Source organism: Saccopteryx bilineata, chromosome 8, assembly GCF_036850765.1.
Source record: "Saccopteryx bilineata isolate mSacBil1 chromosome 8, mSacBil1_pri_phased_curated, whole genome shotgun sequence".
Classification (NCBI taxonomy): Eukaryota; Metazoa; Chordata; class Mammalia; order Chiroptera; family Emballonuridae; genus Saccopteryx; species Saccopteryx bilineata.
The window spans coordinates 73222513-73510870 of NC_089497.1; positions in this window are offsets into that span (position 1 = coordinate 73222513).

Consider the following 288358-nt stretch of genomic DNA (forward strand, 5'->3'; position numbering starts at 1 on the left):
AAAAAATATTCCGAATATTTATATGGAACCGAAAAAGAACTTGAATAACCTCAGCAATCTTGAAAATGAAGAACAAGGTGAGAGAAATCATACTTTCTGATATCAAGTTACACTACAAGGCCATTGAAATCAAAACAGCTTGCTACTGGCATAAGAACAGGCATACAGATCAATGGAACAGAACAGAAAACCCAGAAATAAACTCACACCTTTATGGTTAATTAATATTTGACAAAGGAGGCAAGAGTATACAACAGAATAAAGACAGTCTTTTTAATAAATGATGTTGGGGAAGTTAAACAGGTACCTGCAAAAAAAAAGAAACTAGACCACCAACTTACACCATTCACAGTAACAAACTCAAAATGGATTAAAAGGCTTAAACATAAATTGCAACATCATAAACACCTTGGAAGAAAACACAGGCAGTAAACTCTCCAATATCTTTTGTAGCAATATTTTTGCCAATATATCTCCATGAGCAAGTGAAAAAAAAGAACCAAATAAACAAATGGGACTATATCAAACTAAATAACTTTTACACAGCAAAAGATACCATTAAGAAAATAAAAAGACAACCCACACAATGGGAGAACATATTGGCCAATACATGGGATAAGAAGTTAATAACCAAAATTTATAAAGAACTTCTAAAACTCAACACCAGGAAGGTAAACAATTCAATTAAGAAATGAGCAAAAGAACTAAATAGACACTTCTCAGGAGAGGACATACAGATGGCCAATAGGCACATGAAAAAATGTTCAACGTCAGTAATCATCAGAGAAATACAAATTAAAACCACAATGAGATACCACAACACACCTGTCAGAATGGCACTCATTAACAAATCAACACACAACAAGTACTGGCAATGGTGTGGAGAAGAGGGAACCCTCCTGCACTGCTGGTGGAAATACAAACTTGTGCAGCCACTATGGAAAAAATTATGTCAATTCCTCAAAAAATTAAAAATGGAACTGCCTTTTGACCCAGTTATCCAAATTTTAGAAGTATATCCTAAGAATCCCAAAACACTGATTCAAAAGAATATATGCATCCCCATGTTTATTGAAGCATTTTATCATAGCCAAGATCTAGAAACAGCCCAAGTGTCTGTCAGTGGACAAGTGGATTAAAAAGCAGTGGTACAGGCCCTGGCCGGTTGGCTCAGTGGTAGAGGGTCGGCCTGGCATGCAGGAGTCCCGGGTTCGATTCCCAGCCAGGACACACAGGAGAAGCGCCCATCTGCTTCTCCACCCCTCCCCCTCTCCTTCCTCTCTGTCTCTCTCTTCCCCTCCCACAGCCGAGGCTCCATTGGAGCAAAGTTGGCCCGGGCACTGAGGGTGGCTCTGTGGCCTCTGTCTGACTGCCACCCCGTTTCTGGCTTTGGAAAAAGAAAAAAAAAAGCAGTGGTACATATACACAATGGAATACTACATAGCTATGAAAAAGAAGGAAATCTTACCTATTGCAATGGCATGGATGGACCTGGAGATTATTATACTAAGTGAAATAAACCAGGCAGAGAAAGACAAATATCATATGGTCTCACTTATATGTGGAGTCTAATGAACAAAGTGAACTGAGGAACAGAATAGAGGCAGAGGCGGGGTCACAGGGACCAGAGGGACAGCTGTCAGAGTGAAAGGGGATGAGGGGATGGGATCAGAGAAGGTGAAGGGATTAGTGAAATTATATATACATAACACATAGATACAGATAACAGGACAGCAAATCAAAGAGGGAAGGGGATAAGGGTGTTAGGGGGAGGGAGACAAAGAGGATGTAATGGGGGATGAGGGCATGTGGTTGAGGGGAGGGTGAGGGTATTATATTGAGTGAGACACTTGAATCCATGTTAGCACAATAAATTAAAATTAATAAATTAATGTGATAGGTTATTATTCAATTAAGAATTTGGGGAGTAGATTAATCAAGTCTGAGATAAATCTTTCTCTTTCCAAAATAATCCCTTTACTTTTCCTCCAGCCCATTTTGAAATTTCAGATGATCAAATATTTAGTTTTTGCACATGGAATAGGCATTTTTCCTTTTAAACTACTTCACAATCCCCCAACTGCCCCTCTCTGGGCCTTATTACCTATTGCCTACCTGCTGTATAGCTTGGTCACCCTGACTACAGATCCCTCCTAAAATTTACCAGATTACCTAAAACTCTCCCCATGGAGTAGTCACATTCTTAACATGTACTCTCAACTCTTAGAGACTCAGAGCTCCACAGGAAGTCCAAGTCTCCCGTTTATTCACTAAGAACCTCCTATATCTTCCTCCTGGCTATTACCTTACCACAGTCACTGGCTCCTTTTTCTTAATTTAATTTCCAACTAAAGACACAGGACTCTTCTTTTCCCTGCTTTCCAATGGCTGCTTTTTTTCTTTTGCTTTACTAAAATGTTGCTAGGAAAAAATGTCCTCTTATTCTCAATTTGGCAAGCAGTAAATGAGAGACCAGGTGCTGTGTGGGGTGTGCACTCGAGTCAGACCCATCCCCCGCTGTCTGGAGCACACAGCCATGTGGGGGGACAAGGATGTAAAGAAGTAAACAAGTAAGGATGGTGCAGATGGGTTGGAAGGAGTGCACTGCAGAGGTGAAAGTACAGTGAAGGTGGGGTTCTTCCTGTTGGGGACACAGGCTCAGGGAAGAGAAGACACTGGAACTGGGTCTTGAATGACATGAAAAAAAGGGCATTCCATGTAGAGGAAAAGCAAGCATGAGAGCACAGAGCTTGCACAAGACTTTGCATATTTGGGGTCCCAATCTGTGACACTTGAAGGAGCTGGGCAATATTACATAGTGAGGTTAGGAAAAAGTCAGATCATGAAGAATTTTGAATGCTGGATAGACCCCACTGATTACAAGCCTGTCGTGAGTGGCTCAGCCAACCAGCAGTTCTAGCAGTGTTGCCACACTCCTTTAATATGTGTTTTTTGTTTTAGAATTTGGATTAGAATTTAGTACTTTGACTCATCCAAATTCTAAAACAAAAAATACGTTAAATACTCCCATGAGATAATTAGAACTCAACTGCCTTTTATATTAGCTACAGAATAATGAATTGATCAGCCTTGGGAATAGTTCCTCTAGAGATCCTACCATACAGGCTTCATCCTAGGACCTTGCTTTTCTGTTTATCTGCCCTACTAAGTGACATATCCACTTCACAGATCAGCTGTCACCACCTGGCTCTGACTCGCACTTTGCCATCTCTAGCACAGACTTCACCTTCACTCCAATGGCACATACACCACAGTTAAGAGTCAATTTCTACTTGACTGTTGGCTCTCACATACTATTCAAATAAATTTCCTCTCCATTTTCCTTTTCTCCTTCAGTGTTTCAGGCATTCTTCCATAGTCACTAGCTGTTTAAAACCTCAAAATCAGCCTGACCAGGCGGTGGCGCAGTGAATAGAGCGTCGGACTGGGATGCCAAGGACCCATGTTCGAGATTTTGAGGTCGCCAGCTTGAGCATGGGCTCATCTGGTTTGAGCAAAAAGCTCACCAGCTTGGACCCAAGGTCGCTGGCTCGAGCAAGGGGTTACTGTGTCTGCTGAGGGTCCATGGTTAGGGCACATGTGAGAAAGCAATCAATGAACAGCTAAGGTGTTGCGGTGAAAAACTGATGATTGATGCTTCTCATCTCTCCTTTCCTGTCTGTTTATCCCTCTCTCTGACTCTCTCTCTCTCTGTCTCTGAAACAGAAAATTAAAAAAAAACAAAAAACCTCAAAATCATTTGATTCATTTCTTCCCTGACACCTTATCAAACTGAAAATCCAATCGATTTTCATCTCAGCCTCCTTTGTCCCTATTTTCAAGGCTTTCTGGATCACTGGGACAGTTTTCTCACTGGCTTCCCTGACTCTAATCCAACCTGCACATAGTTGCCAAACTAATCTTCTTTAATATATCACTTTCATCACGCTAATTCCCTGCTCAATAATCTTAGATAGTTCTCTATTTCAGACTCAACCAAAATGAAGCAAATGCCCACCAGGAAGTTTCATAGATCCTCTCTTCTCTGAGGGGTAGGTATTATTATCCCAGTCATACTAATGACAAAAATTGAAGCTCCCAAATTTAAACTATAGAGTCAGGATTATAACCCAGTTCTTTGAGTCTTAGCCCAATGCTTTGCCTTAATAAAAGTTTTTAGTTCCTGTGCTTTCTTTCAAGAATCTCCATAATTTCCCTTTGCTTCATTTAACCAATTTTATTTTTCTAACTCCCCAACTTATCCTTTCCTGGGGTCAGCCTTTGCTCCTCATTGCCTCTAAATATGGCTACCTCAGTCCTGCTCCTCCATGGCTTCCTTGGGTATACTCAGCTTTTCCCAATCTCTAGGGAACATCATAAACCCCACTTGGGTGTTCTGATGATTTTCCTGACAATGCCAGCCTTTCTCAGTTGGATTCTTACAGTATTTACACTCCAACAGATTGGCTCACAGCCTAAGGACCTATCCACAGAATGGGGTAGGACAGGGGGAGAATTCATGAGCTATGGGTACTTTTGTATACCAAGCACATACTAAATAATATGCAACTCACATGTATTTGCTATTATTTTCCAAAAATAAGTAGATACTATGGTGGCTAATAAAATATACATTAATTTGAAATAATTCATGTTTTTTCTTTGCCATTATGTATTTTCCCAAATCTGAGTAATAAACATAGATCAACTATTAGAGTTTGTGAAATATATTATTATAAAAAGGGATCTTAACCTCAAGGTTGGAAAATACTGAACTAAACACACTTAGGTGCATATAGTCTTGTTGATTTGTACAATGTACATGTACTTTAGTCTTGTAAACTCCTGCTAAGCCTTTAAATAGTTTTTTATAAGGTACAGAGGAACTAGACCATACTTCTGAATCCTATAGCACCTCATCCAGCACTGAATATGTGGTGGGTGTTCAAAAATATTTGTTACATGTTTCCCTCCATTAATGAAGTATAATGGTATACTTTAAAAAATATTAGGCTTATTTGCAAAATGATAAGCTAAGAAAAAGCAAATTTCTACAGCCTATTAAGTTGTCCAAAAACAGTGGAGCTTTCTACCCTTTGTTCCAACCATGGCCATCTTGCATGGGTTTTGGTGAAAATTCTGATTACCACTCTTTATTAAAAAATAAGAATATTAGTAGATGGATTTGTGGGTCAGATCACTAACTGATCTATAAATACTCAAATCTCTTACTTCTATGTATAAAGCAGAAATCAGAGACAAGCCTTGAAGTTAATAATTTGAATTCCCCATTCCCACAGGTATGAAGATCAAGGGTTGATGGAATTCCTTCAATTTATTGCCCAGCTTTCAAATACAGTTAAATTACAGGTTCAGATTAAGACCTGGATAATATAGAATAGCCACACAGTTGCTACAAGACATATGCCTTACCTATCTTTGGGTAAAGGATTGAGGGAGAATTCTAGTGTCTGGCACAGGCAGACAAATTCTTATAGCAAAATAATGTTTCATTGTTCAGCTCCATTAATGAATAAAAATTTCCAAAAAGTAGATTTTCCAAATAATTAAAATATACTCATTTATAGTTTTAAAACTTTTTATTTTAAAAAATTTATATAAATGTTTCTAAAGAATATTACATTTTGTGATTTAAATCAAACAAATGATCTTGAAAATAACAGTTCCTAAGTTCATTATATTAAATGTCAACAATTATTTTACACAACTCAGGTATACAACAGGGCTTTTTGCTCCTACATTAAATAGCCTTAGACAATATACTCTGAGTTCTATAGGATTAAAAAAATATTATCCTCAAATAATTTTATACTTAAAGTTGCAAAATAGTATAGAAACTCTTTACATATATCCTTCACTCAGCTTTCCTAATGTAATTATATTAAATAACCACAGAAATGAACATTTCATATCTCAAAACCAAAAAATTAACATTGGTACAATAAATACTATTAACTAAGTTGCAGACCTTATTCAAATTTTCAGATTTCACCAATTTTTCCACTAATTTTTCTCTGTTCCAGGATCAACCCCAAATCTCATGTTGAATTTTTGTCTCCTTTGTCTCCTCCAGTCTGTGACAGATCCACAGTTTATCCTTGTCTGCCATGATCCTATCACTTTTGATTAGTACTGGTCAGTTATTTTGTAGATGTCTTTCGATTTGTCTGACTTTTCTAATAATTATAGTGAGGTTGCACATTTTTGGCAAAAATACCACAAAGTAAAGTTGTTCCCTTCTCTTCTTTGGCGGATCATATCCGGGTTGGTGTGGAGGTGGGGGTCATGAAGCCATATGTCTCATTCTAGTGATGTTAACCTTGATCACTTGGCTAAAGAGGTATCTGCTGGGATGTTTTAAGTTAATATTTTTCCTCAGTAATAAATAAATATTTTTCCAATTTGTTAATACCATTTTTTCCAACTCATACCTCAGAGAGAGGCATGCATGTGCTTGCCACTAGTAACGTGCCTTTCTAATCTGTTGTAGACTTAACAATCAGAAAACTCATTCCTCAGAATTCTTTTCAAAATAAAAATAGCAGGCTCTGGGCCAGGGTTATTGTAGACTTTTAAAGATATATCTCTTTTGCTACATGACGTCCTTTGTTGTTACATTCATGTTCTTGGTTTTGATGTTTTCTTTCTAGAGTCTGCATTGTTGAAAATGCCTCATATGTGACCTTTCCTATGTAAAATATTAATCTTAATAGCATTTAAGTGTCACATGAAGATATTGGAGAAATTCAGAAATGGGATCAACACAAGTTGATTTACTAAATGTATATTTTTTTGTTCAACAAGCAAGTTTACTCTGACAGTCCCTTCCCAGTTGGTGATACAAAAAAATCAAAATAGAAGGAGTTTAGGAACCATTAATTTTGTAAAGAGTAGAACTAGATGTGACACACACACACAAACCAAAAAGCTGCCTCATGAGATGTGAATGTTAATTATTCCCTCCATTCCTTAAACTCAGGCTCCAAGTCCCAAATCACCCAGGCTGAAGAACTGACAAAGAATCAAGTCTTCCTACTCCATCTTCCCAATGCCATCTATAACACAGAAAATATCTCACTGAAAGTGTATTCACGATTTTATCAAACCCACCTCTCTGCTTCTACATAGGATTTCACTGCAACCATTTCAGAAAAACTGTGTACCTTAATCTCTACATTTTTCAGAGAACAGACCTTTCTTATTACGTGTCTCAGATCTTTTCTTTTCATTCAAAATATCCATGCAGAAGAAACATATTTCTATCTATAGTGAGATATATTTTAAAACATAGTGTATGTTTACCATATATTTAAGACCCTTTTAAAAGGTTTCCACTATTTTAATTTGGGGAGGGTGAGATCCAGCCCATTCTCCCTGTTTTATATAACTATATGAGAACCCAAACATTTCTCAAATAGCATAGCCTTAAAAAAATAAACAAGAAGAAAAACCATGTGATTCACGATTCTCCATTTCCTTTTGCAGGTTCTTAAAAATGGTTGAGTCACTGTTGTTCTGTGGTTTAATCTGATAATTATGAAAGCACTAAATCTTACATTGGAGCAGAAAATGTTAACACACATTAAAAAACCAAAAAGCGTAAAACTATAATCTGTATGATAAAATGCATTACTCTGTTTAAAAGGATTGTTTTACAGATGCAATTAACAATCAGCGATCATACAGTTTAGACCGGTGTTTTGATGCCATCTGTTGGAATAAGTCCTCTCACTCTCTAGAATGAAGCTATAATTTTCAGTTTACAGTTTCATTAGGCAACACAAAGTATTGAAATCACCAAAAAGAAGAGAAATCTTACACACTTTTAGTTTTATAGTCTTCCATAAACAACTAACTATGTTGCTAAAATTTCCCACAAGAGAGAATTTAGAAAATTAGCAACGTGACCACAGATCATTCTGTTTTATTTTACAGCCTTACAATATCACCGACAGTTTAAACAGGCAATGACAGTTTTCCAACTTTAGTTTCTATTTTAAATGTAACTTCCATCCTTTTAGTTTATTTATGCTATATATTAACTTAAAAACATGCTTGTTCGATGCCTAAACAAGTTATGTCATACTGCCACTGATAATAGTTAACAACCTGTCCACATTTCTGTTTGTTGTTATTAGCTTATTAAATGCCAGATCAAATCTTTGGGGGCTTTTAATACACTAGGGGGTGCTAGTTCTCTACATGTGCACATTTACAAAGCAAAAACTTTATCCACAGTTAATTTTTGGGAATTATAACAGTTCACCTAAAATTCTAATAGAGTATGTAGACTGCATGCTACATATAAAGAAAACAAAAATTGTTAAAAAAAAAAAACCATTAAAATGGCATTATGAATTAAACAGTAAAAGTCCAAGTGGGAGTACAGTTTTATATTGCAACAGGTAGGAATAAGATGGTCTTACTTCATGCTTCAGACATCAGTTGCTAGTATCAAACAAAACCTGAAAAGAAAGTCACAGCTTTTCAAAAGATATGGTATTGGGCCTGAATTTCTTAATGCTATCTATTATATCTCTGGTACTCCGAAAGAAATACAAAGCAAAACCGCTATAGAAAAGAGCTTTCTTTACTAAATTTAGACAACTTATTTGAGATTCTCTTCCTTTGATATGCCACTCTAACAGTACCAAATGACAAGAAGTCACCATTAAGATCTGAACCCATGCTCTACAGTCACCTGGTAAATTGCCTCAAGTTACTAATGGCTTTCTCTGGTTATGTCTCAGAACATTTGCATGATTAAAGTACACACACACACACACATCACAACAGTATAAAGAAGAACAAGGATTTATCCAAGATTACATTCTATATGCAGTGAGAGGGGGTATATTTTTTCTTCCCTCTTTTTGGGTTTAGTTTCCCATCTTTTAAAAAAAAACTAAAAGGACTCCATATATGCTCAAATTCAGGTAAAGCATACTAACCTACAATTTTCCAACTTTAGAGATAGGTTGAATCTCAAGAACCTTTCTTCCAAAATAGGAGTCCTAGCACTGCTTTGTCAATTGCCAGGATTTACTTCAACCTCATTCTGTTTCCTCCTCTTCCCATTCTGTCAACCTGCATGCATTTACCTAGTTTCTCCTATCTTTTCTTAGTACACTAGAAATAGTTCCAGAAAGCTGTTCCCAGGTTGCCACATTTCCTGTCCCACCAAATGCCCTGGGAGTACTTGGTAGATTCTATAGACTTGCTATAGTATATTGCTTGCAGTGAGAAATACCACACCCAGCCAGAGTTGGTCAGAACATTCTGATGTTATGTAAGGAACATTGAAAACTATTAGATAAAGTCATATCTTTGGATCATCTCCCAGTGCATTGACCCCTGGCTGTAGCAGGAAAGGAATCATGTAGTTTTCATGAACAGTAACACAAGTATAATTCTCCATTGGTATGTCATCAACACACACATACAGGTATAGCACCAGTAATCTATGAACAATTTAGCCAAGATCCCATAGGAGGACTAAAAGGTTTTATTCAATGACTTTAGAGAAACCTAATCTAAGACCTTACCTATTAATTTATAAATTTAGTTATTATTCCATGGTTCTATATTCTTTAAACTCTTCATTTGTACTGTAAAGATGCAAATATTTTAAATTTTGCATTTAATAGGGTAATTTTATTGGTTTGTTTTGAGTTATAACAAAGAAGTGTCAGATACATCAAATTTTCATCCTTTCTATAAGGACAGAGGTCAAATCTTGCATTATTTATACCTTGGCATATGAGATGAAGAAAAGAAAATGGTTTTTTAAATAGTAGTAATTGTTAGTCCACTTCTACTGACAAACAGTACACACTGGGTCGTTCTGTGTTTAGGTCATAGAATCTTAAGAGTTAGAAGGGGATTACAGTCATTTTATTATTCCCCCATATGTGAGTTTCTCTTATTCATTACAGACAAATAATGTCTTTCCAGTTTGACTTAACACCCCTCTAATCATAGAAAACTCACTGCCTTAGAGGCATAATTATTAGAAAGATCTGCCTTCTATTGAGTTGATTTCTGTTTGCTCGGCATCTTCTTACTGGTCAGGTTGTGTTGTGTTTCTGTTGTTCTTGAGTCTGCACTGCCTGGGTTGAATTCCAAATTCAGCCCTTTATAACCTCTGTAACCTTAGATAAATTCCTTAATTTCCTTTTCACTATAACATAAACTGTGAATTTGACCACTTCTCACTACTTTCACGGCTATCATCCTTGTCCTTATCTCCACCGTCTCAAAAGTCTACTAACCAAACTTCCTGCCCTACAAATCTATTCTCAACAAGACTGCCAAAAGTGCCTCATTTCAAATTTGGTTAAACCAAGTCACTCTTCCAGTCATAATTAAGCAATGCTTTGCATTTCATTCCAAGTAAAAGTTCAAGTACCCACAGGGCTGACAGTGTCCTCCACACTGTTCTCTCTTGTTACACTCCGCTTTCTCCCCTCATGCTCCCCTCAGTCGCTCAGGCAGCTTTAACCACATGGTCTTCTTCCTGCTCCTGGACACAAAAGGCAAGCACCAGCATTCAAGCCTTTGCTCTAGCTGTTCCCACAGCCTGGAACCCTCCGCCCTTGAACACCAGCCTGCTAATATGTCTTCTCCTTCAAGTTTTTGCTTAAATCCCACTTTTTCACAGAGACCTCCTCTAGCTCCACAATTTAATGAAGGCAAATTGATTCCCCTCCAACTCACCCACCAGCACTCCTGATGATTCCCCTGTGCTAGCTACTTCTTCTTTCTTTTATACCATTTCTCACTTTCTAACTTACTATGTAATTAACTTATTTTTTATCAGTTATTTTTTTCACTAAAATAAAATTCTTAAGGATTTTGTTCATATGTATTCAATAAGTGCTTATCAAGTGAGTGAACAAACTTTGAGGATAATAAATTAGCTAATACATATAAAACACTTAAAACCACGGTATAGGACATTATAAACTTTCATCTAATTACTGTCATTATTACTGTTATAATTGCTATTACTATTATTATTTTTGTTGACATTATTATTAACTGAAACATCCATGCCTGCTTCTAAAGCTGTAATTTATTTTTTTATTATTATTTTTTTAATTTTTATTTTTTATTTATTCATTTTAGAGAGGAGAGGGAGAGGCAGAGATAGAGAGAGAGGAGAGACAGAGAGAGAGAAGGGGAGGAGGAGCTGGAAGCATCAATTCCCATATGTGCCTTGACCAGGCAAGCCCAGTGTTTGAACCGGCGACCTCAGCATTTCCAGGTCGAGGCTTTATCCACTGCGCCACCACAGGTCAGGCTAAAGCTGTAGTTTAAAAGGGCCATCTCCCAACTACTGAGCTAGTACAATCAAAGTTGACCCAATAATAAAAGCCTGATCTTTGGAACTGTTCCTGCCTTTAGCATTGAGTGAGTCCACAATGCTTAGTCCTATAAAGAACTCTCCCCTCAGTTTCACTGCTTGCTCTCTGTACTCCTGGCACCTTCTGCAACAGCCCTGGGTGCCAGGACACTAGGATCTAATTTAAAAATACACTGTTGTATTACCATTTGTTAAATGAGATACAAACAATATGAATGTACCATGCTCAACAATTTGACTAAATTGTTGACCATTCACATGGATACAAATGATTCCTAAACTTTTCCCTGAAACAACTCTTCCATGTAGTAAATATTCAATAAAAATTGAATAAATGAATCTTCAAAATGGCAAAAAAGGTTGAATTAATATTATGGTTATTAGAATTAATTCTAAAGTTAAAATATATATACACAGATTAGTTTAAAATTAAAGATATCACTAAACATGTTAATTATCCTTAAATACAGTTTAAATTCATATTATATATGGCAGAGTAAAGTATGTTTCTATTTACAAACACATTGAATGACAATTTTGCCTGGTAGTAAGGAGTCATGGTGCTAATTCTCCTTGTTTCTACTTTAAACATGTGAATCTTCCTCTGTTTTACATATCTCAGGAAAAAGAGATTATACAAATTGCTGGTTCTCTTTCTCTCATGATACGGTTCATTCTCTCTAAAAGAAATAGGCCTAACTTTTAGGACTATATCCTAAGAATCCCAAAATACTAATTCAAAAGAAGATATGCACCCCATGTTTATTGAAGCATTGTTTACAATAGCCAAGATTTTGAAATAGTTCAAGTGTCCATTAGTGGATGAGTAGATAAAAAAGGTGTGGTACATATACACAATAGAATACTACACAGCCACGAAAAAGAAGGAAATCTTACCTTTTGCAATGGCATGGATGGGCCTGGAGATTATTATGCTAAGTGAAATAAGACAGGCAGAGAAAGACAAATATCATACAACCTCACTTATATGTGGAATCTAATGAACATGGTAAACTGAGGAATGGAATAGAAGAAGAGGTGGGGTTATGGGGAGCAGAGAGACAGCTGTCAGAGGGAAGGGGGATGAAGGTATATAATCAGAGAAAATGAAGGGATTAGTGAAATTATATATATATATATATATATATATATATATATATATCACATATAAATACAGATAACGGGACAGCAAATCCCAGAGAGAAAGGGGGGAGAAAGTAAGGGGAAGGGAGGACAAAGAGAGTGTAATGGGGAGCACATTGTTAGGGAATTGAGGGTCTTATTTTGAGTAGGACACTTGAATCCATGTTAACACAATAGAATTTTTAATAAAAAGTAGGCCTATTTGGCATATTAGTGATCAAAATATGCAACCTGGAAATTTTTTCTATGTGTCCTTAAAAGGGATACTTATAAGATTGAGAACATGAGCAACATAAAGAGAGATCCTGAAAACACAGTATGTGAAGACAATGAAAGGAATAGTGGGTAACAGGTACTTCTGAAGGAAAATGACAAGTTGCACTAGGAAAGTAATTACAGCTCTTTGATTAACATCATTTGGAAGAAGACTAAATTTATTTGATATGACCCTAGAGGTCAGAATTTGGTCCACTGGAGAGAAATTATAAGGAGAATTTTTTTGGTTCAATATTAGAAAGATTTATAAAATAATTAATTCAGGCCAATTATAAAATTGGGTGGTTTTGGGAGGTCCTAAGTTTTCTGTCATTGGAGACATTTAAACAAAGGCATTAGTTTGCTAGACCACCATAACAAAATACCAAAGAGTGGGTGGTTTAAACAAGAGAAATTAATTTTCTTATAGTTCTGGAAGCTCGAAGTCCAACATCACAGTGTAAATAAGATTGGTTTCTTCTGAGGTCTCTCTCATTGACTTTCAAATGGCCATCTGCTCACTGTGTCCTTACATGGTCTTTCCTCGGTGTACCCAACATCCCTGGTGTCACCTATGTGTCCAAATCTCCTCTTCTTATAAGGACACCAGTCAGATTGGTTAGACCCTACTCTAACAGCCTCATTTTAACTTAATCACTCTTTTAAAAGCCCTATCTCCAAGAACTGGGGGTGAAGGCAACAAATGAATTCAGATGGGGATATAATTCAACCCATAACATCACTCTTTTTGAGATGTAAAAGAGACAGACACCATAGCAGGCGATGCAGGAAGGAGTAATACTAGAATGACCAATGATATACCTTGCATTCTCAGTTTAGAAACTTGGAGGACATAGACAAAAAGTAAAATCTGATTTATCCAAGGTGTGATTATTTGGAGCTCAGTAAATAATTTGCAATTTATGATGGGATTGCTTGCTTCATCTTTATCTCAGGTAAATAGCATAAGCTATGTGTAACAGTCTAGTTTAAATTGCTAGTTTACACAAATAGTATTAAAATATATAATTTCAATGATATTATTTTTAAATTATTATTTACTACAAAAAATTTCATATTAACATTTCAAAAATAGGCCCTGGCCAGTTGCCTCAGTGGTAGAGCGTCGGCCTGGCGTGCAGGAGTCCCGGGTTCGATTCCCGGCCAGGGCACACAGGAGAAGCACCCATCCGCTTCTCCACCCCTCCCCCTCTCCTTCCTCTCTGTCTCTCTCTTCCCCTCCTGCAGCCGAGGCTCCATTGGAGCAAAGGTGGCCCAGGCACTGAGGATGGCTCTGTGGCCTCTGCCTCAGGCGCTAGAAGGGCTCTGATTGCGGCAGAGCGACGCCCCAAGATAGGCAGAGCATCGCCCCCTGGTGGGCATGCCGGGTGGATCCCGGTCGGGCGCATGCAGGAGTCTGTCTGACTGTCTCCCCGTTTCCAATTTCAGAGAAATAAATATATATATATATATATATATATATATATATATATTTGTCCATCATTCTGTCACATATCAATGAAAGTCTTCATTTTGAATTTTCTTTTCATTAACCATAAGCATGCATAACACACAGAACAGATTTAGTAGGAGCACTGGATAAATAATGAGATTATGTATAAAGCAATTAGGACAACACCAGATGTCTAATAAGTTACCAATAAAATATTAGCTATTATTTTTTTACTTAGCTTAAAATTTATTTTTTTTTTAATTTTTTTTTTTTGTGTATTTTTCTGAAGCTGGAAAGGGGGAGAGACAGACAGACTCCCGCATGCGCCCGACCAGGATCCACCCGGCACGCCCACCAGGGGGCAACGCTCTGCCCACCAGGGGGCGATGCTCTGCCCCTCCGGGGTGTCGCTTTGCTGCGACCAGAGCCACTCTAGTGCCTGGGGCAGAGGCCAAGGAGCCATCCCCAGTGCCCGGGCCATCTTTGCTCCAATGGAGCCTCCGCTGCGGGAGGGGAAGAGAGAGACAGAGAGGAAGGAGAGGGAGAGGGGTGGAGAAGCAGTTGGGCGCTTCTGTGTGCCCTGGCCGGGAATCGAACCCGGGACCTCTGCATGCCAGGCCGATGCTCTACCACTGAGCCAACGGGCCAGGGCCTAGCTTAAAATTTAATTGGGGATTTGAAATACTAGATAAATAGATGATAGATAGATAGATGATAGACAGATTAGATAGATAGATAGATAGATAGATAGATAGATGATAGATAGATAGATAGAGATAGACAGTAAATATAGATACTCAAGATGTATATACATTATATCTGTGTGTATATACACATACATTCATACACTCTGTGTATATACAATAATAAATGAAAAGGGTCATGTGTTGACCAAAGTCAGTGTCTGGATTGATGCACTGGATAGAATCTCACTATTTGACAGATATAAGAAACCACTTTAGGATATCAGTATCTAATCTAGAAAACAGTTTTATTTCCTTGTCTTTCCACTAAAATGTGAAATTCTTGAGGGTAAGCATTATATCTAATTCACCATTTAATCCTCAATGGTCAGCACATTACCAACATATTATACACAGCTCTAATAAATATTTGTTGACCAAATGCAATAAATAAATGTAAGAAAAGGTAAGGAGCATGTTCTGGAAACAGAACAATGTGTGCCCAGAGAAGGGGATTCACATGATAATAAGAATAGTTACTACATATTAAACATTCAAACAAATAAGACTGTCAGGAAAACTAGATTTGACTGAAGAAAAAAGAAGAGGGAGCAGAGAAAGAAAAGTCTAAATTATTTTTGAAAAGAGAGATATTTATATTTGCATGAATGATCTCCTAAGCCAGGACCCTTGGCTCTTGGCATTTCCAGCTACTCTCTACAATGCAATTGTGGGCACTTACAAATCTTCCCATTGGGGAAGAACTCAAGAATGCAGCCTCTACAAAAGTGAAGTCCCTCCCCTACTTCCTTTTTCCAGAAATAACATCTTTAACATCTACAGGCCAAGTCAACTAACATTCTTCCCAGAGGGGAATACATCCCACGTATACAGTGTTTTGAGGAAAATGTCACAATCACCAATGGTAATGGTCTTCACTGTCAGGAAGTCATTGTTTCTCCAATAAAGCTCTATTGATACACTCAGAATGAAATTAAAAAGCAATAAGTCATTGTGTTTTTAAGAGAGTTTACTTTTTTATTTTAAAAACATTTTTAATATGTATTTGCTTATCTTCTACAAGTTAATCTCATTTCCTTCTATAATTCCTCTAAAGTATTTTATTTTTTATTGTTTTATACCTCCTTATGCCTTTCCTCTCCAAGTTTGTGAGGCTAAGGGGTGAGCCACTATTTACATCCTGTTGTTCCTTCTGTTTAGTTCAGGGCTCATCTTTTCAGAAGACTGCCTTTAAAGTCTCTTTGTGAGAATGAAGAAATGATGCTATGCTCTGTGCAGACAATTTTAGAAGTATCCCCCCCCCACAAGAAAGGCCAACTAGAAAGGCCCATTTTGAATAAGAAAAAAGTATTCCTTCCTTGTCCTTGGTCAGCCACCGTTACACATTGCACAAGGGGAACAACTACACATGACAGCTTTGTCTTTGAGGTATCAGTGTTCAAAGAATAGGATTAGCTATCTAGTATCTATGTGCCATAGAGAACTGCTCTCAGAGATCACATGCTTTCCAGGTTCTTCTATTTTAAAAAAAGGGGGCCCTAGCTGGTTGGCTCAGTGGTAGAGCATAGGCCTGGCATGTGGAAGTCCTGGGCTCGATTCCTGGCCAGAGCACACAGGAGAAGCATCATCTGCTTCTCTACCCTTCCCCTTCTCCTTTCTCTCTATCTCTCTCTTCCCTCCTGCAGCTAAGATTTCATTGGAGCAAAGTTGGCCCTGGGTGCTGAGGACGGCTCCTTGGCCTCTGAAGCAATGCCCCAGAGTGGCCAAGCATCACCCCCTGGTGGGCATGGCAGGTGGATCCCTGTCCAGTGCATGCAGGAGTCTGTCTGTCTGCCTCTCCCCTGCTTCTCACTTTGGAAAAATACAAAAAAAAAAAAAAAGGTGTAACTAATGCTCAGCAGAATCTTGAAAACAGCCTGATAAGGAATAAAAAGACTCATAAATGTTCTGGTTTTTACAAGTCATTTTCCTTTTTATTTCTACATTATGCTTTTTTTCTAAGGCATATTTTCAATGGTGTTACCTTACTTTTTTTTCCCTATGCCTACATATAACCAGCCAGGCCTTTCAGTGATCCAACAGCAACAGCAGCTAAGCATCTCTGAATACAGAGTGCTAGTCACTTAGCAGGAAACATGGGAACAGTGTCCTGCCTTCAAATGCACTATTATCTAGCTGGGAGAGACAACATTACATTTGGAAGGTATGGAAGAGGGAGAAATTGAAATCAGCTCAGAAGCTTTGCTGGACTTCGGTGTAGGGAGAAGACTTACAGACATAGAGAAAAGAATGGTAGAAAGACTTGGCACTGTGCTTTCCTTCATCCATAGGTATGATACCCACTATATACCAGGTGAAGTGGATGTACTGGAAAAGACACTGGACTAGGGGCTGGTAAGTCTGGGTTCTAATACACTGATCAGTAACTAGTGGTGTAATCTTGGACCATTCACTCCACATTTCTGGATTTTCACATCCTCATCCATGCAATGTGCTATTAGAAAATATTTTTTATTTTAATTTTTAAATGTTATTAGGAAAATTAACTTTAACAGGGTGACATTGATCAATAAGAGTACATAGGTTTCAGGTAAACATCTCTATAGCATTTGAACTGTTCATTATGTTGTATACCCATCACCCAAAGTCAAATTACTTTCTGTCACCTTACATTTGTCCCTCTTTACAAGTTCCCCCATTCATCTCCCATATCCCCCTTCCCCACATCCCTTTACCACTAGGAACTACTTCACTTTTATCTATGTCCATGAGTCTCAGTTTTATATTTCACCTATGTGTGAAATCTTATAGTTCTTAGCTTTTCCTAATTTACTTATTCACTCAGTATAATGTTCTCAAGGTCCATCCATGTTGTTGAAAATGTCACTATCTCATCGTTTCTTATGGCTGAGTAGTATTCCATTGTATATATGTACCACATCTTCCTTATCCAATCCTCTTTTGAGGGACATTTTGGTAGTTCTCATGTCTTGGCCACTGTAAAAAATGCTACATAGAACATGGGGTGCATGTGTCCTTACATACCAATGTTTTTGAGTTTTGGGGGTAGATACCTAGTAGAGGGATTGCTGAGTCATATGGAAATCTCAGTCTTAATTTTTTGAGAAACCACCATACTGTCTTTCATAATGATTGTACTACTTTACATTCCCACCAACAGTGAATGAGGGTTCCTTTTTCTCCACAGCCTCTCCAACACTTGTTGTAACCTGTCTTGTTGATAATAGTCAATCCAACAGGTGTGAGGGGTATCTCATTGTAGTTTTGAGTTGCATTTCTCAAATAGCTACTGAAGATGAGCACCTTTTCATATATCTGTTGGCCATTTGTATGTCCTCTTGGGAGAAGTGTCTGTTCAGGTCCTTTCCCCAGTTTTTAATTGGATTGTTTACTTGTTTGTTGCCGAGCTTTGTGAGTTCTTTATATATTATGGATATTAATCCCTTATCTGAGCAGTTGTTTGCAAATATCATCTCCCATTTAGTTGGCTGCCTATTTGTTTTGTTGTCAGTTTCTTTTGCTGTGCAGAAGCTTTTTAATTTGACATAGTCCTATTCATTTATTTCTGCCTTGACTTCCCTTGCCATTGCGGTGAAATTCATATTGTTGTATTAATTTTTTCTATAGTTTTTTTGTTCTCTATTTCATTTAGTTCTGCTCTAATTTTTACTACTTCCTTCATTCTACTGACTTTGGGTTGCCTCTTTTCTTCTTTTTCCTAGTTCCTTAAGGTGTGATGTTAGGTTGTTTTCTTGGAATCTCTCTTGTTTCTTGATATAAGACTGTAATGATATAATCTTTCATCTTATTACAGCTTTTGCTGCATCCCAGAAATTTTGATGTGTTGTGTTGTCATTTTCATTTATCTGTATATATCTTTTGATCTCTGCTTTTATATCTTCTTTGACCCAATCATTTTTTAGAAGTATGTTTTTTAATTTCCACATTTTTGTTGGTTTCTTTACTTCCATACTACAGTTAAATTGTAATTTCAAAGCCTTATGATCAAAGAATATGCTTGGTATAATTTCAATCTTCCTGAATTTGTTGATGTTAGTTTTGTGGCCCAACATCTGGTCTATCCTTGAGAATGTCCCATGCATACTGGAAAAGAATGTATAGTCTGACGTTTTGGGATAAAATGTCCTATAAATGTCTATTATGTCCATTTGATCCAGAGTGTCATTTAAGACTGAAATTTCTTTACTGATTTTCTGTTTGGATGATCTACCTAAAACCATCAATGGTGTATTGAGATCTCCAAATATGATTGTGTTTTTTGTCTGTTTCTATTTTTAAATCAGTTAGTAGATGTCTTATATATTTTGGTTCTCCCTGGTTTGGTGCAAATATATTAAGAAGTGTTATGCCTTCTTGATACAATGTCTCTTTTTCTTTTTCTTTTTTTTCTTTTTTTACAGAGACAGAGAGAGTCAGAGAGAGGGATAGATAGGGACAGACAGGAACGGAGAGAGGTGAGAAGCATTAATCATCAGTTTTTCATTGCAACACCTTAGTTGTTCATTGATTGCTTTCTCATATGTGCCTTGACCGTGAGCCTTCAGCAGACTGAATAACCCCTTGTTCGAGCCAGCAACCTTGGGTCCAAGCTGGTGAGCTATGCTCAAACCAGATGAGCCTGCACTCAAAATGGTGACCGCAAGGTCTCAAACCTGGGTCCTCTGCATCCCAGTCTGATGTTCTATCCACTGTGCCACTGCCTGGTCAGGCTACAATGTCCCTTTTATCATTATGAAATGACCATCTTTGTTTCTGGTTACATTTGTTGTATTGTAGTCAACATTGTCAGATATGAGTATGGCTATAGCTGAGTTTTTTTGTCCTTTTTAAAAATATTATTTGCTTGAAGAATCATTTTTCACCCTTTCACATTAAATCTACTTTTGTCCTTGCAGCTTAGATGTGTCTCTTAAAGGCAGCATATGGTTGGATTTCACTTTTTGATCCAATCTGCTACTCTGTGCCTCTTTATTGGTGAGTTCAGTCCATTTACATTTAGGGTAATTATTGACACGGGGATTTCCTATAGTCATTTTATGTTTTGTTTTCTGGTAGTTCTGTGTTTTGTTTGGTTCTTCTCTTTTGTTTTTTTGTCAGTTGTTCTTTGTTTGACAGTATTCCCTACTTCGTTCCCATTCTTTTTTAAAAATGTGTGTTTCAGTAATGACTCTTTTATGGGTGGTTACCATTAGGTTATTAAAAGAAAATTGTTCACATGTACAAGAGTCCTCTGTCTTATGAGTGCTTCTTCACCCCATCTTCCTTTACTACTGCTGATCTTTATCCTCTCCCCCTTTATATTATTGTTGTTACTTATTGTCATTTTTTTTGTATTTTTTCTGAAGCTGGAAACGGGGAGGCAGTCAGACAGACTCCCGTATGCGCCTGACCGGGATCCACCTGGCACACCCAGGGGGCGATGCTCTGCCCCTCCCGGGCATCGCTCTGTCGTGACCAGAGCCACTCTAGCACCTGGGGCAGAGTCCAAGGAGCCATCCCCAGTGCCCGGGCCATCTTTTGCTCCAATGGAGCCTCAGCTGCGGGAGGGGAAGAGAGAGACAGAGAGGAAGGAGAGGGGGAGGGGTGGAGAAGCAGATGGGCACCTCTCCTGTGTGCCCTGGCCGGGAATCGAACCCAGGACTTCCGCATGCCAGGCCGATGCTCTACAACTGAGCCAACCGGCTAGGGCCCTCATTGTCCTTATTATTTTTTTTTTCATTTTTCTGAAGCTGGAAACAGGGAGAGACAGTCAGACAGACTCCCGCATGCGCCCAACCAGGATCCACCCAGCACGCCCACCAGGGGCGATGCTCTGTCCACCAGGAGGCGATGCTCTGCCCATCCTGGGCGTCGTCATGTTGCGACCAGAGCCACTCTAGTGCCTGAGGCAGAGGCCACAGAGCCATCCTCAGCGCCCGGGCCATCCCTGCTCCAATGGAGCCTTGGCTGCGGGAGGGGAAGAGAGAGATAGAGAGGAAAGTGCGGCGGAGGGGTGGAGAAGCAAATGGGCGCTTCTCCTGTGTGCCCTGCCCGGGAATCGAACCCGGTCCTCCGCACGCTAGGCCGACGCTCTACCGCTGAGCCAACCGGCCAGGGCCTGTCCTTATTTTTATTGTGACCTTATTGGAGCTTTTATTTGTAGTTTTGATTTATTTTTTTCTTTATGTCTGGTTGAATAATCCCCTTAAGTATTTCCTGCAGTGGTGGTTTTCTGGTGATAAATTTTCTCAGCTTCTGTATATCTGTAAAAGTTTTTATTTCTCATTTGTATTTAAAGGGTAACTTTGATGGATATAATATTCTTGGCTGATAATTCCTCTCTTTCAGTACTTTGAATGTTTAGGTCCACTCTCTTCTGGCTTGTAGAGTTTCTGCTGAGAAGTCTGATGTAACCTCATGGGCTTTCTTTTATATGTTATGTTCTTCTTTTCCATAGTTGCCTTGAGGATCCTTTCTTCATCATTTATTTTTGACAATTTCATTATGATATGCCTTGGAGTAGGTCTCTTTGGGTTGCACTAAGTCAGCATCTTGTTTGCTTCTTGGATTCAAGGCTTTAAGTCTTTCCAAAGACTTGGGAAATTCTCATCAATTATTTGAGTTAGCTCTCCATTTCCTTCTCCCTCTCTTCTTCCTCTGATATACACATTATTCTTATATTGTTCTTTCTGATTGAGTCAGACCATTCTTATAGAGTACTCTCAGTTTTTTAATTCTTGAGTCTCTCTCCTATTCTCTCTGTAGCATCTCCAGTTGCCTGTCTTTAATGTCACTAATTCTTTTCTCTATCTGGCTTGTTTTATTAGCTAAACTTGCTATCTCAGTCTTCAATTTATACATTGAGTTCTTCATCTCTGTTTTTGAAGTTGGGTATGTATTTGTTTTAATCATTAATTTGTTTTATGAGCTCATTAAGTTGTCTATTAATGTCTTCTCACATGCTGTTGAGTATTTTTAGAACTTCAATTTTGAATTCTCTATTATTAACTCCAAGATTTCCATGTGATTGAATTTTTTTTCTAGAGATTTTTCATTTTCTTTCTGAACTACGTCTCTGTCTTGTGTAGCCATAATATTTGATTTCTTCTTCCTTAATGGCATTTGAGAGTGGTATTGTTAAGAACCCTAACAAACAAACCCTAAAATAATTAAAAATTAAAATAACAAATACAATAAAAAATACAAAAGTTTAAAAAGTTATAACAAGATAGAAAACCAAGGAAAAAACAATCTAAAGCAAAGAAATATCAAAAACACTCACAAATAATAGGAATAAAATATATATAAACTAAAGAAATGAAATTCAAAAGAAAAAAGGAATAAGAAGGAAAAAAAGGAGAAGGGGAAAGAGGAGAAGGGGATATAAATGGGGCAAAAAAGGAAAAATAAATTTTGGTTTTTAGACGTTTCTTCCAGTAGGTGTCGCTGTATTACAACTTTTAGCTCTGTGAAGTTCCTGGGCTGTCCACTGAGCTGTTGCTGTTGAAATGATGTAGGTGGGGCCACAGTTGCATTGGTGGGTGGAGCAATGTTGTAAAGGTTTTATGGCTTCGACCTTATGTCTTTGGTTTCACAACTTCGGCTTTCTGGCTTAAATACTAGCAATGGTGATTTCAGGCTTCAGGGTGCTCCTTCCCATGTCTCAACAAACCTGCAGATTGGATGTGGAAAAACTCTGTTCTTCAGAGGAGAGAGTGGCTCTGGAGAGCTGGCTTTGGGGTTTGTCTTTGCCACTCTCTGTACCACAAGGAATCTGGGAGGCTGTGCAGCCACACTTTAGCTTTCTCTGACCCTGCCAAGTGCGGGGTGCAGGCAGACCACAGGAACACTTGCTGTGACCCCTCGCACTGGCTCCCTTGGTTTATCTTCCCCTCTGTCTCTCCGTCTCACCACTTTTCCTGGCAGAAGGAGACCCAGTCACTGTGAGTTTCCCTCTCTGTACCTTTCAGACAAAATCCAGAGAGCCAGAGCTTACCTCTTCCTTGAAGTCCAACACAGAAAAAAAAAAAAGAAAGAAAAGAATAATCATTCCAGGTTTGTCTCCTCTCCTCTCCAAAGCCCATCACAAATGTGTTTTATCTTCCACCCCCCTTTTCATTCCATCCCACCTTTAGTCCATTCAGTGCATGGTCTTTCAGGGGCAGCTGCAAGCCCAGCTGGGATTCCTTTGCTGCATTATTGTTGTTCAATTTGTTGAAATTTCAAGGGAAGAGATCAGGAGTATCTCTCACATGGCCATTACTCTAACATCCTTTCTCAGAAAATATTCTTTCAGAGATGCATTCCAGCTCTCAATTTCTATGAAGGTATATATTTTGTCAGTTGTTTATTTCCAACTTAAGAGTCTTAATTCTGATCTTATCTTCTAAGATGCAAACTCAAATTACTCTAACCTCTCTCTCCAACCAGCCTGCAGTTCCACAAGTGTCAAAGTCAAACAATTCTGGTCTCTAGTCTGACAATTTTTCTCATGTTATTATTTGAGAAATGAATAATACTTAAAACTATCTCTCACTTTATGTTTCCTTGACTTCAAAGTTATCAATGTGATTGGGCATAAATCATAAATCCAGTATACTCTTCCACAATAATATTTTTGGCCAATAAATTTTTTCTTAATTATTTAAAAATTGAATGTATGGGGGTGACATTGGTTATAAATTCACATAGGTTTCAGGTGTATCATTCCATAACACATCATCTGCACATTGCACCACTTGTTCATCACCCCAAGTCAATTCTCCTTCCATCACCATTTATGCCCCCTTTCCTTCTGTAATCACCACATTGTGGTGACCACCTGTGTCTGAGCTTTTTTCTTTGCTTAATCCCTTCACCTTTCTTACTCAGCCCCCACTTCTTTCCCCTCTGACAGCTATCTGTTCTCTGTGTCTACCAGTCCGTTTCTATTTTTGTTATTTTATTTTTTCATTAAATTCCACATATAGGTGAAATCATTTGGCATTTGTTCTCTGACTGGTTTATTTAATTCAGCATAATAATCTCCATGTCCACCCATGCTGTCACAAAAGGGAAGATTTCCTTTTTTATGGCTGAGTAGCATTCCATTGTGTCAAATGTACTACAGCTTTTGTATCTACTCATCTACCAATGGGCTCTTGGGCTGCTTTCATATCTTGGCTATTGTAAATAACACTGTAATAAACATACAGGGCATGTGTTCTTTCAAATTAGTGTTTGGGTTTCTTTGGATAAATTCCCAGGAAAAGAATTGTCAAATCATATGGCAGTTTCTTTTTTGAGGTAATGCTATACTACTTTGAGTATACAGTGGGTGTACCAATCTGCATTCCCACCAATGGTGCACAAAGTTTCTTTTTTCTCTACATCTTCACCCACACTTGGTTTATGAATTAATTGTTGATAGCCATTCTGACAGGTGTAGAATGATATCTCATTGTGGTTTTAATTTGCATTTATCTAATGATCAGTGACATCGAATATCTTTTCAATTGGCCATCTTTATGTCCTCTTTGGAGATGTATCTATGCAGGTCTTTTGCCCATTCCTTAATTGGATTATTTGGGGAGTTTTTTTGTGGGGGTATTGAGTTTTGTAAGTTCTTTATAAAGTTTGGATATTAAGCCCTTATCAGATGTATTGGTGAATATATTCTCCCATTCATTGAGTTGCCTTTTCATTTTGTTGATGGTTTTCTTTGCTGTGCAAAAATTTGTAGTTTGATATAGCCCTATTTGTTAATTTTTTCTTTTGTTTCCTTTGCCTGAGGTGATATACCAGAAAAAAATATTCCTACAATAAATGTCTGAGATTTTATTACCTATGTTTTCTTCTAGGATTATATGGTTTCAAGTCTAACATTTAAGTCTTTAATCCATTTTGTGTTTATATTTTTTTATTCTTTATATAGAGGAAAGGAGGAGAGAGGAATAGAGAGAGAAACATAAACTCATTGTTCCACTTAATTGTGTATCTATTGAGTGCTTCTCCTACATGCCTTGACTAGGGATCAAACCAGTGACCTCAACCTCCAGCCAGCAACCCTGAGCTCAAGCCAGCAACCTCAGGCTCAAGATAGCACCCCAGGACTGAGTCAGTTATCTCAGGTTTCAAACCAGTGACCTCAGCCCTCCAGGTTGGCACTATCTACTGCGCCACCACCAGTCAGCGAGTTTTGTGTTTATGCTTGTGTATGGTGTAAGAAGGTCAATCAATTCATCATAACATACTTTAGAAATATTAATTTGGCAATTTGGGTAATAAATTTGGTAATAATGCAATCTGTTATTGAATGAATTTAAATATGCAGGTCATTATTTAACCCTATACATTACTACCTTTATGTTAAAAGCCACATATAAGGTAAACTCAATGTAGACACAATCCACTTTTGGTTTGTAAATGGGTTAAGTAGCAATGCAGTTGATTTTGACCTCAACATCTGCATTTTACAGATTTTCACTTTTTAAATAGGGACCATTTTCCAAAAGAATTTCAAGAACTTCAGCAGTTGTTTCTAAGAAATTAAATAACAAAGGCAATGCAGGTAATCAGCTGAAAATATTTAACAGATATTCTAAATATCCTTTTTCTATTGAATAAATATTTCTAATTTCTTTGTAGAATTTTGTTTTATTTAATATTTTTCAATTAAATAACCTATTGTAAATAGGTAGCAATCATTATACCAAATCAACACAAAGTATGCTTACTCCCCAATAAATGCCTATAACTCAAATATCCACTGATATGACAGAAAAATTATAATTAATAAGCCCATAAAGGAATAAAGAAATGGGAGAGGAGATGACACAAAGCCAAAAGAAAAGATTAACATTTTGGAATTGAATAAGTGGTAACTGATTTAGCAGAATGAAGAAAGCTAAAACCTAGGTATCTGCCTGAGGAGATGCAACAAGAAGTCTGATAATTCATGCATCAAGAAGTATGTGGTGATTGGAAATCTGTTTGAAGAATAATTAGATTCTCAGATCCTTTTCTCACTGTACCAACCAAGAGGTTTATCAGATAAACTCCATATCAAAGGATATTGGGCATAGTAGAGAGTGAAGGTCTGAACCCCTTCAGAAAATGTGGGGGTTAAATAACTGTCTATATCAGGTACTCTCAAACATTTTTGTTTCAGGACACTTTCCCACTCTTAAGAATTCTAAGAAACTCAGAGTTTTTGTTTACATTAGTTATACATAACAATATTTGTTGTATTACAAACTACAACTGAAAAAATACTTATTTAGCAACTTCTTTCAATATTAATACCAAGTTTGTTGTATATTTATACAACTAACATTTTTATAAAACCTAACTTTTTTTTTTCAAAAAACAAAAGTAAGTGAGGCATAGCACTGTTTTACATTTTTATAAATCTCTTTAACGTCTAATTTAGGCATTAATGATAGATTCTCATATTTGCTTCTGCATTCAATTTGTTATAATATGTTGTTTTATTAGAAAAATATCAAGAAAATCCAGCTTTGCAGAGATATGTAGCTAGAGAGAGAGGAGAATTTTAGCAAGAGAGACAGAGATAGACAGGAAGGGAGAGAGATGAGAAGCATCAACTCGTAGTTGCGGCACCTTAGTTGTTCATTGATTGCTTCTGATATGCCTTAATCATGGGCTTTAGCCAAGCCAGTGACCTCTTACTCAAGCTTGTGACCTCTTGCTCAAGCTAGTGACCTTGGGCTTCAAGTTAGCAACCTTTAGGCTCAAGCTAGCTACCACGGGGTCATGTCTATGATCCTATGCTCAAGCCAGTGACCCACACTCAAGCTGGTGAGCTTGAGCTCAAACAGGATGAGCCTGTGCTCAAGCTGGAAACCTTGAGGTTTCAAACCTGGGCTCTTAGCACCCTATGTTGATGCTCTTGATCCACTGCACCACCACCTGTCAGGCAAGAGGATTATCTTACTAACGTTTTTAGATAATTGTGAATAATTTTCTCTGTTGCTACACTCAAACTCAACAAGTGGTAGTTTCTTAGAGTTGTAATATGGATCTGAAACCATATCAATGAGATTTTTTACTTAATTACATTACAATCCATTGGTCTATGTTTTGTTTTTACCTATGCATTATTTTGCAACATTCTCCATTGGTCATTTGGAAAGTGCCAGTTCACTGATTTAAGGTAGATTTTCTAAATAATTGTTCATTTTTAAATACAACATCAAAAAATCACATTGGTGAATATAATTGCTGAGCAATTATCAGGAAGATTTCAAGTTTGTGGTGGTGAAAGACACAAGTCTTCCAAAATTCTAGCTTTCTTTTGAAAACTCAAATTCCATTATTGGCAACAAATACTACCAGTAATTTTTCTTGAAGTGACAAGATTATTTGGTTCATTTTTTGAGAGAAAGTTTGCCAAATGGCCACATTAGAATGACCATCCTTTATAAGTCATTCTTCTCAGTAAAAATGATTTTCTGAGGAAACAAAAACCAGGTAGTTCGGTTTGTAACTCAATTACAAAAGTGCTTTTCCTTGAGACACCAATTATGCTTTGGTGTGCTGCAGAAGTATTTTATGTGTATGTCTTGTTTCTCACAGAGAACAATAAAAGGATGTGCATTCAAGAGTCAATATTAAATAATAACTTTTACTTTTCATTAAAGACATTCTGAAGTGTAACTGGCTATATTTATTCTTTTTAACTCAAGTACATGGTGGTGAAGAACACAGCAAGTGCTAATAGAGTTTGGTACCACTGGTTAGTACTAGGAACCATCAATTTTACCTATGATTGCTTTTGTATCACCAGTGAAAAATCAACACCATAAAAAAGATAAGTAACATATTATTATGAAAATAGTTTTGACTCCAGAATTCTTAAGAGTCTTGGGAAGCCCCTGGGATCAATCCATAGACCACAGTCTGAAAACTGCTAGCCTAAATACTCTATAATGAGAGTTCTTCAAAATATGGCAGTCAGGTTTTCACTTCCAAGCAAGATACTAAATGGTTTCTTTCTGGAGAAACTGACCTGCTCAAGATTAAAGACCTATAACTAATGACATGTAAGGGGTACAAATGGGATAGCCAGTGAGTCCAATCAGTAGAAGATCCTGTTCTGTCTGCTACACACATACACTACTACCAATATTTTCTTGGTACTTTCTGTTTTAAATATAAAATGAATAAAATATAATCAGATATTTTAGATAATTCTCTAAGAAAAAACTTAAGCAGATTTAAGCACACAAACTGAAAACAGAGGTAATGCAGAGAGCAACAATTAAATATATAATTAAGATCCTAAAAGATATAAAAGTTATTGCAATCATGGAACAAGATCAGATCAATAAAGAGTTCTTGAAATTTAAAACAATGTGATAGCAAAACTTAAAGAAATTTAGTAGAATGATTAGAAGACATATTATAGTTGAAGACACTACTAGAATGCAGAAAAAAAGACAAAAAAAAAAGGAAAATAAGAGAGAAAAGATAAGAGAGTAGAGAGTCAGTCCAGGAAGTAAAGATCAATCAATCTGTTAAATAGAAGTTCCAGAAAAAGAAAACACAGGGGAAAATTTATCAGGAATTAACTCACAATATTTCTCTAATCCCCAGAAGACTTGAATTTAAAGATTACACAATAGACAAAAGTTGTATGCCAGAACCTATCACTATCACATTTTTACATTAGGAATAAAGAAAATATTCTAAAGCTTCTAGCATGGAAAATAAAAAAGAAGGAAAGAAAGAAACAGGTGGTCATATAAGATGAAACAGCAAAGGTATAGAGGTCTGGGAAGACTCAGGAGTATCAATGACTGAGTTGTGTGGTCCCCTTCCCCCTATTCCAGTGACTACTGCTTCATCCTCTGAAAATCTACTCCACATGAGCTCTTGGCAGCCCTACTTCCTGCTTCCTGGTGATTCTGACCCGCTAAGATCTGGGCAGAATCCAGGACAGGATGAATTATGTAGCTTTGGTGAGGAGGCCACTCCCCCAACCATCTCCCCAGCCTGACTGGTACTTCCCCTTCACAGGAGATCCACTGGCCCCATTTTTTCAACTACAGCAGCCCCATCATGCTGAGATCAGGCTCCTGGCAGAATCTGAGACACACTAGCTGTGTGGCTCTAGAACAGAAGATATTTTATCCTCACATGCCCAACTGATGCAGAGCCCTTCCTTCACATGGCCAATCTCGGTCTCTTTCGGCCTGATAAACTTTGTTGGTTTCACATTCAGACTCCCTGAGACCTTGACCCAACACAAAGGTGTGCGAGCAACAAGCAAGTGGCAGCTTTGATATGCCCTGGGACATTTTCTGAGTGGCCTCAGACCCAGCACTGGCACTAAGTATGAACCTGCATCAATTTGGTAAACAGCAGTTGCCCCAACCTGCTGACTCACTGAGAATCTACTCATATAACAGGAGTATTGCCAGAGGTTCTTTCAGTGATTGAACCTAACAGGCAGCCAGCAAGTAGAAGCAGTTGGAGGCAGATCTCAGTATCCCTCGGGGCTTTTGCTGACTTGCCCCTGGGTCTGATGTTAGTAATACCTAGCTTTGTGCACAGCTTGGTACTTCCCATGTACACCCAGGTCAAGCAGAGGTTGCCACAAAATTCAGATCACTTTGTAGGTCCAACATGTTTCCCAGGACTAGTCACACACAGCAACTGACATTGGCCTGCACCAGAGTCCCTTCCAAGAGGCCTCAGAACCAACAAACCCAGTGGCCAGCTTCAAACAACATATAAGCTGGTTCCTGTTAGCTTCACAAGCAGAATATCCAAAAGGAGATCTCCATAGGCACTAGACCTTGCTGAGGAAAATAGGAAAATTCTGCTTCACATGGTCAGCAACTGCATAGCAACTCTATGTGGTCAAGGCTGATCCTCATAATTGGCCAGTTTAATGGTCAACCCATGCATTAAAGAGACAATAGAAATTAAGACCCAATTACAAGAGTAAGGCCCAAAAAACCTACACAAGGGACATTCCTCTTGCACCCAGCTCAGGTGATCAAGGAAACTGTACCACTAGGTCTCACAGGGTACCTACTGCATCAGGTCACGCTACCTTGACTGAGAGTTATACCAGATTTATCTAATACATAGAAACAGACAAAATAGGGAGTCAAAGAAACATGCCCCAGAAAAAAAGAACAGGAGAAATATCAAGAAAAGAGCTAAATGAAATGGAGGCAAACAACTTATCAGATATAGAGTTCAAAAAAATGAATATAAGGATGCTCAAGAAACTTAGTGATAACTATAAGGTACTTAATGCAAAAACAACAGCACAAATAAATAATCACATTAAAATGAGCGTAGTGCAATGAGTTACATGTAATTTTGGCTCAGAGAGGCTGACATAAACATCTCTGTGTTATTCCTCTGTGTATGTCAAATTGTTTATAGAGAGTACAAGTTGTAAAAATATAAAATTTAAGCTATTGATTTACAGTTTACTAAAATTTTTAATAATCTGACTTATTTAAATAACTGCTTCTTTTAATGAGAGTTCTAATTTGTAACATGAAAAATTTTCTTTTCCTCCTGAAATTCTACTATTTGCCCACACAGAGAATTCTTTTATATTTGACTGCTTTGCTTGTCCATGGGGAGAAATCAAAGTTTTTTTGGAACCCCATATGTGTCTTTCCTGACTCAGGAAAGGTAGATTCCACCAGTGTCCATGACAAAGAACACAAATCATTTCATTCAAAGATTCATTCATATTAAGGCATCAAATTATTCATTAGTGCATTGAGTTGTGATTTGCAGTTTTGTTTTACAAAATTAGGATAACTAGACAAGGAGATATAGTATTCAGAAATATTCTCTCCTCAATCTATACCAACCCCTGTCCCATGCTGTTCTCAGAACACTGTATTTACTAATGTATTCAGGTGAATAAAATGACAGAAAGCTACCTATCTTTAATAACAGCATTAAAAGAATTTATAATAGACATTTTATCCACTTATTGACTATTACCAGGATTATTCATAAAACTCCAAAGAGCTGATCATCTCTGATTTAAAGTGTTTGCTTTCTTAATGTCCATAGACGCCTGTCTCTGTGGCGCAATCGCTTAATGTCCATAGACTAGTCTAGTGTTAAAGGAAATGAAGAGTAGAGAAAAATCAAATAGATATTGCAATGGAAACATGTACTGAGGTATGCAGGAAAGGAATGGTGAAGAGGTACAGCTGTCTAATGGGCAACAGCATAGTTTGGCTAGGGGTATTTCTGCCTAACAATAAAGAATGAGGGTTTTGATTTGGATGAAGCCCAACTCAATGTCTACTACCCACATGACTTGCGTAAATTTCTTCAGCTCTTGAAGCCATTGTGTTTTTTTTAAATCTCAGTACGTATAATAATAGTACCTTGTCTTACAGCATTTTATGAGAATTAAATACAGTAATGCACATAAAGTGCTTTATAAAGTGTCTGGAAATGTAGTAGCTATCAATAAATTTTAACTCTTTTTTCTCCTCCTTTTACACTTTTTTCCTTTACTTTATTATTATCTTCATCATCATTATAATTATTATTAGTGAGCTTAAGCAAACAGAAATAATGCCAGTACCATTAACAAAGGTCTAAAGGGTGAACACATTGTATTTATGGGGGCTACATAGGTGAAGGTGTTTCTTTTAAATCATGTTAACTGTGGGTATGGCAGGAAATCAAGAGAGAGATTGTACTAATAATAAGTCAGAGCTGGGATAAATAACTGAGGCTTGACATTGTTGTCCTCAGAACAGAGGCAATAGTGAGAAGAAAACAATATAGGAACTGTTTTGGGAAGTAAGAAGCACAAAAGAGAGAGTGAAGAATCAAGAAAGGAAGAAAGCAGCAGGTGTCAGAGAAGTTAGAGCATTGGAGGGAGAGCCTTGAATGTCCAGAGGAGATGGCTCAGATGGTGCAGTGGTCAGTAATGTGAAACATTTTTCTTGTAGGACATTGTTTCCTCTCATAAATAAAACTGCATTTGTGTTCCTTAAAAAAAAAAAAAGATATAGAAACCATAAAAAAAAGAACCAATCAGAAATGAAGAATACAATCTCTAAAATGAAGAATACACCGAAAGGAATAAACAATAAGTTGGATCAAGCGAAAGGATTGAATCAGTAATTTGGAAGACTAGGGAGAAAAAATACTTCTTAAGAGCAGCAAAAATAAAAAAGAATTTAAATAAATGAGGAGAGATTAAGGGACCTTTGGGACAACATGAAGCATAACAATGTCTACATCATAGGGGTACCAGAAGAAGAAGAGAGAGAAAAGGGGATTGAGAATCTACTTGAAGAAATAATGACTGAAAAGTTCTTTATCCTGGTGAAGAAAAAAGACATACAAGTCCAGAAAGTATACAGAGTTTCAAACAAGATGAACCAAAAGAAGCCCATATCAACACACATCATAATTAAAATGTCAAAGGTTAAAGACAAAGAGAAAATCTTAAAAGTAAAAAAAAAAAAAAAAATGACAGTAAGCTACAAGAAAGCTCTCATAAGACTGTCAGCTGATTTCTCAACAGAAACATTTTAGGCCAAAAGAAATCAGAATGAAACATTCAAAGTGATGAAAAACAAGGACCTACAACCAAGACTACTTTATCCAGAAAGGCTATCATTTAAAACTGAAGGAGAAATACAAAGGTTCCTGGATAGGAAAAAGCTAAAGAGTTTGTTACCACCAAACCAGTATTACAAGAAATGTTAAAGGCCCTTCATTAAAAAGAAGATGAAGAATAAAAGGGAGAGAGAGAAATAGTTAAAAGGATAAAATGGCCATAAATACATACCTATCATTAATCACTTTAAATGTAAATGACTTAAATGCTCCAGTCAAAAGCCATAAGGTTGTTGAATGGATAAAAAAAATGTCTAAAAGAGACTAAAAAAATACCCACTTCAGAATAAAAGATACACACAGACTTAAAAGTAAAGGGATGGAGGAGGCAGTATAGGACCCCTTGGACAGGATTTCCCAATCTGCTGTGCTGCTTCCCGAGAAAGTTGAAACTGTTTACACTGGGCTGCAGCGTTCTGGTGAAGAATAGTATGAGACTGACTTGCTCAGTCTGTCATGGTTGCTCCATATAATTTTCTTTTGGGTAGCTTGATCACCAAGGGCATTTCTAGGCCCTGGCTGGTTGGCTCAGTGGTAGAGCATTGGCCTGGTGTGCAGGATTCCCGGGCCAGAGCACACAGAAGAAGCACCCATCTACTTCTCCACCCCTCCCCCTCTCTCTCCTCTCCGTCTCTCTCCTCCCCTCCTACAGCCAAGGCTCCACCGGAGCAAAGCCACCCCAGGCACTAAGGATGGCCCATGGCCTCTGTCTCAGTTGCTAGAATGGCTCTGGTTGCAACAGAGCAACACCCCAGATGGGCAGAGCATTACCCCCTGGTAGGCATGCCAGGTGGATCCTGGTCAGGCGCATGCGGGAGTCTGTCTGACTGCCTCCCCATTTCCATCTTCAGAAAAATACAAAAAATAAATAAATAAAAGAAAAAATACAACAACAACAAAAAAGAAAAGGTTTGGGCATTCCCTTGTGTTAAAGCTCCAGGGAGCATGGAGTGAGCTTGAGTATGTCCTATGAAACATGGAGCTCTACGTTGACATATAAGCCTTTGAAGAAGGAGGAACTGCTGAAACAGTTCATCAGCATTTGTCCCTAAGACAGCAGTCTTTATAGTGGAAACACCATAAGTAAATATTTGCTGTCTGTCTATACATTAAAAGGGGAATATGGCAAATGCTGAAAAGCCATGATCTTTGTGCCCCTCACCTCCCCCAACCCCCTCCCTCTCCTCTCCCCACCCCTGTAACCCCAACACTGTTGTCCATGTCTCTGAGTCTCAGCTTTATGTCCCACCTACGTATGGAATCATATAGTTCTTAGTTTTTTCTGATTTACTTCTTTCACTCAGTATAATGTTATCAAGGCCCATCCATGTTGTAGAAGATCCTATGTCATCATTTCTTATGGCTGAGTAGTATTCCATAGTATATATATACACCAAAGCTTTTTAATCCACTCGTCCTCTGATAGACACTTGAGCTGTTTCCAGATCTTTGCTATTGTGAACAATGCTGCCATAAACATGGGGGTGCATTTCTTCTTTTCAAACAGTGCTATGGTGTTCTTGGGATATATTCCTAACAGTGGTATAGCTGGGTCAAAAGGCAGTTTGGTTTTTAATTTCTTGAGGAATCTCCATACTGTTTTCCACAGTGGCTGCACCAGTCTGCATTCCCACCAGCAATACAGGAGGGTTCCCTTTTCTCCACATCCTCGTCAGCACTTATTCTGTGTTGTTTTATTGATGAGCGCCATTCTGACTGGTGTGAGGTGATGTCGCATTGTGGTTTTAATTTGTATTTCTCTAATCATTAGTGATGTTGAACATTTTTTCATATGCCTATTGGCCATCTGTGTGTCTTCTTTGGAGAAGTATCTATTCATTTCTTTTGCCCATTTTTGGATTGGATTGTTTGTCTTCCTGGTATTAAGTTTTACAAGTTCTTTATAAACTTTGGTTATTAACCCCTTATCAGACGCAATGTCAAATATATTCTCCCATTGTGTAGTTTGTCTTTTTATTCTGTTCTTATTGTCTTTTGCTGTGCAGAACCCTCAAGGACCTCTACCAGGACAACTTTGGCTGATGGATGTTACTCATATACCTTCATTTGGCAAACAGTCGTATGTCCACATTACACTGGATACATATTCCGGATCTATAGTAACCTCTGTCAGAACAGGAGAGGCTGCTAAGCATGTTATAGCTCATGATCTGTATGCATTGTTCTATTATTGGATTTCCTAAACTGGCTAAACTGAAAATGCTCCTGCATATGGAGCAAAAGCATTTACTGTATTTTGTCATGCTTACAATCTTTAAAGTTAAGGTATTATTAAAGTGTACTCAGCAAACATTTTAAGGTCAATTAAAAAAATTTAAAATGGGGTAGTCATATCCTGGAACTCTTACGGGTCTACCATATCATGCTTTTTACTTAAAAAAAATTTTTACATTTCTTTTGAATGCTGATGAACAGGAGACACCAAATCTTTTTCACCTGCAAACTACTACCTTCTCTATTAGATCCAGCTAATAACACTGTTTTGTCTTTTTCCAAATAGCTCCAGATATATGGAAAAGATTTATATAGGCAGATGGGGATCCTCAAACCCCTCAGCGAGATCTTCTGAGCATGGCTTTTAAAATACCTAGAGGCAGAAAAAGCCCAATAGAGATCAGGGGAACTACCAGTTTTTAGGATATGCCCTTAAGGGCTCCAATGCCCCAAAGGGGTCTCATAGGATGCCATCTGGGTCCTGCTTCAATAGTGGAAAGGAAGGTCATTGAGCTAAAGCCTGCCAGGCTTATATGCCTCTGCTGTGAGGAAACAGGGACACTGGAAGGGAGGCTTCCCCCTCGCTCCTCTAAGGGAGGGTTCAGTCTCTTCCAGCTCTGCTCCAGCCACCTATGACCTAACCTTGCCCAGAAAGCTGGGGTTTGCCACTGAAGGCTGAAGGTGCCCAGGGCCGTTGGCCCCATCTACGACACTGTGGATGAGCCTAGGGTATTTCTTCCAAGAAGCAGGTAAACTGATCTCATTTGCACAAGGACCACTTAACTATGTCTTGCCTGAATAGTCAGGTGTTTTATTCTTCCCTTAAAGATCTCTGTTGTGGGTGTTGATAGTCCTATTTTCTGCTGCTTTGCTTAATATATAGTGTTTCCTTTATCCCTCCTACCTCAATGCCCCACTCATATTTCAGGCTTGGACCTACTCCTAATTTAGAGCTCTCTTTCCCCCTTTTGCCAACTTCTATTATGAATCTACCTTTGCCACCCAGCTTAGTGTATCCCAAGGTTCTCTTTACCATGCCACAGTCGTAGAGCTCCAGGGAAAAGCTACCTGGTCTCAGCTCTCCAGGCAGAGGAGAACAGAAGCTCCATATCCATGCATGCTGCAAATGGCTTCTCCAGTCTACCTGAATTATTACCAACTAGAAGCAGTGGTCATTGGGACTTGGACATGAGCTGCAAAGTATAGAATGGTGACAACAATTCCAGTGCCATGTGGACTTTTCCTGGATGTGGACTTTTCCTGGACTCCTGCTCCCTGTGACAGATCCTAACAGACTGAACTGTGGTTGGGTTGCATTTTTCAGGGATTTGGCATGGTGATGGGGCCAACTTGGACTTGGTGAACATGTTAAGGACACTACTCTTTTATGGATTCTTGCTGTATTGGCCAAGAGTTTGCTTAAAGGCTTTTAATCATTATAAAAAAAATAGAAGGCTGGATAAAGAAGATGGGGCACATATACATCATGGTATACTAGTCAGCTAGAAGAAATGATGACATCGGATCACTTACAGCAGAATGGTGGAATCTTGATAACATTATGCGAAGTGAAATAAGCGAATCAGGAAAAAACAAGAACTGCAGGATTCCACACATTGGTGGGACGTAAACATTAGACTAAGAGAAATGGACAGGAGTGTGGTGGTTACAGGGGGTATGGGGAGGGAAGGAGGGAGAGGGGGAGGGGTACAAAGAAAACTGGATAGAGGGTGATGGAGGACAATCTCTCTTTGGGTGATGGGTATGCAACAGAACTAAATGACAAGATAACCTGGAAATGTTTTCTTTGAATATATGTACCCTGATTTATTGATGTCACCCCATTAAAATAAAAATTTATTTATATAAAAAAGTAAAGGGATGGAAAAAGGTATTTCATGTAAATAAAAATATAAAAATACCTGGGGTAGCAATAATTATATCTGACAAAATAAACTATAAAGCAAAGCCTATATTAAAAGACAAAGGGCATTACATAATGATAAAGAGAATAATCCAACAAGAGTATATAACCCTTGAAACATTTATGCACCCAACATTGGAACACCTAAATATGGAAAGCAAATCTTGATGAATCTAAAGAGAGAAATTGACAGAAATACAATTATAGTAGTGAATTTTAGCACCCTATTGACATCAAGAAATTAACAAATCTTACAGACAGAAAATCAACAAGAAAACAGTGGTCTTAAACTATGCATTAGCTCAGATGGATTTCACTGATATTCAGAGCATTTCATCCCAAAGCAGCAGAATATGCATTCCTTTCAAGGACACATGGAACATTTTCTAGGATATATCACATATAAGGACACAAAACTAGTCTCAATAAATTTAAGAAGGTTGAAATTGTATCAAACATCTTCTCTGACCAAAATATTATGAAACTAGGAATCAATGACTACAACAATAATAAAAGCATTGAGAAACATACAAAGACATGAACATTAAATAACATGTTACTAAGCAATGAATGGGTTAGCAATAAGAACCAAAAGGAAATCAAAAGATGTCTTGAAACTAATGGAAATGAGAATACAACAACCGAAAATTTATGGGACACAGTGAAAGTAGTCCTAAGGGGGAAATTCATAGCTTTACAGGCCTCTCTCAAGAAACAATAAAAATCTCAAATGAACAATTTAACTTTAAACTTGTACTTGAAAAAGAACAACAAACAAAGCCCAAAGTGATTCCAAGAAAGGAAATAATATAGATCAGAGCAGAAATGAACAACATAGAGTCTAAAAAAAAATTTAAAAAAAAAGATCAGTGAAACCACAAGCTGGTTTTTTGAAAAGATAAACAAGTGTGACAAACCTTTAGCCAGACTCATTAAAAAAAAAACAAAAAAGAGAGAGAGAGAGAGAGAGAAAATCCAAATAATTAAAATCTAAAGTGAATGAAGAGAAGTAACAACCAACACCAAAGAAATACAAAGAATGTAAAAAACTGTTACAACATATACACAATGGAATACTATGCAGCCATGAGAAAGAAGAAAATCTTACCTTTTGCGACAACATGGATGGACCTGGAAACTACTATGCTAAGTCAAATAAGCCAGGCAGAGGAAGAAAAATACCATATGACCTAAATCATTTGAGGAATCCAATGAACAACATGAACTGAGCAACAGAACAAAGGTAGAGGTGAGATCAAAGGGACCAATGGGAAACACGGTCAGAGGAAAAGTAGAAGAGAAGATGGGATCAGAGAAGGGGAAAAGATTAATGAAATTATATATACATAACACAGCATAATAGAGAATAGGACAGCAAATCCAGGAGGGAAGGGGGAAGGCATTGGGGGAGAGGGGGTATGGGGGGGCTGAGGAAGATTAAGGAAGTGGGGAGAGAGATATTCAGTGGGACACTTGAATCTATGTAAACACAAATTAAAATCATAAATAAAAATAAAAAAAGAAACTGTTACAGACAACTATATGCCAACAAATTGAACAATTGGGACAAAATAGATAAATTCTGAAAAACATACAATCTTCCAAAAGTAAATAGGGAAGATTCTGAAAAACATACAATCTTCCAAAAGTAAATAGGGAAGAATAAAAAAATTTGAATAGACAGATTACAATTAATGAAATTTAAGCAGTAATCAAAAACTCCCAACAAACAAAAAGTCCTGGGCCTGATGGCTTCACTGGTGAATTCTACAAAACATTCCAAGAAAAACTAACATGAATCCTTTGCAAACCATTCCAAATAATTTAAGAGAAGGGAAGACTCCCAAATTCATTTAACAAGGCCAGCATTATCCTAATTCCAAAACTAAATAAAGACACTAAAGAAAAAATATCATAGACCAATACCACTGATGAACATTGATAATAATACCATCAACATAATATTACCAAACTGATAATATTATCAGTTTGGTATCAGGTAAAATGATTCCTCCAACTCTGTTCTTTCTCAAGATTATTGGCTACTTGTGGTCTTCTGTGGTTACATATAATTTTTACTTCAAAAAGATTATACATCAAGAAGAAGTGGAATTTATATTAGAGATGTGAGGTTGGGACAATATTTGCAAATCAATAAACGTGATATACTACATAAATAAAATGAAAAATAAAAATTATATAATCCTATCAATACATGCAGAAAAAGCATTGGATAAAATCCAGCTCCCATTTGTAATAAATAAAAACTTTCACAAAAGTAGGAATAGAGGGAACATATTTTAATGTAATAAAGGCTGTATATGACAAATCCACAGCCAACATCATACTCAATGGATAAAAACTACAAGCACTTTCTTAAGAGTGGGAACAAGACAGGAATGTCTGCTTTTACCATTCTTTCTACATTGTACTATAATTCCTTGCCCCAGCAATCAGACAAGAAGAAATAAAAAGCCAAATTTGAAAGGTAAGGAGTAAAACTGTAATTATTTTCAGATGACATGATACTGTGTATAAAAACTCTAAAGATTCCACAAAAGAAACTACTAGAACTGATAAATGAATTCAGTACAGTAGCAGGATATAAAATAAATATCCAGAAATCAGTTGAATTTTTAATATATCAATCATAGTCTATTAGAAATGCAAACCAAGAAAACAGTACCATTCACAATTGCTTCAATGAAGAATAAAATATCTAGGAACAAATTTAACCAACGATGTAAAAGACCTGTACTCAGAAAATTATAAGACACTAATTAAAGAAACTGAAGAAGATACAAACAAGTGGAAGAATATACCATGTTCATGGATAGGAATAATTAACATTATTAAAATATCCATATTACTCAAAGCAATATATAGGTTCATTGTAAATCCTATCATGATCCCAGTAGTGTATTTCACAGAACTAGAACAGATTCCTAAAAATTATATGTAACCACAGAAGACCACAAGTAGTCAATAATCTTGAGAAAGAACAGAGTTGGAGGAATCATTTTACCTGATATCAAACTATACTTCCAGGCCATAGTAACCAAAACAGCATGGTGTTGGCATTAAAACAGACATATAGATCAATGGAACAGAATAAAGAGCCTAGAAATCAACCCATGCTTATCTGGTCAATTAGTATTGGACAAAGGAGGCACGAACATACACTTGGGTAAAGAGAGTTTATTCAGTAAATAGTGTTGAGGAAACTGGACTGACATGGACAAATAAATGAAACTACACTTTCTTACACCATACACAAGAATAAACTCAAAATAGATTAAAGACTTAAATATTAAGCTCAAAACCATAAAAAGCCTAGAAGGAAACATAGGCAATAAAACCTCAAAAATGTCTCAGCAGTATTTTTTTCTGATATATTGCCTTGGGCAAGGGAAACAAAAGAAAAAATAAACAAACGGGACTATATCAAACTAAAAATCTTTTGCACAGCAAAGGAAACCATCAACAAAATGGAAAGATAATCTACTGAATTAGAGAACATATTAGCCAATAATATATCTGATAAGGGGTTAATATTCAAAATTTCTAAAGAACTTATAAAACTCAACATCAAAACCCAACCAATCTAACTAAGAAATAGGCAGAGGACCTGAATAGACACTTCTCCAAGGAGGACTTACAGATAGCCAATAGACATATGAAAAGATGCTCAATCATCGGCCCAGCATGTGGATGTCCCAGGTTCAATTCCCAGTCAGGGCACACAGAAGAAGCACCCATCTGCTTCTCCATCCCTCCCTCTCTCACTTTTCTCTCTCTCTCTCTCTTCTTCTCCCCTACTGCAGCCATGGCTCAAATAAAGCAAATTGGCCCCGGGTGCTGAGGATGGCTCCATGACCTCCTTCTCAGGTGCTTTAAAAATGACCTTGGTTGCAATGGAGCAAGGGCCCTAGATGAGCAGAGCATCACCCCCTAGTGGGCCTGCTGGGTGGATCCTGGTTGGTGCACATGTGGAAAGTCTGTCTCTGCCTACCCTTCTCTCATTAAATTAAAAAAAAAAAAGAAGAAAGAAATAAAAGAAAAAATGCTCAATGCCTTTCATTAATCATCACAGAAATGCAAATTAAATCCACAATGAGATATCATTTCACACCTGTCAGAATGGCTATCATCAATAAATCTACAAGCAACCTGTGTTGATGAGGATGTGGAGAAACATCCTGCACTGTTGGTAGGAAAGCAGATTGTTGCAACTGCTATAGAAGCAGCATGGAGTTACCTTAAATAATTAAAAATGGAACTGCTTTATAACACAATGATTCCACTTCTGGGAATAAAATTCAATAGAATATATGCACTCCTATGTACATGCAGAGTTATTTACAATAGCCAAGATTTAGAAGCAGCCCAAGTGCCCATCAGTAGGGAGTGAATAAAAAAGCTGTGTTACATTTGTACAATGCAATACTACTTGGCCATTAAAAAGAAGGAAATATTCCGTTTTTGATAGCCTGGATGGATATGGAGAATATTATGCCAGCTGATATAAGCCAGCTAGAGAAAGACAAGTGCCAAATCATTTCACTTATATGTGGAATCTAATGAACAAAATAAACTAACATTCCAAGTAGAAACAGACTCATAGATACAGAGTACAGACAGACAGCTTTCAGAGAGGAGGGGGTTTGGAGGGCTGGATAAAAATAGTGAAGGATTAAGCAAAGAAAAAAAAACCCTCTTAGATACAGACAACAGTATTGTGATAACCTGAGGGGGGGGTAGGAGAGGGTAAAGGGGGATGAATGGTGATTCAAGGAAACTTGACTTGGGGTGGTGAACACACAATACAATATACAGATGATGTGTTTAGAATTGTACACCTGTAACATATATAATTTTATTACCAAATATCACGCCAATAAATTCAATAAAAATAAATAAATAATAAAATTCCCTTCTCTTTCTTCTCCTAGGCCATCTTTCACCAAGTTCCACAGTTTCTTGCCTAAAATATCTCACATCTGCTCTTTCCTTCTGTCTTCACTACTGCCACCCACCCAGATTTTCACCACCTCCTCTGACTAGACCAGGTGTGGCCAACAGTTTTTGCCCCTGGGCCAGATTAGAAAGAAAACTTTTTTCATAGTCTGGATGAAATATTAAAATTAAAAAATGTTAAATACAAAAATGATTTGTTTAAGTAAACAAAATTTTATTATGTAATTTGTTTATGAATAAATGTGAGTGAAAAAAATTTAATATACAATATTATTTTAATAAAAATATATTTTAATAAAAATATAATAACATTCAGTATAAATATCCAAACTGTATCACAATCAATAGAAACAATATTTAATTAATACAATGAGCTTGAAGGGGTTAGATCGCAAATAAAACAATTATTTCGTTTTACAAACAGCCTGGACATGTTTTCAGTTATTAACTGCCACTATTGTCTATGCTACAATGCCACTTGATGCAGCACACTTGACCATAAAAGTAACAAATTGTTTGACCTTGGGTGTGCACTGGCAAACTCCGCCTAAAAGAATGTGGGTTTCACATCGCCGCTAAACGTCAAACACTTCATATCGAGTATAGAAAGTACAAAAGTTGTAGATCTTTATAATGGAATTCTTTTAAAAAATAAAGAAGTATTGTGAATTCATTCGACTAATTATTGGAAGTTAACCCTAGATTAGTCACATGCAGAATTCTTTTCCGCATATCACTAGCTTCTTAAATATCTCGATTTCCAATAGTCAAAGATGCTTCCGCTTCTGAGTAGCTGAGACTTTCAAGTAGTGGAGAATATTAAAATTTTTATTGCGGGCCAGATACAGCCTGTGGGCCATATGTTGGCCATGCCTGGACTAGAATATGCTCTCTACAAAATTTTAACACCCTAGCCAGTCTTCCTACAATAGTCATTGTGTTTCTTTTCTTTCTATCACCTGGAACATGGTTGCCAAAATATTTACTTTATTTTATTTTTTTTAATTTTATTTATTTATTTTTTTTGTATTTTTCTGAAGCTAGAAACCGGGAGAGACAGTCAGACAGACTCCCGCATGGGCCCGGCCAGGATCCACCCGGCACGCCCACCAGGGGGCGACGCTCTGCCCACCAGGGGGTGATGCTCTGCCCCTCCGGGGCGTCGCTCTGGCAGACCAGAGCCACTCTAGCGCCTGGGGCAGAGGCCAAGGAGCCATCCCCAGTGCCCGGGCCATCTTTGCTCCAATGGAGCCTCAGCTGCGGGAGGGGAAGAGAGAGACAGAGAGGAAGGAGAGGGGGAGGGGTGGAGAAGCAAATGGGCGCTTCTCCTGTGGAACCCAGGACTTCCACACGCCAGGCCAACGCTCTACCACTGAGCCAACAGGCCAGGGCCAAAATATTTACTTTAATATAAGGTTTCATTAGTGGAAATGTCTCCTCAAGAACATCCATCCAGCCTAGTGTGATCTGGATCTTATGTGAAGTTGTCTGATATGGATTGAGTGTCACTGTTTGGAGTGGCTCGTGGTGATAAGTGCTATTACTATCAAGACTATAGGATGCATACAAGGAAAAGTGTAGGTCGTCAGTGGGGTCCATTGAGTGAGTAACATAAGACCAACGGGTAGGGGAGGTGAGAGAAAGCAAGAGCACATGTACTAGAGCCACAGGAGGGAAGGAAAGCATCTTGAGGGCAGATTCGGGTTAAGGGGTGGGCTAGCCAGTCCACTGCCTTAGACCCCATTTTATAAAAGACACTAAAGTAAGATGGAAAGAAATTGTATTGAGCAAAATTTCCCTCAAATAAAGGCCTACATGTGGTTGGAGGAACTGCTTTGATAAGTCACTTGAAGTGGGCGTAAGGGAGTGAAGTGACTTTCTGAGGTCAGACTAAAGGCTTCATAAGAAGGACAGGACACTTAACTACAGGCTTGCGTGACTTCAGAAGGTGGGTAACTTTGGGTCAGAACTGGTTGTGCATACAAAAGGCAGAGAGGCTAAGCACTGCCACGAGAGGGTCTCCTTCCCTGCTTCGCACACCTTGTTGATGTGTGCTGACTGAATATTGATTTGGAGGGACTCACATGTCTCAGTCCTGCCCTGGATCATGAGGGCTAAGAAGTTTAGGGTATATAAGTGGGATGCTGGTAAATATTTAACAATTGAGTCTCCAAGGGAAAAAAAAGAAGCCCCAATTTCTATTGTTTACCAGTTTCTATGGTTTAAATACTCCCCCATAAATGTGATGCTGGGAAGAGATGTGTGCAGTCAGCTTTCCCAAGCTGCTGTTCGCCAGCACACCACTGATGTATGAGGAAGTGACCAGAAAAGAGGTAAGAAAGATCAGCTGAACCAGAGCATGGTCGACCCAGCAGGCCAGCTTTAAAAATATAGGCTTAATGGCAAAGGGAAACAATCCAACATTTTAAAGCAAGGGTAGAACACGTTCAGATTTAAATTTTAGAAAAAGTCTCTGTTAATCTCCAGTGTATCCAAACTCATTTATTCCTTCCTCTTTTCAAATTCTGATCAAAAACATAACTCACACACATATGTTCAAAACATGGCAAATAAAAGGTTAGTATAATAATCATGAAAATGTCTTTCTAATAAAATTTTCATTTTTTTTTGCAATTGGGGAAAACAACATAAATAGAAAACTTATAAAAATATAAATGTCTAATAAGCATATTAAAAATTTTATGGTCACCATAATAACAAAGCAATTCTAAATGATGATAAGGCATTTCATATTTCAGATTGAAAAAATATTTAAAAGGATGGGCAATAACTAGTGTTAGCAAAGGTATGGAGAGATGAAAAATATTATACATGTTGATATGAATTAGAAAATGTTAAAAATTTCTAGAGGGTGCTTTGGCAACATGTATGGATATATTTGACAAATGGCATAGCTTTGTTTTAGGCTTAAATTTCTGGGGTTTATCCTAAGAAAATAATTTCATAACTACACGAGTTATTAACTGCAGCATTGTTTATAATAGCAAAATGAAACTGGAAACCGCCTATAAAGGCAGATGATTGGTTTCATTTTGTATCAGATTACTGCATGACCACTGAAAACTATAAGTAGCTATATATGTTGAAACAAAATGTTTCTAAGAGAAAAAGGTTTAAGTGAGAAATGAGGTCATAAGACATATTCATAAATATATATTCTAAAAAAAGATACAATAGAATAATAATTATGTATGAGAAATAAGGTAAATTTTTTTAATATTCTTATCTGTATGTTCTGTTTTCTATAATGAATATACATTATTGTATATATTATCCTCTCAGATTTAATTGATGGTTAAAATAAAAAATAATCATATAAAGATTCTTTGTCTTTCTCAATTAGACATCTATTGTATATGTTATTTATTTTATAAGAGTAGGCTCTGGCCAGTTGGCTCAGTGGTAGAGCATTGGCCTGGTGTGTGGATGTGCCAGGTTCAATTCCCGGACATGGCACACAGGAGAAGCAATCATCTACTTCTCCATCCCTCTCCATCTCCCTTCTCTCTCTTCCTCCCCTGCAGCCATGGCTTGGCTGAAGCAAGTTGGCCCCAGGCACTGAGGATGGCTCCATAGCCTCGCTTCAGGCACTAAAATAGCTTGGTTGCCAAACAATGGAACAACGGCTGCAGATGGGCAGAGCATCACTCTGTAGGGGGCTTGCCAGGTGATCTCAGTTGGGGCATATGTGGGAGTCTGTCTCTATGCCACCCTGCTTCTCACTTAAGAAAATTTTTTTTAAAAAGAGTAAACGCATATAACACATGACACATACATACTGAGTAATATTTGAAAGCACATATAAATGTAAATTAAACTCATTGAATCCTTACAGTAACCCTATGACCTAGGTATTATTATTATTCCTCTTTACTGATGAGGAAACAGGATCATAGCGGATGAGCAATAACCCAAGGTCACACAGCTGGTAATTAGTAAAGTTGACATTCAAACCCAGGCAGTTTGGCTACAATGTTGACATTCTCAACCATCATACCATACTGACTCTTGTGTAAACTTACTAAGCTTTAATTTCTTTACCTAAATAGTGGGACTAAGAATACCTATCTCCATGGGCTTGCTGTTGGGTTTAATTGATATCATACATGAAAGACATTAGTTTAATGGCTGGCACATACTTAGAGTTAATAAGTGCTAGCTATTAATTAGAATAAAAATGATAACTACCACTAAGACATCACCTATTACCACTAATTCAACTTCATTTACTTCCCACTCTGTCCCAACACATATTCTCTACTATGATTTCAATTACCTCCAAATATATCATACTTATGCTATATATCATAGTCTTACTCATGTCCCTGCTCATGCTGATGGCCTCAATGAAATCAGGTGATTATATCCATTAAGATCACATTGGGTTTTAAAAGCCTAGCTCAGGCCCCTTCTCCAGTTCCTTCAGTCCCTCCTAAGCTTCTATTACACTACACTGTTTAGAAGGCATGAGACAATTAATGTATAATTAACCACTAGTTCTTTCTCACCAATAATAGAGCAAGCTCTGTGGAAGCAAGAATAAATGTTAGAGTAGTTTTTGCTCTCAAACTCCTTTTGTAATCTTCAACCCCAGTAGGATAAGACTTAGGTATGAAGCATATATCTGATTTATTTCTGTACTTATTCATGGAAATACACACATAAAAATAGAAATCTACCATTTATCTAAGTTTCCAAGCAGTTTCTTTCCAAAAGAGATCACAATATTAAGGAGAAGCCTGACATGCATGCAAATGCAAACCCAGACAAGCTTGTACAATTTATCATTGTTATTAACATACATTAATTAGTAAATATACAATATTAGTAACATTGTAATTAATAATAACTATAGATATTTATTGTATATCTCTTTTATGTCAAGCACTGTTCTGAATAATTTATGGGTACTACATCTTAAAACCTTCATATCAGTAAAAAGTGTCCTTGTAAAAATGACAGATGTAAAAGGTTAAGAAATTGCCTGGTGGAGTTAAGAATCAAATCCAGTTTGGTCTGATGCCAAACTATACTTTTTTCTGTATATATCCCTTCCTCCCACGTCTTTATACAAGATAGATTTAAGACATGCTTTCCTATTTCTTAAAGAATATCAGTGAAGACTACCTCACTTGCCAAAATTTGCCTTGATAAAAATAGGGTCACTACAGAGCACTCAGTTTTAGAAATTCTCCTAGGAAATTTAGTTACAAAAATATCAGAGACTCTTTCTTTGAAGAGGAATGATTAATGAAAGGCAGTCTCATACCCTGGGACCTGTTACCGTGAAGTTCTAGCTATCTACAATTATTAGATCCATTAGAGATTCCAAAGAGCACAAATTGGTTTATGGTCAAGGATAGGTGGAGTATCTGCCTCAACATTTAAGAAAAAGCATATCTGTATCTTCTTATGACTAAGATAGATGGTGAAACAATAAATACTGTCACTGCAACCCTCCCTAGCATCTTTGTTGATGTATGGATAACTTTATCCAGGCATTTCAGCCTAAGGCACTGAACTATAAATAGAAACAAAGTAGTTCAGAAAAAAGACTCCAGGCAGCTTACATGAAAGTGGTTCTTTGATTTCCTACCTTCTTGATATGTCCTCACATCTGCTCAGTCCCATGCCCTGAGCCACTGCTGGACCACTCACTGAACTTTCCCAAATGAGAAATTGCATGGAACAGACTGAAAAACTTGTACTTTCTTCACATGGAAAGATCTGTTGAGAGACCCACATCTCTGACAACCACTGACAGCCATAAACAGATACAGCCTTCACTTATTAACGATTCTCGCGATCTTCAAACCACATTAAGTTTGAACTCAACACAAGGTTGAATTTTCACAGTAAGACATGTGATTTTTCTCATTCTCTTTGCTTTGTAGTTCTTCTAAGCTGTCCTCAATGAAGCCATTAAATATTTTAAAAAAAAATATTTTAGGAAAAAGCTATTTTTAAAACATGGATAGTAGTTTTATGAATATTAACTTTTCCCAAATTTTTTTAACTTAAAATCCTTGTTATATAATTTTTATTATTTGGGTAAATTTTATAATGAATATAACATTAAGTATTTTTATAGGCATAATAGAACATGTAATTCATTTTCATGTAGCTAAAATTCATTAGGGATTGGCATTTCAAAACTTAAAATCTTTTCTGAAAAAATAACTGTTGTAAAAATCCAAAGGCCTTCCACCTCCTTCAACAAATGTTGGCTTTTGTTATTTTTTTATAAGCTGCATATTGAATTTCCCAGGCTGTGTTTCTGAACAGCAATCTACTGAAAAAAAAAAAGTGCAATTATTTTTTTTCACTCAAACATGCATTTGAGAGAAATGAGTAGATCAGATAAAGAGCTGAGATGCTATTCAACTCAACCTTGAGTCACTCTGTCTCTTTAAAAAAAAAAAGGGTGGCAAAATCAATACAAACCAATAATAACTTCACATTTGTGGAAGCAACATGAATGGCTCTCCAAAATATTGAGACACATCCAAGTACATTTTCGTAGAGCTGATATTTATCAGAAGTCATTTGCCCTCAAGCAGATGCTCCCTTTCATTGTGCTCCTGTCACAAATGACTAAGATTTATGACAGACAATTACAGCATCTGCAGTTAGCAGCCTTATAATCAGCACCATTATTTAACGATTGGTGCAATAAACTGACTCCTGTTACTGTTTATCAGATATCAGTCAGTTCTGGCCATTTTCTTCAGCTCCCAAATCACAGTATGGTGCAACCACTGCCTTTTAATGGCCAGGCAGAAGCAGGAGCTTTTTTCACGTTTTTTACAGACTGCTGAGGAAAAGAAAAAAAGCAACCAATTACATGTATGTATGGTGCCCTCTCATTTGAGATCCTTGTGTATGTAACCATCTCTATACAGTTCTAACCCTCTTACAGGAGGGGAAAAAAGCTTTCACTATTGAAGAAGGGCATTTTATACATATTTTTTTAAATTCTTGATTTTATTTTTTAAACGTCCTCTGTATAAATCTGCATGTGTTTTCTAGTATAAAATGTTGCTCTACTAGATCCACTGTTTTCTCTTGTAGCATGGTTTCAGCTTGCCTTTCACAACCAGAATAGCAGCTATTGTTCCTCAAAAATATTTGTCAGGGGGCAGGATTTTTCTTCCAAACTCTGTGAGCTTTTATTCAGAAGGAAGTGTTAAGGGCATAACAGTAGTTTTCCATTAGTCAGAAAGCTCATATATAAAAAAGACCATGTGTATCTATTTAAAAGTCACTTATATATTAAGGAATTTTACCGCTCTAAATATACAAACCTACAGAGTTATATGCACTGCCTTAATGTCCTTCCACAAGAAACATCACACATTTATGTATCAAACAGAAATTCCAGGCAACAATGTAGAGGCTATTTAGAAGACAAGACTTCAGTATAATGTGGGTAATGGTTTAAAAATGTGAATTTACAGTAAAAAATAAAAAGTTTATGAAAGCTCCTACAGAAGTTCAAGTGCAAAATGCTAGCCAAATGATTAAGGGGAGGGAAGCTAGACTTTTCTTATTCTTACTTTTTGTTAATTTTTCCATAATTAATCAAGCTAAGTTTTTTATTCATATTAAGAAGCATTTCATCCAATGAATCCCATTTTGTGTATTTGAGAATATCATATATGCCCAGATGGAAATACTGATGAAGCTGCCTTTGTCATGTAAGATCTGTGTTTCATTCACAAAGTTACATGCTACTCTCAAGGGAGACAAGACATTGGAGAATGAATTAATGCATTATTTTAATTAAAAAAATATGTGACCCCCATAGAGGTCAGGTTTTCCTCCTAAAAAATGCATAAGGGGGCCCTGGCCGGTTGGCTCAGCGATAGAGCGTCAGCCTGGCGTGCGGGGGACCCGGGTTCAATTTCTGGCCAGGGCACATAAGCGCCCATTTGCTTCTCCACCCCTCCCCCTCTCCCTCCTCTCTGTCTCTCTCTTCCCCTCCTGCAGCCAAGGCTCCATTGGAGCAAAGATGGCCTGGGCGCTGGGGATGCCTCCTTGGCCTCTGCCCCAGGCAGAGTGACAGACCAGAGTGGCTCTGGTCGTGACAGAGCGATGCCGGGAGGGGCAGAGCATCGCCCCCTGGTGGGCAGAGCAGCGCCCCTGGTGGGCGTGCCGGGTGGATCCCGGTCGGGCTCATGCGGGAGTCTGTCTGACTGTCTCTCCTCGTTTCCAGCTTCAGAAAAATACAAAAAAAAAAATGCATAAGGGTTTTCATCCAATCAACATGTAAAACTGGTTATTTTCTAAGTTGAAACTTTTACAGAGAAGCCCTTGTAAAAAACCTTCATAAAACAAGACCTCACAACTCCATAAGCGACTTTATTTATTTATTTATTTATTTATTTATTTACTTTACAGGGACAGAGAGTCAGGATAGACAGGGACAGACAGACAGTAATGAAGAGAGATGAGAAGCATCAATCATCAGTTTTTTGTTGCAAGACCTTAGTTCATTGATTGCTTTCTCATATGTGCCTTGACCATGTGCCTTCAGCAGACTGAGTAACCCCTTGCTTGAGCCAGCGACCTTGGGTTCAAGCTGATGAGCTTTGCTCAAACCAGATGAGCCCACGCTCAAGCTGGCGACCTCAGAGTCTGAAACCTGGGTCCTCTGCATCCCAGTCCGACGCTCTATCCACTGCGCCACCGCCTGGTCAGGCCACAAGAGATTTCAGTAGGTGAAAGGTTCTTAAACTTTTCAAGTTAGAAAGACCTAAATATCATTTCTTGCAAATCTCTCCTTTGAGAGATGCTTAGGGTGAGAGAGAATTAAGCGATTTTCACTGGAGCACAGAGCTAATGGTAGCACATCGTGACTTAAAACCCAAGTGTATTGCCAGGAAACAAGGTCCTTCCTATGGAATCCACCAGCAGACTCAGCTGCTCTCTCCGGGCCAGGTGGTAGCCAGCTCTTTGGCTCTGCTAAGCCAAACTCCACTCTGGGTGTTCTGTGTTGAGTCTCCCTACAGAGCATTCTACTCCTTGACTGAAGGAAATAAAAGTTGTCAAGCATCTTCTAGACATTTATTTTCCTACTTTAATAGTTGAATGTTGGAGCCAGAAAAGAACTATTCAGTCATAAAAACAAAACAAACAAAAAATGCTTTCATTCCATCAGTGGGCACCAAAGTGTACTCAAGGTGTTAGTGTTCAACTTTTACAAACTTCCTCATAGAGTAATTTGATACCCTGTATAGGTTTCATCTGTCATCTGCTGGTTTTTTGATTTTTTAAAAAAACTATTTTGCACAGTGATTGCAAAGTCACAACAGAATTATTTCACCAATTTGGCAGCATCGAATAATTCACAGAATTTTTTAAATCAGGAATAAGGTAGCATCAAACTTTCTTTTCTGGTAATGTACAGAAATATATTAAATGCACAGATAGGTCTCTCATTACATTTTAGTAAGACTGGACAAGTACTTTGAATGCATCAAAGAAATTGGTATATTTTGTACCTATCTCTTGCACTTTTCTGCTGAGTTAGAAGGAAAAATTACTCAGCCTACAACAAGTCACTGCCTTTGGAAGCTAAGGACAAAGCCATCAGCACTGCAGGCTGTTAGCAGGTGTTCATCAGAGGCTGGGTCAACACTATTCACATAAACACATGCAGGTGGTATTTCATTAACATGCCTCAACACTAAGCCCCAGTACCTAGCTGATGGCATGATGAGCCCCAACAAAGCTGACTACTTCTTAGCCAAAAAAAAAAAAAAAGTAGCAGTAGGACATCTTTCTTCAATGCTCTTGTCTAAGGCTACCTGGGACACAGAGGGTGGAAAGCAGCACTCAAAGAAAGTAAAACATTGTCAATACTGGTGGCTGATGGCCAAGGGCCACATGGAACAAAACACTATAAATAAGGGTCAGGCTCCAAAGTCAGTCAGACCATAGGCACAAACAGGGCTCAGGCGAGTGAGACCCTACCAGCCAGAGTTCTCCTCAGAAGGTGCTCATCTACAAGTAGGTGTGAGAACAAGATAGTGCATGTAGCAATGAATGAGAGCTGTGTTTGGCACAGGTGTTGTTGCTTAAATGTTAGAAGCTGTTACTGTTACTATTTATAGATGAGATTCCAGGATAATTCTTTTGCAGGTAGAAATTTGGACTTTAGGGTCAGGCTCAGTAGATAATTAGATTAGATTAGGTTAGATTAGACAGATTAGATTAGCTGTATAGAATTGTCACATTAATCCTAGAAAAAGTCTATATGCCTCATTTATCAAACAATGTATCTAAACAACGTGTATATATGTATGCACAAACATGTAAAATTATTGTTGTTGCACTTACTAACTTTGATTTGGTTCCATTGTGAACAAACTAAATTTGCAGAACATAGAGAAAACATGAATATATTACAAAGAACATGATTTCACTTTTTTTTTTTTATTCAGTACCAATCATCTTCTGAATTACAACAGGGCTGTCAATACAACAAAATCCTGTTTCTTCTATTCTTAAACACAAAGTATATAGCTTTTAACTTCTTATTACCTTCATTTTTCCAGTTTTTCACAACCATCTATCCATAAAAATAAGGAAAGGAGCCTTGAGTAGGAAAGGACCAATGGCTTTCCTCAAGAATCAGATGTCTCCTATAGCATACAAATGCTGAACAGCAAAATTAAGTCACATGATAGTGACAGAAGGGCAAACAGCTAAAGCTAACCACTCATTTCTCGAGGAAGTCATCACTATTTTATGATAAAATGAAGAATCAGAGAGAAAAGGATTTGGACACTCTGGGGTCTAGTCCAGGTCCACACTCACTAGTTGTATGACTCTGAACAAGCTCCACAAACTCTCTGAATCTCAGTTTTCCTCTATGAAAAAATATAATTGTAGTAATCCCTCCATTGTTTAGAGCAGTGGTCCCCAACCTTTTTTGGGCCATGGACCAGTTTAATGTCAGAAAATATTTTCACGGACCGGCCTTTAGGGTAGGATGGATAAATGTATCATGTGACTGAGACAAGTGTCAAGAGTGAGTCTTAGACGGATGTAACAGAGGGAATCTGGTCATTTTATAAAAATAAAACATCGTTCAGACTTAAATATAAACACAATGCAAATAATGTAAGTTATTTATTCTTTCTCTGCAGACTGGTACCAAATGGCCCACGGACCAGTACCAGTCCGTGGCCTGGGGGTTGGGGACCACTGGTTTAGAGGAATTAAATGAGTCAACATAGGTAAAGTGACTAGCAAAGAGCTGGCATAGAGTAAGCACCCATTAAATGTTTTATTTATAAAGTGCTACCAGCTTTGCTTTCATATATTGTTCTGTGCAAGGGTAAAAGGTCTAATAATATGTAATAATTCTGGAAATATGTCTTTAGTAGTAATCTATTACTTTTATGGGTAACTTTAAAAATTATGTGCAAACATGTAATTTTTCTCAAAAATAACTTTACTTTCCTAAAAATGGGCCTACAAATAAATTCCACTAATTCAGTTCCATGGCAGGTTCTGGCCAAGCATCAGCCTTCACTGGATCAGTGTGGTAACTGTTCTGGCCAAGCCTCAGTCTTCACTGGATCAGTGTGGTCACTGTTCTGGCCAAGCGTCAGCCTTCACTGGATCAGTGTGGTCACTGTTCTGGCCAAGCGTCAGCCTTGACTGGATCGGTTTGGTCACTGTTCTGGCCAAGCGTCAGCCTTCACTGGATCGGTTTGGTCACTGTTCTGGCCAAGCGTCAGCCTTCACTGGGTCGGTTTGGTCACTGTTCTGGCCAAGCGTCAGCCTTCACTGGATCAGTGTGGTAACTGTTCTGGCCAAGCGTCAGCCTTCACTGGATCAGTGTGGTAACTGTTCTGGCCAAGCGTCAGCCTTCACTGGATCAGTGTGGTCACTGTTCTGGCCAAGCGTCAGCCTTCACTGGATCAGTGTGGTCACTGTTCTGGCCAAGCGTCAGCCTTCACTGGATCAGTGTGGTAACTGTTCTGGCCAAGCGTCAGCCTTCACTGGATCAGTGTGGTAACTGTTCTGGCCAAGCGTCAGCCTTCACTGGATCAGTGTGGTAACTGTTCTGGCCAAGCGTCAGCCTTCACTGCAACAGTGTGGTAACTGGTCTGGTGCTGAAAGGTGTGAATATTTCCATACATTACTTAGCTAAATATAAAACAGGAGCTTTATGAAAAGCATTTTAAATCTAATCTCTGCTTTTTATCTGAGATGCTGGATCATTTTAGTGCCTACTTCCAAGGATTAATTTCCTATATCTAGTGATACTTTCATAACTCTGAGTGAAGACAGATTATAGAGAATTACTCTTTTTGTAAGATAAAGAGCACAAGTAACATGAACTATTTTTATTCATTTCACATCTAATGCTCATTCATTGATCTTCGAGTAAGACAGCATACAGTATGGCAACGAACATAAGGAAGGTAAGATTTTAAGCATTCCCATTCCTTTAAGACTCTCCTAAATATTACTAAGTCCATGTAAAACTTTACTCAAGAAAAAACATTTTAGGCTCTGGATAGTTGGCTCAGTGGTAGAGTGTCGGGCCGGTGTGTGGAAGTCTCGGATTTGATTCCTGGTCAGGGCACACAGGAGAAACTACCATCTACTTCTCCACCTCTCTCTTTCTCTCTTCTCTCTTCCCTTTTCACAGCCATGGCTCAAACGGTTTAAGCAAGTTAGCCCCAGGTGCTGAGGATTGCCTCATCTCAGGTACTAAAAATATCTTGGTTGCCAAGCAACAGAGTAGCAGCCCCAGATGGGCAGAGCATCACCCCATAGGGGGCTAACCAGGTGGATCCCAGTTGGGGCGCATGCGGGAGTCTGTCTCTGCCTCCCTACCTCTCACTTAATAAAAGGAAGGAAAAGAAAACATTTTAAACTGTGATGAGATGTTTATTTATGAAATATTATCATTATACTTGAGTTTTGAAAAACCCTTGGGGGGGGGGCAAATGGAGAAGGAATTCACACAGCTGAGGTAGTCTAGAATTTGGCCCATTATCTCATTTTTATACCCACTATTTCTACTAGACATGATTTTTTTGTTCTCAGACACAGTAAGTAGACTTGGTATGACACCTGAGTTTTGGAGACAGTTCTATCTTTTCTCACTAGCAGTACTACCTGGGGCAATTCACTGACAATACATAGATGGTTGGTAAGAGCACCAACCATGAAGCCAGACTGCCTGGATGCAAACTCCAGTACCCTCCCCCACCCCTACAGATGTGTGATTATAGAGGCTAATTTTGCCTTCTGTGACTGCTTCCCAGTGTGCAGTGGAGAAAACTCTGACATCATGGGGCTATTACAAATTGAGGAAACACTCTTTCTAAAGGTGTTAGCATAATACTTAAAATACATTATACTTACCTAGTAAGGGCTTGAGATATATGTTATTAATAAAATTGGACTGAAACACCTACCGCCTCAAGGTTGTCTTCTGTAGCAATAAGATAGCACATTAAAGGACTTTGTATCAGTAAACTACTATGCCAAATTAAAATCATTACATTATATTTTCAGTTGACAGCAGCAGCCTAAGTTTGTATCATCTGATTTTTGTCGAGCCTTCCGTCTTTGGCCTTACCTTGGTCCAAATATCTCAATTCCCAAAGCTGCTGAGTGTTTGGCTTGTTTAAAAAGAAAGGATAGAATAAAGAATCTTGATATCCTTCTATTGCACTGAGATTGGAATTACTTGACCTCTCTGTCTGGGCAAGTGCAACCGCCTGCAGAACCATGAGGGGGACAGTGTAGGTATGACCACTTGAGGCAGAGGGGCAGTGGAAAGATCAAGAACTACCCTGCTAATTCAGGAGGAATTAAGGCAAAACAGAGAGAGGCCTAGAGACACTCTCCTCTATTTAACAGTTCTTCTGGCTCCAGTAACACACAGGGTTTCAACCTAATGCTCTCATTGTCCCTGAAGCCTTCCAGACTCACTCCTTAGAAGACACTGCTAATGTACACAACATGGAGTATGCCTGTAGCATTCCACCTGCTACTTACCTTTCCCTTGCTTTCCAGTTTGTCTGATGTTAAATACATCTTCTCAAGTTTTACTGTGACAGACTTTGTTTATGTTTGTTTTGTTTACTTTTTATTTATTAATTTCTATTTCATTTTGTCTGTGAGACCAAAAGAAAAGCCTTTCATACATAACTAACTTCTCTTTCCTCTAAGACTGGAAGGGCTGACAGGGTTTGTGTTGCAACAATGCTTATTTGCAATGGTGGGATTCAGATAATTTAACAACCAGTTCTCTGTCCTAATGACAATTTTAAGTATAAAAAAATTATACTGAAAGGGAGTTTATTATTTCATGCATTTAATATTTAATAAGAACAATAAGAGAGGTGCACAAAACTAGATTGTTATAAGAAAGTTTAAAAATATTAATGAAAAATATTAAATAATACCTGAAAATAATAAAACTGTTATTTAAGATAGCTCCATATTGCTTCTTGATTGGCATCCATGCTTGCAATATTTTTCACCTATGAATGTAATGGACATTACTATGGATGCTAGGATATGCTGTTGCACAGACGAACATGAAAAAAGAGTAAGGAATGTAAATTTGTGATTTCCACATTGGGCAGCTGCCCAGGCGCCCACCTGAGAGAGAACCCTGATTACAAGTGCCATTTTAACAACCTGTTCACCGAACTCAACAAAAAAATAGGTATTGGTTCTGCTGAACCAGTGCAAACCGGCCGAATCCCACCACTGCTTATTTGCTCTGAGGGGCTAACTGACACAAAGATAGTGACTCTCATAGTTCAGGCATTCTCACTTGCATGGCCATTTGCAAAGTCTTGAGAGCAATCTTAATAATATAAGGCGCTGAGGTATTTGTCAGCTTTTTATAAAAATTGTGATCTATTGTAATTTCTTTTTATTTTAAATAAATATTTATTTCACCTTGAATCAGTAATTGTATATTCATTTTTTTAAAGAGGTGCCCCCTAATTATATAAGATTTTGGTGCACCCCTGAGTTGGGGAGAAGGACAGAAGCAAAGAGAAAGGTAAACAAAAGCTAGCCCTTTTGGAATTCTAGGAAGAGAGACCAGAGGCACACACTTAGCTGAGATAATGCTAAAATCATCAGATTGTTGGATAATTTAGCAAGTTATAAAAGTCACATGGCATACAGGATGTAACTTAGAAAAAAGGAAATGATATTGGTGTTCCAGGCACAGTTAGTTGAATAATGAGTGAATTAAATATTGTGGACTCTTTAGAACTATTTCTATACTTGCTTAAACTTAAAACAGCAGCTCCTCCTGATAGTCACTTCCAACATGGGAACTTGTCCATATTATCTCATGAGTAAACATAGCTCAGTGTTAAAAGCACAGATTTTTAGAGCCACACCAACTGGGTTTGAATCCTGACTTGGCCGCCAACCAGCTATATAAAACTTAAGAAATCTATTCGCTTTTCTTGGATCTGTTTCCTGATCTGCAATACTGGCATCTACCATTTAGACTTGTTAAGAGGATTGAATACAATAAGTCTTACAGAGCACTTCTCAGTGTCTAGAACATAAATGTCAAAAAAAGAAGAGCCCTTTTCATCATTTGCCAAGTATCCTCCAACAATCATTGCTACCATTCCCAATTCTTTCTGTATTACTCACATTTTATGTTCTGTTCTTGTTGTTGTATTTTCTTTTAAATGATAGTGTTTATGATTTTAAAACTAATGTAACCTGCTTGTATTAAACTTGGAAAAAAATCCAAAAAGTATAAATGAGAAAATTAAAATAATTTAGAAAACTGTATAGCACATTCATTCAAGCTGCCTATTTTACGGGTCTACATGGGTCAGTATTGTGTGCAGTGGGCTCTACGTCCTCCTGTCTTTTCCCTGGTCCATATCTCTGTTCTATTCAGTTAATTTAAAAGGAGGGGTGTTAACACTTTTTGAAATCTACTCAATCAAGTAACTAAAGTTAACTCTGCTTTTAGGTAAAGTTCTACTTCTTTACCTATTGTTCTATCTTAATTAACTACCTACACTAATATTTATGTTAAGATTAATCTCAAGCATATTTTATTGTTCTGCGTGGTACACAAAGTTCTTTCATCCAATTCACAGTATAACCCTGTATAGGACATAGAAGAAGCAGCAACATGTGCAGTTTCCTGAGCCTCATAAGGGGTAAAGGCAACACATAAGAGAAGTTAAGCTATTTGGACCAGATTGCAGACCTAGAATACAATGGGCCTGAAACTCACATCCTGGAATCTGCATGTCAGTTCTTTGCAGCCATTTGAATATTTCTCTATTTTAAATGGTATACCCTCTGCCTACTGGATAGCCTCTTCAGCCTCCATTCACAATCAAAATAATGTCCAAGACCTACTGCCAGACTCAAGCTCTCAAATGAGCCATTGAGATGAACTGTGGGAGAACCCACTCAGAATCCTTAACCACAGCCTAAGACACAATCCCCAGACAGATGTGAGCATGAAAAATCCTCTGCTGACATTTCTCTATCAGGGTTACCATCAGGATTCTTTTCTAACATGCTATTTAAAAATTAAATAATATGTATTACCAGCATTCTCTCTTCTTGAATAACAGAGAGAAAAGTAAATCAAGATTGGCAACAGGTTAGGGAAAGGGAGATAGGTTTACTGTACTAATAAATCCTCACTGGTTTTTCTGAAGAGTAAAACCATGGATAATTTACCATGTATTTATTTTCCTATAGTGAGTTTTAAAAATAGTGGGCCACTAGCCACAGTAAACAGTGCTTATAATACTCTGAAATAAAACAATATGTCTAAAGTGAAGGGAAGTAAAAGAGGGAGTTCAGTGAATTAGTCAACCACCTTTTTTTCATTAATAGTAGAATGTTCTAACCAATTAACAATTATATACCCATCCGTTGAGATGCCTAAGGGAAGAGCCATCTGATGCTTTTATTATGTTAACCCTACACTCTCTGAGCTGATATCTTTTTTTTTTTTTTTTTCATTTTTCTGAAGCTGGAAACAGGGAGAGACAGTCAGACAGACTCCCGCATGCGCCGGACCGGGATCCACCCGGCACGCCCACCAGGGGCGGTGCTCTGCCCCCCAGGGGGCGATGCTCTGCCCATCCTGGGCGTCGCCATATTGCGACCAGAGCCACTCTAGCGCCTGAGGCAGAGGCCACAGAGCCATGCCCAGCGCCCGGGCCATCTCTGCTCCAATGGAACCTTGGCTATGGGAGGGGAAGAGAGAGACAGAGAGGAAAGCGCGGCGGAGGGGTGGAGAAGCAAATGGGCGCTTCTCCTGTGTGCCCTGGCCGGGAATCGAACCCGGGTCCTCCGCACGCTAGGCCGACGCTCTACTGCTGAGCCAACCGGCCAGGGCCTCTGAGCTGATATCAATTCAGAAACATAAGGAATAAAATAAGAAGAAAACTTGGAAAGATTTTACAGGTTGACTTCCCAGAGCTCCAACTGTTATCTAGAGTAAGGAAAAGAGGGTAAGAAGAACAGGTTCAATTCAAAGGAAGATATGAAGCCAAAAGTTGCCATAGGTATTTTGAAAGAAGCTTGGAGTAAGATCTACCAAATTTCACAAAACTGTGAGAGAAGTTAATTTGCAGTTTCTTCAGGAAATTCCTTTAACTCCTTAACAGAGTTCTGCTATTTTACCTACTTGTACCTAGGAATAACATTGTCAGAATGTTTTGTACTGATATATGTAGCAATTTTAGTCACTGCAGGCTCTGAGTAATTCCTGATATCAAAGACATCTGTGAGAAGTTAATAATATAAAAAAAATTGTCATGGATTCCTAGAGGATCAGGTAGGTATCTTATCCTTTGCCCAGCCTCTGGTCGGCAAACCACAGCTCACGAGCCACATGTGATTCTTTGGCCCCTTGAGTGTAGCTCTTCCACAAAATACCACATGCAGGTGCTACCTCAATAAGGAATGTACCTACCTATATAGTTTAACTTTAAAAAATTTGGCTCTCAAAAGAAATTTCAATCGTTGTACTGTTAATATTTGGCTCTGTTGACTAAGGAGTTTGCCGACCACTGAAGACTAACTCCTTTGTTTACGTATCAAACATGTTTAAATGCTTACCATGTAGTAGATACAACTGTAGATGCACTATAAATACTAATTTATTTAATCCCTACAACAACTCTCTGAGGCAGGTGCAGAGAGGCACAGAGGTTAATTTGCCCAAAGCTATAATAGTGAAACCTGGGCTCTAAACTCAGGGCATTTGCATTTGGCTCCAGGATCCAGGTACCTAAGCACTTCGCTATGCTTTCTCTCTCTACTTGAAAGAAGAAATGGGCAAAAAATAGAGACATTCATGAATGCCTAACCTGGAACTCTGCTTCATCGTTTATCCTCTCCCTCTCTACCAGTGCTTGCATTTTGTCCACAAACACAGAAGTTCTCTATTTCAAAACTTAACTGTTTAAGCTGGCATTCTCTCATAAAATTTCTTGAAAAGAAGCCCATTCTTAGCTCTTCCACTTCTCCACTAGCTATTTATTCATAACCTCATGCAACCTGGTTCCTACCGCTTCCCACTTCTCTACCAACACTACTCTCTTGAAGGACCTCTAAGCTGCCCTATCCAGGGGCTTGCTTCTCAGGTCCACTCACCTCTCCCAGTATGTTTCTACACCCTTTTCTCTCTTGGTTTCAGTTATCCTGGTTCTCCATCCTCCTTTTACATTTATTCTTCTGCTTTTTGTTGGTTGACATTTCCCAAGATTTAGCTTTGGTATCTCTCTCTCTCTCCCTCTGCAGGCATTGATTTTAAAAACATTCCCATATCCTCCACTGGCTTCCATTAGTTTGGTTGCCCCACCCCAAACTAACTTGTCTTTAGGGATAAAGGCACATTAACCAATATCACAAGAGTAATAATAAAGTATTCATTTAAAATGAAAAGTAAATTGTCAAAGGAACCTTTATTCAGAGCATTACATAAAACACTGAATTATGATCAATATATTAGTTTATTAATTTAGAACAAGTGGTATTATTAATAATGGATAATGGAATTCTCTTATATGCACTTTTTTTTCCAATGGGCATTCCAGGTGGGAAGCTAAAGTATAATGATTAGACTGCCAGGTCAGCATGGAATAAGAAAAGGAGAAATAAATACATATACTTAGTGGTAGCAGACTGAGATTCATGGGTACATGTAGACCCACAACAGGGCAATGTCTGCCGTGGAAACCCAGCCAGTAAAGCAATCGGGCCAAACACCATGTATGAGTGAATGAATGAATGTTAAATGATGGTCTGGAGATCATTTATATTTTACCATTTCATTACAGTTATTTGTTGAAATCCTGACCCCTTTGCAAAATCTGAGCTGCACGATGACAGGGCCACATGTATTCATCACTATATCTTACCATAGAGCACAGTGCCAGCCACTTAGTAGACTGAAAACAATAAATGTTTATTAAAATTAATGAAAGTCACCCAGCTATTTATAAATATATATAAAATGCATTCTAAAGCTGGCTTTTACGTGACTTATCCAGGAAGTGCTATTGTGTGTTTTGTCTTGCTTTTCAAAGTTTACTGGGTCAAATAGATAGAATGCATTGATTTCAAATGTTTATATTTGGCTCATATTTTTTGAAAGTTGTGAAATAATAAATGACACAGTTTGTTGTCTTATTTCTATAAATTTCAACTATACTTCTCCTACCCAGTGACTAAACCCCACTCCAATCCCCACCCCTTTATCTTTGATGCTTCTCGTTCTCAGTAGGTGGAGGACTTGACAGCAGAGAGAGAGGCGAACGGATTCTGCACGCCTGTGTGGGCTAACCGGGCACTCACGGGGCTAAACGCACTGTGGTAATATTAAGCACATGTTCCAAGTCAGCAGGGTGCCAGCCTGAGATGTCCTCAAAGCCTAATTTGATAGATATTATGCCATACACTGCTGCAAGTAGTAATGAAGAAAGTAAAAATTTTATGGATGAGCAAAATAGGAGCTCTTATGAATGGAGTGTTTTTAAATCAGGTGTATAATTTACCCAGTGTCAGACCACATGTAGAGTGCATTACTCAATTGAACTCACAAGCAGATAGGAAAGCAGTTTCTTTTAATAAGCACTTCTTCAACTTATTGGCTCTACAATTACTTGCACCAAATTACAAGCAGCTGCTGCCTGTTTGGTGTTTTATCCTAGACAAGGAGTTGCATTAGTTTCTAATCAACAAGCCATTCAAGGACTCATTATAATTTTTAGCTTAATGCCACTTTTATTTGGAATTTATTAATTGAAATATCCAATATTTTCATGACGGTATTTTGCTTAGTTTCCCTTAATAAGAAACCTATTCAACTGATGAGATGAAGGGAGAAAATGAGGGAAGATGCCCCAAGACTTATTTCTGACATTTATAACATTTTACAAACTCTATTGGACTCATGTTACCTTATAGTCTGAATCTTGACATTTCAATTGCTTTTGTAAAAATAAAGATATTGTATTTAAACTATTTTATGCTTGAAGTCAAATTGCTTCATGTTTCTAAATAGCATTTCCTAGTACATAGGCATTAACTATAAGTTTACACATTAATCAATTCAGTTTAATACAAGGCTTCTCAACCTCAGCACTGCTGATATTTTGGGCTAGCTAATTCTTTATTGGGGTGAGGAAGATGTCCTAAGCATTACAGAATGTTTAGCAAGATCCCAAGCCTCTACCCATTACACGCACCCCCCACACAGGTGTGACAACCAAAAATGTGCCACAGTGCCAAATCGCCCCCGACGATTGAACTGAACAGACTTGAAGAAACTAAAGAGAGAAGGGCTTCAGAAAGAGAAGTTTATTTTCAACTCATTTGTTAAAGACTTTTAAAAGTATTTTTAGAAAGACTGTGTTTGTGTGTGCATTAGTTTATATTTGCTTGCTTTGCAAGTAATTGAATTCTTCAAATGCAATAATTTACTACCCTAATTTGAAACTGCTTTTCAGAGCCAAAGGCAAAAGGAAACAAACATGAACACACACACACACACACAAGAAAAAATGAAACAAAACCTGCTTATAGCTAAATGTTTGAGTAATTATTCTCACTATAAAAAGAAAGGCTTTGGGGATAATTTTAGAAAAGTATGATTATATCTTTAGGACAGTAGAGCAAAGAATATCTAATTTTAAGCATATGTCACTTCTTGAAAATATATTATACATTATTGCCAGCTTTAAATAAATTACAAAGGATGGCCCTGGCTGGTTGGCTCAGTGGTAGAGCTTCAGCCTGGTATGTGGACATACATTCAATTCCCATTCAGGGCACAAAGGAGAAGCACCCTTCTGCTTCTCCACCCCTCTCACTTCCCTTTTCTCTCTCTCTCTTCCCCTTCTATAGCCATGGCTCGTATTGGTTCAAGCACATCAGCCCAGGGCACTGTGGAGCCTCTGCCTCAGGAGGTAAAGAATAATAGCTCAGTTGTGAGGATGGCCCTAGATGGGTACAGCATCAGCCTCAGACAAGGGTTGCTAAGTAGATCCCAGTTGGGGCACATGCAGGAGTCTGTCTCTCTATCTCCCTACCTCTCACTTATGAAAAAAAGCTACAAAGGATATTAAAAGGCTATGAACATAGATATAAATGCTAATGACTAATGATAAATGGATAAATCACAAAAATGCAAAATCCAGTTCAGGATTTTTCTCATAAGGCTTTCAAATCCAGTTATTTTTAAAAACCAGAATCAAAACTGGTAATGACATAAACCGTTAAGAGTACCAAATACACACTGGAGAACAGTGAAAGTAAAAGAAAATTAAACTCTCCTTAACTAAAAATTTAACATCTACCATCCTAAACTCTCCTTAACTAAGAACTTAACATCTACCATCTTTCATGTAGTCATATGCTAAAAGATCCAAATAAAATACAGTTGAAGATTGTTCCTTTTTAGTGTAACACAGAACCTTAAGGTGGAGGACTTGAAAGATCCTTTGGACTTAACAGTGTGATTCTCTGACTCCATCCTAATTAGATATTTTCTACAACAACCTTCTCAAACTTTATGTATGGATCATCTGCACATCTTTTCAAACTGTGGATTGTGACCGAGTAGATCTAGGGCCTTAGGGAGCCTACTTTCATAACAAGCTCTCAGGTCATACCAATGCTGCTGGTTGATGGGCCACACTTTGAAGAGCAAGTATTTCTTTATAACATTCCCACCAACTGATCATCAAGCCTGATCTTGAACATTGTTAAGGGACCAATGATAGAGATGATTCTAACTCCCCCCAAAATAAGATATTTGCATACTCATTGTAATCTTAATTTTCAGGCTCTTTCTGAAACTAGTGCCCAGACCACAGGAAACTTTAGCAATCAGCTTAATTTTTTTTTTAACAAACAATTAAGCCAAATTACTGGAAAATAATTGGCCAGATCTCAACCTATTGAAATCAATCCAAACTAGATTCCTCCTTACTAACACTTTATGAAATTCAAAATAAATAATTGGATCTTTATACACACTATGATTTCTGTGAGTCTAGAGATGTGTTTTCTTTTTCTTACCATTGTGTCTACATGACCCCAATTAAATATTGAAAAATAGAAAACTTCTAGCAAAGACTTTGAAGCTATAGCCCCATTCCTTAAAATAACTAAACTTATTAGATTTTTCAGACAGCTCTGTTATATTCTGACCAGGCTGACAAAAACATATCATAAAGTTGTTATTTTATAAGGAAAGAAGGGGAATGAAATCTAGATATTGAATCCATTCCTTTTCCCTAAGACAAGAAATGTGTCTTCCCATCAACTGAAAGATTCAAAAAACTTTCAGTTCTTAGAAACCTCAGATGTATGACTTAAAGCTAGATTTACCAGTGCACCATTAATTCTTCATTACAGTTTGCCAATAATTTAGTTCCTCTATTTTATAATGGTGGTTTCACTTGAAACTGTTTTATGGCTTAGTCCTCTACTGAGGAAAGAGAAGTGGAACATTAATTTAAAACAATACATTAAGACCAAGAGCTAAAATATGGTCCTGATGTCATTTAATGATTTTGTGATTCTCTTAGGTATTTAAAATATTAACAACAGGGAATGCATGGGATTTAAGGAATCAGAAAAGAAGCCTCAACCAGTAAGAATGGACACTATCCATAGTAATCAACACAGCCATACTGGAGTATGCTGGCTGTATATCAACTTATCCTTGAACAAGAGAAGACAGATATCTTCATGGGACAGGAAGTATGGTGCCATAGGGCAGTTATGTCATAAGTAGGCTTAGACCAGGAAAACTTTTACTCAGAATAGAGATATATGTACAGTTTCCTCCAGAGTGAAATTCTTTGTAAATTAACATTGATGCCAATATTGAACACATTTATAAATGTTCAGAAAGCCCAAATTAATTCAATATAAAACCTCCAAATTTGCAGCTAAGAAAAGAGGTAATATAGATATGAAATCTTACCAATTTGTACAAATAGCTAGAAGAGTAGTAACTAGAATTCAACTTAATAACTATAAGAAAACATTTTATGACAAATGAGATAGGTGTAAAATGAACAAATCTGAACTATCAGGTTCAGGCAAAGAAAGAATGAATCTACCTGGAAGTCACTATTAGTCCCCTGAGGATACTGACTGAATCATATATTAGTGTTGAAAAGTGAAGAAAATGTAAGTGCATTAAGAATACTAAAAGCCCAACGGAAATTAGCATTCTATAAAACTTCAGTACTTATACTTTTTGAGTGCCATGTGAGATTATAGTCATCACATATCAAAATATTAATAATGAAGCCAAAGAAGGCACAGCAACAGAGAAAATAGCTACTAACATGTTCAGAGGGCTTAGGGTGTTTCTCTCTGAAGCATATTGAAACACTGCCTCTTCAACCTGGAAAGGCAGCTATTTAATGGGAAACTTGATTAAAATTTATACAATTATTAATTATATGGGCAATGTGGTCATAGGCTTGTTCCTCAATAGAATGGTGAAGGAGAATTCTTTGAAACTTCAGTAAAATAAGTTTAGGACGCTAAAAGGAAGATGGTGGCAAATTTACAGAACTCAGCTTCACCAGCATCATCTCCCCCACCCCCAAGCCTTCCACAAGAGTCAACACAGGAAGAAAATAAAGACTTTGGATAGGACTTAATTCATCTAGCTAATGTTAAGCAATGATCCCAAAATTAAGGCAATGATAAAGATAAAAATATATGTGGTTTCTGTGCTAAGTTTAAAGTCAACTGAAATTAGTTGACTGACTGGAGGGGCAGATAAAGACACAGAATTTTGATCCCAAAGAAAAATCCCTCAGCCATAAATAATATAGAATCAATTGGTATCACCTAAATGGAGCTACCTAGTGAAAACAGCATTTTGGATAATATCAACCACTTCCTAGAGTACGGTTAACCCATTTAAAAGATGAGAAAGCTACACCAAGTTAGAGGGGTTATGTAAGTTGCCTTATAGTAAGAAGCATGGAACCAACTGACTTACTTTCAAAATTCTCTGGAAAGGAAATTAATAGAATCTGATATGGCCATCCTAGCGCTTTCTAGTTTAATTTATAATTAGTTGTGAAATGCCTGCTTGTTACCAGAGTGTGTGTGAACTTGGTGAAGGCATGTTTTTTATTAGTGCATCTCTGGCAGAAAGCACCGGGCCATGCCTATAGTAGGCAATCAATAAATGTTTGTTGACTTGAAAGACAATAGTTAAGGCTTTAATTTATCTAACACAAGTCATTGACTAACAATTATTATCTACTTCATTTGTGTTGGTGAACACTGACATTTAAGGATGTTCTGTTGGTACATACACCAGGGCCCTCCCAAACAGGAACACAGCCCTGCTCTCAAGCTTGACAGGGCTGTCTTTACCATCTGATGCTCTCAATCCCAGGAAATCCTCCTTCTTGCCAAACATAGTCATTATGTCCAAGTGCCATTTTTGGAGCCGCTAAAATGTTGACTTTGAACTTCAACGAAGCAATTTTAGCTTCTTTATTTCTATTTTCTCTTTAAAGATACCACTCTGCAGTTAGTAAAATTCTGCTCAGATTGATTACTGCTATCTTGGCACAAAATTGTGTACATGCCTGTCACATGCTACCCTGTGAGGAGGTGGGAAACTGTTGTGAGAATTTTTCTTCTGAAAGCTAGGGCTTTCAATATGTACACTGTGTGTACATATAAAATCTGTTTATTTGTATGTGCAATCTAGTGCATATACACAGTAGAAATTCTCTCAAATAACTTTTTATTATTCACTTTACCAGCTCAACCTATACTCTTCAGTCCCACTGTAAGATATATTATGGCTTATACCTAAGGTACACTTAATGGTCACAGCTAGTACATCACTCCCTAGAAAATATAAACACAATTGTACCTTCCAGCTTAGCAAGAATCAGCTGAATTTGTTTCCAAACCTCTTCCATTTCAGTTGTACCTGCTATTGTCAGTCTGTAATTTTCATTAGTATTAATGTATATCTGATAAAATATGAGTGAAAAACAAAAAGATATGATCTAAAAATATATTAAATGTTTTGTAATAAGAGCAAGTAACTAAAAAGTCATTCCCGTTGAATTGATGTGAGGGACACAACTGGGAAAGACTGAAGAAAACCATAAAACTCCGTAAGTTTTTTGCTTTAAGATTTCTTCAGATGTCAATTTAAGTTTTGGCTCAAGTTTGCAGAAACTAATAGTAGAAATATTATACAATGTATTATGAATGTGGTTCCTATAAGAACAATAACAGAGTACTTCAATCAATGGGTCCATACCCAAGGAATAATCTTGGTCCCACATTAAAGAACTGATGGATGAATATACATATACATGTTCTTGGTTAAAATAAAATGTTTTAGTTCCGTACGTACAATTCTTAACAAATCTGTTCTTTACTTGACTTTTTCAATTAATCAACTAACTAAGTATCCAAACAACAAGGAATCAAAGATTCTGTTATTTTGGTCCTGAATTTGCTTCTTTTAACTTCTTCTATGAATAATGGAAACCGAAAAGGTATTATTTTTCTTTTATCTCAGAAGTTTCTCTCACAGTATTCCTCCATTCTTTGATGGCAGACCTTTGCAAACTGCAATCCAATGGTTGCTCAAACCAAACACTATGCATTGTCCTTCATCCATTGCTTTCCCTCACCACTTACTTGATCTAATTCATTAATAGATATTGTTAATTAAGCTTCTAAAATATAAATAATTTTACTTTTCTTCAGAGAATTATGAAAGGCAAGGGGGAGAATGGTTCAAAATGAAAGGGTAGGTGGGGTTGGTCACAAAGGGCCTTAAAGGCCATGGTAAGCAGTTATAATTTTATTCCAAATATGATGAGAAGCTATTTAATTATCCTGGCTGTTGTGTAGAGAAATAATTATAAGAAGGGTCAGAAGTGGGAAGACAGTTGAAAGATGGGCTACACAGAATTAATCCACAGAGGCAGCTTGGACTGGGTAGTAAAGTTAGTGTTAATTAATTAGATGGAGAAAATCCTTTCACTATGCAAATGTATATTAAACCATCACAATGTACATTTTGAATATCATACAATTTTATATGTCAATTATGCTGCAGTAAAGCTGAAATAAAAGATAGACAACTCTCATGTCTACTTGATGTCTATGATAATACTTTTAAATAGAAAGTAATGAATTCATAAATGTGTTTTCCTCTACTACATTCAGTGCTTAGATTTATTATATTTATTATTTATTTCCTGTACCTCTCTCCAACTATACTATAATCTATAAAATATTATATTTGCTGATCTACTCCTGGGACTCTCACTCATACTGCCTGGCATGTAATTGCTGCTTTGTAAATAATAACCAAATAAACTGATTCAGTATCCACAAGTACATAAAATATGCTTAAAATTGAACTCACTATCTCTTTCTTAACCTCTCCACATACACGCGTTCCTCTACTTTTTATCCTATCATAGTTTATCCAAACAATTTCCCTATCCAGAAACTTAGAAAATCATCTTACAACCTCCCTCATGTCACCATGACCCATCAATCATCCAGTTCAGTCAACTCTACCATTTAAATATTTTTTGGACCTATTAACTGTTCTCCATTACTGCATCCAATTTCCTGGTTCAGTTCATCATCACCTCACCTGGATTAATGGAAAAGCATTGTAACAGTTCTTCTGGCTCTAATTGTATCCCCCTCATTCTCCATTCTCCATTCTATGCTTTCAAAAAGTATACATTTTATTATGCCCTCCACAACATTAAACCCTCCCCTGATTCTTCAGCAAAGCCCTCAGGATAAAATCTTCTTTCTTTTTAGAACTCTAGTTGACAAATAAATTCCAATTCCTTAATTAGTGACTCTCTCTCAGCTCTTGGGCCTTTGCACATATTTTTTACTCTACCCGAAATATTCTCTTCACCATCAACTCCTAATCATCCTTTCTTTCTTAGTTTAGGAGTCACTTCTAAAAAGACTTCCCAGATTTATGGCAGTAGTTAGGTACTCCTCGTAAATGCTTCCAAAGTTTCTGTGCACGTTGGGTTTCTACATCCTTCCTTTGCAGCATTGTTTTATTTAAAAACCAGAGAGTAACAAATAAATATAGGATAGAGTCTTCTGGTTCTTTTGTTTGTTTGTTTGTTTTGTTTTTTTGTATTTTTCTGAAGCTGGAAATGGGGAGAGACAGTCAGACAGACTCCCACATGCGCCTGACCGGGATCCACCCGGCACGCCCACCAGGGGCGATGCTCTGCCCACCAGGGGGCTATGCTCTGCCCCTCTGGGGCGTCGCTCTATTGCGACCAGAGCCACTCTAGCGCCTGGGGCAGAGGCCAAGGAGCCATCCCCAGCGCCCGGGCCATCTTTGCTCCAATGGAGCCTCAGCTTCGGGAGGGGAAGAGAGAGACAGAGAGGAAGGAGAGGGGGAGGGGTGGAGAAGCAGATGGGCGCTTCTCCTGTGTGCCCTGGCCGGGAATCGAACCCGGGACTTCTGCACGCCAGGCCGATGCTCTACCACTGAGCAAACCGGCCAGGGCATCTTCTGGTTCTTGTAGTAAACATATCCCTCGATCTTTCTCCATAGCCTCTTATCACTAAAAAGAAAACAACAACAACAACAAAAATGCAGAAATAAAGAAGTGCTTGTTTGCTGAAGAAAAAGAAGGGTATTTCTCACAGATGTGCTCTAGAGGGGGCAGGATAGGTCTGAGTAGCTCTGTGACTATGAGCTGATGAGAAAATGGTGAAGACAACCTCTTTCATTGCCTTCTCTTTTTTCATATATGTTAGAATTTCATAGATAAATTTTTCAGAGAATCTGTGGTCTATGAACTACTGATACTACTTTACTCTTTTTAGGAATGAAACTCAATGTATTGGTGCTTCTAATTTACCTCAGGCTCTTTTAATAACATAGCCATTTAAAAATAATTAAGTAAATATTTGGGTAAAGGTGGAAGTATAATTTTCATTTCTGCATGATCATTTCACAAGCATTATAGTAAGTTGCAGAAAGTAAGAAGATAACTTATTCTAAATAATCAAAGTAGCATGCCTTATAGGAAAAGATCTGATTAACTTTAAGTGAACAAACCAGCTACCATTATTTCTGTTGCAAATAAATCACATCCCCAGATTTATAAGCAAAACTTTTCAGTTTCCTCATATACACCATTCTTCGGTCATGAGTGTTCAAGGCTGTGGTGGGAGGGTTCTATGATGGCTTCTAGTCAAACTCAAATGGCGTAAGAACAGATGAGGTAGGGAAAAAAGCAAAGAGGGCCCCATAGACAGATTTAAAGCCTAAATTAAAATCACATAGTATTTAATCCCATCTCATCTCATCTCATCCCCTAGTCATTTAAAATGTCACCATGATTCTAATTATTTTTAAAAATAGCTTGTGATTTTATTTCTTAGAGTATAATCATATAAACTGTATATGAAAACACATTATACAAAGGTAAGCCAATACAGAAGTATACTGTCTTCATGAAACAAGCAGATATATTTATTATGTCTTAATCTTAAAGTCTTATGAAATATCACTCTGAGAAACTGTTTATGTGGTTGATGCTCTCAACATCTGTATAGTGTTAAATATTGCATTGCCTTTGGCAGTGTTTACTCTCAATGTACTTGTTTATATGTTCTTCATTAAATCATTAACTGCAAACTCTGAGTTCAAAAAAGGCTCTTGAGAAATAAAGTAGACCAAATTTAAAGCAAATTACACCTCAAGCCAGGATAATTATGAACCTAACCAATTTTTAAAGATTTCCACAAAAGCACAACCCATCATAGAGAACTGAGATAAGGTTGCCAGATTTAGCAGATAAAAATGCTAAGTTTGAATTTAAGATAAACCACAAATACTTTTTAGTATCAGTAAATATTTGGGACATATTTATGTTGATTATTTGAAATTTAAATTTAAGTGGATCTCCCATATTTTATCTGGCAACCTTAAAACCAAATCTAGGCAAGGATAATTTCTGTCAAATGATTCAATTACTTTGTTATAGATTGCCCCATCCAAGATTATTCATCCAAGAGAAAGGGTGACTGTAAGTTGACAATCTGAGGTCAATTAAGAACTAATTCTTGGACAAGTTGTCAAAGTCAATACTTCTATCTCCACTGTAACAGTCAATTCAATCAATACAGATTTTTTTAAAGGGCTTTAAACAAATATGATTTTTGTAATTCTTTTTCTCTAATAACCTATAAACATGGTATAGTGCTCATTTCATTTCTATATGAGATTGTCTTTAATGAACAATACAAACTTTTAGCTAAATTAAACTATAAAACTTGAAGCTAACATAAAAGGCAAGGCAATATATTTTTAATAACAGCTCATTTGCTTGTATATCTTAGATATACTTAAAAGTGAATTTATCATGTAGTCTCCCAAACCTATTTTTCTTCTCTCTGAATATCACAGCCTGATAGCCAAGTCAGAAATATGAGTCATTCTCAATTTTTTCCACACAGCTCATATTTTTTTAAGTTATTGAGTACTAACTATATTTACCAATGTTATCACATTGTATTTACCATACCACTGTAATAGAAATTTAACATGTATTCTCTTGTTTGGCACAACAACCCAATAGTTTAGTAACTATCATCACTCATACTCTACAGATGACAAAACTAAAGCATAAAGATGAATGGCTTGTTCAAGTTCACACAGCTAAGCAGTAGGAGAGCCAGAACTAAAATCTAGAAGCAACTTGATCACTGTGTTAAGTTCATATATCTAATTAGTCACCAAATTCTGTCAAGTCTACTCCTTGAATATCTTTCAAATCTTTTCTCTTCACCCTGATGTGAACTCCTTAGTTCAGGCTCTCATTAGCCTTCCAAACTGGTCTACAGCTTTGGATTCTGTGTTAGTTTCACAGGACTGCCATAACAAAGTTCCACAAACTGAGTGGCTTAAACAACAGGAATATACTGTCTCACAGTTCTGGAGGCTAAAAGGTCCAAAATCTGTGCCAGCAGGGTTAGTTCCCCATGAGGGCTATGAGAGAACAACTTGTTCCAGACTTCTCTCCTTGACTCATATATGAGTCTTCTCCCTATGTCTCTTCACGCCGTCTTTCCTCTGTGCATGTCTGCATGCATGTTTCTATGTCCAAATTCCTCCCCCTTTCTGTTTTATAAGAACACTAGTCATATCGAACTAGAAAACCTCTCAACTTTAGTATGACTTTATCATAAGTAATTACATCTACGATGACCGACAATGACCTTATTTTCAAACAAGGTCACATTCTGAGTTACTAAGGGTTAAAATTTCAACTATATTTTTTGAAAAAGGACACCATTCAACCCACAACACATCCCTTCTTGTCTTCTCTTCATTCCCACCAAAGTGATTTTTGATAAAATTCAAATCTAATCCTGTCATTCCATTACTTCTATATTTTCAAGGATAAATTGCAGCCTCCAGGACAAAAGGCTAAATTTGGAGTGGGGAGATAATAGAATTCTTTATAATCCATCCTATTCTTGTCACTCCAGCTTTATTTCTAGTTTCTTTCTGCTCTCCTTGTTCAGCCCTTGAACTTTAATGTTCCAGGCAGACAATAAACTTGACATGTTCTATTTCACCTCTAGACCCTTGCTGGGGCTCACCAAAAACACTCGGGGCTTCTCCCTCATCTCATGATTTAGCCACAGAGGAGGAGAGCTTCTTCTTTTCCTTTTCAACAGTTTTATATAGAAGGCATCCCTGATGCTTTCCTCTTGTGCCATCCTCCTTCCTCATGCAGGATGGATTTTCTAACCTGATTGTTCTGAGACATTTTATGTTAAATAAATAAATAAATAAATAAAGGTGTAAAACAATGATTATCATAGACCTTTGGGTCTATAAAGCCTACTTTGGGGCTAAATGTCAAGGTTACAAATGTGACATTCATTAGAATACATTTTACTAATGGTTTGGACCACTGTGCTCAAGATGAGTGCTCATGTATCAACTACACTCTTGCCTACTTCCTCACTTCCCCTGTTGGGGTATGGCAGGCTGCTTGTGCTTCCTACAGCAGAACAGGACCCCTCTGTCTCTCTGTTCCCGGTTCTCTCCTATTGGTTAAGTGAATGAGGACTCTTTTGGACCTGGCCATTTCAATTTGGTGGGAAAGAAGCCCCATTTAAGTCTCAAGCCTTGGCCAGCTTCTGTAACAAACTTTGCCAGAAGAATTATTTGGAAAATTGCATAGGGCATCTACATTTAATAAATCAAAAGTTCACTTCTCTTGTGCTCATGAGTCTTTGTATATGTACTCCCCTGATCCAAACCTCAAAAGGCAGAAAGAGTGAGTGATGCACCAAATGCTTTAACACTTTCCTAGTCATCAGTAGGATCTCTAGATAACATGTGATTAAAATTAACATGGGCAGGTGTCCCTTGAATATAAATATAAAGTATTTGTCTCCAAAGAAGGAGGGTCTTTATACTAATAACCTGCTCACTGGACTATAAACTTGCAGGAAGACATGACGTCTTCATCATTTTTATAGATATGGCACCAGGTACAGAGACTTTGGAGACATACTGAAGACTATGCTTCCACAATATACGTGTAATGAGACTTACTACACCACATAAAAATGGACCATTCAGCCCAGGGGGAGAAAATAAACCTCTTATAGTCTAATGCATACTATAGTAGCTAATAGCATAGAAAGGAAGGGCAGAAAATGTTTGTAAAATATATGTTGTTAAGGTACAAGGTTAACTGTATGTTCATAGAAAGGTACACAATCATATTTCTAAAGGTTAAACATCTACATTGTCAAGGCACCCTGAGTCACAACTTCAGATAAAATTATTTTGATAATTTAATATTTTATCTTTCTAATATCATAAAATATTTGGTAGCCATTGGCAATACTGAGCATAAATTAGGCTAGAATAAACTCAATGTGTTGGGTGTCATTTCTTGGCTCGATTCAGTTCCTGTTGCCTAACAAACATTACTATATTGATGGCTTCACCATCCTATTTGCTACTTAATATCATTCAGCAAATAACTAAATAGCTCATCTTTATTCTGTTCTATAATATTCCAGGTTTTTAGGAAGGTATTATATTATAACACTGGGAAATTAATATTTTGTGAGTTGGCAATTCTACTTGACAAAACATAAATATGGGTCATTCAATCCATTCATTTAATAAATAACTTAATTTGAAACACCTAAGTAATTCTCTAGGCATCCATAAATCCACCTGAGAGGTGAGTCTTACAGGCTCTGCCCCATCCCTCAACCAATCACTGTGTCTAGGGTAATGAGCCTGTGAATGACAGCTCCACTAGAAGGTCAAAGGGAGACAGGCAGGCAAAACATGAGTAAAAGACAGTGGAACACAGTGGAAGGAGCAGACTGGAGAATCGATGTCTCTACAGCCATCTACACAGGAGGAAAAGGCACTGTCAGGAAATAAGCCTATGAAAGATAGGCTAACTCTTTTGTTGTGTGGTAATGCTAGTGGTGATTGTAAAGTGAAGCCCTTACTCACATTCAGAAACAATGTGAGTAGATGAATGAAGTGTTTGGCCCCAGTGTGAAAAAATACCTCCAGGATAATCAGTTGCCCCTTAAGTGCCTCCTGGTAATGGACAAAGCTCCTGCACATCCTCCAGGCTTGGAAGACACAATGTTGGAGGTGTTCAGTTTTATCACAGTAAAGTTCTTGCCCCCTAATACCACACCACTTATCCAGCCCATGGACCAGAATGTCATTTCAAGAAACTGGACACAAAAGCAATGTTTCAAAGGTGCTTTGAGGTGACATCAGATACTGAATTGTCCTTATGAGAGTTCTGGAAAAAACATTTCAACCTTCTCAACTGCAGTAGCCTCATAGATAAGGCTTGGCAGGGAGTGATATCCAGGACCATGAACTCTGCCTGGGAGAAATTAAGGCCAGGGTGTGTGCACGAGAGAGATTTTGAAGCGTTTGAGCCTTCCCCCTGATGACTCTACACATGTGGTGCAGTCAGTTGTTGATTTGGGGGAGCCCATGGGTTTGGAGGAGAGGGGTGACGATGTGGAAGAGTTGGGGATGACCACAGTGAAGAACTCACCACTGAAAAGCTGCAAGACCTTCACTGAGAAGTGCAGCAGATGGCAAGTGAAGAGTTTGCTCCACATGAGGAGGAAGAGACGGGAGAATGTGCCTTTTTCAGAGATTAAGGACATATTCTCCATGTGGAGTAAGGTACAGGGGTTTGTGGAGAAAAATCACCCAGACAAAGCTGCTGCAGGCCGTGTCTGCAACCTGTTTAATGATAATGTCTTGCCACATTTTAGGCAAATTTTAAAGAGGTGGCAGAAACAGACCTCTTTGGACAGCTTTCTTGTGCAACATGGGTCCACTGACTCTGAAGCTGGTCCTAGTGCCAAAAGACCAAGAAGGGAAGTGACCCCAGATAGTGCCTTGACACCTAAGGTCCTTATGGAGGGGATTCCCCTTCCAAACAATACCATCTGCACCTCTCTCTCCCCTCCTTGCTGCCTTCCATATGCCAAGAAGAGTCTTCAGGAAGGAAAATGCCATGTTAAATGTTCACTTATTCTTTACATTAGTCTTTTATATTCATTTTATATTAATTTCTTATTGTTTTTAGTATTAAACACTACATTTATTCTATATAAAATGTGCTTTCAGTATGTATTTTGGAGTGTCTGGAATGAATTAATTGGATTTACATTGATTCATCTGGAAATAATTGCCTCAGTTTTCATTGGTTTTGGATTTCACCGATTGTTCTCAGAAGAATTATTGACAAAAACTGAAGTATCACTGTAATACCATAATATTCTTCAGTCTTCATCAAAAAGATGACATTGACCTTCTTTTAAATATTATGATATTTGGCCTTAGGAACAAACTGGTAGCCAGAAAGCCTCTATTCAGGGGTGTTGGAAGAATTAAATGACGTAACATATGTGGAATATAATAATGCCTCCATAGATACTCCTTAAATCATTACTTTTCTTACCACCCAGGTTCCAGACTTGGATCTACTGAAAAACAAATAGGACAATGTTGGCAAATGATGGCTGAGTCCTGCTGTTCTCTATAAATTGGTGGGTAAAATAAAAACAGTTGAGATGACCATGCTGGTCATTTGTCTAGTTGCTCTCAGACCCATTCCCACATATCCCCTGCTCTGCTATGTATCATGGCTAATCCCTGAAAACTCTATTCTCAGGCACTGTTGCCAACTGGCTAACACCTAGTTTGGCTGATGGGATTCGAGATCCCAATTCAAGAGCAGGCAGAAAGCAGACTAGAGCATTTCTCCCCATCTCTCTGTTTCCAGAGTGTCTTTGGCAGTAACTACATATCCTCTGTGGTCCCAGTTCCCACAGGTCCCAGACAGTCCTGGCTTGTGGGTTTTGTAACACCTTTATCCTTTGTTCTTCTAGCCTTGGGAGTGATGGCAGCTTCTTCTTGTGGATTTCTGTATTGCTTTTTCTCTCCCCTGTCTGGACTTTCAGCTTTTCTAATACCTTTGTAACTATTTTCCCACATCAAATTTTTTTCATCAAATTACTAGTCACAAGCTCTATTGTCTCCTGTTACAATCACTGACAGATCTTGAGCATTCTGGTCTCACCATAGGTTAAGTGTGGGTGGGTTCAAAACTTTGACTGCCTTTTTGCCCATCATCCATTCTACCCAATCGTATGCTTCCTTCCCACAGGTCAGACACTCTCCCAACGTGCTCTGCGGAATCTCTATCATTCTGTTTAACATGCTGTGCCCAATGATCTGTTTGTGCATCTAAACACTTAGTATACTCTGAAGTTTTTGAGGTAGGGCTGCTTTTCTCCTCTTTATAATCTTAATGTAGTATTGGTTTATAGTAGGACTTCTATACAATTATTATAATGTATGAATAGAGCCACCATCCCATGAGTCCAGATGTAAGCTGTCTCTTTTGTTTGTTCTTGATTGGAGAGCATCAGGAAAAGCAACAATTCAAACAGATCTCCCCATTGGCCTGCTACAGAACCCAAAATTTTACCACCAAATATGTTGGGGTATCTTTTTAATCTGTGAGTTCATTTGAAAAGGTTGATTTCCCAGGGGAAGGTTAAGTCATTATCAATCAGTCATATCTCAGAAATGGATTAGTTTTATAAATTGTTTCCTATAAAGGCAGACTGCTGAAAAGTAATAAGCAAGTCCAGACAGAAGAAAAGGAAGGCCCAGAGCAAAAAGTCAGCCTGTATCATGCAGTAATGCAGCATGTTGTCATTCCTCATTTTTCAGAGGTCTCAATTTGAAGTTTGCCGTATAGAAAGGTGCCATATAAATACAAATAATTTTTTAGCTAGTGAATGCATGTAGAGAGAGGAGGATGAGAGGAGAAAGCCCATGGAGAGAGACTGTTCTAGAGTTCAGGACTGAGAACTGCCTGAGGACTGAGGGTTGAGATGCAGTATGTCACAAGTGGCAGGGGATGGAGTAAGTTGAGAAGAAGTCACCCAGAGGTAACCTTGAGTGACTCATAGCAAGAAAACCTTAAATGGTCTAAGTTGGGGGAAAAGTCCATTATAACAGGGCTTCTCAACTTGACATTCACCATCTGCTCCCATCTGAGGAAGTTATTTCAACTGGTTATATTTTGGTTGCTTTTATAGGAAAAGTATGCTATTATTATATTATCAAATGTAGATTCCTAAAGGTCTTAGGATATAATCATTTGTTTATTCATTCTTTTATTTAATAGACTGTTATTAAAAGCTGACTACATATTGGGTACCATACTTTGAGCCGAGAAGATGCCTCTCAAGTGTCAGAGGTCTATATTTCTTTCACAGACAAGGTTAGAAAATGAGTAACCAAGTCTTAAGGGGAAAAAAGAACAGGAGAATGAATAGGGTGAGAGACAAAGTCACACTTAGTTCTGAGCCTCAATTCAACCATCATTCTATAACTTGAAACTATTTCATAGGTTAAACGTACCACCACCACCCCCAACAATGGGAAAAGATACATGTCCTTGAATGCCTACTACCTACCATAGCATTTGGTATGGGAAAATGAGAAAATAAAACCCTAATATCCAGTGATTCCTTAAAATAGATGCCTTGTTTCATTAAAACAGATTCTTAGTTTCCCTTATTATCATATGGATAGTTTTGTTAAGATTCCTTCTGTATTCAAAAACAGACAAAAACAAAAACAAACAAAAAACCAGGCTTTCCCTGATATGCCAAGCATAGTGTAAAGTGCCTTACAAACATTACCTTATTTAAACTTTTCTTTTAATATTCATAATTATCAGACAAGAAGCCATAATAACCATGCAAGAAGGTATTTCTTACAAAAGCTACATTAAAATCACATTTCTACTGTTTACTAGCCTCAGTTATTTCCTCTGTAAAATGGGAAAAAATAATAGTATCTATCCCACTGGGTTGTTGAAAGATAAAGTGAGACATGCCTGTAAAGCACTCAGAAAAGTACTTAACATATGAATCCACTGGACATATTTTTGCTCTTATTTGCTATTATCACCATTTTAGAGATTAGAAAATTGAGGTTCCAGAAAGTGAGTCAGGATTTCAATCCAAGATTTAGTGCACTGAAACTTATAATCACTTTACAGTTACAGAAGTTACAGAGTAAATTCCTTGAAGGCCTCAAATGGAAATATTCTAAACTGTTGCATATTGAACTCTGAGTAGTTCTTAGTTATTTGAAGGTTTTTTAAAATTCTTTTTACTACACTTTATTACAATGTGATATACTATGAGATTATAAAGCTCAGAGTTTACAGGTATTAAGTTTTCTCTTTTCCCAGATTTTGTTAAGAATTTTGCCTTAGGCCTTGGCCAGTTGTCTCAGTGACAGAGCATTGACCCAGTATGTGGATGTCCCAGGTTCAATTCCTGGCCAGGGCACACAGGAGAAGCAACCATCTGCTTCTTCACCCCTCCCCTTCTTCCTCCTCTATCTCTCTCTTCCCCTCCCACAGCCATGGCTCAGTTGGAACAAGTTGGCCACAGGTGCTGAGGATGGCTCCATGGCCTCACCTTAGGTGCTAAAATAGCTCAGTTGCTGAACAACGGAGCAACGGCCCCAGACAGACAGAACATCGCCCCATAGGGGGCTTGCTGAGTGGATCCCAGTTGGGGTGCATGCGGGAGTCTGCCTCTCTGCCTCCCCACTTCTCACTTAAGGGGGAAAAAGAAGAATCTTGCCTTAAACACATAGATATGTGCTTCTGTTTCATAAGCAAAATCAGAGAAACATTAAGAATTGCAGGATCATTATTCTGAACATAGCTGGTCCCTCTACAGGACTATAGCTGAACACTTTGGACAGGATGAAGCTGGCTCTAAGTTAAAGCACACAAAAATACAGAAAAGTGCCCAATGATAGTTTTGTTATTCTCCTAAATAGTGTGCTGCTTTTGCTGTAGGAGTATAGTAGTAAAGAACAAAGTTTTTTGGATTTGGAAAGACCCAAAACCAGGCCCCCTCCTCTGTCCTCCCAGTTGCGGGATCCTGTGCATGTTGAGCTCTTTGAGTCTGTCCCTGTGTCATCCTACAGTAGCCCCACTTATCTGTGGGAGATACATTCCAAGACCTTGGTGGATGCTTGAAACCTCAGATAGTGCCAAGCCCTATATATGCTATATTATCCCTATACCTGCATGCTATGATGAAGTTTATAAATTAGGCATAGTAAGAGATTAAGAACAGTGACTAATAGTAAAATATTACAATTATAATAAAATACTGTAACAGAAGTTATGTGAATGTGGTCTTTCTCTCAAAATAATTTATTGTGCTATACTCACCTTTTCACTTAAAGGAAGCACATTTTAGTGTTTCTTCAGCACATCTGAATTGCTTGCATCACTACTCCTGTACTTTGTGGCCATTATTAAGTAAAATAAGTGTTACTTGAACACAAACATGTGATACAGCAGTGGATCTGATAACTGAAGGGGCTACTAAGTGACTAGCAGGCAGGTGGTATATACAGTGTGAATACACTGAACAAAACTGAGGAATGATTCAAGTTCTGGGTGGGACGGAGCTGGATGGCACAAGATCTCATCACATCATTCAGAAAGGCATGCAAATTTAAAACTCAGGAATTGTTTATTTCTGGAATTTTCCATTTAGTATTTTTAAACTGTAGTTGATCTTGAGTAACTGAAACTGTGGAAAGTAAAACCATGGATAATAGGGGACTACTGTAATGAGGATGATAGCACCCACCTCCTAGGAAAGAGGAAAACTAATAATTAGGAGACTGTATGCACAACACTTAAAACAGTCCAGGTACAGAGCCAGGCCTCAATCAACTCTTGCAGAATTATTTAAAAAGAAAACATTTTCAGATTCAAAACAAAACAAAACAAAAAAACACCACACCCTATTTTAGCAACATGTTCTAGAGGAAAGAAGTGAGTCAGGAAATATTTTGGGCTTGAGGACTATAGAAACAGGAACCAGCAATTTCCCTGAAAGTTTGTGAGTAGATTATAATATAAAAAAAGCACTATTTTTTGGTTACCTGCTTGGATGCATGGATGGAACACAACTTTGTCCTCCTAAGAATGAATTATATAAAACATAAATTTTTCAATCATCTGGGCCTTTTTTATTGGGTGTGGGATGAGAAGAGTGCTTCAAACCATTTTTTATTGTGTGCATTTCTTTTTAAACTCTATCTACACATGTCAAATTGTCAACCACCAAATCTAGTCTATAGGTGCAGACCAAACACGGCTTTAGAAGCTATAGAAGCTATGAAAGCTACACAGAGATGCTTGCAGCTACCAGGAAACAGAAAAAATTTAAGTCAGTAAAAATGACACCTGAGATACTCTCCTGCCAGTACCTATCTCTCTGCTCTCCTTTCCCTGTGCTGTGCACACTAAAAGAAGGGAAAGAGAAATGGTGGGCTTTCTGGATTCCTAGTGACCAACTGCTCAGAAATGGTTTCTCTGGAGTCTAACGAGATATTCTTTGTGGGATGAATAATATGAATTCAATTGTAACCCAACTATTGATGCATAATTTCAAGGAACCAATAATATCATTTCCATACCCCCCTCTCATATTTATTCCAAACAATAAGTATTTTTTGAATACTTTTAAAGCTTTTCCTTTCTGATGAAACTTTAGTTTTTGTAACAAAGCTTACATAGAAACTATAAACATCAGAAATTATTTATTATCAGGGAAGATCTCCAAAAGGCTTCAGAATTAAGCCATTATGCTTTAATTTGATTTTGCAAGATTTCAGCATTCTCTCTTATAAAATGATACATGTTCTCACCCCCAAAATGGGTGCTGTTGGTCATTTCATCATTTCATAGTACACACTGCTGTTTCTCTTTATTCAACTGAGTAGTGTGACTAGGTGGTGAATGCATCAGCAGGAACAGAAAATAATGCTATGAGACTGATACTAAGAATACTAAGAGCAAAAACAAAACAAAACAAAGAAACAAAGTAATAATTGAGAAGTCTGAGTATAAACCTCCTCTTTTCCCAGGGAAGCACCGGCAGCAAGCTGAATGAACTATGTATTTATCATTTTATATTTGCTTACAGTGACACCTGCTGGAAAACACGGTCGAAGCTTTAAAATGAACATAAATTTAACAATAAAATAGTCAAGTTTTGAAAACATCAGCTCAATGTTATTATTTTTTACTAAAAACACATTGCTTACACTTCAATTCAATTTTTGATTCTGCTTTGGAATTTTTTGTGTGCAAGCTGAAAAACTAAAATTCAGTTCTACTTGAGTATTTTACTAGTCTAACAGAGGTGGAATTAATTCTTATGTAACGTAAACTATTGAAAATGGAAGCATTTATAAACAGTTTAGTAGCATTATTTTACTTCCTTTTGAATATTGCTTTAAAATTTTGTATATCAACTGTGAGTGATAAGTGATTTAAAAAATCTTGCTTAAAATTAAAGATCAAGTCATTGAATACTGTGAAAACACTTCCCTGAGCACGATTAATGCACAAAGCCATTTTGTGCTTGAGTTTTTGGGTTGCTTTTTAGCATGCACTAAATGCTAGTTACACTGTCCTTTAAGTGACTAACACAGATCTTATCCAAATTACCTTTGATATCAACAGAGACTTTGCATACCAAAGTTCCCATCTACAAATGACACAGAAAAGGACTTCTGCACCTAAGTCCCATTACATTAATGATACTCATCCACAAAAATTCTGGTGTCTACTTGGAAATGGCTCCTTCAAAAATTCAAACTTACCTTAGCATTTGGTTATCTTATACTTTTCACCAACAGGGGACACATGTCTTTTCAGTCTGGTCTGTGTACTGTTGGTGGCAATTTCTCCTATTTAATTTTTTTTTCTCAAAAAAAGCAAGTGACCCCTTGCTGTCAGAAAAGTCAGAGATCTGTTTTCAATACAATCTGTGTTTTTTTTTAAAAAGTAAACTTTGTAAAGACTGGTTCCAGTTCTTTTTTTTTTTTCTTGGTATTTTTCTTAAGTTGAAAACAGGGAGGCAGTCAGACTCCCGCATGCGCCCGACAGGGATCCACCCAGCATGCCCACCAGGGGCCGATGCTCTGCCCATCTGGGGCGTTGCTCTGCTGCAATCAGAGCCATTCCAGCACCAGAGGCAGAGGCCACAGAGCTATCCTCAGCGCCCAGGCCAACTTTGCTCCAATGGAGCCTTGGCTGCGGGACGGGAAGAGAGAGACAGAGAGGAAGGAGAGGGAGAGGGGTGGAGAAGCAGATGGACACTTCTCCTGTGTGCCCTGGCTGGGAATCAAACCTGGGATTCCCACACGCCAGGTTGACGCTCTACCATTGAGCTAACCGGCCAGGGCCTCCAGTTCATTTTTAACTATGCCTTCATTCCTGTAAGAACTCCCTCTGGCATTAGGTAGGAAAGATTTGTACTTCAAAACAAAAGTTCTAATAGCTTCATGCCAGCCACACCGCTGGTTTTCCATATTTCACCACTGTACTATATCTGTTCTTATGGGAGGAAAAGGTATTTTTGTTTAAAATTCAAAATTCATAGGGAAACAAATTTTTTCTGATATCTTACATTAACCTTCATATTAATCCATTCTCTCATTCATGCAGCACCAAAGACTATGTCTTTATATAAACTCGTAACGATGCCAATAACTTGTGGAGATAATATAGCCCAGAAGTAGACTCAAGTTAGGTATACAGGAAGCACCTGCTGAATGAACTAGACAATCTCAGTCCTGCACTATGACTTCAGTAGCTAAGCAAAGCTATGAGCCTTCTTCTATCTCTATGTCATCCTAAAGTGGTTACAACTACCTTTAAAAAAGATGATTTTTTTATTTATCTTGTCTATGTGTGACAGAGACAGAGACAGAGAGAGGGACAGATAGGGACAGACAGAAAGAGAGAGAGATGAGAAACATCAATTCTTCATTGTGGCTCCTTAAGTCTCCTTAGTTGTTCATTGATTGCTTTCTCAAATGTGCCTTGACCAAGTGGGCTACAGCAGAGTGAGTGATCCCTTGCTTAAGCCAGCGACCTTGGGCTTCAAGCCAGTGACCTTTGGGCTCAAGCCAGCGAGCATGGGGTCACATCTATGCCCCCATGCTCAAGCCAGCAACCCCGTGCTCATGCTGGTGAGCCAGAGCTCAAGCCAAATGAGCCCACTCTCAAGCAGGTGACCTCAGAGTTTCAAACCTGGATCCTCTGCATCCCAGTCCAATGCTCTATCTACTGAGCAAAGATAGTTTTTTTAATATAGTTTTTTTTCCAGGTGTCCACATAAGCTTTATTTACAAAACATTCAAAATACGTAACAGTCAAAATTTTTCTCTCAATTCCTGGGATTGAACTTTTCAGGCAGAACAGTAGATTTCTCTATTCTGTAAATTCCAGCCCCAATTAAATCCATATTATAAAGAGGTAAGGTATAGAAAATAGAACTCCTTTAGTCCCAAGAATCACAAGAAATATTCAGAGAGACCTTGGATTTCTTACCACACAAAGGAGAGAGTTCATAAAACTGAGTTTGAAGTCAATTCAACTAAGCTGGACTGCTTGTGGGCACAAGTGTATATGTATACACACACACACACATATATTTACATTTGTTTTAATTTTATATTTATGTTTATATTTGCTTTTATAAATTCTAGATTGGGCACCAAATTTGACATTTAAAGGGTTAATCCTCAAATGGCATCTGCATGGGTTATGGGGTTGGAGGTGTCTGTATGTTTTCTCTCAGAATATTTTAATCTTGGGTTCTCATTGTTATGACAGTTCAAATTAAAATCATGTAAGTATCTTCTGAATGACCTCTAGAGCTGATAGCTGCCGTATCATTTCAGTGATCATGTTTTTTTGAAGTAATTCTTTGTGTTACAGTCTGACTGAAATAAAGGGCAATCATATAGACATAATGTGTAAATGAGGAATTTTATCCTGTGAAGAACAAGTCACATGTTGGTTTGCTATGTCCAGACAAAGAGTTTTTTCAATAATTCTTATAGAGAAACGTAGTGGGAAAATTGAGTCATTTCATAATGAGGTGGATATCTGTAAGTTTTTATCTGTCTTGTGGTCTTCTTTTGAGACTTTTAGTAAGTCGGAAAATCAAGAAAGCTATTCTTTTTTTCCTTGGAGTTGTACATGTGAACCAGACTGGCAAATCAGAGGACTCAGTGACTGGTTAAAAAAATAACATGTGCTCAAAACAAGCCAATCAGAGTCCTTTTTGGTAGGTGGTTATAGATACTAAGAGAGAACCAGGAGATCTTTTTCTTTTCTCAAATGATCTTCATCTGTAAAGATGGCTTTGGCTTGGAGCTATGCATGAGCCATTTTTGCTATCAGATGGATGGAGAGATGAAATCTGTCTGAAAATGAAGTGATTATGGAAGAAACCAGGGGGAGAGTTAGAGACAGGTTTAAATGAAAGAACTGTAACCTCTGGGTCCTACTCCTTTCTTAAATGCTAGTTTCATATTCCTAATTATGTGTATGTGATCCAATGCATTCCCAAAAGTTTTTTGTTGCTGTTACCTTGCTTAAGCCAGGTTTTTTGTTTGTTTGTTTGTTTGTTTTTTGTATTTTTCTGAAGCTGGAAACAGGGAAGCAATCAGACAGACTCCCGCATGTGCCTGACCAGGATCCACCCGGCAGGCCCATCTGGGGCATCGCTCTGTTGCAACCAGAGCCATTCTAGCGCCTGAGGCAGAGGCCATGGAGCCATCCCCAGTGCACCCGGGCCATCTTTGCTCCAATGGAGCTTTGGCTGTGGGAGGGGAAGAGAGAGACAGAGAGGAAGGAGAGTGGGGAGGGGTGGAGAAGCAGATGGGCACTTCTCCTATGTGCTCTGGCCGGGAATGGTACCAGGGATTTTTTCATGCCAGGCCGACGCTCTACCACTGAGCCAACCAGCCAGGGCCGCTTAAGCCAGATTTAGTTGGTTTCTGTCCCTGTAATCAAAAGGGCCTTGACCATTATACCTAGCACACAATAGCATATCCATATACAATGTAGCAGAACCTACATGTTACAAGAGTCAATACCATATTCACACTCTTAAATGATCATTTCAGAAAAATAACATCATTCAACCTATTAAGTTAATTTTGTTAATACAAATTGTATTGAGGTTGTAGTTTATGTTTAATACAGGGTGGGGTAAAAGTAGGTTTACAGTTGTTCACATGACAAATAATACAATAATTAATAAATAATAAAACAAGAATAAACTGTTTTTGCATACTTACAACTGTAAACCAACTTTTGCTCCCACCCTGCATGTATATTTGCTTTTGTGTTATAAACTATAAGCATAAAGAATTTATATATAGTTTTATGTTACCTCATATTTAAGTAATATAATAGTAAAAATCATTTAAATCCACATTGGGACTCTACAATAACTTTCCCCTTTAAAAGAAGTGTGTCTTGACATCAATTCAAGATCATTCTATTGGCAAGTCAGGGAGAAACAAGTACTCTCTTACTGGCAGGAATGCAAACTGATATAGTCACATACAAAGGGGGATTTTCCTATGCCTTTAACCTTTGAAATCTATCCCAAATCTAGTTTTTGGAATCTATCCCAAAAATAAACAAGCAAAATATGAAACTTCTATGCACAAAGGTGTTTATCATGGCACTACTTATGACAGCAAAACATTGAAAAGAAACCCCATGTCCATATGTCAGTGACTAGCTATATGATAAATATATGATGGCATCACCACACGGTAAAGTGCTATGTATGCACCTGTAAGAGAGAAGCAAGATCACTATATGTTAACAAAGACTGAACTCCAGGATACATACCTAAGTTATAAAAAGCAAGGTATAGAACAATGTTTATGTTATGTTTTTTTCCTTTTTGTAAGAAAGGTGAAGGGAAATATTAATGTAAACATACAGTTTTGCTTATATTTTCAAGAAGAAATAATGGAAGGATAAACCAATATTAATAAAAACTGATTTCTTTTGGGGAGGACTGGTGAATGTGGATGGGGTAGGGATGAAAATATTTACTTTACTGTTTTATATAGTTTTGAATTTGAAACCATGTAAATGTTTTACATAATTAAAGTTACATCAAAAAGGGAAAAACAGCCTGACCAGGTGGTAGCGCAGTGGATAGAGCATTGGACTGGGATGCAGAGGAACCAGGTTCGAGACCCCGACGTCACCAGCTTGAGTGTAGCAGGCTCATCTGGCTTGAGCAAAGCTCACCAGCTTGGACCCAAGGTCGCTGGCTTGAGCAAGGGGTTACTTGGTCTGCTGAAGGCCCACAGTCAAGGCACATATGAGAAAGGAATCAATGAACAACAAAAGTGTTGCAACAAAAAACTGATGATTGATGCTGCTCATCTCTCTCCATTCCTGTCTGTCTGTGCCTGACTTCCCTCTCTCTGACTCTCTCTCTGTCTCTGTGTACAAAAAAAGGGAAAAACATTTCTTTATGAAATATATTAAAGCAACCGGACTGAACTGTATATCATGGTTGTGGCATAACCTCATAGAAAGCAGAAATATTTAAAATAACTTCAAAACAGAATATTGATTATAGATCTCTCATGGGTTACATAATAAGGGGAAAAAGAACTTCAAAGTAATCTTAAACTGCTTTCATTAGTCTTACTCTTATCACTGATGTTAGCGGTATTATGATTAGTGTAGCTATTATACATACATTATAGCATAAAAAAATAAGAAATTATTCTAATATTGTTTGGTGCCAAGATTTTTAGTGGAAAAGAAAAAATGCCATGTAAAATATTGAAAAATTCAGCAAAAAAATTATAGTTTTCCATTTGAATTATAATATTTGCATGAACATCTTAAGTTTTTTCTCTAATTGTTAGACTGTTATCTCTAAATACTGTTTCCTAATAAAAGGAACCAGGAATACTTGAAAAAAATAATGATTCCAAGTGGAACAGGAAATGCATATGGTAAAGATCCATAATCTGTTATAACAAAAACTAGTAATTTATCAAAGACTAATGTGGTCATGTTGGAAGAACATAGGAAACAATTTAAAGGGCTCTCACTGCACTTCAGTGGGTCAATTTGAACAATAAAAAGAATATTATGCCTGGGTTAAATACATTAAGTTTTACACATACACATGAGTTCAGAATAATGCTAAAAATTGTTTCATTGGTCACCATTGGAGGTTGCTGGAGTACCAACTCATTACAATAAAAATTGATAAATTAGATAAAGGAATCAAACGTGTATTTACTCCACCAGTACAAACTATTTTTAGGGTAACAAAGAGCCAGTGAAAGAATTATTTACAAAAAAATTCAAGCTAATGCAAAAAATATATATAAAATCACCATTTTTTAACACTTAATGGAATAATTGATGAATATTAACTATGACAAAATGTTGATGGGAACATTTATAATGAAAATATCAGGCCAACATACCACAACCACTGCAAAAACTAAAAGTTGAACAACCAAATATAACGTGATTCATGATGTGAAACAATAAGAAGTAAAACACTTTTTTCTTCAAAAACCAAAGCGAACCTAAATTTAATTAAGCTTCTAAATTTAATCACATTTATAGTTAATATAGTAGATTTAGAAATAATATCTAGAAGATAAACTACACCATCAAAACACAATTAGTCAAATAAAAAACACAGGAATGACGTCACAGTAATGAGCAGCGTGAGAGATACTCTTGAAAATTCAACAAATTGAACAACTTGAAATTTCAACAAATTGAACAACTATAATGCAGCGAAGTAACCCCAATTGGGCTCTCAAGTGCCCTAAAATATCCATGCACCAAATGGGCTAAAGGTGGGATGAGGAAAGAAGGGAAGCAGAAGATAAAATTCATTTGTGGTGGGCTTTGGAGAGGAGAGGAGACAGACCTGGAGTGACTGGTTTTTTATTTTTTTTATTTTCTCTGCTAGACTACAGGAAGGAGGGAAGCTTGGGCTCTCTGGATTTTGCCTGAGGGTTACAAAGAGGGAAATTCAAAGTCACTGGGTCTCCTTCTGCCAGGAGGAGCAGTGACATAGAGGAATAGAGTGGGAGATAAACCAAAGTGGCCAGAATGCAGGGTCATGGCCAGTGTTCCTGCAGCCTGCCTTCAGCCCGCACTCAACAGAGACAGAGAAAACTAAATGGCAGCCCCTGCCCTCCCAGATCCCACATCCCTCACCTTGCAATACAGAGAGTGACAGAGACAAACCCCACAGCTAGCTCTCCAGAGTCACTGTGTCCCCTGAGGAACAGAGGTGCTCCACATCCAGTCCCCAGGTCTGTTAAGATGTGAAAAGGAGTGCCCAGAAGCCAGAAATCACCACTACTAGAGCCATAAAGCTAAAGCCGTAAAGCCAAAGCTGTGAGGCTGAAGCTGAAAACCCTCACAACATGCCCTACCCACCACTGTGACTGCAGCCCCTCCTACATCACTGTGACAGCAACATCTCAGCAGAGAACATCCCAGGAACTTCACAGAATGAAAAGTTGTAATACAGCAACACCTACTAGAAGAAACCTCTCAAAACTGAAATTTATTTCTCCTTTTTTTCCTTTTCTTTTTTTCTTATTCTTTTTTTCTTTTTCTCTTTTGAATTTCATTTTCTTTAGTTCTTATATTTTTCATTCTTATTTTATTGTGGATAATTTGTTTTTTATTTTTTTGTTTGCTTTAGATCAGTGGTTCCCAACCTTTTTTGGGCCTTGGACCAGTTTAATGTCAGAAAATATTTTCACAGACTGGCCTTTAGGGTGGGATGGATAAATGTATTACGTGACCAAGACAAGCATCAAGAGTAGTCTTAGATGGATGTAACAGAAGGAATCTGGTCATTTTTTAAAAATAAAACATTGTTCAGACTTAAATATAAATAAAATAAAAATAATGTATGTTATTTATTCTTTCTCTGCAGACCGGTACCAAATGGCCCACGGACCAGTACTGGTCCATGGCCCAGGGGTTGGGGACCACTGCTTTAGATCATTTTTCTGTGATTTTACTTCTTTATTTGTCATAATTTTTTAAATTTTCATTGTATATTTTATTTTAATTTTTTATTCTTTAAGTTGTTTTTTTTTGTCAGGGTTCTTAACAATATTACTCTCAAATACCATCAAGGAAGAAGAAATTGAATACCATGCTACACAAGACAGAGATGTAGTTTAGAGAGAAAAAAAAAATTATCCAGAAAATAATCTCAATCACATAGAAACCTTGGAGTTAATGATATAGAATTCAAAACTGAAGTTTTGAAAATATTCAAAAACTTGTGAGAAGACATCAATAGGCAACTTCATGAGCTCAAAAAACAAATTAATGAACAAAACGAATACCTCATCACGGAGACTGAAACTTTAAAAACAGAGATGAAGAACTCAGTGGATGAATTGAAGACTGAGGTAGCAAGTTTAGTTAATAGAATAGGCTAGATAGAGAAAACAATTAGTGATATCAAAGACAGGCAACTAGGGATGCTACAGAGAACAGAAGAAAGAAACTCATGATTTAAAAAAACTGAGAGAGCTCTACAGAATTGTCTGACTCCATCAGAAAGAGCAGTATAAGAATAATGGATATATCAGAAGAAGAAGAAAAGGAGAAGGGAATGGAGAGCCTATTCAAACACATAATTGATGAGAATTTCCCAAACCTATAGAAAGAGTTAGAGTCTCGAATCCAAAAGCAAACTGAATAGCAAATTATTACAACCAAAAGCCTACCTACTCCAAGGCACGTCATAATAAAATTGTCAAAAATCAGTGACAAAGAAGGAATCCTCAAGGCAGCTAGGGAAAAGAACACAACATATAAAGAAAAGCTCATTAGGTTATCACCAGATTTCTCATCAGAAACTCTACAAGCCAGAAGATTGGAACCAAATATTCCAAGTACTGAGAGAAATTACTAGCCAAGAATACTATATTCATCAAAAGTTATCCTTCAAATATGAAGGAGAAATAAAAACTTTTACATATATACAGAAGCTGAAGAAATTTATTAACAGAAAACCCCACTGCAGGAAATAATCAAGGGGGTTATTTGATCAGATACAAAGGACAAAATGAAACAAAACTACAAATAAAAGTTCCAACAAGGTCACAATAAAAGCAAGGATAATCTGTGACAACAATAACATAAAAGAGGAGAGGATAAAGATATGCAGTAGCAAAAGAGGATGGAGTATAGAACCACTCATAAGACAAAGGACTCTTGTACATATGAACATTTTTCTCTTAATAACCTAATGGTAATGACCCACAAAAAAGCCACTACAGAAACATATGGCTCAAAAAAAAAAAAAAAAAAAATAAACAGGGAAAAGAAGTATGGAATACTGCCAACAAAAACAACTGACAGAAACAAAAATGAGAAGAACCAAACAAGACACAGAGCTACTAAAAAAACAAAACAAAACAAAATGGCTATAGAAAATCCACAGATGTCAATAATTACCCTAAATGTAAATGGACTGAACTCACCAGTAAAGAGGCACAGAGTAGTAGATTGGATCAAAAAACAAAAGACAACCATATGCTGCCTTCAAGAGACACACCTAAGCTGCAGGAACAAAAGTAAATTCAAAGTGGAAGGTTGGAAAACAATTCTCCAAGCAAATAACATCCAAAGAAAAGAAGGTGTAGCCATACTCATATCTGACAATGCTGACTTAAAGACAAGAAAATTAACCAGATACAAAGATGAACATTTCATAATGATAAAGGGGACATTATATCCAGAAAACAAAACACTTCTCAATATATATGCATTGAACTGGGGAACACCAAAATATATAAAACATCTACTAATTGATCCAAAAATAGAAGCAGACAAAAACAGAATCACACTTGGAGATTTCAACACATCAATGACAACTTTAGATTGATCATCCAAACAGAAAATCAAGAAAGAAATTTTGGCCTTAAACGACACTCTGGACCAAATGGACAAAATAGATATTTGAAGGACATTTCTTCCCAAAACATCAGATTATACATTCTTCTCCAGAGAGCATGGAACATTCTCAGGAATAGACCATATGTAGTGCCACAAAACTAACATCAACAAACCCAGGAAGAATAAAATTATACCAAGTATATTCTCTGATACAAGGCTTTGAAATTAGAATTCAACTGCAATACGGAAGTGAAAAACCCACAAAAATGTGAAAATTAAACAACATCTTTTTTAAAAAATGACTGAGTCAAAGAAGAAATAAAAGTAGAGATTAAAAGGTATAAACATACAAGTGGAAATGACACCATGGCATATCAAAATTTTTGGAATGCAGTTAAAGCAGTATTAAAAGAAAAGTTTATATCATTTAATCCTTTAACAGTGAGTTTTTTCATGCTCACTGAGCCCCGGGAGTTGTTTTTTTTTTAAATAAAATTAGGCCCTGGCCGGTTGGCTCAGTGGTAGAGCGTCGGCCTGGCATGCAGAAGTCCCAGGTTTGATTCCCAGCCAGGGCACACAGGAGAAGCGCCCATCTGCTTCTCCACCCCTCCCCCTCTCCTTCCTCTCTGTCTCTCTCTTCCCCTCCCGCAGTGAGGCTCCATTGGAGCAAAGATGGCCCGGGCACTGGGAATGGCTCCTTGGCCTCTGCCCCAGGCGGTAGAGTGGCTCTGGTCACAACAGAGCGACGCCCCAGAGAGGCAGAGCATCGCCCCCTGGTGGGCAGAGCATCGCCCCCTGGTGGACGTGCCGGGTGGATCCTGGTCGGGCGCATGCGGGAGTCTGTCTGACTGTCTCTCCCCGTTTCCAGCTTTGGAAAAATACAAAAATACAAAAAATAAAATAAAATAAAATAAAATTAGTTCTAGTTCCAGTTTTATTAAATTAAAATCATGTTTGTTTGATAACCAATTTATGAAAACAAGAACATATATTTGTCTTTTTTTTTTAATGTTTCTTTATAAACGTACAACCATACTCTGGATGATCAGGAGGCACAAGGATGTACATGAACATTTGTACTACTCAAATAGTTAAGGGTTATATCAAGACACAAGAGAGATCCCAAGTAAACAAACTAAGATCACCTATTAAGGAACTAGAAAGAGAAGAACAAAGGCAACACAAAGTCAGCAAAAGAAAGAAAATAGTAAAAATGAGAAAACTACGTGAAATAAAAAAATAAAAAACTATAGAAAAATTAATACAACAAAGAGCTGGTTCTTTGAAAAGATCAATAAAATTGACAAACCCCTGGCTAGATTCACTAAGAAAAAAAGAGGAAGGACTCATATAAACAAAATCCAAAATTAAAGGGGAGAAATTACCACAGATGTCATAGGTATACAAAGGACTATTGTAGAATATTATGAAATATTATATGCCACCAAATTCAACAACCTAGAGGAAATGGATATATTCCTAGAACTATACAATCTTTCTAGACTGAGAAAAAAGTGGAAAATATAAATAGACATATAAGCAGGGAGAAAATAAACAACTATTAAAAACCTCCCCAAAAACAAATGTCCAAGACCAGATGGCTACCCTAGTGAATCCTATCAAATATTCAAAGAAGATTTGGTACTTATTCTTCTCAAAGTCTTTCAAAAAATAGAGGAAGAATTAATACTCCCTAACACATATTATGAGGCCAACATAACTCTCATACCTGGCAAGGACAACACAAAAAAAGAAAACTACAGACCAATGTCTCTAAAGAACATTGATGCTAAAATCCCCCCACCCAAATACTAGCAAAACAAATACAACACATTAGAAAAATAATACATCACAATCAAGTGGCACAAGGATGGTTCAACATTTGAAAACTGATCAACGTAATACACCACATCAACAAAACAAAGAACAAAAGTCATATGATCAATATCAAGAGATGCAGAAAAAGCATTCAATAAGATACAACATTGCTTTATGTTTAAAACACTCAAATCAGAATAGAAGGAAAATAACTCAACATGACAAAGGCCATATATGACAAACCATTAGCTAATATCATACTAGATGGAGAAAAAAATAAAGGCTTTCCCTTTAATATCAGGAACAAGACAAGGTTGCCTACTTTCTCGACACTTCTTCAACATAGTTTTAGAAGTTTTAGCCAGAGTGATCAGGCAAGAGAAAGAAATAAAATGCATTCATATTGTGAAAGAAAAAGTAAAGGTATCACTTTTTTCAGATTACATGATCTTGTATATAGAAAACCCCAAAGACTCTACCAAAAAACAATTAGAAAAAATAAATCAATACATTAAAGTTGCAGAATACAAAATCAATTTACAAAAATCTACTGCTTTCCTATATGTTAAAGATAAAACATCAAAAAATGACCTCAAAAACAATTCCTTTTACAATGTTACATTAAAAAAAATACCTAGGAACAAACAAAAGATGTGAAGGAACTATATACTGAAAACTATAAAACATTACTAAAAGAAACTGAAAAAGACACAATAAAATAGAAAAATATTCCATGTTCGTGGATTGAAAGAATTAACATAGTTAAAACAGCCATATTACCCAAAGTAATATACAAATTTAACACAGTCCCCATCAAAACCCCAATGTCATTTTTTAGAGAAATAGAACAAAAAATTACCAGGTTTGTATGGAATCATAAAAAACCCCAAATATCCAAAGCAATCCTGAGGAAAAAAAAATGAAGATGGAGGTATCACATTACCTGACTTCAAATTATACTATAGGGTCATAATAATCAAAACAGCATGGTGTTGGCAGAAAAAAATAATAGACACACAGACAAATGGAACAGAATTGAGAGCCCAGAAATAAAACCCCATATATGTGGACAAATCATCTTTGACAAAGGAGCCAAAAACACGCAAAGGAGAAATGAAAGCCTTTTCAATAAATGATGCTGGGAAAATTGGAAAACCACATGCAAAAGAATGAAACTTGACTACGGTTCATCCCCTTGCATAAAAATTAATTTAAAATGGATCAAAGACCCAAATATAAGATCCAAAACAATAAATTACATAGAAGAAAACATAGGTACTAAACTCATGGACCTTGGCTATAGAGAACAATTTATGAATTTGACCCCAAAGGCAAAAGAAGTCAAAGTAAATAAATGAATGGGACTATATCAAACTAAAAAGCTCTGCACAGCAAAAGAAACTGACAATAAAACAAGTAGGCAGCCAACTAAATGGGAGATAATATTTGCAAACAACAGCTCAGATAAGGGATTAATATCCACAACATATAAAAAACTCACAAAGCCCTGGCAGGCTGGCTCAGTGGTAGAGCATCAGCCTGGCATGTGGCAGTCCCAGGTTCAATTCCTGGCCAGTGCACACAGGAGAAGTGACCATTTGCTTCTCCATCCTTCCCCTTATCCTTTCTCTCTATCTCTCTCTTCCCCTCCTGCAGCTAAGGCTCCACTGGAGCAAAGTTGGCCTGGCCGCTGAAGATGGCTCCATGGTCTCTGTCTCAGGCAATAGAATGGATCCAGTTGCAATGGAGTAATGCCCCAGATGGGCAGAGCTTTGCCCCCTAGTGGGTTTGCTGGGTGGATCCTGGTAGAACACATGCAAGAGTCTGTCTCTCTGCCACCCCGCTTCTCACTTCTGTAAAATAGTACAACCATTATGGAGGAAAGTATGGTGGTTCCTCAAAAAACTGCAAATAGAACTACCTTATGATCCAGCAATCCCTCTACTGGGTATATACCCCAAAACCTCAGAAACATTGATACGTAAAGACACATGTAGCCCCATGTTCATTGCAGCACTGTTCACAGTGGCCAAGACATGGAAACAACCAAAAAGCCCTCAATAGAAGACTGGATAAAGAAGATGTGGCACATATACACTATGGAATACTACTCAGCCATAAGAAATGATGACATTGGATCACTTACAGCAAAATGGTGGGATCTTGATAACATTATACGGAGTGAAATAAATAAATCAGAAAAAAACAAGAACTACATGATTCCATACATTGGTGGAACATAAAAATGAGACTAAGAGACATGGACAAAAGTGTGGTGGTTACCAGGGGTGGGGGGAGGGAGGACGCAGGAGGGAAGGAGGGAGAGAGTTAGGGGGAGGGGGAGGGGCACAGAGAAAACTAGATAGAGGGTGACGGAGGACAATCTGATTCTGGCTGAGGGGTATGCAACATAATTTAATGACAAGATAACCTAGACATGTTTTCTTTGAATATATGTACCCTGATTTATTAATGTCATCCCATTAACATTAATAAAACTTTATTAAAAAAAAGAACAAAACAGAAAAAAAAAAGAACTCACAAAGCTTAGCAACAAACAAGCAAGCAATCCTATTAAAATATAGGAAGAGGACCTGAATAGACACTTCTCCCAAGAAGATATACAAATGGCCAACATATATATGAAAAATATTACCTTCATTAGATATTTGAGAGATGCAAATTAAAACTACAATGAGATACCATCTCACACTTGTTAGATTGGCTATTATTAACATGACAAGTAATAACAAGTGTTGGACAGGCTGTAGAGAAAAAAGAACCCTCATTCACTGCTGGTGGGAATGCAAATTAGTACAACTATTATGAAAGACAGTATTGTGGTTCCTCATAAAATTAAGAATAGAATTATCATATGACCCAGCAATCCTTCTACTTGGTGTCTATCCCAAAAACGCAAAAACATTTGTACATAAAGATACATGCGCCCCCATGCTCATTGCAGCATTATTCACTGTGACGAAGACATGAAAACAACCAAAGTGTCCCTTAATAGAGGACTGGATACAGAAAATGTGGTACATATATACCATGCAATACTACTCAGCTATTAGAAGTGATGGCATAGTGACATTTATGACAACATGGATGGACTGTGAGGTCATTATACTGAGTGAAATAAGTAAATCAGAAAAAGCTAAAAACTATGATTTCATGCTTAAGGTGATATATAAAAGTTAGACTCATGGACATAGATAAAAGTGAAGTGGTTATAAGGGGAAAGGGTGTGGCGGGAAGGTTGTAAAGAGGGACAAGTATAAGATGATGGAAAATGATTTGACTTTGGGTGATGGGTATACAACATAACCAACAGTTCGAATGTGATAGAAATGTTTACCTGAAACCTATGTACTCTTATTGATCACTGTCACCACATTAAAGTTAATTTTCTAAATAAATTTTTTTTAAATTTTTCAATTTTAAAAAAGAAGAGCATGGGAGTTGTATAGGGCAAATGGCCCCACCTCACCATCAATTTCATGGCATGCAAGATGGAGAATTGAGGGGAGAGTGGCAGGAAATGTCATAAAATCTCTGAGATTTAAGAGCTAAAACTAGCAAATGTAATGTGTGGACATTGTTTGGATCTTGAATTAAGCTAAATATAAGACACCTTGGACTTGACTTGGAGTGGTGAACACAATGCAGTGTACAGATGATTTGAAGCAATCAGAAAAATTTGAATATGGACTGGGTACTAGATCCTTGGTTGGCAAACCATGGCTTGTGAGCCACATGCGGCTCTTTGGCTCCTGAGTGTTTAGCAAAGGCCAGTTTAGGAATACCCTAATTAAGTTAATAACAATGTACCTACCTATATAGTTTAAGTTTAAAAAAGTTGGCTTTCAAAAGAAATTTCAATCATTATACTCTGTTGATATTTGACTCTGTTGACTAATGAGTTTGCTGATGATACTAAGAAGTTACTATTAATTTTATTAAGGGTAATAATATCATCATTATATATATATTTAAAGCCATTATTGTTGGAAAGACATACTAAAATATTTACAGGTAAAACAATAGCATGTTTGATTCTTTAAAATACTCATAGAAACAACAATAAAGTTGAGAAATAGATGAAATAAAACTGGCAAAAAGTTGAAAATTGTGGAAGGTAGAAAAGGAATATATGGGAGTTTATAATATATTTTCTTTGTATTTGAGATTTTCCATAATAAAAAGTTTAATAGGCCCTGGCCAGTTGCCTCAGTGGTAGAGCGTCAGCAGAAATGTGGATGTCCTGGGTTCGATTCCTAGTCAGGGCACACAGAACAAGCAAGCATCTGCTTCTCCACCCTTCCTCCTCTCCCTTCTCTCTCTCTCTCTCTCTCTCTTTATCTTTCTTTTGCTCTCTCTCCTTCTCTCTCAGGCATGGCTCAATTGCTTCAAGTGAGTTGGTCCCTGAAGCTAAGGATAGCTCAGTGCCTTCTGTTTCAAGTGCTAAAAGTAGCTTGGTTACTGAGCAATGGAGCAATACCTTAGATGGGCAGAGCACTGCCCCTTAGGGGGCTTGCCTGGTGGATGCTGGTTGGGACACATGTGGGAGTCTGTCTCTGTGCCTCCCCTGTTTTCACTTAATTTTTTTAAAAAAGGTTAATAATTACTATAAAATTAAAATAAGGAGCCTGTGCATTATTCAATGTTGAGAATTAAAGCATTAAAACATTTTGATATAAACTGTGTCAACATATAACAATAATAGTGGGGACCCATGGAGAAATGCTTCCCTGGGGCTGTGTATGACATCATTATCTTTCAATTTTCTCAAGCCAATGTTTTTCTTTTTTCTTTTATTTATTTAAACATTTTTAAAATTAATTGGGGTGATATTGGTTAATAAAATTAAACAGGCTTTAGGTGCACAACTATAATACATTATCTATATATTGTAGTGTGTGGGGTGGAGGTGGAGGAAGGTAGAGAATGAATAGATGGTGATGAAGGGAGACTTGACTTGGGTGGTAATTAAGCAAATTTTATATTCCCTGTCTCTAAATCCACTGTTAGGTTTTATCATTGTTTCATCTATTATATTTATCACATCTACTTTGTTGTCTTAAAAATAAATGCATTTGGAGTCAGACACTTTGGTTCAAGCTCCAGACCCTTCATAATTATCCATATAGCTCCCTGAATTTTAGTTTTTCTATCTGTAAAATGAGCAGAGTATCATCTGTCTCCCTTCTATCCAAAAAAAAATACCTGGATAAGCAGTCTCTGTATGACATTCCTTTTGCCATCCTCTCTATATATTTTTTAGGTGACAGGAAGGAAGAGAGTGAGGCAGACTCTTACATGTGCCCTGTCTGGGATCCACCCAGCAACCCCATCTTGGGCCGATGCTTGAGTGCTGAGCAATTTTTAGCGCCTGAGGCTGATGCACTCCAACAGAGCTATCCTTAGTGCATGGGGCCACACTTGAATCAATTGAGCCACTGTAAGTGGGAGGAAATGAAGGAGAGAAGGAGAAGAACGAGGGGGAAAGAAACAGACGGTCTCTTCTCCTGTGTGCCCTGACGGGGAATCAAATCCAGGCAGTCCATATGCTGGACTGACACTCTATCCACTGAGCTTCTGGCCAGGGCCCATTTTACATTTTTAAAAATTGAACTTTGAGAGATAAAAATGAGGAGAGAGAGAGATAGAGAAACATTAATTTGTTGTTCCACTTATTTATGCATTCATTGGTTGATTCCTAAATATGCTCTGACTGGGGATTGAGCCCACAACCTTGGTGTGCTGTGATGACACTCTAACCAACTGAGCTACCTAGCCAGGGCCCACTATTCTCTCCTTACCTTATTTTCTCTGTGATATTTCTTTTCTTTTTTTTAATTTTTAAATTTTATTTAGAAAATTAACTTTAATGTGATGACAGTGATAAATAAGAGTACATAGGTTTCAGGTAAACATTTCTATAGCATTTGAGCTGTTGATTATGTTGTATCCTCATCACGCAAAGTCAAATCATTTTCCATCACCTTATATTTGTCCCTCTTTTCACCCTTCCCCCCTCTCCCTTCCGACCCCCCCATGACTTCTTCCCCTTGATAACCACTTCACTTTATCTATGTCCATGAGTCTTAGTTTTATGAAAAGGCATTCAATACGATATAACATCTCTTTATGTTTAAAACACTCAATAAAACCAGAATAAAAGGAAAGTACTTCAGCATAATAAAGGCCATATATGACAAACTATCAGCTAATATCATACTAAATGGTAAAAAAATTAAGGCTTTTCCTCTAAGATCAGAAACAAGACAATGTTTTCCCATTCTCTCCACTTTTATTCAACATAATTTTGGAAGTTTTAGCCAGAGTGATTAGGCAAGAGAAAGAAATAAAAGGCATCCATATTGGGAAAGAAAAAGTAAATGTATCACTTTTTGCAGATGACATGATCTTGTATATAGAAAACCATAAAGACTCCACCAAAAAACTATCAGAATCAATAAACCAATACAGTAAAAGTCACAGGATGCAAAATCAATATACAAAAGTCTACTGCTTTCCTGTATACCAAAGATAAAATATTGGAAAATGAACTCAAAAAAACAATTCCTTTTACAATGCAACAACATCAAAAATATCTAGGAATAAACAAAGGATGTGAAGGACCTATACATATACTGAAAACTATAAAATGTTACTAAAAGAAACTGAAAAAGACACAATGAAATAGAAAAATATACCATGTTCACGGACTGGAAGAATCAACTTAAAATGGCCATATTACCCAAAGCAATATATAAATTTGACACAATCCCCATCAAAATCCCAATGTCATTTTTTAGAGAAATAGAACAAAAAATTACCATGTTTGTATGGAACCATAAAATATCCCAAATATCCAAAGCAATCCTGAGGAAAAAGAATGAAGACAGAGATATCATACTACCCGACTTTCAATTATATACTATAGAGCCATGATAATCAAAACAGCATGGTATTGGCAGAAAAATAGACACACAGACCAATGGAATAGTATTGAAAGCCCAGAAATAAAGCCACATATATAAAGCCAAGATGAACAAATCATCTTTGACAAAGGAGCCAAAAACACACAATGGAGAGATGAAAGCCTCTTCAATAGATGGTGCTGGGAAAACTGGAGAGCCACGTGCCATTCTCTCTTTAAACAGCAGCAAAGACTACTTCTATCAAGTGCCACAGTCTGACTTCTTTCCAGAACAAAAGCTCCAAATTTCTCCTAATATTTATTCAAAATTCAAAACTAAAGACAGCATTATTTTCTGCCAATTAGTCTGTCTTTTCCCTAACTGTTCTTAATTCTTGACATATTACTGGGTAGTACTCTATGCTTCTAGCAAAAATCTACTCACCTCCCACATTGTCTATCAGGCTTAAAGACTGCCCCCCTCCCCCCGCAAAAAACAACCTGGTGCTTTGTAATGAAACTTTCTTTCTTTTGGTCAACAGACTGTTTCCTAAAATAGTTGAAGTTATAGACTTTGCAAGTTGATGCAACATTACTATATTTCATGAGTCTGCATTTGAGTCCAAATACAATATTTGAACTATGTCTGTGACTGTACCTACCTATAAGTTTAAAGGAATCTGACAGGTTTTCATCTTCACAGTGCAGCCACTGACTATCTGGTCACTTAGATAAGATCAGGAGTGTGACTGCTAGCCTTATAACACAAGATACAGAAGGGCCTCCTCTATGAACCAGCCTTACAAGGAACAAATGGCCAGACTATTCCACTGCTTACCTACCCACTCCTCGGCTGATGGAAGTGCTGTCCCTTCTCTGTGCAAGAAAAGACTCGTTTTTCTCAAAATTCTTATAATTGTTGAAACCATTCTATCTACTCTCTTCACCTCTAGTGGGCACAGAACCCTATTTGGAGTGGTAAGAAACTGTAAACTGTTGAACTTCCTTATCTTGGAAAATGAGAGTTAGCAACAATGCTTTGTCCAAGAATGCTTTGACTCTGTGTCTCTTCATAAATACCCACTCAGTTAAAGAGCCAAGATTCTAATGCTAGTTCCATTTCTAAAATTAGAAAATAATTTATTGTCAGACTAATACACATCCTGGGCTCAGTCTACCTGCTTCTCCTTCCATGGTTTAAATCTGCTACTCTTCCCCTTTTGAGCCTTTTTTTGTCCCTACCTTACAAAATAATCTCATCTCCAGCCTTCTAGAGAGATAGAAGGTCTCAGGATTGCTGTTTATTGATCCAGCCCCACTCTGCCTCATCACTAGATAGCAGATACTTCTTTTCTAAGGACTTGGGACTTGGCTTTTTCGCAATTCCCCAGAGCACTGGGGACCATGTTCTGGCCCTAGTAGTCACTCTGTATATATTGGTAACTGATTGAGTTTTTCTTTTGCTCTGATTTTCTATTGAATATAAAATGAAATGAAAGACAGCAACGTTGAACAACAGAGTAAGACAAGATATTTCAATAAAAGCCCTGGGGTATTGACATGAAACATAAATCTCTACTATTTCCTTATTTTGAATGTTTACTGTCAGAATCAGAACTTTATTTTTTCTTCACATTTGCTTAATTACAGTCAGTGAAGCAGGGAAAGACTCATATAATTTTAGTTTTCTGATTTTAAAAAGTTGAATTACATGTACTATGTATTCTAACCTCTGTTTAACAAATAACAAACCTCAAAAGAAATGATGAACAGGAAAATATACAACCACTTTCCTAATTATACTCTCCACCAGCCCATACTAAATATTGATTCTAAAACCAAATATTCCCAAGAACTTGACATGAACATTTTTCTAAAATTAATAGGAGTTAATTATTACCATATATCTTACTGCTTCAGTAAAATACCTTTTTATTTCCCTTTCATATTCTACAAATATCTTAAGTTATGGGATGGATAATAAAATGCAGAAATGATTCCTTGAATTCATAAAAGTCATAAATCAAATTCTTACAGATTTCCTTATCTGACAAAAATAAAGAACAGTAGTAGACATCCAAAAATACTTCTTCCAATGAAGAGTTAGTAATTTAAATAATGTAATTATAAAATATTTGTTAAAAAACAATTTAAAATACTCTAACAATTATTATAACTATTCAGCAATTGGAAAATAGTAGAATTGTCTTCTGGGACACTTAATTAACTGACAGTATTACTAAATTATTCAGCCATGTGCTTACTGTTAACTGATCTGCAGACAATACCAGGAGATTTTGGAACTGCCCCTCACCCATATGTGGTTGGCCATACCTCATCTCAGCGCTGATAGTCAAAGCAGAATGCAAATCTGTTGCAAGAGGAAAACCAGATGCCTCTACATTTGAGGCCCCATTCCAATATAGACTATTAAATAAAAGAACTGGAAACTTATACTACTACTTTCCTCAATAGCAATTAAATCTATGGTGGAATGCACAAATCCAATCTAAATTATAAGGAAAATAGTTTGGAATTTGTTATTAATGACTAATGAATTGATGCAAGATACAGACCAGTAAATAGAACTAGCTCATTAGATGAGCTGGGTTCCTAAAAGTGAGAGTAGAGACCAACTTAATTGTTTCTCCCCCATATGGCCTATCATCCCTGTTTTGTCAAATCACCCCTTTCTGTTGAAAATATCTCAGGCAGCAATCGTAATTTCTCCAGTCATTTTTAGATATTAACAAATAGCCTGAGCTGTGGTAAAGTCTGGTCCAATCCCACAGCATATCTTCAACATGTTTTACTATTTCTTAGCCTTACCCCTCCTTTCCTGGAGTTGGAGCATAAAGAGCTCACAGGAGATCAAGGGAAAGAACTATTTGTCTTGGACTTAATCCTGGCCCTGAACACTGAATTATCCCAACTGATCAATGCTATTTTAGACCTTTCACAAATGGTCATCTCCTATCATGGTATGGGACAGTCTGGTCCTCATATCACACACCCTTTCTACTGCTCCAAAAGAAAAATGATCTCAAAGATAGAGAAAAATGTTGTGGAAGTGAAGATTAAGATGCTAATAAAGCATTCTGAGAACTGCAGAAAAAGATTTTATTTACCAAGTTACATGTATGATAAAGGCTAGAAAGGTTTCAAAGCAGATCACACAGTGGGATCAGAGGAACACAGGAAAAATTGCAAAACATCATAGTTCCTATTTTTTATGGTGTTTCTTGCCTTTGGAAACACCTCTTCCCTTTGGAAACATCTCTTCCAAAACCCAAAAATCTTCACGGCAACATTCAGAACCACATTCCATAAATAGTATTCCCATTTTACAGATGAGGAAACTGAGGCACAGAGACATTAGGTAACTTAGCAAAGATCACAGAACTTAAAAATAACAAAGCAGAGACACAAATCAGGAAAGTCTGCTGTTGGAGCCTGTGCTATTGACTTAGCTGCAGTGTTGTCTCTTTTGACTACTAACTAAGCTAGTAAAATGGTAGCAATATTTTAGAGTGACACTTTAATTAGTGCTTTCGTATTGGTAATTATAAAGGTATTTTTACCTAGAATGATAATAACCCAGAGGAATGATTATAATAGTGAAATCTTAAGATGTGCTTAAGCCATTTGTAATTAGAGAAGGGATTCATGGTGCCTCTCCCCATCCCAAATAATCACCCACAACATCTATACAATCAGTATCATGGGGAGATTTACATTGTCCAATACAACTACTCTAAAGAGCATTTCCAACAATTGTAGTTATTTGGTTGCTTCAGTAACTTTCTTCTCAATTTCCAATTAATCTGTCAGTGATATCGTATATGCTATTCAACCTGAGCACATTTTGTTTACAACATTCTACATCTAAAATAATTTTAGATTGCCAATGATTCAAGATCTTCATTGGTAACACCATATTTAAGTAGCGTGCTTTTCAAAGTGTTTTTTATGGAAAATTAGCCTCTTAATTTGCTCCATAAAAATGAGTCTGAAGTCAAATAAATCTGAGGAATTGCACATATCCTTTCCCCTGGTTAAAGGTTTGATATTAACATTAGTATATTTACAATTGTGGGGAGAACTAAACTAGATAAAACTGTATAACTTCGACTAGTTCGTTCTCTATTTCCCAAGTTCACTTAATATTAGTACATTTTTCTCTTCATAATCCCTAATAAATTCACATAGAAGCAATGTATGTCTAATGCTCCTTGTGAGAATAGGTCCCTCAGGCCATTGGTTGTCCCTGGAGCCACACTGAGAATTTAGGAGGCAACGAGGGGTACAGACTGGGGTAAGGAAGTAAACTCTGCGTTCAGCAGGTCACTTTATTGCTCTGAGGACTGGTTTCTACACCTCCAAATAAGAAAATAAATAATGGTTTTTAGACTTGGTTTTTTTTAGGCAAAAAGTGCACTGTGCAAAGTACTGTCACCTGAGAGTCCAGACAGAAGTAGAGCTACTGCATCTCAGCAGGAGGTCATGGCCTGCAAGCTCCCCTGATCAGACCTCCATTTCCATCCCCCACAACAATTTGAAACCAGTAAACTTTAGTTTTTATCACCGCTTATAATCTTAATTAATTCTATGTTCTAAGCATGGCTCCCTGTCTATATGACAAAAAACATCAGAGAATAATTAAAATTTGTAAGACACTGAAATGAATAAATAATAGATGGAATTTCATCCATTTGAAACTTTTTCACAATAACCATATCAACCCTGCATGCAAGGTATTTTTGTTTTTGTTTTTATATGAGCCAAAAACCTATTTGGTCTGTTATATGTGCACTGAGACAATCCAAGTATAGGCAATCCATGCAATCATTAATCACTCCACCTTCTGTCAAAGCTCTTGAATCCTTAGGACAAGAGACCACAGTGATCCACTAACAGCAAATGCAGAACTTCCTCCCAAGTAGATTTCCACTAAAGCCAAAAAAGCAAGTTCCTAGAAAGGATAGAAAAGTCCAGGAAGCATCTTTCGGATTTCTGCCTGAATGTAATCAATGCCATTTTATGCAGAATGCGTATCCCTTAGGCCCTTTAGACCAGTGGTGGTCAACCTGGTCCCTACCGTCCACTAGTGGGCGTTCCAGCTTTCATGATGGGTGGTAACGGAGCAACCAAAGTATAAATAAAAAGTTAGATTTAACTATAGTAAGTTGTTTTATAAAGATTTATTCTGCAAAACAGCGAAAATCCGGCATAAAGTACTTGGTAAGTAATTATTATTATATGCTTTAACTTGCTATAACTCTGCTTTATAAATTTTATAAAGTAAAGTTACTTTCCTACTTTATAAATCACCATTACTGTGGAACCCATGGGCGGTTAGAAAATTTTACTACTAATAGAGATACAAAAGTGGGCGGTAGGTATAAAAAGGTTGACTACCCCTGCTTTAGAGGGAATGCCCCAAGCCAGTCAGCTGAGGGGATCAGATAGCTAGGCACTGGTCCAGGGAAGTGTCCCTCAGGAAAAGGAATGGGCTATACCAACCGATGTCAACTCCATGGGGCTAGAACTCATGCTCACAAATGTTCCTGGCCAGACCCTCACATATGTGACCCACCGTCATTCCTCCAAAGTTTCTTGAAGGGGGTTCTACCAGTGCATGTTGCTTCCTGCTGCAGGTGCCACCTTTTAGAGAAATGTAGAACTAATAGGTACCTGGAAATTCAATCAGATATCACACTTACCTGGGAATGCTCAATGATGGAAATATGTGAGTCCTCTATCCTCTGCCCTCTACACAGGAAATCCTCTGGTTTTCTTACTACCCTGAGACAGGTGCTTCACAGGTCCATAAATCAAAATGCATACAAAGCCATGATTTACAGACTTTAATAGGGATTTCACAGCCAACAGTTAACGGACTTAGAGCCATGGGCTCAATTCCAACAAGGGAGATTTTGCACAATGACTTAGGAGAGTGATGGGCCCCTCTGACCTCTATGAATGCAACCTCTGTTCAAAATATTTCCATAGCTTACTATCCTGACTAGAATAAATATACTTGCTCCTTAGCATGAGACACCAACTGGTCATAATTTGGGCTTTACTTTCTCTTCATCTTCATTTCTCCCCATTCCTCTCACTGTACAACATTCCCTGAGTGAGTCACATTTTCTCATGTTTGGGACTTTGTACATGCTGTTTCCACTTCTCAGAATATTCTGCCCGCCCCACCATCTCTTTACCTGCCCAACACTGTTCATTATAGTACCAGTTTGACCCCTGCTTCTTCCAGTAAGCCTTCCTTCAACCACTCCGTGCCCTTGCAGAATGACTTCTTGTGTATTCCTATTGCACCCTAGGCCTAAAACTAATGGAGCACTTATCTCACTATATTGTAAATGCCCATAAACCAAGAATTACCTGTAATTCTAATTACCTTCCAAAGATTAAGGATACTATTTTGCTTACTGCTTCATCCCCAACACCTGAAAGAGTAGCTGCATCAAATAAATTCTCAAACAAGTTGAATAAATAAACGTTGACACTTACCTCCTAGAGATGGCCCATCATTATCATTTTAACATGACTTCATTGATATGAGAGAAGCTGGGCAGGGTTACATTGGGTGGTTTGCTCTAAGCACACATTTCACTGCACAAAGACTAGTTAGTATGTTTATTCCTATGAAGCATCATCAGTATTTTCTCTTCATGTTCAAGAAAGGCATAGTTCTGTGGTATAAGTTCAAGACAGAGACGGTGCCTAGATTTGATTTTCTGGAGAATGGTATCAGATGTATTATCCTGGTGGAATGTTGAATAGATCACGCTTCTGATTTTTTTCATTATTCATTAATCAGAAAAAAAAAGACTGCATATTATTCTCTTCCTACTTTAAAATGTACCCAGCTTGGAAAAATTAAGGAGAACACCAATTCAGAAAACAGTCTGATTCTGCTATGAAATATTTTCACTAAACTGCCCTATTTTCTCTGATGAACTACTTAATGATGTAATTCAGGAATGTGCCTCCTAAAATAGCACAGAATATACCTTTGCTCAAAATTTTTGACAGTACCTGGGTGAAATACATCAGCAATTTATTCCTCAGCTCTGAAAGGTTGGAGATCAGTAACTAAATCATGTAAGTGCTCATCAAGCAGTTAGGTTATTAAAGTGACATCAATCAGTCAGTGCACAGCTTGCCTTTGTCTTTGGACTTTTTGTCTCCTACATACTACTAGTCAAAACACTCGTTTCAGAACCGTTCTTGGGAATTAAGAAAGCTATATTTAACTAACGTTAATAAGAGTGACAGAAAGCGGCAGGAAGGAATCAGAAAAGTCTAAGGCTACATTCCCTTTGCCCTTCTCAGGGAAAAGCAGCAGCAATCTGATCGAAGGCTTTTGTTACAGAGCCACACATTAATAATCTCTAAATCATTTCCCCCTTATCACTGGAACTTTTAACTCCTGTTGTACATAATGATGATAAAAATTTGTCAAGAACAAAAAATAGTTACAAAAAATATATTTATAGAGCCAAATAGAGGATAAGGTCATTTTTGTTATTAATTAGAATTGTGGATGGAAGTTTTTATTCTTTCAACTTTCATTCAAAAATATTGAAAATTCTAATTTTCAACTGAATTTGACCTTGGGGAGGTTTGAAGTTTGTTAACAAAAATCAAAAAGACCCGGGGAATGATTTCCAAAGAAAAGTAATTTATTTCTATTTCCTGACTGTGGTAATCACTTGCAAATTAGATTTAGAGAAATTCAGTGTGTGAGGGGTGGGTACAACACTGACTCAGAAGTCCATCCTTCAGGGAAGAGAATCCTACCCAAATTCAGAATGTCAAGATTTTTTTAAAGACAGCCATTAGAAATGCAAACTCAAGCTATCTCTGACTCTCATAAACAAAATAAACAAAATGATGAACATTCTAGAAGATGTCTTGTTAGTTCAAAAATGAAAAATAAAAAAAGCCTACCTCACTTCAGAAGTATTTCAAAGATGACCCACCATCTTTCAGATAGAGTTATTGCCAAAAAAGCTGAGGATCAGAGATGAAAGAACATTCAATTTGTCCAGGAAGAAGTCATTAGAACTTCTTTGGTGAGTACAATTTCAGTGTAGGATAGTGACAAAGTAGTTAGGAGAAGGTCAAGAAGAAAGTCGGAGGTGAGGGAGTGATTCAAACATCTGATGGGTTTGGAATAGATTGAAGGGGAGGTTATAGTTGAAAAATGAAGAAAAGTTAATGGATTTTGGGGAGAGGAATTTCATAAGAGAGTATTAAGGTTAAAAGATAAAGGAGAGTTTCAGAGAAAAGTTATGAAAAAAGAACACAATAGGGAGCAGTTTATTCTACCCAGAGTTCTACAGGAGAGAAAAACATGGATATGAAGGCACAAACAAGAGAAAAGATAGAAAAGAAACATGATAGAAAAAGAAAGCAACATGAGGAGATAAAGAAAATCAGTGAAGAGAAGAATGCACAGAGACCAATCTGGAGAATGTGGACACTAATTCTTAAATAAGCACTTGAAGCAAAAGTAAGGATAAAAACTATAAAGTTTCTAGAGAAATTTGGAGGAAACTGTAAAAGGTCTTGAGCGAAAGTTAAAAAAAAACAAACAGGATAGGGGTACGCTATTTTACAAGATTACAACAAAAGTCACAAGAGCAAAGAGCAAACTTTTACTGTTTTGCTGAAGGTATTTGCCCAGAAGATGCAGCACTCACCCCCCAACAATGGGCAAAACAAAATGGAAGCATGAGGATGCAATAATGACAATCCAAAGACAGAAGTAGGTAAAGTAAACACAAAGACAAAATAATAAGAGAGTTCAGGAAACAAAAGGGAAAGTCTATGTGGTGAGTAGAGGTAAAGGACCAAGGTCATGGGAGGGTGCACCTGGGGCAGAGATTAAATTTCTCTGACAACACTAAGTTGTTGAGTTCAACTTACCCTCAGTAAAGTCATTTCAAAACAAGAGGAAATTTAACCATGACCTTGTTAGACATTTCTCTTCTATAGGTTAAAATAGCTTGAAGCATAGGGCACAGTGGGCTGATATTCCTGTACACTGCTTCCCATGACGGTGTGTAATTTCATCTGGTGCTTACAACAAGCTCACCATCTACTTACAGCATGACAACGTTGACAGTAATTTCCTTCCTCACTCCCTTCAGTATATACTCACATTTCTGGCTTTATTCCTGTTCAATTTTAGGCTACCTTCAAGGATTTTCAAAACAGTACACAATTCAACACCTTAGTGTAAAATGACAGAGGAATGAACTCTTCACTAATACCCGGAGAGCTCAGTCTAGTATTGTCATAAGCTTTTGACAGTCTACCACTTCCTAGGTCATTTGTGAAGATACTAACACCAACTCAGAAGGCAGTTAGTTCATCACAGCACTAGGACTTCACAGGTGGAGAGGGAAAAAACATGGCTTTCCATGGACTAAATTTAAATCCCAGCTCTATGATGCTGGGCAAGTTTCCTGTCTTCTCTGAACTTCGGTTTCTTTTTTTATTTTCTTTATTTACTTTTTTTGTGACAGATAGACAGAGAGAGGGACAGATAGGGACAGACAGACAGGAAGGGAGAGCAATGAGCAGCATCAATTTTTTGTTGCGGCACCTTAGTTGTTCATTGATTGCTTTCTCATATGTACCTTGACTGGGGGGCTACAGCAGAATGAGTGACCCCTTGCTCAAGCCAGCGACCTTGGGCTCAAGCTGGTGAGCCTTACTCAAACCAGGGGAGTGTGTGCTCAAGCTGGCGACCTCAGGATTTCGAACCTGAGTCTTCTGCATCCCAGTCTGACCTCTATCCACAGCACCATTGCCTGGTCAGGCTGAGCTTCGGTTTCATGACCTATAAATATTTACCTTCTGGCTGTTGTAAATGAGACTGTGTATATGTTATCATTTACAAATTGCTTGGCATATAGTAGATCTCATAAATGACAATTATTACTGTGATTTTTACTTTTCAGAGGCATGAGAATGTCATCCAGCTGCAGTCTTCTTGTTCTGGATTGCTCTATGAAACTGTAATCTTCCCTGAAGCTGACATAATACAGTCGAGCCATGTGTAAAAACAAACATGGCTTATTTTCCAGAACACATTTCAATTTCAAAGCTTAATATAACATTATTAATAGTGTAAAATGTGATCTTTGTATTAAATTTAAGCTGTTCACTTTATTTCTTTTTCTGTTCTCTCCTCAGTTTTCTAATAATTAACTATAAATATCTACTAATTATTTTATTTCCATATGTTATGCCTTGAAAGTATAAGAAATGATTAAATATTGATTAAATATTTTGATGACAGGCTTTCAATCATCTGGTGAGTATAATTTAAAGCATGTTTGCAAAAAATTAAATAATATTCAATATACATATTAGTATACATCTATATACATATATGCTATGTACATATTATATATATAATATTTTAACTACTTTCTAATGTATTATTAATATGGTAAAATGTCATTTAAACATTTTTAGTTTAAGTTTCGAACCAACCTGTATTTAGGAAAATCCTCACATTTCCAAAAGTTTAGACATTTTATTTCTGGCTTTGTTCACCTTTTATAATATAATAATGCCTAGAAAGAGGCAGCAAGCCGAATTCCTATCACTAATGACTTCGAGGGGATGGATGATTTAGACCTTGCCTACGAGCAAGGGGACCCTGGAGAAGCTCCAGCAAGTGAGGAAGAGAGTTTGGACCCAGGAACCACCACATACAGGTTCTTCTAACAGTCACCTCTGTAAACAAGGCATTTACAGCCTCTCCCTCTCCCATGCTCAGTAGCCCTGGACACCTCTGTCAGCACAGCTGTCCCTTAATGTGATAGTGAAGTGTGACCTCTGTTTCCTCAGGAGACAATATGTTCTAGTGAAGGGCAGGGGTCACGTTGCTTTCTTCAGTACCCTTTTGTGGAATGAATGCTCTGCACCAACATAAACTGACTGCTGGACAACCAGTTACCTCCTTCTTGCCAAACGCAGTGAGTGGACTTTTCTCACACTCCCAAGTTCCTGAAATCACTTCCTTCCTTTTTATGGCACTGCCCTATGCAGATTCCCCTTACATTCACCTGCCCATTGATCTCCTGTCTCCTTCAGCTGCCTCCTCTACCATCTCCCACCCTCTAACATGGAGAACTGACAAGCATTTACGCCCTCCACCCCAGAAAACAGCTTTTATTAGATAGTCTCAACTTCAACAATCTCTTCCAAATTTATGACTGTCTTTCCAACCCTAACCTCCTCACCAATCTCTAGAACGTCTGCACTCTAAGAGATCTACTCTCAAATTCAGCATAGCTCCAAAGAAAACTCATTTTGTTCTCTTTCAAAAAGCCTCCTTATTTTTTTACCACAGTGTGGGGAAAACAGCTGTGTCAGGCTTGCTTGCAGGTTTACTGGCTGCAAGCCCTTTGTGCAATTAGTGCATAAACAGGTGACAGCACTATTGTAAGAATATAAGAGCTTCCCTTCAGGGGCGATGAGATCAGACCAGGCCCCACCATTGAGAGGTGCAGTTGGTTTTCTGATCCCTTGCCCTCCACTGAGAAAAGCAGGGGTTTTTTTCCCTTTTTTTATTTTGTTTGTTTTTTGTTTTGTTTTTCTTTTCTTTCTTCTTTTGGCTTGCCTGCCTTTACGAGCCTCCAATAAATTGGAATGGCTCACCGTTTCCTGGCTCCATAGTTCCTTTACTGTCTGCTGGAATTCAATGTGAATCAGCATGACCACAACCACCAGCCTTACAAATAGCATAACAATTTCTCCAGCATTTCCAAGATATGTATTATAGACCTAAACCGTCGTGTAAGAGGAGCTATTCATTCAGTTAAAGTGGATAAAAGGTGGGTTACATACAATTAAAAAGCTTTCTTCTCTGCAGGACTTCTTAAAGTATCTTATATGCTAACATGTTTTGCGGATCTCCAAAATGTGGGCTGGGTATATACTGTTTGCAAATATACTTGATTGTGGGACTTCTGGAAGCTCCTACGGAAGGGCCAGCTTTGGTAAAACACACAACAAAATCTCATCCCAGTCAACCTTGATTCTTCCTTCTCTTTTATATTATTTTCTGTATCTAAGTAGTTACCAAATCCTAATAATCCTTTTAAATATTGCTTTCTTTTTCCATTATTGCTATTCATAAACTATTTAACCCCCCTGATCTAGGCTTCTAACATTTCACACCTGGATAACAGTGCTTCTGTAATTCCCTTTTCTCCTCTTATCTCAACCACCAGACTAAGCTTTCTAATCATCATTTTCATTATGTGGTTCTCCTGTTTTAAGAAAAACAAAGCAAAACACCTTCTATGGTTCCCAGGATCAGGCAGGTTAAACTCAAAACTTAGAATCTGTCCCCCTCTCACCAGGCTTTTCCCTTCCATGCCTCTCCCTGGTCCTCCTGCCAGCCAGCCTGCTCTTGTCATAGTCTATTAAATACAGCCTGCTCCTTTCGACTTCTTTTCTTCGCTCAGTTGCAAATACTGAATGTATTTCCCCTTTGGACAGGCAGTTAGCATGCACAGGGGATGGCAAATACAAAGAGGGGAAGCTACAGCTCTCCCCTCCTGTGTCCATATCAAATTTACTAATTAAGCACAACTCTTTCTGACCTTGGTATTTACCTCAAAACCTTTCTCAAAACACTGCTCTAAGAAAATATGACTGACAAACCTATTGAAGCTAATACACAAAAAAAACAAAGAAAAAGATAACAAGCTTCCCAAGCATAGAGACCAGTTTCTCATTTTATCCTCTCTATGACTTGGACTTTTAACTGTATAAACTTCAGATTCTTCGCTGCTGGATGGAAGTGGAGTAATGCTCCCCTCAACAGCTGTTGCAAGGTCAAGTGAGTTCACACACATAAAGGCCCACTAAAGATGCACAGAGATGATTGGTGAACATCTCTTCTCCTCCTCTTCCCATTGGTCTCTACCTGTCTAAATATTATGCACCGTACTCCAGGCCTTTTACCCAGACTAGCCCATGCTGACAATTCTCTTCTCTCACCACTCTGGCCATCTGAATTTTCATCCTGGATACTTGATCCAGTTGTGTTGTCCAATTGTGTTGACTTTACTCCCGTTAAGCCCCTGGTTTACAAGCATTTGACCTCTCATCTCCATCAAAGCTCACCACACCCACATTGGTCAGGTCCTGATGCAGCCCTGTTTCATACTACAATAAGGTTCACATCTGTTCTGGAAGTCTGCTCTAACCACAAACATCTGGTCTTGTGCCTCGGTCCCTTGATCTTATACTTCTCTTTCCCACTCTCATGAGCCTGAATTCTCCAAATTCTGATTTTTTGAATCTATCAGCCTTCTCCTCTCTTTCTATGCCTTCCTGCCAAGTCTTGCCCCCTTTCTATGGTCATTCAGTGAAGCACTAACCACAAGCCTGGTGTCCTGAGCCATGTATCTTAGGCCATTCTTTCCATGCCAAGCACCAGGCCACATGGCCCTCCATGGCTCCCAGTCCTGGGCTCCTGATCATTGCAAACCTCTGTGATTTGAGACCTGGAGACTATATTTTTCAGGGAACCATGTACAACCATTGCCCCGTTATTTGTTCAGTTCTTAAGCGGAGTAGAATAAAAATCACACCTTTCTAAGAGGTAGATTGCTAGGTCCTGCCGCCAATTATTCTGATTGAGTGTAAAACCCAGGGATCTGCATTCCTAAAGCAGGAGGGGAAAAACTACTGCCTACAGGCCAGCTTTGGTCTACTGTAGATTTTTGTACTGCCCTCAAGCTAAGAGTGGTTTTACATTTATAACTGACTACAAAACATCGAAAGAGGAAAAATATTTCATGACGTGAATATTCAAATTTTAGTGTTCATTAATAAAGGTCATTCTTTAAAGAAGTTTATTTTTCTAGAGCAGTTTTAGGTTCACAGCCAAATTGAGAGGAAGGTACAGGGAGTTCCCATATATCCCAGGCACTAACACACGCACAGCCTCCCCATTATGAACATCACTCACCATAGTGGGATATACAGTGTGTCTGTAAAGTCATGGTGCACTTTGACCGGTCACAGGAAAGCAACAAAAGGTGATAGAAATGTAAAATCTGCACCAAATAAAAGGAAAACCCTCCCAGTTTCTGTAGAATGATGTGGCAGCATGTGCGCATGTGCAGATGATGACGTAACACCGTGTATACAGCAGAGCAGCCCACGGCCATGCCAGTCAAGATGTGGATGATACAGAGGAAAGTTCAGTGTGTTCTGTGGCTCGCTAAATTCGAATCCGTGACCAAAGTGCAACGTGCATATTGGCGCATTTATAGCAAAGCGCCACCACATAGAAATAACATTACTCGGTGGGATAAGCAGTTGAAGGAAACTGGCAGTTTGGTGGAGAAACCCTGTTCTGGTAGGCCATCAGTCAGTGATGAGTCTATAGAGGCTATATGGGATAGCTACCTAAGGAGCCCTAAAAAAATCTGTGCACGAGCCCACATTGAACTACACTGAATAGGTATGAAACTGTCTATTGTCTTTTGTTGCTTTCCTGTGACCGGTCAAAAGTGCACCATGACTTTATGGACACACTGTATATTATAATTGATAAACCTACACTGACACATCATTATTATCCAAACTCCATAGTTCCCATTAGGGTTCATTCTTGCTGTTATTCATTCTATGTGTTTGGACAAATATATAATGACATGTATTAATCACTATAATATCATACAGAATATCTTCACTGCCCAACATTAATAAAGTTTTACTAGACACAGCCACATTCATTTGTTTACATATTACCTATAGCTGCCTTCATTATACAAAAGCTAAGCTGAGTAGCTGTGGTTTCCTTCACACACATATCCCTCCTATGTGAAATCTTATCACTGGGCATGTTCTAATATCTATTGAATTAACGAGTGAATTAATTCCATCTTACTTCATTCCTATTGTCACTACTCTGACTGAGCCTCCGGTTTTCTGTCACCTGGTTTATTTCACAAGTTTCCTAACTAGCTTCCTCACTTTTCTGCTTCAAACATTTCTAGGTATGGTTGCCAAGTTCATTTTCCTAATGTAGACCTTTGGATCATGTTCTTATGTTATTCAAAAACCTTCTAGTTGCTCACAGAATTATTCCAAATCTATGAAGTCAGAGTTCAAAGCCCCAACAATAGAAGTCCAATGTGTCCTGCATGATCTTTTAAGACAATAGTCTTAATATATATAATAACCCAAAACCCAACATGACCTTTCACATTCTTTATGCTTTGGTTCTCAAACAGCTTCTGGTGCTAACTTTAATCCTTTAAAGTTCTGCTTCTCCATAATACCTATCCTGATCCCACATGGATGAATAACTTTTGATCCACAAAGCATTGTTTTTACTACTTTGCTGAGCCATAATATTTCCAGCCTATTACTGTTATTAGTGATTGACCTTATTGAGTAATTCATCTACAAACACTCTGAAAACAAGAACTATTCATTCTTCATCTCATATTCCACCTCATAATGCATTTTCATGAACACTCAATGAATTAATAGGTACTTATGTTTCATATGTATTTAAATACTTTGCAATTCAAATTATCTGTCATCTAAAAAATCTTTCCCTTATTTTCCAAGTTTTACTCCAGCTCTGACCCTAGCAGAGCTGCCTGTCCCAGGGCAGCTGCCTCTAAGGACCGTCCACAGAGGCAATCTTCTCTCCCATACCTCCCCCTCTTACCTTAGCCCACTGTGGCCTGGATTCCGCGTCATTCCTCTACCCAGATGCTCTCAGAAAGTCTATCACAAACTCTTTGTTACTAAATACACTGTGTCCTTCTTGTTCCTTAACTTACTTGATATTACTATTGAAAGATGGTCCCAAGTGTTTGTCTTGAGCCCAGAATTCACCTGTGCTCCACATGTTTCTGTTCAGTTCTGTCCTAGATTTCCCCACCTGAGTGTCAAGTCCAGCAGAGTGCTCAATAAATATATATTTGTTGAATAAAGACTAACTCCCAAGTCTGCTCTTCTTGGTCTGCAATAGTGCTTCTTAACCTATTTTATCCCATGCCCTCTTTTTAATAAATGCATAAAATCTTATGCCCTTCCCCCCAGTACCAATGCATTCTGACATAGCTGCTCCTCCTTCATCCAGAGGTTTTGCAGGCCGAAAATGACTGACCCTCTGTGCATTCTCATCAGACATCAGACCAAAATGATTCTGTGGAACATTAGCTTCTGAGCTTTAAATTATTAAAACAATACAGTATTTTTTAATTTCCCAAATATAAAATTATACTATAATATTAAGTATATTCATAGGCCTTTAGAAATAACATACAGCAACTGGAGATCCTGCTGCCCCTTAGGGGTGGGCAGATAAACCCAGTAGTAGAAGCTCCCTAACACAGAGTGTAGCTCTAAAATCTTTAAATGGTTTTGAGCTCTTGGAATTTTCCTTTTCTTTCCTTCATCTTCTGTCTCCTGCCCTCCCTTCACACTTCCAACCCCTCTCCCTTTTATTTTTTTATATTCACCGTATTGATCATGAATTGTGCTATTGCTGTGGGCAGCTGAATTATTATTTTTTTCTGGAGGCTAGAGAAGTAACCTGTCTGTATTAAAATTTTCTGTGAGGAATGACAAGTGATCATTTCCTTGGCTATGCCTAGTAATCCAGAACAGAAAGAATTTCTAAATTGTTTTAGAGATGTCATCTAATCAGGGTTGAGAAGAGGAATCTGTTATGAGCTTAACCGGCCTTATTTCCAGGTCTGGCCTACCCAACAGACAACAGAAATCCTGAATTCATGAATGAGCCCTAGCCAAATTCAAACTTTCTGCATAGCAGAAGCTTGGGGGATGAGGGTGTCTTAAATTTCCTTGTGTTCACATCTTCATTTTACTGTGTTCTGCTGGCTCCTACCTTGAAGTGTTAGGATACTAAACTGCTCTCTTCGATGAAGTCCTCTGCCCTTTCTTCAGTTTGTAAAAGTAATTGAAAATAGCTATGTGGTATATTTTTGTCAGCACATTTTTTTGTCATTATACCCATGTTTTTTCACCCCCAGTGGTCTAGCATACATTTGTTAAGAGAGCTTCCCCTACCAATGAAAGAAATTGTACATTTTTTAATCTGCCCTTGTAACTCTCCTTAGTGGGAGAAAAAAATATATAATCTTTCATATTGGTTTCAGAGCACTTTATAAGTAGTTTGTGAACATTAGAAGGCATTTATTTTTAGCTTCCAACTCACTCTTGTAGTACATACTTATTAGAGCTATGACAATATATAGGCAATTTAGATGGCTGGCAGATTGGATATCCTCTCCTAAAAGAGCTACACTGGCTGACAATCAAGTTCACAGCTCCAAGAACCTTATAACATCAACTGGTTAAGCAAAAAGCAGAGTAAAGTCTTCAAAAGCAACTCAAAAGAAAACCTATGCAAAAAATATACTGTGTATGCAAATGTCTCACTGAAAGCTTTCTAACTAAACCTGTTTCTAAGATTTGAAGAATGTTTCTCAGTTTTCACTCCATGTCCCAAACTCCAAAAAATTACATATGTTGAGCCATTATAGTTGTTTCTGCACTTCTCTCTTCAAATTTTCTCAAGTGCCTAGAAGCTGAACTAATACAAGCCCAAATATCTCATCACAATTTAATCACATGATTCAATGTATTTCCTCAAGCCTAAGCCTTTGTGCTACTAAAGCTAAAGACTTGGTTTCATTTATCAGTCTCTATGTCCTTTTTCTAGGTATTAGCATTCTGTTATCATTTAAGTATACGTGACATTGCTCATTTTTATGTAAATTAAACATATAGTTTCCTATTGTAGTGTACAATGGCATTTATGGGACACAACTGAAAAAGGAGACTCAAATTCATTTCTAGCATTAAGTTACTAAATAAATTATTTCTTCCAACTTTATTTCTTTTCCCTTATTTAACTTCACCTTTCCCTCCATCCTTAACTTTCTGTTCAAAGCCGCACACAAACTAGCATGCTCTAAGTTCTGCTATGGTACCCTGGATTCATGCGCAGGAGTAGCTACAGGCAAAAGCAAAGGAAATCCTGTTACATCGATTGATGTCGATGCTGTCTTCTGTATCCTCCATGAAGTCCTACTGAAAAATACTCTTTCAGAACTACATAAGTGCCTGAAAAGCTAATATGTTTTTCCTAATGGCAAACATGTAGTAGGATATTTATCTTCAATTGCTACATAATCCTCACTACTGTAAGCATGACAAGAACTATTACTAGCAGGTTTATGGGTATGTTAAACATGGCACTTGGCTTAGATATGAAAGTTCCATTTTAAGATCTGGGGGCAAAAACATAATAGAGATACGAGGACTTTAAAGACTGAGATAGAAATGGGGATCCAGCCTGACCAGGCAGTGGCACAGTGGATAGAGCATCAGTCTGTGATGTAGAGGACCCAGGTTTGAGACCCTGAGATCCCAGCTTGAGCATGGGCTCATCTGGTTTGAGCAAGGCTCACTAGCTTGGACCCAAGGTCGCTGGCTCGAGCAAGGGGTCACTCAGTATACAGTAGCCCCCCTGTCAAGGCACATATGAGAAACCAATCAATGAACAACTAAGGAGCAGCAATGAAGAAGTGATGCTTCTCATCTCTCTCCCTTCCTCTTTGTCTTTCCCTCTCTCTGTCTATGTCACACACACAAGAAAAAAAAGAAAAAAAGGGGATCCAGGAATAAAAGAAAACAGCTAGGGGATCTAGGTGGAGCATGAGGGAAGAGTCAAAAGAGAAAAACTCCAGTACCGGCAAACTAAGGCATTTTACATACTAGAATGTTCACTAGGGATATTCAAGTGGTATGATGTCAGATATGCAAGGTAAACTCCTCACCACCCAGCTCCCATTTCTCCCTCAATAAAATCTACATGTTTCACTCATTTTTCTGTGAAAGTAGATTCTATTAGAGAACCTCAATGAAAAGTTGAGGTCTGAAGTCATGAGCTGGCCTTTGACAAACACAAAAAGAAGTTTTGCACGTGCAGGAGATTGTGGAGACAACTCACATCTGTGTTACCCAAAGAAGGCCCAGGCTATAAGGGTGAGAGAGACCCAGATTTAATCCACATAGCCACATGCTGTTAACTAGAAGTCGATCACTGAAGTTCTCTGATTCTACGCTTTTTTCACTCTAAAATGAGCATAATGATAGAAGGTTTGGGGTTGTTGCAAGGATTAGGTTAATGTGAATAAAATGGCTCACTATTTGGATTTAATCTTTAAATGAGTTTATTTCCATTTTTATTTTAGCTGCTGAAAACCCTGAACCAAGTCTTTACTAAAAACAAAACAAAACAAAAAAAAAACCACTTTTGAAATGTACAGCCTTCACATGTGTGCTGCTCTTTTTCCCTAAATTTACACTTTCCCTGTTCCTATTTAGCCATTATTTATGTCTACTGTGTTCATTGCAACCTGCATCAAAGCCCTGTTAAAAGTGGTGTTACATAAGTAGAGTTTCGCTGTCATGCTCCCAGCTTCCCCATACTGAGGTTAGAGGTAGTCAACCTGGTCCCTACTGCCCACTAGTGGGCGTTCCAGCTTTCATGGTGGGTGGCAGTGGAGCAACCAAAGTATAAATGAAAAAATAGATTTAACTATAGTAAGTTGTTTTATAAAGATTTATTCTGCCAAACTTAGCAAAAATCCGACATAATGTACTTGGTAAGTAATTATAATTATGTGCTTTAACTTGCTGTAACTCTGCTTTATAAATTTTATAAAGTAAAGTTACTTCCCTACTTTATAAATCACTATTACTGTGGAACCAGTGGGTGGTTAGAAAATTTTACTATTAACAGAGATACAAAAGTGGGCGGTAGGTATAAAAAGGTCGACTATCCCTGGGTTAGAAAATGATGAGAGTTGTGCATTTTCTTCCACTTCAGATGTTGCTCCATGCTTACTGTTTCATGGAGTTGTCTAATCAATTTCTGGAATGACTTGACTTTAAACCTGCCCTGCACTCTTGCCTTGTCCCCTCTGTCATCAAATATTGGCTCCTATCTGGGATTAGTAGTGAAACTTGGTCTTATCTTCTTTGTCATTATGTCATTACCAACTAAGCTGACCAGACCCAACCATCATATTCATGTCAAAATGTTGGCCCAGCCCATAGGAGTCAAGAAAAGAAACAAGCAAGGTAGTTAATATTCCCATTTGACACCTGTGGAAGGTGAGCCCCTAAAATGCCATCAATCAGCCCAAAGCCACATTAATATAACACTGGAAATGAAACAAGCCACTACTTCCCTATACTTTGAACACTAAAGAATGTGACCTCTTAAAGCACACTGATTCGTCAAGCAGTCTAAAACTTGTCAGTACATCAAAGCATGGACACGTTTACTTGATCCTGCTGAAGATTTTAAAAGACAACTTTCCGATAATAGGTTCTATTGGCAGAAGAATCGGAGCTGCACAAACCTCATCTCCAGCTTTGGGTTCTATTTCTAGTCCGTGAAAGCATTCAAACTTAAATGCCGTCACTGTAATAGGAAGGTAGCACCCAGTTCCTGACACAAAGCTCAAGGAAGTTTTAATTTTACAAAAAGTAAAACAACTTTAAAGTCAATCTCAGATGCTCTTCAGTCTTTAGAAATGTTTCCCTCTTTCTTTTCCTCTAATCATTTTTGAATACACCATAAAGGTCTAGGTTTCTAAATTTTCCAGGAGTAGTCTTTTGTTTGTTTGTCTTTGTTTTAGCTTAGCAAAGAGTTGGGTGTGAGTGTATTAATTGTTATATCCACAAATATGAGGCCTGCAAGCAAAATATTTGAGAAGGTTCCACTTGCCCCAATGGTTAGGTGGGAAATATCCAACTCCCAGTTTCCCGAAATGCAGGTGCTTACAGAATAATACTAATACTTACGTTGTGGGCAAGAAGAAACATTCATTGTTCCACTAACAAGAGTTTTAGAACAATTGATCCTTGATAAACTGAGCAAATAGAAACCTTAGCTGATTTTCAGGCCTGATTATCTCTGTTCCTTAACATGCCCTTACAGTGATTCTTTACAACTACACCAAGAAAAAGTACCTCTAGCTCTTATCAAAGTACTTAAAAATAGCACAGGAGAGAAATTTTGCAAAATGCTTACAAGACTGACTAAACACAAAACCAGTAAGCAAAAGACAAAGCATTATTATCCTGGTACTAATTTGGATTACCAATAAAAAATGACACTCCTAAATAATAAACTTTTTCTTTAAGAACTAAAACATAGCAACAATTCTAATTTAACAACAATCTTAATGTATATAAATGAGAATGAAATAAGTATTCTGAGAAAAAATTCTGCATAACTGGTATAATTATTACATCTCTGAGAAAAGCTCTTTTATACTGTGCTTCTCCATCAGTCTAAGACTGTCGGCGTGTTTGATGGACAGCACAACAATCCAATTAGTTCTCACAGGGAGAAACCACACTTAGATCCAGCAAGATGTGTACCAATTAATTTTACTCTTCTCCCTCCCTCCCAGCCCTGATGTTTTAATCATCTGTTTTGTAGCAATTATTGTAAATTATGGGTAACAACAACCTTGGAACTTCAATACCAATACAAACCAATACCCTACTGCCACCTTCTTGGCAGAATGCCATGAGTGCTATTTTAGAGTTAGACATTAGGAGGCAGCAAATGGCTCAAAACCACAGGCAAAGATCACTGTTGTGGGGAGTTGGAAAAGGAACCTAAAGCTACGACAGCATAGAAAACAAGACTTCTCACACAAACGTCCAGGAATCTAGACTTGCTATAAGGAACAGTTAGAGGGGAAAAGGGTTTGGCCCTCTTTGCGAAACTATCTGGACCCATTTCCTGTCCCAGCGTCTCTAAGAAAAAACAACTCTGACAGTTACTCTAAGGGTTAAACAACATAGGTCTTGGTTTCATTTAATCCTGTCCCAGGAACAAACGTCTCTTGGTTGACCGCATAGAAGTCTCAGGTTGCACTTGCTTGGCTGTGCCTGGCACAAACGCAGACACTGTTCCAACATTCACAGAGACATTAGAACAATTCTGCTCCATATTGTTTCATTCTGACTAAGGCATTTACACATTTCAAACTTGCACCACGGTTACTTAGAAATGCCAACGATGCCTCTGAATTTAAAAATACTTGTGACATGTAAAGTATTATTATGTCTTCAGATGACACACATCTATCTGATATTTAGGAAGCTGAAAATGGACTTTCACTTTATTAGAAGGAGAAAATATCTCTAAACAAAGCTTTGTTATTTTAATTATAATGTTTGATTAAATTATGAGAAATACAGCTTAAGCCACCTTAAAAATTGTCTGATGGGTTTGTATTATCAAAACAACTTTTGCCTCTCTGTAGATATTTATTTTGAAGAAATAAGCTCATGCAAATTATACTAGCATTTTATTTCAAGCACAAATAGAAAGGTCCTCAGAAAACATATTACTAGGAATCAAAATTCTAAATGTGTAAGGCAGGTTATGTGGTGTGAGAAACAAGAAAACTTAACATCTCCAAAGAAAGTTCCCCACAATATTTGCATTGTTTCTTAAGCTGTTGTGCTAGGAAAACATGTATTACATGCTACATAACACTTAGCTATCACAGAATACACAACAGTACTGAGAAACACAATCATTATCATGATAGTAATATTATGATAAACAGTTAAATCAAACCCAAAGTAATTCACATCAAAGAATGCAAAAGTGCTCAAAACCTATTTTCCTTCTAGCCATGTATGATGATTCCAAACTCTTCCAATAATTAAAGAAAATATCATACATTACTTACTGTTTTTGAGATATCTATGCCATCCCTCTGAATCCAAGTGGATGAAGAAGAGTCACTGTCATGAGGAAATCTAGCAGCAAAAAGAGGGAAAAAAGCAAGTATTAATTGTCTGAAAACTAGCGTCTTCAGGCTTTCTTGAGGTACTTTCCACAAGATCCCAATGCCAAGAAGAAGAAAAAGTTGGAACAAAACATCACACACATCACGAGCCGACTTTCTCCACAAGCCCATGCAGCTCCAAACTTTAAAGACTCAAATTGTTGAGCATCCTGCTTGAGCAAATATCCTACTTCAGTATCACTGCCTACGTACACAATTTCTGTAAGATGAATGCATCTCCAAAATTACGGTTACTTTAATGTATTATCCAGATTTCCCTCTTGTTTCTCTCCCTTTCTCCCTTTTTTATTCACATTCTTCTTCCTACCAAATGCACATAGGTCTGTTCTTCCTCGTACCCGGAGTCAGGCCTGGCTTTGAAATGCATTTCAATCTCTCAACACAGACTGCTTTCATTGCATTTAGAGTCCCACTAAGGCCCAGCTTTAAAAGCTACTGATTCTTTTTTTCTTTAGCCTTCCTCACAAAGGAAGGGTATTTTGTAAATTACCAGCTCGTTCAGATCAACAAAAGGTACTTTCATAGAAAGCCCCATTTGATTTTGCTCAAATTTGATTACAAGGATGGAGAAAAGGAAAGGAAGTCAAAAAGAAAAACCCCAGATGGCTTTTTCATTCATCTCAGTGAATGAGCTTTATCTGTGCCTTTTGAAACTGTAGCAGTGGAAAAGCATTTCTGTTGGCTTAAAAAACTTGACAAAAATTATTGGTTTGCCATTTCTCATGTAACAGCCATTGGGAACTGGATGAAAAGACTTTTTCATGGGATCGCCTGCTTGGATCAAAATAATGGAGATTAGGTATTTCATTATAAATTACAGTGGGAGATAGAGCAGGCTGTCATATTAATAGTAACCTGCTCATGGCCTTCAATGGTAGTTATTCTCCTAGACAAAGGACCAAGGGGGTTGTCTATTGAACTTGTACTTTAGGCCTGATCAATTTTCTATCATCAAGGCAAAAGGTGAGATGACTAACAAAGGAATTCACACATGAGTGACCTCATAAGCCTACAGATAAAATAGCTTTAAGGAGCAAAACACATACTGAAATTACGGATAAACTATATAAAGGAGAAGAAGACAGTATGAAAGTGAGAAAGGAAAAGAGCAATGGTCTATAATTCTCCTCTCCCTTCTTGGCCAAATGAACACATTAAAAGCTACTTGTTTTCGGCTGCAGATAATTGCAACGTTTGGTTTGCAGTGGTCTGCTTTAAATCCCTCGGCCGACATTTCTTTTTCCTCAGCACAACTCCAGTCTGTTCATGCTTTATTAACAATGGCACTGTATTCTAGACAAAGCTTCTACAAAGAGTCATGCTTAAAAATAAAAACCAAAAAAAAAATCACAAGCAACACAGCTTTCAAGATATTACACAGTAGAATTGGTGTTTATTTGTTTTGGGTTGCCAGCCTCTCCCCTGCTTCTCAAGTATTTACTTCTTAGGGCCTAAAGCATTTCAAAGACTAAGCTGTACCTGCAACTAAAAGACACAGAATCTTAATGAAGCATAATGAAATATGTGGTTCAATGAGGATTCTTTCAGAAAAGAGTGATGATAAGACACTAATCCAAAGAACTAGTAAAGAATGGGTGATTAATATTCATCCAATCACAAGAAATAATTTAGATTCCCAATTGCAGTTGTCCAAATCACTGAAGAAACTGCTAAAATTTTCTTCCCTGGCATATTTTCATAAAATTTATTTCAACTTTAAAAAATAATAATAACAATAATTAGGATCTCTGCCTGCTAGGGTTAGTGTTTATTGACTTTCAAGGTGTAGTAAGGAGTTTATGTTCCAGAGATAAAACTCAGGTTAACAAAGGTTACTATAACCTGGAAATGCAGATATAGTGCAAAACTTTATGATCATTACATACAGCTAATGCAAAACAAAAATACATGTGAGCAGGATGTATTTTTACTGTGCTTTTTATTAAAGCCAAAGAGTCATGCAAGAATATCAATGTAAGATGACTTCCAACTGCCTAAAAGCTTGAGAAAATAACAAGAATATCACCCATAACAGCAGCTATCAAAATAAAACTATGAAAAGCACCCACTACAGGTGCAATGGCCCCCAAATCATGTACACAAGTAGTCTTAGCACAGACTCACACAAATAGTAGTCAGGATGTAAGGAAGGGCATTTATGTATAGATCAGTAAAACAAGGATTTAGTATTATCTGAGGCATATATATAAATGACTTTACATTTGTATAAAATTGTATTTCCTTTGTTTTTAGGGGAGTCCTGGATCCTTCTACTCTTATAACCATTCAGAGAGGCCCCAGATCTAAGGTTATTAAGAGAGAAATTAAACAACAGTGGAGAAGGCAGTGTGTAGGCAAGCTCTTCCCACAACTGTTGTAAATGCGGATTGATAATAACCTTTCCAGAGGGCAACTGGGCAGCATGCTTCAAGAGTCTGAAAGCTCTCCTAAATCTTTCTACCTCCAGAAATCTTCCCATGAGAAACTATATATATATACTTATTATACAGTGAGTCAGACAGTTCTGGTGCCAGACTCACTGAGCACCAATTACAACTTGACCAACTTCCAATTATAACTTTATGATGTTGGTTACTATCTGCTCCATGCCTCAGTTTTCTCACCTGTAAAATGGGGATCTCAAAAGTGTGTTATGAGAATTAAATGAGTCAATATATGTAAATCATTGAAGGTGTGACTAGCAAACTAAATAAGTACTAGGCATTATTACTATAAATGCTCCAAATCTGGAAAATTATTAACTGAATTATGATAAATAAATACAACAAACTGCAATATGCCCATTCAACAGTTCAAATGACATAGATATGTTTAACTGGACCCTATATGCTCTTATTGATCAATGTCATCCCATTAATTTTAATTTTCTAAATAATTTTTTTTTAAATATCATGATACTTAATAAAACAAAAAAATATTCAGGCCTGACCTGTGGTGGCACAGTGGATAAAGCGTCGACCTGGAAATGCTGAGGTGGCCGGTTCGAAACCCTGGGCTTGCCTGGTCAAGGCACATATGGGAGTTGATGCTTCCAGCTCCTCCCCACCTTCTCTCTCTGTCTCTCTCTCCCTCTCTGTCTCTCTCTCTCCCTTTCTCTCTCTCCTCTCTAAAATGAATAAATAAATAAATTAATTAAAAAATATTCATACTAAGTAAAAAAATTCAGGCTACAAAACTATATATTATGTGATTTCAAATATATGTATCTATAATATATGTGCATTACAAAGTGGCAATCAATAGTAGTTATTCCTAGATAATGTAATTTCAAGGGATATTTTCTTTTTATACATTTTAATTTCAAATTTTTTATTAAAATTTCAAAAACGTTTTTAACTCTTATTCTTATAAGATTTAATTTATGATTAAGGACAAGAACTAGGAGGCACACTAAGCAGAATGCAGTATGTATCAGAGACAGGCCAGGCTAAGGGAAAGTCAGAGTCTATGCCAAAGCTCACCTCAGTGCTTAGCACTAAGATCTGAAAATGAGATGAGCTTCTATAACTGGGAAGTAGGCTGCAGCTCTGAAATATAAACAAATAAAATCCAAGCATATGGATTCATCAAGTTCCCACCCCAAAGAAACTGTCAGTATATAGTTTACCAAAGGCATCTGACAATAGGAGAATCTAGCAACGTGACTCAGGGATGAACTTGCAAAGATATGCACATACCAGCATATACAGGGTATTGTAACACAGACAGCTTTGATCCAGTCAATTAAGGGTAAAGGAAAAAGACAAGGAATCACAAGAAGTTTCAACAACAGGACTGAATAATGATCTAATCAATTACAGGGGCAAATATAGAGACTGTAGTTTGCAGCTAAGGAAATGTCTAGAAATGGGGAATAAAGCCCAGAGAGTAGGCACTTGTCTCTCCTGCCTCTTATCCACAGGGAGCTTTAACCTGAGGACAGTAAGGGAGGTGCATGGAAGTACAGACCCTACTTCTAGCCCTGCTGGGCACTCAGTCAAGACTTGACTCATGAGTGGGAGAGGGTGGGGCAGGGGGTAGCCTAGAATGTTTAATTGAGATGTACTAGTTTTTGGTAACTAAAAGTGACTGGAAAGGTATGAAATCTCACAAGACATTACTAGCCAGGAAATGACAGGGCATTGCTGAAGGTAGAGGGAAAAGCCTAAATTCAGATTATGTGGTATATGAGTTACATGGGTATTATTCCTTTTTAGAAAGAAAAAATGTCAAAACTAAGTGCTACACTTTTCAAGAAACTTTAGTCAATAAAAAGCAAAATTTAAGAATATGAAAGTGCCATCTGATCCAGCAATTCCACATCTGGATATAGATTGCAAAAATTGAAAGCAAATTCTTAAACAGATATTTGTACACTCATGTTCATAACAGTATTTGTTATTCATAATAATCAAAAAGGTAGAAGCAACCTAACTGTCCATCAATAGACAAATGGATAAATAACATGTGGTATATACATTCAATGGAATATTATTCAGCCTTAAAATGAAAAAAATTCTCACACATGCTACAAGATGGATGAACTTTCAAGATATTATGCTAAGTGAAATAAGCCAGACACAAAAGGAGAAGTATTGTATAAGTCCACTTGTATGAGACACCAAGAGTAGTCAAATCCATAGAGACAGAGAGTAGAATGATGGTTGCCAGGGACTGAAGGGAAGGAGAATATGGAGTTATTGTTTAATAAGTACAAAGTTTCAGTTTTGCAACAGGACCAGTTCTAGAGCTGAATGGTGGTGATGGTTGCACAAAATATGAATGTACTTAATTAATGCCACTAAACTTTATACTCTAAATTAGTAAATTTTGTTATATATGTTTACCATACTTATGTTTTAAAAGAATATAAAAATGTTGCTTCCTAAACTCCTCTATTTTTTTTATTTTTATCAAATAATAGAATGGTGTAGAGGAAAGGGAAAGGAAGAGAGGGGATAAGAGGGGTAAGAGGAAGGGAGATAGAAAGAGAAAAAAGGCATTGGGGAAAGGGAAGGTGCAGTCAGTTGTGCAATTTATACATGTCACCCAGCTGCCAGAGGGGCAAATGGGAGTAAATTCCAGTGAGAACTATGCTGAGCAGTAGTATGCCCTGGGCTGACTTCAATAGCGGGAGGAAAGGATGCCATTGGTAATTCATCTGCCCAAAAGAAACATATTTTATTAATTTGCAAAATGGCACAGTATGTGTCAACAGACCTTGGAAGGGAGCCAGGCTTAGTATGTGGACAGATTAAGAATGATCATTTAGACTGAATGGTAAAGTTGGTTATGTGCTCTTTGTAAATGAATTAGTCACCAGTTCCCTGGGGAAGCAGAGCTTTTGCCTTTCAAGTTCATTATTGTCTTCTTCACATGCTCTTCCCTACCATCAACACAACTAGCATTTTATCAATATACCCATTACTGAAGCATATGAACAAACAACACAATTTTAGTGATACATAATTGGAGTAATGTTATATGATATATAATTAGACTTCTGCAAACGAGACAAGATAAATTGACCCAAGGTCTAAAACATGTGCTTCATCACTTTTCATAACTACAGGTAACCCTATTCTTACAACCACCTCTTTGTGGGTGATATTTAAAATGTACATTTACAACCCTGGTCTCCCACCAAAACTAATGTCATATTCCTGGTAAGCTACAGGACATTTATTTCTATTAGGTTATGACATTAAATCTTCAAATTACCATCTCTACTTCCCTATCCCCTCCCACACACAAAAGCTTCCTCTCTTCTCTGATTTCGGTTCATGTGCTACCTTGAGTGCCCAGACCCCAAATACCAAAAGCATTTGAGTCCTTCCTTTCCTTTGTATTTTACAGTCAATTGATATGGGCTTATTTACTCATTGGTATATTATATACTGATCTTCCATTCCTTTCCAAAGATCACATATTGTCCCTCATCACTCTGAAAATGTAATCATGTCTCAAGGTTCTTTAGTTGATTCTCTAGTGTTCTTTCTCTATGGCCTCATTCAGAAGCAGCAATCCTCTCCTTTGATTTACTCACTGTCTACAAACTCTTTAACTCATCCTTTTTGAAACTTTCCCTCTATGGCTTCTTGGACTCTGACCACCTTCTGGACTCTCTAGTCCCTCCAATTTCTTGTTACTGACTCCACCAACTTTAATGAGGGATTCTCCCTTATCCCCAAAGCCTTTTGCTTTAATCCTCTTCTCACTACACATTCTCTGGCCACCTATCCCTCTTTAAGATCATCCATGATTGATATGCTAATGACTCTCAAATTCACTCTCCAGCACCAGTCCAAAAGACAGCTCAAGTTCAAGGTCAGTGTGTTAAAAAAATCAACCCCACTGTCTTCTACGTCCCTGTAGGGAATGATAGGGCAAGAGAGAGGGAGAAAGGCAGGGGAAAGAGAAGAGAAGAAAAATGGGAGGCAAGAGAAGACAAACATTTCCTTTATATCTTGGTAAAATCAACAGTTTCTCAAGCAACAAATCCCTGGCCCTTCTATATTAGTCCTTCTGCCTCAGCCTCTAATTAGTCACCAATACCTTCTTAATTACATCTTATGAATTTCTTCACAGTTCTCCCCTTCTTTTCAAACTCCTATTGCTCTAATTTGTATCTGAAGTAGCTCTAACTTGAACTAAAACACTTTTCAAGTTCGGCTCACTCTAATAGTCAAAATTTATTCTCTACCTGGGTATTACAATGTATTTTTTTTAATTTACTTTTTATTTAAATTTTTTAAAATTACTGTTTACATTCAATATTATTTTGTATTAGTTTCAGGTATACAATAAGTCAGTCAGAGAAAGACAAATACCACATTTTCACTTATAGGTGGAATCTAAAAAACAGTATAAATGAACAAACAAAACAGAAACAGAGAGATACAGAAAATAGATTGGTGGTTGTCAGAGGGGAAGAGGGTTGAAGGACTGGATGTAAAAGATGAGGGATTGACCTCTACTGGGTATTTACCCCCAAAACTCAGAAACATTGATACGTAAAGACACATGCAGCCCCATGTTCATTGCAGCATTGTTCACAGTGGCCAAGACATGGAAACAACCAAAAAGCCCTTAAATAGAAGACTGGATAAAGAAGATGTGGCACATAGACACTATGGAATACTACTCAGCCATAAGAAATGATGACATCAGATCATTTACAACAAAATGGTGGGATCTTGATAACATTATACGGAGTGAAATAAGTAAATCAGAAAAAAACAAGAACTGCATTATTCCATACGTAGGTGGGGCATAAAAACGAGACTAAGAGACATGGACAAGAGTGTGGTGGTTACCAGGGGGGGGGGATAAAGAGGGGAAGGGGGTGGGGCACAAAGAAGACTAGCTAGAAGGTGACGGAGGACAATCTGACTTTGGGGGATGGGTATGCAACATAATTGATTGACAAGATAACCTGGACATGTTTTCTTTGAACATATGTACCCTGATTTATTGATGTCACCCCATTAAAATTAATAAAAATTAAAAAAAGATGAGGGATTGAGAAGTACAGATCACTTGTTACAAAATAGTCACAAGGATATAAAGTATAGCATAGGGAATGTAGTAAAAAGTATTGTGATAATTACATATTGTGCCAGTTAGGTATGGGAAATATCAAGGGGAACATTTTGTGAAGTATATAATTGGCCATGATATTTTAAATGAGAAATCTAGCCATGTCACTGATCTGATAAAAAAAAAAAAACCTTCAATGATACCCCATAGTACATAGAGCCTTGCTATTCAAAATGTATCATCTGGGAGCTTGTTAGATATCTAGAAACTGGGACTCTCTTCTACTCCAGGCCTACTGAAATTGATCTGCAATTTACCAAGATCTCCAGGTGATTCATATGTATATTAGGTCTAAGAAGCATTAATCTAAAGAATAAAGTACAATTGTAGCCTCATCCATTGACCTTATACAACCTTCACAAACTGATGGCCATCTATCTTCCCAGTTCCATACTGCCCTTCCTGCCTCAGGACCTTCGTACGATTCATTCTTTGCCTTTGAAATACCATTTCCTAATTCATTTGGCAATATCTGACTCATCTCTCAAGGTTTTACTTAAATGTCACATCTTCCAATGTGTTAACATCAGAGGTTTTATTTCAAGAATAAAAAAGAATAGACAATATTAGAATATAGAGTCTGTACAAGATATGAGTATTTTTACATGAAACTCTTCTTTTCATTGCAAATTTTGTTTCAATTGTGTGTGTAAATGCATATTGGTAATGACCTAAAATGCATTTCTTACCATAGCTAATAACCAATAAAGCTTGAAGTCTTAAAATGCCTTTTCTATTGTAAGTTCAGAGGTTGTTAGAAGAGCCTCAGATTTTGCTATGGTGTACATACTGTTATTATAAAAGTGATTAGACTTTATGAAAGTAAATATTTTTGCATGTCTGTTTCCCCATTAGACCATAAGTTCCTTCAAGATGGGGGCTATAACTTCTCCATCTTTGAAAATCCAAATACTATCACAATCAATTTCTGTTTAATGAAAAAATAAATGACATCTTGAATGAAATATACTGCTTACAAAAATTAGGGGATATTTCAAAATGAATACAAAGTGATAAAAAAAGAAGCATTAATTTGTTTTATTAAATAAGAACATCAGAAAAGCAAACAACAAATCAAAGAAAATTGATTATGCAAATGAGGTGCAAAACCAACTTTTATTTCACTGGTGAAAATGCACTGCACAAAAGGCTGAAAATACTGGAGTATCCGCACATTTCCTGATCCCTTAATTTTTGTAAGCAGTATATATCTAAGGCCCTGGCCAGCTGGCTCAGTGGTAGAGTGTTGGCCCAGCGTGTGAATGTCCCGGTTTCAATTCCCAGCCAGGGCACACAGGAGAAGTACCCATCTGCTTCTCCGCCACTCCCCCTCTCACTTCTCTCTCTCTCTTTCTCTCTCTCTATCTATCTTTCCTCCTCCCCTCCTGCAGCCATGGCTTGATTGGAGCGAGTTGGCCCAGGGTGCTGAGGATGGTTCCATGGCCTCCGCCTCAGGTGCTAAAAAATGTCTTCAGTTGCAACAGAGCAAGGGCCTGAGATGGGAAGAGCATCACCCCCTAATGGGCTTGCCAGGTGGATCCCAGTCAGGGTGCATGTGTGAGTCTGTCTCTGCCTCCCCTCCTCTCACTAAAATAAAAGAAAAGAAAAAAGAAAAAGAAATATATCTAATATTACTCAGGAGGCAATAAGTAGTTGCTGGTGTTGAGGCAGGAAACAACAGAGGAACAGGCTCATCATACTTTTGGGAGGTGGCCCAGGGACCAAGAGAAGACTGTGGACTTCAGCTAGACCAGTGGTGGTCAACCTGGTCCCTACGGCCCACTAGTGGGCGTTCCAGCTTTCATGGTGCGTGGTAGCAGAGCAACCAAAGTATAAATAAAAAGATAGATTTAACTAGAGTAAGTTGTTTTATAAAGATTTATTCTGCCAAACTTAGTGAAAATCTGACATAAAGTACTTGGTAAGTAATTATTATGATATGCTTTAACTTGCTGTAACTCTGCTTTATAAATTTTATAAGTAAAGTTACTTCCCTACTTTATAAATCACCATTACTGTGGAACCAGTGGACGGTTAGAAAATTTTACTACTGACAAAGATACAAAAGTGGGCGGTAGGTATAAAAAGGTTGACTACCCCTGAGCTAGACTGACCTCAATTTTACATTCCTACTTTGTCCCTTATGATTGTGTCACCTTGAACAATGTACCAACCTCATGGTATCTCAACTTTCTCCTCTGAAAAATAGGATTATTATATTTAATTTTCTGAGTGGAAAGATAAGTGAAATACTGTTGCATAAATTGCTTAACACATTACCTAGAACATAGTCAGTGCTCTGTATGCTATTTTTATTACAGTACGAGAGCTCAATATGACAGTATCTTCCACACACCTGCCACATGGCAGGCACTCAGGAACAGTAGTTATGATTGTAGTTGGGTGATTTATTGAGATTTTTAATCTGGTAGAATAACATATTGAAAAAATCTAATACCTTATTTTAATTTGAGAGGCAAAATGGAACTCCCTGCTCCCCACAGGGGATATCTTACTTTATTTTTTCTACAGCACATATCCCTTTTACTAATACATAATCTTTACTTATATAGGAGATGGGGCAAAAGTAGGTTTATAGTTGTTCATTTGGGAAATAACACAATAATTAATAAATAATAATAAAAGAATAAACTGGGTTTCACACACTCACAACTGTAAACCTACGTCTACCCCACCCTGTATTACATTTATTAGTTAGCATCCAACTTCTCCCTCAGGATATGAGACTCATGAAGGTAGAAATGCTGTCTATTTTGGAAACTGTATATACCAAGCACCTGCAACAGAACCTAACAGAGTAGAGAGAGTAGGTACTAAAGATTTACTTGTTGAATAAATGAATTATTGACTAAAACTTTCTGTTCTTCAGTCCTGGACATTTTCTGGCCTGAGAAGGAGTTAGGGATCTTCCCTGGTGTGAAACTGTAAGCCAACCCTGAATAGGGCTATTTGCGATCATGATCATGCTTGAGTTTCAGAAGGGAAAGCACCCGGTTGTGATGTCCCACAGTTGAGGAAGAGAAGTGGCCCCATCCTCCTAAGGCCAGATTCCCCAACCTGAGAGTAGAGACAGAATTTTGAAGCTTAAGCACAGCAGAGCCACAAACCTGATGTACCTGAGCTGGCAGAACTCCAAATGGTGACAGGCCCCCAAATGTTGTAAAGGCAACGCTGCCCATCCAACAGAGGACAGCTGCAAATGCACAAGGGCTTTCCCTGAGGCTTACTAGCAGGAGGAAAAAGGCTTTAGAAACTAGAGAAAATCAACCAAAACACCTTTCAAAAAAGAAACATTTTGCTTCACATTTACATTAATGCAACACAGAGAAGATAAGTTAAAATGTCTTCAGAAAAGGGGCCCAAAACTATTTAAGCTGAGGAACAATTGAAGGAAGTAGAGATATTTAACTTAGATGAGTTCTCAGACAACTCTAAAAACATAGATATAAATATATAGACATAGACAAAGTTTGTGTTGCATGTGTGGAGGCAGAGGGAGAGCTGATCTAGGTATGGGTATAAATGCTAATGCACACATTCTTGTGGAGAGGGGCAATAGACTTTCCTATGTAGTTCCAGAAGTCAAAATGAAACTAACGAGGAAAAGCTACAGCAAGAAATTTCATATCACCATAAAAAAGTTTCTAATTTAATGTGGTCAGGAAATGGAATGAGCTCATTAGGAGTTGATCTCTAATACTTTAATGTTCAGACAGGGAATGAACTATCATTTGGGTTGAAGGCTATAAAGAGAACACAAGTATTGTTTCAGTTTATCTGGATATCTGTCAAGAGTTGTGAATGGCCTATATGCAAGATAAGGCTGCCACAGTTTCACGATGGATGTTAAACAAGAAATGTCTTCTGGCCTTTGGCAGTTGGCTCAGTGGTAGAGCGTCGGCCCTGTGTGTGGAAGTCCCAAGTTCATTCCCAGTCAAGGCACACAGGAGAAGCACCCATCTGCTTCACCCCTCCCCTACCTTCTCTCTCCCTCTCTCTCTCTCATCTCCTCCTTCAGCTATGGCTCAGTTGATTCGAGCACATTGCCCCATGGAGCCTCCATCTCACGCACTAAAAAAAAAAAATAGCTTATTTGTGAGCATGGCCACAGATGGGCAGAGCATCAGTCCCAGACAGGGGTTGTCAGTTATATCCCAGTTGGAGTGCATGAGGGAGTCTGTATCTCTATCTCTCTTCCTCTCACTTGTAAAAGAAGGAAAAAAAAATGTCTTCTAAGGATAACACAGAAAGAACAATAAGCAAGCTCACAGATGCCTTGCAGTTCTATTCAACTTCAGTTCTTGTTTTGTTTTGTTTTGTTTCTGAAGCTGGAAACGGGGAGAGACAGTCAGACAGACTCCTGCATGCGCCTGACCGGGATCCACTCAGCGCGCCCACCAGGGGTGAAGCTCTGCCCACCAGGGGGTGATGCTCTGCCCCTCCGGGCGGTCGCTCTGTTGCGACCAGAGCCACTCTAGCGCCTGGGGCAGAGGCCAAGGAGCCATCCCCAGCGCCTGGGCTATCTTTGCTCCAATGGAGCCTTGGCTGTGGGAGGGAAAGAGAGAGGCAGAGAGGAAGGAGGGGGTGGGGTGGAGAAGCAAATAGGCGCTTCTCCTATGTGCCCTGGCCGGGAATCGAACCCGGGTCCCCCGCACGCCAGGCCGACGCTCTACCGCTGAGCCAACCAGCCAGGGCCTCAACTTCAGTTCTTAAATGGACTTATTTAATATTGGATACTTTGAAAACATCTAAATATTGACTCCAATGCTGTAAAAATGTAAAGCTCTGTTACTGGTACTCCATTAATAATGGATTGAAATACTTGGAACATAAAATAATATTTTTATTATCTATTTTTAAAAGGATCTTGTCAAGGAAATAGTGTAAATAAAACTGAAATGGATGTGCTTAATGTACCAGAGAATAAAATTTTCAATTATAGAAACATTAAATTATAAACACTTACTATGTTAATTAAAACCATCTTATCAACTATTAAAGTAGGCCCTCTGGGGTCTCTACTTGGCAATATTTTCTCGGTTTAGTTTGAGATGCTCTAGGAATTCCAAAGTTGTAAAACTGATTTCCTTGAAAATGTTACATAATTCAAACCATTTAAGTCAAATGCACAATCACTCTGATTTAGCAGAGTATAACTGTCCTAATCAAAAGTTAAAACACTCCTATTCATATTAGTAGCTATTAATGGCACTGATCAAGGCAGAGTTATTTAAGCAATGAATCAATTTTGATTTTAGAGCACAATCAAATTGATTTGGAAACACAAATAGCCATATGACATTATAGCTGCATATACAAACCATACCTGCAAACATCCTAGAAAAAAACTATTTGCTAAGAAGAAGAATCCTGACTAATGTCATGAGTTACATTTCTTTAATTATTACTTTAAAGCATTAACATATTTCCTGATCCCTCCTTTTCCCTCAGACCCCAGATCCAAACAATCAGCATGACTTTTTATATTATCTTCCAAGTATATGGCTAATCCCTCTTGTAGGCTTCTGGGACCTAGTCTGTACTGGGGAATTAATATATCAATACTATATTACAGGTATTGATCGACTTACAACCTATGCAACTTACGACCATTCGACTTTATGACCACAACAGCTAGCCACAACTGCTCCGCGTCTGGCAGCGCAAGCGTTGCCCAGCTGGGCATAGGACAGTGTGGACCAGCTTCCGGCAGCACTACCATCCCCGCATGCACCATTTCAACTGTTATCCCAGACTCGGTACAGCAGTTTGTGTTTTGTGTCTTGGATATTTTTCATCAAACCCCTCCCAAGATGTCTACCAAGAGGAAATGGTCTTTGTCTACACCTCAGCCTGCCAAGAAGGAAAGAAATGCCATCGATCTCGACATGAAAATGAAGGTAATTAAGCAGTACAAAGGAGGAAAGAAAATTATGATAAAATATGACTTAAAGATTTTTATAACATCATTTCTCAGTACTGCACATATAGCCTACTCAACTTACGACCAAATTGTGTTACGACCAGTCTATTAGAACCAATTGTGGTCATAAGTCGAGCACTAGCTGTACTAATATTAGTCTTATTAGCCATAGAATAGAATTAAAATAAGAATATACTAATAAAATAAGCTTTTAAAATAATTTCTGTAAAGCTACTCATGTTAACCTTAGTAAACATTAAACCCAGCTTGTTACTCTAACTGTAATTAGGATTTGAAATTATCAATCTAGTAATCATAGTTATGTATTTTGTAGCAAATCAAAAGATAGAAATCAACCCTGTGCTTTTACCTCTGGCCAAGTTCTTACTACAGTTCAACGGCCTGTTCCCCTCTGGCCGATGCACATCAAGAGAGGACACCGAAGCAGGAAAAATGGACATAAGCAGAAACTACATGGCTCGGCCTCAGCCCCTTTCCCTCTCTCCCACCACAGTGAAACTTACAGCTTCCATCCTTAGATAAGGTCAAGAGGACAGCCTGATGGCAGGAATGGGTAAAAGAACAATCATTCTAGTTTATAAGTGCCTTGCTAGCTTCAGTTCCAGTAGCAAGGCCAAGGGGACTGTAGAAGTCCAGGCAGCCACAAAAACAAGAAAGTCCCTTTCCTGAAAGAAACTGATCATCTACCCTCCTTCTAGGAGTTCTACTCCTCCCTGATCCCCTATATAATCTGGCCAAAACATCTGAGCTGGGAAGATGGGATTTTGAGGACAGAAGTCCCCCCCATCCGGTCCTTGAATAAACATCTTTCCTTTTCACCAGCACCTGTGTCACAGCAAGCAGCCAAACCTGCGTTCAATAACAAGTCCACACAACAATATCTGGGCCCAAACTGGTGCAATGTTCATTTGCTGACCTCTGTCATTCCCTTCCTCCTTCTATCAGTGCCCATCTCCCCCCTCAGTCCTTTCACAGCCATAAGACTGATCCTCCCAACACTCTACTGCTTAAAACTCTTCAAAGGCTTCCCATTGTATTTAGGATGAAATCTAAACTCCTTCTCAAGAGTTGTCAATTCCTGCATGATCTATCATCCCTGCCCATCCCTACAAAACCATCTCCTACAGCCCCTTCCTTTGCCTGCTTCCATCTTGACACCTTGGTAATTTTTTGTCTTCTTTCTTTTTTTTTTTTTTTTTTTTTTTTTTTTTGTGGGAGAGACAGGGAGAGTCAGAGAGAGGGACAGATAGGGAAAGACAGACAGGAAAGGAGAGAGATGAGAAACATCAATTCTTCGTTGAGGTTCCTTAGTTGGTCATTGATTGATTTCTCATATGTGCCTTGACCAGGGGGCTACAGCAGAGCGAGTGACCCCTTGCTCAAGCCAGTGACCTTGTGTTCAAGCTGGTGAGCCTTGCTCAAACCAGATGAGCCTACGCTCAAGCTGATGACCTTGGGGTCTTGAATCTGGGTCCTCTATATCCCAGTCTGACACTCTAGCCCAGAGGTCCCCAAACTTTTTACACAGGGGGCCAATTCACTGTCCCTCAGATAATTGGAGGGCCAGACTATAAAAAAAACTATGAACAAATCCTTATGCACACTGCACATATCTTATTTTAAAGTAAAAAAAAAACAAAACGGGAACAAATACAATATTTAAAATAAAGAACAAGTAAATTTAAATAAACAAACTGACCAGTATTTCAATGGGAACTATGGGCCTGCTTTTGGCTAATGAGATGATCAATGTCCAATTCCATATTTGTCACTGCTGCTAGCCATAACGAGTGATATGATGTGCTTCCAGAGCCATGAGGCGTGCGTCCTGTGTCACCAGAAGTAGTACTCTATGTGAGCGACACCGCGCTTTGCATCTCACTGACCACCAATGAAAGACGTGCCCCTTCCGGAAGTGTGGCAGGGCTGGATAAATGGCCTCAGGGAACTGCATGTGGCCCGCGGGCCATAGTTTGGGGACCCTTGCTGCGCCACTGCCTGGTCAGGCTTTTGTCTTCTTATAACACATAAACATAGGCTGTCACCTCTACCTAAAATGTTCTTTCTGTAGCTCTTCTTATGTCAGATTCATTTATATCCAACCAATTTCTCCTCAATGTCCACTCCTTAGAAAGCCTTCCCTGGCGACCCAAGCACTCATTCTGCCCTCATGCAACCTTGCTGTTCCTTACCTCCATCTCAGAATCTTGTTTGTAGCCTTCATAGTGTCTGTCTCAATCCACCTTTTTTTTAATTTTTACAGAGACAGAGAGAGTCAGAGAGAGGGATAGGTAGGGACAGACAGACAGGAACAGAGAGAGATGAGAAGCATCAATCATCAGTTTTTCATTGTAGCACTTTAGTTGTTCATTGATTGCTTTCTCATATGTGCCTTGACCGTGGGGCTACAGCAGACCGAGTAACCCATTGCTCAAGCCAGTAACCTTGGGTCCAAGCTGGTGAGCTTTGGTCAACCCAGATGAGCCCGTGCTCAAGCTGGCAACTTCGGGGTCTCGAACCTGGGTCCTCTGCATCACAGTCCGACGCTCTATCCGCTGTGCCACTACCTGGTCAAGCCCACTATTATTTTATTAGTTTAATTTTGATCTGTCTTCACTAGATTATAAACCCCATGAGGAAGGAACCACTTCTGCTTCATTCACTATGATACCCCCAGGAGTTAATACAGGGGCAGGACACTCAATAAAAGTTAGTCTATATATGTGCATGTGCTAAAATAAAGAAAGAGAGAAGAAGGAAGGGAGGGAGAAGGAGAAAGGATTGAGGAAAGGAGGGGGTAGAGAGGGAAGGAGGGAAGGAAGGAAAGAATATAACAAAACCATAGTCATCCCTTGATTTCAAAGGTGATTGAAAGTTTTGCATATATGTATATATATAAAAATATCACCAGAACTTGTCTACTATAAAATGAAACTGAGAAATTCAAATATTTTATGTAATTTAACCAGATTATTGCTTCTGACAGACAGTAATAACTCACAAAAATGAGACCCACCTCAAACTGAAAGTCTTTTATTAATTCCTTCCACTCAAGTGTGAACAGAAAGGTATGTCCTGCCTAGGATTTGCCACTTACAGCAGGAGAGTCAGGATAATCAGATGGTAATGTTAAGAGATAGAAACTTGCCCTGCTCTGATAAACACAGATGAGACAGCATTGTCCTCACCACTGTACGATGACAATGATCTTAATGATGATGATGTCAGTGATGGTGAGAGCAGCACTTGTCAAGCACTTGCTATGTGCCAGACACTGTTCCAAGTGCTTTGCGTGTATTAACTCTTTAATCCTTACAACAACCTTACTGCTATCTCCTCTTTACAGATGAGAGAATTCAAGGCTTAAGGAGGTTGGAGTAAGCAGTTTACAAAAAGTCACACAATTAAGAAGTGCAAGGGCTGAGATTTAATTCCAGGTACTTTGATGCTAGATGCTCATATTTATTTTTGTTAAAGAAAAAACAAAATAGAGGTCACTGTTTGAATATATCACTAAACCAAAACTGAGGAGTCTCATCACCAAAACTTAAATTGTCTTAATTTAACTGTAATGCTGACTTTGACCGTAAGCAAAACGTAAGTTTTCTTTATGTCCCGACAGCCTTTTAGGTAATCAGCTACAAACAAATAAGTTTATGCAATGAAAGGATTACATGTTTTTGGTAACTGATCGCAAGAGAAAACAATGCTTACTTGTTCATGCTTTATAAACCAAGCTGTAACTATTGAAAGAAGTTCCAACCACCTTCCATTGAAGTTTCTCTGTTATGTTCCCCAGTTCAATTTCTCACTAAATAAAATATGCACATCACATAAAGTTTTCTGAATTTTCTTCCAACATTTCCAAGTATACATAATGTTTTAGGACAACCCAAGAAGAAAGTATACCTTGCGAGCTATGGAACATAAAGAGACAAAGCAGTAACGGCCAGGCCAGTGCAGCCAAGGGGGATGTTCACAGTCCTTCTTCTTGGAGAAATATATGATAATCAGTTAGGCCCCAACAGTTGTTACAGTTTTCCCAGGAGAAACTCTCTTGATACATTCCAGAAGGACAGACAGCACAGAAATAGGCCAAAATGAGACATTTAGCTAGAATACAGAATGTGAATAAGAGAGCCAGACACAGAGAGAAGGTGAGAGAGAAGGGAAGACTTGCACTAGCATGTGAGTCCATATGTAGAGTAGGCAGCCAAAGTATTGCAAAGCCTTTCTGGAGAAAACGAAAGCCACCGTGGTAATTACTACTGGTAATGATTGTGAAATCAAACAAATTTGAGGTAAACAGGAAGAACCAGGAAATAGTACTGTACTAGTTTCCTGTGGCTGCTATAACAGACTACCACAGACCTTATGGCTTAAAACAATAGAAATGAATTCTGTTCTGTTCTAAGCCCCAGAAGTCTGAAATCAGTATCAGTGGACTGAAAACCAAGTATGGGCAAAGATGCCTTCCCTCCATAGATTCTAGTGGAGAGTCCATTCCTTCTCTCTTCTAGCATATAGCTGCCTGCATTTCTCGACTTGTGGCCACATGACTTCCATCCTCAAGGCCAGCATCGTGAAATCTCTCTGCTCCGTTCTCACATCACCTTGTCTTGTGTGTGTAAAATCTCCCTCGGCATCCTTCTCATAAAGATACATCTGATGTCATTCAGAGTTCACTTGGATTAACTTGTTTAATCTTTCCATCTCAAGATTCTTCACTTAGTCACATGTACAAAGACCCTTTTTCCAAATAAATTAATATTTACAGGTTCCAGAGATTAGGACTTTCTATCTTTGGGGAGAAAGGGACATATTTCAGCCTATCACATGCACAAAGTGCTCTTATGACAGGAAACAGCTAACCCCAGCATAGACTAGAGAGACACAAGAACACTGTGGACCTCACAGAAGACCAGCACATTTTAGTGCAAGAAAAGAAATTCCTTCTGGACCAGAAGATAAATCATACTTAATGTTTTTCCTAATGCTTTAATGAGGAGATAATAGGATATTAAAGCCAGCATAACTATTGTAGTGTAATATATAAAAGTTTTGCTTAACTTAATTCTGTTTCGAATTGTATCTAGGCCTGACCTGTGGTGGCGCAGTGGATAAAGCGTCGACCTGGAAATGCTGAGGTTGCCGGTTCGAAACCCTGGGCTTGCCTGGTCAAGGCACATATGGGAGTTGATGCTTCCTGCTCCTCCCTCCCTCCTCTCTCTATCTCTCTCCCTCTCTCTCTCCTTTCTAAAATAAATAAATAATAAAAAAAGAATTGTATCTAATTTTATTCCATAACATGGATTTAGTCAATCATGAAAAATGTGCTTGGCTGTCTTTATGGAATTCTAAGTTCAAGTGCCAAATCCAAATACACTTAGGCAGAATAAAGAAGAGAGGGCTTCTCTGTTTTACTCTAGGTATAAGAATCCTAGTAAAATATTCTGACAGGTCCACCTAAGCAGGAAGGATAGCTTGTACTAGTTGGAAGAGAGAAGAATCTTCGAAGCAAAGGGAAAACTACTACCAAAAGAAGAGAAGAAGGTGTGCTGGCAGATAAAACCACAGAAGTCCAACTGTGTCAGTCCAAACACATATCTATTATAACACAGCTATCTTACATGCACTCACATATAAACACAAAAAGAAAAGCACTCGCTCCTCCTACAAGGGAAACAACCTAAAGCTGTATACTATTTCTGCATCTAACTGTAAATTCAGAATCTGAAGGGGACATGGACTTTTATTCATTGGATCTAGGCATGTCTCTTCTTGACCTTGCAACCTTTAGCTAACAGTCTAGAGTAGTGGTTAAAAGCATGGGTCCAATCAGACTGCTTGAGCTTAAATTACAGCTCTACCTTTCACAGTGTATGGTTTGAGCCAAATTCCCCCACCTCTTTATGTCTCAAACTCCCAATCTGTAAAATAGTGATACTCATAGTATCCACTTCAAAAAGTTGTTTTATGCATTTAAAGAGAGAAAATATATGACACATAAAATAAGCACTTAATAAGTATTAGGCATTATGGTTATCACTGTTTTAGTTGCTGAGAATAAAGCACTAAGCAAAATAAACACAGCTCCTGCCCTCATGGAGTTGCAATTCTAGCAGGGGAAGTAAACAACTTAGAAAGCGAATAAGTAACTCCAGTCTTAGCAATTTCTGACTTCAGCTATTCAAGGTTAGCATGAAACTTCTATCTCTTTTTCCACTCATGTGGCTATTGCTGAACATTTTAAAATGAGGTGAAGCTTACGTATGGACATGAAAGCTTGCGCAAGATAGATTAAGTAAAAAGAGAAAGAGGCATGATGGTATATATAGTATAAATCCTGGCTGTATTAAATATACATCAGCAGTATGATTCAAATAATTTAACAACTGGTGCTCTGCTCTAATGACCATTTTAAGTATAAAATAACAATACAGTATACCAAAGGTAGTTTGTTATTTCATGCATTTAATACTTAAATAAGAACAATAAAAGAGGTACACAAAACCAGATTATGTTATTAAGAAAGAGTTTTAAAATTAAAAAATATTAAATAATACCTGACAAAAAAAAACAATAAAACTGTTATTTAAGATATTTCCATATTGCTTCTTGATGGGCGTCCTCACCTGCAATGTTTTTCACCTATGGACGGAATAAACATTACTACTAGCATTTAGAATACCCTGTTGCTCAGATAAACATTAAAAAAGGGTAAGTAATGTAAGCCCAACCAGGCAGTGGTGAAGTGGATAGGGCATCGAACTGGACACAGAGGACCAAGGTTCAAAACCCTGAAGTTGCCAGCTTGAGTGCTCACTTATCCAGTTTGAGTGTGAGTTCACCAACTCGAGCACAGGGTCACTGGCTTAAGCGTGGGATCACAGATACAACCCAAAGGTCATTGAATTGAGCCCAAAGGTCGCTGGCTTGAGCCCAAGGTCATTGGCTTGAGCAAGGGGTAACTTGCTCAGCTGTAGCCCTGTGATCAAGGAACATATGAAAAAACAATCAATAAATAACTAAGGAGACCAAGGAACCACAATGAAAAATTGATGCTTCTCATCTCCCTCTCTTTCCTGTCTGTCTGTCCCTATCTGCCTCCCTCTCTCTCTGTCTCTGTAATAAATAAATAGATAGATTAGATTAGATTAGATAGATAGATAGATGATAGATAGGTAGGTAGGTAGATAGATAGATAGATAGATAGATAGATAGATAGATAGATAGATAGATAGATAGATAGATAGATGATAGATAGATTTTTTAAAAAGAGTAAGGAATATAAATTTGTGATTTTCACATTGGGCGGTTGTCCAGGTGCCCACCCTAGAGAGAACCCTCATTACAAGTGCCATTTTAACAATAAGTTCACTGAACTCAGCAATCGTTTTTGCCAAATCAATGTGAACTGGCTGAATCCCACCCACAACTGATATATATATATACACACACACACAGTACACATATCTTTGTTTCCACATTAAAATGCCAGAAAGAATACACAAATTGTTAATATATAATTACTTCTAGGTGAGGAATAAGTAAGGCCTCTACTTATTTACCTTTCTAAGTGGACATGTAATACTACTTTTTTATTGATTTAAATTTATTGTGTTTACATACATTCAAGTGTCCCACTGAATACATCCCCCCATCTCCATGTTCCCCTCCACAGCCCCCTAGTCCCCCTTCCCCTAACTGCCTCCCCCCTTCCCTCCAGGATTTGCTTTTCTGCTCTCCACAATGCTGTGTTATTTGATATAATTTCACCAATCTCTTTCCATTTCATGATCCCATCTTCTCTCCTCTCCTTTCCCTCTGCTTTCCCTCTGGACCCTTTGATCCCACCTCTGCCTCTATTCCATTCCTCAGTTCAAATTGTTCATTGGATTTCTCAAATGAGTGATGTTATATGATATTTTTCTTTCTCTGCCTGGCTTATTTCACTTAGCATAATAGTTTCCAGGTCCATCCATCTTGTTGCAAAAGGTAAGATTTCCTTCTTTTTCATGGACCCATAGTGTTCCATTGTGTATATGTACCACCACTTTTTCATCCACTTGTCCACTGACAGACACTTGGGCTGTTTCCAGATATTAGCTATTGTAAACAATGCTGCAGTAAACATGGGGGTGCATTTCTTCTTTTGAATCAGTGATTTGGTGTTCTTAGGATATATTCCTAAAAATGGGATGGCTGGGTCAAAAGGCAGTTCCATTTTTAATTTTTTGAGGAATCTTCACAGTGGCTGCACCAGTCTGCATTCCCACCAGCAGTGCAGGAGGGTTCCCCTTTCTCCACATCCTTCCCAGCACCTATCCTGTGTTGTTTTGTTAATGAGTGCCATTCTGACTGGTGTGAGGTGGTATCTCATTGTGGTTTTAATTTGCATTTCTCTAATGATTAGTGATGTTGAACATTTTTTCATCTGCCTATTGGCCATTTGTATGTCCTCTTTGGAGAAGTGTTTATTCGGGGGGTTTTTGCCCATTTTTTGATTGGATTGTTTGTCTTCCTGGTGTTGAGTTTTACAAGTTCTTTATAAATTTTGGTTATTAACCATTTATCAGATGTAATGTCAAATATGTTCTCCCATTGTGTGGGTTGTCTTTTTATTTTTTTGATATTGCCTTTAGCTGTGAAAAAGCTTTTTAATTTGATATAGTCCCATTTGTTCATCCTGTTCCTTAATTCACTTGCCTGTGGAGATAAATCAGCAAATATACTGCTGCAAGAGATGTCGCAGAGTTTACTGTCTATGTTTTCTTCTAAGATGCTTATGGTTTCACGACTGACATTTAAGTCTTTTATCCATTATGAGTTTATTTTTGTGAATGGTGTAAGTTGGTTGTCTAGTTTCATTTTTTTGCAGATAGCTGTCCATTTTTTCTCAACAGCATTTGTTAAATAGACTGTTTTTACTCCATTGTATGCTCTTACCTCCTTTGTCAAATATCAATTGTCCATAAAGGTGTGGGTTTATTTCTGGGTTCTCTGTTCTGTTCCATTGATCTATATACCTGTTCTTATGCCAGTACCAAGCTGTTTTGAGAACAACGGCTTTGTAGTAACTTGATATCAGGAAGTGTAAAACCACTCACTTTATTCTTTTTCAAGATTGCTGAGGCTGTTTGGGGTTTTTTTTTTGGGGGGGGGTCCATATAAATTTTTGGAATATTTGTTCTATATCTTTGAAGTATATCATTGGTATTTTAATAGGAATTGCATTGACTTTATAAATTGCTTTTGGTAATATAAACATTTTGATGATGTTTATTCTTCCTATCCATGAACACGGCATATGCATCCACTTGTTTGTATCTTCTTTGATTTTTTTTTTCAATGTTTTATAATTTTCCGAGTAAAAGTTTTTAACCTCCTTGGTTAAATTTACTCCTATGTATTTAATTTTTATAGTTGCAATAGTGAAGGGGATTGTTTTTCTTAACTTCTCTTTCAGACACTTCATTGTAGGTATATAAAAATGCCTCTGATTTATGAACATTAATTTTATATTTTGCCACCTTGCTGAATTCATTTATCAGGTCCAGTAGTTTTTTTGATTGAGACTTTAGGGTTTTTGATATACCATTAGCAAATAATGATAGTTTTACTTCTTTTCCAACTTGGATGCCTTTTATTTCTTCTTCTTGTCAATTGCTATGGCTAGGACTTCCAAAACTATGTTGAATAAGAGTGGTGAAAGGGGTACTCTGCCTTGCTCCTGATCTTAAGGGGATTGCTTTTAATTTTTGTCCATTGAGTATGATGTTGGCTGTGGGTTTCTCATAGATGGCTTTTATCATGTTGAGGTATGTTCCCTGTATTCCCACTTTGCTGAGAGTTTTGATCATGAATGGGTACTGGATTTTATCAAATGCTTTTTCTGCATCTATTGATATTATTATGTGATTTTTCTCCTTCCTTTTGTTTATGTGATATATCACATTGATTGATCTGCAAATATTGTACCAGCCTTGTCTTCACAGAATAAATCCCACTTGATCATGATGTATGATTATTTTCATGTGTTGCTGGATCCAGTTTGCTAACATTTTGTTGAGAATTTTGGCATCTAAATTCATCAGGGATATTGGCCTATAGTTTTCTTTCTTTGTATTGTCTTTGACTGGTTTTGGATTCAGAATTATGCTTGCCTCATAAAAGGAGCTTGGAAGTCTTCCTTCCTCTTGAATTGTTTGAAATAGCTTGAAAAGTATAGGAGTTAGTTCTTCTTTGAATATTTGGTAGAATTCGCCTGTGAAGCCATCTGGCCCAGGGCTTTTGTCTGTTGGGAATGTTTTGGTAACTGTTTCCATCTCATTTGTTGTAATCGGTCTGTTTAGGTTTTTTTATTTTTCCAGATTGATTTTTGAAAGATTATATTTTTAAGGAATTAGTTCATTTCACCTAGGTTGTCTAATTTTTTGGCATATATTTCTTCATAGTATTTTCATACAATCCTTTGTATTTCTGTTGTGTCAGTTATTACTTCTCCACTCTCATTTTTTATTTTATTTATTTGAGTCCTCTCTTTTTTTTTTTTCTTGGTGAGTCTGGTTAAAGGTTCATCAATCTTGTTTACCTTTTCAAAGAACCAGCTCTTGGTTTCATCGATCTTCTGTTTTTGTTTTAGTTTTTTAGCCTCTATGTCATTTATTTTTGCTCTGATCTTTACTATTTTTTTCTTTCTACTTCCTCTGAGCTTTACTTACTGTTCTCTTTCTACCTCTTTTAGATGTAGGATTAAATTGTTTATTTGAGCTTTTGCTAGCTTCTTAAGGTATGCCTGTAATGCTGTGAACTTCCCTCTCTGGACTGCTTTTGCTGTGTCTTATAGATTTTGAGTTGCTGTATATTCATTTTCTTTTAATTTTTTTTATTTATTCATTTTTAGAGAGGAGGAGAGAGACAGAGAGAGAGAAGGGGGGAGGAGCTGGAAGCATCAACTCCCATATGTGCCTCGACCAGGCAAGCCCAGGGCTTTGAACCGGCAACCTCAGAGTTTCCAGGTTGATGCTTTACCCACTGCGCCACCACAGGTCAGGCTGTATATTCATTTTCATTTGTTTCAAGGAAATTTTTTTTTCTTTTTTGATCTCATTGTTAACCCATTTGTTATTTTATAACATGCTATTTAGTTTCCAAGTGTTTAAGTGTTTTTTAGTTTTTCTATTGTAGTTGATTTCTAGTTTCATGCCATCGTGATCTGAGAAGATGCTCGATATGATTTCAATCTTCTTAAATTTATTGAGACTCATTTTGTGTTCTAACATGTGGTCTATCCTAGAGAATGTACCATGAGCACTTGAAAAGAATGTATATTCTGCTGCTTTAAGGTGAAATGTTCTGAAGATATCGATTAAATTCAGTTGATCTAGCGTGTCCTGAAGTCTGCTATTTTCTTGTTAATTTTCTTTCTTGAGGATCTATCCAGTGCTGTTAGTGGAGTATTGAAATCTCCTACTATTATAGTATTGCTGTTGATCTCACCCTTTATGTCCATCCAAATCTGCTTTATATATTTAGGTGGTCCTATATTAGGCACATAGATATTTATAATGGTTATATCTTCCTGTTAGACTGTTCCCTTTATCATTATGTAGTGACCTTCTTTATCCCTTACGATAGCCTTTGTTTTAAAGTCTATTTTGTCAGGTATAAGTATTTCTATGCCAGCTTTTTTTTTCATTTCCATTTGCATAAAATATTTTTTTCCATCCTTTCACTTTCAGTTTATGTGTATTTTTTGTACTGAAGTGAATCTCCTGTAGATAGCATATGTAAGGGTCCTGTTATCTTATCCATGCAGCTACCCTATGTCTTTTGACTGGAGCATTTAATCTATTTACATTTAAGGTTATTATTAATATGTAGTTGTTTATTGTCATTTTATTCTTTAAATCTACAATCATTTTTCTAGATTTCCCCTCCTTTGTTCTGTTTACAATAGGCCCCTTAACATTTCTTCCAGCATTGGTTTGGTTGTAATGAATTCCTTGAGGTTTTTTTCTGTTGTTGTTTTATTTTGCTTTGCTTTTTGTCTGGGAAGCTTTTATTTCTTCTTCAGTTTTACCAGTGACCTTGCTGGATAAAGAAGTCTTGGTTGTAGGCTCTTGTTTTGCATTACTTTGAATATTTCTTGTCTTTCCCTTCTGGCTTCAAGTGTTTCTGTTGAAAAGTCAGATATCATCCTTATGAGGGCTCCTTTGTAGATAATTGAAATTTTTTCTATTTCAGCTTTTAGTATTCTTTCTTTGTCTCTTAACTTTGGTATTTTAATTATGGTGTGTCTTGGTGTAGGTCTCTTTGGGTTTCTCTTTAATGGGACTCTCTGTGCTTCTTGAACTTGTGTGACTTTTTCCTCTTTTTCCTTCATCAGTTTAGGGAAATTTTCAGCTATGATTTCTTCAATCAGGTTATCTATCCCTTGTTCTTTTTCTTCTCCTTCAAGAACCCCTGTGATGCAGATGTTGTTTCTCTTCATGTTGTCACAGAGCTCTCTTAGAGTATCCTCAGACTTTTTGAGCTTTTTTTCTTTTTGCTGCTCTGCTTTCATTTATCTTGACCCCTATATCTCTGATTCGATCCTCTGCCTCATACAGCCTGCTGTTAATTCCTTCTAGTGTAGTCTTCATTTCTGATATTGTATTTTTCATTTATGTCTGATTCTTTTTTATGATTTCAATGCCCTTTTTGATGCTTGCTATGTCTTTATTTAGGTGCTCTTTATGTCTGTCCATTGTTGCTCTAAGATCCTTGAGCATCCTAACAATCATTATTTTAAACTCTGCATCTAATATCTTGGTTATTTCCATTTCATTCAGTTCTTTTTCTGAATCTCTTGTTGATTCATTTGCATTGAATTTCTCTGTCTTCCCATTTTGTCTTTATATATACTGCTCCTTTGGGTGTGCTGTTTTTGTATCTAGCTGAGCATAGGGTTGGTATTTATTGTCTGCCTCCAGCTTTTAGTTGTGTTGTTTCTAGATGTTCTTGGGTTGGCTTCAGCTCTTGTTTGTAATCCGCTGTGGGCTACTTGTCTGCTGCTACTGCTCTTTTTGCTATTTGTGTCAGCATTTTCTATGCCTTAGCTGGGTCAGGTGTGAGGAGCCCTTCCTTAAGATACCACTCTAACTAGCGTTGTTAGGTTCTGAGCTGATGCTCTCTATATCTGGCTGCTGGGTGTGCCATCCCTGGACCTCCCTGGCCAGAACCTGGTGCAGACCAGTTGGAGCTACAGGAGATCCAAAATTTATGGCTGCCTCCACTGGGATTGGTGCCATTGCAAATATCAGCTGCACTTCTAGTCTGTCTTTTATCTACTCTTGGCCAGTGGGTGTAGCCACTGTGGTTTCAAGGTGTGGTCTGCCCATGGGCCTGGCACCGCTGCTGCCTCCTCGGGTATTTGGGCACGAGCACCGCTGGGAGTGTGAACGCACAGGCCACTGTGCTGCTTCATCAGACACCACCTCCACAGGCTGCCTTGCCAGGCGCCATACCTGTGGATGTGCAGGGCACCTCTCAGGGCACCGCCCCCACCACCATGAGTGCACAGCCACCACCTGGCCCACCTGCCCTTCTGGTGGTACTCAGCAGCATTAGGGGAGAGGGGTAGCCCAGACCTCAGCACTCAAAACCTGTGTCCCTGATTTGCTCCCTGCTTCTAAGCAATTCTTTGATATGACTCGAGTAGAGGAGCCTCCAATGGGTGAGTTAATTGCTTCACCCTGCTGATGCTTCTTCTCCCAGGAAAAATGACCACTTTAGATTTGGAGAGTAACTCAGCAGTATGGGGGTTAGGGTGGCTGTCTCCCACAGTCTCTCCCTTTGCCTCTGAAATTAGACTCACTTCTTGCAACTCCAGTCCTCTCAGTGCTCACCACTCCTGAAGCTCCTGGTAAGTGACTGTGAACAAAGTTTTCTGCATGGTCCCTTTAAGATGGAGCCTGGGTCTGAGAGTTCTGTCTCCCTCTTGCCAACAGTAACCTGGCTCTTCTCTCAGCTAAATACTGTCTGTACACCTCTTCTAGTCTCTGGGGCTCTAAACTGGGGCTCTGGTTCTACAGCTGAGGACTCACAACTCTTTGGGCAACACACCCTGCTGTAAGAGTCCCTCTGGGCCACCCCTCACTCCTTGGAGCTGGGCAGCCTTTTCCATGTCTCTGCCCTTCCTACCAGTCTCAGTGTGGTTTCTTCAGTGATCCTTGGTTATAGATTCCTCTTAGGTTAGTCCAAAGTTGGTTTTTCAAGATGATTGTTCCCAAGTTAAATTGTAATCCACTTTGGTTCTGGGAGGTAGGAGTTGTAACATCTGCCTACTCCACTGCCATCTTCTGTCCTCCCAATAAACCATCAGCATGCAAATCTCAGTGTCTTCGAGTCTATTTCCTGGAGTTCCCAACTTATGACAGCAATACTACAGCATTTTGTGCATACTTGACTATCTCCTGGTTTGGCAGGGCCAAAGCTACTATCCCTACTCTGAGGGAAAGCATGACCTAGTGGGGAGGGAAAGTTTCCTACTGTGAGCCACTAGCTGCACTACAGTCACCAGCAATAACGTGTCTCCACAGGTCTTGCTTTCAAGGGAAGAACTCCCACTCCTGCATCTCTAAAGGTCTCTCCCTTCCTACTCTATTATAGTAAACCATCACTCCCACCCTCAGCTCCAGATGACCACTGATTTGCTTTCTGTTTCTTTACATTAGCTTTTCCTGGGACATTTCTATCAATGGAATCATACACTACATATCGTTTGTGTCTAGATTCTTTCACTTAGCATTATTTTTTTCAGGGTCACTCACACTACAGTATATATTAGTATTTCATTCCCTTTTATAGTTAAATAATATTCCATTGTGTGGATATGTCACATTACATTTATCCATCCATCAGTTGATAGATACTTGGATTGTTCCAGTATTTGGCTGGTATAAGTAATGCTGCTATGAATGTCTGCATACATGTCTTTATGTGGCATATGATTTCATGTTTCTTGAGTAGATTGGAATAAAATGATTTGAGTTATGTGGAAAATTTCTGATTAACTTTTTATGGCAGTCTCAAACTGTTTTCCAAAGTGGCTATACAAGTTCACATTTCTATCAGTTTTTCCATATCTTATAAATGCTTGTTATTGTGGGTTTTTAAAAATATAGCCTTTCTATCTAGTGTAAAGAGATATCTCATTGTGGTTTCAGTTTGTGCTTCTCTAATGGCTAATATGTTGAGTATCTTTTTCCTGTTTATCAAAAACTTGTATATCTTTTTTGGTGCAACATATATCTAAATCTGTTTTTACTGGGTTGCTTTATTTTATTAATGAGTTTTAAGAGTTCTTTATATATTCTGGTACAAACCCTTTATCAGATATACAATTTCAAAACATTACTTTATTCTGTAGTTTGTCTTTTCATTTCCTTAATGTCTATTGAAATTCAAACATTTTTAATGTTAATAAAGTCTCATTTAGCACTTTATTGGTCATGATTTTGGTATTGTCCCTAAACTATTTGCTTGACCCAATATTTTCTCTTAAAAGTTATATAATTTTGGCTTTTACATTTAGAACACAATCCCTTTTAAATTAAGTGGTGTGTTTACAAATATCCAATTACCCCAGCAACATTTGTTAAAAGGACAATTTCTTCCACCACTGATTTGGCTTGATACCTTTTTCAAAGGACCTTGAGAACATTATACTCAGTGAATTAAGTAAATAAGAAAAAGCTAAGAACTGTATGATTTCACACATAGGTGAGATATGAAAGTGAGACTCATGGACATAGATAAAAGTGAAATGGTTATCTGGGCAGGGGGGTGTTTGGAAGGGGTGGGGTGAAGGGTGTAAAGAGAAACAAATATAAGGTGATGGAACATAATTTGACTTTGGGTGATGGGTATACAACAAAATCAACAGTTCAAATGCTATAGAAATGTTTACCTGAAACCTATGTACTCTTATTGATTAATGTCACCCTGTTAAATTTAATTTTCTAAATAAAATATTTTTATAAAGTCAATTGACCAGAAATGTAAGGGTTTATTATTTGACTCTCAATTCTGTTCTATCAAACTATCAACATATATCTATATTTATGCCAGTGCCACACTGTCCTGATCATGGGGTACAATCCTTTTTATAGGTTTCTGGCTATGGTTTTATAATACTTTGTTATGGATTTTTGTATCTATGTTCATGAAGAACATCAGTCTAGTTTTCTATTCTTGTGATATCTTCCTTTGTATTTGGCATCAGAGTAATAACTCTAGCCTCATAGTATGAGCTGGAAAATGTTCCTTCTTTCTTTGTTTTCTGAAGGAGTTTTTGAAAAGTTGGTATAATTTCTTCTTTAAATATTTTATAGGCTATACCAATAAATATATCTGGGCCTGGGCTTTCTTTTGTAGATAGAGTTTTTAAATTACTAATGCAATTTCTATATTTTATGTAGGTTTATTTATACTTTCTTTTCTTTAGTACGCTTTAGTAATTTGTTTCTTTCAAGGAATTTGTCCATTTAATCTATATTATCTAATTTGTTGGCATAAAATTATTTTTATATATAATAGATATTTATGTATGTATGTATATGTATATATGTATACATATTTATGTATGTATATATTTATGTATATATATACATTTATGTGTGTATAATATATTATATATATTTATGTGTGTATTATATATAATATATATAAATATCTCCCTTGTATCATTGCTGTCATGATTTTACTTATATATAAGCATTCATATATATATAAGTGAAATGCATGACATCAATGGTAGAAACAGGAGGAAAAGTTATAGAAATATTTAGTGCCATCTGTGAAGTGATCATACACATATGTATATATACAAATAGATATAAAATGCATTGTTGCTATTATTTTGAAAAAATTATCTGTTAAATCAAGTAAGAAAAAAATAAAATTTTTTATTTTACCTTTACTTATTCATTCTGTGAAGCTTCTCCTTTTTTTTATGTAGATTGAAGTTTCTGAACTATCATTTTCTTTTGTTCTAAAGAACTTCTTTTAACATTTCTTGCAAGGCAGGATAATCTGTGACAAATTCCCCTAACTTTTGTTTGCTTAAGAAAGTCTATTTCTCCTTCACTTTAGGATGATAATATTGCAGAATACAGAATTCTAGGTTGGTAATTTGTTTTCTTTCAACTCTTTAAATATTCATTCCACTCTCTTCTTGGTTGCATGGTTTCTGAGAAGTCAGGGTATAATTATTATCTTTGTTCCTCTATAGGTAAAAATTATTTTTCTTTGGCTTCTCTCAGGATTCTTTGATTGTCTTTGATTTTCTATAGTTCAAATATATGTCCAGGTGTAGGTTTTTTTGTTTTGTTTTGTTTTGTTGGTGGTATTTATCTCACTTGATGTTCTGTGAGCTTCATAGACCTATGGTTTGGTGTCTGACATTAATTTTGGGAAATTCTATCATTATTGCTTCAAATATAGCTGCTGTTCCTTTCTTTCTTTTATCTCCTTGTATTCCCATTACATATATGTTATATTTTTGTAGTTGTCCCAGTTCTTGAATATCTGTTCTTTTTATCACTTTTATTTTCCTCTTTGCTTTTCAGTTGTAGAATATTTTATTGTCATATCCTCAACTTTACAAATTATTTCCTCAACTATATCTAGTCTACTAATAAACTTAACAAAGTATTCTTTATTTCTGTTACAGTGTTTTTGATCTCCAGCATTCCTTTTTGATTCTTTCTTTGGATGTCCATCTCTCTACTCACATTATACATGTATTCTTGCATATTGTCTACTTTTTTTATTAAAATCCTTAGTGTATTAATCATATGTTTTATTAATTACTGGTCTGATAATTCCAAAATTCCTGCCATAAGTCCCAAAATATATGATTCCAGCTCTGATATTTGTTCTATCTCTTCAAACTATGTTTTTTGTCTTTTAGTATGCTTTGCAGTTTTTTGGTTGAAAGGTGAACATGACATACTAGGTAAAAGGAACTGTGATAAGTAGGACTTTAGTAATGTAGTGGTTAGGTACAGGATGAAAGAAATATTCTTTAGTCCTATAATTATGTATCAGTTGTTTGTTTCTCGTAAGCCTATCCCCCTGGACTGTGAACTTTACCAGTATTTCACAGTCTTCCCTTCCTAATTGAAATGTAATGACTAAAAGGTGCTGGAGTTGAATATTTCCCTTCCTCCACATGGAATGCTAAAGAAGGCTGAAGTTGGCTATTTCTCTTCCTACAGGTAGGTTAGCTCTGATTTAAAACTCTGTATAGTTAGGCTCTGATAGTTTCTCTTGAGGATAGACCTTCTTAAGAAGAACCGAATTCTGTTCCGTGTTTCAAAATGGTCCTTTTCCCCTCGCCTTTCCAGAAGCACCAAGAGATTTTTCTCCAACATTCTCAGTCAGTACCCAGAGGTAAACATCACAAAAGTATGGGAGCTCCTCTATAACTGAGTCCCCTTGGAATTTTCACTCTCAGAGTTGTTCACACTGAGCCTCAAGCAATTCAATTACTGTTTAGGTTTACTCACACCAGTACTGATTTCATTCTGGTAAGCTGTTATTTTCAGTGTCAGCATACCTGCTTCTCCAATTTTAGAAACAGTGGTTTGCCTTATGTCCTCACTTCTGTGCCAGATCTAAGAACTACTGTAATTATTCAGCTTTTATTTATTATGATAGTGTGGCAACTTCTAAGTTTCTTTCATACTGAACCAGAAACTGGAAATCCCCTAGTTATTTTTTAAACCACATTTTTATGTTATTTTATTAGTGGCTGTTCTAGTTATTGCAATATTCCTCTCAAGTTATCAAAATTTGAGTCCCCAAAAAGAAAATGTCTATTGACTGATTTTGTTCCTGTGATAAGAGTCACAATTTTCTGTTTCTTTGCACATCACCAAAAAAAAGTTAGAGTGCTCAAATAAATAAAATTATAAATAAAAGTTACAACTAATACCACAGAATATAAAGAATCATTAGAGACAATTATGAAAAAATATAGTCCAACAAATTAGACCATTATCTCACACCATAAACAAAAATTAACTCAAAAATTGATTAAAGAATTGAATATAAGACCTGAAACCATAAAATGCCTAGAAGAAAACATAGGCAGTAAACTCCTTTACAACAATCTGAGTGATATTTTTTGGATCTGACTCCAAAGTCAAGGGCAAGAAAAGCAAAAATAAACAAATGGGACTGCATCAAACTGAAAAGTTTCTGTACAGCAAAGAAAACAATCAACAAACAAAAACAGCAACCTACTGAATGGGAAAAGATATTTGTAAATCATATATCAGATAAGGAGTTAATATCTGAAATATATAAAAACTCATACAACTCAATAACAAAACAAACAATTTGATATAAAAATGTGCAGAGAATCTGAATAGAGATTTCTCCAAAGAAGGCATACACAGGCGAAGAGGCATATGAAAAGATACTCATCACCACTAATCAGGAAAATGAAAATAAAAATCACATGAGATAATACTTCAGATCTGTTTGAATGATTATTTTTAAAACCAGAAAGAAACAAGTATTAGAGAAGATGTAAAGGAAAGGGGACCCTCATGCACTGATGAATGGAATGGAAATTGGTGCACCCACTATAGAAAACAGTATAGAGGTTACTCAAAACTTAAAAATAGAACTATCAAATGATCCATCAACTCCACTTCTGGAAAATAAAAACACTAATTCAAAAAGATATATACAGAGAGACCAAGGGATATTTGATACATAAGAAGAAAACAGGAAAGACAAGATGGCGCTAAAGTAGGCAGACGTACCAACACCCACCTCCCAGAACCAAGGTGGATTACAAACTAATTTTAAGAACTATCATCTTGAAAAACCAACTTTGGACTAAACTAAGAGGACCCTTCAACCAAGGAACACTGAAGAAGACACACCGAGACTGGTAGGAAAAGCGGAAACACAGAGAGGGCTGCCCAGCTCCCCGGAGTGAACGGCAGACGGGAGAGACTTGTATGGCAGGAAGTGAGTTTAGCACAGAGGGGAGGGTCCTGAGCCCCAGGAACAAAGCCCCAACCTGCAGCCCCAGAGCCCAGAAGAGGTAAGGACAGTATTTAGCTGGAAACAAGTCAGGATACTGTTTGTGAGAAAGAGTCTGATTTCTCAGACCCAGGATTCTTCTTAAAGGGACCACGCAGAACACCTCTCTCACAACCACTCAGCCAGGGCTCCGGGGGATGGGGAGAGAGGAGTGGACTGGACTAGCAGGAAGAGAGTGTAATCTAGGAGGCACAGGGAGAAACATTTTGGGAGACAGCCACCCTAACCCCTGGGTCGAGTCACTCCTCAAATCTGAAGTGAATGTTTTCCCCAGAAACAGCAATACCAGCAAAGGGAAGCAGGAAAGCAGCCAAAGAAGCTCTCCTATGGCACTCAGAGCAGAGTCGCTTAGAAGGAGGGAGCTTTTGGGGCTACAGTAGTGAGTCTTAGGGTCTAAACTGCAGCACTCGCACCCACACGGCTGAGGGCTCACTGGAGGGCGGGTGGCGGCAGAATGCAGAGAGGTGGTTCTGTCGGGAGGGGCGGAAGCCTGCTGGCCACCACTGGGCTCATGTGTGAGCTCAGTCTTGCCTGGCCAGAAAGGAGTAGGCATGCAAAAGCAGTCAAGCCCAGCTGCCGGCAGCCTATAATCCAGCCTGCGGGAGAAGGGCGGGAACACAGGAAGGGATGGAGACCAGCCCTTGAACAAGGGCGCAGGAGCACAGCTTTGCCCCACCCATGCAACCAAGGCTTGTGGCCTGACTTGGGAGCCGGCTCCTCCAATGAGGGTGGAGCCAAAAGCCCAGAACAGGCAGAGTTCTGCTATTGAGCTGAGCGTGGCCATGCAGTCCTGCCCAGCCAGTAGAGCCAAGGCTAGCAGCCATTCCACAAGTGGGCTCCTCCTGCAAGAGCAGGGAGAAAGTCTGGAAACAGGCAGAGACCCGCAGCTGAGGAAAGGTGCTTGCCAGTGCCCTCAGGACTGAGCATAATGCCACCCATGGGGGCAGGGCAAAGGCCAAGTCCACCAAGGCTTATGCACCCGAGCATGTGATCACAGGCACTCCTGTGAAGGAGAGGTGGAAACCACAGCAACAGCCCCAGTGGGCAGGCACCAGCAACACCCAAACCCAAAAGCCCTAGGCAGCAACAGAAGAGAGGGTGGTGGGCCTGCAGACAGACCATACCTAGAGAACAGAGGCCATACCCAATGGACTCCAGAAGCCAAAACTTTCTTTACACAAAGAAAATGCAGAGGCAGAAAAATGCAACACAAATGAACCAAGAAAAATCCCCAGAAAAGGACCTAAGTGAATCAGATATAACCAAATTACTAGATGCAGAGTCTAAAATAACAATTGTTAGTATGCTCAAAGATATTAGAACAAAAATAGATCATCATTATGAAAACCTAAATAAAGAGATAGCAAATATAAAAAAGGACATTGAAATAATAAAAAAGAATCAGTCAGAAATGACAAATACAATATCTGAAATAAAGAACACAATGGAAAGAATTAAAAGCAGGATGAATGAAGTGGAGAATTGAATCAACGAGTTAGAGGACACGACAAATAAAGGCACGGAAGCAGAGCAGAAAAAAGAAAAGAGACTCAAAAAGTCTGAGGAAACTCTTACATTGATAAGAGTGTGGTGGTTACGGGGGGGAGGGGGGAATGGGAGAGGGATAGGGGGTGGGGAGGAGCACAAAGAAGACAAGATAGAAGGTGATAGAGGACAATCTGACTTTGGGTGGTGGGTATGCAACATAATTGAACGACAAGATAACCTGGACTTGTTATCTTTGAATATATGTATCCTGATTTATTGATGTCACCCCATTAAAAAAATAAAATTATAAAAAAAAAAAAAAAAAAGAAAGTGACCATGGTCAACAGAAAAAAAGTCTGAGGAAACTCTTAGAGAGTTCTGTGACAACATGAAGAGAAATAACATCCACATCATAGGGGTTCTTGAAAAAGAAGACAAAGAACAAGGGATAGAGACTTTGTTCAAGCATATCATAGCTGAAAACTTCCCTCAATTAAGGCAGAAAAACATCTCACATGTTCAGGAAGCACAGAGAACTCCGTTAAGGAGAAACCCAAAGAAATCAACACCAAGACATATCATAATTAAAATACCAAAGCTAAGTGATAAAGAGAAAATATTAAAAGCTGCTAGAGAAAAAAAGACTATCACCTACAAAGGAGCCCCAGTAAGGATGACTTCTGACTTCTCAACAGAAACACTTGAGGCCAGAAGAAAATGGCAAGAAATATTCAAAGTAATGCAGAACAAGAGCCTACAACCAAGACTACTTTATCCAGCAAGGCTATCATTTAAAATTGAAGGAGAAATAAAAAAATTTACAGACAAAAAAAAAACTGGGCCCTGGCCGGTTGGCTCAGTGGTAGAGCATCGGCCTGGCATGCTGGGGACCCGGGTGTGATTCCCGGCCAGGTCACATAGGAGAAGCGCCCATTTGCTTCTCCATCCCCCTTCCTTCCTCTCTGTCTCTCTCTTCCCCTCCCGCAGCCGAGGCTCCATTGGAGCAAAGATGGTCCGGGCGCTGGGGATGGCTCCTTGGCCTCTGTCCCAGGCACTAGAGTGGCTCTGGTTGCAGCAGAGGGACCCCCCCCCCCAGAGGGGTAGATCATCGCCCCCTGCTGGGCAGAGCTTCACCCCTGGTGGGCGTGCTGGGTGGATCCCGGTCGGGCGCATGCGGGAGTCTGTCTGACTGTCTCTCCCCGTTTCCAGCTTCAGAAAAATACAAAAAAAAAAAAAAAAACTGAAGGAATTCACTACAACCAAATCAAGACTGCAAAAAATGCTAAGGGACCTATTGTAAACAGATCAAAGGAGAAAAAGAATATAGCAAAAGAGGAATACAGTTTTAAAGAATAAAATGGCAATAAACAATTACAAATCAATAATAACCTTAAATGTAAATGGAATAAATGATCCGATCAAAAGACATAGGGTAGCTGTGTGGATAAGAAAACAGGACCCATACATATGCTGTCTACAAGAGACACACCTTAAATCAAAAGATGCACATAGACTGAAGGTAAAAGGATGGAAAAAAAATATTTCACGCAAATGGAAATGAAAAAAAGGCTGAGGTAGCAATACTTATATCAGATAAAATGGACTTTAAAACAAAAACTACAGTTAGAGATAAAGAAGGTCACTAAATAATGATAAAGGGAGAAATCCAAAAGGAAGATATAACCATTATAAATATCTATGCACCTAATATAGGAGCACCTAAATATGTAAAGCAGACTTTGATGGACTTAAAGGGTGAGATCAACAGCAATACTATAATAGTAGGGGATTTCAATACCCCATTAACATCATTAGATAGATCCTCAAGAAAGAAAATCAACAAAGAAACAGCAGACTTAAAGGACATATTAGATCAACTCGATTTAATAGATATCTTCAGAACCTTTCACCCTAAAACAGCAGAATATACATTCTTTTCAAGTGCTCATGGTACATTCTCTAAAATAGACCATATGTTAGGGCACAAAAGTGGTTTCAACAAATTTAAGAAGATTGAAATCATATTGAGCACTTTCTCAGATCACAATGGCATCAAACTAGAAATCAACCACAAAACAAAAACTGAAAAATACTCAAACACTTGGAAACTAAATAGCATGTTATTAAATAACAAATGGGTAAACAATGAGATGAAAGAAAAAATCAAAAAATTCCTAGAAATAAACAATAATGAGCATACATCAACTCAAAATTTATGGGACACAGCAAAAGCAGTCTTGAGAGGGAAGTTTATAGCATTATAGGCATACCTCAAGAAGCTAGAAAAAGCTCAAATAAAAAACTTGACCCTACATCTAAAAGAACTAGAAAAAAAAACAGCAAGTAAAGCCCAGAGCTAGTAGAAGGAAGGGAAATAATAAAGATCAGAGCAGAAATAAATGACACAGAGGCTAAAGAAACAATACAGAGGATCAATGAAACCAGGAGCTGGTTCTTTGAAAAGGTAAACAAGATCGATGAACCTTTAATGAGACTCACCAAAAAAAAAAACGAGAGAGGACTCAAATAAATAAAATTAGAAACGAGAGTGGAGAAATAACAACTGACACAACAGAAATACAAAATATGGTAAGAAAATACTATGAAGAACTGTATGCCAAAAAAATAGACAACCTAGATGAAATGAACAAATTCCTTGAAACATATAATCTTCCAAAAATTAATCTGGAAAAATCAGAAAACCTATACAGACCAATTACAAAAAATGAGATTGAAACAGTTATCAAAAAACTCCCAAAAAAGATAAGTCCTGGGCCTGATGGCTTCACAAGTAAATTCTACCAAATATTCAAAGAAGAACTAACTCCTATCCTTCTCAAGCTATTTCAAAAAATTCAAGAGGAAGGAAGACTTCCAAGCTCCTTTTATGAGGCGAGCATAATTCTGATTCCAAAACCAGGCAAAGACAACACAAAAAAAGAAAATTATAGGCCAATATCCCTGATGAATTTAGATGCTAAAATCCTCAACAAAATATTAGCAAACCAGATCCAACAATATATGAAAAAAATCATACACCATGATCAAGTGGGATTTATTCTTGGGAGGCAAGAGTGGTACAATATTCACAAATCAATCAATGTGATTCAACACATAAACAAAAGAAAGGAGAAAAACCACATGATAATTTCAATAGATGCAGAAAAAGCATTTGATAAAATCCAGCACCCATTCATGATTAAAACTCTCAGCAAAGTGGGAATACAGGGAACATACCTCAACATGATAAAGGCCATCTATGACAAACCCACAGGCAATATCATATTTAATGGGCAAAAATTAAAAGCAATCCCCTTAAGATCAGGAACAAGGAAGGGGTGCCCCCTTTCACCACTCTTATTCAACATAGTCCTGGAAGTCCTAGCCACAGCAATCAGACAAGAAGAAGAAATAAAAGCATTCAAGTTGGAAAAGAAGAAGTAAAACTATCATTATTTGCTGATGATATGATATTGTATATAGAAAATCCTAAAGTCACAGTCAGAAAACTACTAGACCTGATAAATGAATTTGGCAAGGTGGCAGGATATAAAATCAATACTCAGAAAACAGAGGCATTTTTATACACTAACAATGAACTGTCAGAAAGAGAAATTAAGGAATCAATCCCCTTTACCATTGCAACCAAAAAAATAAAGTACCTAGGAATAAATCTAACCAAGGAGATTAAAGACTTGTACTCGGAAAATTATTAAAGATTGATAAAAGAAATCAGGGAAGATAGAAACAAGTGGAGGAATATTCCGTGCTCATGGTTAGGAAGAATAAACATCATTAAAATGTCTATATTACCCAAAGCAATTTATAAATTCAATGCAATATCCATTAAAATACCAATGACTTACTTCAAAGATATACAACACATATTCCAAAAATTTATATGGAACCAAAAGAGAACACGAATAGCCTCAGCAATCTTGAAAAGAAAGAATAAAGCGGGAGGTATCACACTTCCAAATATCAAGTTATATTATAAGGCCATTGTACTCAAAACAGCCTGGTACTGGCATAAGAACAGGCATATAGATCAATGGAACAGAACTGAGAACCCAGAAATAAACCCACACTTTTATGGACAACTGATATTTGACAAAAGAGGTAAGAGCATATATTGGAGTAAAGACAGCCTCTTCAACAAATGGTGTTGGGAAAATTGGGCAGCTACCTGCAAAAAAATGAAACTAGAACACTAACTTACACCATTCACAAAAATAAACTCAAAATGGATAAAAGACTTAAATGTAAGCCGTAAAACCATAAGCATCTTAGAAGAAAACATAGGCAGTAAGCTCCCTGACATCTCTCGCAGCAATATATTTGCTGATGTGTCTCCACAGGCAAGTGAAATAAAAGACAGGATAAACAAATGGGACTTTATCAAACTGAAAAGCTTCTGCACAGCTCAAGACAGTAAGAACAGAATAAAAAGACAAACTACACAATGGAAGAATATATTTGACAATGCATCTGATAAGGGGTTAATAGCCAAAATTTGTAAAGAACTTGTAAAACTTAATACCAGGAAGACAAACAATCCAATCCAAAAATGGGCAAAAGAAATAAATAGACACTTCTCCAAAGAGGACACACAGATGGCCAATATGAAAAAATGCTCAAGATCACTAATTATTAGATAAATGCAAATTAAAACCACAATGAGATATCACCTCACACCAGTCAGAATGGTGCTCATCAATAAACAACACAGAATAAGTGCTGACGAGGATGTGGAGAAAAGGGAACCCTCCTGCACTGCTGGTGGGAATGCAGACTGGTGCAGCCACTGTGGAAAACAGTATGAAGATTCCTCAAGAAATTAAAAATTGAACTGGCTTTTGACCCAGCTATACCACTGTTAGGAATATACCCCAAGAACACCATAGCACTATTTGAAAAGAAGAAATGCACCCCCATGTTTATGGCAATAGACAATAACACAATAGCAAAGATCTGGAAACAGCCCAAGTGTCCATCAGAGGATGAGTGGATTAAAAAGCTTTGGTATATATATATTAAAAAGTCTCATATATATATACACTATGGAATATTACTTAGCCATAAGAAATGATGACATCAGATCTTTTACAACAACATGGATGGACCTTGATAATTATATGACCTTTGCTCATTATACTGAGCAAAATAAGTAAATCAATCAGAAAAAAACTAAGAACTATATGATTCCATACATAGATGGGACATAAAAATGAGACTCAGAGACATGGACAACTGTGTTGGGGTTACAGGGTGGGGGGGAGGAGAGGGAGAGGAGGCACAAAAAAAAAACAGTTAGAAGGTGACGGAAGACAATTTTATCAATGTCACCCCATCAAAATTAATCAAAAAAAGAATGTGTCTCACAGCTAATTCAGGCAGTTAGAAAAATAAGGATGCTAATTCTGTTTCTCAAGCCACATCCTGCAAAAGGGGCCCCAAGCAAATTGGGGATTTGGCGCCTCTGATTTTGCCAATTGGATTTTAAAAAAATAAGTCAGGAACACCTTGAAAAGAAACTAACAATACATGAGAATAAATTTAAAGGACTTTTAGGTACTGGAGCTGATGTGTCTGTTACTGCTAAGCTACATTGGCCTCCTTCCTGGCCCATTATTGCAGCAGCCACAGAATTACAAAGTATAGGGCAGCGTAAATCCCCTCAACAAAGTTCTAGTTTTCGGTGTGGATTAGGATATCAAAATTTAACATAGGGGCCTTGGTAGCTCCTGCTACCCCAATAATGCATGTGCAGACCCAATTACTTGGAAATCAGATAATCCTGTATCGGTAAACCAATGGCCCCTTTCTCAGGGGAAACTTAGGGCAGCTGCTCAATTGGTACAAGAGCAGCTACAGCTTGGGCACATTGAACCATCTAATAGCCCATGGAATACACTTCCATATTTTTATCTTGTTGCCTCCTGGATTATCAAGGGGCATAGGTGACCCTTACAGTTTATAGGTTTTGAGCCTCAAAATTATTGTTGTTCCTTTTTTCAAAGGATCAAGAGCAATGGCCTGGGAAACTTCCACTAAATGGCAATTTGCTCTTGCAAATCAATGGACAACTTTATACTGAAACTGTCAACTTAAAATCAGCTCAAAGACTAGAATTATATGCCATCATCATGGCTTTTCAGCATTTGCCATATTCCCCCTTTAATCTATATACAGACAGCAAATATTTACTTATGGTGTTTCCACTATAAAGACTGCTGTCTCAGGGACAAATGCTGATGAACTATTTCAGCAGTTCCTCCTTCTTCAAAGACTTGTATGTCAACAGAGAGCTCCATGTGTTATAGGACATACTCAAGCTCACTCCATGCTCCCTGGAGCTTTAGCACAGGGAAATGCCCTTTTTTTGTATTTTTCTGAAGTTGGAAATGGGGAGGCAGTCAGACAGACTCCCTGCATACACCCAACCGGGACCCACCCAGCACGCCTACCAGAGGGGGATGCTCTGCCCATCTGGGGTGTTGCTCTGTTGCAACCAGAGTCATTCTGGTGCCCGGGCAAACTTTGCTCCAATGGAGCCTTGGCTGTGGGAGGGGAGGAGAGAGACAGAGGGGAGGGAAAGGGGAGGGGTGGAGAAGCAGATGGGTGCTTCTCCTGTGTGCCCTGGCCAGGAATCGAACCTGGGACTCCTGCACACCAGGCCGACACTCTACCACTGAGCCAACTGGCCAGGGCCTAGGAATGCCCTTGTTGAGCAAGCTACCCAAAAGAAAATTATTTGGAGCATCATGACAGATCAAGCAATTCAGTCTCATACTATTCATCACCAGAATGCCGCAGCCCTGTGTAAACAGTTTCAACTTTCTCAGGAAGCAGCACAGCAGATTGGGAAATCCTGTCCAAGGGGTCCTATACTACAATCTTCCACTTCATTTGGAGTTAACCCTCAAGGACCCATACCAGGACAACTTTGGCAAATGGATATTACTCATATACCTTCATTTGGCAAACAGTCCTATGTCCATGTTACAGTGGATACATATTCTGGATTTATAGTAACCTCTGTCAGAGCAGGAGAGGCTGCTAAGCATGTTATAGCTCATTGTCTGTATGCACTGTTCTATTATTGGATTTCCTAAACTGGTTAAACTGACAATACTCCTGCATATGGAGCAAAAGCATTTACTGTATTTTGTCATTCTTACAATCTTTAAAGTCAAGGTATTATTAAAGTGTACCCAGCAAATATTTTAAGGTCGATTAAAAAAAATTTTTTTAAGGGGGGAGTCATATCCTGAAACTCCTACGGGTCTACCATATCATGCTTTTTTACTTTAAAAAAATCTTTAAATTTCTTTTGAATGCTGATGAACAGGAGTTGCCAAATCTTTTTCTCCTGCAAACTACTACCTTCTTTATTTGATCCAGCTAGTAACACTGTTTTGTCTTTTTCCAAATAGCTCCAGATATATGGAAAAGATTTATATAGGCAGATGGGGATCCTCAAACCCCTCAGCGAGATCTTCTGAGCATGGCCTTTAAGATACCAAGAGGCAGAAAAGGCCCAATAGAGATCAGGGGAACTACCAGCTTTTAGGATACACCCTTAAAGGCTCCAATGCCCCAAAGGGGTCTCATAGGATGCCATCTGGGTCCTGCTTCAATAGTAGAAAGGAAGGTCATTGAGCTAAAGCCTACCAGACTTACATGCCTCTGCTGTGAGGAAACAGGGACACTGGAAGGTAGGCTTCCCCCTCACTCCTCTAAGGGAGGGTTCAGTCTCTTCCAGCCCTGCTCCAGCCACCTATGACCTAACCTTGCCCAGAATGCTGGGGTTTGCCACTGAAGGCTGAAGGTGCTCAGGGCTGTCAGCTCCATCTACGGCACTGTGGACGAGCCTATGGTGTTTCTTCCAAGAAGCAGGTAAACTGATCTCATTTGCACAAGGGCCACTTAACTATGTCTTGCCTGAATAGTCAGGTTTTTTATTCTTTCCTCAAAGATCTCTGTTGTGGGTGTTGATAGTCCTATTTTATGCTGCTTTGTTTAATATATGGTGTTTTCTTTATTCCTCCCACCTCAATGCCCCACTCATATTTCAGGCTGGGACCTACTCCTAATTTAGAGCTCTCTTTCCCCCTTTTGCCAACTTCTATTATGAATCTACCTTTGCCACCCAGCTCAGTGTATCCCAAGGTTCTCTTTACCAAGCCACAGTCACTGAGCTCCAGGGAAAAGCAACCTGATCTCGTCTCTCCAGGCAGAGGAGAACAGAAGCTCCATCTCTACACATGGTGCAGATGGCTTTTCCAGTCTACCAGAATCATTACCAGCTAGAAGCAGCAGTCATTGGGACTTGGACGTGAGCTGCAAAGTATAGAATTGTGACAACAATGCCAGTGCTATGCAAACTTTTCCTGGATGTGGACTTTTCCTGGACTCCTGCTCCTTGTGACAGCTCCTAACAGACTGAATTGGGGTGGGGTTGTATTTTTCAGGGATTTGGCATGGTGTTGAGGTCAACTTGGACTTGGTGAACATTTAAGGACACTACTTTTTTATGGATTCTTGCTGTATTGGCCAAGAGTTTGCTTAAAGGCTTTAATCACTGTAAAAAAAAAATAGAAGACTGGATAAAGAAAATGAGGCACATATACACCATGGTATACTATTCAGCCATAAGAAATGATGACATCGGATCACTTACAACAAAATGGTGGGATCTTGATAACATTGTATGGAGTGAAATAAGTAAATCAGAAAAAACAAGAACTGCAGGATTGCATACATTGGTGGGACATAAAAATGAGACTAAGAGACATGGATGAGGGTGTGGTGGTTATGGGGGGTGGGGGGAGGGAAGGAAGGAGAGGGGGTGGGGTGGGGGAGGGGCACAAAGAAAACTGAATAGAAGGTGACGGAGGACGGTCTGACTTTGGGTGATGGGTATGCAACAGAATTGAATGACGGGATAACCTGATTGAATATATGATTTATTGATGTCACCCTATTAAAATAAAAATTTATTTATAAATTTAAAAAAAAGATATATGCGCCCTTATATTCACTGCAGTGTTTACAATAGACAAGATACTGAAAACAACCTCAATGAATGAATAGATAAAGAAGATGTGAGATCTCTCTCTCATCTCTCTCTCTCTAATAAAATAGAGTAATTGCTCACTTAATGTCACCAATAGGTTTTTTGGAAACTATGACTTTAATCAAAGTGATATATAACAAAACCAATTTTATCATAGGCTAATAGATATAAACAAGAGCTAAGTTCCTACAGCATATTTTTGGTCACAAAAATATCACCAAACTTCTACATAAAGACCCAAAGCACTTCTAAATACTAAACATTGAAATGAATGTGAGCTACACATCTTTTTTTAAAAGTCTCCCAGCAGCACAGGGCACAAGGTGGGAGTCAGACCTAGACAGGACACAATTCCATCACTGGGCACACTCACATACACACCCACACTCACTCATAATTGGACAACTTAGACACACTTAACCCAATATGCACATCTTTGGAATATGAAAGAAAACCAGGAAAAATCCACACAGACATGGGGAGAACATGCATACTCCACACAAACAGTGACCTTGGTTGAGAATTTTTTTCTCATCAGTGTTATAACAAAAACAACATTGAAGGAAGTGATGTTATTCAAAGAACTGCTGCAGTACTTGGCCATAAAATAAATATGAAATTTTGCCATTTGTGACAACATAGATGGACCTTGAAGGTATTATGATAGGTGAAATAAGTCAGACAGAGAAAGACAAATACTGCATGATTTCACTTATGTGTGAAATTTTAAAAACAAAACATTCGTAAATATAGAGGATTCTGGTGATTTCCAGAGGTGAGGGGAGCTTGTGGGGGGTGGGAGCATTGGTGAAGGAAATCAAGAGATACAAACATCCAGTTATAAAATGAACGAATCACAGGGCTATAATGTACAACATGGCAAGTATAGTCAATAATATTGTATTAACTTTATATGGTGACAGACAGTAAGTAACTAGACATACTTTGGTGATCATTTTGCAATGTATATATTGTGAATCACTATGTTGTACACATAAAATAAATATTGTATGTCAATCATATTTCATAAAAACTATATGTATTAACCATCTTCAGTATTCCAGCCACTAAGTCAGACCCTGTCTGAGTCTCCTCAAACTGCTATAACAAAATACACAGACTTTAGTGGCTTAAACAATAGACATTTATTTCTGACAGTCTGGTAGCTGGAATGTCCAAGATTAAGGTACTGGCAGATTCTTAGTGAGACCTCTCTTCCTGACTTGTAGACAGCATTCTTTTTGCTAATGTGTTCACATATTTCTTCCTCATTGTTTATGCATGGAGGAAGAAAGACCTCTCATGGTCCTTTCTCTTTTTATATGCACACTAATTCAATCATGGAGGCCCCACTTTTATGACCTCATCTAAACCTAATTACTTCCCAAAAGCCTCACCTCCAAACAACATCACACCAGGAGTAAAGGCTTCAACATATAAATTTTGTTCCACATTCAGTTCACAACAGGCCACATGTAGGATATGAAAAATAGATTAAGACACAGATCTGGTAGGGCTCAGAATCTAGTGAGAATGCTGAGTATGTACACACTTATCAAAGACAGTAGAAAGGCATGCATGTTTCTGGAAAGACACAAAGTTCAGTTGATGTAAAAATTACTTTAAGGGTAGAAATGAAGGGTGGTCTGCAAGAGAAAAGACATTGAAAAAATGCAAATAATCTTCATATGGGCAAGAATCCTGGATTAGTTTAGGGAGACTATATGTACACTGCTCACAAAAATTAGGGGATCAGGGAATGTGCAGATACTCCAGTACTTTCAGCCTTTTGTGTAGTGCATTTTCACCAATGAAATATAAGTTGGTTTTGCATCTCATTTGCATAATCAAACAACTTTCTTTGACTTGTCGTTTACTTTTCTGATGTTCATGTTTAATAAAAAAAGCAAATACTTCTTTTTTTATCACTTTATATTCATTTTGAAATACCCCTTAAGTTTTGTGAGCAGGGGCCAGGTGAGGAAAGAGCAGGTAAGAGACCGGGGAGAAACATGGGGCACTCTGGCCTTGGGGCTTGGTGAGGACTGCAGGGAAACCAATGAAGGGTTTGAAGAACTGATTGAGCTATGGAATTAGTTTCCCAAGACGGCTGTAACAAATTACCACAAATGTGGTAACAGCTTAAAATAACATCAATTTATTCTCTCACATTTCTGGAGGCCCTGAGTCAACAGGGTTGGTTCTGGAGGTTGGGAAGAGGATATTTCATACTTCTCTCCTAGTCTCAGGTGGCTGTCAGCACTTAATACTTGGTGTTTCTTGGATTGTAGACACATCGCTTTGCCTCTGTCTACATATAGCCTTCTCTCCTGTGTCTCTCTGTTTGTCAAAGCTCCCTCTTCTTCCTCTTCTAAAAACACCAGGCATCAGTCCACCTTAAATCTAGGCTGATCTCATCTTGAGATCCTTCACTTGATTAATCCCACAAGGATCTTTATTCCAAATAAGGTCAAGGTTACATTTGGGACTCTAGGTGAACATGTCTTTTCAACCCAATATAAGCATATTCATATGGACTATTATGATTCAATTTGAAGGTAAAGATGACTAAGAATGTTTTTCATGAAAATACACACAGAACTCCAAAAGACGTTTGTACTCAATGTCCATCCATACTATTATAATTTGTAATTTGAAAGGGAGGAATATAAAGGTCAGACACTGAGGGACTTATCAAAGATATTATACTGTATCTATACAATAGAATGAGGCAGACATTAAAAAAAAACAAAGTAAATCAACATAAATTGACATTAAAGATGTCAGTGAAATGTTGAGTAAAAAAAAGGCAGATGACATACAGTATGCAAAATGTGATCCAAGTTGGCCCTGGCCGGTTGGCTCAGTGGTAGAGCGTTGGCCTGGCGTGCAGGAGTCCCAGGTTCGATTCCCGGCCAGGGCACATAGGAGAAGCACTCATCTGCTTCTCCACCCCTCCCCCTCTCCTTCCTCTCTGTCTCTCTCTTCCCCTCCTGCAGCCAAGGCTCCATTGGAGCAAAGTTGGCCCAAGCACTGAGGATGGCTCTATGGCCTCTGCCTCAGGTGCTAGAATGGCTCTGGTTGCAACAGAGCAATGCCCCAGATGGGCAGAGCATCTCCACCTGGTGGGCATGCTGGGTGGATCCCGGTTGGGCGCATGCAGGAGTCTGTCTGACTGCCTCCCCATTTCCAACTTCAGGAAAAAAATGTGATTCAAGTTATGGTAAAAAGAAAAAAATTAGGATATACACAACTACAAATGGTGTTTATCTTGTGGTATTTATAAGTCTGACAGGGGGCTAAAATAGAGAAAGCTTTTATTTTATGGAGTCATGTATTTTTCAAATACTTTAAATGCCAATGTCTTACTTCTATAAATTAAAAATATAGCTTGACCTGAGGTGGCACAGTGGATAAAACATCAGCCTGGAACACTGAGGTGACAGGTTCAAAACCCTGGGCTTCCTGGTCAAGGCACATATGGGAGTTGATGCTTACTGCTCCTCTTCCCCTCCTCTTTCTCTCTCTCTCTCTCTCTCTAAAATACATACATAAAGTCTTTAAAAATTTTTTAATTAAAAATATATATTCCTTTTTGGAAGAAACTATGTTTAGGAGGGAAGAAATATGCCCTCTGACTTAATATGATTTGGAAAAAAAAATATTATCACAATGAAATTTAAATGTAAGAAGCTGAAAAACTACATTTTAAATTCTGTAATACATATTGAGGCTATATGTTGAATAAATTCTGATGCTTAGAGAAATATTTTTTAAAATATCCTAACAGATTAATTCACAGCAAAGAATACATTGGCCGTCTATCATTACATTGCTGATTTAGCTGGGCTGGACAGCAGGTTTCAGGCTTAGGCAAGTGATTACAATAGTCTCACAATTCTAACCCTGAATCACCATGACAACATGAACATATAATTATATACATGCATTGGAAGAAAACCAAAGAATGAGAAATACAAAAGCATGCAGGGATAATATTTTTTCAGTTCTGTAAAGGAAAATAAGAAGAAAATTATTTTTAAAGTATTTCTTATAAAAGAATACCATGATTGTGAAAATAGTTAATTAAATGGATTTAAGCGAAACCTAACTTAAACACTATGGCCATTTTCATCTCGCAGCTCTCTTGATTTATCAAAGCTCTCAATAACACACTCAGGAGTATTCAAACAAAACTAAACAGCAATAAAGCTGTTCTAAGCTTTCTGTAATTTAAGTGACAATTTCTATAATTACAAGTATTTGAAAACTTTTTTAACATTTCTAAATGATTATGAATATTTGTGAGTTTAGAATATTATATTTTGATATGCATTTATACACAAACATTCATGAAAAAGCCAAATAAATTAAGCTATTACTATAGTTAGGCAGTTGGTTTACAGTTTCATGTATGTGAAATAAGAATTTTCAAATAAAGCAAAAGAAAGGGGTTAGTTACTGGATCTAAATCCATGTAGAAGCAGTCTGATTTCCTTTTCTGGTGGTTCAGACTGTGCCAAATAGAATCATGTAATCATTGTCATCTATATTGAATAGATACAGAAGGAAGACCTTTTATATATATATAAAAGGTGCCAACATTCAAGAATAAACAGGGAAGGTAACTGATCAAATGTATCTGAAGACTGTATTAACCTTCTACCTCTAGACAAAGTAAATCTGCCAGTCCCCCAAGAACTAGGGGGAGCTTCTTTGTTCAACATTAAAAGCATCTATCAAGCACCATGTAGACCATTTGGGATAAAAAAAAAATCACCTTCATCATCAAACGGCTCACCAGTTAGAGGGGAAGAAAATAGTAAGTAATTATCATAGTGGGGCATCCATAGAGAGGAAGACCACATGTCCCACTACCTGAGACAATTTCAGTTTATACCTATTAATTTAGCATAATTTTCAAAATTATTATTAAAAATTTTAATCTCAAGTATGTCCCAGTTTAGACAATAAATTATGTGATCATATTTGTAGGAATGGGAGCCATTGGAGGACCCTAACTCCTGCACTTGGGAGGCTTCCTAGAACTGATGCCTGAGTTAGTCATAAAGGATAAATTAGACAACCAAATGACAAAGGGAAACGAGGGCCTAGTGGGCACTTAAATTCAGCTAATGGCATCCTGTGTCAACTATTTTCCTAACACAGGAGACTCTGCATTCAAATTATGTAATGTCATATTTGTAGAGGATCCTGGTTCCTCAAACTGCTTTAATAAGTCTCACAGATTCCAAATTCCAGAGCACATATGCAAGTAACACTGGACCCTTTAAAATACTTCATAGATTGTTTCCACCCAGGCATCAGGTAGAATCATGATCACAAGAGGACCTAGAGCCACAATTATGTTCCCTTATGGTGTTAGTCCATCACTTATCCTTTCAGAAAAAGCTCCTCCCCCGCCAGGTAAGGACATCAATTACATAGCCCAACCCTCCCACAATCAAATGTGATGGCATGTGACCCAGCAGGCCAGAGTTCTTCTGGGAGGATTGATCAATATGCTAGGATATCACTAAGCTAGGATATCACTAAGCATAATGAGCTGCTAGTGATCTTCTTTAACACCACGTTTTGTGTGTGTGTGTGTGTGTGTGTATGTGTGTGTGTGTGTGTGTGAGAGAGAGAGAGAGAGAGAGAGAGAATTTTATTGGGGTGACACTGGTTAACATAATTATACAAGTTTCAGGTGCCCAATTCTACAACACAAATCTTGCCTAAAAATAAAGTCAATAAAAAAATAAAACAGACCTGAGAGATAGAAAGAGAATCCTGCAGATGTTCTTTGACTCCCTATATGCAAAAATGCCTGATACTACTGTATTTTCCAAGTACACAGGCTAACAAACTCCACCCTTGTTGTACAAAGTATCTGCAGTAGCAGGTGGACAAAATATTAGTGCTATCTGGTAATCTGTTAACACTAATAAATTAACCCAGTCTCTGCTTAAAAGACTCAAGTAAATCTCAGTGTTTCAAAGTTCAGAGCATTCCCACTCCTCTTTAAGAAAGCACACAGGTGTGTGAAAGAGGAATACGGTCAGAGGGTTTGGTGGGGAAGATTAGGTTCTCTCATAAGTTGTGTTCTAGACTCATGTTGTTCTCTACAGCAGAGTGGTTACTCCATGGACTGCTGACCAGTTAGTTAGGTATAGCCAGTCTTATCCCTGATCATTCTGTGAGCAACATCTTTTGATGCTTAAGGTTACAGGTGTTCTCTTGGCTGGAACAATGCTGTCCTTGAGCACTGGTCACCTCCTTCCTGAGCTGAACGTCACCCCAGCTCTCACTCACTTGGGCTGTGGTGTTGCCTAAGGTAGACTGAGGATCCCAGTACACTTCTGGTTTGGGTGTCCGCACTACATTTCTTGTCTGTGGACATGGTCCTCATCACAGGGAAAGACCCTTTAGATAAACTCATCAGCATTTTCTGCTACCTTTCTCATCCTTTCATAGAGCATAATGAACTTCTAGATTCTTGCTGCCCTACATGGGATTTAAGGGAGATTCAGGATACTTCAACTCCCCATCTCACCCTGTGAAGCAAAAGTAACTTAGATATGGTTGTGCAGGCTGCTGAGGTTGACTGCTTCCAGACTATAGTGAAAACTAGGGAAGGAGTCCCTATATCCATGACCTATCCCCTAACTCCCATCTAAGCCTTCAACCTACAGAGAGACATACACCTTATAATTGGTTTTCATACTCTTAGTCCAGGAGAGTGGAAAAACAACCTTTCACCCCCTTTTTGCCTTCTTTCCACATTTTTGTCAACACCTCTGACATTTAATGATTTTGTTGTTTGTTTTTAATTTTTATTGATTTATTTTAGAGAGAGAGAAGAAGGGAAATGGTGGGAGGGATGGAAGGAGGGAGGGAGGGAGAGAGAGAGAGAGAGATTAATTCAGTTGTTGCTCTACTTAGTTGTATGTTCATTGGTCACTTCATGTATGTGTCTTGATCAGGGATCAAACCCGCAACCTTGGTGTTTCAGCTCAATGTTCCAGCCAGGGCTAACACCTCCCACATTTAAGCCTCTTTGATCAAAATAGAGAAACAAAAGAAAACAAAAACAAAAACTACCCAATCAGGTTCACTGGCTTGCCTCTTTATATATTAAAGGAGAGGATAAAGGAGTTCACAAAGTACTTTACCAACCTAGTTTTATTTTCAAGCTTGACAACTTGTATGCTTAAAAATTCGGTTATGGTGAGAGCTGATTATCAATCCTTTTTTTTCTCTTTGCACTCCTTAAGCCACAATCCTAATTTATCCCCGGCCTTGTCTCAAGGTCCTATACCCTAAAATGTAAGAAATAAATATATTAATTTGCTTTTTAAGTTATTACCCTAGATCAATAGTTCTCAAATCATGATTCCCAGATTATCAGCATTGTTAGGAATGCAGATTCTTGGACCTTCCCTAGACGAGGGATGGGGCCCCAGATCTGCATTTTAGCAGTCCCCGAGACTCTAGGGGACTCTAGGGGACTTTTTTGGGCCACGGATTGGTTTAATGTCAGAAAATATTTTCACGGACTGGCCTTTAGGGTGGGACGGATAAATGTATCATGTGACTGAGACAAGCATCAAGAGTGAGTCTTAGATGGATATAACAGAGGGAATCTGGTCATTTTTTAAAAATAAAACATCATTCAGACTTAAATATAAATAAAAAAGAAATAATGTAAGTTATTTATTCTTTCTTTGAGGACCGGTACCAGTCTGCAGCCCGGGGGTTGGGGACCACTGCCCTGGAGCAGTGTTTCTCAACTGCCAGTAGGCCAATCAGTGCCTGTCATATGTCATACAACATCAGGGTGGTTAATTCTCCCGTGGACCAGCACAAAATTTCTGGCCGACTGGGACTTGCACTGGCAACAGTCCACAGACCGATGTTTGAAAAACACTGCACTAGGGCATTCTAATACATACTAATGTTTGAGAACCACTGTCTTGTATACATTTATATAAAAGATTCTCCTTCAACATGATCAAGGTGTATATAATTTGTTTTTCACAGGCTGCCCCAAACTTGAACAAATCACAGGATCATTTTAGGGGGGTCACTTTGGGCAGCCTGAGGGCTGAGAAAGTATTTCTTGTTTACTGCTCCATTCTCTCAGAGGGGGAGTGAATGTGGAAGCGGAGAGGAATACAGGGAAATCTGGGGACATAAGCAACACACAGGTGCAGGGACTGGGGAGCACATTTTCTAAAGTTCTGAGCAGAATCTGCAGCGGAGCTCTAGGCCGCCAGCTGGACATCATCTGAAATGAGAAAGAGGAGTCCCTGCTTATAGGCATCTGCCTGCCCTTCATGCACATTTTATTTCTTCTATCTCTTCCCTCCCTAAAGAATTAATATTCCATCTGCTCCTGAAGCTTAAATATTAAGATGGAGGATACTTACTTTTTTTCCTAAAGTTCTGAGATTCCAAAATCATGTGCAATACCCAGCTGGTTGAGACACGTAACAACAAACAAACTGAACATCAAGACCTCTAAACATGAAATTTAGAAAACACTGAAGAATGAAAGGCGTAACAGATATATCTATATAATAACATGCCCAGAGGCCTACCTTTTATTTTAGCCTCATTAGTCTATCAGTATATCAACCTAGGTTGTAAGCAATAGAAACTAAATCTAGCTAACTTAAACAAAAACTGAAATAGAAAGATCCTGACAATTCAATGACTTGAAGGGATGATTGGAAAAGAAACATCTGTTCATCTGGGAGGAAACAGGAACAGGGGCAACTCCAGAAATCCAAGTAGCAGGAACTGGTAGATATGTTGTCAGGGAAACATCACCAAAAGCAGCCAGAATAAGATGTGTTCTTCCACCTTTTTGTAATCCTCTCAGGAAATACAGTCCCAGAGAGATTCTGACAGGTTAGCTTGAACGGCATGCCCACCTTTTGGTGAGAGAATCGCAGGACACCTTGCATAATAGTCTCATGAAGGGGGAAAAACAAATTCCAAAAAAGAAAATCACACTGTTATCTCAGAAAGAGGAGAAGTGGATATTGGATGGCCAAGAAATGTCCATCACAATGATACCAAAAAGCAAATGCTGGCAGAGGAACCTGATGCCCAGAAAAGCTGTGATTTGCCCAAATCCCACAGGCAGTGAAGGTCCAAGTAAACCCCAGCTTCTGACACATACTCTGCTCCTCTTCCCCTTTCACCCCACTCATCCAATTTTCTGACTTGAACCTCCACACTGACATAGTGAACTCCGCATTGAGAAAATTGTAAATAAGGACATCAGCTGCTAAAAGTCCAAAGGCTCCAGTGGCTCCCCTCCCCATTTTCTTCACTTCCCTCTGATGTGCTCAAAGTGGCCCGTGTGGTACCCAACAAAATGCATTGGGCTTAAATTGTTTTAGCACTACCAAGGACTAGCTATGAGACCTCAGACAGGTTACTTACCATCTCCGGGCCTCCGTTTTCTCATTTGTAAAACAAAGGGGTTGGACAGGATCTCTACAAATGGGTTGGATAAGATCTCTACAAACAGGATGGATAAGATCTCTAAAATCCCGTCTCTAACATCTTAAGCAATTAAAATACAAATAAGATTTATTTATTTCAGAGGCTATTGATTTTCTCTGTCAACTCTTAGAAAGGTAACATTGTATTTTCTAATTCATATTGTAACTTTTCCAAAACATATAAAATGATTCCCCAAAAGCCTGACTAATGCCATCATTTTCAGAAGTTGTAGTCAAACAAAATTTGGCCCTTAACTGAAATTACAGAAAGAAAGATACTTCTAGTTTCTCAATGCCTGGGTTGACCTGCTCTCTTCCACAATCTCATTTACATAAGGGACCTTCTATATAAAAAGATTTAAACCTGTGATCATCTTTAATATATAAAGATTAAAAATAAATCTCTATGTGTTTATAAATGTAAACTGTGTTTCAATAACACAGACAATAGCCATACACTTACCTCTGATTTTTTAATTCACCAAATGATGTCACAGAGAAATACACATATTTAAACTATAAATACACCTATGATTCATCACACTGCATAAATCTAGCCCTTAATGTGAAACAATACTATTAATTCCTATGAAAGTTTCCCTGAATAAAAAGCTATTTTGTGGACACAGAAAGCCACTCTTTCTAATCTCATTTCTTTTTATCTTTGACACCACCATTCTGCTCTCTCTTTGTACAAAAGAGTATATCCTTTCAGAGAAAACAGGCTAAAATACCATAGCGACTGAGATGACCATTACTGACATCCCAGCTGAATAAACTGTAGGGAGCATTGCTTCACACCTTTCACCTTGAAATAATCACAGCACTGGAAGTGCAGGCTCCTCGGTGACAAATGACAGGAAAATCATCTCTAACACTTGAGCCTTGGAAATTGACTTTAATAATGCTTTACAAAGTTACACATTTAAAAATAAATTTTGCCCAGGAATAATGCCAAATTTAAAAAGAAAAAACTTGTATAGACAATAGAACCTCATTTTTGCACTCATTCTCAAGTGCCTCAAATCTTCTTCACCCTTCTAAATTCATCAAAAAATATTCTCACTAATAATTTAATAGTTTTAAAGCTTTGGCTGCAAGTTTTCTTTATTCTATTATCAATAAGTCACAGATGAGCTCTTCCATGGCTAATGACTCCCATCCTATAACCCTGGCATGGTAGTTGTACGCTACACACAGAAGGTTTTTAAAATACTTATTATAATATTTTTAAATTCCTTGATAAGTTCTTTCTTTTGATGGCAAAATTCCTCTCCTATCTGCCCAAGCCCAAAATCTTGGAGACTTTTACTTATTTTTATTCATTCTTTTGTTCAACCAGTATTTACTTAACACTTCCTGGGTGATAAACACCCAGGATAGATGCTAATAATACAAATGTGAAAAGATACTCCTGCCATAGGAGATCTTTTGTTTTAGTGAAGCAAACAGGAAATAATTTCAGTACAAATATGATCACAGGTACAAAGTTCATAGTTAAAGGAATGCCTGTGCACATCTGGGGCATCAGGGAAGACTTCACTGAGGAGGTAATACTGGGTTGGTACCAGAGGATTAGTAGCCTCTTGCCAGTTAGACAATCAAGCGAGACCTGCAGGGGGAAGAGCTCACACAAATGCATTGGAAGTATCAGGTAGAATGGTCTGGAACTGCAAGTTGTTCAGTATGCTTGGAATATAAACTAGGACAAGATGAGGCCACACTGCTAGCCAGTGGACAGATCATAAAAAGCATTTATGTCCTTCCATGAAGTTGGAATATTATGTAAGGTAATGAGGAGATAATAAAGGGTTTTTTGACCAGGAAAGTGACAAAATCAGGTTTGCATTTTAGAAGGATCACTCTAGAGCTGTAGTGTCCAACATAGAAGTCAATAGCCACATAAGGCTAATGAGTACTTGAAATATGGCTAGTCCAAATGGAAATATCTTGTGAATACAAACTATGCACTGGCTTTCAATAAGAAATAAAAGAATAGCCCAACCTGTGGTAGCACAGTGGGAATAGTGTGGACCTGGAATACTGAGATTGCCAGTTTGAAACCCCAGGCTTGCCCAGTCAAAGCACATACAAGAAGCAACTACTACAATTTGATGCTTCCTGCTCCTTCCCCCTTTCTCTCTCTCTGTCCTCTCTCTAAAATCAGTAGGAAAAAAAAAGAATATAAAACATCTTCTAGCCTCTATACTGAACACCTGAAACTAATACAAAATAATACTGAAAGTAAACAGTAACTGAAAAAAATATTCAAAAAAATCTCATGAAGAGTTTTACAGTGATTACATGTTAAAATAATATTTTAATATATTAGATTAACAGATATATTATTAAAGTTAATTTTCCTTATTCCCTTTTTAATCTTATTTTTAAACATTCTACTATATAGAAAAATATAAAGTTAAATATGAGGATGCATTCTAATTCTATTGGACAACAATTTTTAACTGGGGTGCTGGGAGGATTTAAAACATGCCATACCTCGCACGCTCGTGGGGAACCTGGTGCTAAACCATTCGTAGATGACCTGCTTCTGGGTCGGGGTTTCATACGTAGCAGAGCAGCTCCCTCACTGCGATCTATTGAAAGTCAGCCCTCGACACACGGATTTGTAATATGTTTTTTAAATTAGAAAAAAAAGATTAAAAAAAACAACATGCCATACCTGACTATTTAGTCAGGGCACTGATCTCTTTTCCTTCAGATTGCCAAATTAAAAAAAAAAAGACAACTGTCAAGCCAACAATAGCCATCCGGTGTGAATAAATCAAAATTATACCTACCTTTTGTTAGACTGGCAAAACAACTATATTTTGGGTGTGCCACAGAATATTAGTCATTAGTTTATATATGTCACATGAGGAAAAGGTTGAAAAGTGCTGCTCTAGAGGCGAGGAAGAAAATGGTTAGGAGCCATAGTTAGACTTGGATCAGGTAGAAGGTCCAGGAAGCTGTAACAGACCACGTAAGAGATGGAACACCTGATCTAGAGAGATCATGGTGGGAACGGAGAGTCAGGGACTAGATGTGAAAGACATTTAACTGAAAGGATCAACTGAACTTAAATGATGTAGTAAATGTGTGTAAGAAAGTACTCTAGAATGATTCCAAGCATTCTGATTTGTACAAGTAAGTGGATGAGAAATTAACAAAAATCCATTCTATAAGAGACTAAACTAAAATTCAGTTTTTGAATACTGACACAAACTTGTCACTTAGAGTAAATTACAACACCTCTTTGTGTCCTCTTTTAATCATATGTAAAATAGAGCTAAAAGAGTACCTATGTCATTAGGTTGTTGAGAAGATTAAATGAATTAAAACAATTAGTAAACCTATAACAGTTCCTGAGACACAGAAAGTACCCAAAACTGTTTGTTATTGTTCGTATTGTTTTGTTACTTTATGCTTCTCTTTCACACCAGCCATCCTAATATTTTTCAAATTCCTTAGCATCTACTTTAACACCTGAACTTTTGTCTGTCCCTGCCTTCCTAATTCTACTCATACCACCCTAATGCTGACTTTCATCACCTAATCACCTGAATGTATGTAATAATCATTTAATGGTTTCCTATACATTATATCTCTCTTCACTCTGATCCATCCTATACCTGTGTGACAGTCACGCTTTCTAAAGTACATCTATGATCATGACCTTTCCTGATCAGAAAACTTTTAACAGCACTCTATTATAACACAGAAGCTTCTGCCAAATGTTTGCTTTCATTTCTGGACTTTCTGACCAAGAGGTTCCTGACTCTTTTCCTATCTTAGCGATCTAGCCAGACAATGTAGAAAAGTATGTCATTATTCCCTCTTTCTTATCAACAAGCCTAGAATATACAGTTGCCTACATATTCTCTTCTGAACTTTACCCCGTCCCTTTGGTTCTTAGAACCTGGAAGTACTTCAAAGGCCTCAGACCTCAACAACCATTCAAAACATTTTGAAAAAAACAACAACATTTTTTCATCTCACTCCCTCAAAACCACAGAGAAAAACAAAAGCATTCTAAAACTTGCTATTGTCATAATTTGAGGATCATTTAACTTCTGTTATCAAACACTCCTGTATTTGGATCTTCTCACAGTCCTTTCTGATTTATGCTTTTATTTGGGTTTTTTATTTTGTTTTTTTGCTGTGACATGCATTACCTTCTTGAAACCTTCTTCCATTTTATATACTTTTATGTCTATTGAATTCTTCACTAAGGAAATTCATTAGTGTGATAGTGTGTGACCTCTCTACCCCAGCCCTAAAACACCTTCTTTGCTTCTGCTAATCTGGTATATTTAATATCCTGACCTGTTGACATCAAGTTGTGTGGGGTGAGTTCTCTTTTAATGCACATCAAGGGAGGATCAAAGATACCCTGCCCTGAGACACAGCCTTCTATTTTATTCCCGAGTTACCCACCCAGTACCAACAACATAATCTATTAGCAAACAAGAAATTTTCAGGAACTGAAGTGCATCACATATTTACTACAAATTTCCTCCTCAAACCACTTTGAGCACTGAGAAGTGATCTCAACCCCAGAAGACAATGGTAAAGGGCAGCAAGGATACCAAATATGGTGGATGAGGGAGCCTCTGTTACTGATAAGGATGTATGCTGGTGTCAGAACATAAACTGAGGATTACTTCACCAAACCAAGAATTTCTCTAACCCATATTTTATTTCTAACATGGCAAGGCAAACAAAAATTCACCAACCAACTACTGAGTAATATTATTATTAGAATGTTATCACAATTAAGCCAATAGTTCATAATATTAAGCTCAAGAATACATTCCAAAGTGTTTACAACATTCTAAACTCCCTTTGAGATCTTCAATTTAAGATGACAGAATAAGTTTTGTCTCCCAAAATTCCATTAAAAAAGAATACAAAGGAGAAAATAAGACCAAAACAATTAAACAATGAAAATGAGAAATGGACAAGAAATTCTAAGAAACTGCTTAAAGACAGAAGATCTGAGATCAGAATAAGAAGGAGAGAAAAAAAGCTAAGAAATTTGTTTATTATCTCCACAAAGTAAATTAAAAGATAAAGAAATTATATGAGAAAAATTAAGAGAAATCTAAGGTAACCTGACTAGTTGGTGGTGGTGCAGTGGATAGAAAGTTGACCTGGGATGCTGAGGTTCCAGGTCAAAAAACCCGAGGTTGCTGGCATTACTGCAAGCTCACCAGCTTGAGCTCAGGGTTGCCAGCTTGAGGGTTGACTTATCAACATGACCCCATGGTTGCTGTCTTGAGGTCAAAGTCACTGGCTTGAAGCCCAAGTTGCTGGCTTGAAACCCAAAGTCACTGGCTTGAAGCCCAAGATCTCTGGCTTGAGCCAAAGGTCGCTGGCTAGAGCAAAGAGTCACTTGCTCGGCTGGAGCCCCCCAGTCAAGTCACATATGAGAAAGCAATCAGCGAACAACTAAGGTGCTGCAAATACAAAGTAATGCTTCTTATCTCTCTCCCTTCATGTTTCTGTCTCTCTCTTAAAAACGAGAGAGAGGGAGAGAAATTGAAGGTGGACCTAAGAGCTATGATAGCCATCTAATTGAAACTGTAGAAGAATAAAATGGGGTAGGTAGGGGATAATCAAGGAAATAAAAGAGAAGAATTTCTTTAAACTGAAGAAAGATTTGAGTCTTCAAATCAAAAGATGCGCCAAATATAAGACAGAAAAATTGGGGGAGAAAAGAGACATGTCAGGCAATTTTTGAATGCTGAAAATAATGAAAAAATTCACCAAGTTTCCAAAAGGGAAAAATAAGTCATGTGTGAAGGAATAAAAATCAGATTGGCACCAGACTTTTCATCTTCATAACCAACATTTAGAAAACAATGAGATAATGAAGTATTGTCTACAAATTTTTAAAAGGAAAGAACTTTATACCTGAAATTCCATACTCATCTATATATTATGACTACCTGAATTTTGAGTCCTGGATCCCCATTTATCAGTTGTGTGATCTCCAACAAGTACTTAACCTCTTTGTGCCTCATTTTTTTCATCTATAAAAGAAGATGACAATTATATCTACATCACAGGGTTATTGTGAAAATAAAATTGGTTAATACATAAATATCTAATATAGTGCCTGATACGTAGTGAATATCATGTAAGTTTTGGTTATGTTTCTTAAAATGGAAAAGGAGTAAAATACCAAATTAAAAATAAATTAACACAATCTCTGGGTTTCAATGCCAATATGTAAAGGGTTTCAACTCCAACAGGTAAAGAGCTTCAAAGTAGTCAGTCCCATCCTTACAACAAGAAAAAAGCTAAACAGAGTAAAAAATCAATGACATCTTGAACCCATTAGAAAACTGGAAGGTCACAGGGTAAATTACCACCAAATGATAGCCAAGACCAGCTTACTTGAAACAGAAGCCACTGTAGCCATAAATTGGTAGGACCACTTAAATGGTAATTTGGGTAAATTAGAGGCTAAATGTGGACTAGCTCCAGAGTGTGAAACTCCTGAGGGCCCAGACAGAGGGAGGCCTCCATACTGTCATCTGTTTCAGTTCCACTAACTCCAGCAAGTTCTCAAGATAAAGATCCAAGAAAAATTCCCTTTTATCTCTGGCAGGGAAGAAAAAGAAATGTTATAAAAGAACCCAGAGCATTCTCCATTAAAAAAAAGGTCTAATCACCAAGAGAAAATAATTTACCAGAGCCTTATCTGCCTTGGGGAAGGGCTATTTCTCAATTCTAGCACTCTCTAGCCTTCTTGCCTCACCTATGGGGATGGGGGGGAGGGAGAATCTAAGAAATATGTTTGTGAAGGTCATAACAAAGGGACACAGGCTCATTAAAAGACTGAGATTTAACATTAAATGCATAAAATGCATCCCTACCCCCATATTTTACCACCATATAAACAGGGTTATAGAGTAATGACAATGGGTATACTGGGAAGCACTACAGAACAGATTCTATTAGCCAACACATTATATTCAGCTTTCAACAAAACATGACAAGGTATGCTAAAATAGCAAGTATAAAAACAGTCTAAAGAGACAAGTATCAAAACAAAACTCTATGTAATATGGATTTAGGAATTATCACATTGGAACACTGATAAACTTAAAATCCTTATTGCTATGTAAAAGATACCAGTCTGAGAGAAGAAAGATGGCAATAAGTAGGCTGATATTCAATCTGCCACCTCCCAGGACCAAATTGGATTAGAACTTAATTTAAGGACAATCATCTTGAAAAACCAACTTTGGACTAAACTAAGAGGAATCTATAACCAAGGATCACTAAAGAAGCCACACCAAGACTGGTAGGAAGGGCAGAGATTTGGAAAGGGCTGCCCCACTCCCAGGAGCAAGCAGCTGCCTGGAGGGATTCTCATGGTGGGGTGGGTTGCCCTGAGAGGTGTGGGTCCTCAGCTGCAGAACCAGAACCCAAGCCTAGAGCCCCAGAGCCTAGAAGAGGCACCCAGACAGCATTTAGCTGTAAAAAGAGCCAGGTTTCTGTCCACAAGAAAGAGATGCACCTCTCAGACACAGATTCTGTTTTAAAAGACCCATGCAAAAAAACCTTGTTTACAGCCACTTAGCCTGGGCTCTGGCAGTGGAGAGCTGAGAGGACTGGAGTTGTGGGAGGAGAGTATAAAATTGGAGGCCCAGGGAGAGACACTGTGGGTATGGGAGACAGCCACCGGAACCCCTGTGCTGAATCATTCTCCAGTACTTCAATCACCATCTTTTTTGGGTGGAGCAATTCCCTCTGAGTGGCAATAGCCTGGGGAAAAGCAGCTGCTCAACCCACAGGAGTCTCTCCTACCCCAGGGATTGCAATGGGTCGTTCTGAGAGGCCAGGATGCAGGGGGCACATCAGTGACTCAGTTTGCTGGTGTTGAGACTGAAGCTCCCCCCACACTCTTCCAAGTCTGTAACTGGTGCTTTCATTTCACAAGAGGCAGCTAAAACTATCCGGAGAGGGGGCAGACCTCTCCGGTTCTCAGAGGCCACACTCATCAGACTCCTGGGGCCACATCCTACTGAGATCTGTGAAAAAAGTATGGACGGACAATTGGGGCCAAAGGGCAGAGCCACACCTACCACCTTCCTAATTGCTGAATGGCTGCAGGATCTTGACTCTAGCAGAGGTTTTTTCAGCAGTGGAGCCAAACAAGCTGCCAGCAGACAGGCTGCAGGAGGCAAGACTCAGGGAAACTTGGCCATTTGAGCGTACTTTCCCCCAGGCCCAGAATGGGTAACAACCAGCCTAGGTGTGCAGCTGGTATTTCCATGTACACCTGGACCCAGCAAAGGCAACCACAAACTCTGAATTGCTTGTAGCTCCAAGAAGGTTGCTGAAAGCCAGTCATGGGCAGTGTCTCCCACTGGTTGCACTGGGTTCCAGCTTGGGAGGCCCAGGGCTGGCACATCCATGGGCCAACTGAACAAAGCATTGGTTCAGGACCTAACAACTCTTGCTAGAGTGGTATGCTAAGGAAAAGCTACTCACACTTGGCTCAGCTGAAGTGAGTTCCACTCTCTGTGATCAGCACTGACACAGCATCTCATGTGCATTGGATAGTGTAGAGCTTTACACTCAGCTGGCCTGGGCACTGGATATTCTGTCCTGCTAGGCTAGATTCCACAGGGGGAAGGGAGAGAGGGTTGGAGCATGGACATTTAAAGTGTGAGTACCTGTGGGTCTAGTGTTGGATCTGGTCAAGGTGCTTAGCCACCTTTGGGAAGGGCATAGTCATCCCCTGGAGAGGACTCTCTCAGTCTTCCTCCCTGAGACCAGGGTCTCAACAGTTGAAAATACTTCTACAGAGGGGCCTATCGGCTACTCTCAGTCTGAACCTACTGCTCACCTTGTTGGGGAGAAATATAATTTGGGGAGAAATATATCCATTAGAGACTGAGGGATCAAGCTCTGGAGTAGGGGCCACATTCCCTGTACTGAGCTCCTGACCAAGAGACTCTTGAACTAGGGGGTTCCACACATGTTGTATTTACAACCTCAGGTGCCCTAACCCACCAAATGTGCAACGTATAGCGGAGCTGGTTGGGTGAGGCCAATCTGAGCTCACACTACAGTCTTACTACAGAAGACTCTGTGGGAAGACCAGACAGCTGCAAGAGAAGGAGAAAAAGCTGAAAAATGGAGACAAATCTTACAAAGCTTGGGGTTTTTACGGACCTGTTGTCATCTCTAAACAGGAGGAAGCTGATCCTTATACAAAGGTTAGCCATTCCCACAGTACCCAAACACAGAAAACACAGACACAAACAGCAAAAAGTGCAGTAACTACAGACTGGTAGCTCACAGAGGGTTACAAACAACATCTTATGCCAACCCTATAAGAACTAGAGCCAACACTACTGGTAGTGGATGGCAGAAAGCAACAACCCTAGACTCAACTACATACACAAGCAGCATGCTCAAAGGTGTTGTCTAACAGGCACCAGACACTGTGGAGAATAAGTACACCCAACAGGACAGACATTGCACAGTGTGTAATACACACAATCAATGTTGACTCTTAGAGTCATACAGCTTGAAAGGATAAAAGTACCCATGAAAAGACCAAGTGCATCGAATACTCACATAAAACAGAGGGGGAAATAGTATCCCCAAGAAACATTCTTAGAACAAGGAAAACAGGTGGCCTGGAGGTCAGTTCCACCGAGCCCATCTTCTTCATAAAGACCACACAAAAATTTTAAAGTCAGACAGTGCTACCTAATACACAGACAAAATGGCAGACAGAGTAATGAGACCCAAATGAATCAGCAAAAGAAATCCCCAGAAAAAAACAAAAACAGAATGATATGAAAGTAACCAAAATACCAGATGCAGAGTTCAAAAGAATGATTTTTAAGATGCTCAAGGATCTTAGAGCAACAATGGATGGACATAATGAGCACTTAAATAAAGAGATAGCAAGCATCAAAAAGGACATTGAAATCATAAAAAAAGAACTGGTCAGAAATGACAAATACAATATCAGAAATAAAGATTGCACTAGAAGAAATTAACAGCAGGCTGGATGAAGCAGAGGATCAAATCAGTGATTTATAGGACAAGATCGATGAAAGCAGAGCAGCAAAAAGAAAAGAGGCTTAAAAAGTCTGAGGAAACTTTAAGAGGACTCTGTGACAACATGAAGAGAAACAACATCCGCATCATAGGGATTCCTGAAAAAAATAACAAACAGGAATAGAGAACCTGTTTGAAGAAATTATAGCTGAAAATTTCCCTAAATTGATGAAGGAAAAAGTAACACAAGATCAAGAAGCATAGAGAGTTTCATTTAAGAAGAACCCAAGGGCCTGACCAGGTGGTGGTGCAGTGGATAGAGCGTCAGACTGGGATGCGGAAGGACCCAGGTTCGAGACCCCGAGGTCGCCAGCTTGAGCGCCGGCTCATCTGGCTTGAGCAAAGAGCTCACCAGCTTGGACCCAAGGTCCCTGGCTCCAGCAGGGGGTTACTCGGTCTGCTGAAGGCCCACGGTCAAGGCACATGTGAGAAAGCAATCAATGAACAACTAAGAAGTCGCAACGTGCAACGAGAAACTGATGATTGATGCTTCTCATCTCTCTCTGTTCCTGTCTGTCTGTCCCTGTCTATCTCTGCCTCTGTAAAAAAAAAAAAAGAAGAACCCAAGGAGGCTTACAACAAGACACATCATATTTAAAATGTCAAAGTTAAGAGACAAAGAAAAAATATTAAAAGCTACAAGAGAAAAGCAGTTAATTACCTACAGAGGAGCCCCGATAAGAATGACATCTGACTTTTCAACAGAAACAATAAAGGCCAAAAAAGATTAGTAAGAAATATTCAAAGTGATGCAAAGTAAGAACCTACACCCAAACTTCTTTATCCAGCAAGGCTAACATTTAAAATTGAAGGAGAAATAAAAAGCATCCCAGACAAAAAAACTCAAGGAATTCATTACAACCAAACCAGTACTGCAAGAAATGTTGAGGGGCATGCTATAAAAAAAAGAAAAGAAAAAGCAAAACAAGTAAATAAAATCGAGAAAAAGAGGATTGTAGATTTAAAGAATAAAATGTCAATATACAACTATATATCAATAATAACCTTAAATGTAAGTGGATTAAATGCTCCAATCAAAAGACATAGGGTAGCTGCATGGACAACAGAACAGGACCCGTACATATGCTGTCTCCAAGGGACCCACCTCAGAAAAAAAGATACACATAGACTAAAAATGAAGAAATGGAAAAAATTTTTTCACACAAATGGAAATGAAACAAAAGCTGTAGTGGCAATACTTATATCTAACAAAATAGACTTTAAAACAAAGGCTATAGTAAGGCATAAAAAAGGTCACTACATAATGATAAAGGAAGCAATCCAACAGGCGAATATAATTATTGTAAATATCTATGCACCTAATATAGGAGCACCTAAATAATAAAGCAGATTTTGATGGAAATAAAAGATGAGAACAACAACAATACTATAATAATAGGAAATTTTAATACCCCACTAACATCAATGGATAGATCCTCCAGACAGACAATTAACAAAGAAACAGGGCATTAAATGATTCACTAGATCAACTGAATTTAATACATAGCTTCAGAACTTTCCCTTAAAGCAGCAGAATATACAATCTTTTCAAGTACTCATGGTACATTCTCTAGGATAGACCACATGTTAGAACAAAAAACAAGGCAAAATAAATTTAAGAAGATTGAAATCATATCAAGCATCTTCTCTAATCACAATGGCATGAAACTAGAAATCAACTACAATAGAAAAACTGAAAAACACTCATATTCTTGAAAACTAGATAACAAATAGGTTATCAATAAAATCAAGGAAGAAATAAAAACTTACCTTGAAACAAATAAAAATTAATATATGACAACTCAAAATCCATGGGACACAGCAAATGCAGTCCTGAGAGGGAAGTTCATAGCATTACAAGCATACCTTAAGAAACTAGAAAAAGCAGAGAGACAAGATGGTGCTGGAGTAGGCGGCCGTACCAACATCTACCTCCAAGAACCAAAGTGGACTACAAACTAATTTTATGAACTATCATCTGGAAAAACCAACTTTGGACTAAACTAAGAGGACTCTTCAACCAAGGAATGCTGAAGAAGCCACACAGAGACTGATAGGAAAAGCGGAAATGGGGAAACGCGGAGAGGGCTGCCCAGCTCCCTGGAGCGAATGGCAGCAGGGAGAGACTCGCATCTCGCATGGTGGAAAGTGAGTTTAGCAGAGGGGGAAGGGTCCTGAGCCCCAGGAACAAAGCCCCAGCCTACAGCCCCAGAGCCCAGAAGAGGTGTAAGGACAGTATTTAGCTGGAAACAAGTTGGGATACTGTTTTTGAGAAAGAGTCTGATTTCTCAGACCCAGGATCCTTCTTAAAGGGACTGCGCAGAATATCTCTCTCATAACAACCCACCCGGGGCTCCTGGGGATGGGGGAGAGAGGAGAGGACCAGAGCAACAGGAAGAGAGTGTAATCTAGAAGGCACAGGGAGAAGCACTTTGGGAGATAGCCACCCTAACCCCTGGGACGAGTCACTCCCCAAATCTGAAGTGAATATTTTCCCCGGAAACAGCAATACCAGCAAAGGGAAGCAGGAGAGCAGCCAAACAAGCTCCCCCGCGGCATTCAGAGCAGAGTCGCAGACAAGGAGGGATCTTTTGGTTCTACAGTAGTGAGTCTTAGGGTCCGAGCTGCAATGCCCCCACCCATGTGGCTGAGGGTGCGCCGGAGGGTGGGCGGCAGCAGGAGACAAAAGCGCGGTTCTGCTGGCAGGGGCGGAAGCCAGCTGGCCACCACTCGACTCAGGTGTCAGGTCAATCTTGCCCAGCTGGGGAGAAGGGGGCATGCAAAAGCGGTCAAGCTCAGCTGCCGGCAGCCTGTAATCCAGCCTGTGTGTGGGGGAGGGAAGGGCGGGAACTCCGGAAAGGGTGGAGACCAGCCCCTGAGCAAGGGAAGAGGAGCACAGCCTTGTACCGCCCTTGCAACCCAGGCTTACGGTCTGACTTGGTAGCCGGATCCTCCCGCTGGGGTGAAGCCAAAAGCCCAGAAGAGGTGGAGTTCCGCTACTGAGCTTGAAAATGAAATCCTGCCTGGCGGTAGAGCCAAGGCTAGCAGCCATTCCTTGAGTGGGCTCCTCCTGCAAGGACAGGGAGAAAGCCCAGAAACAGGCTGAGACCCGCAGCTGAGCAAAGGTGCTCGCCAGTGCCCTCAGGACCGAGCATAACATCACACACGGGGGCGGGACAAAGGCCAAGGCCACCAATGCTTGTGCACCTGAGCACGTGATCACAGCCACTCCCATGAAGAGAAAATGCGGAGGCAGAGAAATACAACACAAATAAACCAAGAGAAATCCCCAGAAAAGGACCAAAGTGAATCAGATATAACCAAATTACCAGATGCAGAGTTTTAAATAACGATTGTTAGGATGCTCAAAGATATCAGAACAACCATAGATGGCCATTACAAAAACCTAAATAAAGAGATAACAAATATAAAAAAGGACATTGAAATAATAAAAAAGAATCAGTCAGAAATGACAAATACAATATCTGAAATAAAGAATACAATGGAAGGAATTAAAAAGAGGATGGATGAAGCAGATAATCGAATCAGTGAGTTAGAGGACACAATAAATAAAGGCACGGAAGCAGAGCAGAAAAAAGAAAAGAGACTCAAAAAGTCTGAGGAAACTCTAAGAGAGCTCTGTGACAACAAGAAGAGAAATAACATCCACATCATAGGGGTTCCTGAAGAAGAAGAGAAAGAACAAGGGATAGAGACTTTGTTCAAACATATTATAGTGGAAAAGTTCCCCCAATTAAGGCAGGAAAACATTTCACATGTTCAGGAAGCGCAGAGAATTCCATTAAGGAGAAACCCAAAGAAACCAACACCAAGACACATCATAATTAAAATACCAAAGCTAAATGATAAAGAGAAAATATTAAAAGCTGCTAGAGAAAAAAAGACTATCACCTAAAAAGGAGCCCCCATAAGGATGACTTCTGACTTCTCAACAGAAACACTTGAGGCCAGAAGGGAATGGCAATAAATATACAAAGTAATGCAGAACAAGAACCTACAACCAAGACTACTTTATCCAGCAAGGCTATCATTTAAAATTCAAGGAGAAATCAAAAGCTTTACAGACAAAAAAAAACTCAAGGAATTCACTGCAACCAAACCAAGGCTGCAAAAAATGCTAAGGGACCTGGTGTAAACAGATCAAAGGAAAAAAGAATATAGCAAAAGAGGAATACAGTTTCAAAGAAAAAAAATGGCAATAAACAATTACATATCAGTAACAACCTTAAATGTTAATGGATTAAATGATCCGTTCAAGAGACATAGGGTAGCTATGTGGATAAGAAAAGAGGACCCATACATATGCTGTCTAAAGAGACACACTTTAAAACAAAAGATGCACACAGACTGAAGATAAAAAGATGGAAAAAAATATTTCACGCTAATGGAAATGAAAAAAAAGCTGGGGTAGCAATACTTATATCAGACAAAATGGACTTTAAAACAAAGACCATAGTTAGAGATAGAGAAGGTCATTACATAACGATAAAGGGAGAAATCCAAAAGGAAGATATAACCATTATAAATATCTATGCACCTAATATAGGAGAACCTAAATATATAAAGCAGACTTTGATGGACTTAAAGGGTGAGATCAACAGCAATACTATAATAGTAGGGGATTTCAATACACCATTAACATCATTAGATAGATCCTCAAGAAAGAAAATCAACAAAGAAACAGCAGACTTAAAGGACATATTAGATCAACTCGATTTAATAGATATCTTCAGAACCTTTCACCTTAAAACAGCAGAATATACATTCTTTTCAAGTGCTCATGGTATATTCTCTAGAATAAACCACGTGTTAGGGCACAAAAGTGGTCTCAACAAATTTAAGAAGATTGAAATCATATCAAGCACTTTCTCTGATCACAATGGCATTAAACTAGAAATCAACCACAATAGAAAAATTAAAAAACATTCAAACACTTGGAAACTAAATAGCATGTTATTAAATAACGAATGGGTTAACATTGAGATCAAAGAAGAAATTTAAAAATTCCAAGAAACAAACGATAATGAGCATATATCAACTCAAAATTTATGGGACACAGCAAAAGCAGTCCTGAGAGGGAAGTTTATAGCATTACAGGCTTACCTCAAGAAGCTAGAAAAAGCTCAAAGAAACAACTTAACCCTGAATCTAAAAGAACTAGAAAAAGAACAGCAAGTAAAGCTCAGAGCTAGTAGAAGAAAGGAAATAAAAAAGATCAAAGCAGAAATAAATGACACAGAGGCTAAAGAAACAATACAAAGGATCAATGAAACCAGGAGCTGGTTCTTTGAAAAAGTAAACAAGATCGACGAACCTTTAACGAGACTCACCAAGAAAAAAAGAGAGAGGACTCAAATAAATAAAATTAGAAATGAGAGTAGAGAAATAACAACTGACACAACAGAAATACAAAATATTGTAAGAAAATACTATGAAGAACTGTATGTCAAAAAACTAGACAACCTAGATGAAATGGACAAATTCCTTGAATCATATAATCTTCCAAAAATCAATCTGGAAGAATCAGAAAACCTAAACAGACCAATTACAACAAATGAAATTCAAACAGCTATCAAAAACTCCCAAAAAAGAAAAGTTCTGGGCCTGATGGCTTCACAAGTTAATTCTACCAAATATTCAAAGAAGAACTAACTCCTATCCTTCTCAAGCTATTTCAAAAAATTCAAGAGGAAGAAAGACTTCCAAACTCCTTTTATGAGGCGAGCATAATTCTGATTCCAAAACCAGGCAAAGACAACACAAAAAAAGAAAATTATAGGCCAATATCCCTGATGAACTTAGATTCAAAAATTCTCAACAAAATATTAGCAAACCAGATCCAGCAATATATGAAAAAAATCATACACCATGATCAAGTGGGATTTATTCTTGGGAAGCAAGGCTGGTACAATATTCGCAAATCAATCAATGTGATTCATCACATAAACAAAAGAAAGGAGAAAACCCACATGATAATTTCAATAGATGTAGAAAAAGCATTTGATAAAGTCCAGCACCCATTAGTGATCAAAACTCTCAGCAAAGTGGGAATACAGGGAACATACCTCAACATGATAAAGGTCATCTATGACAAACCCGCAGCCAACATCATACTCAAAGGGCAAAAATTAAAAGCAATCCTCTTAAGATCAGGAACAAGGCAGGGGTGCCCCCTTTCACCACTCTTATTCAACATAGTTCTGGAAGTCCTAGCCACAGCAGTCAGACAAGAAAAAGAAATAAAAGGCATCCAAATTGGAAAAGAAGAAGTAAAACTATCATTATTTGCAGATGTATAATATTGTGCATAGAAAACCCTAAAGTCTCAGTCAAAAAACTACTAGACCTGATAAATGAATTCGGCAAGGTGGCAGGATATAAAATCAATACTCAGAAATCAGAGGCATTTTTATACACTAATAATGAACTGTCAGAAAGAGAAATTAAGGAATCAATCCCCTTTACCATTGCAACCAAAAAAATAAAGTACCTAGGAATAAATCTAACCAAGGAGATTAAAGACTTGTACTCAGAAAATTATAAAACATTGATAAAAGAAATCAGGGAAGATACGAATAAGTGGAGGCATATACCGTGCTCATGTTTAGGAAGAATAAACATCATTAAAATGTCTATATTACCCAAAGCAATTTATAAATTCAATGCAATACTGATTAAACTACCGATGACTTACTTCAAAGATATAGAACACATATTCCAAAAATTTATATGAAACCAAAAGAGAACACGAATAGCCTCAGCAATTGTGAAAAGGAAGAATAAAGCAGGAGATATCACACTTCTGGATATCAAGTTATATTATAAGGCCATTGTACTCAAAACAGCATGGTACTGGCATAAGAACAGGCACATAGATCAATGGAACAGAACAGAGAACCCAGAAATAAACCCACAGTTCTATGGACAACTTATATTTGACAAAGGAGGTAAGGAAATACAATGGAGTAAAGACAGCCTCTTTAACAAATGGTGTTGGGAAAATTGGACAGCTACCTGCAAAAAAATGAAACTAGACCACCAACTTACACCACTCACAAAAATAAACTCAAAATGGATAAAAGACTTAAATGTAAGCCATGAAACCATAAGTATCTTAGAAGAAAACATAGGCAGTAAACTCTCTGACATCTGTCGCAGCAATATATTTGCTGATGTGTCTCCACAGGCAAGTGAAATAAAAGACAGGATAAACAAATGGGACTTTATCAAACTAAAAAGCTTTATCAAACTAAACAGCTAAAGACAATAAGAACAGAATAAAAAGACAAACTACACAATGGGAGAATATATTTGACATTGCATCTGATAAGGGGTTAATAACCAAAATTTATAAAGAACTTGTAAAACTTAATACCAGGAAGACAAACAATCCAATCCAAAAATGGGCAAAAGAAATGAATAGACACTTCTCCAAAGAGGACACACAGATGGCCAATAGGCATATGAAAAAATGTTCCACATCACTAATGATTAGAGAAATGCAAATTAAAACCACAATGAGACATCAACTCAGACCAGTCAGAATGGCGCTCATCAATAAAACAACACAGTATAAGTGCTGGCGAGGATGTGGAGAAAAGGAAACCATCCTGCACTGCTGGTGGGAATGCAGACTGGTGCAGCCACTGTGGAAAACAGTATGGAGATTCCTCAAGAAATTAAAAATCGAACTGCCTTTTGACCCAGCTATACCACTGTTAGGAATATACCCCACGAACACCATAGCACTGTTTGAAAGAAGAAATGCACCACCATGTTTATGGCAGCATTGTTCACAATAGCAAAGATCTGGAAACAGCCCAAGTGTCCATCAGAGGACGAGTGGATTAAAAAGCTTTGGTATATATATACTATGGAATACTACTCAGCCATAAGAAATGATGACATAGGATCTTTTACAACATGGATGGGCCTTGATAACATTATACTGAGCAAAAGAAGTAAATCAGAAAAAACTAAGAACTATATGATTCCATACATAGGTGGGACATAAAGATGAGACTCAGAGACATGGACAACAGTGTTGGGGGTACAGGGTGGGGAGAGGAGAGGGAGGGGATTGGGGGAGAGGAGGTTCACAAAGAGCATGGCTTTTCAGCATTTGCTATATTCCCCCCTTAATGTATAGACAGACAGCAAATATTTACTTATGGTGTTTCCACTATAAAGACTGCTGTCTTAGGGACAAATGCTGATGAACTATTTCAGCAGTTCCTCCTTCTTCAAAGACTTATATGTCAATATAGAGCTCCATATTTCATAGGACATACTCAAGCTCACTCCATGCTCCCTGGAGCTTTAACACAAGGGAATGCCCCCGCCCTTTTTTGGGGGGGGGTTGTATTTTTTCTTTTATTTATTTATTTTTTGTATTTTTCTGATGATGGAAATGGGGAGGCAGTAGTCAGACAGACTCCCGGGTGCGCTTGACCGGGATCCACCTGGCATGCCTACCAGGGGGGAATGCTCTGCCCATCTGGGGTGTTACTCTGTTACAACCAGAGCCATTCTAGTGACTGGGGCGGAGGCCATGGGGCCATCCTTAGTGCCCGGGGTGGCTTTGCTCCGGTGGAGCCTTGGCTGCGGGAGGGGAATGGGGAGACGAAGAGGAGAGAGAGGGGGAGGGGTGGAGAAGTAGATGGGTGCTTCTCCTGTGTGCTCTGGCCAGGAATCGAACCCGGGAATCCTGTACACCAGGCCAATGACTCCTACGGGTCTATCATATCATGCTTTTTACTTTAAAAAAAAAATTACATTTCTTTTGAAGGCTGATGAACACGAGACACCAAATCTTTTTCACCTGTAAACTACTACCTTCTTTATTATATCCAGCTAATAATACTGTTTTGTCTATTTCCAAATAGCTCCAGATATATGGAAAAGATTTATATAGGCGGATGGGGATCCTCAAACCCCTCAGTGAGATCTTCTGAGAATGGCTTTTAAGATACCTAGAGGCAGAAAAAGCCCAATAGAGATCAAGGGAACTACCAGCTTTTAGGATACACCCTTAAAGGCTCCAATGCCCCAAAGGGGTCCTATAGGATGCCATCTGGGTCCTGCTTCAATAGTGGAAAGGAAGGTCATTGAGCTAAAGCCTGCCAGGCTTACATGCCTCTGCTGTGAGGAAACAGGGACACTGGAAGGGAGGCTTCCCCCTCGCTCCTCTAAGGGAGGGTTCAGTCTCTTCCAGCCCTGCTCCAGCCACCTATGACCTAACCTTGCCCAGAAATCTGGGGTTTGCCACTGAAGGCCGAAATGCCCAGAGCCGTCAGCCCCATCTATGACACTGTGGATGAGCCTAGGGTATTTCTTCCAAGAAGCAGGTAAACTGATCTCATTTGCACAAGGGCCACTTAACTATGTTTTGCCTGAATAGTCAGGTTTTTTATTCTTCCATCAAAGATCTCTGTTGTGGGTGTTAATAGTCCTATTTTCTGTTGCTTTGCTTAATATATAGTGTTTCCTTTACCCCTCCTACCTCAATGCCCCACTCATATTTCAGGCTGGGACCTACTCCTAATTTAGAGCTCTTTTTCCCCCTTTTGCCAACTTCTATTATGAATTTACCTTTGCCACCCAGCTTAGTGTATCCCAAGGTTCTCTTTACCATGCCACAGTTGCAGAGCTCCAGGGAAAAGCAACCTGGTCTCAACTCTCCAGGCAGAGGAGAACAGAAGCTCCATATCCACGCATGCTGCAAATGGCTTTTCCAGTCTACCTGAATCATTACCAGCTAAAAGCAGCAGTCATTGGGACTTGGACATGAGCTGCAAAGTATAGAATGGTGACAACAATTCCAGTGCCATGTGGACTGTTCCTGTGTGGACTTTTCCTGGACTCCTGTTCCCTGTGACAGCTCCTAACAGACTGAACTGTGGTTGGGTTGCATTTTTCGGGGATTTGGCATGGTGATGGGGCCAATTTGGACTTGGTGAACATGTTAAGGACACTACTCTTTTATGGATTCTTGCTGTATTGGCCAAGAGTTTGCTTAAAGGCTTTTAATCACTGTAAAAAAAAATAGAAGACTGGATAAAGAAGATGTGGCACATATACACCATGGTATACTATTCAGCTAGAAGAAACGATGACATCAGATTACTTACAGCAGAATGGTGGAATCTTGATAACATTATGTGGAGTGAAATAAGTGAATCAGAAAAAAACAAGAACTGCAAAAGCCCATACATTGGTGGGACATAAAAGCGAGACTAAGAGACATGGACAGGAGTGTGGTGGTTATGGGGGATAGGGGGCGGGAAGGGGGGAGAGGGGGAAGGGGAGGGGGAGGGGTACAAAGAAAACTGGATAGAGGGTGATGGAGGATGATCTCTCTTTGGGTGATGGGTATGCAACAGAACTAAATGATAAGATAACCTGGAAATGTTTTCTTTGAATATATGTACCCTGATTTATTGATGTCACCCCATGAAAATAAAAATTTATTTATAAAAAAAAAGAAAGTAGAAAAAGCTCATACTGTATAAATAACTTAACTCTGCATTAAAAGAACTTGAAAAAGAACAGCAAGTAAAGCCCAGAGGATGTAGAAGGAAACAAATAATAAAGATCAGAGGGAAAATAAATTACATTGAAGCTAAAAAAACAATGCAGAAGAACTATGAAATCAAGAGCTGTATTGTTGAAAAGGTAAAGAAGATTGATGAACCTTTAACCAGACTTATCAAGAAAAAAAAAGAACGCAAATAAATAAAATTAGTAATGTAAGTGGAGAAGTAACAAATGACACCACAGAAATACAAAAGATTGTAAGAAAATACTATGAAGATCTATATGCCAAAAAATTGGATAACCTAGGCAAATTAGATAAATAGCTAGAAACATATCATCTTCCCAAATTCAATCTGAAAGAATCAGAAAACCTAAACAGACCAATTACAACAAATGTAATTAAAACAGTCATCAAAAAACTCCTAGCAAACAAACGTCCTGGACCAGATGGCTTCACAGGTGAATTTTACCAAATATTATAAAAAGAACTAACACCTATCCTTCTCAAGCTATTTCAAAAAATTCATGAAGAGGGAAGACTTCCAAGCTCTTTTTATGAGGGAAGCATAATCTTCATTCCAAAATTAGGTAAAGACACTACAAAAAAAGAAAACTATAGGCCAATATCCCTGATGAACTTAGATGCCAAAATTCTCAAAAAATATTAGTGAACTGGATCCAGCAATATATGAAAAAATGATTATATGTAATAATAAAGTGTGATTAATTCTGGGGAGACAAGGTTGGTACAATACTTGCAAATCAAAAAATGTGAATCATCACATAAAGAAAAGGAAGTACAAAAACCACATGATAATATCAATTAATGCAGTGAAAGCATTTGATAAAATCCAGCAGTCATTTATGATCAAAATGCTTAGCAATGTTGGAATACAGGGAACAAACCTTTATCAACATAGATAAAGGCCATCTATGACAAAACCACAGCCAACATCATACTCAGTGGGCAAAATTTAAAAGCAATCTCCTTAAGATCAGGAACAAGGCAGGGGTGTCCCCTTTCACCACTCTTATTTAACATAGTCTAGAAGTCCTAGCTACATCAATCAGACAAGAAGAAGAAATAAAAGGCATCAAAATTGGAAAATAAGTAAAATTATCATTATTAGCTGATGACATGATATTGTACATAGAAAACGCTTAAGTCTCAGTCAAAAAACTACTAAACATGATAAATGAATTCGGCAAAAAGGCAGGATATAAAATTAATATTCTGAAATCAGTGGCATTTTAATCCACCAACAATGAACTGTCTGAAAGAGAAATTAAGGAAACAATCCCCATCTCTATTGCAACAACAACAAAAAAATAAAGTACCTAGGAATAAATTTAACCAAAGAGGTAAAGGACTTATACTCAGAAAATTATAAAACATTGATAAAAAGAATAAAGAAAGATACAAACAAGTAAAAACATATGCCATGTTCAGGGATAGGATGAATAAACATCATTTAAATGTCTGTATTACCCAAAGCAATCTATAAATTCAATGCAAATCCTATTAAAATACCAATGGCATACTTCAATGATATAAAACAAATATTCCAAAAATTTATATGGAACCAAAAAAGAACATGAATAGCCTCAGGAATTTTGAAAATAAAGAATAAAGTGGGAGGTATTATATATACTTCCTGACATCAAGTTATACTACAAGGCCATTGTACTCGAAACAGCTTGGTACTGGCATAAAAACAGGCATATAGATCAATGGAACAGAAAAGAGAACCCAGAAATAAACCCACACCTTTATGGACAATTGATATTTGACAAAGGATGTAAGAGCATACAATGGAGTAAAGACAATCTCTTTAATAAATGGTGTTGGGGAAACTGGACAAGTACATGCAAAAAAATGAAACTAGACCACCAACTTACACCATTCAAAAAAATAAACTCAAATGGATAAAAGACTTAAAGTCGTGAAACCATAAACATCTTGGAATAAAACAGGCAGTAAACTCTCAGATATCTCTCGTAGCAATATTTTTGCTGATTTATCTCCATGGGCAAATGAAATAAAGGACAGGATGAACAGATGGGACTATATCAAACAAAAAGTTTTGGCACAGCAAAAGACACCATGAACAAAATAAAAAGACAAACCACACAATGGGAGAACATATTCGCCAATACATCTGATAAGGGGTTACTAACAAAACTTATAAACAACTTTCAAAACTCAACACCAGGAAGGTAAACAATTCAATTAAAAATGGAAAAATGAACTGAATAGACACTTCTCCAGAAGACATACAAATGGCCAACAGGCCTATGAAAAAATGTTCATTACTAATCATCTGAGAAACGCAAATTGAAACCACAATGAGATACCACCTCACACCTGTCAGAATGGCATTCATTAACAAAACAACACACAATAAGTGCTGGCAAGGGTGTGGAGAAAAGGGAACCCTTCTGCACTGCTGGTCAAAATGCAGATTTGTGCAGCCACTGTGGAGAACTGTATAGGGTTTTCTCAAAAAATTAAAAATGGAACTGCCTTTTGACCCAGCTATCCCACTTATAGGAATATATCCTAAGAATGGCAAATCACTGATTCAAAAGAAGATATGCACCCCCATGTTTAATGCAGTATTGTTTACAATAGCCAAGATCTGGAAACTGCCTAAGTGTCCATCAGTGGATGAGTGGATTAAAAATCAGTGGTACATATACACAATGGAATACTATGTGGCTGTGAGAAACAAGGAAATCTTACCTTTTTGACAGCATGGATAGACCTGGAGGTTATTATGCTAAGTGAAATAAGCCAGGCAAAGAAAAAAATTTATGATTTCCCATACATGTGAAATCTAATGAACAAAGTGAACTGAGGAATGGAATAGAGGCAGAGATGGTGTCACAGGAACCAGAGGGATGGCAATCAGAGGGAAAGGAGATGAGGGGATGGGATCAGAGAAGGTATTAGTGAAACTATGTATACATAACACAGAGATATAAAAAACAGGACAGGAAATCCTAGAGGGAAGGGGGAAGGAGTTAGAGGGAGGGGGGCAAAGAAGGTATAAAAAGGGACACAGGGGTGGGGGATGAGGGAGTTATATTCACTGAGACACTTGAATCCATGTAAACACAATAAATTAAAAATTAATTTAAAAAAAGACACCAGTCTTAGAAGGCTGCATACTGATAGGTTAATGATATTATGCATTCATCCTAACCTAAAATAAATGACACTAAAATAGCATGAAAACACCTACTATCCAGATCATGTTTCTTTTTCTTTTAATTCTGAAATTCAAGATTTTATTTATTTATTTATTTATTTGTAACTGCTTTTTTAAAAAATTAAAATTAACAGGGTGATACTGATGCAGAAATGTACAAAGGTTTCAAATAAACATTTCTACAGCATTTGAGAGTTGATTATGTTGTATACCCATCACCCAAAGTCAAATCATTTTCTGTCATTTTATACTTGTCCATCTTTACACCCTTCCCACCAACAAACTCTTCCCTCTCCCCTCCTTCTCCCTGATGACTTTGTTTTCCTTGTAACCACTGCACTCTTTTCTATGTTCATGAGTCTCAGTTTTGTATTCTACCTATGTGTGAAATTGTATAGTTCTTAGCTTTTTCTCATTTTCTTATTTCACTCTCTATAATTCTCGAGGTCCATCTATGTTGTCCTAAATGTTACTATGTCATCATTTCTTATGGTTGAGTAGTATTCCATTGTATATATGTACCACATCTTCTTAATCCAATCCTCTATTGAGGGACACTTTGGTTGTTTCCATGTCTTGGCCACTGTGAATAATGCTGCACTGAATATGAGGGTACCTGTGTTTTTACATACCAATGTTTTTTAGTTTTGGGGTATATACCCAGAAGAGGCATTGCTGGGTTGTATGATAATTCTATTTTTAATTTTTTGAGGAGCCACTATATTTTTTTCCATAATGGTTGTAACAATTTGCATTCCCACCAGCAGTGAATGAGGGTTCCCTTTCTCCACAGCCTTTCCAACATTTGTTACTACTGGTCTTGTTGATAATAGCCAATCTAACAGATGTGAGCTGGTATCTCACTGTAGTTTTGATTTGCATTTCACAAATAGCTAGTGAAGATGAGCATCTTTTCATATATCTGTTGTCCATTTGTATGTCTTCTTGGAAGGAGTGTTTCTTAAAAGCTCCAATAAGGTCACAATAAAAACAAGGATAATCTGTTACAATAATAACACAAAAGGGAAGAGAATAAAAATCTGCAGTAGCAAAGGAGGATGGAGTGTAGAAGCACCCATAAGACAAAGCACTCTTATAAATATGAACATTTTTCTCTTAATAGCCTAATGGTAACCACCCATAAAAAAGCAACTAATAAAACACACAGCTTAGGCCCTGGCCGGTTGGCTCAGCGGTAGAGCATCGGCCTGGCGTGCGGGGGACCCGGGTTCGATTCCCGGCCAGGGCACACAAGGAGAAGCGCCCATTTGCTTCTCCACTCCCGCCCCCTCCTTCCTCTCTGTCTCTCTCTTCCCCTCCCGTAGCCAAGGCTCCATTGGAGCAGAGATGGCCCGGGCGCTGGGGATGGCTCCTTGGCCTCTGCCCCAGGCACTAGAGTGGCTCTGGTCACGGCAGAGCGACGCCCCGGAGGGGCAGAGCATTGCCCCCTGGTGGGCAGAGCGTCGCCCCTGGTGGGCGTGCCAGGTGGATCCCGGTCGGGCGCATGCGGGAGTCTGACTGTCTCTCCCCGTTTCCAGCTTCAGAGAAATGCAAAAAATAAATAAATAAATAAATAAAACACACAGCTTAAAAAAAGAAGAAACGGGAAAAAACTATGGGATACCACAAAACAAAAACAACTGATAGAAACAAAAAAGAAAAAAACAAAACAAGACCCAAAGCTACTAGAAAAAGAATATAAAATGTCTGTAGGAAAACCTCGTGTCAATAATTATCCTAAATGTTAATGGACTGAACTCACCAATAAAGGGCCCAGAGTAGTAGATTGGATCAAAAGGCAAAACCCAACAATATGCTGCCTTCAAGAGACACATATAAGCTGCAAAAACTAAAGTAAATTCAAAGTGAAAGGTTGGCAAAAGATTCTTGAAGCATATAATATTCAAAGAAAAAAAGGTGTAGCCATACTCATATTTGACAATGCTGACTTTAAGACAACAAAGGTAACCAGTGACAAAGATGGAGATTTTATAATGATAAAAGGGACGTTGTATCAAGAAGACATAACACTTTTCAATATATATGCACCGAACCAGGGAACACCAAAATATATACGACATCTACTAACTGATCTAAAATTAGATCATTTTGCAGGCATGAGAACAAAGAACAATAGAAAGGAAAGACACAAGATTTCAGAAACATAAGATACAATCTTTGAAAGTCATTCTAGGATGTTTGTATTTTATCCCATGGGAGAGAAGGAGTTATTCAATGCTCAGATGTATATTTTAGAACAATAACTGGGACCTGTGTATAATTAGCTATTTTCTATTATAATAGCAAAAATATGAATTTTTATACTGTGGGTCTATGGCAGGATACTAAGGATACAAGTGTGCAAAGAGTAGTGGGCAGTAGGGGGATTCAACTATCTGAAAAAGCTGTGCAGGTCAACTGCTCCTCTTTACTTCAAAAGACTTGTAAGGTTTATGCTGAGTCTGTTTATGTCCCAGGACACAAGAATGCCAACCATGCCCAGGCATCTTCCAACGGGAAGGGCAGCAAGCTTGTTAGACAGGGTTGCAAAAGTCACAGAATTCCTGGATATAAGCAACAGTCACATTCATCAGAATTAGTATTCTGTGTTCAATTGTAGGATATATATAGTGACAGCTGACATGTTTAGCTCTGCATGTTAGGTAATGTTTTGAATGCATTAGTTTATTTATTCCTCATAAGAACCCTAGAAGTAGATACTAGTATCAATCTTATTTATAGATGAGGAAAGTGAGACACAGAAAAGTTAGAAAACATACCCAAGTTCTCATAGTAAATAAAGGAGTTGGCATTCTATCCCAGGCCTTTGTAGCCCTGAATGCAGCATCCCAATGACATTATAAAAGTGAACTTTGGCTTGTGTCTTAGTCATCTCAAGCTGCTATAATGAAATACCACAGACTTGGTAGCTTAAACAACATTTATCTCTCACAGTTCTGGAGACTGGGAAGTCCAAGATCAAGGTGGCAGCAGATCTGGTGTTTGGTAAGAGCATTCTGCCTGGCTTGTAAATAGTCAGTTCCTGCTGTGTCCTCACATGGCAGTGAAAAAAGCAAGTTTTAGAATCTTCCTCTTCTTATAAGGACACAAATCCTTTCATAGAGACCCCACTCTCAGGATCTCCTCTTAACTTATGTACCACTTCTGTATACCATCACATTGGAGGTTAGGGCTTCAACATGTATTTTGGGGTGATACAAACATTCAGTCCATAACAGCTTGTATGTTCTTTTCTCAGGATGAAATACCATAAGCTCACTCCTTGTGACAAGTTGTATTCAATATATGACATCTTAATACTAAAGAGGGTATAACATTTAGAAGGTAACTAGAGTAGACAGACCAGAAGGAAGTGGATGAAGCTCTAGTCTCTCTGGACATAAATGATGCATTCTATGGAATAGCCAGTACCGCCTAGCTTTTTTAGTAGAAGAGAATTCTCAACCTGTTTTCAGAAAAAAGCCCAGTCTCTGAAAAGACTTTGTTGAGGAGATCTATGGCACCAGGGGAATAAAGCATGGGGTGAGGTAGACACGATGCTGAAGAAATGCCTAGAGAGGGCAGAATAGAAGTAGTCTTGGGATGGGTAAGGTAAGTCTTACAGGCCACACAGAGAAGATACCCAAGCAAAGGACATGAGGAGGCACTCTAGGTACAGGAAATGAGAAAGAGGAAGGGTTGGGTAAACATAAAAGTAGGTTAATATGTTAACAGACAATGGGAAAATCAACTAATTTGTAATGTTTTCTAAAATCTTCAATATCCAATGTCCAAATTTACAAGCTGGGCACTATTTCTCTAATTCACAAAGCTGTTTTTAGCATGAATCACATTCTCACAAATCCCCTTTGATTTCCTCCAGGAGGACATAACAGACCTACATCCTGATGCACATAGCTGTGTGTGTGTGTGTGTGTGTGTGTGTGTGTGTATTTTTGTCCTTGACCTTTTTGGAATTTAAATCCATAAGTTAAGTAATGATGCTGTAGCAAATGCAATTCAGGATGAGTCCACATGTGGTTAGTTCCTGGAATGTGACACAAGGTGGTAGATTCTTATAATGCTAATAAATAATCTGATCTGTGTCATTCTTCCCATCCCTGAGAGTAATCTATTTTAAAAGGTCAAGGCATGGCAAGACAAACCAGAAAAAAAATTACTTGGTTTTGTGCTATCTGAAGCATATAGTGCTTCACTCTTACAGATGCTTTAGTAATATGCAATTGGTTAAAATTAACTGGCTCCAGCTGGTGATAATTAGAACTGGAGAGAATGCTGAGAGAGAAAGCAGAGGAGGAGAGCTACATTACCCTCCAGGAAGGAGCTGATTTTCTATCTCATTTGTCTGCATACCACCATCACCTCCCACCTCTCACTTTTCATCTGTCTCCACCCACCGCATCATTTCCCCATGGGCAATGAGGGGCTAGAGGTGCAGCAAATTGATATCACCTACCTTTTGTATCGGCTATGCTATTTGTGGTGATGCTATGTGTGTGTGGTTTAAGATATTTTTTAATTTACTTGGGTGACATTGGTTAATAAAATTATATAGTTTTATTTAGGTTTCACACTGTTTTGTCTTTTTCCAAATAGCTCCAGATATATAAAAAAGATTTATATAGGTGGATGGGGATCCTCAAACCCCTCAGAGAGATCTTCTGAGCATGGCTTTTAAGATACCTAGAGGCAGAAAAAGCCCAATAGAGATCAAGGGAACTACCAGCTTTTAAGATACACCCTTAAAGGCTCCAATGCCCAAAGAGGTCTCATAGGATGCCATCTGGGTCCTGCTTCAATAGTGGAAAGGAAGGTCATTGAGCTAAAGCCTGCCAGGCTTACATGCCTCTGCTGTGAGGAAACAGGAACACTGGAAGGTAGGCTTTCCCCTCGCTCCTCTAAGGGAGGGTTCAGTCTCTTCCAGCCCTGCTCCAGCCACCTATGACCTAACCTTGCCCAGAAAGCTGGGGTTTGCCACTGAAGGTTGAAGGTGCCCAGGGCCGTCGGCCCCATCTATGACACTGTGGACGAGCAGGTAAACTGATCTCATTTGCACAAGGGCCACTTAACTATGTTTTGCCTGAATAGTCAGGTTTTTTATTCTTCCCTCAAAGATCTCTGTTGTGGGTGTTGATAGTCCTATTTTATGCTGCTTTGTTTAATATATGGTGTTTTCTTTATTCCTCCCACCTCAATGCCCCACTCATATTTCAGGCTGGGACCTACTCCTAATTTAGAGCTCTCTTTCCCCCTTTTGTCAACTTCTATTATGAATCTACCTTTGCCACCCAGCTTAGTGTATCCCAAGGTTCTCTTTACCATGCCACAGTTGCAGAGCTCCAGGGAAAAGCTACCTGGTCTCATCTCTCCAGGCAGAGGAGAACAGAAGCTCCATATCCGCGCATGCTGCAAATGGCTTTTCCAGTCTACCTGAATCATTACCAGCTAAAAGCAGCAGTCATTGGGACTTGGACATGAGCTGCAAAGTATAGAATGGTGACAACAACTCTAGTGCCATGCGGACTTTTCCCGGATGTGGACTTTTCCTGGACCCCTCCTCCCTGTGACAGCTCCTAACAGACTGAACTGTGGTTGGGTTGCATTTTTCAGGAATTTGGCATGGTGATGGGGCCAACTTGGACTTGGTGAACATGTTAAGGACACTACTCTTTTATGGATTCTTGCTGTATTGGCCAAGAGTTTGCTTAAAGGCTTTTAATCACTGTAAAAAAAATAGAAGACTGGATAAAGAAGATGTGGCACATATACACCATGGTATACTATTCAGCTAGAAGAAATGATGACATCGGATCACTTACAGCAGAATCGTGGAATCTTGATAACATTATGCGGAGTGAAATAAGCGAATCAGAGAAAAACAAGAACTGCAGGATTCCATACATTGGTGGGACATAAAAGCAAGACTAAGAGACATGGACAGGAGTGTGGTGGTTACAGGGGAGGGGAGGGAGGGAGAGGGGGAGGGGTAGGGGTACAAAGAAAATTGGATAGAGGGTGATGAAGGAAGATCTCTCTTTGGGTGATGGGTATGCAACAGAACTAAATGACAAGATAACCTGGAAATGTTTTCTTTGAATATATGTACCCTGATTTATTGATGTCACCCATTAAAATAAAAATTTATTTTTAATAAAAAAATTATATAGGTTTCAGGTGTGAAATTCTATAATACATCATCTGTATATTGCATTGTGTATTTACCACCCAGATCAAGTCCCCTTCCATCACCACTTATTCCCCCTTTACTCGCTTTTGCCTCTCCCCAACCCCCTTATCCTCAGGTAATACTGTTAATAGACATACTGTTGTCTGTCTGTGAGTTTGTTGTTTTTGATTTTTGCTTAATCCCTTCACTCTTTTCACTCAGCTCCACAACTCTCTCCACTCTGACAGCTGCCAATCTGTTCTCTGTATTTAAAAGTCTGTTGTTTCTGTTTTGTTTTTTAGTTAATTTTGTTTATTAGATTCCAAGTATAAGTGAAATCATATGGTATTTGTTTTTTTCTGACTGGCTTATTTCACTTAGTGTAATACTCTCCAGGTACATCCATGCTGTCACAAATGATAAGATTTCCTTCTTTTTTATGTCCAAGTAGTATTCCATTGTGTAAATGTACCACAGATACTTTTTATCTACTAATAGCTGCCTGGGCTACTTCTAAGTCTTGGCTATTATAAATAATGTTGCAATGAACATAGGGATGGTATATGTTATTTTGAATTAGTGATTCAGGTTTCTTGGGATGTATTCCCAGAAGTGGAATCACTGGATCATAAGGCAGTTTCGTTTTTAATTTTTTGAGGTAACTTCATACCGCTTTTCACAATGCCTGCACCAATCTGTATTCCCACCAACAGTGCACTGAGCTTCCCTTTTCTCCACATCCTCACCAACACTTGTTTCTTGATTTATTAATAACAGCCATTCTGACAGGTGTGTGGTGATATCGCATTGTGGTTTTAATTTGTATTTCTCTAGTAATTAGTGACAGTAAGCATCTTTTCATATATCTACTGACCATCTGTATGGTTTTTTTGAAGATGTGTTTATTTAGGTATTTGACCATTTTTAACTGGATTATTTGTTTGTTTCTTTGGTGTTGAGGTTTATAAGTTTTTTATCAATTTTAAATATTAACCACTTATCAGATGTATTATTGGCAAATAATTTCTCCCATACAGTGGACTGTCTTTTCATTTTGTTAATGAAAAGTTTGCTTTGTAGTGAAAAAAAATTTAGTATATGTAGTCCAATTTCTTTAATTTTTCTTTTGGTTCTCTTGCCCAAGGAGATTATTAGAAAAAATATTGCTACAAGAAATATCCAAGATTTCACTGCCTAGATTTCTTCTATGATTTTTTGGTGTTTGAGTCTAAAACTTAAGTCTTCGATTCATTTTGAATTTATTTTTGTATATGGTGTAAGAAGGTGGTCTAGTTTCAACTTTTTGCAGTATATGTTCAATTTTCCCAGCACCATTTATTGAATAGACTATCTTTACCTCATTGCATGTTCTTGCTTCCTTTGTCAAATATTAATTGACTATAAGGTGTGGGTTTATTTCTGGGCTCTCTATTCTGTTCCATTCATCTATATGTCTGTTTTTATGCCACTACCATATTGTTCTGATTACTATGGCCTCATAATATTTTGTTTGATATCAGGTAGCATGATTCCTTCAACTTTGTTCTTCTTTCTCAAGATTGCTGTGGCTGTTTAGGGTCTTTTGTGGTTCCATATAAACTTTTGGAATTTTTGTTCTAGTTCTTTGAAATATAACATTGGTATCATAATAGAAACTGTGCTGAATCTATAGATTGCTTTGGGTAGAATGAACATTTTAATGTTAATTCTTCCTATCCGTGAACATGACATACTCTTTCACTTATTTGTATCTTCTTCAGTTTTTTTCTTCAGTGTCTTATAATTTTCTGAGTACAGGTCTTTTACATCCTTGGTTAAATGTATTTCTAGGTATTTTTTTTTCTAAGTTTGGTGTATTCTGTGGCCTCTCTCTTTTTTTATTTTTTTATTATTAACTTTTAGAGAGAGGATGTAAGCTCTGCAGGGTGGGGCTACAGGGAGTCCAGAGGATGAGGCTATTGCATTTCCCAAGGCTGATGCCACATGGAAAGAAGTACTCCACCCAAGAAAGATGACATCTGCAATATGGGAGAATAACTCAGAACAGGGGTCCTGGGATGTCCCTTCAACTCTCTACCCTGAACACCAGTCTCTCTTCCCATGACTCTAGTCTGTTCTGCTCTCCCTCTGCTGGAGCCCAGGGTGAGTTGCTGTGAACAAGATTTTGTATGTTGGTCCTTTAAGAGGGCACCTATATCTCTCACAAACTCCTGTCTCTTCTTGGCAGACAGAATCCTCACTGATTTTCACAGAAAGATGTTATATGGATGCCTCCTCCAAGCTTTGGTGCTCTGGTATGGGGAACCTGGTCCCAAAAGGGCATGTTTGTTCCTTGAAAAATAATGAATATAACCACAACATTCAGGGAAAATAAAAACCCTTGGCAGTGGGATGCTTCAGATATAATATGTTTGAAATACCACATTGAAATGGAGACATAGAGTAGGCAGGGGCATAGATGGGCCTGAGACCCAAGAGAAAGGCCAGGTTTAGAAATGTAGCTTTCTTATCTATTCAGTGGCCTTTTTTGTCCTCATGATACTCAAGAAATACATTAGTTGGAAGGTAATGAGAATACTTAGTAGTTTTTTATTTTAAGAATTACCACTAATATGCAAAAGTTTGAGGTTAGAGGCACAAAATTATATTTTTCCCGCCTTTGTATTATCTTGCCTTCTTTTGTTGATGGTCTGCTCTGCAATCAATTGAAACCCAAATGAGGGCACATCCTTTCTTTGTCTGGACAAGTATCTACAAACTTAATTCTTTAAGCTAACTTTTATTTCCTTTGTTGGACGTTCTTTGTCATCATTTTCTAACTGTAGTTGCTATTTACCCATTGACATATAAAACAGGATTCAGTGATAGATTAATGCAAAAAAGTTAACATTTGACAAATTTAAACTCTGTATCACTAAATTACAAAATTAATTATTTTATATCTATATTGTATTTTCATGTCTTACACCAATTACAATAAAAATAAACACAAAAAACTTCAGTATTCTGACAAGAAAAGAAGTTACAGACTTACAAAGAGGTACTTATATTTTCTTTCCAAACCTGAGTAAAAATTTATCCCGTCTTTTTCATCACATTAGAAAAATTCCTGTTTGCCTCGCAATAATGCACAAACATCTCATGTCTTCCTCAAGTCTCAGTAGCTTTAAAATCAAATGGTACCACCAGTAATCACATTTTTGGCCCTGACTGGTTGACTCAGTGGTAGAGTGGCAGCCTGGCATGTGAAGTTCCAGGTTTGATTTCCGGCCAGGGCACACAGGAGAAGTATCCATCAGCTTCTCCACCCTTCCCTCTCTCCTTTCTCTCTTTCTCTTTCTTCCCCTCCCACAGTCAAGGCTCCTTTGGAGCAAAGTTGGCCCAGGCACTGAGGATGGCTCCATGGCCTCCACCTCAGGCACTAGAATACAGATAAGGAGCTACTTAGAAAAGAAAAGCCAAAGGAGTTCATCACCACCAAACAGTATTACATAACATGTTAAAGAGTCTCCTTTAAGAAGAAGAAAGGAAAAAAAGGTAGAAAATATGAACAATAAAATGGCAACAAACACATACCTATCAACAATTGAATCTAAAAAACAAAATAAATGGACAAATAAAGCAGAAACAAACTCATAGATACAGAGAATATTTTGATGGTTGCCAGATGGGAAGGTGGATGAAAATGAAGGGATTAAGAAGTACAAATTGATTGTTATAAAAAAAGTCATCAGGATGTCAAGTACAGAATTGAGAATATAGTCAATTAATATTGTAATCACTATGTATGGTGTCAGATGGGGATGAGATTATATAATGTCTAATCACTAAGTTGTATGCCTGAAACTAATATATTATTGTATGTGAAATGTAGTTTAATTTTTTTAATTATTTAAAAACAAAAATAAAATATTAGGTGAACATAAAATAAAGTGTTTAAGGAAAAGCAATATTTTGGAGGCAAGACGGCCACAGAGTAGGAATATGCTTCAACTCCCACTTCCCAGAACCAAGGTGGATTACAACTTAATTCTAAGAACACTCATCTTGAAAGACCAACTTTGGAGAGTGATGTCAGAGAAATGGCGCCGTGAGGAGCGCGACCAACAAATCTCCCCAAAATTTCAACAAGTTCATCACCAGAGACAGAAATATCTATCCTTGGAGCATCCAGGAGCTCCACACACTGAAGGCGAAGGTAGAGTCAAGTGAAAAAATGACTAAATATATAATCAACCCTAAAGGAAATAAGTTGGACAAAAAAACACTGCCTTTCTCACTAGCCTGAGCAAAGGCTGCTTTCACTTGGAACTGAGAGGGGGGGGCTAAGGGTGTGGAGGAAACTAGGCTGTGGCACGGATGTTCATTCAAGCCAAGGAAAGAGTGTGCGTGTGGTGACTCAGCCCACGCGAACAAACGCGCGCTGCCGCGAGCTGCAGCTGCCAGTGGTGTGCGGGGAGTGCACCAAAGCAAACTTCCCTACACCCTAGCTTCTCTGGGCGGGTGGGGTGCCTCACCCAGCCATTCAAGCTAACATTCAAGAGTCAAGGAAGCGGGTAGTTTACAGTCCTTTCTGAGGCAGATCGGCAGATCCAATCGCTGAAATTAGCTTAACCTACAGTCTGCTCACCTCCCAACTGACCTACACAGCTCTAATTGACAAGATCTCCTTAGTTCAGTGATCTAAGACAAGAGGCGTGATATTTTTTAGTGCCTCTTGCTAAAGGGGTGGGGGCAACTTCTGATTGGCAGAGCTTTAATACTCAGGGATATACGCTAAAAAGAGGGACTTGGCAGATGTTAAGATCTTTTGTACTGCAGGCAGCGACTAGGGCATCTTCTCCCCAGCCAAAACAGGTTACAAAGTGCAGAAAGCCTGGGGAGAGTGGTCCCACAGAGTGCTAGGTGTGCTGAACAGGCCTGGAGGCTCATAGAAAGTCCGCTTGAGAGCAATTGGCTCTCAGCCCCGCCTGATTATGCTGGCAGCTCTGACTGCCAGAGCCTTACCCAGAGCCCTGCATTGAGTGGGAATAGAGTGGGGATTTGCCAGCTCTTTGAGCCTCTTACTCTCCAGGCAAAGGCAGCAGCAACCTCATAGCTGGATCATCAGGCTGCTAATTCAGGAAGGAGAGACTAGGAGAGAGGTTCTGGGAAAATGGACCCTCTCATTGTTGGAGCCTGCAAACACTAACAAGCCTTGACTACCAATGAGACTGAAACCTAATATATGACATCGCCGTAGAGTCTCATCAACTGCAAATCTCTACCTAAACGTACCACAGTGGTAGAGCCTGGGGTACAGAGTCACCAACCAGGAAGATGGAGAGGAAAGAAAAAGGAAGAAGTTATCCTCACAAAATCAAGAAAAATCCACAGACTTTATAACTTGTTCCACTATTTTTTTGTTTCTTTCATCTTCTTGCCTTTATTATTATTATTTCTATTTCCTCCACCTTGGTCCTTTTATTCTCTGCCCATCTTATTCTGTCCTCCTCTTGAACTACACTACCCATAAGTGTTACATTTTATTTCTTTTCTTCTTCCTTACTCTCCATGAGGGTTACACTCTAAAACCCTTAACTCTCTCTCTCTCCCTCCTTTTGTTTTTTTTCCTTTTTCTTCTTTTCCTTTTCCCCTTTTTCTTATTTCTCCCTCTCCATTAGTTTCTTCTTTTCTTCTTTTACTTTTCCTCTCATTCAATCCTCAATCACAAACAAATTATTTAATTTGAGACTCAAGGTTTTTTTTTTGTGGCATTTTGGGTTCTTTTTACCTCACTTTTTAACTCATTAGCATTCCTCCCAAACCAATATCTCCATTCTATTTAGTTTTTATTCCACTTAAATACAATAGTTATTTTTTTCATTTTCCTGTTTCCCTCTCATTATATCTCTTAATTGACCATCACTTACAAGCAAATCATTTTATACTTGACTCAAATTTTTTCCTTTTTTGCATTTTGTGGGTACCTACTTCCTTTTTTTCCCCTTGAACACTTCCCCCAACTCAGGCCCTCCGTTATAGGCAGTTTTTGTTCTATTTAGCATAATGTAATTCACAGTTCATCATGATATTTTCCTAAGGAGGAAGGGAGAGGAGGGGAAGAGAAGAAAACAAAGGGAAGGATAATAAATTATTATTGGGGATTTTTGTGCTTTTTCTTTTCAAATTTTTTTCCATTTTTTACTCTTTTTTAAACTTTTTATTTTTTATTGATTTTCATTACTGCTATTAACAAGACCACCCTCAGATGCCACTAAGAAATAGGAAAACAAATATCATGGATACAAAAGATAGAGAAGTAGCACAGATAGATGTGGAAAAAAATCTATGTAGAAAAAATTTAATATTTTGGAAACCTTGGAGATAAATGACAGAGAATTTAAAAGAGAAATCCTAAAAATACTCAGAAATATACAAGAAAACACAGAAAGGCAATTTACAGAGCTCAGAAAACAACTCAATGAACACAAAGAATATACTACCAAGGAAATTGAAACTATAAAAACAAATCAAACAGAAATGAAAAACTCAATTCATGAACTGAAAAATGAGGTAACAAGCTTAGCTAATAGAAGAGGCCAGATAGAAGGTAGGATTAGTGAAATAGAAGAAAGGCAACTTCAGGCACAAGAGAGAGAAGAGAGAGACGCAAAAATTTTAAAAAATGAGAAAGCCCTAAGGAATTGTCTGACTCCATTAAAAACAATAACATAAGAATAATAGGTATATCAGAGGGAGAAGAGAGAGAAAATGGAATGAATAATATATTCAAACAAATAATAGACAAGAACTTCCCAAGCGTGTGGAAAGAACTAAAGCCTCAAATTCAAGAAGCAAACAGAACACTGAGTTTTCTTAACCACAACAAACCTACTCCAAGGCACATCATAATAAAAATGGCACAAACCAACGACAAAGAAAAAATTCTCAAGGCAGCCAGAGAAAAAAAGCATACAAAATATAAAGGAAAGCTTAGATTATCATCAGATTTCTCAGCAGAAACTCTACAAGCTAGAAGAGAGTGGACCTCAATATTTAAAGCCCTGAAAGACAGAAACTTTCAACCAAGAACACTATAAAAGTGTTCAAGGGGCAAATATGAAGGAGAAATAAAAACATTCACAAATACAGAAAAGATGAAGAAATTTATCATCAGAAAACCCCAACTCCAGGAAATACTAAAGTGGGTTTTCAAACCAGATACAAAGAACAAAACAAAAAAAAACCCACAAGTAAAAGCTCCACCAAGAACATAATAAAACTAAATTTAAACTGTGACAACAAAAGCAAAAAAAGGGGGAGAGGATGGAGATTAACAGTAGCAAAGGATGATGAAGTGCAGAAACACTCATAAGATAGGGTACTACAATGAATATGGTAGGTACCCTTTTCATTACTTAATGGTAACCACCCTTGAAAAAACAACCACAGAAGCACAAGACTTATAAAAGGTAGCAACAGAGAAAAGAAGTATGGAATACAAACAAACAAAAACAAATGATAGAAAAACAAAAGAGAAGAATCAAACAAGATACAAAACTAACAGAAAGCAATTTATAAAATGGCAATAGGGAACCCACAACTGTCAATACTTACACTGAATGTAAATGAATTAAACTCACCAATAAAAAAACACAGAGTGCAGAATAGATTAAAAAACAAAATCCAACTGTATGCTGCCTACAGGAAACACATCTATGCAACAAGGATAAAAACAAATTCAAAGTGAAAGGCTGGAAAACAATACTCCAAGCAAATAACATCCAAAAAAAAGCAGGTGTAGCAATACTAATATCTAATAATGCTGACTACAAGACAGAAAAAGTACTCAGAGACAAAAATGGTCATTTCATAATGATTAAGGGGATACTGAATCAAGAAGACATAACAATCCTTAATATATATGCATCAAACCAAGGAGCACCAAAATATATAAGACAGCTACTTATTGAACTAAAAACAAAAACTGACAAAAATACAATCATACTTGGAGACCTCAATACACCGCTGATGACTCTAGATCATTCATCCAAACAGAAAATCAATAAAGATATATTGGCCTTAAACAAAACACTAAAGCACCTGGATATGATAGACATCTACAGGACACTTCATCCCAAAGCGATAGAGTATACATTTTTCTCTAGTGTACATGGAACATTCTCAAGAATTGACCATATGCTGGGCCACAAAAATAACATCAACAAATTCAGAAAGATTGATATCATACCAAGCATATTCTCTGATCAGAAAGCCTTGAAACTAAAATTTAACTGCAAAAAGGAGGAAAAAAATCTCACAAAAATGTGGAAACTAAACAACATACTTTTAAAAAATGAATGGATCAAAGAAGAAATAAGCGCAGATATCAAAAGATATATACAGACAAATGAAAATGACAATACGACATAGCAGAATCTCTGGGATGCAGCAAAAGCAGTAATAAAAGGGAAGTTCATATCACTTCAGGAATATATGAACAAACAAGAGAGAGCCCAAGTGAACCACTTAACTTCACACCTTAAGGATCTAGAAAAAGAACAAAGACAACCCAAAACCAGCTGAAGAAAGGAATTAATAAAAATCAGAGCAGAAATAAATGAAATAGAGAACAGAAAAACTATAGAAAAAAATTAATAAAACAAGGAGCTGGTTCTTTGAAAAGATCGACAAAATTGACCAACACTTGGCAAGACTCACCAAAGAAAAAAGAGAAAGGACTCATATAAATAAAATCCAAAATGAAAGAGGAGAAATCACCACATACATCAGAGATATAAAACGAATCAATATAGCATACTACAAAAAACTATATGCCATCAAATTCAACAATCTAGAAGAAATGGATAAATTCTTAGAACAATACAACCTTCCTAGACTGAGTCATGAAGAAGCAGAAAGCCTAAACAGACCAATTAGCAGGGATGAAATAGAAAAAACTATTAAAAACCTCCCCAAAAATAAAAGTCCAGGCCCAGACGGTTATGCTAGTGAATTCTATCAAATATTCAAAGACTTGGTTCCTATTCTACTCAGTCTTCCAAAAAATTGAAGAAGAAGCAATACTTCCAAACACATTTTATGAGGCCAACATAACCCTCATACTGAAACCTGGCAAGGACGGCACAAAAAAAGAAAATTACAGACCAATATCTGTAATGAATACAGATGCTAAAATACTAAACAAAATACTGGCAAATCGAATACAACAACATATTAAAAAAATAATACATCATGATCAAGTGGGATTCATCCCAGAATCTCAAGGATGGTTCAACATACGTAAAACGGTTAACGTAATACACCATATCAACAAAACAAAGAACAAAAACCACATGATCTTATCAATGGATGCAGAAAAGGCATTTGATAAAATACAACACAACTTTATGTTTAAGACACTCAACAAAATGGGTATAGAAGAACAATATCTCAACATGATAAAGGCCATTAATGATAAACCATCAGCCAACATCATATTTAATGGCATAAAACTGGGGACTTTCCACCTTAAATCAGGAACAAGACAGGGTTGTCCACTCTTATTTAACGTGTTGCTAGAAGTTCTGGCCAGAGCAATCAGACAAGAGAAAGAAATAAAAGGCATCCATATCAGAAAAGAAGAAGTAAAGGTATCACTTTTTACAGATGATATTATCCTATACATTGAAAACCCCAAAGACTCCACAAAAAGATTAATAGAAATAATAAACCAATACAGTAAGGTCACAGGATACAAAATTAACATACAAATGTCCATAGCCTTTCTATATGCCAACAATGAAACATTTGAGAACGAACTCAAAAAAATAATCCCCTTCATGATTGCAACAACAACAACAAAAAATACCTAGGAATAAACATAACAAAGAATGTAAAGGACCTATATAACGAAAACTATTGTACAAAGCATTGTTAAAGGAAATCGAAAAAGATACAATGAGATGCAAAAATATTTCTTGTTCTTGGATAGGAAGAATAAATATAATCAAAATGGGCCGACTGGCTCAGTGGTAGAGCGTCGGCCTAGCATGCAGAAGTCCCAGGTTTGATTCCCAGCCAGGGCACACAGGAGAAGCACCCATCTGCTTCTCCACCCCTCCCCCACTCCTTCCTCTCTGTCTCTCTCTTCCCCTCCCGCAGCCGAGGCTCCATTGGAGCAAAGATGGCCCGGGCGCTGGGGATGGCTCCTAGGCCTCTGCCCCAGGAGCTAGAGTGTATCTGGTCACAACAGAGCGATGCCCCAGAGGGGCAGAGCATCGCCCCCTGGTGGGCAGAGTGTTGCCCCTGGTTGGTGTGCCAGGTGGAACCCGGTCGGGCGCATGCGGGAGTCTGTCTGACTGTCTCTCCCTGTTTCCAGCTTCAGAAAAATACTATATATATATATATATATATATATATATATATATATGTGATTATATAGATATATATATAATCAAAATGGCCATATTACTCAAAGCAACTTATAAATTTAATACAATCCCCATCAAAATTTCTATGACATTTTTTAAAGAAATGGAACAAAAAATAATTAGATTTATATGGAACTATAAAAAACCCCAAATAGCCAAACCATTCCTAAAGAAAAAGAATGAAGCTGGGGCATTACAATACCTGACTTCAAACTATATTATAGGGCCACAACAATCAAAACAGCATGGTATTGGCAGAAAAATAGACACTCAGACCAAAAGAAGAGAATAGAAAGTCCAGAAATAAAACAACATGTATATGGTCAAATAATTTTTATAAAGGGGCCAACAACACACAATGGAGAAAAGAAAGCCTCTTCAGGAAATGGTACTGGGAAAACTGGAAAGCCACATGCAAAAGAATGAAACTCGACTACAGCTTGTCCCCTGTACAAAAATTAATTCAAAATGGATCAAAGACCTAAATATAAGACCTGAAATAATAAAATACATAGAAGAAGACATAGGTACTAAACTCATGGACCTGGGTTTTAAAGAGCATTTTATGAATTTGACTCTAAGGGCAAGAGAAGTGAAGATAAAGATAAATGAATGGGACTACATCAGACTAAAAAGTTTTTGCTAAGCAAGAGAAATTGACAACAAAATAAACAGACAGCCAACTAAATGGGAGATGATATTTTCAAACAACAGCTCAGATAAGAGCCTAATATCCAAAATATACAAAGAACTCATAAAACTCAACAACAAACAATCCAATAAAAAAATCGGAAGAGGACATGAACAGACATTTCTCCCAGGAAGGAATACAAATGGCCAACAGATATATGAAAAGATGCTCATCTTCATTAGTTATTAGAGAAATGCAAATCAAAACTACAATGAGATACCACGTCACACCTGTTAGATTAGCTATTATCAACAAGACAGGTAATAACAAATGTTGGAGAGGCTGTGGAGAAAAAGAAACCCTCATTCACTGTTGGTGGGAATGTAAAGTAGTACAACCATTATGGAAGAAAGTATGGTGGTTCCTCAGAAAACTAAAAATAGAACTACCTTATGACCCAGCAATCCCTCTACTGGGTATATACCCCAAAAACTCAGAAACATTGATACGTAAAGACACATGTAGCCCCATGTTCATTGCAGCATTGTTCACAGTGGCCAAGACATGGATACAACCAGAAAGCCCTTTAATAAAAGACTGGATAAAGAAGATGTGGCACATATACACTATGGAATACTACTCAGCCATAAGAAATGATGACATTGGATCATTTACAACAAAATGGTGGGATCTTGATAACATTATACGGAATGAAATAAGTAAATCAGGAAGTACCAAGAACTACATGATTCCATACATTGGTGGGACATAAAAACGAGACTAAGAGACATGGACAAGAGTATGGTGGTTACCGGGGGTGGGGGGAGGAGGGCACGGGAGGGAAGGAGGGAGAGGAGGAGGGGGAGGGGCACAAAAAACTAGATAGAGGGTGATGGAGAACAATCTGACTTTGGGTGATGGGTATGCAATAATTGAATGACAAGATAACCTGGACATGTTTTCTTTGAATATATTTACCCTGATTTATTGATGTCACCCCTTTAACATTAATAAAAATTTATTTATAAAAAAAAAAAGAAAGACCATCTTTGGACTAAACTAAGAAGATTCTACAGTCACGGATCACCAAAGAACCCACACTGAGACTGGTAGGAAAGGAAGAGATGTGGAATGGGCTGCCCAGCTCCTGGGAGTGAGTGGCGATGGGGAGGGTTGCCCAGCAAGTTTTGGGTCCTCAGCCCCAAAACCGGAATCCCAGCCTAGAGCCCTGGAGCCTAGAAGGGGCTTACAGATTATATTTGGCTGAAAAAAGAGCCTAGATACTATTTGAGAGAAGGAGACAGAATTCTCAGACCCAGGCTCTGTATTAAAGGAACTGCATGGACAGCCTCACTCACAGCCACTTTCTCAGAGTGCCCGGAGTGGGGAGAGCTGGGAAGACTGAGATTGCCAGTGGAAAAAGTGGTCACGGAGGCACAGGGGGAAACACTTTGAGGGATGGGCCACCTAACCGATGGGCTGAGTCACCCCTCAACTCTAAAGTGAACATTTTTCCTGGGAACAGCATCGCCAGCAAAGGGAAGAAATTATCCCATCCACTGGAGATTCTCCTGCCCCAGTTAGAACAAAGAGGCACTTAGAGGCAGGCAACAGGTTAGGGACACAAATAGTGAGCGCAGAGGTCTAAGCTACACCACTCCATGCTCTGCTGAGTGCCCGCTGGGGGCGGGCGGACCAGAGGTGGAAGAGCACGGCTTCAGAAGTCAAGGTACAACAGTGGAGATCAGGGTGAACTGAGTGAGTGCACGCGAGTCAATGCAGGTCAACCCGTGGAGGTGGAAAACACGGCAACCACTGCAGAGGTCCAGGCTGGCACACAGTCCTGCTTGAGGCTTGGGCCGGCCCTTGGCAGGGGCAGAGGCCTGAGTGACAGCAAAGGTGGTCCATACAGGTGGGCCGCACAAACCTGCCAGTGAGGGCTGAAGTCACCACGGCTGCTGCTAAGGTCTGGGTTGGCGCACAAACCTGCCTGTGGTAAAGGCACACCCTAAGTGGAAGCAGAAGCCAGGCAACCTTGGGACTGGTCAGAGTGGGCACGCGCAGGTCTGGCCGCAGATGTGGGAGCCACGGCATCTGCTGAGGAGGTCTGAGCCGATGCGCAAATACCCCAGCAACGTGGACCCACCCTCAGCAGCATCAGAGGCCAAGGCAGCCCAGGAAACCATCCAAGCAGGCATGCATGAGCCCACCCGTGGATGCGGAAGCCACAGCAGAGGCTGCGGAGGCCCAAGCTTGTGCGCATATTTGCCCATGGCACAGGCCCACCATTAGCAGCAGCAGAGGCTGGGGCGACCTTGGAAGCGGTCCACAATGGCACATGCAGGTACGTGCACACCTGCCGGGGGCAGTGGAGGCCATGGTGCCCATGGAGGCAGGCTGGTGCCAGCAGCACCTGAGCCCACACACCTCAGGCAGCAACAGCAGCAGTGGGCCAATGAACAGAAAACACAATGGGAGCACAGGAGCCACATCCACTGGACCTTTGTGACTGTACCTTACCGAGTGTTGAAAACTAAGAAAAAAACTAAATAAAATAAAAGTCTGGATAGAATGATACCTGAGGCTAAGAAGTAGGCCACATCCAATAACGTACCTAATCACTGAATTACAGTACTGAACCAAAACAAGTAGTCAGCAACAAGGGGCAACAGAAAGCAAATCTCAGGGGAACTTGAACTTTTAAAGAAACTTCACCCAGGCCAAGAATGGATAAAAGCAAGCCTAGGAGTGCAGCTAATATTTACTATGGCACCTGGGTCCAGCAGATGCAGCCATGAGATCTAAATCACCTGTAGCTCCAAAAGGGTTGATAAGAGCCAGTCATAAGCAATGACACCCACTGATCTGCACCATGCCCCAGACAGGAAGATCCAGAGCAGGCCATTCAGTGGCCAGATATGGAAAGCACTAGTTCAGGACCTAACAACCCTGGTTCGAGTGAAAGCTTAAGAAAGAGCTCTGAAAGAAAGAAAGAAAGAAAGAAAGAAAGAAAGAAAGAAAGAAAGAAAAGAAAAGAAAGAAAAAAGAGCTTCTCACACCTGACCCAGCTAAGACATAGAAAATGCCGACACAAACAGCAAAAAAAAAAAAAAAAACCAAAAAAAAAAAACAAAACAAAAAAAAAACACTGATAGCAGATAAGTAGCCCACAGCAGATTACAAACAACAGCTGATGTCAACCCAAGAACACCTAAAAATAACACAACTGAAAATTGCAGGCAGACAATACCAACACTGGATTTAGCTAGCTTCACAAACAACACACCCAAATGAGAACGGTATACACAGAAAAAATGGGAAGACAGAGAAATGCAATCTAAATGAATCAACAAGAGAAATCCCTAGAAAAAGAATTGAGTGAGATAAAAATAACCAAACAACCAGATGCAGGGTTTAAAATAATGATTATTAGAATGCACAAACATCTTAGAGCAACAATGGATGGACACAATGATTACCTAAATAAAGAGATAACAAGCATCAAAAAGGACATTGAAAAAATAAAAAAGAACCAATCAGAAATGAGAAATACAGTATCAGAAATGAAGACTACACTAGAAGGAATTACAAGCAGGCTGGATGAAGCAGAGGACTGAATCAGCAATTAAGAAGACAAGGTAAATGAAAGCATGGAAGCAAAGCAGCAAAAAGAAAAGGAGCTCAAAAAGTCTGAGGAAACTCTAAGAAAGCTCTCAGACAACATAAAGAGAAACAGCATCTACATCATAGGGGTTCCTGAAGAAGAAGAGAAGGAACAAGAGATAGAGATCTTGTTTGAAGAAATCATAGCTGAAAACTTCCCTAAATTAATGCAGGAAAGTCACACAAGTTGAAGAAGCATAGAGAATTCCATTAAAGAGAAACCCAAAGAAACCTACACCAAGACACATCATAATTAAAATACCAAAGCTAAGAGATAAAGAAAAAAACCAAAAATGTGCAAAAGAAAAAAATTCAGTCACCTAAAAAGGAGCCCCATAAGAATGATATTGGATTTCTCAACAGAAACACTTGAAGCCAGAAGGGAATGGCAAGAAGTATTCAAAGTAATGCAAAACAAGAGGCTACAACTAAGACTTCTTTATCCCACAAGGCTATCATTTCAAATTGAAGGAGAAATAAATAGCTTTCCAGACCCTCCCCCCCAAAAAAAAGAACTCAAGGAATGCATTACAACCAAACCTATGCTGCAAGAAATGCTAAGGGGCCTGTTGTAAACAGAACAAGGGGAAAAAATATAGTAAAAGAGGAATGAAGATTTAAAGAAAAAATGTCAATAAACAACTACATATCAATAATAACCTTAAATGTAAATGGATTAAATGATCCAATCAAAAGACAGGGTAGCTGTGTGGATAAGAAAACAGGACCGATACATATGCTTTCTAAAAGAACACACCTCAAAACAAATGATACACATAGACTGAAAGTAAAAGGTTGGAAAAAATATTTCATAAAAATGGAAATTAAAAAGAAGCTGAGGTAGTAATACTTATATCTGACAAAATAGACTTTATAACAAAGGCTATAGTAAGCAATAAAAAGGTCACTATATAATGATAAAGGGAGCAATCCAACAGGAAGATATAACCATTATAAATATCTATGCACCTAATATAGGAGCACCTAAATATATAAAGCATACTTTGATGCATATAAAGGGCAAGATCAACAGCAATACTAGAATAGTAGGGAATTTTAATACCCCACTAACATCAATGGATAGATCCTCAAGAAAGAAAATTAACAAAGAAACAGCAGACTTAAAGGATACACTAGATCAACTGGATTTAATATATATCTTCAGAACCTTTTACACAAAAGCAGCAGAATATACATTCTTTTCAAGTGCGCATAGTACATTCTCTAGGATAGGCCACATGTTAGGGAACAAAACAGGTCTCAACAAATTTAAGAAGATTGAAATCATATCAAACATCTTCTCTGAACACAATGGCATAAAATTAGAAATTGACTACAACAGAAAAACTAAGCCTGACTAGGTGGTGGTGCAGTGGATAGAGCATCGGACTGGGATTCTCAGGACCCAGGTTCAAGACCCCAAGGTCACCAACTTGAGTGCAGGCTCATCTGGTTTGAGCAAAAGCTCACCAGCTTGGACCCAAGGTCACTGGCTCGAGCAAGGGGTTACTTGGTCTGCTAAAGGCCCCCAGTCAAGGAACATATGAGAAAGCAATCAATGAACAACTAAGGTTTTGCAATGTGCAATGAAAAACTAATGATTGATGCATCTCATCTCTCTCATCCTGTCTGTCTTTGTCTATTGCTCTCTCTGACTCTCTGTCTCTGTAAAAAAAGGAAAAGAAAAACTAAAAAATACTCAAACACTTGGAAACTAAATAGCCTGTCATTAAATAATGAATGGATTAACAATGAGATCAAAGAAGAAATAAAAAAAATTCCTATAAATGCATGAAAATGAGCATACAACTATGCAAAATTTATGGAACACAGCAAAAGCAGTCCTGAGAGGAAAGTTCATAGCATTATAGGAATACCTCAATATTTTAGAAAGAGCTCAAATAAACAACTTAACCCTGCATCTAAAAGAACTAGAAAAAGAACAGCAAGTAAAGCCAAGAGGAAGTAAAAAGATGGAAATAATAAAGATCAGGTGGAAAGAAATGAGATAGAGGCTAAAAAAAAAAAATACAGAGAATCAATGAAACCAAGAGCTGGTTCTTTGAAAAGCTAAACAAGATCAATGAACTTTTAATGAGACTCCCCAAGAAAAAAAGAGAGAAGATTCGAATAAATAAAATTAAAAATGAGAGTGGATAACTAACAACTGACACAACAGAAATACAAAAGATTGTAAAAAATATTATAAAAAACTGTGTACCAAAAAATTAGACAACCTAGGTGAAATAGACTAATTCCTTGAAACATACAATCTTTCAAAAATCAATCTGGAAGAATCAGAAAACCTAAACAGACCAATTACAACAAATGAGATCAAAATAGTTATCAAAAAAAAAGCCCAACAAACAAAAGCCCTGAGCCAGATGGCTACACAGGCAAATTCTACCAAATACTCAAAGAAGAACTAACTCCTATCCTTCTCAAGCTATTTCAAAAAATTCAAGAAGGAGGAAGATTTCCAAGCTCCTTTTATGAAGTGAGCATAATTCTGATTCCAAAACACAGCAAAGACAACACAAAAATAGAGGATTATAGGCCAATATCCCTGATGAATTTAGAAGCTAAAATTCTCAACAAAATATTAGCAAACCAAATCCAGCAACACATGAAATAAATCATACATTATGATCAAGTCGGATTTATTCTGCGGAGGCAAGGGTGGTATCATATTCGCAAATCAGTCACTGTGATTTATCACATAAACAAAAGGAAGGACAAAAACCACATGATAATTTCAATAGATGCAGAAAAAAAGCAGTTCATAAAATCTAGTTCCCATTTATGATCAAAACTCTCAGCAAAGTGGGAATACAGGGAACCTACCACAACATAAAAAAGGCCAGGTATGACAAACCCACAACCAATATCATACTTAATGGGAAAAAATTAAAAGCAATCCCCTTAAGATCAGAAACAAGGCAGGGGTGCCCCCTTTCTCCACTCTTATTCAACATAGCCCTAGAAGTCCTAGCCACAGCAATCAGACAAGAAGAAGAAATAAAAGGCATCCAAATTAGAAAAGAAGAAGTAAAACTATTCTTATTTGCTGATGAGATGATACTGTACCTAGAAAACCATAAAGTCTCTATCAGAAAACTACTGGACCTCATAAATGAATTCAGCAAGGTAGCAGGATATAAAATTAATACTCAGAAATCAGAGGCATTTTTATACACCAACAATGAACTGCCAGAAAGAGGAATTAAGGAAAAAATCCCCTTGACTATTGTACCAAAATAAAATAAATATTTATTTAACCAAGGAGATTAAAGATTTGTACTCAGAAAATTATAAAACATTGATTAAAAAAAAAACCTAAGAAATATACAAACAAGTGGAAGCATATACTGTGTTCATGGATAGAAAGAATAAACATCATTAAAATGTCTATATTACCAAAAGCAATTTATAAATTCAATGCAATACCAGTTAAAATACCAATGACATACTTCAAAGATATAGAATACATATTCCAAAAATTTATATGGAATCAATAAAGAACACAAATAGCCTTAGCAATTCTGAAAATGAAAAATAAAGTGGGTGGTATCACACTTCCTGATATCAAGTTAGACTACAAGACCATTGTACTCAAAACAGCTTGGTACTGGCATAAGAACAGAAATACAGATCAATGGACAGAAGAGAAAACTCAAAAATATTCCCATGCCTTTATGGACATTGGATATTTGACATAGGAGGCAAGAGCATACAATGGAGTAAAGACAGCCTCTTTAACAAATGGTGTTGGGAAAATTAGATAGCTACCACCAACTTACACCATTCAAAAAAATAAATTCAAAATGGATAAAAGACTTAAATGTAAGTCGTGAAATCATAAGCATCTTAGACGAAAGCATAGGCAGTAAGCTTTCCAACATATCTCGCAGCAATATATTTGCTGATTTATCTCCATGTGCAAGTGAAATAAAATTCAGAATAAACAAATGATACTACAGTACAGTATATCAAACTAAAAAGCTTTTGCACAGCTAAAAACAATTTCATGTGAACAAAATAAAAAGACAAACCACACAATTGAAGAACATATTCAACAATACATCTGACAAGGGGTTGATAACCAAAATTTATAAAGAACTTGTAAAACTCAACACCAGGAAGATAAATACTTCAATCAAAAAATGGGCAAAAGAAATGAATAGACACTTCTCCAAAGAGAACATACCAATGACCAATAGGCAGATGAAAAAATGTTCAACATCACTAATCATTAGAGAAATGCAAATTAAAACCATAATGAGATAGCACCTCACACCAGTCAGAATGGTGCTCATTAACAAAACAACACATAATAAATGCTGACAAGGATGTGGAGAAAAGGGAACCCTCCTGCACTGCTGGGGGGAATGCAGACTGGTGCAGCCACTGTGGAAAACAGTATGGTATTTCTCAAAAAAATTAAAAATTAAACTGCCTTTTGACCCAGCCATCCCACTTTTAGGAATATATCCCAAAAATACCATATCACTGATTCAAAAGAAGAAATGCACCCCATGTTTATGGCAGCATTGTTTACAATAGCCAAGATTTGGAAACCACCCAACTGTCCATCGGTGGACAAGTGGATTAAAAAGCTGTGGTACATATATACAAATAGAATACTATTGGGCCATGAAAAAGAAAGAAATCTTACCTTTTGCAACAACATGGATGGACCCAGAAACTATTATGCTAAGTGAAATAAGCCATGCAGAGAAAGAGAAATATCATATGACCTCACTCATTTGAGGAATCTAATAAACAGTGTGAACTGAGGAACGGAATTGAGACAGAAGAGAGACCAAAGGGACCAGAGGAAAAGAGGACAGAGGAAAAGGGGATGATAGGATGAGATAATCCTGAAGGGAAGGGCAGAGGGCCTGTGGGGAGGGGGGCAAGGGAGATGTTGAGGGGAATACAAGGGAGGGAGGATGCATTCGTGGTGACACTAGAATCTATGTAAACACAATGAATTAAAATCAATAAAAAAGTGTCTAACTATAAAAATGATTGATTAAGGTGATCTCTGAGTTTACATCTAGCACTAAAAATATCCTACAATTCTGCAATGCTCAGAATCTCTGTCACAACTACACACCACTCACAGAAACCACTTCAAATTTAATATTGTCTATTGTTTCACGGTATAAAATAAAACTATTTTCTCCAATCATCACTCTCCATTTATAGATTTCTTTTTTCCACTAAGAAGTTTGAAAATAGTTCTTTTATTACTAATCATATTAATATGAAATGCGTTTTGGTCCTTCTTGAAGCTGTCTTATGTGATGTTTGAATAGCTGCATATAAACTATTATATAAGCAGTCCTATTGGTTGGTACATATGTCCTTATAAATTTGAATCTATGAAAATTGAACAATAGACTTGTTCTAAAGAATTCCATCCCCTTATAATTACAAATTACTATGAAATCCATAATTATAATTTTTGCAGGTGAAAATCTTAGAAGAGGGGTAGAAGAGAAAGGGTCCAACAGTCAACACCTTGTTATTCCAGGGGACTGAGGGAGCTGAGGGAAGCAACTTCTCCTACCCCTCCCCAGGGGCAGCCATTAGGATCCCATCTTTAGCTAACTCCTTATCTAAGGAGACACAAGAAGCCTACAGCAGAAGTGAAAAATGGGTATGCCTATTTCTATTTCATTTAGGTATACCAAATCAATTTCTTCCTTATCTCACTAACTTCACATTTTAAACCCTAGAAATCTCAGACTGTAGGGTGCATCAGAATCCTTTGGAGAACCTGATAAAATTCAGATTGCTGGTCATCATTCCAGAGACCTGGTTAAGTTGATCTTGGGTGGGAATCAAAAATTTGTGTTTATATTAAGTTCCCAAGTGATCCTGATGCTGTTGGTCCAGGGACTATACTTTGACAACCTCTACCCTAGAATATTCATTTTTTCAACAACACACATTCATTTTCAAAATCTTAGAGCCCAGTAAATCATACTTAGGCCTAGGTATTTGATTATATAAATAGCAGGTCACACGTGAAAAAGGCTAAAATAAGCTTATTCATATGTTTTAGATTAAACTAATCTACCAAAAGTATCTGCTGCTAAAATAAGTTCTTCAAAGAAGTTCATTTCTATCTTTTTAAAAAGTATATTTGAATTGAGATAAATTTCTTCTAACATAGTACATTATCTTGAATTTTTAGATCTTTCAAATGCTTATCCTGTGTCTTTTTGAAGTCATGTGATCTTAATACAGCTAAATATTTTCACCTTAAAGACTCAAAAGAAATTTTATTATAGAACATCAACTACTTTAAAAAATTGTAAAACAAATTGACCTTGTCTTTCTTACGGAGAACTTCACATAATGTGGCAGTACCTCTGAAGTGTAATAATTGGCTAGAGTTAGACCTAACCTATGGCAGCACAGTGGATAGAGTGTTGACCTGGAATGCTGAAGTTGCCAATTCAGAACTCTGGGTTTGCCTGGTCAAGGCACATATGGGAGTTTATGCTTCCTGCTCCTTCCCACTTCTCTCTCTCTCTCTCACTCTCTCTCTCATTTTTTCTCTTTCTCCTCTCTAAAATGAATTTGAAAAATAATTGGGTAGAGTTAGAAGAGGATTTCATTTTTTTAAATCAAAATATAAGGAAGTGGTAATATGATGAAGACATCCAGGATAAAGGTAGTCACAAGGGTTGTAAAGTTATCATAAATTCAATAAAAGTACTGTACTTTAAAAAATATTTTTTCTATTGATTTGTGAGAGAGAGAAAGGAGGGAGGGAGAGAGATGAAGACAGAGAGAGAGAGAGAATGAAAGGGAGAAGCATCAACTCATTGTTCCACTTAGTTGTTCCATTTAGTTGTACACTCATTGGTTGCTTCTTGTATTTTCCCTGACCAGGGATCGATCCTGCAATCTTGGCATGCCAGGATGATGCTCTATCCCCTGAACCAGCAGGAGAGGGCCAATAAAAAGTTTTTAAACAATAAAAATTTATTTAAATATTTTGTTACTATTAAAGACTCTCACTTTCTTCTAAATTATTTAACTAATGTTTTTATGGAGGCACAAAACTCCCCTGTCCCAATTTATTGTAGGGTCTCTCTTGATGAGAGGTCCAACTTTAGTATCTTATAGGAAATATCTGGATGAAAGTTACCATGCTAGTTTTGTTCCCCACAGTCAGAAACCCCCAAACTCTTTCTAATTTTGTAGATCGCATTCTTATGTGATAACTATTATACTATGGTGAACATGCAGGTTCATTTCCAGGATATATCACTGTAGATTTCCTTAGGAAATCTTCTAAACCACCAGCTACCCCTGAATTTCTTATGAATGGCTCTAATAATTCCCAAGACAATATTCATCTCAATATCTGCCTTCTATCTATATATAAAAAAGAACAATTGCATCAGCTACTTATAAGCTGAGTTCCAAGCTATATACTCACCACTCAAAAGTTTGTCTAACTATTAAGCAGAAAGATAAAGAAACTAAAAATTGGCCTAATTATTAGAGTTATCTTAATGATTAAATTGGCCAGTGACGATGATTTGTCTATGGTAGTTCATTCAAAAATCATTTATTTGGGTTCTAGACTTATCAGGATGATCACTTTTAAAGTGATATAAATGTCTAATTGCTATGTTGTACACCTGAAACTAATATTGTATGTCAACTGTAATAAAAAAAAATTTAATACTTTTTTAAAGAAAGGAAAAAAGCATTCATTGATTTGATTTATTCCATATACTTAAGTTTCAAACACCATGAATTAGACCGTTAGCTACACATGCTGTCTAAAAAAAATTATTTAAAATTATTTTGAATAGTCCTGCAAAGTTATGACAAGGTACCTAGAAAATATAATTCTGTTAGCATTAGTAATGCCATTTTGTATGCCTTCTGTATTCGCCATTTTGAAATTTTTGTATTTTTGTAAGTGCAAACTTGCAAACTGAGCTAAACTGCATGTTGTGCTGTAAGCAAAATGCTTTAATGGGTCAGTGAAACTTTGCAAAGTGGGGACTTCCTGACAAGCTAACCGCTAGTTCTGCTTCTGTAGAACAGCTTTTGCACCTGCTTGCGGTTTAAGCCTTTATAAACCCTAGATCCCAGCTCCTCGGGGCTGCTGATTTGGGACTTGCTAGCCCCTGCAGCCAGATAGCTTGAAATAAACTCCTCAAAATTCTTCTATCACTTTGGTGTCTCTTTGGAACTCACTGGTCACTTTACAACAAAGTAAATCAGTTTAAATGCACAAACTATGTAATCCAGTGGTTCTCAACCTTGATTACATGTTGAAATTATCTGTAAAGCTTTAAAAAATACCAATGCCTGTGTTCCACCTCCAGAGTTTTGTAATTAATTGGTTCATGAGTAATTTAAATGTGATTCTGATATATAATAGAACCCCCCGACCTAATTGAGAAAATTAGCAGAAGATATTTATAGATCAACCAAAACCTCCTATTTTCTTTAAATATCAAAATAAAAGTTTCTAATAATTTCTATAATTGGATTAATAAATAGAGTTATCAAATAATTTATTCTTGACACTTCTAAAAGTGAAAGCAGTAACCACATGTGATTGGCCCAGGATAACAGGAGTAAACCAGCACTGTCCTGGGAAAAATATAAGACCATATGGTTACTCCACTTATAGAAGACTTACTTAATATTTTTAACTATATAATTTGTATTTTGGGTTTTTTATATAGTGTATACTTATATATTCTAGGATATTTTGAGGTTTTTAATGATATAAAACAGTTTAAATAATACTTGAAAGGTTAACATTTAGATTCTCAATCCATTGTATAAATACCTATTTACTTAGGATCATGTATCCAGGGAAGATTTTTGAACTAAATTAAGATTTGCTGGTAGAGCAAACTAAAATAGTAGAGATAATATTTTAAATATCATTAATATTCTGTGCCAACCCCATTTCAATGGATAATCACATTTAATAATGCTGACTCTCAAAAATGGTAGATTAAAATAATTCATTTCTGTTTTTAATTAAAGTTGAGAAAGTAAAAACTAATAATATAATGTGTGTCAGAGCTGCATATATGCAGCATCAAAGATACGAAAGGGATTGCAACAAGGGATTGCTTTTGAGTTCCTTGAAAATTCACAAGGATAGCAGAGAGAATGGAAGCTGGTGGCTGTCACGCAGGCACATGACAACACACAAAGCAGCTCTTTTGTTGGCTGACTTGCCAAAAGCCATTCCCTTGGTCCTCTAATCACTCAAGGTCATCAGCAACACTGTCCATGTACATACAGTGTGAGAGCCTCCACTTTCTCTGTGGGATCTGATGGATATATCCCCTTTGGGGCATTTTAGTGATAATCTCTACTATCAGATCTTAATGCCAGCTGGGCATATTTGTGATAGAAACAATGTCCTGTCCTGCACAGAAGCTTAAATGAAAGGGTCACAAGTGTCTGAAAATAAAATCAGAGACACAATATATTGTTCTATAAATAGATCCCATCAGATCTCTAGATAAGATAGACTTACTACTTATTTCCATGACCTTCCTGAATTTATGCAGCCATAAAAATGCAATGGCTAATTGCCTGTTTTCTTATTTTACAAAAGTGTGACATAAGAATTATTAGGAATCCCCTCTCTACACAGATTACAAATATCTCTAACCCAGAGCTAGTCTTGATTTATAGGAGCTTTACCCACTTACCCCAGGACTGCTTCTATGTACTAGCCATACTATGCTATTTATACAATTATGAAATTGAGTTTCATGAAAGATTTTTTCCATAGCCAGAAATTGGGGCAACAGATTTAAAGAGTATGTCTGGTAACAGAGAATAGCTTTATCTTTAAAAATAAAATCTCCTGGCGTGCGGGGGACCCGGGTTCAATTCCTGGCCAGGGCACATAGGAGAAGCGCCCATTTGCTTCTCCACCCCCACCCCCTCCTTCCTCTCTGTCTCTCCCTTCCCCTCCCGCAGCCAAGGCTCCATTGGAGCAAAGATGGCCCGGGCGCTGGTGATGGCTCCTTGGCCTCTGCCCCAGGCGCTAGAGTGGCTCTGGTCACGGCAGAGTGACGCCCCAGAGAGGCAGAGCATCACCCCCTGGTGGGCAGAGTGTCGCTCCTGGTGGGCGTGCCAGGTGGATCCCAGTTGGGCGCATGTGGGAGTCTGTCTGACTGTCTCTCCCCATTTCCAGCTTCAGAAAAATACAAAAAAATAAAAAATAAAATAAAATAAAATCTCACACTCACATTTTTATTTACATCCTAGAACCATGAAGCTCTTTAAAAAGGCTTTCCCAAAATGCATGCTTCATATCACCAAATCCTTGAAATGTTCATTACAGATAACCCAGAACAATTTTTTACTGACCCAATATTTGGGGGAAATGTTGAATTAACAAAGTTAGGACACCATTTGATGAGGACTCACAAGTGCCCTTTGGGGGGTACTGACAACTCAAAGTCACATAACAACTTTAAACAAGTGACATATAAAAAAATCAACTTTGAACTCTCTCAAGATGGCAGTGGAGTAGACAGATGCACAGACTCCCAGATCACACCACCAAACTGGATTACAAATTAATTTATGAACAATCAGCATGAAAAACCAACTTTGGATTGAAAGAACAGGTCTCAAAAACTAAGGAGCAAAGAAGAAGCTATACTGAGCCTAGAAAGTGGGGAGAGAGAGACAGACAGTGATGGGCAGAGGAATGCATGGGATGACTTGAGAAGCTGACTCATCCAGTGCAGAGGTGGCCATAGCTGGGGGAGGGGTTGAACCCTCAACAAAGCACAAGCCTAAAGTGATTCTTGGTGGTCCACCTCCAGAAAGTTCTCCAGCTCCAATCAGAGCAAGACACAGCTGAAAACAGGAAGTGGAGAAGAAGGGTAGTAACTCAGGTCTCCATGGAGACCTAAGATACACCTCCCACTACTGTAATGGAGAAAGCACCCTGCCCACAGAGAGCAGCTGGCAGATTGGGCCTTCAGAGTCTCAGGTTACACCCACTGCATTCCTGAATACAGCTTCAAATAAGCCCCCTGCTGAAATCAGTAAACAAGACTACCACTAAGTTAAGAAAACTGAGAAGAAAACAAACAAATCAAGACTTCAAAGAGGCTCTACTAGGTAAGGAGATCACAGCTAGAATAAGCCTACAAGTCATAGAAAATAATGGGTAGGCAGAGAAGCATAAGTCATATGCTTCAACAAGATAAATCCTCTGATAAAGGCTTAGACGAATTGGAAGTAATCAAATTACTGGATGCAGAGTATAAAATAATGACTTTTAGGATACTTAGAGATCACAAAGCTACAATGGATGGACTTAATGAACACTTTAATAAAAAAATTGAAAGCATCAAAAAGGACATGAAAATCATAAAGAAGAACAAGACACAAATGACAAACACAATATCAGAAAAGAAGACTATACTGGCAGGAATTAAAAGCAGGTTGGATGAAGCAGAAGATTGAATCAGTGACTTAGAGGACAAGATAAGTTAAAGCATGAAAGCAAAGCAGCAAAAAGAGAAGAAATTGAAAAAATCCGAGGAGGCTGTAAGAGAGCTCTATGACAACCTAAAGAGAAACAACATCTGCATCATAGGAGTTCCTGAAGAAGAAGAGAAAGAACAAGGGTTAGAAACTTTGTTCAATCAAATCATAGCTGAGAACTTCCCTAAATTAATGCAGGAAAAATTCACACAAGTTCAAGAAGCATAGAGAATTCTATTAAAGAGAAACCCAAAGAAATCTACACCAAGACACATCATAATTAAAATACCAAAGCTAAGCGATAAAGAGAAAATATTAAAAGCTGCAAGAGAAAAAAAAAGGCTATCACCTACAAAGAAGCCACCATAAGGATGACATCCAACTTCTCAACAGAAATACTTGAGGACAGAAGGGAATGGCAAGAAGTATTCAAAGTAATGCAGAACAAGAGCCTACAACCAAGACTTCTTTACCCAGCAAAACTATTGTTTAAAATTGAAGGAGAAGTCAAAAACTTCCCAGACAAAAAAAAAGAAGAAAAAAATCAAGAAATTCATTACAACCAAACCAATGCTGCAACAAATGTTGTAAGGGACCTGCTGTAAACAGAACAAAGGAGGAAAAGAATATAGTAAAAGAGGAATATAACATTAAAGAATAAAATGGCAATAAAAAACTACATATCAATAATAACCTTCAATGTAAATAGATTAAATGCTCCAATCAAAAGACATAGGGTAGCTGAATGGATAAGAAAACAGGACCAATATATATGCTGTCCACAGGAGATGCAACTCAAAACAAAAGATACACATAGACTGAAAGTAAAAGTATGGAAGAAAATATTTCATGCAAATGGAAATGAAAAGAAAACTGGGGTAGCAATACTTATATCTGACAAAATAGACTTGAAAACAAAGACTATACTGAGGAATAAAAAACGTCACTACATAATAATAAAGGGAGCAATACAACAGGAAGAGGTAACCATTAAAAATATATATGGACCTATTTTAGGAGCACCTAAATATATAAAGCAGATTTTGATGGACATAAAGGGAGAGATCAACAGCAATACTACAGTGTGTCTGTAAAGTCATGGGGCACTTTTGAATGGTCACAGGAAAGCAACAAAAGATAGAAATATGAAATCTGCACCAAATAAAAGGAAAACTCTCCCAGTTTTATACCTATTCAGTACAGTTAGATGTGAATTCACACACAGATTTTTTAGGGCTCCTTAGGTAGCTATCCCATATAGCCTCTACAGACTCGTCACTGACTGATGGCCTACCAGAATGGGGTTTCTCCACCAAACTGCCGGTTTCCTTCAACTGCTTATCCCACCGAGTAATGTTATTCCTATGTGGTGGCGCTTCGTTATAAATGTGCTGATATTCACGTTGCACTTTGGTCATGGATTTGAATTTAGCGAGCCACAGAACACACTGAACTTTTCTCTGTACCATCCACATCTCAACTGGCATGGCTCTGGGCTTCTCCGCTGTATACACCATGTTATGTCATCATCTGCACATGTGCACATGCTGCCACATCATCCTACAGAAACTGGGAAGGTTTTCCTTTTGATGCAGATTTCACATTTCTGTCATCTTTTGTTGCTTTCCTGTGACCAGTCAAAAGTGCACCATGACTTTATGAACACACTGTATAATAGTAGGGGAATTCTGTAAGGTCAGTGGATAATGGAGAAGGTCACTCAGTCCCAGAAACTTTGGCTAGGACTGCCCACAACCAAACACACTAAAAGAAAGTTCCCAGGAACCCTTTGGAAAAGAGCGACACCTCCATCAGCCAGTAGATTTCACTACATTATATTAGCTCGACCACCTTAGGGACCCTTTAAATATCCCTCACAGGGTTTAATCCTTGTGACTTCCCTGGCCTCCATCTTTTCTCTGGGCCAGTGGACCTCGTCAGGCAGTAAACACTCTGTGCTCAATAAAGCCTTTTATTATTCCACACTTCATGGCTCCAGCACCCTTCCTTCCTTCTCAGTGGGAAAAAATACCTTACATTTTGGTGCCAAAAACCTGAGAGGAGTTTGAAGTCTGCAAGGACTGCTCCTCTCCTCTTCCCCTCCAAGAAAGAACCAGGATCTCTGACCTTTCACCCACTTCGGCACACAGTGCGGTAAGTCCCCTGACTCCAGCCACCCTTGAGTTCTTTTCACTGAGACTCCCTGTCCAGAAACCGTAGCTACGTCAGGGAAGTCTTTCTGTTCTGAGTGTGTGTGCCCGTGGAGATGTCCTGAGCACATCCACTTTACCTTATCTGTTTGTGGCCAGGCTTGAGCTTTGGGACACCAGTTCTCAACTCTGACCACTCCAAGGACTGAGGGTGGCCATGGGGGCACAGGAATCTCCCTCCCTAAAGAAGAAGAAACTGTTCTTCTTCTCTGCTGTGGCCAGGCCACAGAACCCACTGAATTAGCCTCCTGAAGGGACTTTCAGTTTTAAGACCCTCACCAATTTAACTATTGCCAAAAAAGCTGGGAACTAATTGGAGATTTCTTATATTCACGGCTTCTAATTATTTGCATGCCCATCCTTAATCTCTGTTCTGCCTGTTCCACCATGCAGGCCCTTCTTTTGGCCAGAGAAACCTCACCTAAAACCTCTGCTCCTGATCTTTCTTTCTCCATGGACTCTCAACTCTCCCTCCTGCCTGACCCCCGGGGGTGCCCCTCTCTCAGGACTTCTCTCTGGTCCCTCTGTGGACCTCTTTCTGCTCAGTCTCTTCCCTCCAAGAGCCCCCTCCCCTCCCTTTGCAAAACCCTGTTTCTCATTCATCACTACCAGTCTCTCTTTCTCCTCCCTTGCTGGGCAGGGACTCCTTCCTTCTCCACTGTGTTCTTAAGTGCCTCCTCTGTCAGGCCTTTCTCCACCTACTATTGGCTCTTACACTGGTTTGCAGGACCTCAAGGCCCAACCTCAGTTTTCTTGCAGGAAGTTCTGGCCCTGTCTTGCCTCTGGCTCCAGCGTTTCCTGCCAGATCTGGATGCCGGGCTTCCCACAATCCCCCTCCTCTTATTCTCAACCCCCAAACCCCTATTCAGAACCTGTAAACATGCTATTTAAATTTTTTAATGGTTCTAACTAGTGGAAACAGGCCAAGGCTGTTTGCCAGGCCCAAATGCAGCAGAAGGTAATGCTCCAAAGCCAGGCTCTTGTGACAACCCTGAAACCAGCACAGCAACAGAGGCAAGACATAGGAAGTGCCCGACCCAAGTCCAAGCCACAAAGAGAAATCCCACCAGAAGCTTGCTTTAAGTGTGGACCACTGGTCCCAGCAGGGCCCCTGCCTGTGGCTGCCCACTGAGCCCTGCCCTGACTGCAAGCAGCCCGGTCACTGGTGGAGCGATTGCCCCTTTGGGCAACAGGCTTTTCCTCAGAGCCTCTACGTGGAGGACAAGTCACCCAAATGGGAAGGACAATTCAGTCAGGTGGGTGCATCGCTCAAACTCCTAGGACACAGCCTGGATGCAAAGAACCCAGGGTGTACTGCAACTGTGGACAAGGGAGCTGCCTTCTCTGTTTTTCCATCAAACTCTGGACCTCTAATTCCCTCACAGGTCTCAGTTATGGAAATGGATAGGACTCCTTCCTTTCCCCTTGTTATGCCACTCCTGACATGCAGTTATGCCTCAAGCTTGCTTCCATACAGGACCACTAGCAGTAGAAACCACTAGACTACATCCATCTCCAGCTCACCAAAAGGCTAGACCCTACAAATCCCCCTATTACTCCTCTTTTATTTTAAATCCTTACAGGACCACATATGTGAAGTTTCTCAACTCACGGCCAAACAGATGTTCCTCCTGACACACCTCAAAGCCACCACCTTCCAATCTCCCCCTCCCCACAATGCCTCTAATCAGCAGAAAGTAGCCAGAAAAATAAATGGTGTTCCTATTCTATTTAACACAAAAGGTCAAAATGTAAGGTCGGTGGATAATGGGGAAAGTCACTCAGTCCCAGAAACTTTAGCTAGGACCGCCCACAACCAAGTGCACCAAAGGAAACTTCCCAGGAACCCTTTGGTAAAGAGCAACACCTCCATCAGCCAGTAGATTTCACCACATCATATTAACTCGACCACCCTAAGGACCCTTTAAATATCCCTCACACGGTTTAATCCTTGTGACTTCCCTGGCCTCCATTTTTTCTCGTGGCCAGGGAACCTCATCAGATGGGAAGTGCTCTGTACTCAATAAAAACTTTTATTATTCCACACTTCATAGTTCTGACCCCTTCCTTCTTTCTCAGCGGGGAAAAATACCTTACAAATTCAATACCCCAATAACATCAATGGATAGATCTTCAAGAAAGAAAATTAACAAAGAAACGACAGAATTAAGGGATACACAAGAGCAACTAGATTTAATAGATATCTTCAGAACCTTTCACCCTAAAGCAGCAGAATATACATTCTTTTCAAGTGCTCATGGCACATTCTCTAGGATAGAGCACATGTTAGGAAACAAAATGAGTCTCAATAAATTTAAGAAGATGGAAACCATATCAAGCATTTTCTCTGACCACAATGGCATGAAATTAAAAGTCAACTACAATAGAAAAACTGAAAACATTCAAACACTTGGAAATTAAACAGCATGTTTTTAAACAATGACTGGGTCAACAATGAGATCAAGGAAGAAATAAAAACTTTTCTTGAAACAAATGAAAATAAGCATACAACAACTCAAAATCTGTGGGACACAGCAAAAAGCACTCCTGAGAGGGAAGTTCATAGCATTACAGGCATACCTTAAGAAGCTAGAAAAAGCTAAAAAAAAAACAAAAACTTTTAATCCTGAAACTAAAAGAAGTAAAAAAAAGAACAGCAAGTAAAGCCTAGAGGAAGTAGAAGAAAGGAAATAATAAAGATCAGAGCAGAAATAAATGACATAGAGGCTAAAAAAACAATACAGAGGATCAATGAAACCAAAAATTGGTTCTTTGAAAAAGTAAACAGATCGATGAACCCTTAGCCAGCCTCACCAAGAAAAAAAGAGAAAGTACTTAAATAAATAAAATTAGAAATGAGGGTGGAGAAGTAACAACAGACACAATAGAAATACAAAGGTTGTATGAAAATACTATGAAGAACTGTATGCCAAAAAATTAAACAACCTGGGCAAAATAGACAAATTTCTTGAAAAACGTAATCTTTCAAAAATCAATCTGAAAAAAAATCAGAAAACCTAAATAGACCAATTACAAAAAATGAGATTGAAACAGTTATCAATAAACTTCCAACAAACAAAAGCCCTGGGCCAAATGGCTTCACAGGCAAATTCTACCAAACATTCAAAGAAGAACTAACTCCTATCCTTCTCAAGCTATTTCAAAAAATTCAAGATGAGGAAAAACTTTCAGGCTACTTTTATGAGGCAAGCATAATTCTGATTCCAAAATCAGGCAAAGACAACACAAAGAAAGAAAACTATAAGCCAATATCCCTGATGAATACAGATGCTAAAATTCTCAACAAAATATTAACAAACTGGATTCAGCAATACATGAAAAAAATCATACACCATGATCAAGTGGAATTTATTTTGGGGAGGCAAGGCTGGTACAATATTCTAAATCAATCAATGTGATTCATCACATAAACGAAAGGAAGGACAAAAACCACATAATAATATCAATAGATGCAGAAAAAGCATTTGATAAAATCCAGCACCCATTTATGATCAAAACTCTCAGCAAAGTGGGAATACATGAAACATACCTCAACAAGATAGAGGCCATCTATGACAAACTCACAGCCAACATCAAACTCAATGGGCAAAAGTTTAAAAGCAATCCCCTTAAGATCAGGAACAAGGCAGGGGTGCTTCCTTTCACCACTCTTATTCAAGATAGTCCTGGAAGTCCTAGCCACAGCAATCAGACAAGAAGAAGAAATAAAAGCATTCAAGTTGGAAAAGAAGAAGTAAAACTCTCATTATTTTCTGATGAGATGATACTATACCTAGAAAACCCTAAAGTCTCAGTCAAAAAACTACTGGACCTGATAAATGAATTCAGCAAGGTGGCAGGATATAAAATTAATACTCAGAAATCAGAGACACTTTTATACACCAACAATTATCTGTCTGAAAAGAAATTAAGAAAACAATCCCCTTCACTATTGCAAGAAAAAAAATAAAATACCTAGGAGTAAATTTAACCAAGGAGGTTAAAGACTTGTACTCGGAAAATTATAAAACATTGATAAAAGAAATCAAGGAAGATACAAACAAGTGAAAGCATATACCGTGTTCATGGCTAGGAAGAATAAACATCATTAAAATGTCCATATTACCCAAAGCAATTTATAAATTCAATGCAATTCCTATTAAAATACCAATGACATACTTCAAAGATATAGAAAAAATATTCCAAAAATTTATATAGAACTAAAAAAAAACACAAACATCCTCAGCAATCTTGAAAAAGAAGAATAAAGTGGGTGGTATGACACTTCTGGAGATCAAGTTATATTATAAGGCCATTGTACTCAAAACAGCCTGGTACTGGCATAAGAACAGGCATATAGATCAATGGAATAGATCAGAGAACCCAGAAATAAACCCATATCTTTATGAACAATTGATATTTGACAAGGGTGGAGATAGCATACAATGGAGTAAAGACAACCTCTTTAACAAATGGTGTTGGGAAAATTGGTCAGCTACCTGCAAAAAAAATAAACTCAAAATGGATAAAAGACTTAAATGAAAGTCATAAAACCATAAGCATCCTAGAGGAAAACATAGGCAATAAGCTATCCGGCATCACTTGCAATGATATATTTGCTGATTTATCTCCATGGGCAAGGGAAATATAGGACAGGACATACAAATGGGACTATAACAAACTAAAAAGCTTTTGCACAGCTAAATACAATATGAACAAAATTAAAAGACAAACCACACAATGGGAGAACATATTTGACAATACACACATCTGATAAGGGGTTAATAACCAAAATTTATAAAGAACTTGTAAAACTCAACACCAGGAAGATAAACAGTCTAATCAAAAAATGGACAAAAAAGATGAATAGACACTTCTCCAAAGAGGACATACAGATGGCCAATAGGCAGATGAAAAAATGCTCAATATCACTAATCATTAGAAAAATGCAAATTAAAACCACAATGAGATATCACCTCACACCTGTCAAAATGGCGCTCATCAACAAAACAACACAGAATAAGTGCTGGTGAGGATGTGGAGAAAAGGGAACCCTTCTGCACTGCTGGTGGGAATGCAGACTGGTGCAACCACTGTGGAAAACAGTATGGAGATTCCTCAAAAAATTAAAAATAGAACTTCCTTTTGACCCAGCCATCCCACTTTTAGGAATATAACCCAAGAATACCATAGCACAGTTTAAAAAAGAGAAATGCACCCCCATGTTTATGGTAGCATTGTTTACAATAGCCAAGACCTGGAAACAGCCCAAGTGTCCGTCAGTGGACAAGTGGATTAAAAAGCAGTGGTACAGTTTTTTGAGGAATCTCCATACTGTTTTCCAAAGTGGCTGCACCAGTCTGCATTCCCACCAGCAGTGCAGGAGGGTTCCCTTTTCTCCACATCCTCGCCAGCACTTATTCTGTGTTGTGTTGTTGATGAGCGCCATTCTGACTGGTGTGAGGTGATATCTCATTGTGGTTTTAATTTGCATTTCTAAAAAAACTGAAAATCAAATTGCCTTTTGACCCAGCTATCCCACTTTTAGGAATATATCCCAAGGACACCATAGAACGGCTCCAAAAGGAGAAATGCACCCCCATGTTTGTGGCAGCATTGTTCACAATAGCAAAGATCTGGAAACAGCCCAAGTGTCCATCAGAGGATGAGTGGATTAAAAAGCTTTGGTACATATATACTATGGAATACTACTCAGCCATAAGAAATGATGACATCAGATCATTTACAATAACATGGATGGACCTTGATAACATTATACGGAGTGAAATAAGTAAATCAGAAAAAAAAACTAAAAACTATATGAATCCATACATAGAAGGGACATAAAAATGAGACTCAGAGACATGAACAAGAATGTGATGGCAACAGGGGTGGGGGGTAGGGGGCGGGGGATGGGGTGAAGAAGGAGAGAGGGGTTGGGGGAGGGGAGGTGCACAAAGAAAACCAGATAGAAGGTGACAGAAGACAATTTAACTTTTGGGGAGGGGTATACAGAACAATCAAATGTCAAAATAATCTAGAGATGTTTTCTCTCAACATATGTACCCTGATTTATCAATGTCACTGCATTAAATTTAATAAATAATTTTTTTTAAAAAGCAGTGGTACATATACACAATGGAATACTATGGGACCATGAAAAAGAAGGAAATACTATTTTTTGTGACAACATGGTTGGAACTGGAAACTATTATATTAAGTGAAATAAGCCAGGCTGAGAAAGAAAAATATCATATGACCTCACTCATATGAGGAATCCAAGGAACAATATGAACTGAGGAGCGGAATAGAGACAGAGGCAGGATCAAAGGATCCAGAAGGAAAGCAGACAGAGGGAAAGGGGATGATAGGGTGATAGGATGGGATAAGAGCAGAAAAGCAAATCCTGGAGGGAAGGGGGGAGGGTGGTATGGGGAGGGAGACAGGGTTATGTACTGTGGAACATGGGTGACATTAGAATCTATGTAAAGACTATAAATTAATTAAAAAAAAGAAAACCAACTTTATCATAGGTTAAAGAAAAACAAAGTTAAATGGGTTTTACTACAGCAGCATCTTCTTTGTCTAAAATGCACTGTGAATTTCAATAAAAACAATGGGGGATGCATGCTTACACAAAATTATGAGGTCTTGAAGTCCTTTCTTTTTAGAGAAGCCTATGGAATAAGCAGTCTGAAAAATATACTCTATGACATACCGCATCATGGTCAGAAAAGTCTGTATCAAGAATTTTTTCTTAACTTCCCTGGTACAATTTAAACCAACTACCTTTTGTCCTCAACTTTGTGAAAATTGAGAATATTAACTAGCAACCAGAGGTCTATAGCCAGAAAAATATCCTTTAAGAATAAAAGTGAAACAGATAATAACAAATAGAAACTGAGTTTTCATCAACAAATTTTTTTAAAAAGATATACTAAAAGGTATTCTTAGGGCAAAAATATTCCAGATGGAAATGCAGAGGTTCAGACATAACAAGGAAAGGGATAAACATATGGATACATTAAAAGAAGGTTAACATTATGGAGGAAAGTATGGTGGTTCCTCAAAAAACTGCAAATAGAACTACCTTATGACCCAGCAATCCCTCTACTGGGTATATACCCCAAAACCTCAGAATCATTGATACGTAAAGACACATGTAGCCCCATGTTCATTGCAGCACTGTTCACAGTGGCCAAGACATGGAAACAACCAAAAAGCCCTTCAATAGAAGACTGGATAAAGAAGATGTGGCACATATACACTATGGAATACTACTCAGCCATAAGAAATGATGACATCAGATCATTTACAGCAAAATGGTGGGCTCTTGATAACATTATACGGAGTGAAATAAGTAAATCAGAAAAAAAAACAAGAACTACATGATTCCATACATTGGTGGAACATAAAAACGAGACTAAGAGACATGGACAAGAGAGTGGTGGTTACGAGGGGTGGGGGTAGGGAGGATGCAGGAGGGAGGGAGGGAGAGAGTTAGGGGGAGGGGGAGGGGCACAGAGAAAACTAGATAGAGGGTGACGGAGGACAGTCTGACTCTGGGTGAGGGGTATGCAACATAATTTAATGACAAGATAACCTAGACATGTTTTCTTTGAATATATGTACCCTGAATTATTAATGTCATCCCATTAACATTAATAAAAATTTATAAAAAAAAAAGAAGGTTAAAATAAAAGTTACTGTATTTCCCCATGTATAATACACTCCCATGTATACAAAGCACCTTAATCTGGGGGCCCGAAATGTAAAAAAAAAAAAAAAAAAAAAGGATTACATAAAGTTATTAAATTCAAGTTTGATTTATCATAAAATTCATACAATTCCTCATCACTGTCAAAACTCCCATCTATTAGCTTGTCCTCATCTGTGTCTGACGATGAATTACTCTCTTCATATATTGCCTCATCCTCAGTTCCATCTATGGCCTTTAATATGTCACACTTCTACAACCACTGTATAAGATGCACCTAGTTTTTAGACCCCAAATTTTGAAAAGAGGTACATCTTACACATGGTGAAATATGGTAAAATATACTAAGATTAGGATATTATTGTTCAGGAAGTAGTAGCAGCACAAATTTAAATCAGAATTTAAACCAAAGATTAATGATATAATACTGAATTTACCAAAAAAAGAGCAAAATAATGTATAACTACTAAGATAATAAGGGGAAAAAGTAAAAAGGTAAAAACAATATAAAAGGAGGTGCAAAAATAGAGTAGAGAGGAACTTGGCATATATGGTCCATATAGAAAATACATTATAAGGTAGTAAATTTAAACCAATTATATCAGTGATTACAATAAATATTAATAGACTAAATCATTCCATTAAAAGATAAAAGATATATTAAACTTCAAAAAACAGAAATATTTGCTTCTTACAAAAGATACATCTTATATATAAAAATATAGAAACAATGAAAAGAAGAGGGTAAAAATACAGTGCCAAAAAATAAACTTACAAAGTTTATATATTATTATGCCAGTAAATCAGTCAATAAAGTAGACCTTAATGCAAATATTTTGAGAGGTAATATGTATGTGATATAATAATATAAAGATAAACCTAACATAAACATACTATATATTATATATAAAGCCTAGCATATAAATGATTTATATTTGATATATCAAAATTGACAGAACAGAGAAATGGACAAATCACAATCATAATGGAAGATTTTCACACACCTCTGGCAGTAGTTGGTAGAACAAACAGATATTAAATTAGAAAGAATATAGGTGAGTTGAAGAATACAATGGACAAACCTGACCTAATTGATAGTTGTGAACAATAAATGCAAAAATGAAAGAATACACAAGTTTTTCAAGTACACATGGAACAAAAAAACAAGCAAAGGAAGTAAAATGTTCAAAACTGGAAGACTCAATGTCGTTAGAATGTCATTTTTTTTTAAATTCACCCATAGGTTCAGTAGAATTCCATTCAAAATACTAACAGTTTGTAGAAATTGATGAGTTGATTGTAAAATCACATGGGAATAAAAATGGCCAAAAAATAACTAAGAAACTCAATATGAGAGAACTTAACTCTACCAGTGGCATACTTAACATTGTAAAGCTATACTAATTAAGACAGGGCAGAATTGGTACATGTCTAAACATATCTATATATGTTGAATAGAATAGAATACAATATAATACAATACAATACAATAAATACAATACAAAACAATAAAATAGAAATAGGAAAAAATCCATATATATGTAGATACTTCAATGTTATTAAATAGAACACTTAAAGCAGCAGAGGAAATGACCAACTTTTCAAAAAGAAATTATGCAGGTTCAACTGGCTACCCATGTAGGAAAAAATGAAATTTGACCCCTTCCTCAAACTTTATATTAAAAATTCACTTTTGGTGAGAGAGAGAAGATGGCAGTGGAGTAGGCGGATGCACAGACACCCAGCTCTCAACACCAAACTGGAATACAAATCAATTTAGAAAAAATCAGCATGAAAAACCAACACTGAACTGCAAGAACAGCTCTCAAAAACCAAGGAGCAAAGAGGAAGCCACAATAATCCTGGTAAGGAGTGCCTGAATCTCCTCTGCTTACAGGAAGGGAAGGAGGGGGGTGAGGCTGAGAGCCCAGAGAGGATTTCACAGAGGAAAAAGAGCAGAAACTACTGCTCACAGCCACTTACCTGGCGACCAGGGAGCAAGGTGGGTTGAAAAGACCAGCTTATCTCCCAAGTGGAAAAGACAGGGAGAGGGACAGACTGTGAGGGGCTAAGGTATGCAAGAAACAAAATAAAAAAGCTGACTCATTCATGCTGGAGGTGGCCATAGCTGGGGGAGGGACTGAATCTTTCACAAAACAGAGCTGAAGTGCTTCCGGATCAGAGATCTCCGGACATCTATCCAGCTCCAATCAGCACAACAAGACACAGCTGAAAACAAGAAGTGGGGAGGAGGGGCAGTAACTCAGGTCTCCATGGAGATCTGAGATACACCTCCCCCTACTGAAGCTGAGAGAAAAAACCCTGCCCCCAGTGAGATTAGTTGGAGGAAGAGACCTTCAGCGTCTCAGGTTACACCCACAGCATTCCTGGATACAGTTTCAAGGAAGCCCCCTGCTGAGATCAGTTAACAAGAATATCACCTGTTAAGAAAACAAACAATTCAAGACTTCAAAGCTGCCCAAATCCGAAAGTGGATTACAAATAATAGCTGATACCAACCCACAAAGACCTAAAAATAACACAACTGAAAACTGGAGGCAGACAACACCAAGCCTAGACTCAATCAACTCTACAAATAAAAAAAAAAAGAAGAAGAAGATGAGAAAACAAGGAGTGCCATCCAAATGAAACCACAAGAGACACTTTCGAGAGATGAACTGAGTGATATGGAAATAATCAAACTTCCAGATGCGGAGTTCAAAATAATGATTGTAAGGATGCTTAGGGATCTTAGAACAACAATGGAGGGGGAGTTTGAAAACCTAAATAAAGAAATAGCAAGTATAAAAAAGAATCAGTTGGAGACGACAAATACAATATCAGAAATAAAGACCACAATGGAAGGAATTAAAAACAGGATAGATAGAGCAGAGGATCGAATCAGCGAGTTAGAAGACAACTGGAATGAAGGCATGAAAGCAGAGAAGAAAAGAGAAAAAAGACTCAAAAAGTCAGAGGAAACTCTTAGAGAGCTCTGTGACAACATGAAGAGAAATAACATCTGCATCATAAAAATTCCTGAAGAAGAAGAAAAAGAACAAGGGATAGAGACTTTGTTCAATCATATCATAGCTGAAAACTTCCCTAAATTAATGCAAGAGAAACTCTCACAAATCCAAGAAGCACAGAGGACTCCATTAAAGAGAAACCCAAAGAAACCTACACCAAGACACATCATAATTAAAATACCAAAGCTAAGCGATAAAGAGAAAATATTAAAAGCTGCAAGAGAAAAAAAAGTTATCACCTACAAAGGAGCCCCCATAAGGATGACATCTGACTTCTCAACAGAAACACTTGAGGCCAGAAGGGAATTGCAAGAAATATTCAAAGTAATGCAGAACAAGAACCTACAACCAAGACTACTTTATCCAGCAAGGCTATCGTTTAAAATTTAAGGAGAAATAAAAAGCTTCCCAGACAAAAAACAACTCAAGGAATTCATTACAACCAAACCAATGCTGCAGGAAATATTAAGGGGCCTGGTGTAAACAGATAAAGTGGGAAAAGAATACAGAAAAAAAAAAAGAAAAAGGAATACACCTTTAAAGAAGAAAATGGCAATAAACAACTACATATCAATAATAACCTTAAATGTAAATGGATTAAATGATCCAATCAAAAGACATAGGGTAGCTGCGTGGATAAGAAAACAGGACCCATACATATGTTGTCTACAAGAGACACACCTTAGAACAAAAGACACACACAGATTGAAGGTAAAAGGATGGAAAAAAATGTTTCATGCAAACGGAAATGAAAAAAAAGCTGGGGTAGCAATACTTATATCAGACAAATTGGACTTTAAAACAAAGGATATAGTAAGAGATAAAGAAGGCCACTACATAATGATAAAGGGAGTAATCCAACAGGAAGATATAACTATTATAAATATCTATGCACCTAATATAGGAGCACCCAAATATATAAAACAGACTTTGATGGATTTAAAGGGCGAGATCAACAGCAATACTATAATAGTAGGGGATTTCAATACCCCACTAACATCACTAGATAGATCCTCAAGAAAGAAAATTAACAAAGAAACAGCAGACTTATTGGAAACACTAGATCAACTCGATTTAATAGATATCTTCAGAACCTTTCACCCTAAAGCAGCAGAATATACATTCTTTTCAAGTGCTCATGGTACATTCTCTAGGATAGACCACATGTTAGGGCACAAAAGTGCTCTCAACAAATTTAAGAAGACTGAAATCATATCAAGCACTTTCTCCGATCACAATGGCATGAAACTAGAAATGAATCACAGCAGAAAAGCTCAAAAATTCTCAAACACATGGACACTAAATAGCAGGGTGTTAAATAATGAATGGATTAAGAATGAGATCAAAGAAGAAATAAAGAAATTTCTAGAAACGAATGACAATGAGCATACAACAACTCAAAATTTATGGGACACAGCGAAAGCAGTGCTGAGAGGGAAGTTCATAGCACTACAGGCACACTTTCAGAAGCTAGAAAAAGCTCAAATAAACAACTTAACCCTGCATCTAAAAGAATTAGAAAAAGAACAGCAAGTAAAGCCCAAATGTAGTAGAAGGAAGGAAATAATAAAGATCAGAGCAGAAATAAATGACATAGAGGCTAAAGAAACAATACAGAGGATCAATGAAACTAGAAGCTGGTTCTTTGAAAAGGTAAACAAGATTGATGCACCTTTAAGTAGACTCACCAAGAAAAAGAGAGAGAGAACTCAAATAAATAAAATTAGAAATGAGAGAGGAGAAATAACTACTGACACAACAGAAATACAAAATATTGTAAGAAAATACTATGAAGAACTGTATGCCAAAAAACTAGACAACCTAGATGAAATGGACAAATTCCTTGAAACGTACAATCTTCCAAAAATCAATCTGGAAGAATCAGAAAACTTAAACAGACCAATTACACCAAAGGAGATCGAAACAGTTATCAAAAAACTCCCAACAAAGAAAAGTCCGGGGCCCGATGGCTTCACAACGGAATTCTACCAAATATTCAAAGAAGAACTAACTCCTATCCTTCTCAAACTATTTCAAAAAATTCAAGAGGAAGGAAGACTTCCAAACTCCTTTTATGAGGTGAGCATAATTCTGATTCCAAAACCAGGCAAAGACCACACAAAGAAAGAAAATTATAGGCCAATATCTCTGATGAATATAGATGCTAAAATCCTCAACAAAATATTACCAAACCGGATCCAACAATATATGGAAAAAATCATACACCATGATCAAGTGGGATTTATTCTGGGGAGGGAAGGCTGGTACAATATTCGTAAATCAATCAATGTGATTCATCACATAAACAAAAAGAAGGAGAAAAACCATGTGATAATTTCAATAGATGCAGAAAAAGCATTTGATAAAATCCAGCACCCATTCATGATCAAAACTCTCAGCAAGGTGGGAATACAGGGAACATACCTCAACATGATAAAAGCCATCTATGAGAAACCCACAGCCAACATCATACTCAATGGGCAAAAATTAAAAGCAATACCCTTAAGATCAGGAACAAGGCAGGGGTGCCCCCTTTCACCACTCTTATTTAACATAGTCCTGGAAGTCCTAGCCACAGCAATCAGACAAGAAGAAGAAATAAAAGGCATTCAAGTTGGAAAAGAAGAAGTAAAACTATCATTATTTGCAGATGATATGATATTGTATATAGAAAACCCTAAAGTCTCAGTCAAAAAACTACTGGACCTGATAAATAAATTCAGCAAAGTGGCAGGATATAAAATCAATACTCAGAAATCAGAAGCATTTTTATACACCAACAATGAACAGTCAGAAAGAGAAATTAAGGAAACAATCCCCTTCACAATTACAACCAAAAAAATAAAGTACCTAGGAGTAAACTTAACCAAGGAGACTAAATACTTGTACTCGGAAAATTACAAAACATTGATAAAAGAAATCAAGGAAGATACTAACAAGTGGAAGCATATACCGTGCTCATGGTTAGGAAGAATAAACATCATTAAAATGTCTATATTACCCAAAGCAATTTATAAATTCAATGCAATACCAATTAAAATACCAATGACATACTTCAAAGATGTAGAACACATATTCCAAAAATTTATATGGAACCAAAAAAGGACACGAATAGCCTCAGCAATCTTAAAAAAGAAGAATAAAGTGGGAGGTATCACACTTCCTGATATCAAGTTATACTACAAGGCCATTGTACTCAAAACAGCCTGGTACTGGCATAAGAACAGGCATATAGATCAATGGAATAGAACAGAGAACCCAGAAATAAACCCACAGTTCTATGGACAACTGATATTTGACAAAGGAGGTAAGGAAATACAATGGAGTAAAGACAGCCTCTTTAACAAATGGTGTTGGGAAAATTGGACAGCTACCTGCAAAAAAATGAAACTAGATCTCCAGCTTACACCACTCACAAAAATAAACTCAAAATGGATAAAAGACTTGAATGTAGGCCGTGAAACCATAAGCATCTTAGAAGAAAACATAGGCAGTAAGCTCTCCGACATCTCTCGGAGCAATATATTTGCTGATTTATCTCCACGGGGAAGTGAAATAAAAGACAGGATAAACAAATGGGACTATATCAAACTAAAAAGCTTTTGCACAGCTAAAGACAACAAGAACAGAATAAAAAGACAAACTACACAATGGGAGAACATATTTGACAATACATCTGATAAGGGGTTAATAACCAAAATTTATAAAGAACTTGTAAAACTCAACACCAGGAAGACAAACAACCCAATCCAAAAATGGGCAAAAGAGATGAATAGACACTTCTCCAAAGAGGACATACAGATGGCCAATAGGCATATGAAAAAATGCTCAACATCACTAATCATTAGAGAAATGCAAATTAAAACCACAATGAGATATCACCATACACCAGTCAGAATGGCGCTTATCAACAAAACAACACAGAATAAGTGCTGGCGAGGATGTGGAGAAAAGGGAACCCTCCTGCACTGCTGGTGGGAATGCAGACTGGTGCAGCCACTGTGGAAAACAGTATGGAGATTCCTCAAAAAACTGAAAATCGAACCGCCTTTTGACCCAGCTATCCCACTTTTAGGAATATACCCCAAGGACACCATAGAACGGCTCGAAAAGGAGAAATGCACTCGCATGTTTGTGGCAGCATTGTTCACAATAGCGAAGATCTAGAAACAGCCCAAGTGTCCGTCAGAGGACGAGTGGATTAAAAAACTTTGGTACATATATACTATGGAATACTACTCAGCCATAAGAAATGATGACATCGGATCATTTACAATAACATGGATGGACCTTGATAACATTATACAGAGTGAAATAAGTAAATCAGAAAAAAAACTGAGATGAATCCATACATAGAAGGGACATAAAAATGAGACTCAGAGACATGAACAAGAATGTGATGGCAACAGGGGCGGGGGGGTTGGAGGAGGGGGCAGGGGGTGAAGAAGGAGAGAGGGGTTAGGGGAGGGGAGGGGCACAAAGAAAACCAGATAGAAGGTGACAGAAGACAATTTAACTTTGCGGGAGGGGTATACAGCACAATCAAATGTCAAAATAATCTAGAGATATTTTCTCTCAACATATGTACCCTGATTTATCAATGTCACTGCATTAAATTTAATTAAAAAATATTAATATTAAAAAAAAAGAAAAAAAAAGAATTAAAAGAAAAATTGTTGAGTAGTGATCTGAAAAAAAAAATTCACTTTTGGGTGGACTGAAGATCTAAATATGAAAAAAACTATAAAAATACTAGAAGTAATAGATGAGTAATTAATTCCTGACCTTTGGGTAGATAGATTTCTTAAATAGGTTACCAAAAAAATTAACAATAAAAGAAAATTGGATAACTTGGGCTCCATTAAAATTAAGAGTTTCTACTCATCAAAACACATCAAGAGTAAAAATTAGGCTAATGGGAAAGGTATGTACAAAACCAAAAACTGACAAAAGTAAGATAAAAAAAAACCCAATAAATGTGACCAGGTTCTTCACAAAGATGAAAAGGAAAATGACCGATAAACTTTAAAAATATATATATAACCTTATTTACTTGGTATTTATCATAGATGTTAAAATTGTTATGGCTAATACTAATTTAAACATTTACAAAATGCTATTTAGAGCTAATATTGATATATTACATGAAAGAATGAAAAGTATCTGATACTGATGTTTATGGCATTAGGTTATAAAGAAGTGTAATTCAAAATAAATGGCCCATAAACTTTTAAAAATCAACAATTAACTATGAAGGTTAATTTTGTGCATGAAATTCACTAGTCAGAAAGTGCCCAGATTAATCATTTCTGGTCATGATGGTGAGAAGGTTTTCAGATGAAAGTAGCACTTGAATTGGTGGGCTCAGCAGATTTCCCTTACCAATGTGAGTGGGCATCATCCAAACATTTGAAGGCTTGAATAGAAAAGGTGGAGGAAGAATATACCCTTTCTTTCCTGCCACATCCCCTTAAGTGGGGCATCACATCTTTGATCCTCAGAATGAGATCTATACCATCAATTCCTCTGGTTCTCAGATGCTCAGATTCAGACTGAATTACACCATTAGCTTCTTTAGGTCGCCAGCTTACAGATGGAAGATCATGGAACTTCTCAGCCTCCAAAGCCACATGAGCCAAATCCTCATAATAAATAAATACATATAATTATAATTATATATTCCCTTCTGTTTCTCTTCAGAACCCTAATAACATTAACCTTGCCAGTAATCAGGGAAATGCAAATTAAAATCATAATATCTACACACTCACAGGAATGTCTAAAATTTAAGACTATGAATCCCAAATGTTGGCAAGAATTTGAAGCAAAGGAAATTCTCAGATACCATCTATGATTATGTAAATTAGCACAATCACTGCAATGAACTCAATGTCTGTGTCCCCCTAAAAAGTTGTATGTTGAATCTTACCCCCAATGTGATAGAATTAGAAGGTGGGGCTTTGGGAGGTAATTATGTCATGATGTTGGAGCCTTCATGAATGAAATTAGTACCCTTATAATAAGGGTGCCAAAGAGCTACCTTGCTTTCTTCTGACCCATAAAGATATATCGAGAATTTAGCAGTCTGTAACCTAACCAGAACTTTCCATGCTGTTAAAAAGATAAAGAAAATATATAATACATGAGAAATTCACACAAGTTCTGTCATTTCAGTAGGTAACCAAAAAATCTTTCAATTACTAATAGTTGTGATTATCTAATTGTGTTACTGAGGAATAACTAAAACTTACTAGTAGTGGGATTACCCAGCTATTAAGCATTAGAGAGAGATGTAATTTACATTATTAGGCAAGAAACTCAATATAGAATTCACAGTATTTTATTGAGACAAAGATGAAATTATTTGAAACCCTTTTCTTTTTTTTCTTTGTTTTTTGTATTTTTCTGAAGCTGGAAACAGGGAGAGACAGTCAGACAGACTCCCGCATGCGCCGGATCAGGATCCACCCGGCACGCCCACCAGGGGTAACGCTCTGTCCACCAGGCGGTGATGCTCTGCCCCTCCGGGGCGTTGCTCTGCCGCATCGAGAGCCACTCTAGCGCCTGGGGCAGAGGCCAAGGAGCCATCCCCAGTGCCCAGGCCATCTTTGCTCCAATGGAGCCTTGGCTGTGGGAGAGGAAGAGAGAGACAGAGAGGAAGGAAGAGGGGTGGAGAAGCAAATGGGCGCTTCTCCTATGTGCCCTGGCTGGGAATCAAACCCGGGTCCCCCGCACGCCAGGCCGACGCTCTACCGCTGAGCCAACTGGCCAGGGCCTCTTTTTTTTTTTTTTAATTTAGTGAGAGGAAGGAAGGCAGAGACAGAATGCCGCTTCCACCTGGATCCACCTGGCAAGCCCACTAGGGGGCAATGCTCTGCCCATCTGAAGCCCTTGCTTGTTGCAACCAGAGCCATTTGCATCCCAGGCAGAGGCTCAGTGTCCAGGCCAACTCACTCCAATCGAGACATGGCTGCAGAAGGGGAGAAGAGAGAGATCCAGAGAGACAGAGAGAAGCAAAAGGGGGAGGGGGTGGAGAAGCAGATGGGTGCTTTTCCTGTGTGCCCTGACTGGGAATCAAACCCAGGACATCCACACTCCAGGCAGATGCTCTACATTTGAGCCAGCCGGCCAGGGCCTAAAGCCCTTTTCTAACACAATAGAATGTTGTTTTTGGAAGAAAGACCAGAGATTACCTACCTACTCAGTCTGACAGATAAAAAACCTGACAACTGGAGACATTGAATAACTAACTGGTTGAGATCAAGGTCATCTATATAAAGGCAAAGCTGGGGAAACAACTCACATCTATTCCTAGTGCAGAACATGATCTGTTTCTCCAGGCTGCTTCCTCACCACACCTGCTTTGGTGGTTATGGTCAAAAAAAATTTTTGAAACCTAAGAATATTAAAAGTGGGGAGTTGTGCAACTTTTGTCTTCACTTGCTCTTAAGAACAAGGTTTAATTTTTTTTTAATGTGATTGCATTTGTACTTCATTCTCACAATGCTTCTGCCAGAATTTAGACTTTTTTGTAAATGCAACAAATGTTATTACTTAGAAATTCACTCCAGCACTTACCTTTCAAATTCAGTTTTTAGGACACAGTATAATGTAATTCCTAAGTACATCAAGACATGCTTAGAGAAAAGCACCAGCAACCCAATAAAAATATATTTATCTACCTTTTATATCTGAGGCCTCCTGGTTTCCAAACTACCCTAAGGAAACAGTGGAAACAATAAATGCCCTCATGGAGGAAATCTGCAATAATAATTCCATTTCCATACTCTATACATTTTTATTCCTATTATTTCTATTACTTGTTACCATGGAAGCATATATCACTGAGACACTGCAGGTAAAATAAACCATTCTATTTAGATTACTTGGATTCTTTCTTCTTTAACAGATTTTAAGCCATCAATTTGTAATTGCATACCTAATTAAAAGGTTTTTTTCCTACTGGCAGGTATCACATAGATTATATATCATAAATGTCTGTAAAGTCCATCTAATGTGTTTCTCTGGAAGCATTGATAATAACCATTTGTACAAAACAAACAAAATATTTATCATGTATAAATATAGGGTAGAGCCAAAGTAAGTTTACAAGTGTATAAAAAACTAGAAAGCCCGGCGGTCATACGAAATGACCACTGTTCTAGATATTATAAATTGTAATTAAAATGATTTGTGCAAAGGTGTCTGCTAATTCAAACTGAATTACCCAGGGCAGGTGGCGAGGATGCCCCTTTGCTTAGTGCCCCACGGGGTTTCCCCCTTCTACTTGCTTAATTGCTTAAAGTAGAGTGCAATGAAGGAAACCACTGATGGTACATTTCTTAAGAGCCACCGCTAGCTCAATAAATAAAGATGATTTAAATAATAAAATGTTAATTCACATGTCAAAGATCTCTTTGTACACAACATTTCTTGTGTAGATCTTTCCATCATTTTTAAGCTCACCTTGCAGAGGACCATCAATTATTTTTAATTTTACATCTGTTCTTTCACAAACTCTTGAACAGGCAACATAAAGTTGACCATGTCCAAATGCAGGCTCAGGTAAAAAAAATGCCAACACGCTTAAGCGTTTAAAGCCACCCAGATTCCATTCGGCAATACCAATCACAAAAGAGTTGCTGAGTTAATTTTCCTGCCATTATAAGCGGATTAAAGTTGTCTCGAACTGACAACATATAGCTATAAAATTCCATTTCTGAAATTTGCAATCTATTTTTTCTAGGATTATTTAAGCCAAGTTTAGGCTTCCAGCCTTGCTCTCCTCATGGAAAAAGTAAAGGATACACCATTGGGTCAAGATTTGAATCCCATGTGCTGATTCGCTTTAATTCAGTTTGTCCAGGTTGAGCCTTTGGGTAAATTATTAAATCTCGCTCATGTGGTGGCTCTCCATCAGTGTTTTCAAATATGACAGCCACTTCGTTGGCTTGCTGGACATTATACCGCCTTTGATCTAAGTTACGATCACAGACAATGGCCATGGCAATGCTGATTGCTGGCTCATTGCTTGCTATAGTATTAGAGGCCAACTTTTTTCAACTTCGTGCATCATTTTATATGCAGTAGCAAATGGGTTAATGTCTTGAAATAATTCCCCCATTTCATTAAATAAGGTCTCAGGAACTCTTTTATTTCATTCTAAACGTGCCGAACTGGCTTCTGAGGGATCAAGTATATATAATTGAGCAAACTTTCTTTTCCTGTCAGAAGGATGCAAAGTTCCAGTTTGATGGTAAACTTGACCATGAAGTCGAAAGCAATAAAGTCCTGGTCCAGGCAAGTCAATTGGTTTGTTCCCCATGGACGCAAAAGCAAACGAACTATTAATGGATCGAATGCTATCCATGTACTGTTTGCTATTTGGATGCTGATTAGTCAATAATTTATTCAAGAGTGGTGGATAATTCTCAATTAGTGGAACTACAATGTTTCCATACTTGCAACATTGAGAAAAATCCTTTCTTGCCACAGTCAAATTGATTAGTTTCTAACTTGAAGTTTAAGGACTGACAGTGTTTACATTTAATATTCATGTCACCAGAGGAATGCTCAAAAATTAAAGTTTCTCCATTTGAAACTGTCTTAATCCTTTTTGCATTTCGGTCAGCATTACTCTGTCATTTTTTGTGTGTGTGTTTCTCTCCTGCTTTTGTTCAAGGGACTCATTTTGTTGAGACAGGCTTTTTTGTCTTGCATCTGAGGCAAGCCTTGTTTCTCTATGCTCATCAGTCTCATTTTGCTGAGAAAGACGCATTTGCTCTGCGACTGAAGCAAGCCTTGTCTTTCTCTGCTCTATGGTTTCTTTTTGTCGAGAAAGCCGTTTTGTGCAGCTTTAGCTCCTTTTCTCTCCTATTTGTATTTTCTAGGAGGCATTCTTAAAAGAAATTACGTTAAGACATAGTTTTTATGTAAAACAGATGATTGCCAATGCAAACAAATGTTCACCTTCCCCCTGACCTGCTCAATTTGCGTTCAGCCATGGCAACTTCACCCCATTGGCTAGTACAGTTACACAAGCAACCAATAAGCTATCGGTGACAGACACTTAAGCTGCATATAATAAAGATAATGCAATAATTAACAAATAATAATACAAGAATAAAGCACTCACCTACTCACAATTATAAACCTACTTTTGCCCCACCCTGTATCTCTAGAAGGATTCACAAAAACCTGGTGATGGTAGTTGCCTCTGTGAGAACTTTGAGAGAAAAATAGAATGACTTATTTTTATTCTTTTTTGAACTGTTTGAGCATTTATCTCTTATTTTTAAAATAATTAAAAATCATTCAGGCCATATCATTTACATTTTCATTTTACTTTTTTTTTTCTTTTTTTTCTGAAGCTGGAAATGGGGAGAGACAGACAGATTCCCGCATGCGCCCGACCGGGATCCACCCGGCACGCCCACCAGGGGCAACGCTCTGTCCACCAGGGAGTGATGCTCTGCCCCTCCGGGGCGTTGCTCTGCCGCGACGAGAGCCACTCTAGCACCTGGGGCAGAGGCCAAGGAGCCATCCCCAGCGCCCAGGCCATCTTTGCTCCAATGGAGCCTCGGCTGCGGGAGGGGAAGAGAGAGACAGAGAGGAAGGAGGGGGGGTGGGGAAGCAAATGGGCGCTTCTCCTATGTGCTCTTGGCCCTGGCCAGTTGGCTCAGCAGTAGAGCGTCGGCCTGGCGTGCGGGGGACCCGGGTTCGATTCCTGGCCAGGGCACATAGGAGAAGCGCCCATCTGCTTCTCCACCCCTCCCCTTCTCCTTCCTCTCTGTCTCTCTCTTCCTCTCCTGCAGCGAGGCTCCATTGGAGCAAAGATGGCCTGGGCGCTGGGGATGGCTCCTTGGCCTCTGCCCCAGGTGCTAGAGTGGCTCTGGTCGCAACAGAGCAACGCCCCGGAGGGGCAGAGCATCGCCCCCTGGTGGGTGTGCCAGGTGGATCCCAGATGGGCGCATGCGGAAGTCTGTCTGACTGTCTCTCCCCGTTTCCAGCTTTAGAAAAATACAAAAAAAAAATACAGTTTTTCAGATGAAGGTTAAAAAAGAGTAGGAATATAAATTTGTGATTTCCACATTGGGCAGCTGCCCAGGTATCCACCTTAGAGAGAACTATGATTACAAGCGTGATTTTAACAACCAGTTCACCAAACTTAAAAAAAAAAATAGGTATCTGTTCTGGCAAACCAGGACAAACCACCTGAATCCCACTCCTGTTTCTAATGTGTTATGTACACTGTCTGCTATCTGTCTCCTCCCAACTAAAATGTAAACTTAATGAGGTAAGAATTGGGAGAGGGAAGATTGTTTCAAGATGTACCAAGCACATTATATGTACCTGGCACATTATACATACTCAATAAATATTTATTGTTTAACTAAACATTGACTCTGTGTCATCTAATACCACATCAGTGGTTATTTACTAACATTTTAAAATTTCTTGGGGTCATATAGCTCATTGAGAATCTGATAAAACGCTATGGAATCTCTACCCAGAAAAATATTCATTCACAGGAATGTGTGTATGACGCACATTCAAAAAAACTATTTTATATAATTTCAGTGGCTCTCTGGACTTCCAGAAGTCCATGAAGACCCAAATACGTAGACTATTTAACATCATCTACTGGCCATACAGGACGCCATGAATGGAGTTAGCATTTCTACACTGCTGAGCAAGTCCACAAAGCACCAGATGTGCCTTGTTATGGAGTGGGGGCCTCCAGGAAGGGGTTTCGTGGAAGGAGAGGCTGAGAATAAGACTGTGCTAGGATCAAAGCAGCAGGTAAGCAGAACAACAGCTCAAGTACTTGCTCTTCCCTTCTTCCTTGTTACTGTCAGGCTGACCATACTGCTACTGCCCACCAACTTTGTCCTAGATTATATTAAAGTTAGATCAGAAAGGAGGAGCTGGACTCCCATAAAGTGGGGAAGGCCCACAAGTAGCTTTAGAGTCTATAGTGGTGGACAGAAAAAACCCTACCAAGTGAAACAGTTGAAAGAACAAGAAAATTCCAGTGGCCTCCCATGTGGGACAATCATTCTTAGTTATTCATTCATTTATGTGTGAGTGTGACTACTTCAGAGACTCCCTGAACAAAGAGAAAAAATTAAATGTTTAAGCGTTTTATTTTTCCTCGGGAAAAAAAAGAACCTTCTATAAATATATAATCAAAATCAATCAAAATTATAAGGTACTAAGATATGGAAAATATTTGTTAGAACACTAAAGATGTTTTAGAGAAAATGAATGGTCTCAATTTTCTTTGCAATGATAGTTTTAAGAAGTAGACCATTAACTTTATTGTACTAACAGAATGACTCCACCTGGACTACTTGGCCTTTTGTGTACCATTTCCTTTCCCATCACAGAAAGAGCTCAAGTAAATAGTAGCAGGAGCAGAGAAGAGAGAGAGTTGGGATGTCACCCCAGGAACTAGGAAGGAAACACAAAATTTGACATAGCCAGGCTCTCTTTCAAGATAGTTATTACTACAGACAGCAGTGTAATGAAACTGAATAGAATAATTGCTTCAAATGTCTGCTTAATGGGCAATGTAAAGAAAAGAGACCCTGAAAGACCACTGATATGATAAAAGCAGCATCTTCCTAGTAAGGCGGGATTGCAGGGAGAACAGACACACAAAGCAGGGGAAATGGTCATAGAGAAGAGCTGATTTCATTTGGTAGAATTTCAAAAACACTGCAAATTGTTGTGGTCTGGGTTGCTGTGTGGCAATGGTGTGGATTCTCCTCAGGACTAGATGTGTAAAATATCCTTACAGACTAAATAGAAATATTAATGAGAAGTATTGTTGCACTGATTCTATAAGGAAGTGATAGATACAGAGCTGGTCTTCTGTCCCCCATTGGATGGCCCTAAACTTTGCCTACCCTTCAATGTAGCCTCAAAATACTATAGCATTTGTTAAGAACAGGAAAACTCATTTTCAAGGAGCACCCCAGGTTAACATGGGCCCGCCCTGTCCACAGTCTAACTGGACCTCAAACAGCCTATGACTTGGTGGCACAGTTACAAGGCAAGGTCACTGAGCCTGCAGTGTGACTTTTCAGACCACAGAACTTGAACTATCTTACTGTCACCTCCAAAAGAAATAGGCAGAGACCTTTATTAATGTCAAATGTCTACAGTGTCTGCTTTAGCGCTCCAAACTCAGAGCCCTAGTGAAATTCAGGCAGAAACAGAACTCCACATTGGTCCCAAGATCATATCCTGAGAAGCTTCAACTAGATGTTCCAAGACCCTCAGAAAGTGCTCCAAGTCTCCAAGGTAAGGAAGCAGCTAGAAGTTCAAAGTCTGTAAGAGAAAATTCTGAATGTCCTGGAAAGTTCAGGAGAATCTAGTGAGAACTATTCTGATCCTTCACTGTTCCCTACATTTTCATCAACCTTTCTAGGAATCTAGTCTCTAAAGCAGTAACTTTCGACCTTTTTCATCTCATGACAGACATAAAATAATTACTAAAATTCTGCAGCACACACACACACAAACATATAGATAGATAGATAGATAGATAGATAGATAGATAGATAGATAGATGATAGATAGTTGTATTTTTTTGACAATTTTTTAAAATGGGCATAATTTGGATTAATTAAGATTCAGATAGCTATTATTGCGTTTGATGTTGTCACTTTTTTTATCTGAAAAAGAGGTCAGTGCTTCTAACTAAATAGTTAGGATGTGGCCCTGGCCAGTTGGCTCAGCGGTAGAGCATCGGCCTGGTGTGTGGAAGTCCTGGGTTCAATTCCTGATCAGGACCCTCTGCTTCTCCACCCCTCCCCCACCCCCTTCCTCTCCCATAGCCATGGCTCGAATGGTTTGAACCCCAGGCACTGAAGATGGCACCATGGCCTCACCTCAGGTACTAAAATAGCTCAGTTGCCGAGCAACAGAGCAGCAGCCCCAGATGAGCAGAGCCATCGCCCAGTACGGGCTTGTCAGGTGGATCCTGGTTGGGGCACATGCAGGATTCTGTCTCTCTGCCTCCTCGCCTCTCACTTAATAAAAAAAATCATTCAGGATGCATGTTTTAAAAACTCATGTGGAATGCCAGTGTACCTCTTTCTGCACACCAACTGAAAAATGTTACTCTAAAGAGATAAACACAATTATTTCCTGCATTTGCTTTTCCTTCTCCAACATTTCTGTCCATCCTTAATCATTCAGTCCCTGCATAAAACCTCCTCCACACAGCTCCCCTGTTATATTAAGCTGACCACCTATTTCTTCCCTCTCCTACTACAGGGAATAAATCTAATTGTCTTCATAAGAGTTCTTAAGATATTTGAACTGAGCTACCAGACATAACAACAGTTAATGTAAAATAAGACAAATACCCTTAATTAAATCTCAGACTAAGCAAAATATAGTTAGTAAAGTAACATTAGATTTTAGCTTGTAATGTCATATAAGTACATAGATATAAACATATGAATTGAGCATACTCCTCAAAGTTTTTTTTTTTCAGCTTTCCTTATGGTACTTGCTGACTATCAGTCTCAGCCTTAGATGAAGTTTAACACCATTAAGCCCTCCATTCCAAAAATTTGGAACCTGAAGCATGAGTCCCACTGACATACCCAAAATTCTGCATCATATATTATAGGGTGAGTAGCAACCTTTGGAAGCAACCTAAACATTTATGAGTCCCTATCAAAAGGCAATTTTTTCTCTCTTTTTAAAAAATTATTAGGGTGACACTAGTTAACAAAAATTATACAGGTTTCAAGTGCACAATTCTACAATACATCATCTGTACACTGTATTGTGTATTCACTACCCCAGGTCAAGTCTCCACCCATCACCATTTATCTCCTCTACACCCTATTTCCATGCACCACCCCCAGCAATCACCACACTGTTGTCCCTGTCCATGACTTTTTTTCCTTTTCTGTTCAGTCTTTCCATGCCTCTAATTCTGAACCACCTCAACAGTTGTCAGCCTGTTCTCTATGAGTCTGCCTCTATTTTGCTTATTAGTTCACTTTGTTCATTAGATTCCACAAATAAGTAAAATCATATGGGACTTTTCTTTCTCTGACTGGGCTATTTCACTTAGCATAAAGCTCTCCAGGTCCAGCCATGCTGTCACAATTGGTCAGAGTTCCTTCTTTTTTATGATTGAGTAGTCTTCTATTGTGTAAATGTATGATAGATTTTATTTTCAAAAATCTATTTTAAATCAAAACCTACAAAGTAAGGTAAATTTGCCACCAAAATACAACCAAAAAATTTTTAAAGAGTGATCAGGATGTGCCTAAAAAAAGAAGAAAAAAGAAACCTAGAGGACAGCAGCAGACAAATATTACTAATTTTCAAACAAACTCTAATGGCAAACCCTTAGGCTGATTTTCCTGGAAATGTCTTACTCTCCCACTGCTGGGCACAAGCATGTACACAGCTACTATGAAAATCATCTACTCCTCAGAAATTCCATGAAGTCATGGCAGCAACAATACTTGCATAGCATTGTGCTGATCCTAAGGCATTTTCACATTCTGTGCTTGGTCTTACCCACTGCCTTCTAGGGAAGCTAGGATGGAAGTTATCAACCTCGTTTATAAATGAAAATGTTGAATCCTACAAAACTTTTTAAAAACTAAATGAATTGACAAGATTACCTCACTAATAAAGGGGGAGACAGGATTAGAATCCATGCTTCAGATTCTAAATCCACAGTCTTCTTCTCTACCCTGTACTATTTTCTATGACTTACTCTAGGGCCATGTGCATGGAGGGTTCCTGGGGCAGTTCTGGGTGAACAAATTTGCCCCTCTACATTAAAGTTCTCAAAAGCAGCATAGGTAGAAACAGGAGGGTGGGGGGAGTAGCGTGGAGGGGGTGGAAGTGGCGAGGGGAAGAGATTATGGCCAATTTTTATAAAATTCATCCTGACATGATTAGATTTTGAACATTCCTAATTATATCCACAGTTGCACTTTGTCACAGGTAATATAAATGTCATTCATAATTAATGTTCTTTGCTATTATTAGTCATAGTTTTATCTTTTCAGTTTTATTCTTAGAACCAATATTACACTTAATCTCTATTCAAGAAATGTAAGCAGGTTGGTGAGAGGAGAGAAAGTCTTCTTTTTTTTTCCCCAGAGAGACAGAGAGAGGGACAGACAGGAACAGACAAACAGAAAGGAAAGAGATGAGAAGCATGAATTCTTCGTGTGGCACCTTAGTTATTCAACGATTGCTTTCTCATATGTGCCTTGACTGGGGGACTACAGCTGAGCTAGTGACCCTTTGCTCAAGTCAGTGACCTTGGCTTCAAGCTAAGGACCTTGGGCTTTAAGCCAGTGACCTTTGGGCTCAAGCCAGTGACCCTGTGCTCAAGCTGGTGAGCCTATGCTCTAGCTGAATGGGCCCATGCTCAAGTAGGTGATCTCAGGGTTTCAGACCTGGGTCCTCTGAGTTCCAATCTGATGCTCTATCCAATGCACCACCACCTGCTCAGGCAAGAGGGGAGAAAGTCTTAAAAGCTTGCTCAGGGGCTGGGGGAGTCCAACTTTAGGTTTCATATTTGACTCAGCTAATCCTTAAATAGATAAGAAAATCTCAAGAACACATATCCCAAGAGAGAAAATAGTGACAGAGTAGGCAGATGTTACAACTCCTACCTCTCAGAACCAAAGTGGATTACAACTTAACTTAGAAACAATCATCTTGATAAACCAACTTTGGACTAAACTAGAAGGAATCTATAAACAAGCATAACTGAAGAAACCACACTGAGACTGGTAGAAAGGGTGAAGACACAAAAAAAGCAGCCCTGCTCCCAGGAGCAAGAGGCAGCCTGGAGGGTCTCTCACAGCAGGGTGGGTAGCCCAGAGAGTTGTGGGTCAACAGTCCCAGGACCAGAGCCTTAGCCTGGAGCCCCAGAGACCAGAGAAGGCATACAGACAGTATTTAGCTGAAAGAAGAGCCGGGTTACTGTTTGCAAGAGGGAGAGAGAACTCTCAGACCCAGATTTTGTCTTAGAGGGACCGTGCAGAAAACCTCATACACAGTCACTTACCCAGGACTCCAGGAGCGGGGAGCACCAGGAGGACTGGAGTTGCAAGAGGACAGTGTAGTCTTGGGGGCACAGGGAGAGACTGTGAAGGACAGCCACCCTGACCCCTGTACTGGGTCACTATCCAAACCTAAAGTGGCCATTTTTCCTGGGAGAATCAACACCAGGAAGGGGAAGCAATTACCTGGCCCACCAGAGATGCTCCTGCTCCAATCAGTGGAGAGAGACACTTAGAAGCTGGGAGTGCATCAAGGACACAGGTTTTGAGTGCTGAAGTGTGGGCTACACTGCCCCCCAAAACTGCTGAATACCCTCTGAAGGGTGAAAGGGCCTGGCTGTGGCAGCAGCTACAGCGCTGGGCCCATGTGGTGGTGGGGGAAGACCCAGCAAGGCAGTCCACATGGTGGCAGGAGCAGAGCTCAGCAAGGCATCATTCCACATGCCCTCAGGGGGCGGATCTCAGCGAGGCAGCGCACGCGCTCACGGGACAGCCCAAGCTGCAGGCAGCAAGCCCACGCACTAGGCAGTGCCGGTGCTTGAGTGCCAAGGAGGCAGGGGCAAGTCGGCAGACAAACAACACCTTGGTAAAACGCCACACACACTGGCCAAGAGTAGATAAAAGCCAGACTAGGAATATCAGCTAGGAATGTAGCTGATATTTACAGTGGCATCTGGGCCCAGCAGAGGCAGCCACAAATTCGGAATCACCTGTAGCTCTAATAAAGTTGCTAAGGGCCAGTCATAAGCAGTGACCCCCACTGGTCTGCACCAGATTCCGGCCAGAGAGGTCCAAGGCTAGCACATCTAGCAGCCAGGTATGGAGAGCATCAGCTCTGGGCCTAAGAACTCTAGTCAGAGTGGTATCTTAAGGAAGGGCTCCTCACACCTGACCCAGCTAAGGCATAGAAAATGCTGACACAAATAGCAAAAGGAGCAGTAGCAGTAGACAAGTAGCCCACAGCAGATTACAAACAACAGATAAAGCCAACCCTAGAAACAACACAACTGAAAGCTGGAGGCAGACAACGCCAACCCTATACTCAGCTAACTACACAAACACCACATTCAAAGAAGCAGTCTATACAGAGACAAAATGGGAACACAGAGAAATTCAATTCAAATGAATCAACAAAAAAAATCCCCAGAAAAAGAACCAAATGAGATGGAAATAACCAAGATACCAGATGCAGAGTTTAGAATAATGATTGTTAGGATTCTTAGGGATCTTAGAGTAACAATGAATGGATACAATGAGTGTCTAAATAAAGAGATAACAAGCATCAAAAAGGACACAGAAATCATAAAAAGGAATCAGACAGAAATGACAAATAAAATATCAAAAATGAAGACTACACTAGAAGGAATTAAAAGCAGGCTGGATGAAGTAGAAAATAGAATCAGTGATTCAGAGGACAAAATAAACAAAAGCACAGAAGGAGAAGAACAAAAAGAAAACAGGATCAAAAAGTCTGAGGAAACTCTAAGACAGCTCTGTGACAACATGAAGAGAAACAACATCACATAATAGTGGTTCCTGAAAAAGAAAAGAAAGAACAAGGGATAGAGAACCAGATTGAAGAAATCATAGCCAAAAACTACCCTTACCTGATGAAGGAAAAAGTCACACAAGTTGAAGAAGCACAGAGAATCCTATTAAAGAGGAACCCAAAGAGACCTACACCAAGACACATCACAATTAATATACCAAAGCTAAGAGATAAAGAAAGAATACTAAAAACTGCAAAAGGAAAGTACTCAATCACCTAAAAAGGAGCCCTCATAAGGATGACATCTGACTTTTCAATAGAAACACTTGAGGCTGGAAGGGATGGCAAAAATATTCAAAGTAAAGCAAAACAAGAGCCTATAACCAAGAGTTCTTTATCCAGCAAGGCTATCATTTAAAACTAAAGAAGAAATAAAAAGCTTCCCAGACAAAAACAAACTCAAGGAATTCATTACAATCAAACCAATGCTGGAAGAAATGTCAAGGGCTCTGTGGTAAACAGAACAAAGGGAATAAAAATCTAGTAAAAGAGAAATGTAGATTTAAAGAACAAAATGTCAATAAACTACATGTAAATGGATTAAATGCTCCAATCAAAAGACATATGGTAGCTGCATGGATAAGAAAACAGGACCTGTACATATGCTGTCTATAAGAGAATCACCTCAAAACAAAAGATACACATAGACTGAAAGTAAAGGGATAGAAAAAAGTATTTCATGCAAATGAAATGCATAAAAACTGAGCTAGCAATAGATAGTTTATAGATAGAAATAGATAGTTTCATTATCTATCTGAACTATGTCTTACATACATCTGACAAAATAGACCTTAAAACAAAGGCTATAGTAAGGGATAAAGAAGGTCACTACATAATGATAAAGGGAGCAATCCAACAGGAAGATATAACCATTAAAAAAAACCTACGCACCTAATATAGGAGCACCTAAATATATAAAGCAGACTTTGATAGATATAAAGGGTGACATCAACAGCAATACTAGAATAGTAGGAGATTTTAATACCCCACTAACATCAATGGATAGATCCTCAAGAAAGAAAATTAACAAAAAAACAGCAGACTTAAAGGATACACTAGAACAACTGGATTTAATAGATATCTTCAGAACCTTTTACCCTAAAGCAACAAAATATACATTCTTTTCAAGTGTTCATGCTACATTCTCTAGGATAGACCACATGTTAGGGCACAAAATGGGTCCAACAAATTTAAGAAGATTGAAATCATATCAAGCATCTTCTCTGATCATAATGACATGAAACTAGAAATCAACTACAATACAAAAACTGAAAAACACTCAAACACTTGGAAACTAAATAGCATGTTATTAAATAACAAATGGGTTAACAATGAGATTAAGGAAGAAATCAAAATTTTCCTTGAAACAAATGAAAATGAACATACAACAACTCAAAATTTATGGGACACAGAAAAAGCAGTCCTGAGAGGGAAGTTCATAGAGTTACAGAAATACCTTAGAAAGCAAGAAAAAGCTCAACTATACAAGTTAACCCAGCATCTAAAAGAACTAGAAAAAGAACAGCAAGTATGCCCAGAGGAAGTAGAAGGAAGGAAATAATAAAGATCAGAGTGAAAGTAAATGACATAGAGACTGAAAAAACAATGCAGAAGATCAATAAACCCAAAAGCTGGTTCTTTGAAAAGGTAAACAAGATTGATGAACCTTTAACCAGCCTCACCAAGAAAAAAAAGAGAGAGAACTCAAATAAATAAAATTAGAAATGAGAGTGGAGAATAACAACTGACACAGCAGAAATACAAAGGATTGTAAGAAAACACTATAAAGAAATATATGCCAGATAATTAGACAACCTAGGTGAAATGGAAAAATCCTTGAAACACATAATCTTTCAAAAAATCAATCCGGAAGAATCAGAAAACCTAAACAGACTGATTACAACAAAAGAGATTGAAACAGTTATCAAAAAACTCCTAACAAACAAAAGCCCTGGGCCAGATGGCTTTACAAGCGAATTCTACCAAACATTCAAGAAAGAACTAACTCCTATCCTTTCAAGCTATTTCAAAAAATTCAAGAGAAGGGAAGACTTCCAAGCTCCCTTTATGAGGCAAGCATAATCCTCATTCCAGAACTGGGCAAAGATACTACAAAGAAAGAAAACTGTAGGCCAATATCCCTGATAAATTTAGATGCTAAAATTCTCAATAAAATATTAGCAAACTGGATCCAGCACACATGAAAAAAAATCATGCATGATGATCAAGTGGAATTTATTCTGCGGAGGCAAGGCTGGAACAGTATTCGCAAATCAACCAATGTGATTCCTCATACAAACAAAAGGAAGGAGAAAAATCGCATGATGTCAATAGATGAAGAAAAAGCATTTGATAAAATCCAGTACCCATTTATGATCAAAACTCTCAGCAAAGTGGGAATACAGGGAACATACCTCAACATGATAAAGGCCATCTATGACAAACTCACAGCCAACATCATACTCAATGGACAAAAATTAAAAGCAACCCCCTTAAGATCAGGAACAAGGTCGGGGTGCCCCCTTTCACTACTCTTATTCAACATAGTTCTGGAAGTCCTAGCCACAGCAATCAGACAAGAAGAAGAAATAAAAGGCATCCAAATTGGAAAAGAAGAAAAACTATCATTATTTGCTGATGAGATGATATTGTACATAGGAAACCCTAAAGTCTCACTACTGGACCTGATAAATGAATTCAGAAATGTGGCAGGATATAAAAGTATTATTTAGAAATCAGAGAAATTTTTACATACCAACAATGAACTGTCTGAAAAAGAAATTTTTTAAAAGAAATCAAGGAAGATACAAACATGTGGAAGCATATACCGTGTGCATGGATAGGAAGAATAAACATCATTAAAATGTCTATATTATCTAAATAAATCTATAAATTCAATGCAATTTCTATTAAAATACTAATGGCATACTCCAAAGATTGCAGCATTGTTTACAATAGCCAAGACCTGGAAACAGCCCAAGTGTCTGTCAGTGGACAAGTGGATTGAAAAGCAATTTTACATATTCACAATGGACCACTACACGGCCATGGAAAGAAAAGGAAATCTTACCTTTTGCAACAACTATTGGATGGACCTGGAAACTATTATGCTAAGTGAAATAAGTCAGGCAGAGAAAGAGAAATAAATATCATATGACCTCACTCATTTGAGGAATCTAATAAACAATGTGAACTGAGGAATGGAATAGAGACAGAGGCGGGATCAAAGAGATAAGAGAAAAAGCAGTCAGAGGGAAAGGCGATGAGGGGATGGGATCAGAGAAGGGAAAGAGATTAGTGAAATTATATATAAATAACACAGCATTATAGAGAGTAGGAAAGCAAATCCTGGGGATGGGGGCAAAGGGGATGTCCAGGGGAACATGTGGGTGGGGGTGAGATATATTCAGTGGGACACTTGAATCTATGTAAACACAATAAATTAAAATCAATAAAAATTTTTAAAAAACACATATCCCAGAAATTCTTAATAGTTCCATGAAATCTTCCATTAATAATTTATTTCCTGAATTCTCTGTTCAGAAAATATGTCAGCCAGAATGCATGACACCATGTATATATTATACTACTAGAACTGGATGATATATATATGAATATATATGAATATATATATGAATATATATAAATATATATATGAATATATATAAATATATATGAATATATATAAATATATATGAATATATATAAATATATATGAATATATATAAATATATATATATTTACTTGTATATACATAAAGAACCTTTGGAAGCTGCGTATGCAACTAATAGTTCTGGTTTCCTGACTGGAGCTGGGAAAAGGGGCAGAGCAGATGAAACCCAGGGGAGAGGGAGACTTCATGATATAAGTCTTTATATATTTTGATTTTGAAAAATGTGTAACATACAAATACATTTTTAAAAAATCAGTTGAGTAATTTTTTAAATTATATGTATGATACCTTGAAATTTTGAACTATATAAAATTCCACATGAATTTAGGAATTACAGATTTTATTAGGGTATCTATAAAAAAATGAGGTAAGTCTTCATTAAGAAATCCTAAAAGCCCTAGCCAGTTGGCTCAGCGGTAGAGCGTCGGCCTAGCGTGCGGAGGACCCGGGTTCGATTCCCGGCCAGGGCACATAGGAGAAGCACCCATTTGCTTCTCCATCCCTCTGCCACGCTTTCCTCTCTGTCTCTCTCTTCCCCTCCCGCAGCCAAGGCTCCATTGGAGCAAAGATGGCCCGGGCGCTGGGGATGGCTCTGTGGCCTCTGCCTCAGGCGCTAGAGTGGCTCTGGTCGCAATATGGCGACGCCCAGGATGGGCAGAGCATCACCCCTTGGGGGGCAGAGCACCGCCCCTGGTGGGCGTGCCGGGTGGATCCCGGTCGGGCGCATGCGGGAGTCTGTCTGACTGTCTCTCCCTGTTTCCAGCTTCAGAAAAATGAAAAAAAAAAAGAAATCCTAAAAAATCACGTGTGAATTTTATAAATTTCTTTTGATAAATTATTTTGTATAAATCCTTACCAAATCAGGTTTTATACTTCCAACAAGACTAAATTGCCTTAAATCAATCAACTTTCCTAAGGATTGATAATCACAGATCTTGAATTTCCTAGGAAGGGTAATTCTAATTTTTTACTATTTTAATAAGACATATTTGTTTCAAAAATAATGATATATCTTATCAATACTTTTTCTAAAAATGCATAAAGAACAGAAAAAGTACTATTTTTTCAGGATATATGTCTTATATTCAGTTATAAAAAAATGCAGTTATTTTTTATCATAGGTTCCTTTTACTAGACTTTTGAATCATTTCAAATATTCTTTCAATCAGCTTTATTCCTTCCATTTAAAATGTAGAAACATAAATTAGTATTCTAGCCTGGCCTGTGGTTACGCAGTGGATAGAGAGTTGACTTAGAACACTGAAGTCACCAGTTCAAAACCCTGGGCTAGTCCAGTCAAGGCACTTATGACAAGCAAGCAATGAACAATTAAAGTGAAACAACTGTGTTGATACTTCTCACTCCCTGCCCCCCCACTGTAAAATCAATAAAATCTTTTTAAAAACTTAATATCCTATTCTCACAAATCAAACTCCATTTTAAATATATTGTCCACTGGGTTAACAGGAGAAAGTTCAGCTTTAGGCAACTCACTAGCACATTACTTGAAAAGGTAAATGAGGGTCATTTGCTCCATGCCAGAAATTGAAGTCTAATGCTTCCATTGATATAAAGTCCTTGCACTTTAAGTAGTTAAGTAAAATGATCAATTTTATATTTAGAAAGATCACTTGGTAGGCAAAGGGACAGTAAAATGGGGATGGGTAATCCCAGCAAGTATTAGATAGTTCAGATGAGAACATGAGTTAAGGAAGGCCAGGGGAATGACAAGGAGAGACTATATGTGAGAGATTATCAGGAGGCAAGACTAGCAAGGTTCAGTGACCAATTTGGACATTGGAGCATTTTGACTACCCAACTTCTGATGTTAGTAATAAAGTGGATGATGTTGATGAGGACTAAAAAAGAAGGAGCAGATGTGGGGGTGGAAGAGGTAGAGAAATGTATGTTTGATTTTGTTAATGTCACTTGTGAGATACTTGTCCTGATTTAAATGATTGGCAAGTAATTGAATAATGATGTGCAATTAAAGAGAGACCCATGGACTGAGAATATTCACCAGACATCAGCAAAAAAGAGAGAAAGGAAACTGCGTTTTCTCTAACATGAGTGACATAGGAACTAGTATGACAATAACATTGCTTGCCCAGAATTGGTTGTGTGTACATATCTGGCTAATAAAAAAGGTTAATATTATCAGAAATATTTTTAAAAATCCATTCAAGTAAATTTTTGCACTATTCAAAGGAAGAAGGATGAAAGTACTTTTATAACTAAAATGCCACAATAAAAATTAAATGGTTTACTATGAGCAAGAGGTTCAAAATGCAATCTATGGCCTGGCCTGTGGTGGCACAGTGGATAAAGCGTTGACCTGGAACACTGAGGTTGCCGGTTCAAATCCCTAGGCTTACCTGGTCATATGGGAGTTGATGCTTCCTGCTCCTCCCCCCCTTCTCTCTGTCTTTCTCTCTCTCTCTCTCTCTCTCTCTCTCTGTCTCTCTTCTCTAAAAAATGCAATCTATGGAATGTTCTTTCTCTTCTGGAAATATATATATTTATCTCAATGATATTTTTACAGTTTATAAAATTATGGCATATATTTGTACTCTAAAAAATGAATTTGACTGACAGGATCCTTTTCCTGGTCTCTCCAGGAAAGAAAGTTATAGCACGCAAATGATACCATCTTATCTATTTCTGGCAGGGGTATTTGGCTCCACTGCATGTATTTACTTCAACCCTGATGGCCTGGACTTGAAATAAACTCAGTAACTTATTTTACACCTTTAACTGAAGACGGAAGCAAGAAGTGGCCTAATCTGCCAGCACTATGCTCTTTTCTAGGGCCCCATTTTGCTCATGGCCCTCCCTATCTCATTACTCAGCCTGAGACTGCTATAACAAAAAAAATATCTTCATCCAACCTAGAAACTGAAAAAACTGAGATTAAGTAATATAAGGGTAGTGGCACACTTTCTGCCTTTGGGACTCTGCCACACTACTGAAGCTACAAGGCTCTGTGACTAATGATTTTGCCTATTTGAGTCTCAAGCAAAGGGAGGCAGCCTGCACCCATAGGCACCTCCTGAGGTTCTGGACTCCTTGCCTCCAGACACAGATCACAGGTATATGCCTTCAGAAAAGCAGCTATTAACTTGCCATTAGGATCTTGTCCAAACTGAACTACTAACCCATGAAGGCCTTGCAACTCTGGCCTGGTAGTCTCTTTTGGAGATGGATCACCTTACACTTAACGCCTAATATGGTGCAAAAAGCCAAACAGGCCTCACATCTCAAATAAAATTGGTATATTCAAGCTTATTGCTGGCCTATTGATGCATCTCAGCTATGCATGAAAAAAGTACTAGCTATCCCTCTGGGAGAAACTTCATCCCCTCTCTGCCATCTGAGGCAACAAATGGAAACACCTGTTTCCCAGGAGTACCATGTGTGTCCCCAGCACCGTACTTCTTGCTGGAAGCCAAACAGTAATTTGCCTCTAACATAGAGACTTGTACCTAAGGTCAAAGAAAATATCAAGTATTTAAAGAAATAGATCTGCAACAATAGATCTTGTAGCAGTCAGAGAACTATTGTATTATCTCTCTAATATGAGACTTCCCTTGGTTGTTCTGAGAAGCTTCCAAAGGGATAACTGATTCATTATTTATAGTCATGCTACAAGCAGTTTTTTTCAATAATGGAGTTATCCAGTTAGGAATCTGTTCCTGACTTAACTGAAATGATCAAGAACATCATCTTGCCTCAGTGTTCAGATCAGCTTCAGCTCACTGGCCAAGACTGTTATGGATGATAAAACAGCCCTAGATTTCTTCTGCATAGACATCTGGGTGAAGTCTGTGCATTCATTATGCAACCTGCTATACCTGGTTAAAAAAAGGACAATATAAAAAGTTAAGAAGAATGGCTTAATGGCTTATGGCAGTGACTTTCAACTAGTGTACCACAAGAATTTTAAAACAAGCAGTACCTAACTATTTAGTCAGGGGCACTGACCTCTTTTCTCTAGACTGTCAAATATAAAAATAACAACAGCTAACAAAAAAATTGCTGTCCAGTGTAAATGTCCTGTCTCAAACCACAAATATATGTCATATAATAAGAGTTGCATCTTATTGGTCATAATCTGATTGGTTAATTCTTGGTACCAGAAAGCCTTATATACAAGTATAGGCACCTGATTTTTTTTAAAAGTCCTTTGGAGCAAAAAAAAAAGATAGATGATTAGGATTTTTTTTGTAAACCAATCAAAATTATACCTATTTTTGTCAGATTGGCAAAAAATATATGTTTTTTGGTGTGCTACAGAATTTTAGTAATTGGTTTATGTGTGCAATGAGATAAAAAATAAAAGATTGAAAATTGTTGGTTTATGGGATTGTTTCTGATTGTGCTATTTGTTCTTGTGAATACATAGAAGCACTTATAACTTTTGTACTATATTTTCAAGAATGTTTATGCAAGTTTTAGACAAGATGGCGCTGGAGTAGGCGGACGTACCAACATCTACCTCCCAGAACCAAAGTGGATTACAAACTATTTTAAGAAATATCATCTGGAAAAACCAACTTTGGAGTAAACTAAGAGGACTCTTCAACCAAGGAACACTGAAGAAGCCACACCGAGACTGGTAGGAAAAGTGGAAATGCAGATAGGGCTGCCCAGCTCCCTGGAGCGAACAGCAGCAGGGAGAGACCTGCGTGGCAGGAACTGAGTTTATCAGAGGGGAAAGGGTCCTGAGCCCCAGGAACAAAGCCCCAGCCTGCAGCCCCAGAGCCAAGAAGAGGCATAAGGACAGTATTTAGCTGGAAACAAGTCAGGATACTGTTTGTGAGAAAGAGTCTGATTTCTCAGACCCAGGATCCTTCTTAAAGGAACCGCGCAGAACATCGCTCTCACAACCATTCACCCAGGGCTCCTGGGGACGGGGAGAGAGGAGAGGACCAGAATAACAGGAAGAGAGTGTAATCTAGGAGGCACAGGGAGAAACATTTTGGGAGATAGACACCCTAAACCCTGGGATGAGACACTCCCCAAAGCTGAAGTGAATATTTCCCCTAGAAAGAGCAATACCAGCAAAGGGAAGCAGGAGAGCAGCCAAACAAGCTCCCCTGTGGCACTCAGAGCAGAGTCGCATAGAAGGAGGGATCTTTTGGGTCTACAGTAGTGAGTCTTAGGATCCAAGCTGCAATGCCCCTACCCACTCAGCAGAGGGCTCGCCGGAGGGTGGGCTCGGGAGAAGGGGGCATGCAAAAGCGGTCAAGCTCAGCTGCTGGCAGCCTGTAATCCAGCCTGTAGGAGAAGAGCAGGAACCCCAGAAAGGGTGGAGACCAGCCCCTGAGCAAGGGCACAGGAGCACAGCCTTGCCCCGCCCATGCAACCCAGGCTTGCAGTCTGACTTGGGAGCCGGCTCCTCCCGTGGAGGTGGAGCCAAAAGGCCAGAAGAGGTGGAGTTCCGCTACTAAGCTGAGCTTGGGCACGCAGTCCTGCCCCGCGGTAAAGCCAAGGCTAGTAGCCGTTCCTCCAGTGGGCTCCTCATACAAGAACAGGGCGAAAACCCAGAAACAGGCAGAGACCCGCAGCTGAGCAAAGGTGCTTGCCAGTGCCCTCAGGACTGAGCATAACGTCACACATGGGGGTGGGGCAAAGGCCAAGGCCACCAACGCTTCTGCACCCGAGCGTGTGATCACAGCCACTCCTGTGAAGAGAAAATGAGGAGGCAGAGAAATACAACACAAATAAACCAAGAGAAATCCCCAGAAAAAGACCTAAGTGAATCAGACATAACCAAATTACCAGATGCAGAGTTTAAAATAACGATTGTTAGGATGCTCAAAGAAATTAGAACAACCATAGATGGCCATTACCAAAACCTAAATAAAGAGATAACAAATATAGAAAAGGACATTGAAATAATAAAAAAGAATTAGTCAGAAATGACAAATACAATATCTGAAATAAAGAATACAATGGAAGGAATTAAAAGCAGGATGGATGAAGCAGAGAATCGAATCAGCAAGTTAGAGGACACGATAAATAAAGGCATGGAAGCAGAGCAGAAAAAAGAAAAGAGACTCAAAAAGTCTGAGGAAACTCTAAGAGAGCTCTGTGACCACATGAAGAGAAATAACATCCTCATCATAGGGGTTCCTGAAGAAGAAGAGAAAGAACAAGGGATAGAGACTTTGTTCAAACATATCATAGCGGAAAACTTCCCCCAATTAAGGCAGGAAAACATTTCACATGTTCAGGAAGCACAGAGAATTCCATTAAGGAGAAACCCAAAGAAACCAACACCAAGACACATCATAATTAAATTACCAAAGCTAAATGATAAAGAGAAAATATTAAAAGTTGCTAGAGAAAAAAAGACTATCACCTAAAAAGGAGCCCCCATAAGGATGACTTCTGACTTCTTAACAGAAACACATGAGGCCAGGAGGGAATGGCAAGAAATATTCAAAGTAATGCAGAACAAGAACCTACAACCAAGACTACTTTATCCAGCAAGGCTATCATTTAAAATTCAAGGAGAAATAAAAAGCTTTACAGACAAAAAAAACCCTCAAGGAATTCACTGCAACCAAACCAAGGCTGCAAGAAATGCTAAGGGACCTGTTGTAAACAGATCAAAGGAAAAAAAGAATATAGCAAAAGAGAAATACAGTTTTAAAGAAAAAATGGCAATAAACAATTACATATCAGTAATAACCTTAAATGTTAATGGATTAAATGATCCGATCAAGAGACATAGGGTAGCTGCGTGGATAAGAAAACAGGACCCATACATATGCTGTCTACAAGAGACACACCTTAAATCAAAAGATGCACACAGACTGAAGATAAAAGGATGGAAAAAAATATTTCACGCAAATGGAAATGTAAAAAAAGCTGAGGTAGCAATACTTATATCAGACAAAATGGACTTTAAAACAAAGACCATAATTAAAGATAAAGAAGGTCACTACATAATGATAAAGGGAGTAATCAAAAAGGAAGATGTAACCATTATAAATATCTATGCACCTAATATAGGAGCACCTAAATATATAAAGCAGACTTTGATGGACTTAAAGGGTGAGATCAACAGCAATACAATAATAGTAGGGGATTTCAATACACCATTAATATCATTAGATAGATCCTCAAGAAAGAAAATTAACAAAAAAACAGCAGACTTAAAGGGCATATTAGATCAACTCGATTTAATAGATATCTTCAGAACCTTTCACCCTAAAACAGCAGAATATACATTCTTTTCAAGTGCTCATGGTATATTCTCTAGAATAGACCACATGTTAGGGCACAAAAGCGGTCTCAACAAATTTAAGAAGATTGAAATCATATCGAGCACTTTCTCTGATCACAAGGGCATTAAACTAGAAATCAACCACAATAGAAAAATTGAAAAACATACAAACACATGGAAAATAAATAGCATGTTATTAAATAATGAATGAGTTAACATTGACATCAAAGAAGAAATTAAAAAATTCCTAGAAACAAACTATAATGAGCATACATCAACTCAAAATTTATGGGACACAGCAAAAGCAACCTGAGAGGGAAGTTTATAGGATTACAGGCATACTTCAAGAAGCTAGAAAAAAGCTCAAATAAACAACCTAGCCCTGCATCTAAAAGAACTAGAAAAAGAACAGCAAGTAAAGCCCAGAGCTAGTAGAAGGAAGGAAATAATAAAGATCAGAGCAAAAATAAATGACATAGAGGCTACAGAAACAATAGAGAGGATCAATGAAACCAGGAGCTGGTTCTTTGAAAAGGTAAACAAGATCAATGAACCTTTAACGAGACTCACCAAGAAAAAAGACAGAGGACTCAAATAAATAAAATTAGAAACGAGAGTGGAGAAATAACAACTGACACGACAGAAATACAAAATATTGTAAGAAAATACTATGAAGAACTGTATGCCAAAAAACTAGACAACCTAGATGAAATGGACAAATTCCTTGAATCATATAATCTTCCAAAAATCAATCTGGAAGAATCAGAAAACCTAAACAGACCAATTACAACAAATGAGATTGAAACAGCTATCAAAAAACTCCCAAAAAGAAATGTCCTGGGCCTGATGGCTTCACAAGTGAATTCTACCAAATATTCAAAGAAGAACTAATTCCTATCCTTCTCAAGCTATTTCAAAAAATTCAAGAAGAAGGAAGAATTCCAAACTCCTTTTATAAGGTGAGTATAATTCTGATTCCAAAACCAGGCAAAGACAACACAAAAAAAGAAAATTATAGGCCAATATCCCTGATGAACTTAGATGCAAAAACCCTCAACAAAATATTAGCAAACCGGATCCAGCAATATATGAAAAAAATCATACACCATGATCAAGTGTGATTTATTCTTGGGAGGCAAGGCTGGTACAATATTCGCATATCCAGCACCCATTCATGATCAAAACTCTCAGCAAAGTGGGAATACAGGGAACATACCTCAACATGATAAAGGCCATCTATGACAAACCCACAGCCAACATCATACTCAATGGGCAAAAATTAAAAGCAATTTCCTTAAGATCAGGAACAAGGCAGGGGTGCCCCCTTTCACCACTTTTATTCAACATAGTTCTGGAAGTCCTAGCCACAGCAATCAGACAAGAAAAAGAAATAAAAGGCATCCAGATTGGAAAAGAAGAAGTAAAACTATCATTATTTGTAGATGATATGATATAGTATAGAGAAAACCCTAAAGTCTCAGTCAAAAAACTACTAGACCTGATAAATGAATTCGGCAAGGTGGCAGGATATAAAATCAATACTCAGAAATCAGAGGCATTTTTATACACTAATAATGAGCTGTCAGAAAGACAAATCAAGGAATCAATCCCCTTTACCATTGCAACCAAAAAAATAAAGGACCTAGGAATAAATATAACCAAGGAGATTAAAGACTTGTACTCAGAAAATTATAAAACATTGATAAAAGAAATCAGGGAAGATACGAATAAGTGGAGACATATACCGTGCTCATGGTTAGAAAGAATAAACATCATTAAAATGTCTATATTACCCAAAGTAATTTATAAATTCAATGCAATACCGATTAAAATACCAATGACTTACTTCAAAGATATAGAACACATATTCCAAAAATTTATATGGAACCAAAAGAGAACACAAATAGCCTCAGCAATCTTGAAAAGGAAGAATAAAGCGGGAGGTATCACACTTCCAGATATCTAGTTATATTATAAGGCCATTGTACTCAAAACAGCATGGTACTGGCATAAGAACAGGCACATAGATCAATGGAACAGAACAGAGAACCCAGAAATAAACCCACAGCTCTATGGACAATTGATATTTGACAAAGGAGGTAAGGAAATACAATGGAGTAAAGACAGCCTCTTCAACAAATGGTGTTGGGAAAATTGGACAGCTACCTGCAAAAAAATGAAACTAGACTACCAACTTACACCACTCACAAAAATAAACTCAAAATGGATAAAAGACTTAAATGTAAGCCGTGAAACCATAAGCATCTTAGAAGAAAGCATAGGCAGTAAGCTCTCTGACATCTCTCGCAGCAATATATTTGCTGATGTGTCTCCACAGACAAGTGAAATAAAAGACAGGATAAACAAATGGGACTTTATCAAACTAAAAAGCTTCTGCACAGTTAAAGACAATAAGAACAGAATAAAAAGACAAACTACACAATGGGAGAATATATTTGACATTGCATCTGATAAGGGGTTAATAACCAAAATTTATAAAGAACTTGTAAAACTTAATACCAGGAAGACAAACAATCCAATCCAAAAATGGGCAAAAGAAATGAATAGACACTTCTCCAAAGAGGACACACAGATGGCCAATAGGCATATGAAAAAATGTTCAACATCACTAATGATTAGAGAAATGCAAATTAAAACCACAATGAGATATCACCTCACACCAGTCAGAATGGCGCTCATCAATAAAACAACACAGAATAAGTGCTAGCGAGGATGTGGAGAAAAGGGAACCCTCCTGCACTGCTGGTGGGAATGCAGACTGGTGCAGCCACTGTGGAAAACAGTATGGAGATTCCTCAAGAAATTAAAAATCAAACTGCCTTTTGACCCAGCTATCCCACTTTTAGGAATATACCCCAAGAACACCATAGCACTGTTTGAAAAGAAGAAATGTACCCCCATGTTTATGGCAGCATTGTTCACAATAACAAAGATCTGGAAACAGCCCAAGTATCCATCAGAGGACGAGTGGATTAAAAAGCTTTGGTATATATATACTATGGAATACCACCCAGCCATAAGAAACGATGACATAGGATCTTTTACAACAACATGGATGGGCCTTGATAACATTATACTGAGCGAAAAAAGTAAATCAGAAAAAACTAAGAACTATATGATTCCATACATAGGTGGGACATAAAGATGAGACTCAGAGACATTGACAACAGTGCTGGGGTTACAGGGTGACGAGAGAAAAGAAAGGGGGTTGAGGGAGGGGAGGGGCACAAAGATCATGGCTTTTCAGCATTTGCCATATTCCCCCTTTAATGTATAGACAGACAGCAAATATTAACTTATGGTGTTTCCACTATAAAGACTGCTGTATTAGGGACAAATGCTAATGAACTATTTCAGCAGTTCCTCCTTTTTCAAAGACTTATATGTCAACATAGAGCTCCATATTTCATAGGACATACTCAAGCTCACTCCATGCTCCCTGGAGCTGTAGCACAAGGAATGCCCTTTTATTTTTTCTTTTCTTTTTTTTTTTTTGTTTGTTATTGTTGTATTTTTTCTTTTATTTATTTATTTTTTGTGTTTTCCTGAAGATGGGAATGGGGAGGCAGTCAGACGGACTCCTGCATGTGCCTGACCCCGATCCACCTGGCATGCCTACCAGGGGGGAATGCTCTGCCCATCTGGGGTGTTGATCTGTTGCAATCAGAGCCATTCTGGTGATTGAGGCAGAGGCCATGGGGCCATCCTTAGTGCCCGGGGTGGCTTTGTTCTGGTGGAGCCTTGGCTGCAGGAGGGGAGGGGAGAGACAAGGAGGAGGAAGAGGGAGAGGGGTGGAGAAGTAGATGGGCGCTTCTTCTGTGTGCTCTGGCCGGGAATTGTACCTGGGACTCCTGCACACCAGGCCGATGCTCTACCACTGAGCCAACTGGCCAGGGCCTAGGAATGCCCTTGTTGATCAAGCTACCCAAAAGAAAATTATATGGAGCAACCATGAGAGACCGACCAAGTCAGTCTCATACTATTCATCTCCAGAACGCTGCAGCCCGGTGTAAACAGTTTCAACTTTCTCGGGAAGCAGCACGGCAGAGTGGGAAATTCTGTCCAAGGGGTCCTATACTGCCCCTTCATTTGGAGTTAACCCTCAAGGACCCCTACCAGGACAACTTTGGCAGAGGGATGTTACTCATATACCTTCATTTGGCAAACAGTCGTATGTCCACATTACACTGGATACATATTCCGGATCTATAGTAACCTCTGTCAGAACAGGAGAGGCTGCTAAGCATGTTATAGCTCATGGTCTGTATGCATTGTTCTATTATTGGATTTCCTAAACTGGCTAAACTGAAAATGCTCCTGAATATGGAGCAAAAGCATTTACTGTATTTTGTCATGCTTACAATCTTTAAAGTTAAGGTATTATTAAAGTGTACTCAGCAAACATTTTAAGGTCAATTAAAAAAAAATTAAAAGGGGGTAGTCATATCCTGGAACTCCAACGGGTCTACCATATCATGCTTTTCACTTAAAAAAATTTTTTTTACATTTCTTTTAAATGCTGATGAACAGGAGAGACCAAATCTTTTTCGCCTGCAAACTACTACCTTCTTTATTAGATCCAGCTAATAACACTGTTTTGTCTTTTTCCGAATAGCTCCAGACATATGGAAAAGATTTATATAGGCGGATGGGGATCCTCAAACCCCTCAGCGAGATCTTCTGAGAATGGCTTTTAAGATACCTAGAGGCAGAAAAAGAACAATAGAGATCAGGGGAACTACTAGCTTTTAGGATACACCCTTAAAGGCTCCAATGCCCCAAAGGGGTCTCATAGGATGCCATCTGGGTCCTGCTTCAATAGTGGAAAGGAAGGTCATTGAACTAAAGCCTGCCAGGCTTACATGCCTCTGCTGTGAGGAAACAGGGACACTGGAAGGTAGGCTTCCCCCTCGCTCCTCTAAGGGAGGGTTCAGTCTCTTCCAGCCTTGCTCCAGGCACCTATGACCTAACCTTGCCCAGAAAGCTGGGGTTTGCCACTGAAGGCTGAAGGTGCCCAGGGCCATCGGCCCCATATACAACACTGTGGATGAACCTAGGGTATTTCTTCCAAGAAGCAGGTAAACTGATCTCATTTGCACAAGGACCACTTAACTATGTTTTGCCTGAATAGTCAGGTTTTTTATTCTTCCCTCAAAGATCTCTGTTGTGGGTGTTGATAGTCCTATTTTCTGCTGCTTTGTTTAATATATAGTGTTTACTTTATCCCTCCTACTTCAATGCCCCACTCATATTTCAGGCTGGGACCTACTCCTAATTTAGAGCTCTCTTTCCCCCTTTTGCCAACTTGTATTATGAATTTACCTTTGCCCCCCAGCTTAGTGTATCCCAAGGTTCTCTTTACCATGCCACAGTCGCAGAGCTCCAGGGAAAAGCAACCTGGTCTCAACTCTCCAGGCAGAGGAGAACAGAAGTTCCATACCCACGCATGCTGCAAATGGCTTTTCCAGTCTACCTGAATCATTACCAGCTAGAAGCAACAGTCATTGGGACTTGGACATGAGCTGCAAAGTATAGAATGGTGACAACAATTTCAGTGCCATGCAGACTTTTCCTGGAGGTGGACTTTTCCTGGACTCCTGCTCCCTGTGACAGCTCCTAACAGACTGAATTGTGGTTGGGTTGCATTTTTCAGGAATTTGGCATGGTGATGGGGCCAACTTGGACTTGGTGAACATGTTAAGGACACTACTCTTTTATGGATTCTTGCTGTATTGGCCAAGAGTTTGCTTAAAAGCTTTTAGTCACTGTAAAAAAAAAAATAGAAGACTAGAGAAAGAAGATGGGGCACATATACACCATGGTATACTATTCAGCTAGAAGAAATGATGACATCGGATCACTTACAGCACAATGGTGGAATCTTGATAACATTATGTGGAGTGAAATAAGTGAATCGGAAAAAAACAAGAACTGCAGGATTCCATACATTGGTGGGACATAAAAGCGAGACTAAGAGACATGGACAGAAGTGTAATGGTTATGGGGGGTGGGGGAAGGAAGGAGGGAGAGGGGGAGGGGGAGGGGTACAAAGAAAACTGGATAGAGGGTGACGGAGGATGATCTCTCTTTGCGTGATGGGTATGCAACAGAACTAAATGGCAAGATAACCTTGAAATGTTTTCTTTGAATATATGTACCCTGATTTATTGATGTCACCCCATTAAAATAAAAATTTATTCATAAAAAAATAAAAATATATAAAAAAGAATGTTTATGCAATAAACAGTCTATGAAGACAGAGATGGTGTCTTCCTCCATAGCAAAGGGCAGAATTGTTTACTGTCCAGCGTTTCTATGTCTTGGCCACTGTGAACAATGCTGCAATGAACATGGGGCTACATGTGTCTTTACGTATAAAGGTCTCTGAGTTTTAGGGGTATATACCTAGTAGAGGGATTGCTGGGTCATAAGGTAGTTCTATTTTCAGTTTTTTGAGAAACCACCATACTTTCTTCCATAATGATTGTACTACTTTACATTCCCACCAACAGTGAATGAGGGTTCCTTTTTCTCCACAGCCTCTCCAACACTTGCTATTACCTGTCTTGTTGATAATAGCTAATCTAACAGGTGTGAGGTGGTATCTCATTGTAGTTTTGATTTGCATTTCTCTAATAACTAATGAACATGAGTATCTTTTCATATATCTGTTGGCCATTTGTAGTTCTTCCTGGGAGAAGTGTCTGTTCATGTCCTTTTCCCATTTTTTTATTGGATTGTTTGTTTGTTGTTGAGTTTTATGAGTTTTTTGTATGTTTTAGATATTAGGCCCTTATCTGAGCTGTTGTTTGAAATATTGTTCCCCATTTTGTTGGCTGTCTGTTTATTTTGTTGTCAGTTTCTCTTGCTGTGCAAAAACTTCTTAGTCTGATGTGTTCCCATTCCTTTATCTTTCCCTTCACTTCTCTTGCCTTTGGAGTCAAATTCATAAAATGCTCTTTAAAACCAAGATCCATGAGTTTAGTACCTATGTTTTCTTCTATGTACTTTATTGTTTCAGGTCTTATATTTAGGTCTTTGATCCATTTTGAATTAATTTTAGTACAAGAGGACAAACTGTAGTCGAGTTTCATTCTTTTGCATGTGGCTTTCCAGTTTTCCCAGCACCATTTATTGAAGAGGCTTTCTTTTCTCCATGTGTGTTGTTGGCCCCTTTATTGAAAATTATTTGACCATATACATGTGGTTTTATTTTTAGGCATTCTATTCTGTTCCATTGGTCTGAGTGTCTATTTTTCTGCCAATACCATGCTGTTTTGATTGTCATGGCTCTATAATATAATTTGAAGTCAGGTATTGTAGTACTCCCAGTTTCACTCTTTTTCCTTAGGATTTCTTTGGCTCTTCAGAGTTTTTTATAGTTCCATGTAAATGTGATGATTTTTTGTTCCATTTCTTTAAAAAATGTCATTGGAATTTTAATGGGAATTGCATTAAATTTGTATATTGCTTTGGGTAATATGGCCACTTTAATTATATTTATTCTTCCTATCCAAGAACAAGGAATATTTTTTCATTTTATTGTATCTTTTTCGATTTCCCTTAACAATGCTTTGTAGTTTTTGTTATATAGTTCCTTTATATTCTTTGTTTTGTTTATTCTAGGTATTTTATTTTTTTGTTGCAATCGTGAAGTTTGTTGCAAAAAATGAGTTTGTGTTCTAATGTTTTGTTGTTGGCATATAGAAAGCTATGGACTTTTGTATATTAATTTTGTATCCTGCAACCTTACTGTATTGGTTTATTGTTTCTAGTAATCTCTTTGTGGAGTCTTTGAGGTTTTTAATGTATAGGATCATATCATCTGCAAAAAGTGAAACCTTTACTTCTTCTTTTTTGATATGGATGCCTTTTATTTCTTTATCTTGTCTGATTTCTTGGGCTAGAACTTCTAGCACCACATTAAATAAGAGTGGAGAGAGTGGACAACCCTGTCTCATTCCTGATTTAAAGGGGAAAGTTCTCAGTTTTATGCCATTTAATATGATGTTAGCTGATGGTTTATCATATATGGTCATTATAATGTTGAAATATTTTCCTTCTATACCCATTTTGTTGAGTGTCTTAAACAAAGTTGTGTTGTATTTTATCGAAAGCCTTTTCTGCGTCTATTGATAAGATCATGTGGTTTTGTTCTTTCTTTTGTTGATATGGTGTATTACGGTAACTGTTTTTATGTATGTTGAACCATCCTTGAGAATCTGGGTTGAATCACACCTGATCATGATGTATTATTTTTTTAATATGTTGTATTCAATTTGTTAGTATTTTGTTTAGTATTTTAACATCTGTATTCATTAGAGATATTGGTCTGTAGTTTTCTTTTTTTGTGCCGTCTTTGCCAGGTTATGGTATGAGGGTTATGTTGGCCTCATAAAATGTGTTTGGAAGTATTGCTTCTTCTTCAATTTTTTGGAAGACTTTGAGTAGAATAGGAACCAAGTCTTTGAATGTTTGATAGAATTTACTAGTATAACTGTCTGGGCCTGGACTTTTATTTTGGGGGAGGTTTTTAATAGTTTTTTCTATTTCCTCCCTGCTAATTGGTCTTCTTTCTGTTTCTTCATGACTCAGTCTAGGAAGGTTGTATTGTTCTAGGAATTTATCCATTTCTTCTAGATTGTTGTATTTGGTGGCATATAGTTTTTTATAGTATTCTACAATAATTCCTTGTATATCTATGATGTCTGTAGTGATTTCTCCTCTTTCATTTTGGATTTTGTTTATATGAGTCCTTTCTCTTTTTTCCATGGTGAGTCTTGTCAAGGGTTTGTCAATTTTGTTGTTCTTTTGAAAGAACCAGCTCCTTGTTTTATTAATTTTTTCTATAGTTTTTCTGTTCTCTATTTCATTTATTTCTGCTCTGATTTTTATTATTTCCTTTCTTCAGCTGGTTTTGGGTTGTCTTTGTTCTTCTTTTTCTAGTTCCTTAAGGTGTGAAGTTAAGTGGTTTTCTTGGGCTCTCTCTTTTTTATTCATATAGGCCTGAAGTGATATGAACTTTACTTTTACTACTGCTTTTGCTGCATCCCAGTGATTCTAATATGTTGTATTGTCATTTTCATTTGTCTGTATATATTTTTTTGTATCTGTGCTTATTTCTGCTTTGACCCACTCATTTTTTAAAAGTTTGTTGTTTCATTTCCACATTTTTATGGGTGTTTTTCCTCTTTTTTGCAGTTGAATTCTAGTTTCAAGGATTTATGATCAGAAAATAATATGCTTGGTATAATTTCGATTTTTCTGAATTTGCTTATGTTATTTTTGTGGTCCAACATATGGTCCAATTTTTGAGAATGTTCCATGTACACTAGAAAAAAATGTATACTCTGTCACTTTGGGATGAAATGTCCTGTAGATGTCTATCATATCCAATTGCTCTAGCATTTTGTTTAAGGCCAATATATCTTTATTGATTTTCTGTTTGGATGAACGATCTAGAGCTGTCAGCGGTGTATTGAGGTCTCCAAGTATAATTGTATTTTTGTCAGTTTTTGTTTTAAGGTCAATAAGTAGCTATCTTATATATTTTGGTGCTCCTTAGTTTGGTGCATATATATTAAGAATTGTTATGTCTTCTTGATTCAGTGTCCCCTTATTCATTATGAAATGAACATTTTTGCCTCTGATTACTTTTGCTGTCTTGTAGTCAGCATTATCAGATATGAGTATTGCTACACCTGTTTTTTTTTGGATGTTATTTGCTTGGAGTATTGTTTTCCAGCCTTTCACTTTGAATTTGTTTTTATCCTTATAGCTTAGATGTGTTTCTTGTAGGCAGCATACAGTTGGATTTTCTTTTTTAATTCATTCTGCTACTCTGTGTCTTTTTATTGGTGAGTTTAATCCATTTACATTTAGCGTAATTATTGACAGTTGTGGGTTCCCTATTGCCATTTTATAAATTGCTTTCTGTTAGTTTTGTATGTTGTTTGATTCTTCTTTTTTGTTTTCTATCTTTTGTTTTTATTTGGTTGTAATCCATACATTTTTCCTCTGTTGCTACCTTTTTTATGTCATGTGCTTCTGTGGTGGTTTTTTCAGGGATAGTTACCATTAATTAATGAAAAGGGTACCTACCATGTTCATTGTAGTGCACTATCTTATGAGTGCTTCTGCACTCCATCATCCTTTGCTACTATTAATCTCCATCCTCTCCCCCCCCCTTTTTTTTTGTTTTTGTTGTCACAGTTTAAATTTGATTTTATTGTGTTCTTGGTGGTGGAGCTTCTACTTGTGATTTTGTTTTGTTTTATTCTTTGTATCTGGTTGAGAAACCCCCTTTAGTAATTCCTGGAGTGGGAGTTTTCTGATGATAAATTCCCTCATCTTTTCTGTATTTGTGAATGTTTTTACTTCTCCTTCATATTTGAAGGATAGCTTTGATGGGTATAGTATTCTTGGCTGAATGTTCCTCTCTTTTAGAACTTTAAATATTGGGGTCCACTCTCTCAAGCTGGTAGAGTTTCTGCTGAGAAATTCAATGATAATCTAACAGAACTTCCTTTATATGTTGTATTCTTCTTTTCTCTGGCTGCCTTGAGAATTTTTTCTTTGTCATTGGTTTGTGCCAATTTTATTATGATGTGCCTTGGGATAGGTTTGTTGGGATTAAGATAACTTGGTGTTCTGTTTGCTTCTTGAATTTGAGGCTTTAGTTCTTTCCACAGGCTTATGTAGTTCTCATCTATTATTTGTTTGAATATGTTCTCCATTCCATTTTCTCTCTCTTCTCCTTCTGATATACCTATTATTCTTATATTAGTCTTTTTGATGGAGTCAGACAATTCCTGTAGGGCTTTCTCATTTTTTTAAAAATTTTGGAGTCTCTCTCTTCTTCTCTCTGTTGTGCCTCAAGTTGCTTGTCTTCTATTTCACTAATTCTAAATTCTATCTGTCCTGTTCTATTAGCTAAGCTTGTTACCTCGTTTTTCAGTTCATGAATTGAGTTTTTTATCTCTGTTTGATTTGTTTTCATAGTTTCAATATTTTGGTAATATTTTCTTTGTGTTAGTTGAGTTGTTTTTTTGAGCTCCCTAAATTGCCTTTCTGTGTTTTCTTGTATATCTCTGAGTATTTTTAGAATTTCTATTTTAAATTCTCTGTCATTTAGTGCCAAGGTTTCCAATATATTAAATTTTTTCTCCATAGATTTTTCCTCATCTATCCATACTACATCTCTGTCTTTTGTATCCATGATACTCGACTTCCTTTTTCTTAATGGCATCTGAGGGTGGTTTTGTTAATAGCACTTCATGTTCAGTGTGTGGGACTTCCAGATTCTCCAAGGATAGATTTTTCTGTCACTGGTTGAAGAACTTGTTGAAATTTTGGGGAGAGGTATCGGTAGGTCTCCTTATGGTGCAATTTCTCTGACATCACTCCAAAAACCCCTTCAATAAATCGAGTTTTAAAATATTAATGAAAAAATATTAAATAATACTTGGCAAAAACCAATAAAACTGTTATTTAAGCTATTCCCATATTGTTTCTTGATTGGCGTCCTGACTTGCAATTTTTTTCACTTATGGATGGAATGAACACTACTACGGGCGCTTAGAATATGCTGTTGCACAGATGAACATTAAAAAAGAGTAAGAAATGTAAACTTATGATTTCCATATTGGGCAGTTGCCCAGGCATCCACCTTAGAGAGAACCCTTATTACAAGTGCTATTTTAACAACTGGTTCATCAAACTAAACAAAAAAATTAGGTATCAGTTCATTCAAACCTGTGTGACCGGCTGTATCCCACCACTGTACTATGTCCTGAATATTCAATGGCAAACAAGATAGACTTGGCTTCTGCCCTTAAAGACCTTGCTTTCACTGTGGTCTGAGCTAAGTAAACAGGTAAGTGGGATACAGTAAAGTGACAAACACTGTTGATAGAAGGGAAAGTTTTGCTGAAGGAGCATATAGAAATGATAGGCTTGCAGAATTCTAGTTCTCTATTTCTTATTATCATTCTACAAATTGGCATTCTAGCTTCATATACCAGTATTACACCTTGGCTAATGTTTTCTCCTGAATGATGTGTCTTTTATCACTGTGACAACCAACTCAGGCTTCTGGAACCACATACCTAAATGCCACCTCTAGTAGGTAGTTAGACAGACAGGAGCAGAGTAGGATGATGGGTCAGATACAGAAGGTCACCAGGGCAAGAAAACCTGGGTGTCTAACAATGGACAAGACCTGGAAAACAAGGACCTCACCCACAGGGTAACCTTTCCTCTCCTAGCATATTACTGGTCATGCAATTTAGAATCTCTGACTTTTCATATTGCTGATCACGTGGTTTAGACTGCCTGATATTTCATATCTCTGGTGATGTGGTTCAGACTCTCTCCTGAC